The 281,372-nt window shown below is 39.7% G+C and overlaps 2 protein-coding genes, 1 non-coding gene and 2 pseudogenes across 7 annotated transcripts; 4 read left to right on the forward strand and 1 right to left on the reverse strand.

Moving 5' to 3' along the window:
* Positions 1 to 49,715: 49,715 nt before the first annotated feature.
* LOC119507735 lies at positions 49,716 to 51,285 on the forward strand (annotated as a pseudogene).
* Positions 51,286 to 90,951: 39,666 nt separating this feature from the next.
* LOC119507736 lies at positions 90,952 to 91,613 on the forward strand (annotated as a pseudogene).
* A 3,204-nt stretch (positions 91,614 to 94,817) lies between these two features.
* ZNF608 (zinc finger protein 608) lies at positions 94,818 to 220,084 on the reverse strand. 5 transcript variants are annotated; one of them, XM_037800824.1, is made up of 10 exons: positions 219,873 to 220,084; positions 215,438 to 216,531; positions 161,845 to 162,100; positions 106,079 to 106,166; positions 103,117 to 105,571; positions 101,048 to 101,465; positions 100,303 to 100,475; positions 97,657 to 97,810; positions 96,176 to 96,257; positions 94,818 to 95,615 (listed from the first exon to the last, which is right to left on the reverse strand). In XM_037800824.1, the coding sequence occupies exons 2-10, from the start codon at positions 216,344 to 216,346 to the stop codon at positions 95,609 to 95,611; spliced, it is 4,542 nt and encodes a 1,513-aa protein (XP_037656752.1). In that variant the 5' UTR covers positions 216,347 to 216,531; positions 219,873 to 220,084; the 3' UTR covers positions 94,818 to 95,608. The 5 variants fall into 5 exon arrangements, with proteins under 5 accessions (XP_037656752.1, XP_037656750.1, XP_037656755.1 ...); XM_037800822.1 differs by lacking the exon at positions 219,873 to 220,084 and adding an exon at positions 217,548 to 218,138; XM_037800827.1 differs by lacking the exon at positions 215,438 to 216,531 and having other exon boundaries at positions 219,873 to 220,079.
* On the forward strand, positions 176,783 to 177,724 carry LOC119507623 (GTP-binding nuclear protein Ran). The gene has a single exon (XM_037800828.1). It carries the CDS (start codon positions 176,823 to 176,825, stop codon positions 177,471 to 177,473), a length of 651 nt encoding a protein of 216 aa, XP_037656756.1. The 5' UTR covers positions 176,783 to 176,822; the 3' UTR covers positions 177,474 to 177,724.
* On the forward strand, positions 188,554 to 188,660 carry LOC119508622. Its single transcript, XR_005211524.1, has one exon. It is a non-coding gene; the product is annotated as a U6 spliceosomal RNA (small nuclear RNA).
* Positions 220,085 to 281,372: the final 61,288 nt, after the last annotated feature.

The following is a 281,372-nucleotide window of genomic DNA, read 5'->3' on the forward strand; positions in this document are numbered from 1 at the left end:
GTTTTGTCTGTTTTTAACTTCATTTAAATTGAATCGTTTGGTATGTTCTTCTGTGTCTAGCCTCCCAACCCCACCTCCCCACCCCTTTTTGGCTCAATATTTTGTCTGTGAGATTCATCCATGCTGCACATATCATTAGTAGTGGGCTCATTTTTATTCCTGTGCAGTATTCCATTATATGACTATATCATTATTTATTTATCCATTCTCTTGTTGATAGATATTTGAATTGTTTTCAGCTTTTGGCAATTATGAATAAGCTGCCATTCTTATATTCTTTAATATTCTTATTTTTTTTAAATAAAAAATGTTAACCAACTTCTTCCATGCCCTAGTAGCTATTGATTTAAAACATACTATGCTAAAAGAACTTTACAAACACAGTTACACTTTTAATGGAATTTCTACTACTTCCTTTTAATAGCATATACATACATTTAAGACAGGATATATGTGAGCAGCACTATTCTTCCCACTGATAATATGTAGAGATCACATGGACCCATGGACCCCTTTGCAATGTGTTCCCCACCCCCATCTACAGGGGGTGGCTCATGTTAGGAATCACTGGTATAGGTGATTCACCTTTGGGATCTTTTTAATAAGGGTTGTGCTAAAATTTGAATGAAATTCTTACATGCTCCAGATTCACAAGGTATAATAATCAAACTAGAAAACAGAGTTTGTGATCACCATTCTCCTGTTAGGCTTTCTTGCGCCCTTCTGGTGTACAAGTTTTTATTGTAGTGGATGATATAAGCTCAGGATTATTCTCTGCAAAATAGAATCATACATGTCAAGAATGACTATTTCTGTAATTTCAATGACAAGATAACTTTCGTTTTGAATATTTCATGCATGTAAACTGAGGCAAGCCAAATGAGGGATAAATGAGAATCCAGGTTGTAATTCTTTTTTCAGAATGACCTTCCAGCTTTCAGGAAGGTTCTTAGAGTTGCTCCCACCACATTTCTCTCTGCTCACTCTTCCACTGAGATTGACTCCCTCTAAATCACTGGAGTAGGAGTTGAGCTTTCTTGGCTGTTTACTCCATCATTTCCCCACTTTTTCACTTCTCACTGCCTTTCAGCCTTTTATCCTTGAATTCATTTGTTTTAGAGACACTCACCTTTCTCCCAGAGGCAAAGAAAGCTGTACCAACAATCCCTGGTCACACCTCCTAAGGTTTTGTTTTATCGCTGTTAGAGTCACTCCAGTGTAGAAGGGAAGTATAAGAAAACTCTATAGAATGTTTTATGGGACTGCTTGCGAAGAATGCTAAACAAAATGGATAGTGTAGTACTGTATACTTTGATATTAACCTAAGAGTGCCAGGAAGCACTTAATTGATTGATGATATGCCAAAGATCCATTTGAATTGTGCTAAGCTCATTCGTTTTAGTTTTGCTGACAATCTGAACAGCATATTTGTTAGCATAAAGTCAGTCTCTGGGTAAATGTACTGTCAGCAGTGACATTATACAGTCTTTTGAGGTGAGATGTGAAAACTTCTATTGACAACTTTTAAAGTAAATAAATCTAAATTAAAAAATTTTAAAGCCCTCCCCCTCACTCCCTATTGGCACATGTAGATGACTAATACAGCAGTCTCTTTCTCTTTTATCACTTTGTAGCCGTTCAATGTTATCGCAAGTCTCTGAGGGAACTATTACTCTAAACATATATTTTTTAAGTCAAGTGATTTTTTTGGTTGGGGGATGTCTCTAATCGGGGAAAAAAATCTTTTGCTAACAATAAAATGCAGACAATGACTTCACTTTGACTCTTTGGCATATAAACCACAAATCATGATGCAGTGTTGCTATAATTCATCAAAATATCATGCTACAACATTGCAACTGGTGCAAAGATATCATTAACCTTCATTTACCAACAATGACTGCATTCCCTTCTCCCTGAATCACCTCAAGTCATTCTATTTTATTTTCATGAGTTGGCCCTTAATCTTCCAGTGATGCATTTATGTTATGAAAGGTTTGACAAGAGAAAATTAATGAAAATCTCCTTATTTTTCTTTTAAAGAGACTCCTGGATGATTACTGCATTTGATCACAGAAAATGAAGTATGAGAACATTCCAATATTTGCCACAATAAGGGACTTATAAAAAGAGGTTGGGTACTTCCCAATTTCCCATCTGCCCCCTTCCAAAACACTACGACCGACACACAACACACTTACATAAACACAATCTTGCCACTGGTCTCAGTCTTAACCTAGGAATATCATTTCTGAAAGAGAATTAAACCCAGCAGCATTTGTTATGTGACTCTTCCCTAGGAAGAGAAGCCAGGCAGCGTTAGTTTCGTTTCCTGATGGAACATCGATTCACCCATTTTTATGTTGTAAACTGAAGCTTGGACAGCTTCTCATAGTGTGGAAAATGTGATTTGATATCCCTAAATATCAGCCAGTAGCCCCGGGCTTAATTGCTGCTGCTTGGTGCTTATACTGAATATATAGTTATGTTGATTTTGAAGTGTTTTCAAGATGCTCAGCAATTGCCCAAAGATACTTGATTATAAAAATCAAGGAAGCTATTCCAAAACTATAAATAATAGTAAAATGTAACATTTCTGCCTCATACCAACAAGGTACAGAGTACCTGAGGCATATTTGCACATTTCAAAGAAGATTTATAGATCTTGATACTTCAAAGATTTTTTTCTTTCAATAGGTTATTTTTGTATTTAATGTAATAAACTTTACAAGGCTTAGAAAAGGACTGTAAGAGACATATTAAGCAAAAAATAGGAACAACTCTTTTTCCTATATGCTAGTTTTGCTCCTTAACTAGAGAGCTCTTTGGCATCTAGAAGTTTTAATCTTTGTTGTTGGGGACAATTAAGGTAGCATATATAATATTCACCTTCAGCGATACCGGTAACATGCAACATGGCCGCCAGGGCTGATGCAAGAACAGCCTAAGCTATAATTAGCCTTCTTCAAGGAAGTAACAGTAGTTCCCGCCCAAGCAGTAGCTAGTTCGCGCCTAAACAGTAGCCGCCCATTGGCCATCCACCCCAGCAACAGCAACCGCCAATCCCCCTACGTTTGCCTTCCACCCTAGCAACAGCAGCAGCCAATCCTAGATCGCCACCCGTCCTTACTAGCCACTCCCTCCACCCTTAGAGTATATATACCCTGCCTCTTCAATAAAATTTTGCAGCTTGATCAGAAACCTGTCTTGCTGTCATTCCTCATGTCTCTTGTCCCATACCATTCCTCCCTCACAGGACTCGGAGCCTCCATTGAACGTCCCACGAACCGGGACAAACTGGCGCCCAATGTGGGGCCCTGAATTCTGTGAGAGATGGAACGCCGCACTCAAGGAGAGAGGTACCTCACACTCACCGCACCCGGGATCGCCGCGAATAAACTCGGTCGCGAGACAGATCCGTTCAGCAGTCAAAGAAAGAAAGAAAACCACACCAGGGATCACCGCGAATAAACTCGGTCGCGAGACAGATCCGTTCAGCAGTCAATCAGTGCCGGCGAAAGGAAGAAACAGAAAGAAGAAAAGAAGCCAACAAAAGGTAAGCCCCCATCCCTAACATGGGACAAGTAACTTCCCAACACGAATTATATGTTAGTCAGGTCAAACAATCACTCAAGGCACGAGGAACTCGAGTTAAGAAAAAAGATCTCACACATTTTTTTGATTTTTTGTTAAAAACCTGCCCTTGGTTCCCTCAAGAGGGTACTATAGACCACCAATGCTGGCTAAGAGTCGGAGACTGTTTAAAAGATTACTTCCAGGCCTTCGGTCATGAAAAGGTCCCGGTTACTGCCTTTTCTTATTGGAACCTAATTAATGAAATTCTAAAAGTTCATTCCTCAGCTCCAGACATTCAAAATCTCTGTAAAATAGGAGAGAAAGCTTTAAGAGAGCACTCTCGCCCCGCTTCAGTATGCAGCTCAGTAATTATTAACATGCCTGAATATCCCTTAAACAAAAACCCCAACAGGGATAGGCCAAATACCCCAACCAGTCAAGCTAGTCTATTGCCCGATCAGCACAAAATCAAACCAGAGGCTGAAATTTCTCCCTCTTTGGAGGCACCGGAGGCTAAAATCTCTCCCTCTTTGGAGAACAACTCCCTTCCTCCGTTTCGGCCACCCCCTTACGCACCCGATTTTCCCAAATCATATTCTCATTTTTATCCAGTCACATCCTTATCTCAGTTCCACGCTTTAGAAGAAGCCACAGAAAATCTCCGGCTATACGCCGATAATTTTAGAGAAACCTTTAAACAGGAGCGGCTGCGAGCCGCCAATTTGCTTGCCGACCTCCGGTCGGCAACTCAAAGCGTTGCAGCCCTTGCGCTTCCAGAAAATGCCCGCTCATCGCGTCCCCATTGCACTCGCCGTGCCTATGCCTTTCCGGTTACGCGTAGTCAGACCCAAGACCCTCAAAATGGCGCCGCCGATTCTCAAAATGGCACCGCCGGCTCCCAAAATGGTGTCGCCGGCTCCAAAAATGGCAATTCTAGTAGCGAAAGCGAGGAAGAAAAACAATCAAACCCCCCCGGTTCTGATGCAGAGGAGCAAGAGGAAGCTAGTACTATCCCAACAGCTAAATATAAAAAACTCAGTTTAAAATATTTAGAAAAATTAAAAAAGGCAGTGAATGATTATGGCGCTACCGCCCCCTTCACGCTCACCTTATTAGAAAGCCTCAGTGAAAAGGAACTCACTCCTAACGATTGGTCCCAATTAGCCAGAGCTGCCTTGTCCGGCGGCGATTTCCTATTATGGAAATCAGATTATGAAGAGCACTGTAAAAAGTATGCCACCCGTAATGCCCGTAAAGCCACCTCTAAAACCTGGACATTAAACAAATTTTTAGGTCAAAGCCCCTACCATCAGAATAATAAGCAGGCTCAATTCCCCCCAGGTCTCTTAGCGCAAATACAAACGGCCGCGCTTAGAGCATGGAAAAAACTTCCGCAAAAGGGTGCCGCCACTGCCTCTCTTGCTAAATTAAGACAGGGGCCCGATGAACCATATAGCGAATTCCTTAGCCACCTACAAAACATGGCTGAGCGTCTATTTGGGGCCAGCGAAAACGAAAGTGATTTTATTAAACACCTGGCCTATGAAAATGCTAACGCTGCCTGCCAAGCAGCAATCCGCCCCTTTCATAATACCAATCTTAATAATTACATAAAGCTCTGTTCTGGCATTGGGCCCACTCAAACTCTTGGAATAGCCATTGGTGCTGCCCTTCAAAATTTTGCAGTGCAGCATAAAAATTTTACGGCACAAGCAAAGCCTCCAACGTGCTATAACTGTAAACAACCTGGCCATTTTTCAAAAAATTGCCCCGTGCCACAAACCAGTTCCTCTTTACCCATTACTAATAAACTCCTATTGCCGCCCTCTATTTGTCTCCGCTGTAAAAAGGGGTTCCATTGGGCGTCTGAATGCCATTCTCGAGCAGACATAAATGGCCAACCCCTTAAGCCTAAGCTCCAGGGAAACTTCCAATGGGGCCGGCCCCAGGCCCCAACCAGAATGAACCCAGGGGCAGTACGGTTGGTTCGACCATCCTCAGTCACAATACCAGCTCTCCCCACCATAAACCATGCTGCCATGTTGCAGACTTATGGAGAGCAACAGCAGGAAGCGCAGGGATGGACCTCTGTACCACCTCCGAATCAATACTAACCCCAGAAAACAGTCCTCTCCTCATACCTACAGGAGTCTATGGACCTTTACCCCCAAATACCTTTGGCCTCATTCTAGGGAGAGCTAGTGTCACCCTGCGCGGAGTCCAAGTCATCCCAGGTGTACTAGATAATGACTTTAAAGGTGAAATACAAATAATCGCAGCCACCTCAAACAATCTTATCCCTATTCCCTCTGGCACTCGAATAGCACAACTTATAATACTTCCCATTCAGCATGTCAACTCCAACTTCAAAAAACTCCAGCGCCCCACAGAAGGTCCTGGATCCTCCGACATTTTTTGGGCACAACCAATATCCCATAATCGGCCCACCTTAAAACTAAAACTTAACAGCAAGCCACCGTTATGTGGCGCGACCCCTCAACATCAAAATGGAACGGACCCGACCCCGTTATCATCTGGGGACGAGGCTCTGCTTGCATATATGACCAACAAAAAGAGGGTCCTCGCTGGCTTCCAGAAAAACTAATAAGACATGTTAATCCTCCACTGTCAGAACAAGCCCCCAAATCCCCCCTTTCCTCTGACAATAACCTTTCCAGGGAACAAACCCCTCCCTGAGAAAAAATTTTTTCTTTCTCTCTTCCAGCACGTCGCCAACTTTGCTGTAGCCTGCCCAGACGTCGACGGCGCAACCATTTCTCTGTGACCTGCCCAGCTGCCAACGCCCAGCCTGTGCACACCTAATGGTCAAAGAAGCCCTGCTTACAGGTTTACCCCCTTACTAACGCCACATGAGCCTCTGGTACTTGCTCATTGGCCTCCTGGCCCTACTGTTTGCGGCCGGATTAGCTACTGTTGCCCCAAAGGATTGGAATCTATTTGAAAAAGCCTTACTTGCTATAACATACCTGTGCATTGTGGGGTGCATTACCCTGCTGGCCGCCTTCCCTTAACTTAAAGGACTTAATAAGCCTTTATCAATACAACCATGTTAAGCCTACTGCCATTCAAAATTGCCGCTTTATGCCTTCTCTTACCTAGTATATCGCATGGCAATCCTAATCGCAATTCCAACCCCCACCAGCCTTGGAAATGAACCCTTGCGCGATGGGAAGATTCCAAAATAATTCTTTGCAATACCACTGCAGGACACCCCTCTTTTGTTTTTAATGCCACTGATCTGTTTCCCCCTCCTAATCCAAAACCTGTTGGTTATCCTGGCAGCCTTAATATACAGAATTATTACATGTGCCCATCCTCAAATCCTGGAAAACCGTACTGCAATTCCCCCTATGAGTACTACTGTGCATACTGGGGGTGTGAAACACTGGCCACTAGCTGGAAACCCTATGCCCCTGACAAATTTCTAAATCTTACAGAGGTCCCATATACTTGCCGGAACCCAGGCAACCGCTGGTACAATAGGTACCTCTGTCCAAAAAAACTTATGCTCACCATACTAGACCCTACTGATACCTCTTGGCTCATGGGTCGAACTTGGGGCTTCCGAATCTATTTAGCAGGATCCGACCCGGGATCTCTTATTCTAATAAAAAAAGAAGCAGTACAGCAAAAACCATCCGCCATAGGGCCAAATGTGGTGCTCTCTCCCTCGCGCCCAACTACCTATTCTCGCAAACCCGCTAATTCTTCCCCTACTACCAACCCAACATTGTCACCCTCAAGCTCTTTCATAGAGCCAATCTATAACTCACTTTGGTCAATACTCCAAGCCACCTTTCTCTCCCTAAACTCCTCCCAGCCTAACCTTACTCGCAGTTTTGGCTATGTTTCTCTGTCAATCCCCCTTTTTATGACGCTATAGCCCTTAATACCTCATTTAATATTTCTAACGAAAACAATCCTCCCCAATGTCCTTGGAATACAACAAAAATCGGCCTCACCATGCAATCTGTTATCCACTTTGGGCATTGTATTGGTAACGTTTCCCCCTCCTTAAAAGAGGTCTGTGCACAGTCGTCCTTTCCATCGCAGGGTAAATTCTATATTCCCCCTGTAAGAAAGGAATAAGTTTCGTTTTCACATAGAGACAGCATGGAATAAGGGAAATGGAGGCAAAACCAGTTTAAACAAGCCCCAGACAAAGAGAAGAGAGAATCTGCCTGATGTAAAGAGACATGAGGTAGTATCAGAGGCGGGAACTCACAGCAAAAAAATAAAAATTTGGGGGGGGGCATTGGCTAATCAGTTCAAAATCTCAATAATGAGCTAGTTGGCTCTCTGGGATTGGCTGTACAAATTAAAATCTCAAAAGATGAATTAGTTAGTGTTCTCGGATAGGCTGTAACCTCTGTAGTACTCAGTCAATGGGGAAACAGGGGAGGGACTTGCGAATTAGGAGTAGGAGATTTAAACATCGCCATTCTCTTCCTCTGGCGCGCCAGCCTTCCGCGTGTTTGGCTGGACGCCCCATCTTGCAAGATCGTAAATAAATTCTTTTCTCCTCCAGAACCGAGAGAGCGTTTATTCCCTTACAGGTACCACTTTATTTCCGACACCCCAACAGGGGAAAAATGGCTGTGCTCTTCCATGGGGCTTACTCCTTGCGTATCAGCAAGAGCCCTCACTGAAACAAAAGAAACATGCGTCTTGGTGACTGTGTTGCCCCATATCCTTTTCCGTCCTAAGGAGGACCTCTATCACTATTGGGATACACAGCTCCCAACTGCGCACAGAGAAAAACGAGAAATTATTACTGCTGTTACCATTGCTTCTCTTTTAGGTTTTGCTGGCCTAGGCACCGGAATCGCCTCGCTTACCCTCCAACAACAGGGCCTCTCTAACCTCAGAGATGCAGTAGACGAAGACTTAGCCCGTATTGAAACCTCTATCACCCATCTTGAAAAATCCCTTACATCTCTATCAGAGGTTGTTCTCCAAAATAGAAGAGGCTTAGACCTACTTTTCCTTAAACAGGGAGGGCTTTGTGCTGCATTAGGCAAGGAATGTTGCTTTTACACTGATTATTCTGGAATAGTTAGAGATTCCATGACCAAGCTTAGAGAAGGAATTGCAGACCGCAAGCGTGAACAGGAGGCCCAAGGAGGTCCCTCCTGGGGGTTCAATGGAATCCTCCCTTACCTCCTCCCTATATTAGGCCCCTTGATAACCATAATCCTTATAATATCTTTTGCTCCTTGGGCCATAAAAAGAATAATACAGCTAGTTAAGGATCAACTTGATTCTGCCCTAGGCAGGCCTATTCAAGTGCATTACCACCGGCTCCACCTCACTGACCAAGGCGTGAATCTAGACTACTTGAGTGCTACCCACCCTAACGGGTAAGAATCCCCCTCCTACGGGAGCAGCATATAACTCAAAAGTATGCTTCTAGCTTATGCTATGATTGGTACCGCTGGGTGCAAGGCAAAGCACTGCAAAGGAGGGCCAAAACAATCAAAGGCCGTTTTTGAGCTCCTTGAGAAGTATGCCTCATTTGCATAGGGGTTTGCTCTGCACTAATCCCCCTCCCCAGAAAAACAGAGCCACAAACAACTTGGGGAATGAGGCCTCTATTTCCCCCAGCAGGTTAATGCCAAAGGAATGCTCAATCAGCATTCTTCCTCCATCCTTTTGAAAAACAAAGGGAGGAGATGTTGGGGACAATTAAGGTAGCATATATAATATTCACCTTCAGCGATACCGGTAACATGCAACATGGCCGCCAGGGCTGATGCAAGAACAGCCTAAGCTATAATTAGCCTTCTTCTCGGAAGTAACAGTAGTTCCCGCCCAAGCAGTAGCTAGTTCGCGCCTAAACAGTAGCCGCCCATTGGCCATCCACCCCAGCAACAGCTACCGCCAATCCCAGACCCCCAGCAACAGCAACCGCCAATCCCCCTACGTTTGCCTTCCACCCTAGCAACAGCAGCAGCCAATCCTAGATCGCCACCCGTCCTTACTAGCCACTCCCTCCACCCTTAGAGTATATATACCCTGCCTCTTCAATAAAATTTTGCAGCTTGATCAGAAACCTGTCTTGCTGTCATTCCTCGTGTGTCTTGTCCCATACCATTTCTCCCTCACAGGACTCGGAGCCTCCGTTGAACGTCCCGCGGGCCGGGACACTTTGTATGCGTTTTTATGCCACACAAACTTTCTAGCCCAGAATTAGATTCAAAATGGGTTCTCCATGAGAAGTTCTTGATTAAGTGGATGCTGGTTCTGACATTTCTGAGACCAGGTGGTATTTAGACCTTCTCCTATTTCTTTGTCTCCATCCTCATCTTCTTATGCTAGTTAAACTTGACAGATAAAGTAGATAAAATGGATCACTAACAACATTTCCAATTGATGCCTACAAAAAAATTTCATTAAGTTAGGAAACTGCCCATTACATAATGTTAATCAATGCTGTTTGAATATAAAACTGTTTCCTGGACAAGTCTGTTAATTTGCAAGTCATTTCCAAAACTCCATCCCACTTTTACTTTCTTTCTTTTTTTTTTTTTATTAGAGAAGGTGTATGTTTACAGAAAAATCATGCATAAAATTCAGAGTTCCAATATACCACCCTATTATTAAGACCTTTCATTAGTATTGTACATTTGTCACAATTCATGAAGCACATTTTTATAATTGTCCTAGTAACTATAGTCCATTGTTTACAATAATGTTCACTGTTTGTGCTGTATGGTCTTATTTTTTTTTTATCTTTATTCTAGTAATATATATACAACCTAAAATTTCCCCCTTTAAACCGCACACACATACATAATTCATTGCTGTTAATTACATTCACAAAAGGTGTTTGTTTTCAGATTATTAAGTTTTGAGAATTTTTTGTTCTGGGTACAAGGCATGGTGGTTTAGAGCTATGTACCCCCAAAAAATGTGTTCTTAGACTTAATCCATTCCTATGGGTATGGACCCATTTTAAATGGGTCCTTTTGAAGAGGTTACTTCAGTTAAGGTATGACTCAATTCAATCAGGGTGGGCCTTAACCCTATTACTTGAGTCCTTTATAAAAAGAAAGCCACAGGAAGCAAGAAGCTGAAGGTAAACAGAAGCAGCAGAGAAAGGAGAGGCCAGGAGAGGCTGCCATGTGCATTGCTGTGTGACAGAGAAGCCCAGGATCAAGGATCACCAGCAGACAGCCCCAGAACACAGGTCTTCAGGAAAAAAGCATTGGCTTGATTTGGACTTGTTCTTAACCTCAGAACCATGAGCCAATACCTCCCCGCCGATTAAGCCCCTCCACCCCGACCTTACTTGGTATTTGCTTGAGCAGCCAAGAAAAGTAAAACACACATCTTTGTCAGTACATATATTGTAGATATTTTCTCCCAGTGTTTGGCTCATCTTTTCATTTGTTTAATATTTTCTTTTGCTGGGCAAAAACTTTTAATTTTGATAAAGAAAATTTATCAACTTTGTTCTTTTTTGAATTGTGCTTTTGTTGTCATAGCTAAGAGTTCTCTGCCTAATCCAAGGTCGCAATGATTCACTCTTACGGTTTCTTCTAAAATTTTGTAGTTTCATATTTTCCCTTAGAACTTTAATCCATTTTGAGTTAAGTTGTGTAAAAGATGTTTCATTGGAATTTTTTTGTTGCCTTTGTTACATTTAATGGGAGCATCTTACAATGTTACTGTTAACCCCAGACTCCAGTTGCATTGATTACATTTTTTCCCCAATACCATTCCTTTTTCAACACTTTGCAAGGTTAACATTCGTTTGTTGTACCACATGTAAAAACATTTTTGTATTTGTATATTTAGTCACCATAAAAGATGTCTTATTGGAACTTGAAGTAAAAGATTCAGAAGGAAGTTATCGGTTGATGGGGTCTTCTAAACTGAAAGAATCTGATGTGGATTTGGGGGCAGTCACCATGTCCTGCCAAGTACAAGCTTTATAGGGAAAAAGAAGCAGAAATGAGAGAGATCATGTGACCTCTGAGAGGTGGTGATTATAACCTTGGGTCTTCAATTTTCAGATCTAGTTCCCATGACCCCTGGTTCTTCTTTTTTGACTGTCTTGGACATCTGTGAGGTTGCCTTCTTGATCCCTAATTTATCCTCTACCCTGTTGTCTGAGTTAGCCTTAGGGGGTTTCTAATCTTTGCCAATAAGGAGCTTTCATGGGAACAACTCTATATACCCTGTATGATAATCTTAACTGAATATGCACATATATGTGTGTGTGTGTATGTATGATTTTAAATAACTCAGTTATGTGGTGAAAAAAAATGCAATTTCTGTCTTTTTAACTCATCTGTGGATGAGTTATTCTTCTCTAGCACCCAGATGTCATCAGCTGGGAAAACATTAATGAAATGTCCAATCAGATTTAACATTTAGTCTATTCTTATAAATTAAGCTGGCTCTTAAAATGGGATTGGATAGAAATGCTTGTATCTCAGATAACCTAACAGATAGGGAGCTCGTTATATAAGGAACAAGAGGGAGGTCAGGCTCACTAACCTCACGGCAGAGAAGATGAGTCAGTTTCCTCCAACTCTGTGGCCTCCAACACCTCAAGCGATGACCCTGGAAGCTACTTTCCCCGATGCCCTTCATGAGTATATCTGTAGCTTGGGGGAGCTGGTGACCTGGTCTCTCTCAGCTTGGACAAGGCTGGTGTTCTAGAACCCTCTCAGGCCTTACTAATTCCCATGGACCCCTGCCTGAGGTGTCAACCCTACCTCTATATGCCAGAGGCAATCTGTGCCCATGCTGGGAACTCTTTTTGACAATCTCCACAATCATTCCAAACCATTTCTTGGTCCTGTTTTGCCAAGTAGGAACCAAGGACAGCTCCAGACAGATGCTCTTCAGGAGTCTCTCTGCTGGAGCAAGCTGTACCACTGCATTTGTTTTGCTGTGGTTTCACTTCCAATTGATATGAGTCAGCCAGCTGGACCGTTTACCTCCATAATCCCAAATGGTGATCCAAAGCAGTGGTCGGCAGGAAGCCCAGTTGTGTTAGCATCACTTTTCTAACTCACCTCAGGGCACACATTTGATCACTTCTCTCCTTATTTTTTCCTTACTCCTCATTTTTCTTCCCTCAGACTCCCTGGGGCTGGAACAAAGTCATCATATCTTCCAGTCTGGCCCTCTATTAAGAAACCCCCCATGGTCTGGCTTTGATATGTGAAAATAAGGAGACAAAAAAATTAGAAATATCTTTCTCAAAGAAATATCCTGGTTTCAAAGGCTATTGACTTACTGCAAAATTCTATTTTGAATGTCAAAAGTTGATTATTACCTCAGTTTTCTCTCTGCATTCTGCAGGCAGATGGCTAGGTAGATGCTTCAGACAGTAAAGCCAATGTCAAGTGATCAGAAAAATAAAATAAACAATACTAAACAATTTTAAACTATCACCACCAGTACACTCCCCTTACAGGCACACATGCACACAAGCCCATAAACACACACTCATGCACACATGCAATCAGAACAAACAGGCCCCTCTTACCCATTTAAAGTGCATCTCAGCAGACTTCCATCTGACAGTGTTGAATTTTACCTGAACTCTATGATACCGGAAAATAGTGCAGGCTAAGAAATCCCCCACCCTTTGTGTTACTGTTGAAGATGGCCTTAATTTATACTTGACTAAACTTTGGGTAAGTTTCCCCTTTTCTCTTTTCTCTAGGCTCCTAACGTCTCTCACCTTGGCCTTTACAGAATCCAGATAGAACACACATTCCACATGACTTCCACAGTAAACTCAGAAGATAACATCACATAAAGGGCACACCCCATTGCTTGACCAACGCCTGGAGGACTCTTCCATGAGTTCATCCTAGTCCTTAAAAAACTTTCCTGCCTTCTGCTTCAGCAGAGTTGAGCCTTTTCTCTCTTCCCTATTGCAATAGACTCCTGGTCGCTCTCTCTCTCTCACACACACACACACAAACACACACATACAATAGCCTTCTTGCTCTTTCTTCTCTATTGCATATAGCTTTGAATTAAGTCATCTTTGCCTGTTATCATTGTCTAGTGCAATTTTTCTCTGACACATCCAAAACCATAAATCCACTTCTAAAAAGGCCTTCAAGCATTATGTCTTCATGAAAATATCTTCAAGAGGAGACAAAGGGGATTATATTCCATGCCATAGAAAAAATCAGCCAAAATATTTTCTGTATTGACCTATATCCTAAGTGTCTTTCTTGGCATGGTAGCTACTTCCCCATATCGCCCTTCTTCCTCAAATTCCAGCCAAAGCAGTATTTTTTCGGGGCCATCTTTTCACTTTCATCCACTTCACAGTCTGGGTTTCAAACTGCTAATAGATTGGGACTCTAGGCCCTTTCTCATGTAAATCAGCACAGCCATCCAGGCTCCTCCCCCTTCTGTCAGCTCCCATTAACTCAATTAGCACATTAAAGGGCCAGAATCCAGCAGCCAAACCTGGAGTCCTCCTCAGAGAGCTGAGGAAAGCCAGGAAGCTGCGAACATTTAAGGGTTAATATGCGAAAATCTTCGCTGAGTTTTACAAACACACACATACAGAGGAGTAGATGCACATATAAGAAAATGTCTGAAAGGAAACACATCAAAATTTCAATTGTGGTCATCTGATCTCTAGATGGTAGGATTGCAACTGATTATTATTTTCTCCTTGAAACTTTTGGACTTTTCATAAAATTCAATGATATTATTCCTTCCATAATAAGAAAATAAATTAAAATTAAGATTTCCAAAACTCAGCTGAAGTCTTACTCCCTCCAAGAAACCTGTTCTCCCTATCCCAACCTCTAGCAATTTATTTATTTATTAAACATTCAATTGATACTTATTGTGCACTGGCTATATGGCAGCCTCTATATTGGATGCTGGAGATACAGTAGCCAACAAGTCCAATACACAGCGAGAATATTAAAAATATTTTGCAATCTATGTGGCCAAGTTAACAACTAAATAGAATGGACCGGCTAAAGAGCCCTGGAGGGCTCCTTCATCTGCCTTCAATTGCTGAGTCTATGAGAAAGAGCTGGGCCACCAGAGGCAGAGGGGACACGAAGGTCATTCACCAGCTGGAACAGGAGTATTTCAACATTTTGACAGCTGGACCAGCTGTACCATTGTGTGCCAGCTGTGTTTCAGCCCTACACTCGGGCTCTGCTCTTCTAATGAGGTACTAGCTACCCAGGGCCATCAAGGTGAAGACAGGGCAGGTAAGGGAGCTATAAGAACTAAGAGCATCTGATTTAGATGCCTCTTTTCCTTGTTCCCACAGCTTTTTATGAGTACATCTATCATGGTTCTTATTATAACAAAGTAACCAACCATTGGTTTACTTGTCTGTCTCCTCCCACTAGACTCCAGGCTTCTTAAGGGTACTGAGGAGGTACTACTTATTTAAGTCCCTATTATTATCTGATACAGTGCCTGGCACATGATAGGAACTCAAAATATTTGTTAAATAAATGAATGCATTTTTAAGATTATGATTCCCCAAATCTGAAAAGGGGGTCAGTTCTGCCAATGGGGTCCTCTGAGAAATAGCGCAAAGGATTCTGGATAAAAAATGTTTGCTAAAATACTCTTCTATTGGGCAGTTGAGATATGGTGCATCAAAAGACAGCAAGGAGCAGAAAGAGAATCAGGGAAGAAGGTAGGGGGAGCATTTAAAGGGAATCAAAGCAAGAGAGGGACATGTTCCTTATTGTTGTGCATGGAACCATCATTCCACTTCAAAGCTGTAACCAAGATCCAGGGGGGCAGACCCTGCTGGAACACATGCACACACACCTACCTACACTAAAGGACAGTTTAAGGTGAGTTTTAAATTCTTGGTAAATTAAAGTCTAGTAATGCTAAACTACCTGGAGTAAAAGCAGTTCTAGACACAAACAGGAGGACCAGTTCCTTGATTATTCAAGCGAACTCTCCACTTCGTTAAGGGCAGGGTGGGGAATAAGGTATGCCTAGGAGCTGTCCACTGTCCCACACTTTCAGGCTTGGTGCAAGACCTCCATACCCTCTTCATTTTCTTTATTTTCTGACCTGCATGGCCTAAAACAGCCTTAGTCTCCCTCCCCCAATGCTTTTGAAATGCATGTTTATGTATCATACTTCCAGGAACCTGGAAGGGGAACCCCCTCATTAAAATGATGAAGACTGCTGGATTCCATGATGGAAATCCTGCTCACTCACCTGAAACTCAGAGCTAGAGCTTGGCAGCTATGAATGTCAGTATTACCTCATACGGCAACTGTTAAAAAAGCTGAAAAAGAGTTCAGACCTCAATTAGAGGTACGAATGAAGAGGATCTGGTTACAACCGAGGCAAATTGGCCAAAGGGCAAAGGATGATATTGCCTGTGTTTTAAAACATTAACTTCTGTGCAAAACCAAGAGAAGAGATGTTTATTAGGTGTAAGATCTATATTTTCTGCAACACACTAATTAACTTGTACAGTCAAGTTTATTCAAGCACCATAATTACATGGAACTTTGAATAGAAAGTAAGATCTGGTAGGTTTGTACAGGTTAGTGTGAAATTCTGATACATCCCAAAGTAATTTAGGCAGAGAACGAGGATATATTTGCAGGGCCGCCCTGGGGAACTGGAGAAAAATGCAGAAATGTTGGACTTCCCCACCTGGGTTATTACTGATATTCTCACAAATATTGAGTACTAACAATTTGGTAGGATGAACCCTCAATCTTGGGGCTTGACCTTATGAAGCTTGTTACTGCAAAGGAGAGGCTAAGCCTTCTTACAATTGTGTCTAAGAGTCTTCCCTAGAGAATCTCTTTGTTGCTCAGATGCGGCCCTCTTTCTCTCTCTCTCTAAGCCCATGCGGCAGTTGAACTCACTGCCCTCCCCTCTATGTGGAACATGACTCCCAGGGTATAAATCTCCCTGGAAACAAGGGACATGACTCCTGGGGATGAGCCTGGACCCAGCATCATGGGATAGAGAAAATCTTCTTGACTAAAAGCAGGAAGAGAAATGAAACAAAATAAAGTTTCAGTGGCTGAGAGATTTCAAATGGAGTCCAGAGGTCACTCTGGAGGGCATGCTCATGCATCATATAGATAACCCTTTTTAGTTTTTAGTGTATTGGAATAACTAGAAGTAAATACCTGAAACTCAAACTGCAACCCAGTAGACTTCTTTTTTTTGTTTACTTTATTTATCAAAACAATTAAAAAAAAATTTTCAAACAAAACAAAACAAAGGAATAAGAAAAACAAATAAACTAAAATAACTACATTGCTTCCAACATGTTCCTACCATACCCCAGATTCTTGAAGTCGATTGCATAACTATGAGGCTTACACGGTATGACTGTGTGATTGTGAAAACCTCGTGGCTCATTCCCTTTGTCCAGTGTATGGACAGATAAGTAGAAAAAAAGGGACAAAAACTAAATGAAAAATAGGGTGGGGTGGGGAGATGGAATGTTTTGGATGTTCCTTTCTACTTTTATTTTTATTTATTTTTTATTTTTTGGAGTAAGGAAAATGTTCAAAAGTTGATTCTGGTGATGAATGCACAACTATATGATGGTACTGTGAATAGTTGATTGTACACTGTGGATGATTGTAGGGTATGTGGATGTATCTCAATAAAACTATATTTTAAAAAAAGAAAGAAAGAAAGAAATCCTGCTCACTAAGGTACTGGCATCTCTGAGTATGGATCTAAGAACTGTTCTCAAGAAAGTCCTTCCATTTTGATTTCAATTTGGGTGTCTACATTAAACCTGGATGTCTAATGTTAAAATGCTAACATCGTGGCCAACATTGGACAGTAACTTCCCTGAAATTGGTTGAAACCAAAGTCAATGAGCCAGTCTTGAGCTGCAAACCGTTTGATATCCCTTCTCTCATATGGATTTCATTCAGAGCACTTTAAACTTCCAAATGAAGTGTGACATTTTTATTTCTTCTGAAAGTCTATACTTCAAAAAAAAAAACAAAGAGCAAAAGATCAGTCATGTCACCAAATCTAGTATTATTTTACTGTCAAAGATGAATAAGTCCAATTCACTAGGCATTGCCTCATTGTTTTAAACAATATAATATCTAATTCCCAAAAAGACTTTTGGTGAAATAAAACTAACTATACATTTGTAAATAAACAAACAGTAAAGCACAGTAGGAAAGTGCCTCCTTCTTGAAATACTATGCTACAATGGCTTCCCTGAAGTTTCTCTCTCCTGATTCTCTTCCCCTCTCTCTTTCTGGACACTTCTGTCCTGTTCTTCTTTATCCTAACATTGAACATTCCCTGGGACTTCTGCATCTTAGTTTCATTATCTGTAAAATGGGATGTGTATGATCTATTTTTCAGGGTTGCAATGAGAATTAAATTCCAAAATGTAAGCAGATTTCGTAGTATAGGACAGGACACAAACTGGGAATCTGATCCATTCTACATACCTTTCCTCTTCCTTTTCTTCTCCATATATTGAGGGAGAAAGAAGTTCCTTTCTCCAGTAGTCAACCTTATACAGAATGGGGACTTACATTTCTGGTTTGGCTTTTCATATGCAGACCAAAATGAAATTTAGTTGCCTTCAACTAAAATTGAACATAATCCTTCAAATCAAACTTAAACAATAACACAAAAGTCTCCCTCACCCAGACCATCTTGCCTTGCTGATTCCCCTTTGCCCCAGGCCCCAAAGTGTGAAGTTCTGTTTCAGTTCTCTTTTGTTTGTGCTTCCACAAGCCCCGATGATTACGCTTTTACAGACTGTGAATTAATCTTTCTTTCTCCCAGACATTAACTTAGGTCTCTTCACCTCTCTACACCATATACTTTTGACGGCTTACACTTGAGGATGTACTTGTTTCGGTACATCCTATATCTGACGGCCAAGTACATCTTCCTAACACTCTTTGTAAGGCTAACACTAGCTCAAGTGCCATTAATGTCTCCCTTCTGGCAATAAAATCAAATTCCAATCCAGCCTTTATACCTAGTCTTTCCTAATCAACCAGATCCATTCTCCCTCATCCCTAAATTTTGCCTGTGCCCAATGGGCCCAGTGCTTAACTCCACAATAAAGCTTTGGTTTGTACTCCTTCTCTCTGGGAATGTCCTTTTTCCACTTGCCTGCAATTTTAAAACATAGACACCCTTCAAGCACTGGACAAATTCTCATGAAGCTTTTCCATGGCCACCACATCTCAGAATGATTTTTCCTTTTCTCTGAATCCCTTGATGCTCACTGGCTGTATCACATTTATCCATATGTAAATTTAGTCCTAGTCTCAAATCTCAAATTCTTATATACTCACACAGTTCAGGTTATAACATTTTATTTGTATTTCCCGTAGTGCCTTGCTCAAGTGGTGCACATGGCAGGCATTCAATAAACCCATACTGACCTTTCGAATTCACTGCCGACTACTATCTGGACCAGATGACAGTTAAAAACATTTCCCAATGTGTGGGACTCATACTTTTGAAGCTGCGTGAGATGAAATAACTCATGAACAAAACATTATATAACACTAACTCACATAGTGAGGAAGTTATTCTATTTTCAATTCTCTCTCAATCCTTCCAAATAAATTAAGGGAAATTTTTAGTTTGGCAGCAGCACCTCCTCTCTAACACTTTCTAGCATTTCCTTCTTGAGAAAAAGAGAATGGACCTCAAGTTCAGATCCTTTTTGATCTTTTGAGTTTAAAAACCACTGTTTTATCTTCACATATTTTAAGTCTCCTATTTATGGCATGTGATGTTCTGTTTCCTTTTATAATACATTTATTTAAGTAAAAAAGTAAGTCAACATCTTTTTTTTTAAGATCTAATATTTTGGAAAGGTAGATCCACAAAAGACTCAAATGTGAGAAACACTTCTCTTTTTAAAAGATACTCTGGCTAAAATTCTTCATCTCTAAATGTTGGTGATTACCCTTGGCCTGGAGCTTTGAAGAGCAATCAATGGTGGGTAGAGTAGCACTAGTTCTGCAGGAGCCAAAGGGAAGGCAGCAGAAAGAAGGAACGTGCCTAGACAGCAAGGCTGAAAAAAAGACCTGCGTTTCATAAACACACATGTCCTCCATAACCATTTCCAATACCAAGGCAAGCGGCACATGTCCTTGCCATACAGTCTGCCCTTCTGTGGCTTGTCTCGGATCATTACCCTGAATTCTCCCAACATGCTCAGTGGTAGAGGGGACATGTGACTCATCTTAGGCCCAACAGCTTCCAAAGACTTGGACCTCACTTTCCCTAAACGTGACTCAAAATATTCAAGCTCATTCTGTTTATTTACCTTTTGAGCCATGTATAAAATGGTGATCACAGCCACAAGGTGGTGTCCTCAAATGTTATCAGAAACTAAATTCCTGCCATTAGGAATTTGTGGAAAAATCAAACCAAGGAAATTAAATGACATTGTAAGAAACAATTAGACTGAAATTCCTTTGTTATCTATTAATATCAATTGCCAGGCACTCTATCAGGTTAGGGATAAGGAACTGACCCTGATTAAGGAACTGACCCTGATCTGTCAATTTTCCCATTCTAACAGAGATAAGACAAAACAATAGGTTCCTATTTTTGGAGAAGCAGGCTTTTATTTTTGTGGTAAACAAAATAATGCATTGAGTACTTCTTGTTATCATTTGATAAGGGTCCAGGGGAGACTGATGGTTGGAGTTGGAATTCCAAAGAGATTTGTTCTAAAGAAGATTGTTAGGAGAAGAAAATAGCAGATGTGGAAAGAAAGGTTGTTCTAAATGTTAGAAATGACATCCACAAAGGAGCAGAGTTAGGACCAGAAGAAACAAATGAAGAGGATTATGGCAAGAAGGTAAAAAATAAAGCCATCCAGGCTGATGATCTTCAGGTAGGATGATAGGAGCTGAGACACACTGCCATATATCATTTAAACTCTCCCCCCGCCAACAAAAAAAAAGGTTATTAAATACATATTATTTGATTATCTATTAAATATATATCTAAGTTGGTGCTGGCTTAATTCTTCAAACCAACCTCTGGACTTTGTATTAGTGGATGACTCTAGGTGGTCTTTAGGAATAAACCAGCACAGCCCATGGTTATAATCCAGGCTGGTCTCCCTGGCAACCCCACTGACCTTGACAAGATAGTCAGGGCAGAAATGCACTGACACCAGCTACTCTAATACTTTGCATTTTATATTTTCAATAAAAAACATGTACTCATGGCTTTTTGTGCAGTCATTTTGGTAAAGTATTCAGTTACTGCATGTGAATATGTTAATGATAAATCAAAATCTTATTTATTTAAAATAAGGCTATGGAACCCTTTGCATATTACTGAGGAAACTGTATTATAATAAATAATAAATTCAGTTGACTACATTCAAATATCACCCATATTACAAGATAAGGTACACATTAATAGCCATAAATAAAACAGGGAGAGTGCAATTGGCGATTGCCTATATGACATGACAAGCATATCCCAAACTCCTAAATTATGCAATATTTTTTAAAGCTCTTCCTTTATTAAAACACACACACACACACACAAACTCAAGCATGTATGCCAGAGTTTCAAGCTCTCAAGATCTGAATTAACAAATACCACTTAGTGAGGCTGTTCTATATTTTCATAAATTTTATAATAAAATAATTTTACACTGATGTTTGTGACAAGCTATGCACCAGGCAACAGAAGGAGACATCTATGTGTATTCAAGATTCTAACCAACCAAAAGTAATGTCTTTGCTTTTTTTTTTACATGTAGACATATTTAAAGTGATGTTGATGTATTCAGATTTTACAATCATTGAATTTCACAGCTGGAAGTTACCATGGGGACCCTGTTGTCTGAGAAAACCAAGATCCAATAAAGTATAATGGTCAGCCCTGGGTTCAAACGTACCAGCTGGTATACCACATACTAGCTATATGACTTTGTACAAAGTTCTTAGCTTTTCTGAACCTTAATAGGAAATAGCAAAGCTAACTGTATCCACCTTTATAGGGTTGCTGTGAGGATAAGATGAGGTATCTCTTTGCTGAGCCAGTACACTGTGTCTGGCACATAGTGTGGGCTCAATCACAGTGAACTGCCACCACTGCCATCATCAACAGCAGCAGCTTCACTATCTTAGAAAAGTTAAGTGTTGACTCCTGCAAGATCAAAGAGCCAGTTAAGTGTCAGAGTTAGGTCTAGAATCAAGGTTTCCTGAATTTTAGTCCAGTGCTATTTCCACAAAAACACAGCTGCCACTGATGTCTCATCCACTTTTTAAGATCACATTTTTAAGAGATTGATTAATGTGCTATTCCCGGCAGCTTCTGCTCTGTTTCATTTTGACTTTGCAGTGAAGCCACAGGAACTGTGTGTGATGTGAGATGAAATCGCATTTAAACAGGGTCTTTAAGCCATTTAGAGAAATTCCTCTTGTGTTCCATTAGTTTAATTATGACATAGTTAAACAGACTCTGAGAATTTTCAAACCTGGGAACATTTGCCCACAGAGACACGCAGGCCCTGGCAGTAGCTCTTAATCACATTCCTCAGTCAGGTGTCAAACAGAGCTCAGCACAAGCACACAAGCGAGTTCTGTTTAGAACACCTCCAAAAGCCAGCCAAGTGGCAAATGTGGACATCTGTGCTAGACTGTGGCTGTCCTGTTTTTTCAGTCTAATCTGTCAAGATAACCATTTCCCCATTCTCTTAAACAAACACAGACTTCCTTGTTTAAACACTATAACAGTTCTAACAGAACACACAGCTTTTAATCATTCTGTGTTAAGTACACTGGCAAGAGTCTGAGAAAAGAATCAAAACATCTTAAATGTAAACTGGCTGATTTTGCTGCTTTGCAAATCTCAGGAAACAGAAGAGAGAAACCTGAAATTCCAGATAAAAGGAATATAACATTGTAGGAGAATCTCTAGTATTTTTTTTTTTTATGTATTACAGTTGAATCAGAAACACAATTGTGAACCCAATTCAGCTTCTAATGAAAAAAAAAAAAAGTACTTCTGATTGTTTTAGTTTTCTTCTGCAAAAAGCTTTAGGTTTTGTGAATTTAAGTTCATCTCTAGCAATTGTTTTGTGTACATATATAAAGGCAACAGTGAGGCATGAGGAACACGCTGTCCTCAGCAAAGCTACTTAAACACAAAGTGAGGTTGCTTAATCACGGAGTTAGCTCCCTCAAGAAAGCACTTTAGCATAAAGCTCTGTCACACTGTGGTGCACATTCCTTTTCATTGAAGAGGTGTTCTGGGTCATTTCCTAATATTTAAGAAAAGAGGTGTGAAAGGAGGGCTACTTTTCACAGAGGAATGGGCAGGAGTATTGACAATGCTGACTGTTGGTGGGTGTTCCTTCAGCTCCGCTGCTCTTGACTTCACTGCAAACATCCCAATTCACCCCAAATGTGAAGAAGCTAAAAGTAACATAAAGCTGTGATATGCTTCCTTCTTAGAGAGAGAAAAATGTTGATTAAATATCCAAACTCTACATTGCCTCCCACCTTGATAGTGATTCAGTCCAGGCTTTGAGATCTAACCAACTTTGGGTCACAGCCTGGTCTACTGCCTTTTAACTATGTGATGTTAGATAAATTAATAAACCTCTCTGAACCTTAATTTCTTTATCTGTGAAAAGGGGATTTAAAAAGTCTTACAGAATTCTTTTGAAGGTTAAAGGAGATAGACTTTCAATGGTAAGTGTGTGATAAAGGAAGCACTTAACATTAGAGCATCCACTATCAACTGGATAATGCAAAGTTCTGACTGATACAAAATTCAGATTACTAGACTTTACATATAATATTGATATGGATTACTGTAAGAAAGGAATAAGTTTCGTTTTCACATAGAGACAGCATGGAATAAGGGAAATGGAGGCAAAACCAGTTTAAACAAGCCCCAGACAAAGAGAAGAGAGAATCTGCCTGATGTAAAGAGACATGAGGTAGTATCAGAGGCGGGAACTCACAGCAAAAAAATAAAAATTTGGGGGGGGGGCATTGGCTAATCAGTTCAAAATCTCAATAATGAGCTAGTTGGCTCTCTGGGATTGGCTGTACAAATTAAAATCTCAAAAGATGAATTAGTTAGTGTTCTCGGATAGGCTGTAACCTCTGTAGTACCCAGTCAATGGGGAAACAGGGGAGGGACTTGCGAATTAGGAGTAGGAGATTTAAACATCGCCATTCTCTTCCTCGGGGGCGCCAGCCTTCCGCGTGTTTGGCTGGACGCCCCATCTTGCAAGATCGTAAATAAATTCTTTTCTCCTCCAGAACCGAGAGAGCGTTTATTCCCTTACAGGTACCGCTTTATTTCCGACAACTTGGGGGCTCGTCCGGGATCCAAAGCTTCGGAGGGGGACCCCCGAGGTGGACAAAGGGAAGGCGCGCCCCGCTGATTGAGCGGTCTCGGACTCCGCCATTGGGGGCCCATCTCCGGCAGCTAAAGGGCCCGAGACCAGACGCTTGGATCTGCCGGTTGTGGATGAGAAAAGGGGGAAAGGGCTTGCCTCTGTTTGACCAGGCAACTCCGTGCACGGACCAAGGTAAGGAAAGTAATATATTGCCTTGGTGGTCGGGAATTCCTGATGAGTCTGGAGCTGCTTGTGTGTGACTGAGACGTGCGACATACTGCACGAAGCGAGTGCGGAGTCTCAATCTGCGGTTCCCTTCTCCCGCGAGGGAAAGGGCCAGAGACAGACGAAGCGAAAGGAACTGAGAGAAAGAAGCCCAGACAAGACTCAGGATGGGAAATAGAGGCAGTTGGCCGGCCGGGGAAGAAGAAAAGGGGGCACCTATAGAGTCCCTCGGGGACATCCCTCCAGATAGCCCACTAGGTAGGATGTTAAAATATTGGACCGATAGCAATCGGACCAAGGGAAAGGACAAAAAGAAAATGATTAAATACTGTTGTTACATTTGGACTGAAGAAAGCATTTCACCACCAGACGTATTCTGGCCAAAGTATGGGTCAGAGGAGGACTGGCTCTGTGCCAACCTTGTAATTTATGTTAATGAGAAGAAACCCTTTTCTAAGGAGGAGTCTGATTATGCCACGTGCTGGCTAAAGAACAAAAAAACTCCCCTTTACCTTGTGAAAGATAAAAACCCAAACTTGGAAGATGAGTTGGTAGAATCTAAACCCTGGGACCCCTTATTAAGCCTTCCTCCTCCCTACTATTCCCCTCCTCCCCCAGGGCAGAGATTGTTAGAGTCTGAGGACCTAATAAGGTCCGCACAGGTTCCAGGGGAATCAGGAGGCCCATCGGCGCCAACTGCCCCACCAGATATGACCCATCAATGGTTGAGGAAAGAATTAATACAGTGCAAAAAGGATGTACAGAATTTTCCATTTCCAAAAACTCTTGAAGGAAAGAGAGTAAGGGAACATCACCCCGTTAAATCCCTTTACCCCTTGAGGGAGGTGCCTATGGGGCCAAAGGAAGTCGGGTATGTAAATGCCCCATTAACGAGTGCAGAAGTAAGAAATTTTAAGAAGGAGATGAAATTGCTAATAGAGGACCCAATGGGGCTGGCTGAGCAAATAGATCAGTTCCTAGGCTCTAGCCTATACACGTGGTCTGAACTTATGTCCATATTAAACATCCTCTTTACAAAAGAGGAGAGAGGAATGATAAGAGGGGCTGCTATGAAAGAATGGGAAAGGCAACACCCGCCAGGGCAAGGGGTGATGGCAGCAGAGCAAAAATTTCCAAATACTGACCCTGATTGGGATAATAATGATAAAGAGGATAGGGCACAAATGAAGGATCTCAGAGACCTCATTGTAGAGGGAATAAAATTGGCGGTACCCAAATCTCAAAATTTGGATAAGGCCTTTGAGGTAAATCAAGAGAAAGATGAGTCTCCCTCTGCTTATCTACAAAGATTGAGAGAACAAGTAAGGAAATATTCAGGTATGAACCCTGATGACCCTATAGCCCAGGGAATGTTAAAGGTCAGCTATGTGAAGGGATCTTGGCCTGATATTCGGAAAAAGATTCAGAAAATAGATGGATGGATGAATAAGCCATTGGAGGAGTTATTAAGGGAAGCACAGAAAGTATTTGTAAGAAGGGAGGACGAAAAACAAAAGCAGCAGGCTAAAGTCATGATAGCCACTGTTGACCACTTGGTCAAGAAAAGATTAGAAACAGGAAATGGGGGATGCAGACAGAGGCGAGATAGGGGAGGGGGCTGGGCTGATTTAAAAAAAGGAGCAAGGAAAATGCAGAACTCTGCAGGGTGTTATCATTGTGAAAAGCCTGGCCATTTCAAAAGGGAGTGCCCAGACTTACAGAAGGAGGGTCGAGTTATACCGCTAATGAATTTTGAAGACTAGGAGAGTCAGAGGCTCCTCATCTCAGAAGCCCACCGGGAGCCTTTAGTAAATTTAAAGGTGGGCCCATATCAAGAGGAAATTACATTCTTGGTAGACACTGGAGCAGCTTGCTCCTCTGTAAATCATCTTCCAAAGGGGGCCAGGCTCTCTGGCAGTTCCCTCACCGTCACAGGGGTAAAAGGGGAGGGATTTAAAGTTCCCATTCTTGAACCTACTAACATTTGTTGGGAAAATAATCAAATCATAGCTCCCTTGTTGCACATCCCAGAAGCTGGGAGTAATTTATTAGGAAGAGACCTAATAATACCTATGGGAGTGGATTTAGAGGTAAGGAATGGACGGATTGAGGTTTTGGCCCTGCTCACTGAAGAAGATGAAAGAGACATTAAGGAGGAGGTATGGGTAAAAGAAGGAAACAGGGGAGGGTTGCAAATTCCCCCAATTAAAATCAAGTTAAAAAAGGAAGGGGAGGTCGTGTGCCAGAAACAATATCCTATTCCTCTTAAAGGAAGACAGGGACTCCAACCCATCATTGAGGGTCTCCTTCGGGATGGACTCTTGGAAACCTGTATGTCCTCTTTTAATACTCCCATTCTCCCCATTCAGAAACCAGATGGTAGCTGGAGAATGGTGCAGGATCTAAGGGCCATTAATAAAATTGTCCAGGTTCGACACCCTGTAGTTCCTAATCCTTACACTCTCCTGAGTAAAATTCCCTTCCATCATAAGTGGTTTAGTGTAGTAGATTTAAAGGATGCCTTCTGGGCCTGTCCCCTTGATCCAGAAAGTAGAGACCTGTTTGCCTTTGAGTGGGAAGATCCCTTCAATGGGCGAAAGCAGCAATACAGATGGACGGTCTTACCTCAGGGTTTCACGGAGTCCCCCAATCTCTTTGGGCAAGAGTTAGAGAGGGTACTGGAAAAATTTCCAGTCCCACCTGAAATCACCCTTCTGCAATATGTAGATGATCTATTAATATCAGGTAAAGAAAGGCAAGTGGTGGCTCAAGCTACGAAAAATCTACTGAACTTTTTAGGGGAACAAGGATTAAGGGTATCTAAAAGTAAACTGCAATTTGTAGCAAGGGAAGTTAAGTACCTAGGCCACCTCATAAGTGAAGGAAAAAGAAAAATCCATCCAGAAAGAATCCAGGCCATAGTAGAGTTGCCTCTTCCTCAAACAAAAAGAGAGCTAAGAAAATTCCTGGGATTGGTAGGGTACTGTAGATTGTGGATAGATTCTTTTGCATCTCGAACTAAAGAGCTATACCAAAAATTACTAGAGGAAGAGCCTGACAAGATAGAATGGGAGGAAGTGGAAATAAAGGCATTAAATGAACTCAAGCAGGCACTGGTGCAAGCTCCTGTTCTAGCACTTCCTTCCCTCGAAAAACCCTTTCACCTGTTTGTTACAGTAGATAAGGGAACAGCTTTGGGGGTCCTAACCCAAATCTGGGGAGGCCAAAGAAGGCCGGTGGCTTTCCTTTCGAAGGTTTTAGATCCAGTCTCTAGGGGGTGGCCTGGGTGTGTTCAAGCCATTGCAGCAACTGCCCTTTTAGTAGAAGAAAGCAGGAAATTAACCTTTGGAGGGGCATTAGTAGTTAGTACTCCTCATCAAGTGAGAACTATTCTGTCTCAAAGGGCAGGGAAATGGTTAACTGATTCTCGAATCTTAAAATATGAAGCAATCCTAATGGAAAAAGATGATTTGGTCTTAACAACAGATCATAGCCTAAACCCGGCCTCCTTCCTCTGGAAGGGGCCTGAGCAAGTAGAGACCCCTGAGCATGACTGTTTAGACCTAATTGAATACCAAACTCGAGTCCGACCAGAAGCTAGCCGATTGCCCAATAAGTGGTCAGCTCAAACTTGTGAATTGTATGCACTAAATCAAGCCCTCAAATTATTAGAAGGAAAGGATGGTACAATATACACTGACTCTAAGTATGCCTTTGGGGTAGTCCACACCTTTGGAAAGATCTGGGAAGAAAGGGGATTAATCAATAGCAAAGGAAAAGAACTGGTTCATGGGGAATTGGTGAAACAAGTATTAACCAATCTACTCTTACCTAGAGAAATATCAGTGGTGCATATAAATGGACACCAGAAGGGACCTACTTTTGAGGCAAAAGGCAATAGGTTGGCTGATGAAAAGGCTAAGGAGGCCTCTCTCTACCCCCCTTTAAAAATAATGATCCTAATACCCTCTATCCCTAAGGAATTTGGGGTCCCTACATTCTCTGCCAAAGAAGTAAAAGAGTTGAAACAGTTAGGAGCAACCTTAAATGATCAGGGGAAATGGTTTCTCCCAGATGGCAGACAAATGTTAAATAAACAAATAATGAGGGAGATATTAGCAGTCCTACACCAGGGGAGTCATTGGGGGGTACAAGCCATGTGTGATGTAGTACTTAGACAATTTGGATGTGTAGGCCTTTATACAGTTGCTAAACAAATCTGTGAGCGGTGCATAATTTGTCAAAAAATTAATAAAAAGATTTTAAGAAAACAGGTACAAGGGGGAAGAGAGCCGGGCCTGAGACCATTCCAGAGCATTCAAGTTGATTACACTGAAATGCCACCAATCGGTCGTTTAAAATATATTTTGGTAATTGTCGACCACCTCACTGGATGGGTGGAAGCCTACCCTCTATCCTCAGCTACAGCATTGGGAACTTCTAAAGTTATCCTTGAACAAATCATTCCCCGTTATGGGTTAGTGGAAAATATAGACTCTGATAATGGCAGTCACTTTACCTCCCGTGTGTTGCAAAATGTCATGAGAAGCCTGGGTGTCACTTGGGACTTCCACACTCCCTGGCATCCACCATCCTCTGGGAGAGTGGAAAGAATGAATCAAACCATAAAGAAACATCTTTCTAAATTAGTTTTGGAAACAAAGTTACCTTGGATCAAGTGCTTACCTATAGCTCTACTAAGAATCAGGACTGCCCCTAGAAAAGAACTGGGAATTTCCCCTTATGAAATGCTTTTTGGTTTGCCTTTCCCCAGGTGGACTGGAGAGCTCCCCTCCCTAGACACAAAAGATCTTTTTCTTAAGAATTATATACTGGCCTTGTCTTCTACTTTATCATCTCTCAGGCACCGTGGACTGCTGGCTCAGACCCCGCCTCTTGAATTTGCTGCCCATCGACATCAGCCTGGCAGCTGGGTTCTGATCCAGTCGTGGAAAGAATCCAAACTTCAACCGATCTGGGAAGGACCCTATCAGGTCTTGCTGACAACTGAGACGGCAGTCCGAACGGCAGAAAGAGGCTGGACTCATTACACACGAGTGAAGGGACTGGTGCCTGAACCAGACGATAAGTATCCAGCAACTCAACCTGAATCCTGGAAAGTGACTCCTACCTCAGATCCCCTAAGGATCACTTTAAATAGGCAACAGTTGAAAGAACATACTAGGAGGGAGGAAGGGCTGGATTAAACCCTATGTTTGCATTGTGCTCTGTGTATAGCTTAATGATGAAATTGCTTATACTGATCATAATGTTCTATATTCAAGGAGTAACAGGTTCTGCTAAGCTGGTTATAAGTGTAGTCAAAGGCTTAAAGTCTCAAACTGTACAATTTGATGTTTGTCAAGTAATGAGCTGTAAAAATCTAAAACGTCAGCAACAACTGAGTGAGGAATATAAGCATTTATGTAAGCAGACTGTTCAAATAGAAAGCAAGATTGTTGGGGGGCGAACATTTGAGAGTATAACTTATGAGACACCTAACCCCTGTTATTCTTGGAACACTGCGTGGTGGACCACACAGTATGAGGGATGGGTCTTACCCAGGTTGGAGGAAAAACCATTAAGGGAAACTTGGCTGGAATTTAACTCTCCAGTTCAAATTGACCCCAAGGTCATTAGAACACTTAAGGCCAAAGACTTAAAGCAAACCACAGAAATAGAGACAGGTTATGGAAATACAAATGCCTGGGTAGAATGGGGCAAACATACCATCCAGAGTCTAAACAGAAGTGACTGTTATGCTTGTACAACCAAACAACCCACTGTTCAGATTATGCCCTTCCCCTTGGGGATGAAAAAGCATGAAAGGGAGTTTAAATGTATAACACTCCTCTTTCAAAATGCTACTCCTGGTGAAAGTTGTAGTACGTTGTCCTCCCTTTTCCCTCCAGTCCAGGAGGGAAGTGTCAAAGCCATACCAGATTCTCACCTTGGTCCCGGAAACCACTCTGCCTGTCTCTCCAGATGGGAAGAAGGGCTCCAGGATCTTGATACCATGGCTCTGTGTACACAGGTGTGGAATGTGAGCAAGGATAGTACTGGCAACTTCTCCAGCCTAACTATACCCCGAGCAGACCTCTGGTGGTACTGTGGGAAGGGCATCCTCTGGGCAACACTACCTGAAAGGTGGGGAGGAACCTGTGCTCTGGTTCAATTGGCTATCTCATTTACCCTGGCATTTGAAAGTAATAAAAAAGTACCAACCCAAGGCAAAGGAGAAAAGAAAAATGTACAAAGTGTACCTAGTTCCTTCAATAAAAAAATGTTTGTAGATAGTATAGGGGTTCCCCAGAAAGTTCCTAATGAGTTTAAAGCTAAAAATCAAGTAGCTGCAGAATTTAAATCGTCCTTATTCTGGTGGGTCACCATCAATAAAAATGTCAATCATCAGCTAAAATTTATCAACTATACCAGGGATGTCATTAAAGAAATAGCAGAACAGTTAGATGCCACTAGCCGAATGGCATGGGAAAACAGAATGGCCCTAGACATGATGCTAGCTGAAAAAGGAGGCGTCTGTGCTATAGTTGGGGGAAATTGTCGCACATTCATCCCCTATAATACCGCGCCTAATGGAACTATCACCAAAGCCCTACAAGGCTTAACAGCCTTATTTCAGAAACTAGAAAAGAATTCTAGCATTAACAACCCACTCATAGAATGGTTGGAAAATTGGTTCGAGAAATGGAAAGGAATTGCAACATCTATTTTAATTTTCCTTATCATTCCAGCCAAAATGTTTATAACAGCTGGGTGCTACATAATCCCGTGTGCTCAAAGGCTAGTTCAAAAACCCATCAAAACCACTAGAATCAAAAATTAAAAAGATCCGTATAATAAGGAATGTGAAAAAGCCCTTAGCAAATTTGAGAATCTAAAATGTGAAAACTAAAAGTGTTTAAAAAAGAAAGAGGAGGGAATCTGTAAGAAAGGAATAAGTTTCGTTTTCACATAGAGACAGCATGGAATAAGGGAAATGGAGGCAAAACCAGTTTAAACAAGCCCCAGACAAAGAGAAGAGAGAATCTGCCTGATGTAAAGAGACATGAGGTAGTATCAGAGGCGGGAACTCACAGCAAAAAAATAAAAATTTGGGGGGGGGGCATTGGCTAATCAGTTCAAAATCTCAATAATGAGCTAGTTGGCTCTCTGGGATTGGCTGTACAAATTAAAATCTCAAAAGATGAATTAGTTAGTGTTCTCGGATAGGCTGTAACCTCTGTAGTACCCAGTCAATGGGGAAACAGGGGAGGGACTTGCGAATTAGGAGTAGGAGATTTAAACATCGCCATTCTCTTCCTCGGGGGCGCCAGCCTTCCGCGTGTTTGGCTGGACGCCCCATCTTGCAAGATCGTAAATAAATTCTTTTCTCCTCCAGAACCGAGAGAGCGTTTATTCCCTTACAGGTACCGCTTTATTTCCGACAATTACCAACTTTATAAAATTAGAAAATAATCTAATATCAAAATACTAAACGTATTTATGAGGTATAATGCCCTGTTGGTCACAAATACATTTCCTTATGGAAAAAGTAGCCAGAATTTGTACAATTGTCACAGCCACCCCAATACAGATGTCTGGGCCATATTTCCTGGACACAAGGGGGACCCCAGACTGTAAGCTCCATCATTTGGTAGCCTTGTAGACCATGGTCAACCCATAGATGGCTGGAGTACACTAATTGGTTGGGACTGGCTGACCAATCAAATATTCCACTTGAATGAGAAAGTCAGTCTTGATGAGAACAGTGGCAGCAAAGACCAAAAGAAGCTGAGAAAGTTCTGGAGTTGGAGCACCAGAAGCCTGTCCTAAGGGGACGAGGAACCTAGGCCAACAGAGCCAAAGATCTGGTTCTCCAGGAGCCCTGACTGTGTGGTAAATGAGATTATTACAAATGATTTTTTATTTCCTTATGGATCTTTACAATGAATCCCCTAACTGAAGTAACCTAACCATATATCAGTAACTGTGTGTTCTGAAAGTGTCTAAGACAGCATCATTTTACCATAGGTGATTCTGAAGGGACTTAAAGACCTTAAGACACTTGGGAGTAAGAATTATTCATATCAGTTACCCTGAGAGCATAGATATCTAGTGATTTCCTCTTGAGGTGATGCCTGTGTGCTATAGCTGCTACCGAATGGTGAATGATGACTCCACTTCAGGTCTCTTGGGCTCAACCATTATATTTTAACAATCAAATACATATCTATTGAGAAACTACTATATGTAAGGCACATTGCTAAATACTATGGGCAATTTTTAAAAATGAATAAGATGTTACACCACCCCCAAAAATACTACAGCTTAATGGGATTTGACAAGTTCATCAGTATTGACTATGAGATAGAATATGATAAATGCTCTAACAGAGAAGCAAAAATTTTACCATGATCCAGAGGAGAAAGAAATTACAGGCGCTTGGGAGGAGAAGCATGTCGGGAATCAGGGAAGGCTGCTGGAGGCCATCACTCTAAACACCTTGAAATCCAGATAGAATTTTGCTGGGAAAGGCAAAGCCACGATAGACAGCAGGAGAAAGCATGAGCAAGGACAGGAAAGTGTGGGGACTATTTGGGGACCAGCAAGTACCGCAGATTGACTGGAGTGTGAAGAACTTGTAATGAGAGATAAGGATGGAAGGAAGTTTGGGGCTAGGGAATGAAGGACTTGAAAAGCTGGAATAAAGAGTTCAGAATTTACTTTGTAAGTAATGGAGTGTCATGAAGAGTTTTGAACAGATAGTGATATAATCAGCTGAGTTGGAGTCTGACACATTTCCATAATTGAATAACTTTTCTATAAAAATAGGACTTTATCCATATATCTTTAAGAATAAAATAACACATACCTTTGAAACATGAGTAAGCAATAGAAACACAATAAAGACAAAGAATTTAAAGTATCACATCTAGGCATAATGTGGTATTCAGTTATCCTTAACAGAGGAAGATATTAATTTTCAATCCTAATAATCTCTTAAAACTGATTCTTGCAACCAGAAACCTCTTCTTCACAGAGCATAGAATTGGCTGGTACTAGATTACAACATTGAGTAGATATAAGGAGTTGGAGCTGGATTACACTGAAGTTGGAATTTTCATCCGTCATTACTGGCAATATAAATTGACACAGACATTTTGGAGAACAATTTGGCATTGTGTATTAAGAGCCATAAAATGTTCATATCCATTGACCCAGTATACCCTCTTCTGGATCTCTAGGCTAAGGACATTTTGAAAAATGAGGAGAAAATGGTATAAATTAATATGATTATTTTAGTGTTACTTATACTTGTGAAATAACAGAAAACTGAATTTTAAAAAATAAGAGCAATTCTTATAATAAACAATGGACCATCTCCTTCATAGACTACTCTGCAGCTATTTAAAAGCATAAGTATGAAGACTATATGGGAACATGCGTATTTTTCCATTATGTGCAAAAAAAAAAAAAAGACCCAAAATATACACCATGATTACAAATGATGTAAAAAAGATTCACATAAAAGAGACTGGAAGATAATATATAAAAAATAATACCAATTGTGTTGGAATAATTTTATTAAAGGGGTAGGTTTTTCTTCTATTTTAAATCTTCTAAAATACTATTATCTTGTTATAATTATCAAACTACGAGGAAAAAAAACTAATAAAAGCAGATCTCTAAAAGGAAGCTAATAGTCCATTTAAGACATTTGAAGAAACAAGCAAGTGGCCCTGAGCAATTTCTTTCCTGAAGATCTCATGGAGGCTCGGAATGCCAGGAGGTTCACAGATGACTTTACAATGCCAACGCCACAGTAGCAAAGAATGAAAAATGAGTTCCATGATGAGTTTGTCCTCTTTGGTTTCTATATGACGGTGCAATCAGAAAAGGGTAGAGAAAGGGAATAAGGATATATGTGTAACAGTTCCTTGAGTTGTAGTTCTAGTATATGGATCATCAAACTCCCACCCTGTGTATTCTATCCTCCAATGCTTATGTAGAATATGGCATCTGTCTTCTTTTTCCTCACTTGGGAATGAAAATAGGAAGTCAGTAATAGAATACAGTGAAAATCACTGCTACAAGCTAAAAGGAGCACCATTCATTTAGGAACAGAGCTATTTCACTCTCTTTTCAAGTAAAGCAATAAAAGTAAAATGTTTTCTGACCAATCAGTCCATCAATGATGTTAATGACATTCTTAAATGTCTTGTGAGTTGCATGACAGAATGAGTACCCAGTTGTTGGCTGTAAGTAGTCAAAGTATTATCTCTATTTCTCAGAATAATCCTATCTATAGAATTATTTATAATTATGCAATATGCACAGCAACTAGAATAATAAGAAAATAAAGCATCACCAAATAAAACATAGCAAATTAAATTATTACTTACTTCACAAGGATTTAAATATTACTCAATAATTAATGTTCTGTTATAGTAAAGCAGTTTTAAAGGGAAGGACTGATTCAGAGGCAATTAGTACTATTAAATGAAAGTTTTCCTTTAGGGACTTTTATTATTTATAAGATATTTTGCCATTAATTTAAATTAGACAACAGTTAACTAGGTTGCTTCCATGAATTTTGTATAAGACAGAAACAAATATCCTTCCTTGAACCCATTTTTATGTGTAACCTCTTCCTATTCATAGTTGGCTGTTCAGACCTGGACTTGTGAGCTAGAATTATTTTCTGGGTGTGCAGATAATCTCCTCGTGATTATCATAAGGGAGATATACAGAAAGAATGCAGTCTCGGCAGTATTTCCCACTTCATTCCAAGGAGGAGGCAAAGGTTAAGAATGAGAAAAATCAGGCAGACAGCCATGTGTGGTCAAAAGAAAGGCTTGCTGTTCTGCAGGGGCTGATTCCCCGACACAAATAGAAGAAAGACCCATGATTGAGATCATGTCAACTTCCTCTGCTTACATAGTAATGCTGGCCTTTCTTCCTTTTGGAAAAACAAGTCATCCGTGCACCCGAGTTCAGGGCTGCATTGTAAAATGTTTCTGAACTCCCAGCGACAGCACACTGACACAGGTCCAAGGGGCAGTCCCAGTGGGCTTTTCCAGGCACAGTCTAAGGATCCTACAGGAATTCACAGAGCCAACTTTCTGCATGTCGGTGCAATCTGAATCTCTGATAGTCCGACACCCAATGAAATTTTGGAAACTATGCTAAATGAGTGGGCTTGACTTTGGAAGGAGAGCAATTTTTCAAGAATCTCAAGATGGTATTGGGCTGACTTTGGACCTAGTAACAGATTTTTAAATGTTAAAGGAAAATGATTCTGGGTTTCGGCAGTGCCAGCACTCATAGGGAATGAGACTAAGTGAAATCAGTTCACAGTTGAACTGTGAGTCAGAAAGTTTTTTAACTTACGTTTTAATCCATGAATTAGTACACTCAATTTCTTTTATGATATTTTTTCCACACTAAATTATTTTTGCTCTCCAGGAGTGACTCTAGTTAGGGAATTTGACATCAATTCCCAGAGTAGGCATTACTCATGCTAGATTGAAAAGCTCAAGATCATAATATTTTATGTAAGAATGAGGTTCCTATAATCTAAATCTGAATATTACCCAGTTGTTTCATGAGCAAATCAGCCTCTAAATTACTGAGCACTGAACAATAAGAAATATGTTGCTATGGAAATTCTACATTAAAATCCAATGTGTACTAATGTTTTCATTTTGTTTTTTTTTTGTTATTGTTGCATATATGAATTTTTAAAGCCTCTATTTAAAATATGTATATTGGAAATGACCCTGTAGCATTTTCTATGCCACATGTCAGGCTAGTACCAAGCCAGAAGTTACTGGTAGCATGACAGGGTACTAATCCAATAGCACTCCCCCGGTCTCTACCTCAAAGAAAGGTTCTCATGAGGTCAGGTATCTCCCTAGACTGTGAGTGATACACTTTACGATTTCAGAAACAACATTATCTCACTCTTGGCATTTTGACATTACCGTAGATGCTCTATTATCTGACTCCCAAATAACAAAATCCCTGACTAGCTGACGTTTTCCTGGCCCTGACTCTAGGCCAGCACACACAGATAGTGCATTGCTAATCGGTTCCTTTCTAGATAGACTATCTGAACACTGTGCTCCCAACAATTGATTACTTACCAAGAGTAAGTTGTGTTTGCTCCCAAAGCTGTTTATACCAGCTGTCTTTGTTAGTATGATTATAGAATTTATTTAATATTTAAATAAGTTGATCACATAAAAGTGGCAAAAGAAAGAGATTTGTATTTTCTTTGAAAGTTGAGATTTTTTTTTTTTAGCAAGGTTAGGTAATTTTATTAATAATGTTATACACTATCTTTCAGAAGGGCTATAAATTTCCAATTAAAGCTGACATTCTTGACCAAAAGCTTTAAATTGAAAAATTTTTTTAATGCTGTCCAATTAAGGATGGGTGAGAAAATCGTAAGTGATTGGGAGGATAACATAAAATGTAGGAAGATTTTGTTTTCAGATTGCGATAAAAGTTTCTTTAAGTTCCTGCTCCACTTAAAGCACACAGGTGAGATATTCATGCAACAAAGATCATGTAGAAAACCAGTTAGGAGAGCAAAAGTGTAAGGTGAATACACATTTTTGTGCTTTAAATGAAGAGAAAACATTTAAGGTTACACGTGTTCCACTGTTCATGACACCCTGTTTTAAATGACTTTTAAAAAAATTATTTGTAACCCGCAAACTACAAATTTGGATAAGAGAGTCTCTACCATAGTCTGTAGAGTGCCCTGGAGTGAGAGAACTAGGAAGCAGAGAAATGATTCAGGACATGATTTCAGTAAAAGCAAAAGGGAATGAACCGGAACTAGAGTGATGACAAGAATGTAAGAGGTTGATAACAAGAGAAATTGCAAGGGAGAAGTTACAGGACTTAACAGATTTCTGATCTTTTAGGAGAAAGAATCAAAAAGACTCCAAGATTTGAGTGGAGATCAAAAGACACAAGGAATCCATGACAAAAAAAAAAAAAAAAGAAAAGAACAGTGGGTTTTTTGATTTATTAAATTTAAAACTCTGACAGAGACATCCAAGTGGAGGTACCTGGATATCATTAGGAGGTGGTTAGACAGAGGTCTGAAACTTAGAGGGTCAATACAGAAATACCGGATTGCGAATGGCAACAGAGTATACAGTTGAAGTCCGGAAAATGGAAGAAAACTGAAGAGCAGAAGAGGGACATGGCCTAGGGAAAAAAATCATGTTTGGGGTCAAAGGAGTAAGAAGAGACACAAAGGAGATAGAAGGGTTCAAAAAACAAAGCGATTAGAATTGGACCATGTCTCAGAAGTCAAGGGAGGAGTGACTTGCTGGCAGTGGCAGAAGGTCAGGGATATGTGCTTCAGAGGAATATCATCCAATCTGTCGGTCATCAGGCCAAGGGTCAGCTTGGAGCGAGCAGTCTGGGTAGAAAGGTGAGGGAATAAGCCGGATTTCAAAACGTTAAGGATAGAGTATCTGCAAGGAAGAAGAGGCAAGAGCAATAGAAAGCATGAGAAATTTGATGGTGAAGAGAAGGGAGACAGCATGTTCCCACTTGTTCATTTCACTCCCCCACCAACCCCAGTTATTAATATCATCTTTCCACCCCCACACTCCCACCCGCCCCGTAGCGGGAGAGACCTCTGCAGGTTTGTGTTGTTCTGCAGTAAGAATTCCACAAAACAGCTTATTTCTGTATTTCAGTGTTACAGGCTTCTTTTATGTTCAGCTTGACCTCATGAATTAAAAACAATGGTCAGGAAAAAAATTGCATTGCCTTAAGGGATAAAGTGGTTGTGCTAATGAGATTTTTTTAGGATAATGGGGCTTGAGCTGATTGTATTTATGCAAGAAGGGAAGGGAGCATTAAAGAAGGTGGAATTGACAATATAGACCAAATGAGGGCAAGGACCCCAAAGAGATAGAAGGAAGAACAGATACCGCATTAAGAAAACAGGACCAAAGTATTTTTTTGTTTGTTTGTTTGTTTTTTTAATCTTCATTTTATTGAGATATATTCACACACCACGCAGTCATACAAAACAAATCGTACTTTCAATTGTTCACAGTACCATTACATAGTTGTACATTCATCACCTAAATCAATCCCTGACACCTTCATTAGCACACATACAAAAATAACAAGAATAATAATTAGAGTGAAAAAGAGCAATTGAAGTAAAAAAGAACACTGGGTACCTTTGTCTGTTTGTTTCCTTCCCCTATTTTTCTACTCATCCATCCATGAACTAGACAAAGTGGAGTGTGGTCCTTATGGCTTTCCCAATCCCATTGTCACCCCTCATAAGCTACATTTTTATACAACTGTCTTCGAGATTCATGGGTTCTGGGTTGTAGTTTGATAGTTTCAGGTATCCACCACCAGCTACCCCAATTCTTTAGAACCTAAAAAGGGTTGTCTAAAGTGTGCATAAGAGTGCCCACCAGAGTGACCTCTCGGCTCCTTTTGGGATCTCTCTGCCACTGAAGCTTATTTCATTTCCTTTCACATCCCCCTTTTGGTCAAGAAGATGTTCTCCGTCCCACGATGCCGGGTCTACATTCCTCCCCGGGAGTCATATTCCACGTTGCCAGGGAGATTCACTCCCCTGGGTGTCTGATCCCATGTCGGGGGGAGGGCAGTGATTTCACCTTTCAAGTTGGCTTAGCCAGAGAGAGAGGGCCACATCTGAGCAACAAAGAGGCATTCGGGAGGAGGCTCTTAGGCACAACCATAGGGAGGCCTAGCCTCTCCTTTGCAGCAACCGTCTTCCCAAGGGTAAAACCTGTGGTAGAGGGCTCAACCCATCAAACCACCAGTCCCCTATGTCTGTGGTCATGTTAGCAACCATGGAGGTGGGGTAGGCGAATACCCCTGCATTCTCCACAGGCTCCTCAAGGGGGCACTACATCTTTTTTTCCTTGTTTTTCTTTTTTTTTTAACTTTCCCTTCTTTTTTAAATCAACTGTATGAAAAAAAAGTTAAAAAGAAAACAAACATACAATAAAAGAACATTTCAAAGAGACCATAACAAGGGAGTAAGAAAACGACAACTAACCTAAGATAACTGCTTAACTTCCAGTATGTTCCTACTTTACCCCAAGAAAGTTACCTAATATAGCAACATTTCTGTGAGCTTGTTCCTACTATATCCATCAGAAATTAACAGACCATAGTCATTCCTGGGCATCCCCAGAACGTTAAATAGCTTATCTGTTCTTCTTGGATTATTGTTCCCCCTTCCTTAATTGCTCTCTATTGCTAGTTCCCCTACATTCTACATTATAAACCATTTGTTTACATTTTTCAAAGTTCACATTAGTAGTAGCATATAATATTTCCCTTTTTGTGCCTGGCTTATTTCGCTCAGCATTATGTCTTCAAGGTTCATCCATGTTGTTATATGTTTCACGAGATCGTTCCTTCTTACTGCCGTGTAGTATTCCATCGTGTGTATATACCACATTTTATTTATCCACTCATCTGTTGAAGGACATTTGGGTTGTTTCCATCTCTTGGCAATTGTGAATAATGCTGCTATGAACATTGGCTTGCAGATATCTGTTCGTGTCACTGCTTTCCGATCTTCTGGGAATATACCGAGAAGTGCAATCGCTGGATGGAATGGTAACTCTATATCTAGTTTTCTAAGGAACTGCCAGACTGACTTCCAGAGTGGCTGAACCATTATACAGTCCCACCAACAATGAATAAGATTTCCAATTTCTCCACATCCCCTCCAGCATTTGTAGTTTCCTGTTTGTTTAATGGCAGCCATTCTAATTGGTGTTAGAAGGTATCTCATTGTGGTCTTAATTTGCATCTCTCTAATAGCTAGTGAAGCTGAACATTTTTTCATGTGTTTCTTGGCCATTTGTATTTCCTCTTCAGAGAACTGTCTTTTCATATCTTTTGCCCATTTTATAATTGGGCTGTCTGTACTATTGTCATTGAGTTGTAGGATTTCTTTATATATGCAAGATATCAGTCTTTTGTCAGATACATGGTTTCCAAAAATTTTTTCCCATTGAGTTGGCTGCCTCTTTACCTTTTTGAGAAATTCCTTTGAGGTGCAGAAACTTCTAAGCTTGAGGAGTTCCCATTTATCTATTTTCTCTTTTGTTGCTTGTGCTTTGGGTGTAAAGTCTAGGAAGTGGCCGCCTAATACAAGGTCTTGAAGATGTTTTCCTACATTATCTTCTAGGAGTTTTATGGTACTTTCTTTTATATTCAGATCTTTGGTCCATTTTGAGTTAATTTTTTTGTAGGGGTTGAGGTAGGGGTCCTCTTTCATTCTTTTGGATATGGATATCCAACTCTCCCAGCCCCATTTGTTGAAAAGACCATTATGACTCAGTTCAGTGACTTTGGGGGCCTTATCAAAGATCAGTCGGCCATAGATCTGAGGGTCTATCTCTGAATTCTCAATTCGATTCCATTGATCTATATGTCTATCTTTGTGCCAGTACCATGCTGTTTTGGCAACTGTGGCTTTATAATAAGCTTCAAAGTCAGAGAGTGTAAGTCCTCCCACTTCATTTTTCTTTTTTAGAGTGTCTTTAGCAATTCGAGGCATCTTCCATTTCCAAATAAATTTGATAACTAGCTTTTCCAAGTCTGCAAAGTAGGTTGTTGGAATTTTGATTGGGATTGCATTGAATCTGTAGATGAGTTTGGGTAGAATTGACATCTTAATGACACTTAGCCTTCCTATCCATGAACATGGAATATTTTTCCATCTTTTAAGTTCCCCTTCTATTTCTTTTAGTAGAGTTATGTAGTTTTCTTTGTATAGGTCTTTTACATCTTTGGTTAAGTTTATTCCCAGGTACTTGATTTTTTTAGTTGCTATTGAAAATGGTATCTTTTTCTTGAGTGTCTCTTCAGTTTGTTCATTTCTAGCATATAGAAACATTACTGACTTATGTGCATTACTCTTGTATCCCGCTACTTTGCTAAATTTGTTTATTAGCTCTAGTAGCTGTATCGTCGATTTCTCAGGGTTTTCTAGATACAAGATCATATCATCTGCAAACAATGACAGTTTTACTTCTTTTCCAATTTGGATGCCTTTTATTTCTTTGTCTTGCTGGATTGCCCTGGGTAGCACTTCTAGCACAATGTTGAATAACAGTGGTGACAGCAGGCATCCTTGTCTTGTTCCTGATCTTAGAGGGAAGGCTTTCAGTCTCTCACCATTGAGTACTATGCTGGCTGTGGGTTTTCATATATGCTCTTTATCATGTTGAGGAAGTTTCCTTCAATTCCTACCTTCTGAAGTGTTTTTATCAAAAAGGGATGTTGGATTTTGTCAAATGCTTTTTCAGCATCTATTGAGATGATCAACTGATTTTTCCCTTTTGACTTGTTAATGTGTTGTAATACATTGATTGATTTTCTTATGTTGAACCATCCTTGCATGCCTGGAATGAACCCCACTTGGTCATGGTGCATGATTTTTTTAATGTGTCTTTGGATTCGATTTGCAAGTATTTTGTTGAGGATTTTTGCATCTATATTCATTAGGGAGACTGGCCGGTAGTTTTCCTTTTTTGTAGCATCTTTGCCTGGTTTTGGTATTAGATTGATGTTAGCTTCATAAAATGAGTTAGGTAGTGTTCCATTTTCTTCAATGTTTTGAAAGAGTTTGAGTAAGATTGGTGTCAGTTCTTTCTGGAAAGTTTGGTAGAATTCCCCTGTGAAGCCATCTGGCCCTGGGCATTTATTTGTGGGAAGATTTTTGATGACTGATTGGATCTCTTTGCTTGTGATGGGTTGGTTGAGGTCTTCTGTTTCTTCTCTGGTCAGTCTAGGTTGTTCATATGTTTCCAGGAAATTGTCCATTTCTTCTACATTATCCAGTTTGTTGCCATACAGTTGTTCATAATATCCTCTTATAATTTTTTTAATTTCTTCAGGATCTGCAGTTATGTCACCTTTTTCATTCATTATTTTGTTTATATGGGTCTTCTCTCTTTTTGATTTTGTCAGTCTAGCTAGGGGCTTGTCAATCTTGTTGATCTTCTCAAAGAACCAACTTTTGGTGATATTTATCCTCTCTATTGTTTTTTTGTTCTCTATGTCATTTATTTCTGCTTTAATCCTTGTTATTTCTTTTCTTCTACTTGGTTTAGGATTGGTTTGCTGTTCATTTTCTAGCTTCTGCAGTTGATCCATTAGTTCTTTGATTTTGGCTCTTTCTTCCTTTTTAATATATGTGTTTAGTGCTATAAATTTCCCCCTTAGCACTGCTTTTGCTGCATCTCATAGGTTTTGGTATGTTGTGTTCTCATTTTCATTCGTCTCTATATATTTAGCAATTTCTCTTGCTATTTCTTCGTTAACCCACTGATTGTTTAGGAGTGTGTTGTTTAACCTCCAGGTATTTGTGAATTTTCTAAGTCTCTGATGGTTATTGACTTCTAATTGTATTCCATTGTGGTCAGAGAATGTGCTTTGAATAATTTCAATCTTTTTAAATTTATTGAGGCTTGTTTTATGTCCCAGCATATGATCTATTCTGGAGAAAGTTCCATGAGCACTAGAAAAGTATGTGTATCCTGGTGATTTGGGATGTAATGTCCTGTATATGTCTGTTAAATCTAATTCATTTATCAGATTGTTTAGGTTTTCAATTTCCTTATTGGTCTTCTGTCTGGTTGATCTATCTATAAGAGAGAGTGATGTGTTGAAGTCTCCCACAATTATTGTGGAAACATCAATTGCTTCCTTTAGTTTTGCCAGTGTTTCTCTCGTGTATTTTGTGGCACCTTGATTGGGTGCATAGACATTTATGATTGTTATTTCTTCTTGCTGAATTGCCCCTTTTATTAGTATGTAGTGGCCTTCTTTGTCTCTCAAAACATCCCTGCATTTGAAGTCTATTTTATCTGAGATTAATATTGCTACACCTGCTTTCTTTTGGCTGTGGCTTGCATGAAATATTTTTTTCCATCCTTTCACTTTCAGTTTCTTTGTGTCCCTATGTCTAAGATGAGTCTCTTGTATGCAACATATTGATGGTTCATTTTTTTTGATCCATTCTGCGAATCTATATCTTTTAATTGGGGAGTTTAATCCATTTACATTCAACGTTATAACCGTGAAGGCATTTCTTGAATCAGCCATCTTATCCTTTGGTTTATGTTTGCCATATTTTTCCCTCTCTCTATTAATATCCTTTATTGTACCCATACCGAATCTCTTTAGTACTGAACCTTTCTCCAAGTCTCTCTGTCCTTTCTTTGTTTCTCTGTCTGTAGGGCTCCCTTTAGTATCTCCAGTAGGGCAGGTCTCTTGTTAGCAAATTCTCTCAGCATTTGTTTCTCTGTGAAAAATTTAAGCTCTCCCTCAAATTTGAAGGAGAGCTTTGCTGGATAAAGTATTCTTGGCTGGAAATTTTTCTCACTCAGAATTTTAAATATATCGTGCCACTGCCTTCTTGCCTCCATGGTGGCTGCTGAGTAGTCACTACTTAATCTTGTGCTGTTTCCTTTGTATGTGGTGAGTTGCTTTTCTCTTGCTGCTTTCAGAACTTGCTCCTTCTCTTCTGTGTTTGACAGTGTGATCAGAATATGTCTCGGAGTGGGTTTATTTGGATTTATTCTATTTGGAGTTCGCTGAGCATTTATGATTTGTGTATTTATGTTGTTTAGAAGATTTGGGAAGTTTTCCCCAACAATTTCTTTGAATACTCTTCCTAGACCTTTACCCTTTTCTTCCCCTTCTGAAACACCAATGAGTCTTATATTTGGACGTTTCATATTATCTATCATATCCCTGAGGTCCTTTTCGAGTTTTTCAATTTTTTTCCCCATTCTTTCTTTTATGCTTTCATTTTCCATTCTGTCATCTTCAAGGTCACTGATTCGTTGTTCAACTTCCTCTAGTCTTGTACTATGAGTGTCCAGAATCTTTTTAATTTGGTCAACAGTTTCTTTAATTTCCATAAGATCATCCATTTTTTTATTAGTCTTGCAATGTCTTCTTTATGCTCTTCTAGGGTCTTCTTGATATCCTTTGTATCCCGTACTATGGTCTCATTGTTCATCTTTAGTTCTTTGAGTAGCTGCTCTAGGTGCTGTGTCTCTTCTGATCTTTTGATTTGGGTGCTTGGGCTTGGGTTATCCATATCGTCTGGTTTTTTCATACGCTTTATAATTTTCTGTTGTTTTTAGCCTCTTGGCATTTGCTTAACTTGATAGGGTTCTTTTAGGATTTGTAGACCAATTGATGTCCTTACCTCTATAATTTATCAGATCTACAGCTTCGTGGAGTACACTTTCTCTAACTAACCAGCAGGTGGCGTCCACGAGCCACCTGTTCTCCACAAGCCAGTTCTCCCCTGCTTAGCCTTTTTGGTGAGTGGGGGAGTGAGTCTTGTGGGGTCCAATTGGTGTACCAAGCTTGCGTGTGTAGTTGGTGTTGCCTGCCCTGTATATGGGGCATGTTTCTGGGCAGTCAGGGAGGGGGGTGTAGCTCTAACAATCAAATCTCCCTGGTGATCCTAGAGTTTTAAAGCTGCTGCAATAGTCTAATCCTTCAGTTCAGTCCTGCCACAGTTTGTCTCTGCCACTGACCCACAAGTCCTTGGTATTGGCGTATGGCTCCTGAGACTTGCAAGTGGGCCCCTCTTCCAGGCTGTGCACCCCGGGTCCTCTGTTGAGGGATGACTGTGCTATGTCACAGGTGAGTGCCATTCCCCCAGGGCAGTTCTGGGCTGCTGGGCTCTGTAGGGAGGCTCCCAGTCTGCTGAAATGATGACTGAATGGGTCTTTGTTAATTCACACTGCTCCACCTTCCCAACTCTGGGACAATCAGCTGAGGTTGCAGGGAAGGCTAATGTCCACGCCCAGTTTTGTGGTGTGTGCCTGTTATTTGAAGTGCTTCCATCACACTGGGTTTCTGGGGCAGCTCTGGGCTATGGGGCTGGCGATGGGCAGGAGTGTTTCCTGTCCAACAGGATAATGGCTGTGAGCGGACACCCCCCTTTTCTTGGGAAGTTGTGGTGTTTAGTGAATTTTCTCAGCCACTGGATTATTGCCTTTTGTCTCAGAGCTCTCTTAGTTCTGCTCTTGTCTTGACCTGCCCAAATTGCAAGTCTTTGAAGCTTTCTGTATTGGGCTTCTTAGAGTAATTGTTTTAGAAAAAGAAAAAAGGATTAAAAAAAAGGGCCCTCCTCAGAGATCTAATGGGCTATTGAAATGCTAAGAGACAAAGCAATTAGGGCCATTAAGGAAAGGTCCACAGGGCAGAGAGATTAGCTTTTCTTCGGGATTTGCATATGAGCCTCAGGGCCTGAGCTCTGCCCTTCCCCTTTCTATGTTCACCAGACCTCCAAAAATCCTCCGGTTTTATTTTGGAGTTTTTTGTGTTGTTTTTTTCTATGCCTGTCTCCTCTCTGCTCGGCTGGCTGCTCTCAGATTCTCTGGTGTCTGGTCTCAGTCTATCTATGGTTGGAATTTGGATCAGTAGAATGAGTTTTTGATAAGGGCTGCCACTGCAGTTCTCCCTTCTCCTTCCCGGAGCTGACAGCCCCTCCTCCCACGGGACTGAGCCTGGCAGGGAGGGGTGCGGGCCAAAGTATTTTTTATTGATTTTTTTTTCAATCTGGATAAACATTACATAAAACTAATAGTAACTAGTAGGACCAGGAAAAATTCAATTAAAATATTTCTGGTTTTCTCTTCATGCTCTTCATGACTGGGTAGAAGACAGCCAAAAGTCTCAGTTTCCACAGGAACAGCAGTGTCGGGGAATTGGCATAGATAACAACAGCACAATCGCTTCAGGAATCCACTTTACTAAATAATTTGTCCAAATTTTCACAGCATCGGATTGAGCTCGTCTGCACACAGATATTCTATAGTTCTGCTTGGTGTTTCTAAATGAATACCCCATCAAGCTACTCAGGCATTTGCTTAAGAAAAGCAGAGCTTTGCATTGAGAATGATGACAATTCCCAGCTCCCCCTGACACAGCGGTTCACCCAGCAGGACTTTGCTACCTGTTGTCAGCCACATAAAAATGTGCCAGGTTTAAGCATGAAGCAGTTGAACTGTTTTTTTCCCTTATAGAAACCTTGAACTGCTGAGGCATTTAGAAGTCAATATGATCGGACTTGTGCTTTACCAGGATATTTAAAAGCACATGCTATATCAGCATTTCAATCGCATTGAGCAATCTTGTAAGATGAAAGAGATATTCTCTGTTTCTGGCATACACGAACACTTGTACACACTGATCACAAAAACAGGTAGGAGGTATGATGGAGGGGAGGGGGTTTCTTCTTAATGTCGCCTTGTCCCAAAATATTTCCCCCATATGGTTGTCTCAGTCCCAGATAGCCCTATTATTTCATTTCTGTTGATGGGTTCACTATAATTTTGAGAGGAGGTAATCAATAATATCTTATGAATTGATATTACAAATTATCCTGTTAGCTGAGAAAATGTAGATCCAGAACAATTAAGGACCAAAAGGAAAGGATAGCAAATGGCCTAGACCAATGAGAGATGGCCCGGGTGGCAAGCTGTCCTGGGGGGAGATGCTGGGCAGCCATCCTTGTCCCCTAGAGCTGGTATAAAAGTAATTATTTAAGATAAGGGGGGCTATGCTACCTTAACTTACCAAGGGACCCCAAAGTCTTGTAGATGGAGCCCATTGCAAAACAAACATATCTGATAAGATCACCTGGGTTATAGCTCACTGTTCTGCTCCATGGGTGAAATTTCATTCCAATGATCACTTCCTAGAGGTCTGTTCTCTTCTTAAGCTAAGATAGGACATGGTTTAATGATAAAGGTGAGGTTTAATGATAAAGGACACCATTTAATGATAAAGCAATTGGGCCACATGATACTTAAAATCTCTTCTAACATTGAGATTCTGTGATTCTGTAAAAGATTACAAGAGAGTCTTTGTGTAACCAAATGTGTGGGCCAAAGCTTCAGATTTCAAAAGTGTTGGGTTATACAAAGGCTCTCTGGCAATAAAGATTTTGATTTTTTTATATGAAATTATTCCAGCTCATTTTCTATTTATTTCCAAACTAATTTTGAGTACAGAGAGATCAGAAGTTTGTAAATGTAGTCCATTTGCGGTCTAGGGATCCCAGTTCTCTTATGCACCCCTTTGAGGTGATTTTGAGACAGGAAAGGGAAAGGAAAGGAGAAAATTTTATTTATTGAGCACCTATTATGCACTTTCCAACTCATTATCTTATTTAATTCCTTTTAATACCCATTTTGTTTTATTAACCCATTTTATAGATGAGCGAAATGATGCTTGATGATATTAAGTAATTTGCCCCAGGACACAGAATTGAGGGGGCAGGTTCAGGGTATAACCAGAGTTTTTCTGACACCAAATCTCATGCTTCTTCTATTATGTATTATGGCTTTTCTCCTTTCTATGAGATACAATATAGACATTTTTCAACAGATTCTATCAAATCACTCACATATTCTTTGGTGAACGTTATATGAGTTTTAAATGTAACTATAACCTAAGGGCATTCCTGATCCAAGGGCACCTCTTGATGAGTAACCTTTTATCAATTAACAAAATCTTTATGCTCATTCCATTCATAGAAAGAATTTCAACTGATTGACATGTGCTAAATCTTCAAAGCATTTTGAGTGCTGGATACTGAAACATGACACTGTGTGTTTTATAATATATATTAAAGCAAAGATTCAAATGCAAAATATAATGGGATCCTTTAGAACAGAACCTGATACTCTAAAACATGTCTAATATGACTAATCTTGCACATCCAAATAATATGCTTGAAGAAGAATGACTCTGGAATAGTTAAAAATTTCTGTTCATGTCATTATTGTAGACCTTTATTTACTATGGTGTTTATTTAAGTGTTTACTAAGGTAATACAGAGATTCCCTTGAAAAAAGGTGACAGACTTGCTAGAATTATATGATCACATTTTTTAAAAACTGACATTCTCTGATACAGAGCGAGCTCTGTATGTACATCATGCCTTTCCCTAAATTAGATTGAGAGAAAAATAAAAGTAGATTGTACTTCACCCAATTTGAAGTCATTTCTAAGAAATCTATAAAGAAATTGATTGTCACAAAACTATTGGGCTACTTTCTCCATGAAGTTTGTCCTACAAGTATGCTTCTCCAAATATATGATTCTTTTTGCAAGAATAAACAAGTGTACTTTATTAATTGTTTGTGGTTTTAACTGATCATCTGTAAGAGCTAAGAATAACAAGCCTCTGACCTTGCCGTAGTTCCTGGATTATCTTCTATTCTGGAACTTCACAGAATTCCACCCCCAGGACTGCAATTGTGGAATTCATGCTGGATCACAAATATAGCCTTCTTTTGAGAAACTCAATATTCTGAATTTGTAGGTTAAGGAAGTTATGAAGCACAGAATTTATCCACTTCCTGTGACCTCCTCTGACATTCAAGAAACTGGACTACTTTGCATGCTAGACCTCAGCACCGATTAGCTGTATTCAATAACTCGGGTCCAGGGATGTGAGAAACCCTAGACAAGAGGAGAAAGCTTGCTTAGTTCTAAGAGCAATTTATCCTTCTTAAGCATTAACCAATCTTTTCTGCAAAGATAGGTTCCAGATGAATCACAGAGTAGTAAAAATCATGCCAAATACTTCAAAATTCTGAACATGCTTCAAAGTAACTGCTGCTGACCTATGACAATTTTTGACTTAGTATCTTGGGAAATTCCTTTCCATGGATATATATCTGATTTTATAATAGACATCAATAGGGAAATGGGATTTGCTTTACAGAAATTCACTTTATAGCCAAATTTGCTAGCGTGCATCTAATTCATAAACTGAGATATGAATTTATTTATGTTCATATCTATCATCTCTATATCTGCCTACCTCTCTGGGGCTTTCTTTATGCAGAATCTAACAGGAGAAAATTGAGACAGAGGAGAATGCGATTAATTGAACACATCTGAAAGACCTTGTTTGGGAGAGCTTGAAATAACATTTATAACCATCTTGCAGAACCTTTTCAAATAGAGCAAATCATTTAATTGTCTCCCCACTCCCACCCCTTTCCACTTAAAAAAATAAAACTTTCTGATAAAGAAAGTTGAGACACCATTATTCTCATTTTGTTATTCTCACCTCTATTTTTTTAAAAAAATTCAGTTTTATTGAGATCAATTCACATACCATACGCTCAACCATGGTGTACAATCAATTGTTCACAATACCATCATATAGTTGTGCATTCATCAACCCAATCTATTTCTGAACATTTTCCTTATACCAGGAAGAATCAGAATAAGAATAAAAAATAAAAATAAAAACGAACACCCAAATCATCCCCCCCATCCCACCCTATTTTTCATTTCGCTTTTGTCCCCATTTTTCTACTCATCCATCCACACACGGGATAAAGGGAGTGCGATCCACAAAGTTTTCCCAATCACACTGTCACCCCTTGTAATCTACATTGTTATACAATCGTCTTCAAGAGTCAAGGCTAGCTTCTCCTGCGGCGGGGTCTCGAAGATGGCGGCTCTCAAACTCCTCTCCTCGGGGCTTCAGCATTGCGCCTCTGCCTGCGGCTTTGGGGCTGCTTGCAGCGGACCCGCTCTGTCCAAGGGATGTGTTAGCAACTTTTCAACCAGCACTGGTCTCCATACCAAATTTTATACAGATTCAACAGAAGCTGTAAAAGACATCTCTGATGGTGCAAAGATTCTGGTTGGTGGTTTCGGGTTATGTGGAATTCCAGAAAACCTTATAAAAGCTTTACTAAAGACTGGAGTCAAAGGGCTAACTGCAGTCAGCAACAATGCAGGAGTTGACAACTTTGGCTTGGGCCTTTTGCTTCAATCCAGGCAGATAAAACGCATGATCTCTTCTTATGTGGGAGAAAACGCAGAATTTGAACGACAATACTTATCTGGTGAATTAGAAGTAGAGTTGACACCTCAGGGCACACTTGCAGAGAGGATTCGTGCCGGTGGGGCTGGTGTTCCTGCGTTTTACACCAGCATAGGGTATGGGACCCTGGTACAAGAAGGAGGGGCACCGATCAAATACAACAAGGATGGCAGCATTGCCATTGCCAGTAAGCCAAGAGAGGTGAGGGAGTTCAGTGGTCAACATTTTATCTTGGAGGAAGCAATTACAGGGGATTTTGCTTTAGTGAAAGCTTGGAAAGCAGACCGAGCAGGAAACGTGATTTTCAGGAAAGTGCAAGGAATTTCAACTTGCCTATGTACAAAGCTGCAGAAACCACAGTGGTAGAGGTTGAAGAAATTGTGGATATTGGATCATTTGCCCCAGAGGAGATCCATATTCCTAAGATTTATGTTCATCGTCTTATAAAGGGAGAAAAATATGAGAAAAGAATTGAGCGTTTGTCAGTCCAGAAAGAAGGAGACGGAAAAACCGAATCTGGTAAACCTGGAGATAATGTAAGAGAACGTATCATCAAGTGGGCAGCTCTTGAATTTGAGGATGGCATGTATGCTAATTTGGGCATAGGTATCCCTCTTCTGGCCAGCAACTATATCAGCCCAAATATGACTGTTCATCTTCAAAGTGAAAATGGAATCCTGGGTTTGGGCCCATATCCATTAGAAAATGAAGTTGATGCAGATCTAATCAATGCAGGCAAAGAAACAGTTACTGTTCTTCCAGGAGCATCTTTTTTCTCCAGCAATGAATCATTTGCAATGATTAGAGGAGGACATGTCAATCTGACAATGCTAGGAGCAATGCAGGTTTCCTGATATGGTGACCTGGCTAACTGGATGATACCTGGGAAGATGGTGAAAGGAATGGGAGGTGCTATGGGTTTAGTGTCCAGTGCCAAAACCAAGGTGGTCATCACCATGGAACATTCTGCAAAGGGAGATGCACATAAAATCATGGAGAAATGTACATTGCCACTGACTGGAAAGCAATGTGTCAACCGCATCATTACTGAGAAGGCAGTGTTTGACGTGGACAAGAAGAAGGGGCTGACTCTGATTGAACTCTGGGAAGGCCTGACAGTGGATGACATACGGAAGAACACTGATTTGCAGTTTCACCAAAACTCATGCCAATGCAGCAGATCACAGCTTGAAATATGGAGTAGACATTTGTCCCAGGACATGTGTTTTTTTTTTTTTCATTTTAACTACATGGGATTTCATTGAAAGGAAGTCAGTAATAATAATTATATATTTAACAGCAGTTTTTGACTAGTTTTCTTCTTGTATTTTAGGATTTTTACTGCTGTTTTTCTTTGTTCTCTCAAGCATGCTATGGCATTGTAATGTAAAACAAAAGGAAAACATATTTTCTTATTTGTTTCATATGTGCTAAGATGGCTTTCTTTACAATTGGTGCTCACATTGGATTTATCTTCACCTTCCGTAGCATATATGTTAAATTAAATGCCGCTTTAACAAGACGGTCCCTTAGGAAGAGTTTCATTGATAGGTTTTCCCTCCTAACCAAATCATAAATTGTAAAAAGAAAAAAAAAAAAAAAGTGATGAGGGAGAAAAATAATACCTCACCCAGAGTATAAGTATGCCTGAGGCAGCATTTCACTAGTACTGTGAGAAAACTACAAATACATACATGAATTTGTGATGGAAAAAAGATGCTGTCTTAAAGATTTTTTTCCTTCAGCTTCCTCTGACTCTCTTTTGTGGCCTCTGATTAAAAACGTTTTTATTGTGGCTATATTTATATATATATATATATATATATATATATATATATATATATATATCATAAAATTTTCCATCTTAACCATTTTTAAATGTACAATCCTGTGGTATTAATTCCATCAACAGTGTTGTGCTTCCAACATCAGGGCCTCTGATTTTGTGATTAAATCTGGTTTTCCTAGAATATCCCTTCCTCCCACTCTTCTTTGTAATTTCCTAGAACTCCTGAGAAGGAAGTAGGAATGTCCATGAGTGAGACGAGTAACTGGTTAGTGGCAAGACTAAAGGATATATGGTCTATTGGTGCTGACATTCTACCAAGAAGTTGTCTCTATAAACAAACCAACCGTCTGTGCTTTGCTAAAGACTAAGGCTTCTTATAGGAAGAAGGCTAGAAATCTAACTGATCTTCTGAGGCGGTTTTCTCATTTTAAAACATTGCAGTATTTTTGTGTGTCCAGAAGTGTCCTTTAGATCCTTCCTCTGTGTTATTGAGGTCTGTAGGCTATTTGTATAATACCTCCTCTTAAGCCAAAAGAGGCTGTGGGGTAATTTATCACAAATTTGTGGTGTATATATTCACAAAGACCGAAGAGATTATAAAAAAGATTCTTTTCAGGCTCTCTTATTTCTACCCTGAAAATATTCTAAATATTGAATAATTTTTTCTACAGAACAATGTTTTTCTTCTGTCAAGGCTACTTCCTTTAACAGAGGACTTTTGATTCAGCCTTATCCATATAGATGAAATAATGATGAACAAATCCAGGATTTGAAGTCAATGAAACATGGTAGATTAGATTTTATAAGGAACTTTCCCCAGAGGTATCTTATTGCCCAAGGGTGATGGCCTTAACAGAGTGTAATACATTGTTCCTCTGGCACTAGGTATAGGAATTTATGCATGTTTTTAGGTAATGGTTGTCACTGAAACTCACTTTGTCTTCAGGGATAGTTACAGTTAGGTCATGTACAGGTATTAGAGGCAGGGGAGAGAAGCTTCTTTGTGACTAGCCCACTCCATATATCAATTAGCCTTTCTGGCTGACTGCATGGTTGAGAGCATGCTCTCCAGTACTGATAAAAAGGACCTTTCTTACAAGGTGCCAGGTCCATGAGAGTAATATGTCTCAATGTTAGAGTTTTGATTTAAAAAACTTCATGTTATTAATTGTGGTTATATTTGCATACTCACTTGCTCATCATTCCAGTCAGTTACTTTGGGATAATACAATTTTAAGAATATTTCAAACCTTGAGTGGCAAAACTTAAGTAGATGACCTTATATTCTTAATTAAAGAGCACTATGAATGTTAAGAAATGCATTAAGAGATACAATAAATATTCCAAATTGGAAAAAAAAAAAAAAAGAGTCAAGGCTACTCTGTTGGAGTTTGGTAGTTTCAGGTATTTATTTCTAGCTATTCCAATACATTAAAACCTAAACAGTGTTACCTGTATAATGTGTAAGGATGTCCACCAGAGTGACCTCTTGACTCCATTTGGAATCTCTCAGCCACTGAAACTGTATTTCGTTTCATTTTGCATCCCCCTTTTGGTCAAGATGTTCTCAATCCCACAATGCTGGGTCCAGATTCATCCCCGGGAGTTGTATCCTGCGTTGCCAGGAAGATTTACACCCTGGGAGTCAGGTCCCATGTAGGGGGAAGGGCAGTGAGATCACCCGCCAAGGTGGCTTAGTTACAGAGAGAGGGCCACATCTGAGCAACAACAAGGCACTCGGGGAGACTCTTAGGCACAGTTGTAAGCAGGTTTAAGCCTCTCCTTTGCAGTAACAAGCTTCATAGCGGCAAGCCCCAAGACAGAGGGCTCAGCATGTCAAACCGTCAGTCCCCAAAGTTTGTGAGAACAGCAGCCACAATCCATCACCTCTGTTTCACAGATTAGAAGATAAAGGCTCAGCAATGTACTTGATTTCCCCAAGATCACAAAGCTAATAAGTGTTAAGGCAAAGATTCTTTCACACCTTTTAACTCCAAATTCCACTTTTTTCTCCACTATACCCCACTGTCTTGATTGCTTGGTCTAACAACATAGTGACCTTTTTTTCTTTCTCTTTCTTATAGCTCTATTTTCCTTTCTCTCTGTTGAACTCTTTTCTCACTTCTTCTTCTCCCAACTGAGGAAAACTAATTTAACGAATCTCAAAAACTCAAATCAAGGTATATTTTCTTTAATTTTCTCTAAATAATTCCCTGATTAGAAATAAAGTGCTGACCAAACTTTATTTCAGATTTTAGCAATCTTTGAGCAAAATTGCAAAACTAAAACAGGTGTGTGTGTGGAGGGGGGACAGGGAGGGGGGTGTGGAATGTGGAGCCAGAGATGAGTAAGGACAGGACAGTGTTCAAGTAGCACTCACAGCAAGGACTCCTCTTGAGAGGCAGGAAGGAGACCTAAAGCAGCGGAGTTATTCATCTGAGCTTTAGATTATTCACTTTCCTAACTAATCAATAATTGTTATAATTAAAATTGATAGCTGCAAATAACATGACAGAGGACTGCTGCCAGAATACTGATTGTGTCTTTGGCTTGGAAAGATAGGCAGCAGCGTGGAACACTTATTTTTCAATTTGCTTTTAGCTGAGTGCAAATTGCTTTAGCTGTATCCAGCTGATTTAGACCTTGCCTAAAGGTGCACTAGATTAATTGGGAGCCACACATTCATTGCTTACAGAATGGACTCTGTAATTGGCGAAATTTGTTAGTGCCAGTTATAAAATAACTGTATAGTTTGGGTTTGGCTATCCTTTTATTACTTGTTCCGTAAGAGGGGTTGGGAAACTGTTAGAACCCATCTGACAATTAAAATAGACAATTTTCCATAAGGACTAAAAGGATCATGTTTACAGTCAATATTTTATACAAGCAAGCATTAGTGTGAATATGGTATTGGTTTAAAAAATAACTTAAGTACTTCAGCATATATAAAAATTTTTCCATCTTTGTGGTGACTGAACCTTAGGTAAGAGAACCCACTTTGTTACAACTATTAGCAGATTCTTCAGAATGATTCTCTGTCCTCTCTCCTAACTTCACTGGGCTAAATAAAATAAGCACTCTTTCTTACTCACTGTCCAATGAAAGAAATAAAAAAAACTATTGAGGCCACAATTGGGAGCCCTCCAATAATTTTGTTTTTTCTACTCTCCTGTTTAGGTCACAGGATCAATAAACACATCCATGTGCTCTCGTTCAAACATCAGATGAAGCTTAATTCACATTAGTCATTTTGGGCAGGAAGACATTTTTTCCCAGCAGCAAACCCTAGTAGGCCAAAAACAAAATATAAGCTATATTACAGATGAGGTCTACTTAGCTATTAAAATAAAGACTTAATATGCAAAATGGCAAATTACGTCTCTCAGTACATTGCTCTCCTGCACCAAATTGTGCAGATGCTTTTTCTGCAGATAGTCAAAAACCAAATGTATACAAATAGTAAGTAATAGCACCTTGCAAGGGGGGAAAGCAGAGATGTCAGCCAGGACCCATTCAGTTCCAGGTGACAGAAATCCTAATTTAGATTGGCTTTGTAAACAAACAAAACATTTTAAAAAATAAGTGGGGGTGTTTATTAATTCAGATAACTGAAAACCTCAGAAATAAGCCATTGTAGACACTACTGGACTTAGGGGCTCAAAAAGTTATCAGGACTGTCTCCCTCCATCACTTGGCTCAACTTTATTTCCTGTTAGCTTCATTTTAGGGAAAGCCCTCACCACATGAAGGCCCCTGTCAGACCAGATTTATATTTTATCTGTTTAGCAACTCCACTGAAAAGATGGTGCTTCTTTCCCAATAGTTCTCAGCAAATTCTCAGACCTAAATTTCACAAGCTCAGAGCAAGTAACTTGCCTATTCCAATCCCCGTGGCCAGGAGGGTGGAATATGTTGATTAACCACACCTGAGCCTGTGCTCCACCTGGCACAAGAGTGGTGCTCCCTGCCTGTACCACCTGGCCTGAAAGTGAAGGAGGAGCAAATGGAGCACACCATGGAGCATCATGGAGGCACTGTTGCCAAAAGGAGGTGAAATGAATGAATGCTAGGCAGGAACAACAAATGACTACAACAGTAAGAAAGAATAAAGTTGTAAACTTCTTGTTCATCCTTCATAAACTTCTTCATTCAGTAATATCTTTGGGATCTAAAGACATTTCCTCCAGTGTTTAACCATATAATGCAAAATATTGACTGCTATTTCAGAAGAGTTCCTGCATTCCTAGAGCCCATCCAGTAACAGGAAAATGAGAAAATCTTTCTAAAGTAAAAGGCACTCTTAGAATTACTCCCATCTCATTTCTAATTGTAACACTCATTTTAGGTTTTGTTTTCTTTCCAATCTTCCTTTTTATTCAAGCAAGTCCATTTGTGAAGAATTACCTTTATGCAGCTATTTTTTATCCTTTTTGTGGATGAATGAACTCTGAAAATTCAAACTGTGCCAAATGAATTTTTTTTCCAAATGACAGATTGTCGAGAGTCAACCTTTCAATTAGATGACTAACATAGTGACCTAAGACTGATGTCTGTCATTCTTTATTTGGCATTTAAAAAATGAGTGTTCTGAGACTGGGCTACGTAATGAGTCTGGTTTAGAGACTCAGCATGAAGATATAGGCTGCCAAAAATAAATAAAGATTTTACTTAATCTTATTTCATATATGACATTTTATATATGACTTATTTCATATATGCCCACAAAAGGGATGTTCAGGTCCCAACTCTGGGTCTTAAGATGTCAACCCATTTGTAAATAGGATCTTTGAACATGTGATTAGCTAAGGTGCACCCAAGCTGAATGAGGGTGGGCCTAATCCAACATGGCTGAAGTCCTTATAAGCAAAGGAAACTGGACACAGAAGGAGAAGCCAAGGGGAAAAGCCAGAAGCAGGAAGTCGATGGAACCTGGGGAAGAAAGGAGAAGACATCACCATGTGCATTTCCATGTGATAGAAAAGCCAAGGACCACAGATCACCAACAGACAGAACCCTCCAATCTTCAAGGTGAAAGCATTGCTTTGCTGATGCCTAGAGTTTGGACTTCTAGACCTAAAACTAGGAGCCAATAAATTCTCATTGTTTAAAGCCAACCAATTGTATGGCTTTTTTTTATTTTTTAGCAGCTGGGAAACTAAAATAAGTATTAACAACAAGAAGAAACAAGAATAAAGGTAAAATTTTAAAAATATATAATACAAATTTCAGTCTACATCCATAGAGAAATATCTAAAAGGATATATACCAAAGAATGAACAATGGCTATTTCTTTAAGAGTTGGGAGGAGTAATAGGGGTGATTTTATTTCCCTTATTCTTATGCTTTGCTTAAATTAGTTTTTAAAATAATAATTTAATTCTATATATTTGTGTGGTAGAAAAATTGCATAATAGAAATCAAATATTTAAAGTATGAGAATAAGAATTTCTAATATGAACAAAGTGACAATTTGATTCAGAATATCTCTTCTCTTCCTGGAAGCTGTAATGAGCAACAAGGACTATAGAAAAATAAAATATTTTCCTAAACATTGGATACAAGAACACTGCAAACTTCCTACTGTAAATGCTAACCAAAATAGCTGAGATCAGACAGAGACCCAATAGAAGTTGTGTTGGAAGCAGCAGAGAACAGCCCAGGAAGGGTTGAAAGAACCAAGCTGGCAGTGGATCCCAGGCGGCATAAGCACAAATAAACTCAGAATGAAAGGGATCCAACTACAAACTGAAAAGCTAAAGAGGAATTTGCTGTGAGATGGGCTGAAATGACACAGAACTAAGATCGGGTAGTGATGTGAGGGTGTGTATGAAAAAGCAGAGAGAAAATGTGCAGAGAGTATGCATTCTGATGCAGAAGAGTTCATTTGAGGAGGAAAGTGTATCTTGCTGGCAGAAGCCTGTGTGCAAGAAAGGGAAGAAATGGTAGCAGAAGCCACCTGGATATTATTAGGTTCAGAGAAGAAAAGGAAGCATGACTATATGGCACAGAGATACCATATTTTAAGCAAAATGACTCTAAGGCAGCAAAGGAAAGAACCATGAGCTCAAAGCTGCTGATTTTATTTTGCTGTATTCCTCACCTCTAATTAAAACATCCTGTAAATCGGTGGCACATCCATTCATTTCTGAATAATACAGTTAGCACAATGTTGTTAAAAAACAACCAAAAAGCATAAAAATTTAGCAACAGGTAAAAACACTCATCAGAAAAATATTGCCATAGAGTAGAGGAAATTTGTAATAAAAAATTTTACCATGATATTTTTAAAAGCATAATGAAACAATTACCTTCATAAAGGAAAACTACAAAATAAAAATAGAAGCACAAATCTCAGATAAGACCAAATAGCTATGAGGGGCTAAAATATGTGCTGACACGTATAACCTGATTGGTCTCCGGAACAATGCATATCTCTGAGACACCTGAAACTCAGAGCTAGAGCTCGGCAAATATGAATGTCAGTATTAGTGCATACAGCCACTGTTAAAAAAAAAAAAAAAAAAAAAAGCTGAAAAAGAGCCCAGACTTCAATTAGTGATATGAATGAAGCAGGTCTGGTTAAGACCATGGCAAGCCAGGCCAAAGGGTAAAGGTTGAAACTGATTGTGTTTTAAAACTTCAACTTCCGTATGAGACCAAGGGAATACATATCTATTTGGTACAGGATCTAAATTTTCTAAACGGTACAACTCTACAGTTGATTTGTTCAAACACCACAATTCCATGGAACTTTGAATAGGAAGTGAGATACGGTAGGTTAGTATAGGCTGGAGTGAAATAGTGACACATCCCAGAGTAATTTGGGCAGATAATAAAAAATATATTTACAGCCTACCCCTCCCCAGCCCCGAGGATCTGGGGGAAGGTGCAGATGTGTTGGACATCCTCACCTGGACTGGTGTGTTGTCACAAACATTGGGACTGGCGGTTTGATGTGCTGAGCCCTCAATCATGGGACTTGCCCTTATGAAGCTCGTTACTGCAAAGGAGAGGCTAAGCTTGCATATAATTGTGCCTAAGAGTCTCCCCCTGAGTACCTCTTTGTTGCTCAGATGTGGCCCTCTCTCTCTCTAACTGAGCCATCTCAACAGGTGAACTCGCTGCCCTCCCCCCTACGTGGGACCCGACTCCCAGGGTTGTAAATCTCCCTGGCAATGCAGAATATGACTCCCGGGGATGAATGTGGACCCGGCATCATGGGACTGAGAGTATCTTCTTGACCAAAAGGGGGATGCAAAATGAAACGAAATAGTTTCAGTGGCTGAGAGATTTCAAATGGAGTCGACAGGTCACTCTGGTGGACATTCTTATGCACTATATACGTAACACCTCTTAGGCTTTAACGTATTGGAATAGCTAGAAGTAAATACCTGAAACTACCAAACTCCAACCCAGCAGTCTGGACTCCTGAAGACAATTATACAATAATGTAGATTACAGGGGGTGACAGTGTGATTGTGAAGACCTTGTGGATCACACCCCTTTTATCTAGTGTATGGATAAGTAGAAAAATGGGGATAAAAACTGAAGGACAAATGGGGTGGGAGGGGGGATGATTTGGGTGTTCTTTTTTCACTTTTATTTTGTATTCTTGTTCTGGTTCTTTCGATGTAAGGAAAATGTTCAGAGATAGATTATGGTGATGAATGCATAACTATGTTATCATACTGTGGACAGTGGATTGTATACCATGGATAATTGTACAGTGTGTGAATGTATTTCAATAAAACTGAATTTAATAAAAAAAATCATTAGGAAATGTGTAGAAGACTCGAAAACAGAAACTATGTCATTATTACTGTGACAGACTAATATGAAGCCCCGTTTTCTCATCTTTTTCCAAAAAATACAGTAGCATAATTTTAAAATATCATCCATTATTTAAAAAGAAACAACAAAAACATATGTGCTGAGAGAACTCATGAAGTGAATATAAGAAAACAAAATTAGACAAATGAATAAAAATAAAATGGAGCAATAGGGGAAAACAAAATCTGTAGAAAACCCAAAAATGAACACTGAATATAGAAATAAAATAAACTAACAAAATGAGATAGACATAAAGAAGACATTTGAAATGAACTAGAAAGAAAATAATTGATAGAAAAGACAAAGTTTATTCAATAGATATAGAACCCAAAGGATATCCAGCATACACGTAATTGGATTCCCACCTATAAAAGATAAAATAGAGTAGATCCAGTATTCTTAAATGATCTATAATAAAACATTCCTGATATAAGTGAAGTCTTGTACCAACATTTAAAGAGCCTATCACATATCAGGGAAAATTAAACTGAGACAAAATCTAATAAAGTTATGGAAATTTTAATATGAAGAAATTATCCTCTACACAGCTAGGCAAAAACATCAAGCCATTTACAATGAGATTTTTAAAGGCATGGAAAATGCCCTTATTCTTTATAATAGAAGTAAAAATAATAAAATAAAATTGAGAGGAGAAGGGGACAAGAAGATACAGAATATCCTTTGTAATAGGTGAGAAAAAACAAATGTTAATAAATATGTTTATACATATATTTTTTAAAGTGGCAAAATTGAAAACATAATTAACATAACAAAGTATCAGAAATAATGCTAAAGTTATAGGAGGAGAATACAAGGGGAAGAAGGAAAACATAAGGTAATTTCATCAATGATGCTAGCAAGGAAAAAGGAGAAATGAGTTTTTTTAAATATATAATTTTTTATCTCTATAAAAGTTAAAGGTTTACAGAAAAATCATACAGAAAACACAGAGTTCCTAAGGAACACTTTACATTAGTGTAGTACCTTTGTTACAATTGATTGAAGAATTTTATTATACTTGTACTGCTAAGTATAGTCCATAGTTTACATTAGGGTTCATCCCTGTACTGAAGTTCTATGTTGCTGTTGTTTTATTCTGGTAACATATATACCCTAAATTTTCCTCTGTTAACCACATTCAAATATAGAATTCAATGGTGCTAATTACATTCACAATGTTGTGCTATCTTCACCATCCTCCATTACCAAAATTTTCTACCACTCAAAACAGAAACTGTACCAGTTAAGCCACAACTCCCCATTCCCTACCCACTCCACAGCCCTTCATAGCCTGTATTCTAATTTCTGACTCTAAAAGTTTACCTATTTTAATTATTTCATATCAGAGAGATCATAAAATATTTGTCCTTTTCTGTCTGGCTTATTTCACTCAACATGATGTTTTCAAGGTTCATCCGTGTTTTTGTATGTTTCAGAACTCTATTCCATTTTATGACTGAATAATATTCCATTGTATATGCATATCACATTTTGCTTATCCATTCATTGGTTGATGGCCACTTGATTTACTTCCATCTTTTGGCAACTGTGAATAATATTACTATGAACATTGGGGTGCAAATATCTGTTCAAGTTCTTTCAATTCTTTTGGGGTATATACTTGGAAGTGGGAATGCTGGGTTATATGTCAATTCTTTATTTAACTTTCTGAGGAAACATCAACCTGTTTTCCACAGCAGCTGCACCATTTTACATTGCCATCAACAATGAACAAGTGCTCCTATTTCTCCACATCCTCTCCAATACTTGTAATTTTTTTTCAACAGTAGCCATTCTAGTGGGAGTGAAATGGTACCTCACTGTGGTTTTGATTTGCATTTCCCTAATGGCTAATGATGTGGAGCATCTTTTCATGTGTTTTTTGGTCATTTGTGTATCTTCTTTGGAGAAATGTCTATTCAAGTCTTTTGCCCATTTTTAAATTGGGTTCTTTGTCTTTTTATTGTTGAGTTGTAGGATTTCTTTATGTATAATGGATATTAAACCCTTATCAGATACGTGGTTTCCAAATATTTTCTCCCATTCTCTATATTGTCTTTTTACTTTCAAGATGAAGTCTTTTGATGCACAAAGTATTAAATATTCCTGAAGTCCCATCTATCTGTTTTTCTTTTTGTTGCTTGTGTTTTGGGTGCAAAGCCTAAGAAACCATTGCCAAGCACAAGGCCCTGAAGATGCTTACTATGTTTTCTTCTAGGAGTTTTAGGATTTTGGTTCTTATATTTAGGTCTTTGATCCTTTTTGAGTTAAATTTTGTATATGGTGTGAGATAGGGGTCCACTTTCATTCTTTTGCATATAAATGTCCAGTTTTCCCAGCACTACTTGTTGAAGAAACAATTCTTTCCCCATTGAATGGACTTTACACCATTGTCAAAAATCAGTTGGCTATAGATGTGAGGCTTTGTTTCTGAACCCTCAATTCAATTCCATTATTCTATATGTCTGTCCCTGTGCTAGTATCATGCTATTTTGATTACTGTGGCTTTGTAATAAGTTTTGACATGAGGAAATGTGAGTCCTCCAACTTTGTTCTTCTTTATCAAGATGATGTCTACTCAGACCCCTTACCCTTTCATATAATTTTTTTTTTACATTTTATTTTGAAATAAATTCAAAGTTATAGGAACAGTTGCAAAAACAATACAAACCCTATACACAGAACTCCAGCACTCCCTGACCCCCTCAATAGCCCGATCCACTAACTTTAACATGTTGTCACACCGCTATTTCTTACCCTCCCTCCCTCTCTCCCTCTCTCCCTATCTATCATCCATCATCTATTGCTCTGTCTTCTGAACATATGAGAGCTAGCTGCACACATCCTTGAACAAACACTATAATTCACATATACAATTCTCATGAACAAGAACATTCTTTTATGCAGTCCCATGAAGCACAGCTAAGAAGTAAAGAGATTCAACAATGATACAAAGCTTACATTCTATATTTCTTCTTCCTTATGTCTCAACTGTGTCCCTTTGAGCCTCTTGTCCTCCATCCTCAGATCCCATCTAGGGTCATCCTTGGCATTCAACTGTCATCTATTTAGACCATCTTTTTTTTTTTTTTCTCAATTGTGGAAACATATATACAGCCTAAATCTTCCCATTCCACTCCCTCCCTAGCATTCCATTAGTGGGATTAATCACATTTAGAATGTTGTAATGCTATCACCTTCCCACCATCCATTACTAGAAATTTCCCTTCACCTCAAACAGCAACCCTACACTCATTTCTTAACTCCCCATTGCCCCTTCCCCCATTTCTCTTAACCCATACTCTACTTTTCATCTCTATGGTCATATTCTCTGATAATTTCTTTGTGTTTACTGTGGGGCTTAAAATTAAACTCTTAAAACCATAACAATCTTGTTTTTCTCTGATACCAACTTAATTTTAATAGGACACATAAACTATGTACCTATACTCCTCCATTCCCCCACCTTTACATAGCTCTTGTCAAAAATTAAATATTTTATATTGAGTTCAAAACCACTGATTTGTCATTAGAGTTTGTGTATTTTATATCATGTAGGAAGTAAATAGTGGAGTTACAATTCAAAAATTATTGACTTCTATTTATATTCCATTGCCAGAGATTGTGCTTTGAATATGTTCAATTGTTGGTTTTTTTTTTAATTTATTGAGGCTTGTTTTATGTCCCAGCATATGGTCCATTCTGGAGAAAGATCCATGATCACTAGAGAAAAATGAGTGTCCTGGTGATTTGGGATGTAAGGTTCTATATATGTCTATTAAAATTCTCTGTATCTCTTTCTCCTTTCTTTGTTTCTGTGTCGGTAGGGCTCCCTTTAGTATCTGAAGTAGGGCAGGTCATTTATTGGCAAACTCTCTCAGCATTTGTTTGTCTGTGAAAATTTTAAGCTCTCCCTCAAATTTGAAGGAGAGTTTTGCTGGATAAAGTATTCTTGGTTGGAAATTTTTCTCTCTCAGACTTTTAAATATGTCATGCCACTGCCTTCTCACCTCCATGGTGGCTGCTGAGTAATCACAACTTAGTTTTATGTTGTTTCCTTTGTATGTGGTGAATTGCTTTTCTCTTGCTGCTCTCAGAACTTGCTCCTTCTCTTCAGTATTTGAGAGTCTGATCAGAATATGTCTTGGAGTGGGTTTATTTGGATTTATTCTATTTGGAGTTCGCTGGGCATTTATGCTTTGTGTATTTATATTGTGTAGAAGGTTTGGGAAGTTTCCCCAACAATTTCTTTGAGTACTCTTTCTAGACCTTTACCCTTCTATTCCCCTTCTGGGACACCAATGAGTCTTAAATTTGGATGTTTTATTTTATCTATCATATCCTTGAGATCTTTTTCGATTTTTTTCAATTTTTTTCTCCATTCTTTATTTTGTTCTTTCATTTTCTGTTCTGTGGACCTCTAGGACACTGAGTCATTGTTCAACTTCCTCTAATCTTGTATTATGAGTATCCAGAGTCTTTTTAATTTGGCCAACAGTTTCTTTTATTTCCATAAGATCTTCTATTTTTTTATTTAATCTTGCAATTTCTCCTTTATGCTCTTTTAGGGTCTTCTTTATGTCCCTTTTATCCTGCTCCATGGTCTTCTTCGTGTCTTTTATATCCTGTGCCATGTTTTCGTTCCTCAATTGTAATTGTTTGATTAATTGTGCCAACTACTGTGTCTCTTCTGATATTTTGATTTGGGTGTTTGGGATCAGGTTCTCCATATTGTCTGGTTTCATCATATGCATTAAGATTTTCTGTTGTTTTTGGCTTCTTGGCATTTGCTTTGCTTGATAGGGTTCTTTCAAGTTGTAAAAAAAAAAAAAAAAAAAAACCAATCTAATTTTTCAGAAATACAAGTTGGTGTCATACACTTTCTCCAACTAACCAGCAGATGGCGTCTGCGAGTCACCTATACCCCTCAAGTCAGTTCTCCCCAACTCTGTCTCTGTGGTGTGTGGGGAAATGATTTTTGTGGAGTTCAGTTGGTGAACTGTTTGAGTTTGCTGTTGAAGCTGTCCGCCCTGAATGTGGGGCATGTGTCTGGGTGGTTAAGCAGGCAGGGCAGCTTTAATATTCAAACCTCCCAGGTGTTCCTGGAGATTCAAGGCTGTTGCAAGAGTCTAAGCCTTCATTTCAGTTTTGCCCTAGATTTTCTCTGTTGCTGACCCACAAACCACCAGCATTGATGAAGCGTCCCTGGGTTTTCTGAGCGGGTCCCCCTTCTTAGCTGTGGACCTCTGCTGAGGGAAGGCTGTGCTATGTCACTAGTGTGTGTCATCCCTCAAGGGAAGCCCCAGGCTGCCGGGCAGTGCAGGGGCGCTCTCTGCCTGATGCAAAGATTAGCCTATAATTCTTGACTGGTGTAAGTTCTGAATGAAAGGCAGGTAGAGCTGGGCCCCACCCCTTTCCTCTTAGAGAAGATAGACACCTTAGGGGGAGGTCATTAGCATTTCAGTGGTCTCTCTCTGCCTGTGCCACATCCCTGTCTGGGTCACAGAACTGGGAACTGAAAATGGGTGAGGCTTTCTCCACTGAGTCGAAAAAGGAACAGAGCTAGATTGAGGCAACCCTCCAGCTCTCCAAGGTCAGTCATCACCCAAAGCCTCTGTCTACTTGTTGGGGATTCATACCTTGTAGTGAGCAGTTCACACTCACTAATTAAAACTCCAGTTGGAGCTTAGCTGAGCTATATTTGCTTGCTTGGAGAAAGCTTCTCTCTGGCACCACAAGGCTTTGTAGCTTGGGCTGTGGGGGAGGGGTCTCCCGATTTGGATCCGCAGTTCTTACTTACAGATTTTATGCTGTGATCTCGGGCAATCCTCCCAATTCAGGTTAGTGTAGGATGAGTGGATGGTCACGTTTGTCCCCTGCAGTTATTCCGGATTATTTACTAGTTGTTTCTGGTTTTTTTTTTCCAGTTGTTCCAGGGGGACCCTTAGCTTCCACTCCTCTCTATGCTGCCATCTTGGATCTCTCCATATAAATTTGATGAATGATTGCCTTTTCTATTTCTGCAGAGAGTTGTTGGAATTTTTATTGGGATTGCATTGAATCTGTAAATTACTTCAGATAAAATTGATATCAGAACAATATTTAGTCTTCCAAACCATGAAGAGATATGTATGCAAGAAAAACATGTTCTTAAACACAATCCATTCCTGTGGTTGTGAACCCATGGTAAGTAGGACTTTTTGATGAGGTTATCTCAGTTAAGGTACGTCCCAACTCAATCAGGATGGGTCTTAATCTTATTACTGGAGTCCTTTATAAGCAGAATGAAATTCAGACAGAAGGAAAGCCACAGGAAGAAAAATGCTGAAGCTTAATGGAACCTGGAAAAGAAGAGAGAGGCCAGGTAACAGAGGAGCAAAAGACCAAAGATCACCAGCAACCAATCCCAGAATACCAGTCTTCAGAAAGGAAGCATTGCCTTGTCAATGCCTTGATTTGGACTTTTTCTTTGCCTCGAAACTGTGAGTTAATACATTTCCATTGTTTAAGCCAACCCATTGAATGGTATTTGCTTGAGCAGCCAAGGAAACTAAAACAGATTCTAAACCCCCTTTTCAAAATGGCAGCCCACAGGGCAGGTGAGTCCATTACTTACTCCTAACCATCATAGCTGGGTTTCTTAAAATGAAACTCTTTCCATTACTTCAAAATGAGATGAGATATCTAATAAAGAACTTTATATAGATTTTTTCACAATTGATATGTCTTTTTTAATGCTAGGATATTAAGTACCATAAGAGGGTACTTCACATCTTATTAATAAAGACATTTATTTGTTTGCTACTCAATTTGAGCACTTTCCTCATTAAGCTTGCAGGAGTATGCACATAATGCTATGCTAAAATAAAACATTATCCACAAATAGCCAAGGACAAACTCTACCTAATAATATTCAAAGCAGTTCACATCACTGTGAAAGATTCCATAACTAGCTAACAAACATTCCCTCCTCATTTAATATATACATATGTATATTAGTTAAATTAAACAGAGATGGTGTTAGTGATAAGAGAGATAAGATAGGTGGATATCCTACCGCATATTCTTGGTAAGAGAAATGTCTTTATTTTTTAAGTTATTTATGTCTATCATTTTAAAAAATGAAATAGATCAGAATTACATTAATTAGAAATAAAAGTCCCTTCCTCCTCTAGGTCACTTCTTTCCATTTCCCATTCTTCAGAAGTGACCACTGTTAACAGTTTGAGAGGCTTTTTTCCAGGTTTATCTACCCAAATACAAACACACTGCACAAACACATGCACACACACATATGAACATACAACACACACATCTATAAATGAGTACACATTTGTTTACGGAAATGAGATTGAACTCCTATTCCTTATACATGGTGTCCAGCAAATTCATTTGTCAACACTACGTTGTGACATGATATTTTGTAAGTAAAGATTTATTTCATCCTTTTCAAAGCAGTTTATTGTGTCTATATCACTGCCGCACCACACTGATGAACATTTGTTTTCAGTTGTTTAAAATGATGCAATGAACATTTCATGTAGTGTTCCTGTGTACATGACTAAGTACAGCTGTAGGTTAAATTTCTTAAAACGAAGTTACTTTATGCATTTATATTTGTGACAAGCAGTGCCAAATTTGCTTCTAAGATATCTTTTACCACCGCTATGGGAACCTTGACCTATACCCTCACCAATCTATAATATTTATGAGACTGATAGGTGAGAAATTGTTTTCTATCATTTTAATTCAAAATACAAGCATGTTTTCATATTTCTATCAGTCATTGTAGTTCCTTTTCTGTTAACCAATTGTTTACATCATTTACCCATTTTTTTCTATGAGGCTGCTGGCTCAATGTTTTAAAAAAATAATTTGTGTATAAAAATTGGCAATTTGTCTGAGCTATATTTTGCAAGTATTTCCCCCACTTTTTTGTTTGTTATTTGACTTTTATGATATTAATTCCAATGCAACTTTAAAAATTTTTTACATTGTCAAAGTATTCTTTTCCTTTACGACTTCTAAAAATTTCATGCTATGCACAGAAACACCTCTCCCACTTCTAGATTATAAATAAATTCATCCATGCTCTCTTCTAGTACCCTGATACTCTTGTTAAATATTTGATCTGTTTGAAATTTATTTTGTCTTAAGGTGTTACATAGGAGTCAGGCTAACTTTTTTCTATATGGATTACCAGTGTGTCAAGGTATATTTAAGGCAATAACATCCCACATTTGCTGACCAAGCAATGTTTTATCATGTGTTAATTTTACTTTTCAGAAATATTGGTAGTATGTTACAGTAATTTCGCAAGTCTTATGATATATGTTTCTTTAAGAAAAGTATTCACCAATTCAAAAAGAAACAGAATGAACCAGTGAGTTCTGTCTTCTAGGACCTGAGAGTAGAATACCCCATTCCCACAAATCTCTTTGTTCTCCTTAACAGGAGTGACTCATGAAAGAGTGAAACCCATTATATTCCACAAAAACATTTTCAAATGATTATTTTACAGTAGAACTTAAATTGGCTTTCAGGGTTATATATCAACTGAAAATGCTGTGCCTGTTCAATTCATGTACAAACATTGCAACATTTTGATCAAAGTAGCAAATTCTGCCCCAGCTAACTCAAATCGTGGAAATGGCATGCTTTAAGCATATAAAATTGTATCACTCAAAATCCATTCAAACCGCCTTATTTCCCATAAGAAAATGCTTAAGGAACAACTGAAAATAGGATATCTAATCGGAGGATATCAAGCTTATTGCAAAAATTGAATGATTTAGTTAAAAAGCAGCAGTTCCTCTGAACCTTACAGGTATTAATTTATCTCCTCCTACCTTGCAAGCTTCTCCCATTTAACTTCCTTCCAGAGCTGGCTGTATCTGTTTCCCAGGCTGTCCCCCGTCCACTCTGTACCCAGCTCATCCCTTAACATCCTGGGGTTGGAGCTTCATCCCATACTTTCCTGTTCCCCTGCCACCATGACAAGATTGAAATAACTGGTAGGCAAACAAAGTGAAATTGGTGTCTATTATCCCATCCTACCATAAACCACATCCTCAGCACATTTTATACTATACTATGTCCACCCTTCTACAAAGAACTTGCCAGCATCTACTTCTCTCATTTTCCCTACTCCTGCCTTTCCTAACACCTTCCATGCATGTGGTGAAGGTTTAGGTTCATCTAAAGAGAGAGCTCCTTCCCCTTCAGAGTGAAAGCAAAGTTCGTACAATAGCTTATCAAACCCTAATAATATGCTTCCTTCCTGGCACAAACACACCCATACATCTCTTGGACCTCGCCATGTGCATTTGCTGCATTGAGAATATTCAATTCTGCTACAGAAGACAGGAAAACAAAGGGGATTGAAGCAAATCATTAGATGTGTTAAGCATAGATAATTAAATTATTTATCTGAGAGATATGTTAGATAAAGAAGTAGTTCATATATGTGTGAATATAGACAGAAAGGAAAGGAAGAACCAAGTAAATACTAAATATTCATTGTATACTAAATATATGTGAAAGACATGAAACAGTGAATATTCATTGCATGCTAAATATACATGAGGCTATGAGACACTCAGTATCCATGAGGTCTTATTTCTGCTACTCATTGGTGACATGCATGCAGAGCCCCACCTGCTCTCTGGCCCTAGATATGCAAATAAAGTCCATAGCTGCTCATCAAGCAAATGCAGTTCTTGGCCAGGCTCTCCAACAGAGCAAAAGCGTGCTGACGCCATGCATCTTTCATCTTCTGTACCCTCTACTTCAGCCCTCGTAACCAGACCAGCAGTCAGGAAGGCTGATAAAGCAGAGAGACACACAGGACATAGACTCTGTGTAACAGAATTCAGTTGGCAGGGACCTTCCATTTACTTGTACCCCAGCCTAAGTGTTCTACCTCCAGCAGTTAGCCTGGAGGTCATTTCCCACGTGATACCTCATCTATCATTCTGCATCTCACTTGTACTCAGCTGTAATGGCCTCCTTGCTCTTTCTCAAACACTCCAAGCACCTTCTTCTTTTAAAAAATTTAAAAAAATTTTTTTATGGTACACTATGTACTGTAGCTCCATGAATTTTTTTAAAGAAATTTTACTGTTACCATATATACAACCTAACATTTTCCCTTTTAATTGCATTCTGATATATATTTCAGTGCTGTTAATTGCGTTCACAATGTTGTGCTACCATCACCACCACCCATGACCAAATAGTTCTACCATTCCAAATAGGAACTGCATATTTTAAGCCTTAACTTCCCATTCCTATCCCCACTTCATCCTCTGGTAGCCTATCGTCTAGATTCTGACTCTACGAATTTGCTTATTCTGTTTCAAAACAGTGAGATCATAAAATATTTGTCCTTTTGTGTCTGGCTTATTTCACTCAACACGATGCCTTCAAGGTTCATCCATGTTGTTGCAGGTATCAAGACGTCGTTCCCTTTTACAGCTGAATAATAGTCCACTGTATGTATATACCACATTTTATTTACCCATTCATCAGTTGATGGACACTTGGGTTGCTTCCATCTTTTGGCAATTGTGAAAATACCTGTTCGAGTCTCTGTTTTCAGTTCTTTGGGGTATACATCTAGCAGTGGGATTGCGAGGTCATATTGTTGTTCTATACACAGCTTTGTGGGGAACTGCCAAGCTGTCTTCCACAGCGGCTGCACCATTTTACATTGCCACAAACAATGAATGAGTGTTCCTATTTCTCTACATGCTCTCCAAAACTTGGTATTTTCTGTTTATTTAATAGCAGCCATTCTAAAGGGAGGAAAAAGGTATCTCATAGTGGTTTTTATTTGAATTTCCCAGACAGCTAATGATGTTGAACATCTTTTCATGTGCTTTCTGGCCATTTCTATATGTTCTTTGGAGAAATGTCAGTGCAAGTCTTTTGCATATTTTAATGCAATTTTATTGAGGTATAATCACATAACATACAATCATTCAAAGTGTACAATCAGTTGTTCACAATATCACCATATAGTTGTGCTTTCATCACCACAATCTTTGAACATTTTCATTACTCCAAAAAATAAAATAAAGATTAAAATAAAAAAGAACATCCAAAACATCCCATTCCCCTTCTACCACCCCCACTGTTCATTCACTTTTTTTGACACAGTTTAATTGAGATATATTCACACATCCTACAGGCATCCATAGTGTACAATCAATTATTCAAAGCACCATTATATATTTGTGTGTTCATCACCAGTATCAATTTTTGACCCTTTTCCTTACTCCAAAATAAAAATAAAAGCCAAAAAGAACACCTAAATCTTTCCATCCCCTCCAGTCCACCCTATTCTTCATCTAATGTTTGTCCCCATTTTTCCACTCATCTGCCCATACACTGGATAAAGGGAGTGTGAGCCACAAAGTTTTCACAATCACACAATCATACTGTGCAAGCTACATAGTTATACAATCGTCTTCAGGAATCAAGGTCACTGGGTTACAGTTTGACAGCTTCAGGTATTTCCCTCTAGCCATTTCATGACACTAAAAACTAAAAGATGATATCTATATAGCACATAAAAATACCCTCCCAGAGTGACCTCTTGACTCCATTTGAAATCTCTCAGCCGCTGGAACCTTACTTTGTTTCATCTCTTCTCCCCCTTCTGGTCAAGAAGTTCCTCTCAATCCCAAGTGCTGGGTCCAGCTCATCCCTGGGAGTCATTTTCCACATTGCCAGGGGGATTTACACCCCTGGGTGTCATGTCCCACGTAGAGGGAAGGGCAGTGAGTTCACCTGCCAAGTGGGCTTAAAGAGAGACAGGGGCCACATCTGAGCAACAAAGAGGCTCTCTGGGGGAACTTCTAGGCACAATTATAAGTAGGCTTATTTTGCTTATTTTTAAATTGAGTTGTTTGCCTTTTGTTTGAAGGATTTCTTTGTATTTTCTGGATATGAATCTTTTATTGGATGTGTGGTTTCCAAATATTTTCTCCCATTGTGTGGGTTGTTATTTTACTTTCATGATAAAATCCTTTGAGGCTCAAAAGTTTTTCATTTTAATGAGGCTCCATTTATATATTTTTCTTTTCTTTCTTGTGCTTTGGGTATAAATTCTAAGAAACCATTGCCTAACACAAGGTCCTGAATATGGTCTGCTACATTTTCTTCAAGACCTTTGATAGTTCTAGCTCTTATATTAAGATCTTTGAATGATTTTGAGTTGACTTTTCTATATGGTGTGAAGTAGGGGACCCCTTTTATATTTTATTTTTTATTTTGCAAATGGATATCCAATTTTCCCAGCACTATTTGTTGAAGAGACTATTCTTTCCCAATTGAGTGGTCTTTGCTACCTTGTAAAAAATCATTTGGCCACAAATGTGAGGGGGTGATTTCTGAGCTCTCAATTTGATTCCATTGATCTTTATATGTCTGTACTTGTGTCAGTACCATGCAGTTTTGACTATTGTGGCTTTATAATAAGTTTTAAGGTATAGAAGTGAGTCCACCAACTTCATTCTTTTTAGAGATGGCTTTAGCTATTCAGGGCTCCTTACTCTTGCATATAAATTTGATGATTGGCTTTTCCATTTCCATAAAGAAGGTTATTGGAATTTTGATTGGGATTGCATTGAATCTATAAATTGCTTTGGGTATTGACATCCTAACCATATTCAGCCTTCCAATCCATGACCATGGAATGCCCTTCCATTTATTTAGGTCTTCTTTGATTTGTTTTAGCAATACTTTGTAGGTTTCTGTGTACAAGTTCTTTATACTCTTGGTTAGATTTATTCTTAGATTTGATTCTTTTTGTCACTATTGTGAGTGGAATTTTTTTCTTGATTTCTTCTTCTGATTGTTTGTTATTTATGTATAGAAATGCTACTGATTTTTGGATGTTAACCTTATACCCTGCTGCTTTGCTGAATTCATTTAGTAGCTCTAGGAGCTTGGTTGTGGATATTTCAGGATTTTCTGTATATAGGATCATATCATCTGCAATAGGGAAAGTTTTCCCTCTTCCTTTCCAATTTGAATGCCTTATTTCTTTTTCTTTCTTAATTGCTCTGGCAAGAACTTCCAGTACAAATGTTGAGTAACAGTGGTGACAGAGGGCATTCTTGTCTTGTTCCTGATCTCAGAGGGAAAGGTTTCAGTCTTTCAACATTAGGTAGGATGTTAGTTGGGGGGTTGGGGGGTTTTCATATGTGAACTTTATCATGTTGACAGAGTTTCCTTCTATTACTAGTGTTCTAAGTGTTTTGTTTTGTTTTTTATCAAGATTGTGTGCTGTATTTAGTCAAATGCCTCTTTTGCATCAGTTGAAATGGTCATGTGGGTTTTTTCCCTTCGTTCTGTTAATGTGGTGTATTATATTAATTGATTTTCTTATGTTGATTCAACCTTGCATACCAGTTATAAAGCCCTCTTGATCATGGTGTATAATTCTTTTAATAGGCTGTTGGATTCAGTTTGCTAGTATTTTATTGAGGAATTTTCATCTATGTTCATAAGAGATATTGGTCTGTAATTTTCTTTTCTTGTGGTATCTTTATCTGGCTTTGTACAAGGGTGATGTTGGCCTCATAAGAATGAGTTAAGGAGTATTCCCTCTGTTCAATTTTTTTGGAAGCGTGGGAACAGAATTGGAGTTATGTCTTCTTGGAATCTTTGGTTGAATTCACCCATGAATTTATCTGGTCCTGTGCTTTACTTTGTTGGAAGGTTTTTGATTACTGATTCAATCTCTACTAGTAATTTGTTTGTTGAGATTTTCTATTTCTTCTTGAGTCAATATATGCAGTTTGTATGTTTCTAAGAATTTGTCTTTTTCATCTAGGTTATTTATTTTATTCTCTAACAGTTATTCATAGTGTCCTCTTACAGTCCTTTTTATTGTAGTGGGGTTGGTAGTAATGTCTCTCTTTTCATTTCTGATTTTTGTTGTTTGCATCCTCTTTCTTTTTTCCTTTGTTAGTGTAGCTAAATATTTGTTGATTTTATTGATCTCAAAGAATCAACTTCTGATTTTTTTCTCTCTGTTGTTTTTTGTTTTCTATTTCATTTATCTCTGCTGTAATCTTTGTTATTTCATTCCATCTGCTTGCTTTGAGTTTAGTTTTTACTTCTTTTTCTAATTCTTTCAGTTTTGAAGTTAGGCCTCCAATTTGGAGTCTTTCTTCTTTTAATGTAAGCGTTTAGAGCTATAAATTTCCCTCTTAACACTGTTTTCGCTGCATCCCAGAAGTTTGGGTATGTGGCATTTTCATTTGCTTCAAGATATTTCCTAATTTTGCATCTAGTTTCCTCTTGAACCCACTGGTTGTTTTAAGTGTACATTGTTTAATTTCCACATATTCATGAATTTTCTATTTTGCCCTCTGTTATTGACTTCTATCTTCATTCCCTTGTGGTCTCAGAAGGTACATTGTATGTTTTCAATATTTTTGAATTTATTAGACTTGTTTTCTGACCCAACATATGGTCTATCCTGGAGAATGATCCATGTGCACTACAGAAGAATATGCATTCTGTTTTCACTGGATGAAGTGTTCTGTGTATATGTGTTAGGTCTGGTTGTTTTAGTGTATCAGTCAAGTCCTATAATTCCTTATTGATATTCTGAGTAGATGCTCTATTTATTATTGAGAATGGTGTGTTAAAATTTTCTACTATTATGTAGAACCATCAATTTCTCCCTTCAAATCTGTCAGTATTTGCTTCATATATTTTAGGCTCTCCTATTAGGTGCATATATATTTATAATTGTTACATCTTCCTGTTGAATTGTCCCATTTATCAGTATGTAATGACCGTCATTGTCCCTTGTAACTGTTTTTGACTTAAAGTCTATTTTATCCAATATTAGTGTAGCCACCACAGCTCTCTTTTTGTTACTACTTGCATGGTGTCTAGTTTGCTAATGCTGCTGGAATGCAAAACACCAGAAACGGATTGGCTTTTATAAAAGGGGGTTAATTTGGTTGCACAGTTACAGTCTTAAGGCCATAAAGAATCCAAGGTAACACATCAACAATTGGGTGCCTTCACTGGAGGATGGCCAGTGGTGTCCAGAAAACCTCTGTGAGCTGGGAAGGCATGTGGCTGACATCTGCTCCAGAGTTCTGGTTTCAAAATGGCTTTCTCCCAGGACGTTCCTCTCTAGGCTTCAGCTTCTCTCCAAAATGTTACTCTCATTTGCTCTTGGGGCATTCGTCCTCTCTTAGCTTCTGCAGGGCAAAAGTCTGCTTTCAAAGGCTGTTTCCAAAATGTCTCTGTAAACTGCAGTTCCTCTCTCAGCTCCTGTGAATTCTTCAAAGTGTCCCTCTTGGCTGTAGCAAGCTCGCTCCTTCTGTCTGAGCTTATATAGTGCTTCAGTAAACTAATCAAGGCCCATGCTGCATAGGAAGGGCCACACCTCCATGGAAACTATCCAATCAGAGTCATCACCCACAGCTGGGTGGGACGCATCTCCATGGAAATGCTCAAAGAATCACATCTAATCAACACTGATACATCTGCCCACAGAAGATTACATCAAAGATAATGGCATTTGGGGGGACATAATACATTCAAACTGGCACACATGGTATATATTTTTCCATCTTTTCAACTTCAACTACTTGTATCTTTGACTTTAAGGTGAGTCTCTTGCAGACAGCTTTTCTAACCATTTTGCCAATCTCTGCCTTGTGAATGGATAGTTTAATCCATTTACATTTAAAGTCACTGCTGATAATACAGTACTTTCTTTTGCCATTTTGCTATTGAGCATTTGTAAGTCTTATACCTTTTTTGTCCCTCACTTCCATTAAAGTCTTCTTTTATATTTATTTGCTTTTTTGTGTTGTACCATATAGAGTGTCTGCTCACTTCTATCTGGATATATTTTTCATCTCTTTTCACTGTGGTTACCATGGAGTTGAAATATAAGATCCTAAATATATAGCAATCATATTTGGTTTGATACCAAATTAACTTCAGTAGCATGCACATCATATACTTTTCTTATCCCCTCTATCCCCCTACCATTTTTTGTACTTGTTATCACTTACATGTTTGTACATTTTATGTCCAAAAACCTAGATTTATGATTATTTTTTATGCGTTTGTGTTTTAGCACCTGTGTGAAGTAAGAAGTGGAGTTACATATGAGAAAATACAATAACAGTGGCATTTATAATTATCCAAATGATTACATTTACTTCAGGTCTTTCTTTCTTTATGCTGCTTTGAACCACTATCTAGTGTTCTTCCCTTTCAGTCTGAAGAACTCCTTTTAGCATTGCTAGTCAGTCTGGTCTATTGGTGATGAACTACTTAGCTTTTGTTAATCTGAAAATGTCTTAATCTCTCCCTCATTTCTGAGTGAAAGACTCACTGGATGTAAAATTATTGGCTGACCATTGTCCTCCTATAGCACTTTAAGTATTTCCACCCACTGCCTTCTTGCCTCCATGGTTTCTGCTGAGAAATCAGAATGCAATCTAATTGAGACTCTTGTAGCTTTCAGAACCCTTTCCTTTGTCCTCATGTAATCAGTATATGATGGGGTGTATTTTTCCCGATGTTTATCCTATTTGGTGTTCTCTGAGCTTCTTGGGTGTGCATATTCACATCTTTTGCTAAGTTTGATATGTTCTCTGTCATTATTTCTTTGACTATTCCTTCTGCCCTTTTATCTCTTTCTTCTCCTTCTGGGACTCCCATAATGTGTATATTGGTGTGCTTGGTGGTGCCCCAGAGGGGTCTTGGGCTATTTTCACTTTTTATATTTCTTTTATCCTCAGTCTGACTCATTACAAGTGCTTTCTCTTCAAGTTCACTGATTCTTTCTTCTACCAGCTCCAATGTGCTCTTGAAACCCTTCTGGGCATTTTTCATTTCATTCATTGTGGTCTTCGTCTCCAGTAGTTCTGTTTGGTTCCTGTGCCAGTTTGAATGTATTATGTCCCCCCAAACACCATTATCTTTGATGTAATCTTGTGTGGGCAGACGTTATCAGTGTTGATTAGATTGTAATTTTTCGAGTGTTTCTTTGGAATGCACCTCACCCAGCTGGGGGTGATGTCTTTGATTGGATAATTTCCATGGAGCTGTTGCTCCGCCCATTCGGGGTGGGTCTAAGTTGAGTCACTGGAGCCATATAAATGAGCTGACGGACAGAGGGAACTCAGTGCAGCTGAGAGTGAACTTTTGAAGAGGAGCTACAGCCAAGAGGGACATTTTGAAGAAAGCACAGGAGCAGCAGATGAGAGACAGTTTGAAGATGGCCATTGAAAGCAGAATCTTGCTCCAGAGAAGCTGAGAGAGAACAAATACCCCAAGTGCAACTAAGAGTGATGTTTTTGAGGAACTGCAGCCTAGAGAGGAATGTCCTGGGAGAAAGCCATTTTGAAACCAGAACTTTGGAGCAGATGCCAGCCATGTGCCTTCCCAGCTAACAGAGGTTTCCGGACACTGTTGGCCATCCTCCAGTGAAAGTATCCAATTGCTGATGTGTTACCTTGGACACATTATGGACTTAAGACTGTAATTGTGTAACCAAATAAACCCCCTTTTATAAAAGCCAATCCACTTCTGGTGTTTTGCATTCCAGCAGCATTAGCAAACTAGAACAGTTCCCTTTTTAAATTTCTTTCTCTTCACTTAGACTCTCACATTGTTCATTCATTGCTTTCTTGCTATCCTTCTTTCTCTGTACTTTCCTTTGTCTCCTTGAGCATTTTTAAGAACATTTTTTTAAAGGCTTTATTCAGTATGTCCACATTCTTCTTCATTGGTTTTTTCTGTATTTTTATTCTCTTCCTTTGGATGGGCCATCATTTTCTGTTTCTTTGTTTGTTTTGTAATCTTTTGTTACCTACTGTACATTTTAATACTTAAAAATGTTAACTCTGTGACTTATTCCCTGACATGTCTGCTTCTTGATTTTGTAAACAGCTGGTGATAAGACAGAGATTTTCTTGAGCTTCATTGCTCCTATTAGGAAGGTTTCCCCAAGGCGAATGCAATGTACAGGGTTTTGCCTGTCTTTTCGGGTCTCTGTCTTGTCCTGGGCTTTTGCTTGTTAGTTGTCTTGGAGTTTCCCTATTTACAGGAGTTTGGTTGTCCTCTCTGTTTCCCAGGAAACAAATCACTCTCTCTCAGGTCTTTTATGCCAGCAGACTCTGTCCCAGATTGTCTGTCTCAATAGTTTTTTACACTCCTTTCACTGTCTCAAACTGCTTTATCCTGGAGGACAAGTTCTGGGAGGAGGATCACCCTGGAGAGAATGTTCCCAAGTTAGTCTTTCCCAGCCAAACCAGGGCCAGGGACCTATGAAGGGGGTGCACACCGGCTCTAAAGTGCTCTGGGGAGGGGATCAGGAAGGGCTCCAAAAGTTTCTCTGGTGATTCCCCAATGCTGAGCTTTTCTGGTCTGCCTAGCAAATGCAGCCCTTCAGCCAAGTGCCCCCATTCCCACATCCCTGAGGAAGTGCTATTTCTTTAAGCCTCCACCAGCTCTGCCCTTGTCTGAGGACAGTTGAAATAAGATCTGCTGTCACCTTTGTCAGGGAAGGTTGAAACAATAGCTGCCCTCAAGACCAAAGCTTGTGATCCAAATTTGCTAATCAAAAGCTATGATCAGCAATCAGCTGTCCTCACCCCTATTCTTGGGGAAGAGGATTTTTATCCCTTTTTATTCCTTTCTATCACCAGTAGCTTCACCAGTGCCTGGGCCCCATGGCAGCCTGCTGCAGCAGGGGGAATGGGTTCCAGTAGCCTCTGCAGAGAGAGCATTTAGAGTTCCTTACTGTAATTTATCAGCCTCTTCTTTCTGCTCTTGTCTGGAAGTTATACAGTGTTCTGGCCTCTGGAGTTTCAAAATAGTTGTTTCAGACAGTTCCTGTTTGTTTACTAGTTGTTTTGGTGGAAGGACTCAGTCCTGGAGCTCCCTTCTCCACCATCTTCCCCAGAAGTAATTCCCAAGCTCATTCTTACCTCAAGACCTTTCCACTTGCTGCTCCTTCTGCCTGAAACACTACTCTCCAGACATCTATGTAACTTGCTCCCTCATTTCCTTCTTGTCTCTTTTCCTTGAATCTCCTGTAAAAAAAATGGAAACCTCCCCTTCCTCCCTGGGCTTCTTATCTCCTTTCCCTACTTTGCTTCCCCCTATATTGTTTATTACCACCTGACATATTATATTTTTGCCTTTGTATTTGCTTATATTTGTCTCCTCTCACTAGAATGTAAGCTCCTTGAGGGCAGGGTCATGAAATCTTTTCTTTACTATTCTACCTCCAGCACCTGGGACAGCATTTACCCTATCAACAGGCACTCAGTAAATATTTGTCAAGTGAGTGAATCATGTCAGGATAGAGTAGAGATGCCATTGACTTACCTCCTTTCTTTGAGGATCTCTTTCACCCATACCCTCTAGGAGGACAATCTTCAGTTCTCTAAAATTCTGCCCCACAGCTTCCAAGTCTAGCTCAGCCACATTTGGCTATTTTGGGAATAAAAATCATCTTATCTGTGACAGGAATTTGGAGTGCAAACCAAGAGTCTGGTGAAAAATGGGCCAGGGTCACTTCCATAGCAATTTTAAGCCACATTCAATTACAAATGCAGGGAAGCCAGGAGTAGGTGGAAGGAGCCAGTTCATCAACAGAAGCAAGTGAATGGATCAGTCACCAAGAGAGAGAGGGGGAGGAGATTATGTGACACTCCAGAGAGACTCAAGGACTTCCCAGACACAGTCACTTTGACCTGTCTCTAATTCCCTTGCCATCCTCAGGTATTATGAGACTGCCTCTTATAAGCTTCCAATAAACCCTCTTAGTAACTAAGCTAGTTTGAATAGGCTTCTGTTCCTGTTATAAATATTCCTTGGACACAGCTTAGATTGCACTTAGGTAGGGCTGGCCAAAAGAAGCCAAACCCAGGAGCCAGCTTGGCGGCCTGTTCCTACCCACTCCTCCCAGTAAGGGTGTGCTCTGGCAACCGTGCTCACACTGTACCACATCACCCTTGGGTCTCACTGGGCCCAAGCTGGACCTCGTTCATCCTCCCTCCTGGGAATTTATAATTGGACCTAAGAGGTGCCAGCCAATACTGACAGTTGGAGGAGGCCATGTGTTTGGAGAACCAGAGTAATTGAGAGAGAGAGAGAGAGAGAGAGAGAGAGAGAGAGAGAGAGAGAGAGAGAGAAGCTGCTGCCTGGGTTTCATAAGACTTTACAAGCCCTGGTGCAGCCCCCATGCAGCCGGTACACACTTCCCACCCTTATTCCTATAAGAGCCCCTCTGTCGTTGCATTAAATATGCCTGTTCTGCTTACGTTCCTTTGAATTAGTCTCAGTTATTTACAACTTAAAGTTCCTTAACCATGACATGATGGCATTCACTGGTAAGCAGGAAGTACACAGCTGAGCCCTGCTTGCATCTGGGAGTAGACAAAACATTCAGAGGCAGCCTCAGAGGCCCATGGAGTAAGACAAGATTAGAGATACTTGGTTCTCCAGGAGAATATCATATTTCATATTTGATACTAACTGATCAATTTCTACCACCAGAATGTTGAAAAGGAAGCCCCTCTAGCTGACCTCGGGAACACTGCTTGCTCACGTCCATGTCCTCAGCACATCTCACCCACCAGCTTTAGTCACAGAACATCCCCCTGCCTCATGGACTGTCACATCAGGTTTCCAGAAGCTGCACTGCCCTAGGGTGAGGAACCTCATGATACAAACACTTACAGGTTGGATACTCGTAGGCACTTGGTGGCTTTCCTCAGTTAGGTGGCCCTATTTTGCCCCTGACCGTGCTCTGCCACTCCTTCTGATGATGATCCTGACAGTCTGGGAGAGGCTCAGGAAGGGGTCACCAAGGCTTTCTACCTCCAGGCACTATCGAGAGCTCCCAGAGCTGCCCAGTTCAAGGGCCTCCCTGAGCTGCCTGCTGGGGCCCTTCCCTGACTCACCCCTGCTCCTGCCCTCAGCCTGCAGTCAGCCCTGACGGATAGAATGTCTGTTCACCAAACTGTTGCCATAAAATCTGTCTTTGATTGCCTGTCTCTGTGTATTTTATCACTGAGGAGATGGTGGGAGTTTGGGGGACAGACACATAGGCATCCGGGGATTTCCAAGGCTGAGCACATTGGGCCTGAAGGTTTGTGAGCTTCCGATGCAGATTCCCCGGGGTGAGTGTTCATCTTCCCAGTGGCTCTTTCTAACCAGCAGTATGTCTGCTCATCTGCTCAGTGCTACAGAGGCCCCTGGCTTATCCACAGCGGGGAGGGCAGTCGTGTGGAGCAGGGCTGTGAGGACAGAGTCTGGCTGCAGCACTTAGCTCTCCATCCCCAGCAAGGCCTGGTCCTTAATAGGTCCTCAAGACATATTTCCGGAATGAATTCTTCCTGTCATCACCCACTTATAAAGTTCCTTCTTTTGAAGAAATTTAATCCCATCCCTCAGCAAATCAGGAACCTCCACGTCGAATCGTCTGGTTTTTCATCTTCCACTCTGAGGCATGTTAGTCCTGTGTACACTGAAATCTAAGGAAGGTTGATGGAGGGGCAGGAAAATGGGGCCATTCCTTTACCTTTCTCCTAGCAGACAGGTTCTGCTCTCCCTGAGAGTGCAGAGGGAGGCAAGGGCAAAGAAGACTATGCCCTCACCCAATTGGAACTAGGCTAGGGATGGCCAACTTACTCTCTCCCCTCCAGCAAGAACAGCAAGGCTGTTTTCAGCAGACTGGAGACTTTCTCAGGCTAAAGCTTTCAATGATTCTAAGGCAATGACTCCAGGATAAAGCCTGCTGTCACTTTCTCTTTGAGGGAACATCTTTGTTCGTGTTGTGAGATTCTCCCTGTATGTGTGGGTTAACTTGCCCTTTTTCTTTCCGTTTTCAGTGTTTCCGTGCGCAACACATGCACTTCCTGACATTTCAGTCCCCCATCTCCCACCTCTCCTCATTCTGTCCATATTCCAGTAAAAATTATCCTGAGCTCCCCTTCCCTCAAGAGTGAAGGCTACTTGCTTTGGGAAGGAGTTATGACCCTTCTTTCTTTCTGAGGAAACTGCAGAGGAAAGGAGTGTGTAATGCTGTGTTTGTCAGTTGGGGTGGAGAGTGACACATTTTTTCCCACCAGTAAAGTCCTCTTGGCTGTATTGCGGATGAAAGGAAAATGAAATATGGTAGATTACTTAATTCCTTTGGATTCCATTTGCTATTCCGTGTAGCCCAAGGACATGAAGGTCTCAACACCCTAATTCTGTGTGTCACCAGATTTTCTAAGAAAGAATCAGTTGCAACTCAAGGTCTTACTGAGTTTTGCTTGAGTGCAAGCAACTGGCTATCTTTCACCCACACCCCACCCTGTGTATACCTCAGGAGAACAGCAGAGGATGCTAGAAGAATTTACCAAGTCCCACTGTGGCCTCTAGGAAAGGTTTATGGCTTTGACTACAACATCTTAATCTCCCCACCCCACCTCCATCTTTCTTCCTAACAAAACTCTGAGTCTGAGCCATGACCCATCCTTCCCATGCATGACTCAGGGCTGAGTCTCATCCTCCTTAGCCTGAGAAGGTCCTGGCACTCTCATCCTTCTTGCCAATGATGAAGGAGTGAGCAGGTAACCTGGTTTTGGCGAAGGAGACATGACAGGGTGCCTGCCAGAGGTGTCCAAGAAAGGCTTCTTCCCTTCTAGGAGAGAGACACAAGAAGAGGAAATCTTCTCCCTGGACACTGATGGCTCTGGATGTCTCCTGGAACTGCTGTGTCATCACATGGGGCATAAAGCAGAGGGCACAACAAGGAATATTGTGGAGAAGCAGAGCGAGCACCCTGTTCTTGGCTTCCTGTTATGATCGAGAATACATTTCCTTGTGGTTCAAGGCAGTTTGAATCGTGGTTTCTGTTACATGCAGCTGAAAACATCCAACCTTGCTCAGGGCACCCTCCCTTTCCATCTTGCTGAAAGATCATCCCTACTAGGCTGGGTATTCCTTCCCTCCTCCCCCACCTGCCAACTACCACCCTAAAAATAGACCTTGGAAGATTCTGGATCTGAGCTAGGAGGATGGGGTAGGTAGTGGGGCCACCATTTTTGGAAAGTAGTGGGGAGATGGGACCACCTTCTCTTTCTTTCTTTTTTTTTTTTTTAAGCATTGGGCTTTTCTTTTCTTTTCTTTTTTTCTTTTTTACCACCTTGTCTTTCTAACTACAGTTCTTTAATGATTGAATGGGACCGAGGATGCCTTGAGCCACAGCCCCCTGCTACCTTTATTAGGAAGAATTTCTGAATGAATTAGCATATCCTGCCCCCAGCATACACCATCTGGAACAAAGGTTTCTCAGAAGCCAAAAAAAAATTCTCAGCCATTCATTTGGAGGGAGGGGGACTCTTGCTATATTTAAATAAGGAAGCAATTCCAATACAAGGTTATGGAAATTTGAGTATAGTTTAAACATTTGCAAGTAAGTGTGTTTTACATTTCTCCTTCCCCACCCCTTTCCCTAAATACACACAAAATTCACCAGAGTAGGATCTGGTAATGGGAAACAAGTTTAAAGTTGTAGTTTGAATGTCCTCCTTTTCTACTCTTTTCAGAAATCCTCTGAAACAATAAGTACAATCTCATTTGGAGAGAATTAAAAGCCTAAATTTGAGACTCTTGGTCAGAACATAGGAATGACCCTTTGTGGGATCCCATGACAGTCTCTGCCAGAATCACAAAAGCATCAGCCTTCCCCATCTGCTACCTCAGCATCGGTTCCCACCAAGTCCAACTCTTGTATTCTGAGCTTCAGCTATCAGAAGGGTATTGAAAGTAGCAAAGGCCACCATGACAAAAGAAACCCGTGAAACCTCCAGCAACCTCTGGAGCAATCTCAGCAATGCCTTGAGGAGCGCTCAGGATCCTGGGTCTCAACTGCGAAGTATAACAATGGGTTTCTGCCTGGCTCAGGGCAGCCTTCACAGGGCCTTGTCCCATAGGCAACCAGAGACACATTGGAAAGAAAGAAATACTTTATCAAAGAAAAGCTGGCCAGGTCTTGCCTTTTGCCTAGAGGGTTTATGGCCCCTTTTCTGTCTAGTGGTTGTGAATCCTGCCCCTGTCACATACATAACTGCATGAACTTTGGCAAATTACTTTAGCTCTGTGCCTCAGTTTCCTCTACTCTAAAGTGGGACTAGTAATAGAACCTAACTCCTTGGGTTGCTGGGAGAATCAAGTGGGTTGTTTTACGTGAAGTGCTTAGAACAATATTGAGTGCATAGTAAATATATGTGCTGGCTGATTGTATTATTATTACCAAAGAAGAAAGGGACTTGTTTGGCATGGTGTGAAAGTAGAACAAAGGCCCTCTAAAATGACCAGATCCTAATCTTTGGAGCCTGTGGAATATATTGTTACATTCCAAACATGGAATTAAGTTTGCTAATCAACTGACTTTGAGATGAGGAAATTATACCAGATTACCCAGGTGGGCCCAATGTAATCATGAGGGTCCTTATAAATGGAAGATGGGGGCTGAAAACGAGGAACCAGAGAGACAGCAGAGTGACAAGAACTCAGCCTGACGCTGCTGGCTTTGAAGATAGCCACGAGCCCAGGAAAGCAGGCAGCCTCTAGAAGCTGGAAAAGTCAAGGAAATGGATTCTGCCCTAGAGCCTCCTGAAGAAGCACAGCCCTGTCAACACCTTGATTTTTGCTCAAGAAGACTCATTTTGGACTTCTGACTACCAGAACTGTAGGATAATAAATTTTAAGCCACTAAATTTATAGTAATTTGTTACAGTAGCAATAGCGAACATGTACAGGTGGCCTCTGGTTTCAGGTTTAAACAGGTTTACAGCCATGACTTTTTTTTTAATTCACATACCATACAATCATCCATGGTGTATAATCAACTGTTCACAGTACCATCTTATAGTTGTGCATTCATTACCCCCAATCTATTTTTGAATATTTTCCTTACACCAGAAAGAATAAAAATAGGAATAAAAAATAGAAGTAAAAAAGAACACCCAAATCACACCCCCCCCCACACACACTCTATTTTTCATTTAGTTTTGTCCCCAGATTTCTACTCATCCATCCATACACTGGGTAAAGGGAGTGTGATCCACAAGGTTTTCACAATCACACCATCACCCCATGTAAGCTACATAGTTATACAATCATTGCAGTTTGATAGTTTCAGATATTTACTTCTAGCTATTCCAATACACTAAAACCTAAAAAGGGTGACCTCTCGACTCCATTTGAAATCTCTCAGCCACTGAAACTTTGTTTTGTTTCATTCTGCTTCCCCCTCTTGGTCAAGAAGATTTCCTCAATCCCATGATGCTGGGTCCAGGTTCATCACTGGGAGTCATATCCTGCACTGCCAGGGAGATTTACACCCCTGGGAGTCAGGTCCATGTAGTGGGGAGAGCGGTGAATTCGCCTGCCAAGGTGTGTACAGCCATGACTTTTTGAAGTCAGTGTTGATGGTTATCATTTATGTACTCAAAGACCTTCCACAAAGAGCAGATCTCTCTGGGGTACACGTGCTATGGTTTCTGGTTGTCTAGCCCTTTATGATCACATCTATGTTTAGGAAATTTATAATCTTATGAGTTCCAGCACCCAAGAAAGAACCCTGGAAACTCCTCCACACTCCTTTGTGTCTAGGCAGGTGACCTAAGTTCCACCCATTACAGGCACTTGTGCAGGGCTGTGATTCTGAAAGGAGCAACTTTAGATGGGAAGCTCAGCATACAGTCCTTTTCTTTCTCTCATACTATAATCAACCTGCATTCAAAACAGGGTTCCTGGATTCCTTTTACAAAGGGGTTTTGATTGCTTGGGTTGTGATGCACTAATAAATTTATTCATTCAACAAACAAATGAGTATGTCAGGCACAATACTATGAGCTATTTATAAAGATAAGTAAGATACCACATCCACCCTTAAGAAGGTTATAATCTAGTGGGGGAACAGACAGATCAATACATATAAGCAGTATGCCCAGGGTTCTGTGAGAATTACCAATATGGGCACATCATTAAGCTTATTTAAAATAGGTTAGGAAAGGATAGATACACTGAGAAGAACTGAAATATGAAGGATGATCTAAATTAATCTGGTGGGCAAAAAGTCTGACTGGGACAGAGATTGCAGACACAGAATGTTTATGTAAAAAGGTCCAGAGGCAAGAAAATATTCTGCAAGTATAAGGAATTACATAAAACTAGCCCACTGCTGAGCATCCTGGATATGCCCAGGAACTTCAGTGGTTGGGGAGAAGTAATCCAATACAACAGTGTCAAGAGGCAGAGGTGCTAGTTTGGGCATCTTGGGATGAAAAGAAAGAATGTGTTGGCTCATTTCTCCTATGATATGCCAAGTGCAAAGCTAATGTTTAGAAATTGTCAGTTGAAGGAGATCCCCTGGAGCACACTGGGTCTGAACAAGGCTCAGACAGATCTGTGACGCAAAGGCTCGGTGGAGCAGTTCTGCAGGTAGAAGATACTGTGGCACCCTTGCTGGAGGGTGGCCATTGACCTCCAGGAGCAGCAACTCCCAGTCTAAGCTGAATGGTGTGTGATTGGAGCCCCTGCAAGAGCTCAGCCTTTCTCAAGGCCTGTCAGGGACTGGAGGGTGTTCACGGCAGGATCACTAGAACTTCGCTGAAAGACTTTTTCTTTTTTTCCTTTACTTTTCTTTCTTTCTTTTTTTTTTTTTTTTGCTTGCTACAAAATACCTATAGAATAGGTAGGTATTTTTCTTTTTCCTATGATTTCCTTCTGGTTTATGATGTATCCTTATCACCTACAGGACCTGGGACATAGTTCTCAATGTCAGACCCCACATATTGTAAGCAGGTTCGGTTCAGTTAAACGATTTCTGGATGGGGAGTTAAATCAGTAGATGGGCAACTTACTAAGTAGTTAGCCTAGGACTAAAACGGCCATTGGCTCAAAGGTTGGGCATCGTAATTAAGAGGAAATCCCAACTTAGTCACAGAACTTAAAACACACACAGGGCCTATCGCACATGGGTGCACTGCAGAGTATGTTAATAAATTCAGCAAAGAAGAAAAAAGTGCTATTTTTTAAAAGAGCAAATGAGATAGGTAGTTGCAGTCTACCTATCTCACATGCACATGTAATGTAAATGGGATTTATACCATTTAGGTAAAGTGTAAAAGTAAGACATTTCAGACAAATTAAATCAATCACTGATGCACATTGATTCAGACCACAGCCTTCAGCCAACTGTAGGGTGATTTTCTTTGGAATAACCAAAGAAAGTCCTCAGCTTCTCACTGATTTATAGACACGCATGAAGATAGGCTCTACCTTTTTAGTTTCTACCTTAATTTTTCCACTGTTTATAGAACAGATATGAAGACGATGAAATATGAAATAAGTTAAGTTACTCAATGACAGCCTTTTCCTAAAGGAAAACATATATACATACACATACACACACACAGGTCCAATTTCCAGAAGGGTTCAAACAATCTCTTTCAGACCATCTTTAAATGAAATCAACTGGTGACAAATATTGCCATCTTTTTATGGATGTGGAAACAAAAGCATGAGTGTTTCTGTTACTCTAGGTATTTTGATATGTTTGAAAAGTTTCATTATAAAATAAAAGTGAACATACAAGTTCACATATCATATGGCAATACTGGGGCAGCAATGAACCCAGCCAAGAATTTTATTTCCTTTGTTATAGTGCTCCTGTCTTGGAAATTTTCTTCACAGTTTCTATAAACTATTTATTTTTCATAGTTTTTCCTAAGGCAATCAGAATACTCCATATATCAAGAACTTACTATATAGGAAGAGTTCTATATTTTGGGGACCATAAAAAACATGTGCTCCTTCATATTATGGACTATGTTTTAATTATCTTTGAATCCTCAGTGCCTTATAGAATAGTTTACAAATGGTAGAACTCAATATGTACTTAGAGAAAGATGACAGGACCATAAAAATTAATCATCCTCTGGCCCTAAACTTCAAGTACAGTTAGCCCTTTATATAGAAAGCTCAGAAATTGGTGATCTGCTAGATAATTTGGGGAATACCCAATAATAAGGTAGGCGAATCCCATTCTTTGATGGGGAGCAGGACGTATGAGGCTACGGTGAGGGCAGTGGGAAGCTCTCTTACTTGTCTTGGTATCTGATTTTGGAGTGAGTATTTGGAATGTGATCAATGGTAGTTCTAAGTTGAAACATCCAGAACAGTCTTCTCCACAGCACAATGTTAGTTAATATTGAATGAATGAAACAAGGGTTCGGCCACTTATTAGCAGTATGATCCTTGGCCAGTTTCATCATTAACGTGAATGGGTTGTTACATGACCTCATATACATTATCTTCTTTAAGCCTCTTACCAACCCTATACTCAGTAATTATTGGCTTATATTATTTCTCTGCTACAAGACAGGCAGAATGTGCAAATCTGTAGATCTGGATGGATATCAGGACATTGGCATATGGATTTTCCCTCCTCCAAGCCTAGGGGTAAGTCCATTTAAAGAGACTAGGAATTGGTAAATATCTATTCTCGGTGTTTGTAGCCTAATTTCCTCAGGTTGCCAACTGATTACTGCCTCTCACCCATGACTCCCCATTGTTTGGCTTCAAACTTACCCCCAATCTATAAAAACATTCCATTTCAGTAACTGAGAGTAACGGTGGTTTTGTGTGCAGGGAGGGTTGGGAAGGATAATTCATACTTGTTTTAAATGATGTGCTACTGAAAATTAAAATGCTAGGAAAGTCCCTTTTTGTCTACTGAAGTAATAATCTAGAAAACAAATCTAGTATTGTCTACTACATTTGATAATATCCAAAAGCCGAGAAGCAATTAGTGTTGTCTACTGAGACATTTTCCAGATCAAGTGACTGGGAACGATAGATGTAAAAGAGAAAACAAAAACACCTCCATAAATCAGTAGAAAGATGGGGCCAAATAAGTAATGATTCTGGTTCCCCTAACTAAAGGAGAAACGTTTGCTTTAAAATGCAGGTAAATAACTTGCAAAATTCCCAACAGTGGGAAGGAAGCATAGTGCCATGTTATGATTCCTGGCCTAAAAATACGGAGAGACTGATGCCCTCATCTTGGCCTTACCACCAGAGTACAGTGGGTGAGAAGATAGATCATGAGTCAGTTCCTCAAGAACTCAGTTCCTTAAGAACTCAGTCATCACACAGGCTTCATTTTGCATGTCAACTTTGATCTATTAGCAGTGGCTGCCTTGCAGAGCTGGGCCGAGAATGGAGTAAGGACTCACTCTTGTGCAGCTAGAGAGAGCTACAATGATTAGCAATGTTTGTTATGGACTCAGGTAAGGCGTTCTGTTCCACCTGGCACCTACTTTCCACTTCATGAAGAGAGTAGGATGCCAGGTGGGCAGGGCCAAGCTATAGCCTCATGGGGCTGTAAGGCTGGCCTCTGGCCTGCACACACCCACGGGCATTGTACCTTGGGCTCCTGATGGCCCTGGAGATCATTATTTCTTCCATATCTTCAAGTTGGGCATGCTTCCTTTCATTTTATTTTCAGTGTTTAAGTGGGAAAAAAATCTTTGCTGAAATGTATTGGATATCTGAGAATCTCCCAAAGTTTGTTCCTATATATCAAACCTTCTCTGTGGGAAGAAATCTGAGTTTAACCCTTACAACTTGCTAAGAATTACCGCTTTTTTCAGTTTCTCCATTTGAAAGCTTTCATTCCAGGGGAAAATAATACATATTTTAAAGGGCTAGTGTGAAACTTTAAAAACAACATATATAAAGCATATGTTCCCATTGGTGTTCTGTAAGCTGAATTCAGCCCTCAGACATGGTTTTTAAATGGAATTCATGTTCTCTCTATAAAAACTGCTGATTATTATGTTAAAATCATCCAACTTTCTTTAGAAAACTGGAAGGTCTGGTCCAGCTTTATTTGTGTTCATCAGAGCATCCCCATTATATTTTCATGGGGTTACAAGAAACTGTTGATGGCTTCCTTATTTTTAAAGCAACAAAGAAAGAACAAGAGAATTCAGCAATGCATCTGTGGGACAGGGACTAGACAGGAGATCTAAATTTCACATAACCAGTTCGTTGCCACAACTTGAAATCTGGGGGTGGGGGTGCTTACTGGCATCTGGTGGGTAGAGGCCAGGGGTGTCACTAAACATCCTACTATCCACATGACAGTCCCCACACAACAAGGAATTATTCAGTCAAAAATGTTAATAGCAAGGCCTTAAAGCCATACATGTCCCAGTAGTTTTAAATGATGAGCTTTATTGGCACCAAGTATGGCAGAGCAGCCTCTACATTCTCTCCTGATGGAAGAATTGAAAGTTGTGGAAAATGGTGACAGCTATTGGAACCAGACATAAAGACGGCATTGTCTTCAGGGTAGAAAAATTAGTCCTTTCTGCAAAGGAGAGGCTAAATCTGCTTGTAATTGTGCCTAAGAGTCTCCCCAAGTGCCTTTTTGTTGCTCAGATGTGGCCCTCTCTCTCTTTAGCTAAGCCAACTCGGCAGGTGAACTCGCTTCCTTCCCCCTCCCCCAACGTGGGGTCTGACTCCCCGGGGTGTAAATCTCCCTGGCAATGCAGGATATGACTCATGGGGATGAATCTGGACCTGACATCGTGGGATTGAGAACATCTTCTTGAACAAAAGGGGGATGCAAAATGAAACAAAATAAAGTTTCAGTGGCTGAGATTCCAAATGGAGTTGAGAGGTCACTCTGGTGGGCATTCTTATGCACTATATAGATAACCCTTTTAAGGTTTTAATGCATTGGAATAGCTAGAATACCTGAAACTATCAAACTGCAACCCAGTAGACTTGACTCTTGAAGATGATTGTATAGCAATGTAGCTTACAAGGGGTGACAATGTGATTCTGAAAGCCTTGTGGATCACACTCCCTTTATCCAGTGTATGGATGGATGAGTAGAAAAATGGGGACAAAAAACTAAATGAAAAATAAGGTGGGGGGGTGATTTGGGTTTCTTTTTTACTTTTATTTTTTACTCTTATTTTTACTTTTTCTGGTACAAGGAAAATGTTCAAAAAATAGATTGAGGTGATGAATGCACAATTATATGATGGTATAGTGAACAATTATATGATGGTATAGTGAACAACTGATTATACACTTTGGATGATTGTATAGTATGTGAATATATCTCAATAAAATTGAATTAAAAAATTAGTCCTTTCTAAACTTTATGAAGACAGTTCTAACAAATGACTTTTTAATGTTGATTGGCATGTTGGAATGGTGGTAGCAGGTTTGTTGGCAGATGCTCATTCTTTAGCAGACATAGCAAAAGAAGCTTCCAAGTTTAGATCTAACTTTGGCTATAATATTCCACTAAAACATCTTGCAGACAGTGTCCATGTATGTACCTGTGTATACACTCAACAGGTTAGACCTTTCGGCTGCAGTTTCATGTTAGTGTCTCATAGCATGAAGGACAGTGCACAACTCTACATGATTGATCTATCAGCTATTTCGCATGGCTACTGGGGCAAGGCCATTGGTAAAGAAAGGCAGGCTGCACAACAGAAATAGAAAAGCTTCAGATCAAAGAAATGACCTACTGTGATGTTGTTAAAGAGGTTGAAAAATAATGTACATAGTATGTCATAAAGTTAAGGACAAAGCTTTTGAACTAGAGGCAGCTGGGTTCATGAATTAACTAAAGGAAGACATGAAATTGTTCCAAAAGATGTAAGGGAAGAAGCAGAGAAATATGCTAAGGAATCTTTGAAGGAAAAGTTGAATCTGGTGATGATAATATGCAACATTTATATCTGCATCTATTCTCTAAACATCATAACCTGCAGGGCTATTGTTGGCACAGTTTTGTGTTTAAATGACTGCAGGTCATCAGCCACTGTTAAAACTTTGGAAAAACGTTTCAGGTTGGAACAGTTTTTCAAAAACAGATCCTACAACATGTGAGTGAAGAATATTTCTTTTTTTTCCCTTTATTATGGTGAGTAGGAGTGGATTTCAGGATCAATAAAAACCCTATTCTGTCACTTTTTACATTTGTTGATCTATAGAGTTCAAGTAATAGTACCCACCAGACTGCTTTTTTGTTAACAAATTAGAATATATGAGTGAAACAAATAAACAAACAAAAGTCAATGTGCTGAGGCTGAAAACCCATGCCTTAGAGGATGATTTAGTTAAGAAAAACAAAACAAAAACCCTCGCCAGAGGCACTGCTAATAGTCTGACTGGGGGCTTCACTCTTCTTTTCCTCTCCTAAAGTAAACCACTTTTATGACTCAGGCTTCTGCAGAGAGCAGGGTATGGATGACCATGGTTAGTGACAAAAGCAGTAAGGGTTTTGCCCGTTTTGTCTCTTTTTCAGTCAGGGTTGGAATGAAATGACCAGCAATTCTCATTTAAACTGCTGTTTTATCCTGTATCAATCAGTTATTCATTCTGGTTACGCACAGACACTTGGCCTGAAACCACACTAAATCTATTAAGTCCTGCCTTCTTACCACGGAAGTGTTAATGACCTGGACTGAACATCAGTGGCAAGTTTCTATGAAAAAGCCATCTAAGATCCTAATCTAGGAATAAATGGTTCTATATGGAGGCCATTACCTTGTTTTTAAAATTGTGTTCAGTGGAACTACACAGCTGTAAATAACTCTTCACTCCCATTTATCCGTGAAGTTAATTTGCACTGTATCAGCACTGCAGGCTTTTTGCATATGTTCAGGACAAGCTGATATGTGCAGGCCTGGAATGAATAATGTTTAGTAAAATCAATAAAGCCTATTATTAGTCACTAAGGGGACTGATTTTATGTCTATAAAAGTAAAACAATTAGAACCATATTAATGGCAGATTCATCATAGTAACTTAAGGGAGCCAAGTATGCCTGTCTTTTGGGAATCTTTAATTTACCATTCGGTACTACGTACTTAGCTAGAGAAATGGCACAAGAAATATAAACAAACTCTGACCTTTGGTGATCCATGTTGTCATCAGCAAAGACAACACTGTAACAGTAAGGGGAAGGAAAAAAAACTTCATTTAGTGATTAACATAAACCAGTCGCGGATAGTGTTCCATTAAAAACCTAGTGGTAAACCATTCAAATCGCATTGCGCATTTGGTCATATATCTCTCTGTATTTATCAACATTCTTGTTTATTACAGTAGCAGAGTTCAGTATGGTCTAACGCATCTACATATAACCCTATCTGTTTAGCAGCCTAACTAGAAATGATTAAAAGCCTCATGCCTAATAAGCATATATCCAGCCATTTTGTACCTGGAAGGTAAGACTGGCTTTAGCATGATTTAGAAGATCTATTACTAAAAGCAGAGAAGTCATCAGGAATTCTTGTGATTACCCAGCCACAACAGGAATCTGATGATTCAGTGGTGAAAGCACAAGACGGCCTTGTTCTCCCATGTTTCCACAACTAAGGAGTTGGTCAATTCAAGCAAGAACCCGAGTAGCATGTAGGCAATCATTAAACAACAGACATACTTTCAACCATATTGTGAACAGAGAAAACATGTTTAGCTGGTATAAGAGATCTCCAGTGAAATAACATCAAGTCTTCAAGGGTACATCAAGATGTGAAGTAAGAACCGAATAACTCTGATAGCTTAAAATAATGATGTAAAGCATGTGAAATACTCATATGTGTAAGAATAAATACCAAACTCAGTGCTTTTTGTAAAAGACAACATGGGTGAAGTTTAAAAGAAAATGAAATTAAAAATTAGGAGAAACATATCCTTCCATAGAAATCCATTAAGATTATGGAATAGACCTGTAGGACGAGCAGCAAATTCAACAATTGAAGGTGGTCTTTCAAAAGTAGTCAGAGGGAGCATTTCTTTTTGATTGCAAAATTCTATTCACTTATGAAGCAAAGGCCCCTAAGTGGGAGAATTAGCCAAATTTAGCCAATAAGACAAATCTGTCAACCTAAAGAACTTTTTAGTGTAAACCAAGTGGTGGAACTGTCATTAGCAATTGCAGTAAAATCATAAAAATTTACAGCTGGAATGAATCACTGAAATCAACTAGTATAAACTCAGCAGACATACTCCCAATGCATTGGCTTCTCCATCTGTCTGAACACTCTTCTCCCAGATAAGGTGCATGGACCCCTTCCTCACCTCCTTTAGCAAGGCCTTCCCTGACCATTCTATTTACATTTACAGATTCCCACATACATTCCCTATGCCCCTTCTCTTGCTTCATTTTCCTCCATAGCATTTATCAATCATCTAACATACTCTGTATTTCATCTTTATATTTTATTAAATGTTCACTCCATCCCCCTACTAGAAAACACAAACTGTATGGGAACAGGGATTTTTGTCTGCTTTGCTCATTGCTATACACTAGAACCTAGTACAGGGCCAGACATAAAGTAGGTGACCAGTAAGTATTTGTTGGAATGAATGAATGGATGGATGGATGGATGAAGCAGTTAATTCTGTACCTTTGGTGTAAAATGTTCTAGTAAACAAATTTAATGACAAATCAAATAAATGGCTAGCTGACTGACTTTTTACATGTTTTATCTACTGCTCAAATGTCACAAGATTTACTTCTTTGGGATATCACAGATACCTGTATCTACCAATTTGTAATGACACTAAGTTCCATGTTTGGATGTAAACATAGTAAATACTCTGTAAATATGTAAATAGCCACTGAAATAAATACACTATTTGGTTAAACGTGTATATAATATGAGAAAAGTTTATATCTGTTAAACACATCTTCCACATTGGACATGCATAATATTAAGAAAAGCTGCTTTAAAAATTAGGATCACTATCACCCAGCTAGAAATAACATGAGACAGACAAGAATTACAAAAAAAAAAAAAAAAAACCTTTTTTAATTCTGATTGCCAAATTATTTAAGGCAGGTATAAAAAAGGAAAGCATTCAATATACATTTTACATAAAATAAACTAGATTACAGCATAAAACAAGTAACCAGGCAATGGCATTAAAGTCTCTCTCTTCTAAAACTGGATAATTGTAAACATTAAAAAAAAAAAAAAAGAAAAGAAAAGGAAAGGAAAAAAAAGACTGCAGGACTATTCAAGTAATAGAACAATCACAGATGTCTCTGGTACGCAGGCTATTGGGTTATTTGCCATTCAAGATCATCAAAAAATGACACCTCATTATTCACAGATGCTCATTATTTCCCCAGTTTACTCTTTACATTATGTACAACACAGTTTTTGTGGTACTGGCAACCCCATGCCTTCCAAAGGTATATTTTCCACAATACACAAGTACAATGAAACAGTGACTACAGGAACATTTTACACTGATGCATCTTTAACAGGAGCCACCAAACAGACATCTAAATTGTACCAAAGTGTCATCATCACAGTTAGCCTTTTTGAGGGGCTTATGGGAAATATCTGAAGGGTATGCAAGGTTCAGGCACACTGATACATAACATTATTTATTTACAATTTAAAAGGAAAAGGAAAAGAAAATAAACAGCCTTTTGTAGCTAACACTTTTCAACATGACAAATACATTTTTTACTTCCTTTACTGAGTGGTTTGCGACTTGGCAGCAGACCCTGTGTGTGCGAGCCTGGTTACTGATACAAAAAGTAAAGAATATATATATATATGTATATATACATATATGTATACGTATATATATATAAAACAGAAGTTTAATTACAGCAACATTTGTTACTCTGTGATAAAATCTGTAATTTACAAAAATGAAATGACTTGTTTTTGCCTGCCATTAAGGCATTTCAAATTAACACCATGGAACTGATGTCTGTATAAAGCGCTTCCCATGTGATCCAGTCACATGACAACATACGTTTCCAACCTTGTTATTCTCTGCAAAAAAAAAAGAAAAGCTTAGCATAGGTTTCTATGAACATTACCACCAGATACACGAAAGCTGTAAGATTGATAGGTTTTTAATTCTATTCAACATGTGGCATTTAATTCCATAGAAGGGAAAAGTAAACAGGTAATAAAATACATTGTGAAAAATAAATTCTTTTCCTTTTTAAAACAATTTATAGGCTAATAAAAATATCAGAGAACAAACATTATCTTAAGCGTTATCAAAGTAAACGTCTCCATTTGCAAATTTATTTTAAAATGCAATAAAACAAAGAAAGTCATGGTGAATTATTTTACCAAAGCTGTGAGGATAATCTAAGAAAATCTCAATTGTTTCAAAAACTCATCAGCTGACTACTAATCCACATTACAGTTATGGAGTGAGGGTTGTGAACGATATGGATAAGTATCTTCATTACAACAATAAAAGACCGAGGAGCTAAATTTTTCATCTTAAAAGACTCTCCTTTGCTTCTCCCACTCACCCCTTTCTCCATTAAGATGTCTCTCTGTCTAGAAAACTAATGCAAAGTATAGAGCATATTTACCTTCTTTGTGCAGGAAACATTGCTGATGCAGATGCCTGGGCAGCCACCTGCTGAGAGGCAACGAGGGCAGCAGAGGTCAAGCCTAATGGGGGAAAAAATGCAGGGTTTCTGTGACATTTAAGAAAGATATGAGTACAGACCCAGTGGTGAAGGGCTGTGGACCCAACAGCAGAATATGCCCTTTCCTAAACACACACTTGGAATGTTTCATGCAGCAAGGATGGCGTATAAACTGCTTGGTCTAACCAGTATGTATCCGTTTATCGAACACACTGCAGTTTTCTTAATAGCCATTCAAAGAGAATATAGCATTCCATCTCTTGGGCTCTGCATGGTGCAAATGGTTTGCATGCATTCCTGAATAGGAAGCTCAGGAGACATAATAGGTACCAGGTAACAATAGGAATCAGATGTCATAGTGAATTATAGAAGCGACATGCTATTTGCTTAGGAGACAATACTTTCATAATAACTTTTATCACTTTAACATTTTTCCCAGTGATTGAACATAATGCATCCCATAAGGTACATGGAATCAGCCAATCAAATTTAGAAACAGACTCAAGTTTAACCCTGGAAGAGAGAGGTAGCAGCCCGAGAATGTAATAGCTCCAAACGGCATGAAGTTGCCTACTAGAAAATTCCTTTCAATTCAATAGAAAACAGTACTGGGGAAAAAAGAGAGGAAATAAATGCAAACCTAGGAAAGATTACTCTGTTCTTTCAGGTCTTTTATTTGGATATATTTTCTCTTTCCAGAGGCAACTTAAAATGTACTATCTTACACATATTATTTACATATAGATGCCCTGTGTTACAAATAACCCATTATTTCTCTCAGAATTTCTTCACAGATGCTCTCTTTTAACCACTAGTAGACAGGGGAAGAGGCAGCTTGGCAAGATTCTAACAAGTGGCAGTCATGACGCTAGTGGTCTCGATAGTGCCACCACTACCAGGAAACAGAGCTGGGACAAGTGGTTCATGCTCAACTAACACACCAGGAACTAAAGTTTATGGCTTTAAAAAAGGCTTCTCTTTCTCAACCATCATATTTAGTGGAGGAGTCACAGCACTGAAGAGCTGTGAAGAGTCCTTAAATTTGGTTACAACCAAATCATGACCATACAGACCTGATCATGTTACCCCCAATACTTTCATAGAAAAAGCAGCATAAGTGGCCTGGAGAAATCAGAATTAGTAATTTCACCAGGCTCCCACCGTCCCTCCCTTTCTTCTGCAATTCCTCTGAAGTACATTTCTGATCTTCTGTTTGTTATGTTCAGTGCCACGAATACCAGCCACCATGCTCAGCTTGTGAGAGAAGAGTAAACTGCTGGTAACACTGACCTGTGACAATTATTAAGTGGTAGCCATTTCATGTCTCAATAGAACACAAAGATGAGGGAAGAGGAGGCAGATTTAGCAAGTGTTCTCCTGAGTGGAAGGAACAAAGGCAGAGTAACAATAGAGCTGCTGACCTTGAAAAGGGTCGTATTGACCGGGGATTAGTGGGTAGCCCATGCCAACGTGGGTGTGGTGATGTGTGTGCAGGTGCCGCTGGCCAAAGGGGGAGTGGCGGTCCCTTTCCCTCTCGGCTTCCCGTTCCCGCTCAGCTGTGGCCTTTTCCACGGGCTGCAAGAGAAAAGATCCCCCTCCTTAATCATCTAAGAAACAACCAGTAAGAGTACTAAACCACCATTGTCAATGTTGTGTTCATAATTAAAAAGTGGATCATGAATAGGTAAGATTCTTTATTAACTGAAGATAATTTCAAAAGGCATACAATAATTCCTGTTGGAATTGAAGCCAACACTAAAGATTGCCCCTCCCAAAGTGAATCGAGTGGCCCCAGTGCTTTCCTCAAAGGCCTGAAAATGAGGGGACTTCTCCCGGTCATCACTAGTAATTGCAGAATCTACCAGATTGCTTCCCAGAAACAATCTTTACATATGGATAAAGTAGTTTTTGGGATTTCTTTAGGGTCAAGTTTTCTAATCACACTTTCACATTATGAAAAATGTAATTCTGTGAGGAGAACCGTCTTGTGGTTTTAAATTTATCAGTGTTCCTTTTTTCCCCCCCATTGAAGATATACATCTCGGTACTATATAAAGCATAAGAAACTAATGCCATTCACAAGAAATGCCTCAGGAGGTATTTTGCGATCTTTTAAATGTTTGGAAACATAAGCTTCAAGTCTCACAAATCACAACTTGGTTAAGGATTGAGTGTTTCCTATACATTTCTACTCATTAGAACTTAAACATTTTTTCATTCAAGTTCTCTTTTTTTATCTGGAAAAAAAAATCTCTGCCCAGGAGCACTCACTAAAACTGACTCACAGGTCACCATTTCCATTTTATCTACAGAGTCTCCGATGGACTCACTCACATCCCAGATCCTGCATTTAAATTTATTCCACTCTTCTCTTTTCTAATCCAGAACCATCACATCCTTTCTTTATTCTCTCTTCCTAACAGTCTTGTAGGCCTAGCAGCTGCCCCAGGGGTGGAAGGAGGTGGTGGGCAGCAGAGCCATCTTTCCCTCTTCCACAAAGATACAACGTTTGCATTACATCAGCAAAGTTACAAGGGATGTGATAATGAGTCAAGGCCAAAAAACAGCAGATGCAGCCATTACTCCTTAGCCAAACGACTCCTTCTCACGGATGAACCTCACACTGTGCAAGAGTTAAATGGTTACCTGAATAAAACTACCAGACATTGCATGTCATGGACCTTTGGTATTACTCACAATGAGCCCCAACCCAAGAATGTTAAACATGGGACAAGGGTGAGCAGAAGGAGTTGAACATTCAAATTTCTCTGACAGAAGTCAGGTGAACATAATAGATGAGCAATGCAGGCTGGGTAGGTTTTCTTTCCATAAATGCTCACATTGGTGGGGAGCATGATGGGCTGCCAAGATAGGGCTACTTGCTCCCATCAATTCTTACCATGTGATTTTGAACATTTTCCATTGTCCTAAGAAAAAGAGGGCATTTGAATCTGCATGTGAAGCCTCTGATTTTTAAAAGCTGTGTCAAAAGATTTAAAAAAAAAAAAAAAAAAACCTCAGTTTGTTCAATAGGTCAATAGTCTGTGACCTCTGAACTACTTAGTCACAGGATGCTGTTGTTATCTTCTAATTTCTAAGTGTTTTATCAAAAATATTTTGCATCTTAGCCACTGTGGAAAAGTTGGGCCATTTTTCAAAAAAGTTAAAAATAGAATTACCATAGGATCTGGCAATGCTACTTCTAGGCATATACCCAAAAGAATTGAAAACAGGGACTCAAACAGGTACTTATTCACCAATGTTCACAGCGGCATTAATTCACAATAGCCAAAAAGTGGAAACCACCCATGTCCACCAACAGATGAATGACTAAACAAAATACAGTATGTACACACAATGGACTATTATCCAACTATAGAAAGGAAGGAAGTACTAATACACGCTACAACCATGGATGAATCATGAAAACATTAAGCTGAGTGAAATAAGCCACATACATAAGTTCAAGTATCATATAATTTCACTTATAAGCAATATTTAGAATAGGCAAATTCACAAGAGACAGAAAATAGATTACAGGTTACCAGGTGCCAGGGAGGGGGATGGGAAGTTATTGCTTAATGGGAACAGAATTTCTATTTGGTGAGATGAGATTTCTTTTCAGTAATGATGGTGGTGATGATGGCACAACACTGTGAATGTAACAAGTAACACTGAATTGTCCATTTCAAAATGATTAAAATGATAAGTTTCAGATTATATATAGAGAGAGTAAATGAACAGAATAAATTCCAAATATATATTGTACCAAATGCTGGTTTCCATGAATTTAAATTTCCACCTAATAAGCACCCTCCTGGGTATGTGAGCTATACTGATGTTGCCATAGAAAAGCTTGCTACCACACATGCTTTAACAATCTTTTCCCCCTCATGTGTGAAAGCATCTTACTTTAGAACACTCCATTCTTTATGTATTAAGATAAAACAGCATCCTGAAATCACAGCTGGGCTCCAAAACCATTTATATTTCAAGACGGTTCTCTAGCTTGTCCCCTTTTCTCCCCCAAAGATAACTCTTTTAAATCACAACAAAAAGGAGCTTACAGCAGGAGACTTGCTGCGGTACTGGTTGGCATGCTGTTGGAGCAAATCCAATGCTTTAGATTCAGTGGCTGTTTTTGTGTTGATGCTAGGGCTGGTATTGACTTTCTCTGCCTCTTCTCTCCCCGACATCTTCCCATAAACAGGATAATGAAATCCTGGAGAGAGATAGGCCCCTGCAGATAAACAACAAATGCCATATCAAGTTATGGGCTACATCTTTAAAAAAAAAAGTCATTTGGATTATGTGAATTTGGAGTAAGAGTCACATATTTGAAAATAGGGGTTACATTAAGAATGGGCTATATCATTGTTAAATTGCACCTAGGTTCTCTGATTTTCTTTCCCAGTTAATTCATCCTGATGAACGGAGGTTATAAACAGAATTGAGCTTACAGCCATTTCATACATTTATGTGTCTGCTAAAGTGAAAGGAATAGTAAACATAATGATTATGACAGTAAGTGCTTAGAATAGTTTCATAGGTAATAAAGTACCTGTCAGTCTTACAGCTATGGCAGACCATCAGAGACTATGGAAATGAGTCCTAGCCGAGGACTCGATAGTTGGTTTAAAAAAAAAAAAAAAAAGACCTTTTATCAGTTTCAGCTTTGGGACTCTTGGCAGCATAAAAACAAGGAAAACAAATGTGTCACTCTTGAAGTTTCCAGTTTAGCCTGCGTTTCTAATAGCTGATGTTTTTACAAAGCCTATTCCCTCCAATATAGTTAGAACCCACAACACGTACCAGGGTAGCTGTGCATGAGGACGGGCGAGACAGCCCTATATGCAGGGTGGCTGGGGTCATACATCTGTGGGTATGGATAAGCATGCAAGTACTGTATGTACGACTGATGCTGACTCATGGGTGAGGAGACAGCCACTCTGGCTCCCCGAGAGTCCTTCCAGTTGACAGGAGTCTTTCGATCGTCATTTTTCAGCTTGTTTTCTTCCACCAATTGAGAATCAAGACGCTTAGCCTCTTTGGGCTCTTCTTTGATGCTTGTTAATGATACAGGGAGGCCAGACACACCACTTTCTTTGTTAGGAGTTTTCCTTGGACTGTCCTCTTTTAATTTTTTCTCTCTATCAAGTTCTTCTGACTTTTGCTGGTCCAAGTACTTGGGTTGGTATATGTAATGATGCCATGTCCTTGAATCTGGATCCTAATGGAAAAACACACTTGTTATAATGTTTCAAGTTTTAAGAAAAACCCATCCATCATCATGACGGCACTATTACTATTATTCCTACCAGTGAGTTAACATTTATGTGCGTGCTAGGCACTGTGCTGATAGCTTTACTTCCTTTTCTCACAAAGTAACAGTGTCGGAGGTAGGCCTTAGTATCGATCCCTTTCAGAGAAGAGGAAATCAAAGCTTTTAAAGTTCAAGCAATATTGGGGAGGGTCACACTGGTGGGCAGCTGTGGAGCTGGACTTCAGACTCAGGTTGGCCAGAATTTAGAGCTGGGTCCTTACTTCATTTCCCAGCATTAAATAGTAGCCTCAGACATATCAATCCAAGCCTCATTTTCCTTTTTAATATCTTACTTAGGTACACAGAAGTCTTAAAAACTCAAACCCAAGCTAATGACAGTAAATTTAAGTAATTATTATAGCTTTTAACATCAAGGAGAGAAAAACTTTGGGTTTCCTAATACATTTTCTTCACCTACTGCAGCGGAGGCTTAATATATTGGCTCACTTTTCATTATGTGCTAACATCTTAATCAAAACAAGATTTCAAATTAATAGCACACATTATGGCTTTTCTGTTAGAAAACAGAGCCATCATTAAGCCATAAAAATTATGTAGTTCTACTACATCCCTGTGAAGCAACAGCCTGATTCAGGCCAGTGGAATTGGGGGAACTCAGGGTCCTAAATGGCCTTTGAGATGCCCAGACCACTCAACACTGGAGATTCAGGTCCTGAGCGAACACTCAGAGATGGGTCTCAGTCAACATGGCAGAAATATGTGTGAGGAGTGAATTTCATTGCTCTGATTCACTGGAGACTATCTAAGCATGTGGGTACTTGGGAATACCACAATCAACGCTCATGGGGCTACAGTGCACTGGGATGTCTGAACCGTGACACAAAGCACCGGCACGTGTGTGGTTGCACGGTGACTGATTTCCAGGTGTGCCCGCATTCCACCCCAGGCTGGCCGACCACATGAGCCTGGGGTGGCTGCTGAGGCCCATCCACTCCAACCTCCTCGATCTCCTCACAAAGGCTCAGCACTGAGCTCCACTCTGGGGCATTTTGTTTATAGTGCAAAACAGAAATCTAGGCATCTCAGACCCCAAGTGAAAGACATTGGAGCCCCAAGTTTTAATAAGAAGAGGAAATGTGAAATGTGAATTTGGGGATCCAATCTTAATATTCCTAGAAGATGCCAACAGAAATTTGGAAACATAAAAGAACATGTATTTTAGAGATCAGACTTAGAGGCTCAGAGTTGGAAGGGAATGCAGCGGCCACGTACATGAACTCCCTCATTTTAGACTAAATGATAAATTAAGGGATCTGGTCAGCAGCACAGAGTTAGCTAGTGGCATAGCACACAGGTCTGCAAAACACATGTCCCTTTTTTTTTTTCACTAAACAACATGACAAGAAAATGGTGAGTAATGTAAATTTTAGAACTTCAACAATAACTTCTAGAATCTCTTAAAATATTTTTCAAGAGAAGAGAAAACACCTGACGTTGGTTTATTTCCTTTTTAGGAAGTCTAACCAGATCAAGCCCAGACATGTGCAATTCTCAGACTGCTCTCTCTCTCTGATGGGGCCACGCTCCACACTCTTACTTGTTTAAATCTCGAGGTTGGGTCTACACCTGTCTGCTTCATAGAGTCCATGACAGATTTCATTTCTACAGCCTCCTTAATAAGCTGGTGGTTTTCCATCTGCTTAGCTTTGAAGCTGTCGGCCTGAAGCTGCTGCTGGTGATTGGAGAGAAGCTGTGATTTACCTGTCTCCTCAGTTTTATTAGGCACTGACTGCCCTAGTTTAGAATGATTTTTGTTAGGCTCTGGAGTAGAGGGAGCTTTTGAGATTGTGGCTGATGGCACGTTTTTCTGTTTACTGTCCTCCTTGCCCAGCTCCTTCAAGGGGAGCTCGTTTTTCCTTTCACAGTCTGCTCTCCCAGTTTGGGCGATTTTCTGCTCTGCCAGCCTCTGGTCCTCGTAGTACTTTTCATACTGTTGCCTGTAGGCAGGGCTGGTGGCCATCAGAGACTTCTGGTCCATATAGAGGCCGTACGCATACTGACCATAATAAAGTGACTGAGCCAGGGCAGGGTGCCTCTGTGTGATTACCGACTGGTGCTGAGGCTGTAAGGATGCAGAATTATGGTCTACTTTCTTAGAATCTAACTGCTCTGCCTTGTCTTTCTTTTCTGCATCCTCCTCAGACTCCTTCTTGATCTTCATTCCCTGCGTGCCTCCGCCGTTCCCAGCCGCAGGGGCACTGATCTGTCCAGGGTGCATGTAACTTGGAGAATAATAAGGATCGTAGCCATGGTAATAGGGAGAATGGGACTCTTTCATTTGAGATGATTGTGCTGCCATCAAAGAATGCCCTTTTACAACACCGTCCTTACTAGAAATAAGATCTGATGGAGAACTGGCCTTTGACCTCGTGCCCTCCGACCTGCTGTCGGAACCGCCGTCGTCAGCAGCATCCGATATGTCTGAATAGGCAGGGCTGTTTGTCTTCGCCGCTGAACTCTCTGCCCCGTTTTGTGTCAACACGTGCAGTGGAGCAATTGGCGCCTGCCCGTTCACCAGAGCGCTGCATTCCAATCTCGAGGCACTCCCTATGGAAGGGCTTGGAGCGTTGTCTGTGAAAGTGTAAACCTTATCAGCTTCAGCTTTGATACTGGCCATTCGGCTCTCTTGAGACTCCAACAGTCCATTAGCCAGCCCTTCATTCTTATTGAGATGGTCCTTTAAAAAATGCCCAGATAAATCTTTCCCAGCCCCCTTGGAGTCCTCTAGTTTCCCCAGCTTAGCATCTATTTTCGGGCTTCCAGTTTCTTTCCCTTCTTTGTCCTTTAGCTTTCGCTTCTCCTTTTTCTTTTTGTCTTTGAGTGACACAAGAGCTGGGTTTACAGTGATGGGCTCTCCCATAATTGTGGGCTTTGGCTGAATGGGTTTCAACGGAGGGCTCTTTGGTGTAGCCTGAACAACAGTCGTTGTGAGGGAGGGCAGTCCGGGTATCGTCCCTGTGGTGGTGGTGGTAAAGGCTGCGGTCGGTATGGCAATTAACTGTGGGGGAGTGGGGGCTGGAGCAGGCGCAATGGGCCGGGCAGTCTTAAGTTTAGACAGGTTCTTGTCCATTTTGCAATTGCTGCCTTTTTTGCCCTTTTCTTTATCTCCCAAATTTTTCTTGTCAATTAATCCTTCGGCTTCCAGTTTGGGCATCTCGGCAGCCAAACTGCCATCTGCCGCTGAGCAACTGTCTAATGTGGCAGTCATGTTGGAGATCACCGGAAGGTTGTTCAGGTCACTGTTAAGGCCCTTCTTTTTGCCAGAACTCTTCCCGGCTTTAGGCCCGATGCCAGAACCTGGGCCATTGCTCATCAGCTCTCTCTTTCCCTTGGGGGTTCCAGGGGGGTTCCCAGAGCCAGGGGATGCTGGTGCCTTCACCTGCTCGTAAGTCGATACGCTTGTGCTTGGCTCACTGCATTCGAGTGCCACGTTACTTAATGCTTCCTCGCAGTCTGAGATCTTGTCCTCACAGTCGGGCTCGAACTCCAGCTTGTTTTCAGGGTCTAAGTGTGCATGAGCCTGGTGGTACCTCAGGCCATTAATGTGCTTGTACTTCTTGTTGCAGTTTGGGTGGGGACAGTCGATTAACACTGGAGAAGAGCAGCCTTGGTCCAAAAAAGTAGTCTCTGGTTTTCCTTGAGGGGTGGTGGGAGTGCTTCTGGAATTTGTGCGGACACGCTTCCCAGGCTTATTGTCCTCAGAGCTGGAGTTGAGGTCCAGCTCCATCGGAGGCTTGTTTTTCCTTTTGTTGGTGGAGGAGGGGCTGGCCTTGATGTCCTCGGCAGCACAATTTGGGGGTGTCCTTCGTCCACTGGCGTTGAGGCTGCCCCGCCTCCCCTTCCCATTGGCCCCCCCTCTGTTCTTGTTCTGCAGCCCTCGGGACTCTGTGAAGCTGGCCTCCGAGCCTGGGGCAGCTGCGGCAGACCTCGCCCTCTTCCCTCTGCCTCGGCCTCCTCTCATCTCCAGGTCGCTTGTCGGTGACTCACAAAACCTAGGGAAGCAAGGAACAGGGGTGAAAAGGTGTCCCCCAAAAAGCCAGGTGAAATCACAAGGTGCACCACGCAGCAAAGAGCAGTCAACATGGTGACTGGGCCCAGTCAAAGGAAGGACACTATTTATTTAGTGTCCGTTGTGACACCTGCAAAAGAACAGATTTCCGACAGCTTACAGCCTTTCATGGAAAACTAAAGGAAAACAGCTTGGGTAGCTAGTTTCAAATCGAGTTCAAATTCCCATTTTGAGAAAAGAAAACAAAGGAGGGAGAAGGGAGGGGGAGGAGGGTTCTCCTGATGAGAAAAGAAATCCAGCATCTGCATTTTACTGTGTTTAGTCCTAACTGCTCATTTCTCTTTTGCCTGGTTTCAATTACAGGCAGACTTTTATGTATTATTAATCACTCTCTATAGTTTCCTTGCAAAGAGAGGATGGGGGAGGGAGAGGGGAAGGAGTAGGAAAGAAGAGAGAAAACCTAGCCTGAAATAAAAGGCCACGTGCATACCTGGGAGGAGCCCAGTCGTGCTTGGTGCAGTCCAGTAGGGTACCCACGTAAGTTTTGTTCCTCCACGTGACATTGACCACTAGGACACCTGCAGGCAAGGAGAATGAAGAAGGAATACAGTTAGCACTGTTTCCGGTTTATTTATTTATTTATTTTTACCAGCAAAGTTCTATTCTCATTCGCTTTCAAAAGCTGTGGTTTGCATTCTTCCTCTTTCTGGTTTCACTGACCTCAAGTTAAAACCCACAGGAAATTGTGTGTGTGTGTATATGTGTGTGTGCGCATGTTCACTACAAAAGGGTAAGACTGTGTGTGAGAGTGTAATCAAGATGCTGCTGACAGAAGGAAATGGTTTTTGCCATGTCCTGCTGTAAAACAGCAACACTCACCTCTTAATTTTTCTATTATTACACATAATTGCTTTCGTTTGGCAAGCAGCCAACATAAACTAAGCGCCAGTTACCAGTGCTTAAACCAGAAGGTGACTGAAAGGAATTGGTTTTGTTTCCAATCCAGTAGTAAAACAAAAAACAAAAAAACAAAAACAAAAAACAGTGATTTTTATTTATTAAAAAAGCATGCAGATGCATAAAAATAGGTATAGAGGAGAGAGTGGGGGTTCAGAAAGAGTCCAGGTAATAATTGTCTATGATTTCTTTCCAAATCTTCCCCCTTCCATGACTGTAAGACAAGAATCAGCTTTGGAATGGTATCTGTTTCACTGTTTCGTCTTGCTCATATTAAAGGCTCCTAAAACAGCCCTCTTAAGAAAATAAATGTGCACAACAGATTTGCTCTTGGGGTTATCTTTAGAATCAACTTTAGTAAGCATTTGCCACAGAGGATTAGGAAAAAAAAAAAAATCTCAAAACCAACACACTTGCTTCCTGCAAGCCGTTCTGCTTTTCCGTACTGCTTTGCAGACAGACAATTTAATTTAGCATTGCATCTGTGAATTATCAAACTTAAGTGCACTTAATATACCAAATGTCACAGAGAAACAAAATATGACATCCTCTTTATTTCTCTAGAGTACAAATGCCATATACACATATTTTAAAAATCACTCCTTTAGAGCATGTATTAAAGAGGGCTAGATTTTGAAACATACATGAAATCTTAGGATAAAGAAATATTTAAGAGCCTTTGTTTTCTTTTCTGCACGTACTCCCCATTCTTCCTTGGAAACACCAGGGGACATTACTCAATGTCTCTTTCTAGTTGGTTTGCTTACATGCTTTACTACTGCCATTTTGAATTTTTTAGAAAACCTGTATTGAGCTCTTTTAAAATGGTGAGGGAAATCTCACAAGGTAGGGCTCATTTCCTTGGGAATGTTTTAACAGCAGGTAAAATATCTGAATGGCCGGGACTCAAGTACAGGGGAAGGAGGGCTTTCTTTCAAAAGTCTCAAAAGGAGATTTTTAAATCGTTTCCCGTATGGTCTATGTTGCTATTACTTAGGTGACAGCTGGATTTACTCACTGTAGCACAGCAAAAAAGTAAAAAAATAAATAAATTCATTAATTAATTTAAAAAAAGCTAGGATGAAGCAAAACAAGCATTTTCTCAAATCACAGTTGATTCTATTGTAATCCCTGCAGGAATTTTTTTTAATCCATTAAGTATAAAAATTCCTATTGAGATGGGAATCAATGGAAATTAGGCACTTGGTCAAATTTTGCAGAAGACAGAACAATTGGAGGAAAGGATTCTTTATGAGCACATCCCTTCAGGAAAAGGGAGGGGGTGGAAGAGGAGGAGAAGGGGAAGACTACGTTGGTTTTCTCATCATCTGCTCTCTGGGGCACTGTGTGTGGTGTCAAAGACCTTTGCAGCTGCTTAAAATTCTTTAGCATGTCAGCGATATTTACAGTGCAGGAATAGATCTGCCAGATTATTGCCAGAAGGTTACTGCATTTTTAGAGGCAATAGGCTGAATCACTGCGTTCCAGAGTCCTTGATGTAGCACAAATGTATAATTAAAATTGCTTGAAAGGAAACATGAAAGAAACAACAAACCTTCCATTCTTGCAGTAATAAAATTAAAAACAGGAAAAGTCTGCACAGACACTTAACATTTGTCTGCAGTGAAAGGCTTTTGTTATTGCTTTTCCCCTAAGGGTTTCGCGTTTCCAGCACACTCTGGCCGCGGATTGGCCAGCGCCTGCTGCGAACGCTCGCGTCTGATTGGCTGGGCTAACGGGGGCCGCCCGGACCTGGAAGGCAACGGCCTGGGATAAATGAGCTCCGCGGAGGTAACAGAATGGAACCACCGCGCACAGCCGGAAAGGCGAGGTAGGCCTGGCGGAGGAGGCCGCAGGACGTACACGCAAAGCCGGGATTCTCACGCAGGAAACGCCGCGCAGCGAGAGTCGGGTGCCCGCGCTTCCCGGCTTAGTAAATCAGCACTGGTTTGTTTGCCCCGATGTCCGTCGGTGCCATGAAAGGTTACTGTCTTCCTGGCTTAGTAAATCAGCACTGGTTTGTTTGCCCCGATGTCCGTCGGTGCCATGAAAGGTTACTGTCTTCCTGACCATGAAGCGCTGACCCACCAAGACCCAGGCTGCTGAGGCTCCACGTAACCCTCCAGCCCATGCAGAAACCCTAGAACTGAATTCTTTGTCTCAGAACAGGATAAAGAGAAACGTGGGGCCTAGGTACAAGGAAGCCTCCCAAACAAACAATTGATCATGGCTTATCGGGTGCTCCAGTTTGAAGCCAACAAAAAGGCCAAACTTTAGTTGCAACTTCCACGCTGTAAAACTAGGTCACATTTCCTGCTAGTATTTCTAGATGCTACACAAGCAACCTCTTACCTAAGTAATGTTTTATTATTGTTGTTCTTGTTTTTGAACTCCGTGGAAGTTCATTATAGAATGAAATCCTATAACGAAAAGCCCATTTTCAACTTCAAATTGAGTCACCTTTACTTATATAGAAGTTATTTAAAATGGCCAAAATAAATGCTCCACTTCCGGGTAGACTTTGAACAGTCTCCATAAAGCACTGCCTACTAAATATGTGTGCCTGTGTCTATTTTTCTTTATATGTGCAAGCGATTTCAGAATGCCACAGTATATCAGCCTAGAATTCATGTGTGAATACACACACACACACACTTACACACACACGTTTACATAACCAAATCTGCCTCTGTTGGAATGAAGGCTTAAGGGATGTTTTTCATATGAACTATTACAAAGTGTATTGTTTCTTTTGTTGGGACATCCATGGTTAGCCAACATCCTATTGTGAGGGGCCAAGAATAAAGGTGGTTGATGTTTTATCTCTAAAAGATGTAAATGGTTTATCATTTCACTGGAGTTTCTAAATCTTGAACTTTTGTAACCATGTTCATATGAAACAGGCTGTACTTTTTAGAAGAGTAAATGCCCAAAATGAAAATTAGTGCTTTAAAAAAAAATGCTCGTTTGAATTGAATAAATCTGAGAATAACATTGTATTTCTCACTTAAATAAATGGTAAATAAATGTACAGTTATTCCAAAATAGTTCATATTTTCTTTTAATGCACAGCTATTCAACCACCTAGTCTATGAGCTAGTTGCTGGGGATGCCATCCAAGTCCCTTTTGTCTTTATATTCTCAAGCACATAGCAGGTTTATTATCTTCCCCTCTCCACCCATGGACGGGGTGTGGTCTTCTTCAACTGTCTTCTTCAACAATGCCTGTCCTGTAATATTTTATATCTGAAAACTATGTAAGGATTATTACTAATAAGAATACAGCTGAAGGGAGCAATGGATATTTGAGAGTATGCTCTCCACTCGAGGTTTTCTTCTTTGTATTGTTAACACTTTGTCTCAAAGCCTGATAAAGAATCTAAGATGCCCCACAAGACAAAATTACCAACAGAATGCATAATAAGAACATGTTCTTTATTATTATATAACCTGAGCCCCTGACCTCTATAAGGCAAAATAGCCTGAGGTTTTAAAGTATTCCACAGTCATTGTGTTCTAATTATCATTTCCTCTTGTCAATACTTAGCAGTTAATTGTCCCCAGGAGGATGGGGACATCAAGCATTTACTGTGGGCCTTCAGGGTACACACTAGGTACCCATTTGGGTCTATGGAATCAACACTGTTTTGGCTGGACCTCTATCCAGTCTCTGTACTCCAAGAGTCTACAATAAAGAAGTGAAGTTTAATTCTGCATATTACCCATATTAATAGAGTAGGCCCCTTATTCCATAACAGGAGACTAGACCCTGGATGTGACGTTCATAGTGCCTGCTCTAACCACTGTCTCGGCTCAAGAGGACAGTGATGAGCCAAAGCCCCGAGGATGCAACAGCTATGAGATGAGGAATCCAACTGATGTAGCAAAGGCCCTCAACACCTGTGTGTGCCTCCTCCCTCCTGCTGCATTCGCGATATGGATTTTCACCAGCACCCAGGACTGCCCAGTTTTTTTTCCAGCTATCTTGTTAAAAAGGTTTTCCTTCTGTTGAACTAAAGTCTGTCTGTGAATAGCTTGGTCCTGGCTGTGCCTGCTGATACACTGCAGAGGCAGTCCACCGCATCTTCCTCCTGATAGATAGCCTTTTATCCGGGCAAGGACATTCCCCTCACCTCCAGAGTTCAGTCTCCTCTTTTGTTTTTCTCCCCTCCATCCTAAACCAGTTTCTCCAACCAATTCTTCATGTCACACTTTTAATTCCCCTGAAAGAAATCTTAAATTTGCCATAGTCTAAACTCCTAAGGCAAGTTAAGGTTCCTAATGAATTAGGGCCAAATAGAGTCAAATTCAAATGTTACCTCTTCTTTGAATTCTCTCCAATCACATGTATACCATCCGTACCACTAAAACAAACGGCCACTCCTACCCGGGTTCCCACCGCCCTCCATATGCAATCCTCTCACTGATGGATGCTACCAGAACCCATATGTTCCTCTCCTGAGTCTACAGCTAGACCACCTTTCTCAGCCTCCCTCCCAGTCAGATGTGGCCATGTGACTGGGTTCTACGGAAAGAAAATCAGCTAACTGATGATGCAACTTCCAGACCAGGCCCATAAGAACCTCCTATGTGCACAACTCTCTAGTCCCTTCCCCTTACTGGCTGGCTGGGATGGGGGTGTCCTCAGCGACCTTGGAGGCCTTGAGTTGAAGATGGCAGAATCTCCTTTATCTGGGACCCTGAATGGCGAGGAGAACCCTCATCCACTAGGAGTAACCAACTCATCTATTAGGTGAGCCAGAAATAAATTCTTACTGTGTTTGAACATACTAGAGACTATTTGTCTGATCCTAACGCACGGTTCCTTTAACATTTTACTCCACTCATATATATATATGATGCATATCTCTTCCATCCAACCAGACCACACCCCTTAAAACAGAAGCAGTGTCTGTACCTACACAGTACTTGTGGGCATGATGTATAGCTCACAATGAGTGCTCAGTAAACACTTGGTAGAACTAACTAGATGGTGACCGAACAGAGTCTAGATTTGAATCCTAGTCAGTGATTTCTTTTCACTATCACCATATGTTTTCAATAAGCATAATCCCTTGGTAGCTTACAGATGATAGAAATTCTCTGTGGAGGAATTTTGCTCTGAAGATGCTATAAATATGGCTTGTGAATTATTATTTCTGGTATTTGTGAGGCTGTTTCCTCAAGAACTGGGCAAATGCCTGATTTCCCAGTGGATCAGCATGACTCTGTTTGTGTAACAGTTTAAAGACTGTTTCAGAGTCTTTAAAGTGCCTCATCCCCGGGACAGCAGTCTTTGCCACGCATTGCAAATGCTGAATTTGGAATTAGACATAGGGTTTTTTTTTTTGAACCCTTATTCAAACTACCACATCTGGATGGACTTGGTGTGCACTCAGGCAGGAAACATAAACCTCACTCTAATAATACCAAAATGTAACCCATTTATGCCATAATCCTTTTTTTTTTTTAAAGTTTACACATTCCTTTCCATATATATATATATATATATTTTTTTCTTTTCAGGAGAAACATTAGCGACAATAAAAATGCCACAATAAGCTGGTTTCATGAGTACAGGATAAAGTTCATATATTTCAGGTATCATATTACCCGCCATTTGTACACAATGTGACTATTGTACAAGGTACCATTTATCACCATTCCTTTGTAAAGAACCCCTTACTCCCAACATTTTTTTTTTGTTGTTGCTTTTATTCTATACTGGCACTTTTTAAATGCTGAGTCTTGAATAGTACACTTGTTCCACATTCTAGCTTTAGAGCTTTTTTACCTTCACATAGGCCTTTTTTTTTCCCAAAAGACAAAGATGAATATATAATTATTGGGGAAAATGTTTACTTTACAACTAAAATTGCCCATAAAATACTTGTTAGCCAAACAGCAGAGGGACTTTTCTATCACCTGGGCCTGGTATATGTGCAGTACTATGACAAGAAAACTAAGCGTTATCACATGACCAGAAAATGCAGTATTTTTTTAAAGAGCCCTACTGCTGGGTCGAATGTTTGAAGAGTCACTTTAACCACATCCTGTAATCAAACCATCTGGAACACAGTGCTGCGATTAGTCACCCTGAACATTGGGCTTTATCTGAACAAATAGTGTATGGCAATGGAGCTCGGGAGATAGGGCAGAACTAACAAAGGGAAGTGTAATGAGACACTTTATGCCCTAGTGTGCTGCCACCCCAGACATAAACCCCAGAGACACACTGCTCTGGTGTTAATGTACTACTTTATGAAAGCACAGTGAGCTTCCAGATTAAAGGACTGGAGGGCTAAAAATTGCTGGTTTAGATAGATCTTCTCTGTCAGCGGCTGGAATATGTTGGCATCACTCTATCTACGTTAATTATAACCTCTCAGATGACAGTTCAGCATTCCTATTAGGGCTTGGTGTTATTTTCAGGACATTATGAATAGGGTTCGTTTACGGGAGGAAAGCTATGATTCTTTATTTGCCAGAGGTTAATCTGAACACTGAGGCATTCCTTTTGGTTTCTAAACCCTGTCCAGAAATAAGAAAAAAAATGAAACCTTAATCCAAATAAATATGCTAAGCCAATACCAAAAAGCCAAAAACAAGGCCAAAACGCTGTTCTTAATCTACATTTTAAAAAGATAGCGTTCTTACTTGGCTGCACTTCTGTCAAAAGTACATTTGATCATAAGGATACAATCTATAGAGATCTTTAAAAAAAAAAAATCTGAAAGGCTTTTCTACCCTAAATACATTGAATAAGCCCTAAAAAAACATGGCTAAAGAAATCTTGTTTCCCTATGGGCCTATGGTTTAATACACAAAAGAACACAGAGCCACTTCCATCACTGTCACCTCCCCCGCAGCCTTTGTTCTGAAGCCTGATGAGCTGTATTGATTTGGGAAAATCATTGAGCTTCTTGGAAAACTAGACTCTCGCTTATTCACCACCATCTATTTCTTTCCCATGAAGACAGGTGGTCAATATCCAGTTGACTGGTCAGCTAAAAGAAGCTCTTGCTGCTTTCCTTTTTCTTGCTTCCCTAGTAACATTATCCTTTCCCACTTCTAGAAAATAACAATGGGCCATTAAGAAGCCTTTTGGGTAAGAAGAGGGAGCAGAAATAAGGCTTTTGTAAGGCACCAGGAGGAACACTGAAATGCTTGCTGTTCCATACATTCGCTTGGGAGCCTGAGCCGCATGTGTGGTGGATGCTGACAAAATTTTCACAGACCCACTACTACTTACACAAGTTTAAACATTGATGAAAACTTTGATAGTCCAAGATATGACTGAAAAATATACCAAATACAAACAGATCATTAGAACTGAGTTGTTACCACAGAGAGAGATTCTTTACTTCTTTTAAAGAATCAATGCATAAGTTTAATAAGTTAGTTATAAAATGGCATGGGTTACAGATACTTGGGAGAACAAAACATAATGAAAAAAAGAAAAAAATTACATAGGGGTCTTCAGGAAGTAATTTTAAAAAATGATCAGTAACAAAAAAACACTTGCTTTTATGTTAACGTAACACACAAAAGCAACACTGTCATGGCTTGAGACTATTACAGAAATACCCTTCACACCATAATGTGTAGCCCTTATAGTTTCTGCCTGAGCCCCTACTTGGGGACAGGTGGGAAGGCAGGTTTACAAGGTGACTAGCTCTCTGGTGACAGAGTATGAGTGTGAATGGGTGGGGGGAAGCCCCCCTGAGCTTGCTTCAGCAAGGGCAGCAAGTCACAGACATTTAGCTGGGCTGCCTCAAAAGCCAATCCCCAAACCCCTAAAGGGATGGTTTTTAGGCAGTGGTCCACCAAGTTTCAGCCAACACACAGCCAGGATATAGTGATAAGCAAGCAAAAGACAAAAGATAAAGGAGGGGGAAGAAGCAGAAGAGAGAGACAATGAGCGACAGGGGAAGACCGGATAGAAAAAAATGCAAAGTCTTGGGAGACAGGCATTTGGAGCAATTTAAATGCATAAACTGTATATATAGAAGGCATAAACTGTATGTTTAATGTACATGCATGTGTGTACACATTTGTATAAAGGAGTTTCAATTCTTGCCTTCGATAAAACTTTCCAGTAAATAACTGCCTTCCTTTGAGGCTTGGTGGCACGTAGATAAGGAATAGCACCACTCTGATCTCTAGTGCCAACTTCTCCTACTCTTTTATCAGAAATCTGATGGGTTTAATGATGATTTCCAGTACCAGCAGGTTTCCCATCCCCTTTTACAGAGCAGAATTTCCTCATTAGAGAAGCAGGATGATTTCTCATTCTCCTCCCCCCTTTCTTCATGGGGAGACAAAGGTTCAATGCCAATTGCAACAGAATTGACCCCCCCTCCACCAAGTCAGCCTCACAGGCTTTTACTATTAGCTGTTAGGAGATAATTTTTTCTTCTTTTAAATGAAAACACTGAAAAACTGGGGAAAGGTATTTCAAACGTATGTAGTGAACTAGGCCTATTTACTATGAGCCATAATAATGGTACGGGGCTCATTTTATTACCACCTAATACACTGTTCCTTTCTTAGAGTGCTACAGTGGAAGACAAGGCACCCCAGCCACACAGTACATGGCCAGGGGTCCCCAGAGTGAGGGGGAAGCAGCCTTTATTCACTCACACTTTCCGACTCACATGTCACTTTAGATAAGCAACTGAAAGAATGCAGGCCCTTCAAATCGCCTGTCCCAGTCATTTCCTGCAGTTAATATTAATTACAGGATCTTTTCAGCTAACAACTTCTATATCCACAATGTTATTTCTTCAACTTGAAAATTAGGTTAAGAGAACCGCAAAACCAGACAAAAACTATTCTTAGGGCAAAAACAACACGCAACACTCCACCCCCACCCCTCACTCCAAAAAAGAGAGGACTCTAAAGCTAAATGGGGACAGAAGGGTGCAAAATGCTATGAACGTGAAAGGGCATCTTTCAGGCAGGAGTCTATTTCTTGCCAAATTCTTCCCCCATGGCAGGAATAGAAAGAGGAGCGGGAGGAGAGGCAAAGTAAATATCGAGATGAATGAAACTGAACGATGTAAAGGAAACAAAATATAAGAATGAAAATCTTCATATACCTTGGGGGTGGGGAGCAAGGAAAGGGGAATATGGAGGTAGTTATCCTCCCAACACCTCACTATCCCACAGCATCTTGTGGCTCAGTCACCAATCTAGGTCGTGGGTGATTAGCAGAGTTTCAGGCTTAAACATATTGAATTGCTTGTCAAAATAGGTGTAATACAACTAGAGATTCTGTGACTGTGTTTTAAAGTAATTTCATACCATCCCCAGTCCTTGTGATGTAAGGAGACAGTGGGAACCAATCGACAATTATGCACCACATCAAAAAGCTGCTGCTGCTCCATGTATCTCACTGGGATTGAAGAGCCAGGCTTCATATAAATTATGATGCTTTATTTAAAGTCAGAGCGCTTATTTGCTTTTGTACCAGCTCTGGGCCCTTTTCATCTCGAGCTCTACCGGGCCCAGGAGAGCACACATTCCTACAGCTCTGCTGGCCACCAGCTGTGTCCTCCGTAAATCATAAAACCTCTGAACAAGCCATTCTTTACAAAGGCCAACAGCATTTACTGAAGATGTTCACTCTGCTATTATTCCACTCTCTGAAATTTAAAATAGCAATTTACAACAGCAGCTGAAAACGGGGAACTGCCTCTCTGCACACGCGTGTGTATTTGGAGACAGGAAGGATATGCATGTATATGGCACACAAAGGAGTACATTTGTGTGTTAACAAAAAGCCAGCATCTTGGCAAATCTAGCAGGAAGACAGGAGTGAGGATGCCAGAGAACCGAGCTTCAGTACCCTCAAAATGAAAGGCATCAAGGTGAATGAGGTCTATGTTGCTGGTAAACTACCTGTTCTCACCTGCAGTGGCCCTGCCCTGCAGGCAGCACGAGAGGTAGTTCACACACACCCTGGTAGCAGCCACATAATTATGGCTCAGGTTCAGAATGTAATAAGCAAAGCTGAAGGAATTAAATCTAATCAAGTTTAGTCTGCAGTTGATTTCCTTTGAGAACAAGGAAGGCAGAAAGACTAAAAGAGTGCTTGATGGTCAAATGAGGCACCCTAAGTATCTGAAAACAGGGCTGAGGAGACCGACTGACCTTGTTCAAAGCCTGCTCTGTAGTAGCTGCTCCTCTTGGACTGACCTATACCTCTCTGTGCCTCAGTTTCCTCATCTATAAAATAGGGGGAATATGAATATCAAATAAAATGTGATTTATGTAAAGCCTTTAACAAGGGACTGGCGTAAAATAGCCACTCAGCAAATGTCCTTTGTCTTTTTCATCTTTAAACTCTCCTGTAACCCCAGCCAGAAGCTGAAGAATGGAGGGAGATGCTGAAATAGTGAGAATTCCTCAGATATGCAGCCAGCAGCGCACCCTCCTACATTCCTTCCAGGTGAAGCAGCCTCGGATCTGAGCAACTGCACTGATTACCTCCTATTCCCGGTGACCAAGGCTTACTGTAGACGCGTGCGTGTCTACCACTTAGAACCTTTTAGAATTTTAAGGACTTCATAATCTACCCTTAAGAGCTTCTTTTATTTTTTTCTATACCCGCCACCAATTTCAATCAATATAAAGTTACCTTTCCTTACACATTCATTGCTTGGAGCAAACACTTCCTCATCCGACCACTAGCAAATAGTAAAGCCACCTCATCTGACCACTAAGTAGTAAGCCAATGAGAAAAGCAGTTGTCAATCACGGAAGCCTCCTCGCTGGATTTACTTAAGCATAAGGAAGCCTCAACTCAAGTTGTCAGGAATAGCTAACTGAATGCCTGACATTTTGTCTAAATTAGAAAAGACAAAATTAAAGCTCCCCAATACCGTGACAACAGAAATGAGGCACTGTAGCAAGGCTGGGGCAGGGGAAGGGGGAGCAGAGAGAGCAGGTTAAATGCGAACTCATCTGTACAATCCCCATCTGAACAGACCAGTTTCTCTCAACAATGGTCAGAGGCTGCCTTCCCACCCTCCCCACTCCACATTCCAAAGTTCTTATCTTTCAGGGAAGAAAAAAGCCCAACAGAGTTACAAGTATTTCAATAACGTGCTTAGAGACCAGCTCTTTTCTGTAAACAAGCCTAATGAAGTGTGACTAATAGTGCTCTCACCTAGAGCAGAGCGAAGGTAAAAGGGCCTTTGTTAGCACTTACTGGAGCAAAGTCGTCATTTTGCTGGAGCAGAACAAAACTTGGCTGGTTATTGATTGACCTGCCTCGCTTGCTGTCATTGCTTGACTGCCTATTTCTATATGCTGTTTGTATAAATATAGACAAGAGATGATACACACGTGCGCACACACACATACCCCTAAGCTAAATTTTGGTTGTGTCTCTCGGCAAAGAGGATGAAGCATCCAAGCATCTAACTGAAATCTAATTCCTGTGGTATTTCTATCTCCTCTAGTCCTTGATATTACCTAAATAACATTTCTCTAAATGTCAGTACCATGTACCTCAATTTCAGAGCCTGCAAACCAACACTCCCCATGGACACTTAATAGTTTCCAAAGTCACTATGCTTTAAACTGCCCTGGTGATTACATTCTAAAGGTGATTTGCTCTTGTTTATTTGTTTTAATAAATTCAAAACTGCTGATGGTTCCTTTACTCAATGCAAGATTTCACCTATTGATTCTGAAATTTGGTTGCAAATGATAACTGCTAAATAAGCATTTGGTGATGACTAAGAGTTCACCTTAGAGTTATTACTACACATAGCCATGACTTTGGCAGGAAGATCTGATGTCGGCCCAGACTTCTTTTTAGGACAGACTGCGGAATTCAAGTAATAATCTCCCGTCCTGGGGAATCTAAGTGCAAATTTCCATATTAATTATTGACTGCCTTTTGGCCTCATCTGAAACATTACCCCCACAGGCTAAGTTCTGACCCCAGGTGGCACATCAACCCTCTCAGAAGAGGACTAAGGCATGAGAGCCGATCAATCAAGCCCTCAGACAGCTTTTTACAGCTCCGTGCATTAGGCTCAAGTCAAACTCCAAGACCTCTATTGTTGGCATTATTCTCTTCTTCTCTGGTCTGATGAAGTTAGGGTTAAGTCCAAGGCTTCAGCGAGAGAGAAAGGCTATTGTTAGCAACTCAGTCTTTATTGACTCTGACCTGCAGGGCAGCCGCCTTCAAGTCTTTTCCAGAAAGCAAGGCACTGTTAATTGCTGCTCACCATCAGGGTGCTTTACACACCCCTTGTCATTGAAGGGAGACCTGACTCAACGTTTCAACATCTTTCCAAGTTACCTTGTAATTCTCTCAACAGTGCGGGGGAAAAAAACCATTCTGGACAAAAATCTGATTTGTACCCACCACAGTGTCTGAATCACTAAATCCAATACCAATCCAAACATGGAATGTTTGGCTGAACGACGCTAACACTTGGGAGTTGGCAGATAGAGCATTAAATACATATTTTATTTTCATGGTAAATATCTGTAGAGACCAGTACATGTAGCAGAAAAAAAGCTTACTGGAGGCATGAGATAGAACCTATTACATCCTTCTGATGTCCTTTGCGTAAAATAACTAAAATCTTTTTCAGCTCAAACTCTCTGAGAGCTTCTGAGAAAGGGAAGAGACTTGTAGCTGTATTTGTGAGCAGCCAGCAATCGGGCGTATGGCCTCAGGCTGAAGAGAGAACCAAATTCTACTCAGGCTTCCTTTGAAGAATTCAGCACTCTAAAGGAGTTGCAGAATTACTGGTTCAGAGACTCTCTGGGTTTTCTTTGAAAACAGGCACACCTTTACCTCTTCTTCCCCAAACTGGCTGCTCAGGAGACAGAGAGGGGAAAGGCAAGTGGCCTGGCAGAAGTTAAGTCAGAGATCCCGGGTCTTGTCTGTGCCACACAGCAAGCACCAAGAGAAACTTGTTGAAAGGTGCTGAACGACTGGCTAGACTGAATGCTTTGAAGGAGAAGTAAGATGTCGACGTTTGGGGAAACGATTTTCTTGGATCCAGAAAAGTACAAAGAACAAATGGCTTAGTTTTTAACTTAGTTTTTGATGTAGACATTTTCTGCCACAAAATCTTTCAACACCTAGCTAAGAAATTGTTCTATTTTGGTATATCCCAATGTATGAATTAGTATATGTGAATTAGTACACAACTTTTCCAAATGTGTGACTAGAAAGCCATTTTTTCAATTAAATTCAGCTCCCTTTGTGTGTTTCAGAGTATGATGAACGTAATACTAAATTTGACAAGCTTTCTGAAAAGGTAGGTCCTGGTTAAGAGACCAGTATTTTCAGCCCTGGTACTACCTCGTGGTGCATTTTCTGATGCTATTCAGTGCAACACAACTTTAATATTATAGATCATTAGGTCAAGAAAAACTAAAAATTTGCAATTAACCTTTTCCCTAAATTGTAGTCTTAAATCTTTTTCTAAGTCCTTAATTTTTAACAACCAAGTATGCCTGGTCAAAGCACATTAAACTCACAAATACAATGAGCTACCAGGGCCAAAACATTTTTTAAAGTATCAAAACAAAGGTGAATGTGCAACTAGTTCTTATGTAAAAGGACTTCCCTGGGTGGTTCCATTTCTGATAGCTTAAGTTAGGAAAAGATTCAGAGAAAATGGAAATCAAAATATTCAAGAAGTTGCTTTATAATGACAGGTTACAAATTAGAACTCTTGAATCAATAAAGATGGAAGCTACAAGGGGAAAAAATAGATAACACAAAAATTTTGAAGCCTATGGACAAAATGAACTCAAGATATGCTCACTGAGTCTTGGTATAATTGAATTTGGGGTCCATGAAGCTTCAAAGAAGGCTGTTCAAAGACTAAAAAAATAAGCCCTACTTTTACACAACACGTGGTTAACATTTGTTTTACGGTCCCAGGGGGTAAAGACAGAAAATAAATATAAGGAACATTGATTGAATGCTTTACTATGTCTTAGTCACAAGAATAAATGTCTTTATACAGATTATCTCATTTATTCCTCATAGCATATATAGCAGGTTCTTCTATTATCACTATTTTACAGATCAGGAAATTAACTCCAAGAAAGCTTAACTGACTTAACCCCAGGTTAGAAAGTCTGAGATTTGAACACAGTCTGACTTCTGATACCACTCTCCTAAACACATTATGTAAGTTTACATAAGTTTATAAATAATGCAATTTCATAAAGGAATATAAATCCATGGATGAGGAGCTATCAGGGAGGTCGGGCTATGACTAAGTTATGTCCTAAGGGCATGCGCTGAGGGTGGAACTCTTTCCAACTCCATGTTCCATGATGTCACACTGGTAGCTTGAACATGGCCTTAGCACGAGGGAATACACCCATGGAAAACAAATGCTACAAATCAGAGAGCCAGTTATTAAACAGTTACCGGCACACCAGTGGTCACCCATACCCTTATCAAGAAACTAGTGGTCTGGGAGAAGCACAGAACGTGGAAACCCTTCTATACTTAGGTTTAACTGCTTAGAAAGTATCCACAGTGTAAAACTGAGGTGGATTCTAGAACTCACCTCATACTATGATTCTAACTTCTTATGATTTTAGACATTGTTTCACAATCCCAGGCTACTCCTGGCTTATTCCTCACAGCTAACTGGGAATCAAGTCATGCCTACTTTGGTCTCCTGGTAAATCCCGACTCCATTCCCTCTTCTTCAGTCACTACCACTGTCCAAATTCAGACCTTAGTTAATTTTCCACTGTTACCACTTACCTCTCCCCTGACTCAAGCTTCAAGGTGCCTTTACAAGTTCCTGGCATATAATAGGTTCTTTCATACTTACATGCTTTTGCTCCTAACTTTTGCCAAGAAAACTCTGCCCTTCTTGCTTGGATTAATCTTTTGAGCCTGAGTTCAGCTGTCCTGGACTCCAAGAAGCCCTCCTCAAAAGCCCTGAGACTGCCTGGCTGGATATTTTTACCATAAGTAGGAGATTCAAAATTTTTTATTTTTATCTGTCAGTTTCCCTTGGTAGACTAAGCACCTTTATCAGTGTCTTTCAAACTGCCTGGCAAAGAGTAGATGCTCAGTCTTTTCTGAAGGTAAATGAAATAATAAAAACCAATAAAAGTATAAAATAACCTGTGTCCTACAATTATGCACACAGCTCAAAATACTAAAGTAAAAACTGCAAGCTGAAAATTACTTGTCACCTGATTCAAGTATCTCCTAAGTGAAGGAGCTCACCCCAGTTGATTCTTCCCATTTCAAAAATAATTTGACCGATAATGATACAGATGTAAACAATTTGGCTTTATGGATCTTCTGGGTTTTTTTATTAGAAACTTTTGTGAAATAAGTAACCTTACAAGTTAAAGAAATCAGGAAACCTTCCTCTGGGATTTGGAAAGCCATCCACTTTTACTGAACTATTACAAAAGCAATTGATGAGGTACATTTGTCACTCACCTGATGCAGAAGCTCTGAACACAGACCATAACCCACCTAGCCACAGCAGGCCTCTCTTACTACTCCTTGCAATTTAATGAACAGTCATATCCAACAAATATCCTCCCAGTAGCCTGCCAGTGGTTATTCTCCCAGGCTCTGGGCCCTAACGAGAGATTTGTCATAGCTTAAATAAATTTTACAGATGTAATAGATAAAGGCAATAAAGAAAACAGAGCTTTTATAAAACAAAGTTGACAGAGCAGAAAGTTATCTCTCCATAATGGACATGCACTTTTGTGCATGTGAGGCTGCTTGTGTGTACCAAAGGGAAATAGACAATGAAGGGTAAGAAGCATGAAATGACAGCCTTCTCTGACTTTCAGGGAACGTAAATTTTATTTGCTAAATGTAAATCTTAAAGCCATGGTTTTCAATCTGCATGTGTGATCACTAGAAATTGATTTCAAGGAGATATAAAATTGTGTAACTTATTGCTCAGCAAAGCAAATCCCAGGTTACACATTCATGATTATTAATAGTGAAAAACTCAGGTGATGCTTTCCTGTTGACGATTCTTGTTGGCACATATTATTTCATTTGCCTTTCTGCTAATGTGGACAAATGCATCACATGTCCCCAAAAAGAGGCCTGTGATATCTAACAGGAAATTCCTTGGTGCCAACTGAAATGCAGAAAGATAATTTTCTTTCCCATGTGCTTTTGTTATCTCTTGCTCTTCCAATTACACGAATATGGTAGTTTCTTTTTAAAAGGTCAGGTCTTCAGGCTATTAGGAATCATTTGCCTAGCTCCTAAGATAAGGAAAGGAGCATGGAAAGGAAACCACTTCAATATTCTTGCCTTTATAACATAGTAAACATATATTTTTTTTTCCAAGAGATTGGTAACTCATTTTTATTAGTCTCTTTACAACTCAAATGATCAAAATACAAATTGAGTTTGCTCTGTGTGTATGTGTGTGTGTTTTAATCTGTTTAACACATGGGGGCCTTTAACATCTAATTCTGGTTAATTAAATAAGCCTAATTTTATATGCTAAGGAATGTTTTTAAACAGAAACTCGGTAAATACGTAAAAATCATAATGTGCAGGCAAATATTCTACAAAGCTGAGAAATACTACAAAAATTTTATAAAAATTGCTATTCTACAAAGGTGGCCATAATGGCAGCAATGCAAAGGGCAGTTCTGGACACATGAGCAAGCATGGTTGCTACGGACGCATCCACAATGTCCTCTGCAGCAGGAGCTTACAGAGGCATAAATTTTCACTTTTGTAATATAAATCAGCAATTCAATTCAAAGTAAAAATGAACTGCCTGATCGCTGAACACGAGGCATTAGGATCAACCCTTCCAGATAACTTCTACTTAAACTGTATTTACAAATCCAATCATTACTTAACAGAAATAAAAGAAAGAAAATTATTGTTACCGGTTGGGGGTGGGCAATAAATATTTTTTACAAGGCATTTACACCAAAAAAGCACTGTTCCTGACCAGGTATTATCCTGTCATTTGCATTCACTCTGACCCCAGAAGAAAGCTGTTTTTGATAAGCGGTGACACCGGCTCCTGGGAATGAAGTGCTCCTTCACTGCAGATCCTGGATTCATTTACTCCCTGAACTATCTCCCAACAGGAAGCCACGGCTCCCCTGCCCTCGTGGTCACATCTGTTGGAAGGTCATGCAGCCAGACACCAGAGAGCTTGATGCAGCTGACAGTCGGAAAGATCACACAAGCCAACATTAAAACCATGGTTAACAACTATAAAAAAGATTTGCAAGTATGAGGGTCTTTACATCTTCTAGGTTGGAATCCTAAATTATAGAGCACATGCTGACAGGCTAAAGAAGACCCTTGTTCTCTGCCTAGAACAAATACTAAGACACTGGGAATTGTGCTTTCATTTATTTGTTAATTTAAAAAATGTGTATAGTTCTGACCCTGTGCCAGGCACTGTTCCAAGTGTCTCAACAAATACTAACACAATTATTCCTCATGACGACTCAATGAAGTGAGTACTGTATTATCTCCATTTTACAATGAAGAATTGAGGCACAAAAAAGGCAGTAAGTTCCTGTCCAAGATCACCCAGGCAGGAAACTGTGGAGCTGGAAATTGGAACTCAGGGGGTCTGGCTCCAGTTTGTGACAATTATCCAGTAGTCAAATGAAGAAAACATTTAGATGGTGCACTGGGAAAATACAGAAAAGTGAAAATACACTCTTGCTCTCAACTCAAGAAATCTGTTCCTCGCCCTCGTTTGTTAGATGCTTAATACACACGACAAGGTACATAATTCACCTATGAGATGTATGAGGTCTAGAATTCCCCTAAAATATACAAACCAGGAAAAAATCATGGGGTTTTTAAGCAGAAAAGAATCAGGGAGATCATTTAGTCCAAACTGGGTCTCTTTATTAAGAAGGAAACTGAGGCCTAAAGAAGTTAAATGACCAGTCCTGGACTAAGTAGAACATAGCTGAAACCACAACTGGGTCATTGACTTTCTTCTCTTCCAGTGATCCTTTCCTTCCACACAGCAGCTTGCAGGGCGAGCTGTGACCAGGACACCCAGCTACCAGCTATGGGTGTTCCTCCAATGACCATGAGCCTCCTTTAAAACCCTCGCAACTCTGTGGCCTGGCCAACAATTAGGACTCATTTGGGAATTTTGCTCTGGTGGGACTAACACACATCTTAATGATTAGAAATTACAGGGGATCAAGAGAAGACTTCCTTCAGGTCTGGCTAAGGAAGGAGCCAGTGCACTGAGCAACAACCAAAGTTCTGGGGAAGTCACTTAGGAGCCAGGGACTCCTCTTTTCCTTTAATCAATCCTAAAGTTTTTGGCCCACCCAAGGGCCTGCAAGGCAAACTAAACACACATGCCCCAAACTTAAGGCACATAAAGTGACTGAAAAGAATGAACCAGACGATTACCTATTGGAAAGGACACACTGCTAAAACACAATCCATTTAGTGCCATATTTAGTGAAATGAGAAGGAAGAAAAACGGTAGATGAAGCAGTACCAAGGGACAGGACTGCCTCCAGTGAACACGAGCAAAGACTTCCTGGGACAGCACCTTGACACGAAGAGAGGGGCAACTGGTACAGAAGACCAAGGATCTTAGGGCTCCCCTGCTCCCCACCACCGTCTGTCTGTTGGAATGATGTACATCTCTATGCTGTGAGAAATCACATTACAAAAGGGAGTTTATCTAGACTGTGCATTGTGAGCCTCTTGTTCTACTTGCTTTACTTTATCACAAGGCTCAAAAATGATGCCAATGATGGCGGAAGGGCAGGAGTGCACCCTGTGGCATTTACCATGTGTGCTTTCCGAAATAGATGAGACGGTGTTGGTAGGCTATAACTGAGATGGTGCATTGCCAAGGGACCCAGCAGGGACAGGTCAGCAACCTACAATACTCAAACCAAATGCAGTGAGCAGGGGCAGCCTTACCAAAAGGGGACTCCAAAGGCTGCAAGGCGCTGGCTTTTTCTAAAAATGAATAATCAGGGTTCCATTTGTGAAGGAAGTAAAAGCAGGGTTCCTAACCTGGATCCCTGGATGGGCTATCGAGAATCTGTGAATCCCTTCCCCCAAACATACACACATAACTTGGAAGATAATATATATGGATTTCAAACTCAGACCTATGAGATTCTAGTGTTTTTCCCAAACTCACCTGATAAGAAAAATTCCCTTTAATTGCTTATTAAATATACTGATTCCTAGGCCCTACCCCAGGCATATTCCTAGAAGAACCACAGAATCTCTGTTTTAACAAGCATCTAAGGAAATTCTTAACACAGTCACTAGGCAAACAGACTTTAAACACATTAAAGACATGATATGAAACAATACATGCTTAAACCATGTTGAGTTCTTCCAGGAAAGTAAGGGGGACTAATGATTTTGACTGATTACTTTCCAACATTCTGGGAGGTGGAAGTAGGCGGTAGTATGCTATTATTTTGGAAAAGGTCACCAAGGAGCCGGGAATGCAGTTGAGAACTTTTTATCTGCCTTAGTTCTTTGACAGGAGTATTAATACAAGAGCTTTACTTGATTTAAAGAATTATTTTACCATCCGCACTAATCTCTTCCGGCAAGAGGCAGAATTCTGCTGTGGCTACTCACAAAACATGATGGAACCTAGCAATCCTTTCTTCATAGTAGGGAATTGGGCTTTACAAAATATTCATTTAATCTTATCATTAAGATAAAATGATGTGCTAAAGCACTGGAAAGTCTCATGGAATGCTATCTATTTTCTTTTACTTTTTTTTTTTTTAATGAAGGTGATCTCTAAGTAAGTTTCTATTTTCACATCATAGCCTAAAATATTATCATCTTGATATGCTACATAATTGTGTGTTCTTTTACCAGAAGTCAAATAGTTGGAGAGCTCACAGGTGTAAGATAAAATAAACTGTAGTTTATAGACAAGACTAATAGCAACGTTAGCTTCTACACTATTACATGCATGATTTCACATACACGTGTGTATGTGAGGTGGTACACCTGAGTGTAACTTCTAATTCTAACTAATCACCCTACATTAGACTTAGAGTTAACCATCACCTTTTTCATTAAGTTCATCAAGGTCTTTTTCTTTTCATTTAAAAGGATAGAAGAGAAAGAGAGAAAGAAAAGAAAGAAAGAGGGGGGAGGGAAAGAATAGAGGGGGAAAGGGAGAGAGGAAGAAAGGGAAAGAGGGAAGAGGGGGAGAGGGAGGGAGGAAGGGGGTGGGGAGAGAAAGGAGGCAAGCTTGCCTTTTCTAAGCTACTCCACCACAAAAACCTCTTGTGAGGTCTTCAAAAATAACAATTTAGCAAAAAGTGACAGCAGAGCAACCACTGAGTCAGCCCTTAAGTTCTTTTCAAAAAGCTGCTTTCAGTGAATCAATATCCAATGTTGTTTCAGTTATTCTTAGATAGAAAACTTTGTACCCCCTCCCTTTTCCTTTGGAAATTTGGTAACCATAGATTCTGTATCCTGCTGAGACTTGATATGTAGAGCTGTATTCTACCTGCTATTAAGCTGCTGATAGCAGTGTTTCTGTTGCAATTTATGAGCAATGTCAGCTGAAGGCAGAGAGTATTGTACACACTATATTTTCCCAGCTGGAGATCTCCGTGAATGGAAAGCAAAAACATGAATACACATGCACTGTGGGCTTGAGGGAATAAAAAGGCAGAAAAAGTCAGCAGGCTAAAATCAGGTGGACGGTCTTGATTATAATCCAAGTAGATAATAAAATATTCAAAGGAAGCTCTAACTAAATGATCAGGAAACAGAGATATACAATATAAAGAGAAGCCCAGAAAGGTCTTTGCCTGCCCAATTCCTGGATCAATAATATGCCAAGACTTACCTTCCCACCTGGGGCTTGAAATAACTTGCCATATTCAAAAGGTCATTTGAAACCACAAAAATAAATCCCAATCAAAATTAACTTTCTAATAACTACTACAGCACATTGTGAGTACAGCAGATCCAATTTCCAACCTTCTCTTCTAAATGCCTCACCCACACAATACTGCAAAAGTCAAGTTTATCTCCTTTCTGTTTTACCAAAACAATTTCCATAAAGAGACACAAATTGGGTTTTATTTGTGTGGCTAAGAAATAAACACATTGTATCATCCTTGGATTTCATTATCATTGAGCACATGGAAAAGGTAACAGTCCTTATAAGTAATGAACCAAGAAATTATCCAGCACAATTATTAAAAAGCAGAAGGACTTTTACCCTAAAAACTCTACTGAGGAATACAACATAAAATATTAATAGATGCCTAGTTAAGCAAAATTTATTTAACTCTTCCTCAGCTAAATAAAATGGTGGTTCTCAATCCTGTGGCACATTTAGAATAATTTTTAAAAATAAGCATGCTGTAGCCTGATCTCCATATATTGTGATTCAGTTGATCTGGGTTCCAGACCTAGCACTTTTTTTAAAAAAGTGATTCTAATGTGTAGCCTGAAACTGAAAACCACTGACCTATTATTCTTCCTCCACGGAGATAATGAATCTCTAAAGGAAATCTAACTATGTCCTCAATTACAGCAACATGATATTCTGACTGGGAAAACTGTCTCTGGAAAATGTATGCAAAATGGGTAACTGCAAAAAGCAAAAGGATCACTAGCTTACTTTCACTGGATCACAGTTTATGTTTCCCAAGTACCAATGAAACAGGTACTTAATCTAGATGTGTTGACCCTCAACTGTCTTCCTAATCAGAACTTTGTTTTTGATTCAGACACTCATCTCGTAGCACCAACAATAAAAAATAAAAATACTGAACCTGTGAAAGTTGTGGTAATGGGGATGTGAAAGGAAATGAAATAAGCTACAGTGGCAGAGAGATTCCAAAAGGAGCTGAGAGATCACTCTGGTGGGCACTCTTACACACAATATAGACAATCCTTTTTAGGTTCTAATGAATTGGAGTAGCTAGCAGTAAATACCTGAAACTATCAAACTACAACCCAGAACCCATGAATCTTGAAGAAAACTGTATAAAAATGTAGCTTATGAGGGGTGACAATGTGATTGGGAAAGCCATATGGACCACACTCCCCTTTGTCTAGTTTATGGATAGACTAGTAGAAAAATGGGGGAAGGAAAAAAAACAAACAAACAAAGGTACCCAGTGTTCTTTTTTACTTTAATTGCTCTTTTTTCACTTTAATTATTATTCTTGTTATTTTTGTGTGTGTGGTAATGAAGGTGTCAGGGATTGATTTTGATGATGAATGCACAACTATGTAATGGTACTGTGAACAATCGAATGTACAATTTGTTTTGTGTGACTGCATGGTATGTGAATATATCTCAATAAAATGAATTAAAAAAAAGTTGTGGTAATAGATGATAGTGATAGTTGCATAACCTTGTGAACATAATTATCACCACTGAATTTTATCTGAATGTGGTTAAAGGGAGAAATTTTAGATTGTATATATGTTATTATAATTAAAAAAAAAAAAAAAAACTAAGCCTATAAAATTTACCTAACTCAGAGCTAAACCAGGGGATAAGTAATTACCACTTAAATAGCAACATGAAGTGCTTTGAAAGAACAGCCTTTTGATGTTAGCATCTCAAATGCTAAAAGGCAAAAATCTCAGATCTTGACATCGTTCAGAGGAAACCCAGAGAAAACAAGTATGTCTCAAAAAAATTCTTTCATCAAAAAGAAGTTTGAACCCAAGTGTTTATCACAGGTTTGTAGTCAGCACATGGTGACAACAGTAAGATCCTACTAAACTAATATGACTCTCTTATTTAATAAAAAAGAAGTAAGAAGAAAGAGAAGTGTAATAGACCGGCTTTTCTCAAACTGCACGAAAAAAATATATATAATCTGAGAAATTGGGCACATGCACACAATCAATAAATTTCTGAAGCTTCCAACATCCAATGAAGGGGGCCTAACCGTAATCTAGAAGTCCTGGCGTGCACACACACACACACACACACACCCCAACTCCCACTCTCAGTGTGAGCCAGGTTTGTGCAACCTTTCAAATGGATTCAGTACAAAGCTGGGAATGCCTGTCCTTATTAAACTCACTCTCTCAATTCACACTGAAGGGAACTTTCTCCTACAAATAATTAGAAACACCATGAAATGCCGTGTGACATTTACATATACATATACATATGCATATACATATACATATATCCCACTCTCAATCATTGTGCAATTAATTAACCAGCTGGTAGATTACACAGGTTGTACATTAACTTAGACACTGAAAAACATTTAGATTTATCTTCTAACTACTACAGATGGTCTTATACTTTTAATTTCTCTTTTGGCAACTCACACAATGTTGGGGACAAATAGAATTCAATAAATTCTATTCAATGCCCTTGGCTTTTCATCTTTTTTTCCTCTTTAATAAAAAGAAAAAGAATTATATCTTAGTAGCTCCACAAGACAAAAATCATGAAAATGCAACAGGGTGAAACACAAACCAGAAAACTTTTCACAGCTCCAAATTTTAAAAATGACTCCACAGAAGGGAGGCGGAGGATAGGGACTCAAGTTCAATGAGACTTTTTCATCAGCTTTGGCTTTTAATTATCCATGATAACCCTACTCATTATAATATACAATTGAGAATTTGCTATTTTACCATGATCAAATGTTTATCTTTGGATAGGCTGTTTATTTGAAGGATTTATGCAGCATGTAGTTTACGATCATTTAACTACAGAAAGAAAGCAATTATAATTGTTCACTGAAATGGCATAATTGCCTTTTGCTGCTTATATCATGAATCAGAAAGTCTTTTTTTTTTTTTTTTTTGGAATCATTCAAAAGACAGTTAGTGCCTGCAAAGAAGATTTCTCTGCACAGAGGTAAGCCAGGTAAATTATGAGGAAGTAAAAAATGCACCCATCAATCATAATATAAGAAGTGGAATATTTACTGAGCTAGGGCCATGTTCCCTAAACTTGTCTTACAGAAAATCACCTGAGGAGCTTGAGATTCCCCAGTTCCTCTGGAGAGTCTGGAGTGGTGTCCAGAAATCTGCATTTTAGCAAGCATTCCAGTTAAATTGTGTCATCAGACAAATCTGGAAAATCCTAAAGCGCTGTGTCTTGACAGTGTTCAAAGAGTCTACAACGGAGTACAGTGGTTGGAAAACTTGGTTGGACATTAGAATCACATGAGAGGTCTTTTAAAAATCCTACAGCCCAAGCTACACTCCATTCTAATGTAAGTCAGAACCTCTGGAAGTAGGACCAAAGCATCAATCAGTATGATTTACCTTCCCCCAGGTAATTCCAGTGGACAGCCACATTTGAGAACCAGTGTTCTCTTCTAGTTTATTGTATCTCAACCCTGACTGTTCATCAGAATAACCTGCAGGGAGTCTGAAAAACAAAACGAAACAAAACCCAATATCCAAAGCGAATGAGAATGTTTGGACATGTGACCCAGGCAACTGTTTTGTTTGTTTGTTTGTTTAATGCTCCTAAGGTAATCTCAAAGTGTAGCCCAGATGCAGAACAACTGGGCTAGTAGATTCTAAGGGTTAAAATAAAGTATTCAAACAATGTAATAAGTTTTTACGGAACACCCTTTCTCTGCAGAGTACATGCCTATATTTGTCAAATACAATAACAAATTAAAATATAAAAGTCTCTGCTTTGAAGACAGCTGCAACTGAGCTCATTAGTTAAATAATTCATCCAGGTAAAATAACAAGAGAATGCTACAAAGTATCAGCAAGGGTAAATTTTACAGAACTCTGAATACCTAACCTAAGTGCTGAGAGGAAAAAATTAACACATTCTTAGTCAATTTCCACTTCATTTCAGCCAACTGCACAAACGGTTTATTCAAAAAATGTGCAAACTCTTAATGAAATTTACTGAGGTTGACTTGGACTCATGGGTTTGATAGAAATAAAGTACTGAGGTTTCCAACCTGAACTGTGCTTTATCTTTGAGGACTGCTGTTTTCCCACAGGAAAAGTCTAAAACACTTTCAATTCAAGCTCCCTTCAAAAACCTTTAGGACTAGTATAGTCAGTGGCAGTTTATGTCACATCAACAGAACAGAAAATAATAACACATGCAAGGGAGTTTAATGACTTGCTTAAAATTCTCCTGTTCCTACCAAAGTTCGTTCCATGAGACAACAGGCAGCCTTTACTTAGAAATATCCTCAATCTACCTGTTATTTAAGGAAAACACCTTTATTCAGTTCATATTTATGGCACTCCCTACCTTCCCATGTGTCCTAGGCTTGGAAAAGAGCAGTGAGCAGGAGAAAGCAAGTGAAGGGGCAAGGGTAATTTTAGACAGCAATAAGTTCAATAAATAATTAAACAAGCAAATAAATAAAGCAGGGCAAGTGTTTAGTGAGTAAGAAGGGAGAGGCTCCTTTGGAGACGGGAGTCGAGGAATGTCTATCTGGGAGATAGCATCTGAGCTGAGACCTGAAAGATGTGAGACCCCTGGCCACTCAGAAGAGTTGGGAGAACGGGGCTTTGGGCAGAGACGACCTGAGGCAAAGGCCACGGGCAGCCTCCCCACTACATGGGGCATGTCTCCCAGGGGTGTAAATCTCCCTGGCAACGTGGGACAGGACTCCCGGGGATGAGCCTGGAGCCTGCATCACGGGATTAAGAAAGCCTTCTTGGACAACAAGGGGGGAGAGAAATGAAACAAAATAAAGTTTCAATGGCTTGAGAGATCTCAAATAGCGTCGCGAGGTCATTCTGAAAGTCATTCTTATGCACTACACAGAAATCCCTTTTTAGTCTTTAGTGTATTAGAACAGCTAGAAGGGAAACCGTCGAACTGCAACCCAGGGGCCTTGATTCTTGAAGACAATTATATAAGTATATGGCTTACACAGTGTGACTGTGATTGTGAAAACCTGGTGGCTCACCCTCACTTTATCCAGTGTATGGACAGATGAGTAGAAAAAGGGGACAAAAATTAAATGAATAATAGGGGGGATGGGGTGTTTTAGGTGTTCTTTCTTACTTTTTCATTTTTAATCTTATTTTTAAATTTTTTTTATTTTTGGAGTAATGAAAATGTTCCGATTTTGATTACGGTGATGAAGCACAACTCTGTGAACAACGACACTGTGTTCACGACACAGTGACACTGTGAACAACTGACTGTATACTGTGGTATGTGAATATATCTCAATAAAACAGAATTAAAAAAAAAAGTCCATGGGCAGCAAGGAGAAGAGGGTGCAGATTAGTATTCACTTCTTCCAGACAGTTGGTCTTGGAAGAGGTACTTGAAGAGGGGCATGTTATTTGTTGAGAACGTAGTGTGCCCTCAGCTTTAAATGACGCTAAGCAGATGCCATGCAAGGCCCTCAATGAATGCCACCGGAGAGACTTAGCCAGAGCCCTTAAAGACCTCTACCAGGTGTGTGCAAATAGTAAAAGCTCTGTGAATTCAGGATGGGAGAGGGGGAATGCAGCGTGCACATAAATGAGGAAGGCATTTCTTGTTGATAGTTTTCTTTTCCTTACATTTATCTTTTTGATCTTAAAACTCTACTTGACTCCTTAAGCTAAAGTTGTAACAGATATTAGGGAAATGTATTTTTAGCTGCAACACTATTAAGAGCAGAAAAAGAAAGCTACTCTTCCCTTATACTCTTGTATAAGTATGAGCCTTTCTTACACTATTGTGTAAGTATGAGCCTTTCTTTGAAGTGTGTAATGCATGGTCATTCTGTAACCTAAAATACCTGGAATATTTTGTGATAGGCACAAAACAAACCTTGAAAACATACCAGCACACTGTTTAAAGTAGATTTGTTTGCTTCAAAACTGACTCAAGATACGAAAAGACACGTGCAAGAATTTCCACAGGAACAATGTTTGAAATAGCAAAGAACTGGTCACAGTCCAAATGTCCATGGCACAAGAATGGATAAACAGTAATTGTGTAATCAAACAACTTGATACAGCAGTAAAAATGAACTCCAACTACATGGACGGAGTGCAGTGTTGAGTGAAAAAAGCAAGTTGACAATATTTATTGCATATGATTCCATTTAGATAAAGTTCAAAAATAAAACAATGTATTATTTAGAAATTCAGAGGCATGTGACAAAACATGGGAATAAAAAACAAAATTCAGGAGAGTGGTTATACAGGGTGAGAAGGAAAGGAACGGGACTGAGGGAAGGTAACCAGGGATTTTCAAAGGTACTGAAACTGAAATTTTCTAATTCTTATTCTAGGTGACGAGAAAGGCATGTTTGTTTTCATGTTCTTCTTTCTTCCTCACACACATGTTAAAAATATTTTTTTGCTTGTATTTAATATTTAGCAAAACAAGGTTTTTAACTGATTGGGGAAGAACTCAAATCTTCCTCACCCTAATATGGCTTCCTGCTTATTTCACATTTGTATATAAATTCCTTTTTTAAACTTAAGTTTTAAATCTTTTCTTCCTATTATTCAATATTTTGGTGAACAAAACCTAAAGAAAAGGAAAAGTAATCCTACCTTTTGAAAGGAAAAACACTTTAAAACACATAGCCAAACTGTGAATGAAAATCATTTTCCCCTGAAAAGCCAGAGGAAACTGAGGCTTTTACAGAACATCAAGTCTATGACATCCTGATCAAAATGACACAACACAAGCTCTGAGAGGTGCACTGCAGCAACATGGATTTACAAGTGTGTATTTTACAGGAAACCAAGGATTAATTTTTCTAAATCTCATAGGCAAGTACCTCCAAAAAAGGGAAAACTAAAACTATTACATATCCATGCAAATCAAAATTCATAGAACAGTGGCAGGCGGCCAACCCAACTATTTCTGGTCTGCTATCCCATCTGCTTGGCCTGTTAACTGTCGGAAAATACAAGCAAATCGCCTCTTCTGCAACTAATCCTCAATGGGGCTCCTAAAAACCAGACTCCATGATGCAACTTTAATAAGATAGAACAGCTTATTATGATCAATAAAGCAAAGCCTTCCAGCAGTTGCAGAGCCAAAAGCTGGCTCAAATGCCTCTACAATGGATGTGGAGCATGAAGTTATCCTTCTCCAGCACGGCACAAGGCCCCGGGCCAGGAAACGCTCAGAAACTGGGAAAAGGCCTGTCCTGATTCCTCTCTGCAGATGAACCAAAAAGCGTTCTCATCCTGCTGGATTTTATTATCTCCAATATATGGTAATTAATTTACTGCAGGCTCTTAATTCATAAATGGAAGAAATAAAGCCTTCCATGGCTTTTGGCAACTAACTCTTACTAAATTATGGTGACTGGAAGTTTGTTCAAATGCTGCCTGCCCATAAGTCAGCCTCTTCAGCTTGTGAAGTTCAATTAGAGTTCTTAGCTTATTGTGTGTCTCAAAGCTGCAAAGAAGGCACTATTCATGCATTTTCAATTGCCAAAAAAGGAAAGCTGGGAATAAAACAATCCCTAAAATGTCGATCCAGGCATTACCAAGAAATTTTAAAGCTTCACCTTTCAGTACCCAAAGGCCTCCTATTTGGGAACAAAATCTCAACGAACTGTAATAGATGAAGAATAACCTAATTAATGATGGAAACCTACATAATAATGAAAGATCCGACCATGATAGGTTCCTGTAGATGTAACCCAAACAGGTCAGAAGGGACATCTGGGAACCACCACGCCCACCACAGTGGACTGTCAAAGCCCACATCTAGACCTGACATGCGAGGCTAGGGGCACAACCTGTCAAAGGGCTGAAGTTGACTAGTGTTTTCTGAGGTTCTGTGTTAGTTAATGTGTGTTTTTGTGGGTGCTATCTTCGCCAGGCGGGGCTAGTGATAGTCCTGCCCAGGGCTAGCAAGCCAAGAACTTCTGCTCTGTGGCCTCTGTCCCATCAGGTAAGTGACCGGACCTAGTTCCCCTTCCCACGGGAGGTTCTGTGGTTGTCCTCAGATGTGAAAAAGGATTGGTGTCTTTTCCCAAGAGAAATCAGAAAAGTCTCAGGCAACAAATCACGTTGAGCCGCAAAAGAATTTGGTCCTGCCAATTCCATCAACATTCAGCCTTTCCTAGTGCTGTGCAACAGGCTTAGATGAAGGGGCAGGAAAACAATTCCACTCTGAGCTACTGCCCGGGAGGCCAAGGCTCTAAATCTCTTCGAAGCTGAAAACAAATCAGTAGCTTTGCCTGCATCAAGCTGGCCGTCTGAAAGAAGGCTTCTTTCCACTCTGGCATTACAAACTGTGCTCCTCTAAAATAATACTTTTAAGGATATTGAAACATTTCCTTCAGCTTACTGCCTGTCACCTTATTGACTCAACTGACAGAACAATGCATGATCCACACAACGAGCACCCTTGGAATGCCTAAGCCAGGGGTTGAGCTTCATGGGGGAGGCTGGTAGAAGGAGGGAGGCGCTGTTTCTAATCACCACTTTTGCAGTTATAAGGATACAGTCATGGGTTAACTTGATCTCCTTTCTCTTCACCAGACAACACAGATTTAATGAGCTGCTCAGGTGTACAGCACAGGGGATACATCAGTGAAAAAGACAAAAAAATCTCTGCCTCAGAATAAGATAAAAGCGTGATGTTTTTATGATCATTTTTACAGTCATTAAACTCAAGGAAGGAAAGTAAGTACCCTTTATTCTTACAAAGTAGACTGACTAAAGGGAAAAGTAAAACCTTGAATAAATGCAATTGCATGTGCTTTGGTTAAGTGAACAGCGTGCTTGGGGCCCTGGCTACACACACTGCGAGGACTTGGTTCAAGCTCAGAACACAAGCACTGGACCTTGGTTTTAATGTGGTGTCTTCAATGTGCCTGTCCCTGTAGAAAGAAAATGCTTGTGAGACCTATCTCAACTTCAGCTTCTTAGAGGTACAAGTATTAAAGCATTGTCGAGCAAGAAGAGGATGAGAGTTTTGCTAAAAAATATTGAAAGGAATTTGAAAAATCAGCTTGGTGAACAACTGAGGTTGCTGGGGAAGGCTGAAATGAACAGAGCTCAAGCCCAAAATAATGAACTGGCAAGCAAGGGTCAATTCCAGTTTTCTAAGGGAGTAGGGCTGGAGTTAGGAGAAAGTCTGTCAAATCCAAAAGCTACTGAATTTCTTTTTAGTATTTTTAATATAACCAATGAGCAAACAAAAACGCAGCTTTGTGTCTTTTCCTGGCTGTTTTAAGTCCCCAAAATCTACAGATAGTCTGAAAGCCACACAACTAAACTAAAGCTGTGTTAAAAAATACACACACACACACACACACACCCCAAGTAAATCATGACAACAATGAATTGAATGACTTAATCCCTCTATAGAAGTAAAATGATGAACTGAGTGACTTGATCCCTCTATAGAAGTAAAATGATAATCATGATAGTACATTCCAAAGTAAATGAAATTACCTCAACTTTTCAGGTCATGAAACAAATGGTAGATACCAAGAAATCTCAACAAAGGAATTTAAGGCTGAGTTTTCTCATTTGTAAAATGGGGATAATAGTACAGTCACTAAAAGATAGGAAGAGTAAGTCAAAGTTCATACAATGGAGGGTGAAACCTTTAACCTTTTTCTCTGACTTGGCTCCAAGAAAGTGGGTAGCCAGGAAATCACAGAAGATCTTTCTAGGGGAAAACTGATGAAACTAAGAGAAAAGGCATATCTTTTACCACAGCTGGGGGCCCCCATAGAGAAATGACCCATCCAGTTCTACTTATACCATCAAAAAGCTTCGCCCAGGCATGCTCAACTTCAAAGCAGCTTCTAGCACCTCTCTTAGACACAGACAGTCAAGGACCATCAGGCATTTGAGGAAAGTTTCCAAAACAAAAGACAGAGGCCAAAGCAAGCAAAAAGGAATCTGGAGGGGGCTGAGAGGGGAAGAATGGGTTATTAATATCTGTGCTGGTTTGAAGCTGTTATGTACCCCAGAAAAGGCCATGTTTTGGACTTTGGAAGTAGGGGGAAAATAGGTACCAAAAGATCTCAAATGAGGACAGCATTGGACTTCTCAAAGGCAACATGAGGAGCTCAAAGCAATGGGGCAATAAATAGTCTGAAGGAAAATGATTTTCAAGCAATTCTACATCTAACCATACTATCAATCAAATGTGCGAGCAGAAGGAAGGCATTTTCAGATATCCAAGATTTCAAACATGCACCTTTTCTTAGGAAGCTATTAGAAAATGTGCTCCATCAAAATGAAGGGACAGACTAGGAATGAAGAGCGCACAGATCCAGGAAATAGATGACCCAACACAAGAGGCAAAAGGAATCCTCAGGCTATGCATTAGACCTAAAGAACAACGAGTTCAGATTGGAGCAGGTCGAAACACTGTAGCAGAGAGACTACTCCAAAAAATGAAATGTATAGGATACTTGATTTATCTGAACATAATGAAAAGCGATTAATAATTCTGGGCAGTATAGTTGATGGTGAATTAGTTGATAGACACAGAAAACTAAGCAAGGAAAGAAATAAGACAATAATTAACTCTCGGGAGAAAACTGGAAGATAAAAGAAATGTAATCTTTGTACATGGCTGTGCTATAATAAAATATACAGTCATAATAATATGAGCATTGAATATCGACCTAAGCAACAATTACTTGTGATAGGCAGCTTCTAAAATGGTCCCCAATGATCCCCACCTCTTGTCATTCACACCCATGTGTAATAACCTCCTCTTGAGTGGGCTGGACTTATTTCTAATGAATAAAATAGCAGCAACGATGGGCTGTGACTTAAAAGATCAGATTTGAAAAGGCCCTGGCTTCCATCTTGGGCTTGCCGTTTCTTGGATCATTCATGCTAGAGAAACAAGCTACTATGTTGCGAACAACCCTAAGGAGAGGCCCATGTGGCACAGGAAGGAACTGAGGCCCTCAGTCCAACAGTGTATGAGGAATTAAAACCTGCCAACAACCACATAAGTAAGCTTAGAAGCAGATCCTTCAGCCCCAGTCAAGTCTTCAGATGACTGCAGCACCAGACAACAGGTTGACTACAACTTCGTGAGAAAACTTGAGCCAGAAGCACCCAGCTAAGCTGTTCCCATGTTCCTGACCCACAGACACGGTGAGATAGTACATATATCTGTTGTTTTAAGGTACAAAGTTTTGGAGTAATCTGTTAACCCAGCAACAGATAACTCATACATTACTATATACCTGTAAACGGGAGTATAGGTAGTGGTAAAAATATATCTGTGGTTGGTTGGCTGTTTGTTTGGCGGGGGGGTGGGGGGGTGGGGGGGGGCTAAATCATTATCTCCCACAGTAAGTATTTTAGCTTCCTTGTTGCTAAAGCAAATGTTATGCAATGGGTTGGCTTAAACAATGGGAATTTATTGGCTCACAGTTCTGAGGTTAGGAGAAGTGCAAATCAAGTCCTCATCAAGGCGATGCCTTCTTCCTGAAGACTGGCATTCTGGGGTTGGCTGCTGGTGATTCTCGGTTTTTGGTTCCTCTGCCACATGGCAATGCACATGGCAGCCTCTCTTGGCCTCTCCCTTCTCTTCCAAGTTCAATTGACTTCCAGTTTCTGGCTGCTCCCTCTGGCTTTTTTGTTTCTTTCTGTGACCTTCCCTGTAAAGCCTCCAGTAATGGGATTAAGACCCACTCTGATTCAACTGGGCCACACCTTAACTGAAGTAAACTCATCAAAAGATCCTGTTTATACCAGTTCACAGCCATAAGAATGGATTAATTTAAGAATTAAGAAGTTAATAAAATACTCAAAAACTAAAAATATAAATGAAGAAATAACCATATAAACATATCATTTTTAAAATATGGTTAAAAATACCAGCTATTACAAATATAAAACATGTGTTTTCATCAATTGTAACAAATGTTCCACACTGATGCAAAGTGTTAATAATAGGTTGGTATATGGTAATACTGTATTTTATGCATGATTAGTCTATAAACCCACAACTTCTCTAATAAAAAAATTTTTTTTTAAATAGCTAAAAGAGCTTAAAGTAGTTGCTGCTGTGGAGTAGAAACTGGGTAAAGGGAAAGGTGGAATGGGAAACTACTGGGTTTTTTGAGGTTTTTTTTTGTTGTTGTGAAACACCTCAGAGAACTATGTGGCTTTTTACACTACATACTTGAAAAAAGATTAAAAAGAAAATTAGTTAAACTACATTTATGTGTTATCTCTCATGTATCCATTAAATTCTCATTTCATAATGGTGGTCTTTCGGGCTTTTTAAGGAGTCTAATACAAGGCATAAATAAAGTAGCACAAGAAATACTTGGAGCTTGTGCAGGCATATTAGACCAAGGATTCCAAAACCTGATTCACAGGAATCTAATCACTTAACATCTTTAATGTGTTCATTCTTCCTTGGAGGGTATCAGAGCATAAAAGAAACGTCAACTTACTCAGAGCGGACCTCACTTTACCTGTATAACTGCTAATTGCTCAATAAATGAATTGAATAAATAAATAGTCCTAGAAATAAATCCATTTTGGAGATTCAAGTCATGCTTCCTTTTTCAACAGGACTTGGCACTAACCCGGAGAGTTATTTAAAGGTGATGCCATTATGGCCGACTCTTCGCTAAGCATTTATACAGAGTCCTTTCAGTCTGACATGATTCTGGCATGAAGAGCACCCTGAGATCTTCACACTTTTTTGCTATCCAAATTTCAAGTATCTTTAAGAGATGTAGTCCAAACTCTTCACTTTACACATGAGGAAAGTGAGGCCCAGAGCCAAGGAAACACAGCTAGATGGCGAGAAAAGTGAGATTACTGCCCAGTTCTCTTGACATCCTGTCCAGTGCTTTCTTCCAGGGTTGTTTTCCCTTGCACATTATCAAACTTCTCCATAAATCCAAAGGCATTTCTGAATTACATCAGGTTACTCAGCTTGGGTAAATGTTGGCCTTCACAGTGAACAGAGGATAATGTTAGCAAAGGCAGAGGAGGCAGCAGGAATATCCAAAGGGAACTTTGTATGTGTTTTCATAATATATATAACAAATTGGGGATGGTGGGAAGTGAGTATTTCCAACAAGTCACATAGCTTTCCTTTTCCCTATTAACTGGTCTCCCTCTCTCTTTAGACTAATGCACTATAATAACTTCAAAGTTATGACAATCACATCCTATACTTTGTTTTAGTTGGAGTTTCCTCATGGTTTAACTGCAGGTCTTTTCTCAAAAACAGTTTGTGTAGTAGTAGTTGTGCTGGTTTGTATACATTATGTCCCCCAGAAAAAGGAGGTTTTCTGGATGCCACTGGCCATCCTCCAGTGAAGGTACCCAATTTTTGATGCCTTACCTTGGACACTTTATGGCCTTAAGACTCTAACTGTGCAACCAAATAAACCCCCTTTATAAAAGTCAATCCATTCCTGGTGTTTTGCATTCTGGCAGCATTAGCAAACTGAAACAGTAGTCCTGACTGCAATACCAACAACTCTTGGGGTTTCTGCAATATCCTTTTTAAAATCTGCCAAATGGATAGCTATTAGAACTTTTCAGCCAAAAGTACAAAGAAGAATTTTTAATCGAAATACAACAGACACCTCTTGCTTCATGTAATCATGTCCTTCTAGAAGGTCTTAATAAACATAATATTTTGTATGAAATAGAAAATGGAATTTTTGCTTACTTATCACAGTGCATTGTGAAGGAGCCTAGATTCTCACATGCTTTTTTACTTATATACTGACCTCAAGACACTTAACCATTCAAGTAGCCAAAAATCAAAAAGAAGTCATATGCAATAATAGAAAAGCTCTGGCTGCTTTCAAGCAAATTTAATATTTTCATTTTTGGATCCAAACAATCTTTCTATGCTTAAACTGGTCCTGATAGTCCTCTGTCACTTTTCATTAATGATCAGAATGAAATAAATGGAAGAATAACACCAAACTCTGAACCCGAACTGTCACAAATGGAAACCACCAGAATCTGCGGAGTGAAAGAACAACACAAAACAAGGCTCCCTGAAGATTTGTGCTGAGTCAACGTACATTAAGTTAAAGGTTACATAATCCTTGGCAGAGTATCTGCATTTCCCTTTGGTAAAGTATAGTATAAAACATGAACTCTGTTCAGGAATGGACACAGGGAGGGCTCAAATCTGTAACAATATTTATCAAGGAGTCTGAACCCAGTCCTGACTTAGTTGTTACCAGGGTGTGACTCTTCAAAGGAAAAACCCAGCACGGTCAAGCCCATTTTATACTCAAACCTTGAACTGGGCACATGTAGGCAAGATGATTAGATCCCTCCCAAGCCATCACTGAAACTACTGAAATTTTGTAGCCTTTAACTCTCCTTTAGACCCTGCCTTGATTTCTGCACGTCATATCTTACTCATACTTTATTTTCCGCACTATGAGAAAATGAGGATGGTTATACTACCACAGTTTCAAATAGTTAACTAACTGTTAACATATGACATGCTTTGCTGAAATTACATCCCTAGAAATGTGCTACAGAAACGTGCTAAACTGAAAACTCAGGACTGGTAGGGCCAATGGTATTTATTTTTAGAAGATGTTTAAGTCAAAAGCCAGGTATATAAAGTGAGATGACCTAGAGGGTATATACTTCAGGGACTCTCTAGTACACAGTAACCTGAGTGGTGATTGAGATGCTGCTCTCCTTTACAATCACTGAAGATTAATAAGAAGTTAAATGTAAGTTTAAGTACCGCATTGCATTCTACTTCTTTGAAAACTGACCTTCTATTCCCTAAAATCCCATTGTGTAATTTGTCCTACTATCAGCTCAGAACTTTACACATTTTTAAAGACTCTCTACTAATATAATAATGCCTTTCAGCCTTCATGACTCTACCAAGCAGGGGTCTGCATGTAGTTCTTTGCAACGAAGACTATCGCACCTCAGATCTGTGGGCTCCTAACTTGTCTGCCTTTGAGTATTTATTCACAGACTTACTGAACTCAAAGCACGTCTCACATGCTTGCTTCCTGTGGCCGGTTAGCTTACATTCCCTGAGTGCCAGTACTTCTAATCTCAGTTGTGTTTCTTCTGCATTTCCAGCACCCATCCCCTAAATGTTTGTTTGCACAAGAAATAATTTTATACGTGTACATGTGAAGTGCTGGTAAGCAGCCAACTGTAAGCGCACTAACTGGCCAGCTTTTCATATTCTGAAAAGCTACTCAGTCTTCTCAGGAAGCTGAGGGGAGCAGTAGAAAGCAACCTTTGTTGGTTCCCTTTAAGCAAGATGGCCTATACTGCTCAAGCAAAATAAGACAGCAAATGTTCTCAACCGACTCTTTCAACCTGAAAACTTGAACTTGAGTTGTCTGTCAACCTAGATATCAAGAAGACAACTACATGACAACATACAAATAAGCAAATGTACATGTGAGTCCCTGAAGAACTGGCGGGACACAAGCTGCCCACCGAGCCAGGAGAACATGTGACACGGAAGTGGTTGGCCATTTCTTTCATGTTATGAAATACAGGATTTAAAACTATTTGGGGGATATTTTTGTAAAACTATTTCATGAATATTAAATTTTTAAAACAGTTCAATCTATAAGCTGAATTAAGTTCCTACATTTCATTCCAAACCTCAAACTGACAGGCAAATGTTTCTCTTTTAGCATATTTTAAAAATAACTGGTTAAGTTTACACACACACACTCAAAATTAGGAAAGACTGATCATTTTATGTAGCAACCATAAATCCAGAAAGAATACATTCTACAAGTCACTCTATTTAGATGGTCTATATCTCAGTTTCTCCATTAGAAAAATGAGATTAATTATGGGAGTCTTCCACATAAAGAAGATGCTGAAGAAGAATTAGATGGTACCTACAAAGCAACCTAAGATTCCCCAGGCAAAAATATTCAATTGTTCAGACACACCAAATGTCTCATGTGTCACATAAAGAAAACAGCCCAAGGACTGAAATATTATAAAGGTGCCTCAAATACATGTGGAGTCAGAAGGGTTGAATATGAAATGAATATATATGTGTATGATACAAATATAATTGGTCAATTTACTATTCAGTTATAAGCAATTATCAAATGAGCAATAAAGGTCTTGCCTGCTTCAGCATTTTTTAATCATCTCTTCTCTTGGGTCTCCTGACTAGTCTGTGTTTCATCAGACTTTTGCTAGACACTCTGCAATGGTGTCCATGAGCCTAATTCTCCAAACTTTTTTTGCTGAGAAGGGCTATTAGAAACCTACAGTATGCCTTCTCCCACATTGCAGCTTATTTTCTTTTTGCCAGGGAAAAATTAGCCAGACTTATTTAAGGACAGTAGAAGGACTGGGACAGGGGATATATGGGAAGACTTTGCTAAATAGTACTTTTTTTTAAAATTCATTTTATTGAGATATATTCACATACCATGCAGTCACATAAAACAAATCGTACATTCGATTGTTCACAGTACTATTACATAGTTGTGCATTCATCAACAAAATCAATCCCTGACACCTTCATTACCACACACACAAAAATAACAAGAATAATAATTAAAGTGAAAAAGAGCATTTAAAGTAAAAACGAACACTGGGTGCCTTTGTTTGTCTGTTTTTTTCCTTCCCCCATTTTTCTACTCCTCCATCCATAAACTAGACAAAGGGGAGTGTGGTCCGTTAGATATTACTTTTATCAACCACCTGGATAGCTCTTCCTCCTGCCACAATTATACAAAGCAGCAGCCACAGATGACATGAAACTATAGAAAGAAATACTTGCTGGAGAGGTGGGGCAAGATGGCAGACTGGTGAGCTGTATGTTTTAGTTACTCCTCCAGGAAAGTAGGTAGAAAGCCAGGAACTGCGTGGACTGGACACCACAGAGCAATCTGACTTTGGGCATACTTCATACAACACTCATGAGAACGTGGAACTGCTGAGATCAGCGAAATCTGTAAGTTTTTGTGGCCAGGGGACCCGCGCCCCTCCCTGCCAGGCTCAGTCCCGTGGGAGGAGGGGCTGTCAGCTCCAGGAAGGAGAAGGGAGAACTGCAGTGGCAGCCCTTATCGGAAACTCATTCTGCTAATCCAAACTCCAACCATAGATAGACGGAGACCAGACACCAGAGAATCTGAGAGCAGCCAGCCCAGCAGAGAGGAGACAGGCATAAAAAAAAACAACACAAAAAACTCCAAAATAAAAGCATAGGATTTTTGGAGTTCTGGTGAACACAGAGAGGGGAAGGGCAGAGCTCAGGCCTGAGCTCAGGCCCTGAGGCGCATATGCAAATCCCGAAGAAAAGCTGATCTCTCTGCCCTGTGGACCTTTCCTTAATGGCCCTGGTTGCTTTGTCTCTTAGCATTTCAATAACCCATTAGATCTCTGAGGAGGGCCCCCCCCCCTTTTTTTTTTTAATCCTTTTTTCTTTTTCTAAAACAATTACTCGAAGAAGCCCAATACAGAAAGCTTCAAAGACTTACAATTTGGGCAGGTCAAGTCAAGAGCAGAACTAGGAGAGCTCTGAGACAAAACGCAATAATCCAGTGGCTGAGAAAATTCACTAAACACCACGACTTCCCAAGAAAAGGGGGGTGTCCACTCACAGCCATCATCCTGCTGGACAGGAAACACTCCTGCCCATCGCCAGCCCCATAGCTCAGAACTGCCCCAGACAACCCAGTGTGACGGAAGTGCTTCAAATAACAGGCACACACCACAAAACTGGGCGTGGACATTAGCCTTCCCTGCAACCTCAGCTGATTGTCCCAGAGTTGGGAAGGTAGAGCAGTGTGAATTAACAAAGCCCCATTCAGCCATCATTTCAGCAGACTGGGAGCCTCCCTACACAGCCCAGCAGCCCAGAACTGCCCTGGGGGGACGGCACTCACCTGTGACATAGCACAGTCATCCCTCAACAGAGGACCCGGGGTGCACGGCCTGGAAGAGGGGCCCACTTGCAAGTCTCAGGAGCCATACGCCAATACCAAGGACTTGTGGGTCAGTGGCAGAGACAAACTGTGGCAGGACTGAACTGAAGGATTAGACTATTGCAGCAGCTTTAAAACTCTAAGATCACCAGGGAGATTTGATTGTTAGAGCCACCCCCCCTCCCTGACTGCCCAGAAACATGCCCCATATACAGGGCAGGCAACACCAACTACACATGCAAGCTTGGTACACCAATTGGACCCCACAAGACTCACTCCCCCACTCACCAAAAAGGCTAAGCAGGGGAGAACTGGCTTGTGGAGAACAGGTGGCTCGTGGACGCCACCTGCTGGTTAGTTAGAGAAAGTGTACTCCACGAAGCTGTAGATCTGATAAATTAGAGATAAGGACTTCAATTGGTCTACAAATCCTAAAGAACCCTATCAAGTTCAGCAAATGCCACGAGGCCAAAAACAACAGAAAATTATAAAGCATATGAAAAAAACAGACGATATGGATAACCCAAGCCCAAGCACCCAAATCAAAAGACCAGAAGAGACACAGCACCTAGAGCAGCTACTCGAAGAACTAAAGATGAACAATGAGACCATAGTACGGGAGACAAAAGAAATCAAGAAGACCCTAGAAGAGCATAAAGAAGACATTGCAAGACTAAATAAAAAAATGGATGATCTTATGGAAATTAAAGAAACTGTTGACCAAATTAAAATGATTCTGGACACTCATAGTACAAGACTAGAGGAAGTTGAACAACGAATCAGTGACCTCGAAGATGACAGAATGGAAAATGAAAGCATAAAAGAAAGAATGGGGAAAAAAATTGAAAAAATCGAAATGGACCTCAGGGATATGATAGATAATATGAAACGTCCAAATATAAGACTCATTGGTGTCCCAGAAGGGGAAGAAAAGGGTAAAGGTCTAGGAAGAGTATTCAAAGAAATTGTTGGGGAAAACTTCCCAAATCTTCTAAACAACATAAATACACAAATCATAAATGCTCAGCGAACCCCAAATAGAATCAATCCAAATAAACCCACTCCGAGACATATACTGATCACACTGTCAAACACAGAAGAGAAGGAGCAAGTTCTGAAAGCAGCAAGAGAAAAGCAATTCACCACATACAAAGGAAACAGCATAAGACTAAGTAGTGACTACTCAGCAGCCACCATGGAGGCGAGAAGGCAGTAGCACGATATATTTAAAATTCTGAGTGAGAAAAATTTCCAGCCAAGAATACTTTATCCAGCAAAGCTCTCCTTCAAATTTGAGGGAGAGCTTAAATTTTTCACAGACAAACAAATGCTGAGAGAATTTGCTAACAAGAGACCTGCCCTACTGGAGATACTAAAGGGAGCCCTACAGACAGAGAAACAAAGAAAGGACAGAGAGACTTGGAGAAAGGTTCAGTACTAAAGAGATTCGGTATGGGTACAATAAAGGATATTAATAGACAGAGGGGAAAAATATGACAAACATAAACCAAAGGATAAGATGGCTGATACAGGAAATGCCTTCACGGTTATAACGTTGAATGTAAATGGATTAAACTCCCCAATTAAAAGATATAGATTCGCAGAATGGATCAAAAAAAATGAACCATCAATGTGTTGCATACAAGAGACTCATCTTAGACACAGGGACACAAAGAAACTGAAAGTGAAAGGATGGAAAAAAATATTTCATGCAAGCTACAGCCAAAAGAAAGCAGGTGTAGCAATATTAATCTCAGATAAAATAGACTTCAAATGCAGGGATGTTTTGAGAGACAAAGAAGGCCACTACATACTAATGAAAGGGGCAATTCAGCAAGAAGAAATAACAATCGTAAATGTCTATGCACCCAATCAAGGTGCCACAAAATACATGAGAGAAACACTGGCAAAACTAAAGGAAGCAATTGATGTTTCCACAATAATTGTGGGAGACTTCAACACATCACTCTCTCCTATAGATAGATCAACCAGACAGAAGACCAATAAGGAAATTGAAAACCTAAACAATCTGATAAATGAATTAGATTTAACAGACATATACAGGACATTACATCCCAAATCACCAGGATACACATACTTTTCTAGTGCTCATGGAACTTTCTCCAGAATAGATCATATGCTGGGACATAAAACAAGCCTCAATAAATTTAAAAAGATTGAAATTATTCAAAGCACATTCTCTGACCACAATGGAATACAATTAGAAGTCAATAACCATCAGAGACTTAGAAAATTCACAAATACCTGGAGGTTAAACAACACACTCCTAAACAATCAGTGGGTTAAAGAAGAAATAGCAAGAGAAATTGCTAAATATATAGAGACGAATGAAAATGAGAACACAACATACCAAAACCTATGGGATGCAGCAAAAGCAGTGCTAAGGGGGAAATTTATAGCACTAAACGCATATATTAAAAAGGAAGAAAGAGCCAAAATCAAAGAACTAATGGATCAACTGAAGAAGCTAGAAAACGAACAGCAAACCAATCCTAAACCAAGTAGAAGAAAAGAAATAACAAGGATTAAAGCAGAAATAAATGACATAGAGAACAAAAAAACAATAGAGAGGATAAATATCACCAAAAGTTGGTTCTTTGAGAAGATCAACAAGATTGACAAGCCCCTAGCTAGACTGACAAAATCAAAATGAGAGAAGACCCATATAAACAAAATAATGAATGAAAAAGGTGACATAACTGCAGATCCTGAAGAAATTAAAAAAATTATAAGAGGATACTATGAACAACTGTATGGCAACAAACTGGATAATGTAGAGGAAATGGACAATTTCCTGGAAACATATGAACAACCTAGACTGACCAGAGAAGAAATAGAAGACCTCAACCAACCCATCACAAGCAAAGAGATCCAATCAGTCATCAAAAATCTTCCCACAAATAAATGCCCAGGGCCAGATGGCTTCACAGGGGAATTCTACCAAACTTTCCAGAAAGAACTGACACCAATCTTACTCAAACTCTTTCAAAACATTGAAGAAAATGGAACACTACCTAACTCATTTTATGAAGCTAACATCAATCTAATACCAAAACCAGGCAAAGATGCTACAAAAAAGGAAAACTACCGGCCAATCTCCCTAATGAATATAGATGCAAAAATCCTCAACAAAATACTTGCAAATCGAATCCAAAGACACATTAAAAAAATCATACACCATGACCAAGTGGGGTTTATTCCAGGCATGCAAGGATGGTTCAACATAAGAAAATCAATCAATGTATTACAACACATTAACAAGTCAAAAGGGAAAAATCAATTGATCATCTCAATAGATGCTGAAAAAGCATTTGACAAAATCCAACATCCCTTTTTGATAAAAACACTTCAAAAGGTAGGAATTGAAGGAAACTTCCTCAACATGATAAAGAGCATATATGAAAAACCCACAGCCAGCATAGAACTCAATGGTGAGAGACTGAAAGCCTTCCCTCTAAGATCAGGAACAAGACAAGGATGCCCGCTGTCACCACTGTTATTCAACATTGTGCTGGAAGTGCTAGCCAGGGCAATCTGGCAAGACAAAGAAATAAAAGGCATCCAAATTGGAAAAGAAGAAGTAAAACTGTCATTGTTTGCAGATGATATGATCTTATATCTAGATAACCCTGAGAAATCGACGATACAGCTACTAGAGCTAATAAACAAATTTAGCAAAGTAGCGGGATACAAGATTAATGCACATAAGTCAGTAATGTTTCTATATGCTAGAAATGAACAAACTGAAGAGACACTCAAGAAAAAGATACCATTTTCAATAGCAACTAAAAAAATCAAGTACCAAGGAATAAACTTAACCAAAGATGTAAAAGACCTATACAAAAAAACTACATAACTCTACTAAAAGAAATAGAAGGGGACCTTAAAAGATGGAAAAATATTCCATGTTCATGGATAGGAAGACTAAATGTCATTAAGATGTCAATTCTACCCAAACTCATCTACAGATTCAATGCAATCCCAATCAAAATTCCAACAACCTACTTTGCAGACTTGGAAAAGCTAGTTATCAAATTTATTTGGAAAGGGAAGATGCCTCGAATTGCTAAAGACACTCTAAAAAAAAAAAAACGAAGTGGGAGGACTTACACTCCCTGACTTTGAAGCTTATTATAAAGCCACAGTTGCCAAAACAGCATGGTACTGGCACAAAGATAGACATATAGATCAATGGAATCAAATTGAGAATTCAGAGATAGACCCTCAGATCTATGGCCGACTGATCTTTGATAAGGCCCCCAAAGTCACTGAACTGAGTCATAATGGTCTTTTCAACAAATGGGGCTGGGAGAGTTGGATATCCATATCCAAAAGAATGAAAGAGGACCCCTACCTCACACCCTACACAAAAATTAACTCAAAGTGGATGAAAGATCTCAATATAAAAGAAAGTACCATAAAACTCCTAGAAGATAGTGTAGGAAAACATCTTCAAGACCTTGTATTAGGCGGCCACTTCCTAGACTTTACACCCAAAGCACAAGCAACAAAAGAGAAAATAGATAAATGGGAACTCCTCAAGCTTAGAAGTTTCTGCACCTCAAAGGAATTTCTCAAAAAGGTAAAGAGGCAGCCAACTCAATGGGAAAAAATTTTTGGAAACCATGTATCTGACAAAAGACTGATATCTTGCATATATAAAGAAATCCTGCAACTCAATGACAATAGTACAGACAGCCCAATTATAAAATGGGCAAAAGATATGAAAAGACAGTTTTCTGAAGAGGAAATACAAATGGCCAAGAAACACATGAAAAAATGTTCAGCTTCACTAGCTATTAGAGAGATGCAAATTAAGACCACAATGAGATACCATCTAACACCGGTTAGAATGGCTGCCATTAAACAAACAGGAAACTACAAATGCTGGAGGGGATGTGGAGAAATTGGAAATCTTATTCATTGTTGGTGGGACTGTATAATGGTTCAGCCACTCTGGAAGTCAGTCTGGCAGTTCCTTAGAAAACTAGATATAGAGTTACCATTTGATCCAGCGATTGCACTTCTCGGTATATACCCGGAAGATCGGAAAGCAGTGACACGAACAGATATCTGCACGCCAATGTTCATAGCAGCATGATTCACAATTGCCAAGAGATGGAAACAACCCAAATGTCCTTCAACAGATGAGTGGATAAATAAAATGTGGTATATACACACGATGGAATACTACGCGGCAGTAAGGACCGATCTCGTGAAACATATGACAACATGGATGAACCTTGAAGACATAATGCTGAGCGAAATAAGCGGCACAAAAAGAGAAATATTATATGCTACCACTAATGTGAACTTTGAAAAATGTAAAACAAATGGTTTATAATGTAGAATGTAGGGGAACTAGCAATAGAGAGCAATTAAGGAAGGGGGAACAATAATCCAAGAAGAGCAGATGGGCTCTTTGGCGTTCTGGGGATGCCCAGGAATGACTATGGTCTGTTGATTTCTGATGGATATAGTAGGAGCAAGTTCACAGAAATGTTGCTATATTAGGTAACTTTCTTGGGGTAAAGTAGGAACATGTTGGAAGTTAAGCAGTTATCTTAGGTTAGTTGTGTTTTTCTTACTCCCTTGTTGTGGTCTCTTTGAAATGTTCTTTTATTGTATGTTTGTTTTCTTTTTAACTTTTTTTTCATACAGTTGATTTAAAAAAGAAGGGAAAGTTAAAAAAAAAAAAAAAAGAAAAGGAAAAAAAAAAAAGATGTAGTGCCCCCTTGAGGAGCCTGTGGAGAATGCAGGGGTATTCACCTACCCCACCTCCATGGTTGCTAACATGACCACAGACATAGGGGACTGGTGGTTTGATGGGTTGAGCCCTCTACCACAGGTTTTACCCTTGGGAAGACGGTTGCTGCAAAGGAGAGGCTAGGCCTCCCTATGGTTGTGCCTAAGAGCCTCCTCCCGAATGCCTCTTTGTTGCTCAGATGTGGCCCTCTCTCTCTAGCTAAGCCAACTTGAAAGGTGAAATCACTGCCCTCCCCCCTACGTGGGATCAGACACCCAGGGGAGTGAATCTCCCTGGCAACGTGGAATATGACTCCCGGAGAAGAATGTAGACCTGGCATCGTGGGACGGAGAACATCTTCTTGACCAAAAGGGGGATGTGAAAGGAAATGAAATAAGCTTCAGTGGCAGAGAGATTCCAAAACGAGCCGAGAGGTCATTCTGGTGGGCACTCTTACCCACACTTTAGACAACCGTTTTTAGGTTCTAAAGAATTGGGGTAGCTGGTGGTGGATACCTGAAACTATCAAACTGCAACCCAGAACCCATGAATCTCGAAGACAGTTGTATAAAAATGTAGCTTATGAGGGGTGACAATGGGATTGGGAAAGCCATAAGGACCACACTCCACTTTGTCTAGTTTATGGATGGATGAGTAGAAAAATAGGGGAAGGAAACAAACAGACAAAGGTACCCAGTGTTCTTTTTTACTTCAATTGCTCTTTTTCACTCTAATTATTATTCTTGTTATTTTTGTGTGTGTGCTAATGAAGGTGTCAGGGATTGATTTGGGTGATGAATGTACCACTATGTAATGGTACTGTAAGCAATCGAAAATACAATTTGTTTTGTATGACTGCGTGGTATGTGAATATATCTCAATAAAATGAAGATTAAAAAAAAAAAAAAAGTGACTGGCCATCATTTCCAGATGGTGTGGGTAGGAATTAAGCGGAATGATATAAGGATTATCTGTACCCAATGAATGGAAATGATATTTAAATAATTACATGTTCTGTATATTCAACTTGGGGTTGGGCTTAATAACTCATGACCTTAACTCTTAAACTGAGACTTTATCTTTCTCCCTAAATTATAGGACACTTATATATGTTAAAATTGCTAATGTTAACTTTTCTCCCTATTTCATGACCAAATATGCTAGAATTAAAATACTGAATGTTTTGATGGATTCAAAGATGTTCCTTGCTCCTCCTACTGTAGGGAAATTCTGAAAGTTTGAATTGGGTTATTGTACAGATTGTGGTGTTTAGGTTTATTCTGTTTCTTTTTAAATGTAACCTTTAAATTGTTAATAATAATAAAACCTTATAATGTAAAAAAAAAAAATTACATATTAAAAAAAAAAATAAAGAAAGAAAGAAAGAAAGAAAGAAAGAAAGAAATACTCGCTGGAAGTGGAAGGGCAGTGCAGAGATCGGGTGTGCCAAGGAAGACTCTGCAGACTCCCCAGATATGTCAAGTGACAAATTATGCATTATAAACAAATCATAAGACACAAAGGATGTCTACCTGAGCCCTTTCCTTCATCCTTCCTTATTCTGAAAGAGCAGAATCCAAAAGAAAGATGTTTGCAGAGAAAGAAATAGGGTGCCTAAGATTCATTCTGGTTCGGAATGGATGCTTGACAAGCTAATTTTCTCCCTTGAGTGCTTGAATTCCTCATATCTACAAGTCTCTAACTTCTTTTGCTTGGGGAAAAAAAGCTGTGAAATGTCATTCTAGACACAAGCAGAAGTGACATACAAACTTTTCTATCATCCAGAGCGAAGCCCTCTGTAAAGGCAGAGCTCTCTAGGTGGGGGGGTCCCTCGCCCCTTGATGAACAAATTTAATTTTTTAATACAAGGAGAACGTCTCATTCCCTTTCTATCTAGGGTAGAACCCTGCATATGGGCATTGCAAGCTATGCATGTGACCTATAACCTCATCCCTTTTGTCATCCAAAGACAGTGAGCTCAAAGTTGGGGAAGATGAGAGGGTCACTCTCCCACCAAGAAGTGTAAACTAGTACATCACTTTGGTAAAGCAGTTAAAAGTATTATGAGTTCCAGCGCATTAAAAGAGTGTGCATCCTTTGACTTAGCAATCTGACTTCTTGAGAATTGATCCTTCCATAAGAATTCCAAATTCATAAAACAAAACAAAAAACTTCACAAGCAAAGATGCACTACCCAGTGTTATTTATATTTACCTTAAGAGGTGGAAAGCCATCTAAATCATTAGAGGAATTTAAATTATATTACATTTTGGTATGTCCATTTAATGGGGTATTTCATATCAATGAAAATACTTCTCAGAAAATGTTTTATACCAACATCAGAAAGGCTTTATGTTTTAATGTTAAGGTTAAAAAAAGAGAACGCAACATTAAAAAATGAGAACGCAACATTAAAAAATGTGTCCACTGAAAGATCTCACCTATGTTTTTTAAAATGCACAATAAAACAGATAAGAAAGAAGTAAACCAACATATTGTTTGCCTGGATAGTGAGATCATAGATTAATATTTTTTCTTCCTACATTTTTGTTGTTTTTGTTCCCCCAAATGTCCTAAAATGGCCATGTGTTCCTTTAAAATCAGAAAACAGAAAACATGTTCCAGATATGAAGGATTGAGGGAAAAAAAGCAAGCCAAATATTTGGTTTCTCCTAATAACAGCTATGTTGGAAACTGAAATATAATAAAACATAATCAAATAACTTTTATAATGGGGGGGGGCAACAAAGTCAATTTCTAGAACAATATTTTCCAGATTGTCTAGACCACATTTAATTTAAAAGATGCATATTCCTGACTGGAAAGCTACATTACTCAAAGTTAAACAGGTATCAAGACCATATCACTTTGTTCCACGAATGTATTCAACACTCAACAGATATGTATGGCACATTTACTCTGTGCCAGGCGCCGGGGATCCAACAGTGAACAAAACAGATGGGATTTGTGCACTTAAGAAGCTTACAGCATAGTGGGGCTGAAAGGGATGGTTTGTTATACATCAACCCAGCTGAAGCTGATTCAATGACTGCTGCCAAAATCAGATGCTAGAACTATAAAGAAATCCCTATCATTCCCTGCCTACAAACACAAACTTCAGTTAACACAGCGCTTTTCACTCCCTCCCCCAAAGGGCACTTGGGGAAGCATGAGAGAACTTCCGGGAATAGAAACCCCTAGCACCCTGGAGGGGGTGTGAACAGCAAGGGCCCTGAAAGGCCAATAGCCAAGGGCTCAGGCTTGACCCCATCACTCACGAGGTGCGTTCTGCCTGGCACAGGTGACTGGCTCTCTTCCTAAGTCTCTTTTATTAAATGAGATCATGCTAATAAGTTTACTTTGGATTTTGTTCTGAGGATTAAAGGAGATCACTGCCTGGCAAGCACAACCAACACAGTGCCCAGCCCAGAGTAACTGCCCAACAGACCCATACTTTCTTTTATCCATAAAATATACCTGATTATACATCAAATAAATAAGTTAAGGGCAAAGATGTAGAAGTAAACAAAATGGGTGCTGAGGGGAGTGGGAGTGACTGCTAACAGATACGCGATTTCTTTTGGAATGATAAAAATGTTCTAAAATTGATTGTGGTGAGGGGTGTACAACTCTGTGAATATACTTTAAAAAAAAAAAAAAAACAAATATTGACTTCTACCTATACTTAAATGGGTAAGTTGTACAGTGTGTGAATCATATCTTAATAAAAGTTACAGAAATAATTGTTAAAGAAAAAACAAACAATAATTCAATGAAATACTTCAAACAACATGCCCAGATGGGCTACCAGCTATTCTTTGTAACCACTGTGACCTTTCCCATTTTGTAATCAGCAAATATATCAGTTCAAAGTCATTATCATGGCAAGGTTCTTTGCAGCTTTTCTTACCAACTATTTCCTCAGGGAAAAGATGAACAAGCAGACAGGACAAGCTTAATTTAATGGTTTTACATTCTGTGTTCACATATGAGAATAAGCAACTAAAGGAGGTTAAAAAAAAAAAGCTTTTACATAGTAAGTTTAAAACTTATTGCTTCAGTACTTAACACCTAATGTCACCACCAAAATGTATACAAATGATACAAAAGGACAAATGGTCCAAAAACATTAAGCTGAATCCTGCCTAATAGCATCTTATTTTTCATATTGACAAGAGACAAAATATTATTAAGTTACTGCTTTCTGGCAAAACACACAGTCACTCACCATATACAAATTTTGGCACCATTACCTCATCAAGGAGACAGAAAACAGGTTATGTCCACGAGTAGAGAGCAAAACCCAAGAAAATGGCAAGGAAAAGCATTCTCTTTCTCTACCCTTCATTCAATACATCTTGATTGAGTGTCCACTATATGCCCATATGAAGACCCATCCCCCATTTTTACTTTCTGTATTTTTCTGTGAGGCTAGTAACATTAGTTTCATTAATCTTAAAATATAGAAAATACTCTGATGATAATTTGTTGTTCATAACAGATATCTTTCAAACAATTTTTTAGTTTTTTTTTTTTTTTTTTTTTAATTTCACCACAGTACTGAGCATAATCAGAGGTAACTAAGATGGTGCTTTGGGTTGAACTGTGTCCCCCTAAAAGAGATGTGCTGAAGTCTTAAGCCCCTGGGATCCCTTATTTGGAAATAGGATCTTTGCATATGTCATTGATTAGGATGAGGCCACACTGAATTACAGTGGGCTCTAATCCAATATGACTGGTGTCCTGATGAGAAGAGGAAAATTTGGACACAGACAAAAACAGGAAAAAAGGCCATGTGAAAATGGGGGTAGAACTGCAGCGATGCATCTACAAGCCAAGGAATGCTGAGGATTAATGGCAAACACCAGAAGCTGAAACAGGCAAAGAAGGATTCTCCCCTACAGGTTTCAAAGGAAGCAGATTTTTACCCTCCAGAACTGTGAGACAAAAAATTTCTGTAGTTTTAAACCACACAGTCTGTGGCACTTCATTATGACAGTCCTAGGAAATGAAGACAGATGGTATAATGGTCCAGCAAATGTACAAGTTTGATTTTCTACTTGGGTTGGCTTTTGCATTTGAAACACAGGCAGCTCTGTGCACTTGGAGCTGCTCTGCCACCACAGGTGATGGATCTCACTGAACGACTCCACACTTTCACTGGCACACTTTCACTGGCACCTGTAGAACCAGTAACTCATATGCAAGATGGCCCAGGAAGGTAAGGGGGAAGGAAGTTCATAGCCGAGACACAGAGTGGTACTAACTAGTAGTTCTTTCAGTCCCTCAAAACTGTGGAGTTCATGTTGAAGATCAACGTTGGAACTTTTTTCTCATTAGCAGGGACTCAACAACTATACTCATCTGCCAAACTCATGGGGCTGGGGGTGAGGCACTAGGGAGGGGCAGATTTATCCCCATTTAGCATAGTACTGACTGGAAATAATTCCATTAGCCATAGTAGAAAAGTTCCTCATTACTGTGTAGTTAGAACCATCACTGATGTGGTGAGTAATGAAATGCAGAAGTGAGTCAATGCTGAATTTATAAAATCACTGGGAAATACCTCAATGAATAGTAATATTTAAACAGTTAAGTACTCTACCAACTCAATGCTCAGTTACTGAAAATACAAAGTATGCATGGATTAATATTTAATCTCTAATGAAAAGAAATGTTCCATTTTAAGTAATAAGATTGGTAAGTAAATGCTGCAGGAGAGTACCAGACCCACACTCGATAACGTAGGAATGCACTGCCTTTTAATGAATTAGCTTAAAACCTCCTATACTACAAATTAAACACTGTGCTCTTTTTTACTTTGGAGTTACAGGAAAAGCAAAAGAATTGTGAAACAGCTCTGGTGATTTAGAAGATAATCACTTATCTCTCCAATTAATTACCCTTAAAAACATTAATTCTCAATATTATTTTTCTTTCCTTGGAAAACACACAGAACATTGGGAGAAGAGCCATGTAAACAAGGGTTCTTCCTCTAACACACCTGGTGTCACGTCTTCTCATTAAAACCATACTCACCATCATACATTAGCATTCATATTTCCATTGTCCCCTCTGAAAACTTCAAATGATTCTAAGATTTTCTATTTGCTACATTATTAACTTTTCTTAATTCTATTTCAAAAATAATTCACAAAGGTCAAACAGAAATGAAATTATTGTGCCTGGCTCATCTGAGAAACAGATAGTCAGGTCCATCCCACAATATTAATAAATTAGGAAGAGTGCTACCAGTTGATTTTCATTAAGCCCCTCAAATCCTCTGTGGAACTCAGGTTGAGGATCAAAGCTGTGGTCTTCTCTATTAGCAGAGTGATTAAACATGATCCTCACCTGCAACACTACAGCATCTTGACAGACACAACCTACCCTGTGAGACAAACAGAGCAGATGTCTCTGTCCCACTGTGCACCTGAAAAAATGAGGCATTAATACATGCGTCTTTCTTAAAGGGAAAAGGTCAAGCAACTTGTAAAGGGCTAGGACATCACTCTTTCCCCTGAGACAGTGGTTCTCAACCTTGTTTGCACATTAAATTCACCTGGGGAGCTTTGAAAAAACACTAATGCCACACCAAACCAGAACAATTAAATGTCACAGGGTGGTGCCTGGGTATCAGCATGTTTTAAAAGCTCCTCCAAGTGACACAAAGGCATAGTCAGTGTTGAGAACCACTGTCCAATAATCTATGGATTTTTAGTTTTCTTTCTGTCACTTCCCTGTCTTCAGGCTTTGCTTAACCAATTGGAGAGGAGAGGGGGTATGAATGACAAGAGTGGCAAAGCAGTGGCAAATGGCAGTAAATGGTAATTGAAGGATGGACACAACTGAACCAAGTTCCTGGGTATGGCCAAAAAAAAAAGCCCAGTAAGAAACATGATTCAATAAAAATCGAAGGAAAATACATATACATGAGTTAAAAAGCCAAGCTCAAGCTCAACACACCTATGTACTTACTTACACACAACGCAGTATACACCATGTTTCTTCTCTTCCAAAAAACAGCAAATTTTTTTGGAAACAAATTTTTCTTCCAAAAAACAGCAAATTTTCAAACAAATAACTATACATAGGCACATGTGTCCCAAATGCCAAGAATGAAATGCTAAGGAAATTTTTTTTCAACATCAAGTTTTGTACAATACATATTTGCTCCTATACATTCACCTTAAAGAAGAAAGATCAGAGTGGAATAACCAAACATCCAAATGCCCTAATAGTTTTTCTCTCCTATTAAGCATGATCTGAAACCCATTAACTTTTTTTCCAGAGGAAACTTCACTTGAAACACTTAAAACCTGAGCAACCAGGACTGACTTACTGGTGCCAAGACAGCAAGACTAAAAGAACCCTCCTCTAATGAGGAATTCCAAGCACAAGAAACAATTAAGTGTTAACTTGGGATTTCAAATCCAGTCATGCTGTTCTCTACCATCCAAAGAAATCACAAGAATATTCAATACTCCTCTTCCAAGACTGCAGATATGAACTCTTATATTTTCTAGGATCTTTAAAACACACACACACACACACACACACTCACACAACCTTTACACACACACACACAGAACTGCGCCTGACAAACTGAGTTTGTGAAAAACACTAGCAGTTATGCAGTACCCAAGAGTCTCAAAAAATGAAAATACCAGGGAAGAGATTTTAACTCAACTCACTCTAAAGGACATTAGTCAAAGGCAACTGACAATTTTATAAGTGCTTAACTTGAACTCTTTGTAGTGAAACCTCATACTACAAAACTATTGTGGTTGACTTTCCCCTGCCCTTCTCCCCAAAACCATCCCTTTCAGCTCTGCCAAGTAACTGGCTCCAAAAGTGTTTGTTCTGTTTCTCTCTCTGTTTTTCCCAAAAAGGAAAAATTAATGGTCAATGGGTTTAATTTTTTCTCACTGTTCTGAGAAAAAAATGCAAACGGAATGCTGTTAAGAATGGTTACACATTAAACACACACATGACCCAGGCCTTTACTAAGGACAAGTTTTAAAATTCTGTGGAGGCCAGAAGTTTAGTTTATTCAGCAAGAATAACTCTCTTAACAGCTCCAGAGCCTTCTTGTCCCCACAGTAAACAATCACACATTCCAAATCCTGGAAAATGTGAGGTAGTAAAGGGGAGGCTGGAGCTGCCGAAGGCTCCGTTACCGTGCCTGAAACCATTTCTTCTGAAGCTACGGTGCTGCCATGTGAATCTACGGAAGATATAGACAGCCACAGGAATGGATGGATAACATTATGTAAAAGCAGATACACTGGAAACTGATTTTCCAGAGAACAGGGTGAAGCCCTTTGGTGGGGAGGCTTTATATATATATCACTACCAAATAATAATAATGATGAATAATAGTGCCTCAAAGCTATTTAAGCATATGCCCAGAGTGCCAGAACTCCACATCAAGTCATGTACTGATCCAGTTTTCAAACCCAGATAAACATTAAATAATCCAGTCTTTTATTGGAGGCTAAGGTTAAAAGTCAAAATTAAGCAGACTTCTAAGCGAAGGGAACTGAAAAATAACACAAGCCTTACAGCTGTTCCAGAGAGCGTGTGGCTAATTTTACATCTACCCCCCAGTGAGGTCACACTGCGGGAACTCAGTGCTATCCCACACTTGAATAAATAAAATCGTGACAAGCAATAAACTGACCGGCACTACAAAATGGGAGGGCAGTGCCTCATTTTAACGAGCAAATTACCCAAGTGGAAGAAAATCTTGCTTCCAAGTTAATTGAAAATTAACTCTTACTCTTTCCAAATCCTTTTCTTGCAAATTTGCACCTACGCTAATTAACTGTGACCTTAGTGATGTCTTAATTCCTTTTCTATGTTTTTCACACCAAGATATCAGTCTGAAACCCTCTTCTGCTCCAAGGAAAATCTCACGGAGGGCCATCTGTGTACAACCCAAAGAGGGTAACAAGAGATGCTCATTCCTCACATGGGCCATCGCATGGAGGGTGTCTGAACAGGCAAGTAAGATAGGAAAATCTGAATTTGGGCTCCTTCTCTATCACTTCTTCCCAATGTAGTTTCATTTTAAATGGCTTCCCAGAACATCCAAAAGACCCAAATTAAAATAAAAGTACCAAAAGAGGGGCCCCAAAACACCAAAAATTTCTCAAGTCAAAACTAAATCACAACCATCACTTCCATTTGAGCAAACAAGAGAGTTCACCACATCTTCTGCTTTCATTCCCTTCCTCTGGTCCCTTCTTGTGTAAACATCCCTCTTTTTCCTTACCAATGCTAAGAATTCCTTTTTTATATTTAATAATGAACTATCAGCCAAATAAGAGTAGAACTCAAACATTTATCTAAGAAATTTTGTTTTCCTAACTTCAAACAGCTTGAGCCGTGTTGTTGTTTGGTTTGGTTTTTTTTTTTTTTTTTTTTTTTTTCTTTTCCCTTCTAACAATTATATTTACACCTGGCACCTAATTTTCATTCTTCATTTTTATTTTCTTCTTTCATTCCCCAATTTCTCACATCTTTAATTAACTACCTCTTTCCCATCAATTATCCCCATTCCTTCTCTCTCATTCATTCAGGCTCTTCTGCACATATTTACCTTCTCTGCTATATATTCAGTCCTCAATTTCTTTTCCCCTCGATACAGAGGAAGCTAAACAACTTCCAGTCTGAGACCCTTCTTGTTACCCTCACCCTTGTTTCTCACTCTTCTCCCAAAATGGCCATGATATTGGCAGTTGTCATCTCCTTCATCCTTAAACTAGATTGTTTCTTGAACTAGATTTAAAGGGGGAAAAAAGTTTCCCTGATGTAATTCATTTTACTTTGTTTCCCTGGTGCACCCTGGGGCATGCCTATCCCTTATCTTTTCTACTCTACTCATTCCCCACAAGGAAGAGTGTGGCTCTCTCCTTAGTACATTTAGTTTTTGATGATTTAGTGGCCTTTGTTAGTGAATGACATCGGCCACTTGAAAAGCATTGTACCTGATGATCATGTGCTACAGGAGTGACCAACCATGATTTGGATCCACTATCGGCAAATACTGATTTCTATTTCCAATAGCAATGACAGATTAATCTTGATCCATTTCTCTTGCACACTGTTTCCCTTGTGAGTAATGGATGCATTTGCCAGATGCTGCTGGCTGAGCTAAGGGGCAGGGAAAATGCTGTGTCTCTGGCCATAGAAGAGAACCAACTGGCTCAGCTGGGACTCAAGCTTCCGACCACCAATCAGCCACAACCACAACATGGCAATGGTCTTTGCGAAATGTAAGAGCACTTGCTTGATGCAGGTGGTAAATATAAGCCTCTACAACACAAAACCAACCACATCAAGACAGACAACATGATTAGCACGTCAAGAATAAAATGAACTTGAGATCTATCTCCCTTCCTAATTTCCTTGATACCTCTTAGGGGAAAACACAGCCCTACCCCTGCTTCCCACTGTCCTTCCACGTTAGGACTTAAGGCAGAAAACCACTTTGAGGGCCACCTGATTCAAGCCTGAATATAAAAGCAGCCATGCACAAAATGCCAAATATGATTCTCATTTCAACAAAAATCCAGAGAACACAAAGACAACTTTTCTTTCCTCTCTGAATGCCACCAAACAAATCCCCTCAACGATGGACAGAAATACATTGTGGGGAAGAGGGCATGGGGAAATATATAAAAATAAATTTTATTTACCTTCTTCTGTTTCATGCCACACGATCCCTTCCAAATTCACACTGGTCCCGGGTTCACAGGGCCCAAGACACTCTGGCTCTGTCACTACTCCAACTTCACATGTATTGACACCCACGGAACGAGTCCGAACCAAAAGCTGTTCAACCGGTGCTGCAATATTGGATGAAGATGGGGAAAAGTAGGATGGTAGAATCTGAGGCGTGAGATTGCTGGATATCGGCGGTGGTGGTGCTGGCACTGTAAACAGGGGGTCAACCTGAAAAACAGACAGGCTTACTGCAGTAATGCTGCATTCTGTGATTTCTTTTTTTTTTTTTTTTTTTTTTTTAATCATCATTTTATTGAGATATATTCACATACCACGCAGTCATACAAAACAAATTGTACTTTCGATTGTTTACAGTACCATTACATAGTTGTACATTCATCACCTAAATCAATCCCTGACACCTTCATTAGCACACACACAAAAATAACAAGAATAATAATTAGAGTGAAAAAGAGCAATTGAAGTAAAAAAGAACACTAGGTACCTTTGTCTGTTTGTTTGCTTCCCCTACTTTTCTACACATCCATCCATAAACTAGACAAAGTGGAGTTTGGTCCTTATGGCATTCCCAATCCCACTGTCACCCCTCATAAGCTACATTTTTATACAACTGTCTTCGAGATTCATGGGTTCTGGGTTGTAGTTTAATAGTTTCAGGTATCCACCACCAGCTACCCCAATTCTTTAGAACCTAAAAAAGGTTGTCTAAAGTGTGCGTAAGAGTGCCCACCAGAGTGATCTCTCGGCTCGTTTTGGAATCTCTCTGCCACTGAAGCTTATTTCATTTCCTTTCACATCCCCCTTTTGGTCAAGAAGATGTTCTCCATCCCACGATGCCGGGTCTACATTCCTCCCCGGGAGTCATATTCCACGTTGCCAGGGAGATTCACTTCCCTGGGTGTCTGATCCCACGTAGGGGGGAGGGCAGTGATTTCACCTTTCAAGTTGGCTTAGCCAGAGAGAGAGGGCCACATCTGAGCAACAAAGAGGCATTCAGGAGGAGACTCTTAGGCACAAATACAGGGAGGCCTAGCCTCTCCTTTGCAGCAACCGTCTTCCCAAGGGTAAAACTTATGGTAGAGGGCTCAACCCATCAAACCACCAGTCCCCTATGTCTGTGGTCATGTTAGCAACCATGGAGGTGGGGTAGGCGAATACCCCTGCATTCTCCACAGGCTCCTCAAGGGGGCACTACATCTTTTTTTTTTTTTTCCTTGTTTGTCTTTTTTCTTTTTTTTTTTTTTTTTTTTAACTTTCCCTTCCTTTTTCAAATCAACTGTATGAAAAAAAAAGTTAAAAAGAAAACAAACATACAATAAAAAAACATTTCAAAGAGACCATAGCAAGGGAGTAAGAAAAAGACAACTAACCTAAGATAACTGCTTAACTTCCAACATGTTCCTACTTTACCCCAAGAAAGTTACATAATATAGCAACATTTCAGTGAACTTGTTCCTACTACATCCATCAGAAATTAACAGACCATAGTCATTTCTGGGCATCCCCAGAACGTTAAATAGCTTATCTGTTCTTCTTGGATTATTGTTCCCCCTTCCTTAATTGCTCTCTACTGCTAGTTCCCCTACATTCTACATTATAAACCATTTGTTTTACATTTTTCAAAGTTCACATTAGTGGTAGCATATAATATTTCTCTTTTTGTGCCTGGCTTATTTCGCTCAGCATTATGTCTTCAAGGTTCATCCATGTTGTCATATGTTTCACCAGATCGTTCCTTCTTACTGCCGCGTAGTATTCCATCGTGTGTATATACCACATTTTATTTATCCACTCATCTGTTGAAGGACATTTGGGTTGTTTCCATGTCTTGGCAATTGTGAACAATGCTGCTATGAACATTGGCGTGCAGATATCTGTTCGTGTCACTGCTTTCCGATCTTCCGGGTATATACCGAGAAGTGCAATCGCTGGATCGAATGGTAGCTCTATATCTAGTTTTCTAAGGAACTGCCAGACTGACTTCCAGAGTGGCTGAACCATTATACAGTCCCACCAACAATGAATAAGAGTTCCAATTTCTCCACATCCCCTCCAGCATTTGTAGTTTCCTGTTTGTTTAATGGCAGCCATTCTAACCGGTGTTAGATGGTATCTCATTGTGGTCTTAATTTGCATCTCTCTAATAGCTAGTGAAGCTGAACATTTTTTCATGTGTTTCTTGGCCATTTGTATTTCCTCTTCAGAGAACTGTCTTTTCATATCTTTTGCCCATTTTATAATTGGGCTGTCTGTACTATTGTCATTGAGTTGTAGGATTTCTTTGTATATGCAAGATATCAGTCTTTTGTCAGATACATGGTTTCCAAAAATTTTTTCCCATTGAGTTGGCTGCCTCTTTACCTTTTTGAGAAATTCCTTTGAGGTGCAGAAACTTCTAAGCTTGAGGAGTTCCCATTTATCTATTTTCTCTTTTGTTGCTTGTGCTTTGGGTGTAAAGTCTAGGAAGTGGCCGCCTAATACAAGGTCTTGAAGATGTTTCCCTACATTATCTTCTAGGAGTTTTATGGTACTTTCTTTTATATTGAGATCTTTGGTCCATTTTGAGTTAATTTTTGTGTAGGGTGTGAGGTAGGGGTCCTCTTTCATTCTTTTGGATATGGATATCCAACTCTCCCAGCCCCATTTGTTGAAAAGACCATTATGGCTCAGTTCGGTGACTTTAGGGGCCTTATCAAAGATCAGTCGGCCATAGATCTGAGGGTCTATCTCTGAATTCTCAATTCGATTCCATTGATCTATATGTCTATCTTTGTGCCAGTACCATGCTGTTTTGGCAACTGTGGCTTTATAATAAGCTTCAAAGTCAGGGAGTGTAAGTCCTCCCACTTCGTTTTTCTTTTTAGAGTGTCTTTAGCAATTCGAGGCATCTTCCCTTTCCAAATAAATTTGATAACTAGCTTTTCCAAGTCTGCAAAGTAGGTTGTTGGAATTTTGATTGGGATTGCATTGAATCTGTAGATGAGTTTGGGTAGAATTGACATCTTAATGACATTTAGCCTTCCTATCCATGAACATGGAATATTTTTCCATCTTTTAAGGTCCCCTTCTATTTCTTTTAGTAGAGTTATGTAGTTTTCTTTGTATAGGTCTTTTACATCTTTGGTTAAGTTTATTCCTAGGTACTTGATTTTTTAGTTGCTATTGAAAATGGTATCTTTTTCTTGAGTGTCTCTTCAGTTTGTTCATTTCTAGCATATAGAAACATTACTGACTTATGTGCATTAATCTTGTATCCCGCTACTTTGCTAAATTTGTTTATTAGCTCTAGTAGCTGTATCGTTGATTTCTCAGGGTTTTCTAGATATAAGATCATATCATCTGCAAACAATGACAGTTTTACTTCTTCTTTTCCAATTTGGATGCCTTTTATTTCTTTGTCTTGCCGGATTGCTCTGGCTAGCACTTCCAGCACAATGTTGAATAACAGTGGTGACAGCGGGCATCCTTGTCTTGTTCCTGATCTTAGAGGGAAGGCTTTCAGTCTCTCACCATTGAGTACTATGCTGGCTGTGGGTTTTTCATATATGCTCTTTATCATGTTGAGGAAGTTTCCTTCAATTCCTACCTTTTGAAGTGTTTTTATCAAAAAGGGATGTTGGATTTTGTCAAATGCTTTTTCAGCATCTATTGAGATGATCAATTGATTTTTCCCTTTCGAGTTTTTAATGTGTTGTAATACATTGATTGTTTTTCTTATGTTGAACCATCCTTGCATGCCTGGAATGAACCCCACTTGGTCATGGTGTATGATTTTTTTAATGTGTCTTTGGATTCGATTTGCAAGTATTTTGCTGAGGATTTTTGCATCTATATTCATTAGGGAGATTGGCCGGTAGTTTTCCTTTTTTGTAGCATCTTTGCCTGGTTTTGGTATTAGATTGATGTTAGCTTCATAAAATGAGTTAGGTAGTGTTCCATTTTTTTCAATGTTCTGAAAGAGTTTGAGTAAGATTGGTGTCAGTTCTTTCTGGAAAGTTTGGCAGAATTCCCCTGTGAAGCCATCTGGCCCTGGGCATTTATTTGTGGGAAGATTTTTGATGACTGATTGGATCTCTTTGCTTGTGATGGGTTGGTTGAGGTCTTCTATTTCTTCTCTGGTCAGTCTAGGTTGTTCATATGTTTCCAGGAAATTGTCCATTTCTTCTACATTATCCAGTTTGTTGCCATACAGTTGTTCATAATATCCTCTTATAATTTTTTTAATTTCTTCAGGATCTGCAGTTATGTCACCTTTTTCATTCATTATTTTGTTTATATGGGTCTTCTCTCTTTTTGATTTTGTCAGTCTAGCTAGGGGCTTGTCAATCTTGTTGATCTTCTCAAAGAACCAACTTTTGGTGATATTTATCCTCTCTATTGTTTTTTTGTTCTCTATGTCATTTATTTCTGCTTTAATCCTTGTTATTTCTTTTCTTGTACTTGGTTTAGGATTGGTTTGCTGTTCATTTTCTAGCTTCTTCAGTTGATCCATTAGTTCTTTGATTTTGGCTCTTTCTTCCTTTTTAATATATGCGTTTAGTGCTATAAATTTCCCCCTTAGCACTGCTTTTGCTGCATCCCATAGGTTTTGGTATGTTGTGTTCTCATTTTCATTTGTCTCTATATATTTAGCAATTTCTGTTGCTATTTCTTCTTTAACCCACTGATTGTTTAGGAGTATGTTGTTTAACCTCCAGGTATTTGTGAATTTTCTAAGTCTCTGATGGTTATTGACTTCTAATTGTATTCCATTGTGGTCAGAGAATGTGCTTTGAATAATTTCAATCTTTTTAAATTTATTGAGGCTTGTTTTATGTCCCAGCATATGATCTATTCTGGAGAAAGTTCCGTGAGCACTAGAAAAGTATGTGTATCCTGGTGATTTGGGATGTAATGTCCTGTATATGTCTGTTAAATCTAATTCATTTATCAGATTGTTTAGGTTTTCAATTTCCTTATTGGTCTTCTGTCTGGTTGATCTATCTATAGGAGAGAGTGATGTGTTGAAGTCTCCCACAATTATTGTGGAAACATCAATTGCTTCCTTTAGTTTTGCCAATGTTTCTCTCATGTATTTTGTGGCACCTTGATTGGGTGCATAGACATTTACGATTGTTATTTCTTCTTGCTGAATTGCCCCTTTTATTAGTATGTAGTGGCCTTCTTTGTCTCTCAAAACATCCCTGCATTTGAAGTCTATTTTATCTGAGATTAATATTGCTACACCTGCTTTCTTTTGGCTGTAGCTTGCATGAAATATTTTTTTCCATCCTTTCACTTTCAGTTTCTTTGTGTCCCTGTGTCTAAGATGAGTCTCTTGTATGCAACATATTGATGGTTCATTTTTTTTGATCCATTCTGCGAATCTATATCTTTTAATTGGGGAGTTTAATCCATTTACATTCAACGTTAAAACCGTGAAGGCATTTCTTGAATCGGCCATCTTATCCTTTGGATTATGTTTGCCATATTTTTCCCTCTCTCTATTAATATCCTTTATTGTACCCATACCGAATTTCTTTAGTACTGAACCTTTCTCCAAGTCTCTCTGTCCTGTCTTTGTTTCTCTGTATGTAGGGCTCCCTTGAGTATCTCCAGTAGGGCAGGTCTCTTGTTAGCAAATTCTCTCAGCATTTCTTTGTCTGTGAAAAATTTAAGCTCTCCCTCAAATTTGAAGGAGAGCTTTGCTGGATAAAGTATTCTTGGCTGGAAATTCCTCTCACTCAGAATTTTAAATATATCGTGCCACTGCCTTCTCGCCTCCATGGTGGCTGCTGAGTAGTCACTACTTAGTCTTATGCTGTTTCCTTTGTATGTGGTGAATTGCTTTTCTCTTGCTGCTTTCAGAACTTGCTCCTTCTCTTCTGTGTTTGACAGTGTGATCAGTATATGTCTCGGAGTGGGTTTTTTTGGATTTATTCTATTTGGAGTTCGCTGAGCATTTATGATTTGTGTATTTATGTTGTTTAGAAGATTTGGGAAGTTTTCCCCAACAATTTCTTTGAATACTCTTCCTAGACCTTTACCCTTTTCTTCCCCTTCTGGGACACCAATGAGTCTTATATTTGGACGTTTCATATTATCTATCATATCCCTGAGGTCCATTTCGAGTTTTTCAATTTTTTTCCCCATTCTTTCTTTTATGCTTTCATTTTCCATTCTGTCATCTTCCAGGTCACTGATTCGTTGTTCAACTTCCTCTAGTCTTGTACTATGAGTGTCCAGAATCTTTTTAATTTGGTCAACAGTTTCTTTAATTTCCATAAGATCATCCATTTTTTTATTTAGTCTTGCAATGTCTTCTTTATGCTCTTCTAGGGTCTTCTTGATTTCCTTCATATCCCGTACTATGGTCTCATTGTTCATCTTTAGTTCTTTGAGTAGCTGCTCTAGGTGTGTCTCTTCTGGTCTTTTGATTTGGGTGCTTGGGCTTGGGTTATCCATATCGTCTGGTTTTTTCATATGCTTTATAATTTTCTGTTGTTTTTGGCCTCGTGGCATTTGCTGAACTTGATAGGGTTCTTTTAGGGTTTGTAGACCAGTTGAAGTCCTTATCTCTAATTTATCAGATCTACAGCTTAATGGAGTACACTTTCTCTAACTAACCAGCAGGTGGCGTCCACGAGCCACCTGTTCTCCACAAGCCAGATCTCCCCTGCTTAGCCTTTTTGGTGAGTGGGGGAGTGAGTCTTGTGGGGCCCAATTGGTGTACCAAGCTTGCGTGTGTAGTTGGTGTTGCCTGCCCTGTATGTGGGGCGTGTTTCTGGGCAGTCGGGGAGGGGGGGTGGCCCTAACAATCAAATCTCCCTGATGATCCTAGAGTTTTAAAGCTACTGCAATAGTCTAATCCTTCAGTTCAGTCCTGCCACAGTTTGTCTCTGCCACTGACCCACAAGTCCTTGGTATTGGCGTATGGCTCCTGAGACTTGCAAGTGGGCCCCTCTTCCAGGCTGTGCACCCTGGGTCCTCTGTTGAAGGATGACTGTGCTATGTCACAGGTGAGTGCCGTCCCCCCAGGGCAGTTCTGGGCTGCTGGGCTGTGTTGGGAGGCTCCCAGTCTGCTCAAATGATGGCTGAATGGGGCTCTGTTAATTCACACTGCTCCCCCTTCCCAGCTCTGGGACATTCAGCTGAGGTTGCAGGGAAGGCTAATGTCCACGCCCAGTTTTGTGGTGTGTGCCTGTTATTTGAAGCACTTCCGTCACACTGGGTTGTCTGGGGCAGCTCTGGGCTATGGGGCTGGCGATGGGCAGGAGTGTTTCCTGTCCACCAGGATGGTGGCTGTGAGCGGACACCCCCCTTTTCTTGGGAAGTTGTGTTGTTTAGTGAATTTTCTCAGCCACTGGATTATTGCCTTTTGTCTCAGAGCTCTCTTAGTTCTGCTCTTGACTTGACGTGCCCAAATTTCAATTCTTTGAAGCTTTCTGTATTGAGCTTCTTAGAGTAATTGTTTTAGAAAAAGCAAAAAGGATTTAAAAAAAAAAAAAAACGGCCCTCCTCAGAGATCTAATGGGTTATTGAAATGCTAATAGACAAAGCAACCAGGGCCATTAAGGAAAGGTGCACAGGGCAGAGAGATCAGCCTTGCTTTGGGATTTGCATATGCGCCTCAAGGCCTGATCTCCGCCCTTCCCCTTTCTGTGTTCACCAGAACTCCAAAAATCCTCTGTTTTTATTTTGGAGTTTTTCGTGTTGTTTTTTTTCTATGCCTGTCTCCTCTCTGCTGGGCTGGCTGCTCTCAGAGTCTCTGGTGTCTGGTCTCAGTCTATCTATGGTTGGAGTTTGAATCAGTAGAATGAGTTTCCGATAAGAGCAGCCACTGCAATTCTCCCTTCTCCTTCCTGGAGCTGACAGCCCCTCCTCCCCCGGGACTGAGCCTGGCAGGGAGGGGCGCGGGTCCCCTGGCCGCAAAAACTTACAGATTTCGCTGATCTCAGCAGTTCCACGTTTTCATGAGTGTTGTATGAAGTATGCCCAAAGACAGATTGCTCTGTGGTGTCCAGTCCACGCAGTTCCTGGCTTTTTACCTACTTTCCTGGAGGAGTAACTAAAACATACGGCTCACCAGTCTGCCATGTTGCCCCGCCTCCTGATTTCTTTTTAATGTAATCGGTTTACATCACTTCTAGAATATATCACCGTTCCAAATTTCATTTGCAATTACAAAATGCTTTGAATGTTTCAATGGTGCCAAAATATAAAGTAGAATAGAAATGAGTATTTTAATTTTTTCATGCCAAACAACGTAAACAACAGAATTCTAGCTTCCTCAATTATAGGAGGGTCATCAATCCATCTCTAAATTCACCAGTGGGCAACCTCTAGCCACAGCAGACCTGAATAAGAAATATGCTTTGCAAGATTAAAACTATTTCCCACTTGCAATGAAATCTTTTTTTTTAATTATATCACATTTTTCAAAGGACAAACTCCAATAAATACCATATATTTATTATTAGACATTTAAGCATAGGGGATGGACTAAAACTGTTTTCAAAGTACTTTATAAAACATAATGAATCAAATCACTACTAAAATATATTAACTTACTCTGCTGAATATATAAATTATATAAACTTGATTACATACACTGAAACACATAAACTGGTTATTATTAGCATGTATTAAGCATCGACTCCTAATTAAGTGTCCTACTGCAAAGAATTTAAATTAGAGGAGAAATGTTTGTGCCCAAGATCAACAGAACTTGAGTTTCTCCAATACACAAATCCCTTTAGTTGTCCAACTTCTAAAGTTCTCTGATGAGTTAGACCAAGGCTCAGCAGACCTCTCCTTAAATCCAGGAAAGAGAAATGACAACCAAGGAAGTACAAGATCTTGAGGTGCACCAATATCTGCTTTGCACCCCTACCCTGAGGACAGGAGCAAACCACAAAAAAATTCTTCACCACAAAAAAGCCCGGTCATGATTAAATGGATGAACTTGAAAGCTACGCATAAACTAAAAAAGCAGATCACCAACCAATGCATTCATTCGCTTGGCCCATTGTGATGACTGCTACAGAGAGATGTGACCCTCCTGAAGGGTTATCAAGTGTGAAGAAGCCAAATGCAAAGTACGCCTGCACCAGCACTCCAGGTTACCTATACCCTTGTGTTGCATACAGACCCAGCCTACATGTAAAGGAAGACTTCTTGCCATTTTCTCTGTTGGGCTAACAATCATATGTGCAAAAAGGATGTGTAGGTCATTCTGGCAAAACACTATCTTATTCCATTGTTCGTTTATTCTCAGTTAACCTTCGTAAGAAATCAACATTTGGCTACACAGACATAACATTATACAGTCTTTGTTGTTAAAAAAAAGAGAAAGAAGTATATTTCAAGAGAAGTCATATGAGGAAGTGTGCTCCTAGTTAAACAGCTGAAGCAGTCATCTGTGTCAGCTCCTTGTTCATATGACTGCAGGAACTACTTCTACAGTTTGCATTTCACTAAAATGATAAACTGACGTTCACTTGCCTGAGTGATCCAAGATGCAATAGAACAGCCCTTCACCCATCTGCATGTTAAAGAAACTTAATTTCCTGCTCTCAAAGCTGCCGTAAAACTTCTTTTACTCCACGCCTTTTATTGGTCTGCATTCTTGATCACAGAGCCCGAGAAAGGAAAGCATTTAACAGCCCCAAACCCCAGATATGGTGATTTATGCTTTCGTGTAAATGCAGCTTAATGTGGATCACAGTTCGCTCTGATGGTTATTATTTTAAAGCTGAGCTGACAAATGGAGAAAGGGATTCTGAGGGAGGAAATTTAAGGGGGAAAAAAATCTAATGCTACCTTGCAGTCTTTATCACAACTAAAAGACTATGTGAGATTAGAATCAATTTTTGGAATTAAAGACTAAGGAAAAGTATAAACCAGCCACTGCAGTTTTTCCCCCCATGTTTCCCAAAAACGTCTTAATTTGTATAGTAGAAAATTGACTGCAGTTTTATGCTACATATATAAATTGAAGACAAACTGGAACAATTTTCTGCAAATATTCTTTACGTCACCTGTGCATCAGCCTACATTAATATCAAGAGAACAAATATAGCTTCAATTGGATAAACAAGACAAGAGGATAAAAGAGGTGAGGAGTCTTAGCATCAATTCTCTGATTTTGGAGACAATGATAATATAGAGCAATAGAAGTTTCAGGGTCAGGGCGCAGAACACTTGGATTTTGGCCCCAAGTATGCCACTAAATTAGCTTGCAACCTCGGGAAAGTCACTCAAACTTTCTAAGGTCCATTTTCCTCAACTGGAAAATGTATTCTTCAGCCTTCTTAGAAAACTATCACAACAGAATTTCTAGAATAAATCCCTATTTCAGCATAATCTCATTTACGAATATATATGTATTTAGAGACACAAGTTCCATTAACACAATCTGAATATAATGACAAAAGTTTAATTCAATGATATTTATCGAAGGGACTTGGTGCCCTGTTCCCATGAGCTTAAAAATGAGAAAGCTAAGGTTCAGAGAGTTTGACCATAAATATGAGCCTCATCATAAACAGTCCTCCAATGTGACAATAGGCTCTTTAACTTGATAGGCAATATAGTTTTAAAGGTTCAAGTCTTTGACTCACACGCGTGAATTTCTCTTTCAGTTTCCCCACTGCACTGGCTTCACCATGGGAGCGGAGACTCGCCAGCCCTGCTGCCTCATCAGCATGACCAGGAGAAGACTGGGCTGGAGGTGAGGAGACAAGAGGGAATCCATCTTCTTCCCCACCACCCACCCACCCCCAACCCCGTGGGATTTCAGATTTTGGGAAAGGGAGGTGAGCATAGAGATCTCCCCTGTGATTTACTGTAGCCCCTTGTCCCCCAGAAGTCACTGCCTGGACAAAGGGGACAGGGGATGGGGAATCACAGCCCCTCCCAGTGGTGTTTTAATTGGTAGGTATGCTACTTTCAAAAAACAGTCCAGCTTTTTTTGTCAACACTTTAAAAAACAGGAAAAATTCTGAATTGCCTCTATCTCTTAAAAAAGAGTAATAGGATGATGTGCTACGATGGGCCCACATTCTTCATAGCATCAGGGGCTGAGCCACAGCCGCCCTCCTGCTTCAGCCTCGTGCTGAACTGCCTGGCCGCAGGCCACTGAGCTGCGTGTGCCTCCTGCTTCTCCCTGAGATGGCCACTCAGTGCTTTAATGAGAAAGTCATCTAGCTCAACCTATTCATTCTAGAGAAAACGGGAGCCTCTATTTGTGGAAGGGCAATGAGCTCTCTGGTGGCAGCCAGGTGAGCATAAAAGAGTAGCATCCCACAGGCGGAAAATTTACAGGAATTCAACATACACACACTGAGAGACAAAAGAGGCGTGGCTGGGAAATGACATAAAAATTGCGGCCAGTTCTTTCTGCCAGGCAATGCCCCTGGTGGGAGATGTTCCTGACCAAAGGTTTTAGCTCTCTTGTGTATCTAATGGTGTCTAACACACATAAACCATACATAATGCAGGATTTTAATGGTTTTTCACAAGTTATTTTTGCCTTATATAAAAGATCAACTCCACTCATTATTCACAATTGCCAAAAGATGGAGGCAGCCCAAGTGTCCATCAACAGAAGAATGGATATGCAAAATGTGGTATATACACACAATGCAATATTATTCATCTGTGAAAAGAATGAAGTTCTGGTACATGCTACAACATGGATGAACCTTTAAGACATCATGTTGAGTGAAATAAGCCAGACACAAAAGGACAAATATTCTTTGAGCTTACTGATATGAATAACTAGAATAAGTAAATCCATAGTCAGAAACTAGAAAACAGGTTACCAGGAGCTGGGTGGGGGTGGGGAATGGGGAATTAATGCCAAATTGGTATAGAGTTTCTGTTTGGGGTGATGGAAAGTTTTGACAATGGATGACGATGATGGAGGTACAACTTCGTGAATGTAATTAACACCACTGAATTGTATATCTGAAAGTAGATATAAGGGGAAATTTTAGGTTGTTTATATGTTACCAGAATAAAAATAATAACCCCATAGAATTGTACAACACAGAGAGAACCATAATGTAAACTAGGGACTATAGTTAACAGTATAATTATATCAATATTGTTTCATCAATTATAACAAAGGTATCACACTAATGTAAGGTGTTAATAGTAGGGAAATCTGGGGAGTGGGGTGGGCATATATGATACTTTCTGCATGAGTTTTCTGTAAACCTACAACTGCTCTAATAAAAACAAAATTAATGTAAAAAGAAAATAATATCAACTCTGCTGTACCCTCATTTCTCAGGTCACTGATTCATACACTAAACCATAATTTCCAACAAGGCTCATTAAGGCAGAGGGCGGATGACAATTTCCACCGGGACTCATCTTAGGAGGTGGCACATCAAATGCTAAACCTCAGGTTCTGTCAGCAGACAGACTTTGGTTCAAATCCTGGCCCTGTCACCACTTGCTGTGTGGGACCCTGGGCAAGTTACTTGGCTTAAGGCTCAGAGTGTCTAGATCTGGAAAACGGGAGTAAAAATAATTAATTAACCCCACAGGGTGGCTGTGGGGACTCAGCGAGATAATTGACGCCACATGAATGTTCAACACAATGCTTAGCTTGGTAATACTGGCTTACAAAAACAGAAAGTCATCCCTGGTCTGATACACAGCTCCCTAACCCTACGTGCGACCTTACTAAAAGCTCCTTTTGATAGCCTACTATATTTAACATAAATCTATAATCCCCTCCAAATGCATGGTGAAGCGCAGTTAAAGTGTGTTAAAAGTAGAAGAAAAAGGGCTTAACCCTTGGAAGCACAGCCTGGGGAAATTGTGCTTCTTTCACACACTGGCATTTGGCAGCAGTCAACTTGCTTAATCCACCCCCATGTTATAACAATGATACAATCTCCAGGAAGGTCCTGATTAGTCCTCAGTACTATACAATCTCCCCCCCCCAATCTCTACTTGCACCTCTTTTTCATACAGTGCTCCTCCACAAGTCTCCTATGTGCCTAAACTTGATCACACATCCACCCACCCAAAAAATATCTAGTGCTCAACTGCTGTGTGCCAGGCACTGTGCAACCTGCTGGCAAACGAGTGAGCCAAAACCCTCCAGGTCCCTGCCCTCACAGACTCCCTGCTTAGTGGGCAAGACTGTGGGTCTAATCAAATAATCATAAACATACAGCAAAATTACAATCGCATCCAAGGACTGGTGGTGGCAGGAGTGCAAAGCACAAGCATGAAGTTGAAGACAGCATGGTGCAGGGATTAGTCTTTGGAGCTGGAATCCCAGCTCTGCCATTAGCTACGTAACTTCAGGCAATTCTGGCTCTCTCTGGAACTCAGAGCCTTCATCTGTAAAATGGAAATAATACCTGGCTAATTTGACTACTATATGAGATCATGCAGTAGTTAGCTCAGGGCCTGGTACAAAGCAGCACTCAATAAAAAAAGAGCTATTGCTATCGTCAATACTATTATCATTATCACAAATATATTTGAAACCTGGACCAAACAGAAGTCAAAAGATGGTCTGGCCCATAGCAGACCAAATGCTAGGATTTGCGATACTCAAAGGCAATCAGGAGAATTCTATTCAAAATATACCTTTCTGGGGGGAGAACCCCTAATAGAATTCTAATCAGATACTCCTCATTTAAAAATCACTTGGGGATTATTAGTCTAAAAATACTAATAACTGGAATAAGGGATCAGAATAAAGAATCAGCCGGTTTTAGCAATGGTTCCTTTGTCAAAGCTCTTTTATGTCATCTCGATGGGACACTGATGTAACCTATTAGAGCCCAAAAGAGGAAAGCAGGAAAGCAGCCATCTCCAGTGGAAAAAAAAGACCCATAAGTCTAACAGCTGGGGGTGGCAGCCTGTCAAACCGAGGAAAGTTAATGTCAAGAACAGACGCGAGGCAGTCTCTCACTGTTATTTTTGCATGATTATTCCCAGGTGTTGGTGCACGCTGAGCAGTAGCCTGGCTATTTATCACGCAAGAGAGCCTAAGAGCATGGGAGAGGGGGAGCAGGGCGGGTGGAGGGAGGCAGGGAACAAAAGGTTATTTACACAGATAGCAGCACTTAGTGTGTGTAATCAGAGGGCTGGGGGTTGGGGCGGGGAATATGCAGAGATTCTGGCAATATTTTCTCTGTTCACCTTATTTCAAGGGTTTCCAGAGTGCTGATTAGCAAGGAAGGCGCCAAAGCTGGAGTGCTGTTTGTGGCAGTTTTTCATCAATCGAGCATTTGACCGTGTCAGCCAGTGATGTACCTGGAAACTGACAGCAAATGAAGGCTCACCAGGGCAGGTGGGTGCTCCTGCTCCACAGGACCCAACAAAGAGACCTTCGGGGGGCTCTGCTGAGTGAGACAGCTAGTGCTGCCAGGCAGGCGGAGAAGGGGAAAAACCCAGTGTGGAGACAGGCAAGCTTCAATAAACAGATATTCCCTCCCACGGCCTGGTGTCATGTCTGCAATGCTGACAGGGGAGCATGCCCTGGGTTTCTTCCCTCTGTCGCCACAAATCTCCACACTCGTCCTCTTCACCCCTCAAACCTGGGACCCTCAGCTTGCCAACCATCAGAGTGAGAATGATGTTTTATTTTTCTCAGAGTCACTATTTTTACATTCTAGAAGCAAACTATGCGCTATTACTTAACGCTCACATTTTCTCCATATTCTGGTATTTGGCTGTTTTATGAGAATGTCCACAGTCACCTCTTTAATTTAAAAAGCATTAGACAGTGACTGCACTATGGTGTAGGGAAACCACAGCTCTTCAGAGGTGACTATTACTGTAGTCTTTTACTGTGCATTTCAACCACCCTTTCTGCTTGACATCATTGCTTCATTAGCGAAGCAGGGAAAGCTTTAAAAACCATTTCTGGCTCAGTCAGACGGGGGACGGAGACGCTTCTGGAAGAACCATCGCGATGGCCGCCCAAGGAGAACCCCAAGTTCAGTTTAAACTTGTATTGGTTGGCGATGGGGGTACTGGAAAAACTACATTTGTGAAACGTCATTTGACTGGTGAATTTGAGAAGAAGTATGTAGCCACCTTGGGCGTGGAGGTCCATCCCCTTGTGTTCCATACCAATAGAGGGCCTATTAAATTCAACGTGTGGGACACGGCTGGTCAGGAGAAATTCGGTGGCCTGAGAGATGGCTATTACATCCAAGCCCAGTGTGCCATTATAATGTTTGATGTAACATCAAGAGTTACTTACAAGAATGTGCCTAACTGGCATAGAGATCTGGTACGAGTGTGTGAAAACATCCCCATCGTGTTGTGTGGCAACAAAGTGGATATTAAGGACAGGAAAGTTAAGGCAAAATCCATCGTCTTCCACCGAAAGAAGAATCTTCAGTACTATGACATTTCTGCCAAAAGTAACTACAACTTTGAAAAGCCCTTCCTCTGGCTCGCTAGAAAACTGATTGGAGACCCTAACCTGGAGTTCGTGGCCATGCCTGCTCTCGCCCCCCCAGAGGTGGTCATGGACCCGGCTTTGGCGGCACAGTATGAACACGACTTAGAGGTTGCTCAGACGACCGCTTTGCCGGATGAGGATGACGACCTGTGAGAACGTGAAGCTGGAGCCCAGCGTCAGAAGTCTAGTTTTATAGGCAACTGTCCTGTGATGTCAGTGGTGCAGCGTGTTTGCCACTTTATTATATAGCTAAGCAGAACATGTGCTTAATCTTTGGGATGCTGAAGGAGATGAATGGGCTTCGGAGTGAATGTGGCAGTTAAAAAAAAAAAAACCTTCATTTTTTGGACCTGCATATTAGCTGTTTTGGAACACCGTTGTTTCCTTTTTGAGTTTCAAATATAAGACTGCTACAGTCACATCACAAAAAAAAAAAAAAAAAAAAAAAAAACCATTTCTGTAAGTGCTGATCTTTTCTCCAGAATTAATTGTCAAGGTTGATATTCCTTCCATGATGGACAAACCTAGAACAACTGTATTTCAGTTATTTCTAATTCTGTCTTTCCTTTCAGAACCTGATCAAAGCGATTTATGCTTTACAGTTTGCCGCGCGAACATGGGCAAATTCTTACAGGCACCATAGATATTCTCTCCTTTAATTCACACAACATCCCCATTTTATAGAGGCCACAAACAAAGCTCTCAGAGTTGGTGAGAGAGAGACCACTCTATTTCAAAGCCCCTGGGCCTTCTTGTAAAAAGAGTCACAATAATACCAGCAGCTACCAACAATAACAGTCAGCTGCTATCTGTAAAATAGGTATTTTACAGATGAGGAAAGGGAAACTTGGGAAAAATAAAGTCACTTAAAAGGTCGCCTAAGGACAATGGCTGAGCCAGAATCTTAGCCCACAAATGGTCTAACACCAAAAGCAAACGCTTCAACATGTAAGACAGAACAAGAGAAGGAAAGAAACCTTCCTCCAGGGGTCATTTCTGGCCCTTTCCCATATGCTGGAAGCCACACACCTGAATCATCTTTTTTGTACATAGCTTGGAATAGTGCTTCTCGGCGCTTCCGAGCAAATACAGCAATCCCTACGGAAACCTTACTTAAAAACCTCACTGAATCTAAAGATCAGATTTTGTTTTTGTTGTTTTTGTTTTTAAATCTTCCAATCCTACAAGCTACAGTCATGCACATTGGGAATTATATCACTATTTCCCTTTTCTCATTCCCAGGTATAAAGACCAGACACTGCCCTACATAAAAAGTATCTTGGAAAATATTAATGGTTTAAGCTGTGACCTGGTAGGTCTCAGCCTGGGGATGGACTGGGGCTCTGGCACCAAAGGGCCAGACAGATGCTCCCATTCCCAGCCAGGATCCCAGCCACGCTGAACTCGCAGAATGGCAATCTGGGGACTCCATGGTGCTGTAGGAGGGGTCACTGCCTGTTAGCATATACCCCTTAGGCCCAATGAGCGGGTCACAAAGCAGAAGCACATATGGGCCAACCACGTGTCATGCATGCTGTAAACAAGTGACTATTTCTACTTTATTCTCTAGCAGTGATAGTTTTCAAAGCAAAACAGAAGGTATTAAGTTTGTAAAGGTTGGGAGTAATTAAGCAGACTCAATGTCTCAGAATTGACTTTGTTTTGAACCCAAACCAAATTCTCTCCTAGCAGACCCTCAAATGTGTAAAGTTCCATAGCAAAGAGACACTGGTGGCGTGGAAGGAGACCTCAGGACCGTGGCCTTGAAGACTCCACCAGACCACATCAGTTGTCACATACTTAGCTTCCATAGTGTTCTTTGAAACAAACCTGTCCTACTGCTGAACCACAAGATACTTAAGCTGTTTTGAAAGTGCCGCTGACATCTTTTACTGCTCAGAGAGCTTGGTGTGCTTTAAATAGTAGCAGTAAATAATCAGTCTTCATATCTTGTTCCTAAGCATTCTCTGATTTCCTCTCCTCCTGCCTATTCCAAAGTCACTTAAAACACAAAAATAAATCACCAAGAAAGGAGACAATAGTAAAGGTATTTGTAGAAGCCTGTCTTCTTGGATCAATCCTTCTCACGAGTCCCTTTATTTTGAACAAAGCTAAAGTCCAGGAAATCTCCACACAAATCCCATTTCTATCAATTAAACCTCTTCCCCAACCCCTTAAGAGTGAGAGACTTTAAAAAAGAGCCTTTGTGGTAAACTGCATTTTTAACACTGGATTTTGCTCTAACATGGGGTACATCTATATTAGCAAACAAATTCATTTCAAAACCACCTGAGTGATGGTTTTGCATTTTAGTAGATACCGGCCATAAATATACTGCCTGTCTTTGAATAACCCCTAATTTCTCCTGGTGGGGTAAGGGAAAGTTTGGAGGTCTCTCACCCTCACCCTTTTGAACTCAGACATGATTTAAGAAGGGAGCAAGAAGAGGGAAAAGTAAAGACCTTCTGTTTGGGAAAAACCATTGTATTTCCATTCCTCTCAACAGCGGTTCTTTTCTTTCACTTATTTTAAGGAGTCTTCACTTGCAACAACCTAAAAGGAACATTTTATACTAAAGTTTTAGACATTTGAATTATAAACACAATACATGCTTGCTGTAGCAAATTAAATAACAAGGAAGTGCCTGAGTCATATTGTGTAGGGACTAAGATGGTGCCTTGGGAAGGATCAAAATCCTGTTTTTCAAAAAAATGATAGGTCAGCCATAGATGGGACAATTTTTCACTCCCTGCCCAGGATACTCTCTTGGTATCATTCCCTCTCCTCCCTATGAAGTCTAAAATTGTTCTCATAAATCCATCATATTTCTAACGAGGCTCCACATGTATGCTTGCCCCTCTTCCCTCCATACCTCCTGAACTCTGACCCAAAACACTGACCAATTTCAGTAAATGAATGAAAGTTTTGAAATTTTAATTTCATAGTGAATCACCTCAGCATAAAGCTTTCCCTAGTTCACCACAGAGATGGAATAATGTGTTAAAGAAAAAAATAAAAATATAAAGCTCGTACAGTCATCAAAATACCAATTTTTAAGGGCACTTCAAAGGTACCCACGTTCATCTTCATTACAGCTCTACAGAAAGGCCAAGATGGGCTTTCTCATCTAATTTTTTTAATTGAGGAAACTGAAGTCTTAAGGGAGAAGTTATCTTGTCAGAACCCTAGGTGTTCCCATGAGGTGTTCCATGCCCTCTACCAAGTTCTATACCATAATCCAAAATTCAGAAAGTTTCTTCCTGTAGAGCCCCACACAAAAGAGCTGCTTACAGGTCCAGAATTATATTTTCCCTCCTGAGAATAGAGCCAATTTTAAAAGCCAATAGGTCTCTCAAGAGAACTTCCCTTGTTAACAGTTTCTTGAGCATTCCAGAAATTTTACCCATACAAAAACAGAGACGGAGAGGGATCACTTTTCATTTTACAAAATTTATAAATTTTAACCTGAACATTACTACTTTTGTAATTTTGTAAACTTATCTTTAAAAAAAAGGATGCTAAGCATTCCACTTTAGAATAAAAGTAAACGAAAGCTACTGCAGAAGAATGAGGCACTTGATGGAAAACTATTATTTCAACTCCTTGTTCAGGGGTCCTGAAATCCACCTAAGTCAAGAGTCTAGTTTCTGTGACAACCGACCGTGTTTTGACCCCATATCCTCCCCTTCCCCCTTTTAAAGGTTGCTGCTTAAAGCCGCCTCACTGTTGGGGAAATCATTCCCTCGTCCAGCAAATTTTCATCAGGATCCTACTATGCACCAGGCATTGCTGTAGGAGCCCTACAGGAGCCCTGAGGTTGGCAGAAGACAAACAGTGGCCGCACAGCAGTGTGTGGTCAGAGTCAAGATTGTCAGTTAAGCCCAGGGCATTGTGGGAGCACCAAGGGGGCGGGGCAGGGAGTGTTCAGAGCTGGATTTCAAGGATGCATAAGACTTAGGCTGTGGAAGAGTCCAGAGGTGCAGGCAGAGCCGAGCCATCCTGGAAGTCACATTCTGTTAACGGACCTGCCGTTTAGGGGGCTGTGGTGAAGGGGGACACATGAAGCTAGAGAATCAGGCAGCTCACAAAGAGCCCAGACCAGGCTAAGAATTGGGGGTTTCATTGTAAAGTTAGAAGACGGCACTGAGGATTTTCAAGTAGGGGCATGGGAGGATCAGTTTTTTTTTTTTTTTTGGGGGGGGGGGGGGATAATCACACCAGAAGCTGTGAGAACAGGAGAGAGGGGGACGAGACTGGAGGAAGGAAAACTGATTACGAAGCCATTGTGGTACCCAAGGAAGAGATGGCAGTTGTGGTGGGAGTTGGGGGGGGTGGGGACCGACTCAGGGCGGTGGGGGAAGAGGGTGAACTCAGAGATGATGCCCAGGTTTCTGGTTCAGTTAGTGACGGCATCTTTCCCTTGTGGTGGCAAGGAAGGGTGGAGGACCATGTCTACCCCGCAGCTGAACTCAAGAGAAATATCTCAAGAGAAGTCACTGGCATAGAAAACGTAATGAAGCCAGTGGAGGGGGTACGGTTGCCCAGAGAAAATGTACGGAGTATGAAGAGGAGGCAGAGCTCTCCAGACCCAATATCAATGAGGCAAAAATAGAGAAGAAAGCAACAGCAAACCGAGAGACAGGGCAGTGACAGAAACCGAAGGAGGAGAGAGGGGATCCTAGATCAGAGAGCTCTGACAGGTCTGGTGTTCCCCACCATGGAGGAGCTGAGGACATGGTGCCTGTCACCCCTGAGGAGCTGGTCCCCAGGGTCCTTCCCCTACCTTCCACCTGTCAGAGGAGCAGGGCTGCTATACTTTAACAGCTGCTGATTCCTAACATTTCTCTTTAATTTCACCCTAACAGTTGTCAGGGACCCCATAGTTCCAGGGCCCTCCCTGGAACCTTCTGTTTCAATCCAGGCAAAGGAATGGCAACTCAACGCCATGGCTGCAGCCACATCTCCCTCGATCTTCAGTGTGCCAACGGCTCTCAAGAAAATTATGAGGCCTTCAGGTCAGGAGGCTGTACCAAAAAACCAACAGGTATCCAGAATACACTTTTGCAAACTCCCTCCACCTGATACTGCCCCCTCCCAGAAAGAACAGTGTCCTGACAAGTCTAAGGCACTTCTCCTTAAGAATCACTGTCAGTGTGACTGGGAAAGCCATATGGACCACACTCCCCTTTGTCCAGTCTACGGATGAATGAGTAGAAAAATGGGGGCAAAAAAAAAAAAAAAAAAAAAAAAAGGCACCCAGTACTCTTTTTTACTTTAATAGTTCTTTTTCACTTTAATTTTTATTCTTATTATTTTTGTGTGTGTGGTAATGAAAATGTTCAAAAATTAATTTTGGTGATGAACGCACAACTACATAATGGTAGTGTGAACAATCAATTGTACACTTTGTATGACTGCATGGTATGTGCATATATCTCAATAAAAATGAATTTAAAAAAAAAATTACTGTCAGACCGTAAACTAAGATAAACTGTCTCCTTCCTTTCTTTCCTCCTACTCTTGTACCATTTAAAATGATGTCCCCTCGTTCCCTATGTTCCTGTCCCACCCTACAAATCCCATTTCCCTCAATGTGAGCACCTTCCCTTTCCAGTCTGGGGAGGAATGAGAATTTACAGAAGAATTACCCAGGGCAGCTCACCCTCCTCTGGGTTTCTCTTAACCCACAGTCTAGTTCTGAGGTCAATGAACTATGACATGTGGGCCAAATTCGGCCCACTGCCAATTTTTGAACAGCTCGCAAGCTAAGAATGTTTAATACAGATGATCTTTTTTTTGGTAATCGATTTGATGGTAGCAAACACTAATTTTGAACCCCAATTCAGTGCAATATCACTCCCCAAAAAAGAATTCCATTTTTCTCATTGGCAGACCTATATGGCAAAAAATTTACTGAATTATTACCATTAGATTTAAACTTTCATCAATAAAAAAATCTGCAGAAATTTGTTTTCTCTCGTTTTCAGAGTATCCACATAATATCCTTGATTTTGCCTCTTGGTAGGCAGATCCTAAAATATTTACTATCAGTCCTTTACAAAAAAAGCTTGCCAATCCTTGGTTAGTTAACCAGAAATGTGAGTTATTTTCAACTCACATTAGATTCTCATTAAGGTTCGCTTAATTAGATAACTCATTAGGTTTGCTCTTGGACTTTAACTTATTTTTCTGGGAGAGGGAGGGGGCCAGGGGTGTTTTGAAAAAGGGCAGGAAGTTAGGGGAAAAAGAAGACAGAGGGTAGGGAGAGAAGTATAGGGAATAAGAAGAAATAGGCATACAGATCCATTTCAGAGTGAGAGAAAAAGAAAAAAGTTTAATGTATTCATTAAAAGTTTAAAGCAACTTAAACAAAACTTTAAAAGATTCGAGAAATATTCACCGAACATCTTTTGATCACGCCAGCCATTGTTCTAGGCACTAATACAATGATAATCAACAGATAATATCCCTGCCTTCACGGAGCTTTCAAACAAGTGAACTTCAAAAATAAAAAATAAAATAAACATTGTCAATAAATTACACTCCACTATTCTTACACAAATAGAGGATAATTAAGCATCCTATGTAACCGCAATGTGTTTTTGGTAACATTTGGAACCTGGAAAAACAGATTATTTTATCTTAATCCCCTCACAAGACTATGAGTTAGATGGAACAAGTATTGTTCTCAAACATATTTTGTTTGGAGACCAGAAGTGAAATCAGGCAATCCCAGAAATCTCTGGGATCTGGAGGCTTTTTCATTTGAAAAGTCTAGTCACAGATGGGGCAACTATGACCATCAGTCCCCAGAACTACTTCTCACCCAGAATATTAATTAACAGATAGGTCAATGTCACATGCCAAGCGTCCCACTAACAATTGTGAACTGTGCAATGCAGTGTAATAAGTAAGAGTGCAGTTCTCTATGCTTGAATCTCAGATCGTTTACTTGCTAGCTATATAATCTTGAACAATTTACGTAACCTTTATAAGCCTCAGTCTCCTCACCTCTAAGGATCATAGTATTACCTACTTGTATTTGATGTAATAAACACATGAGAGAATCCATGGAAAGCCCTTATTATACCCATCATATAATAAGTGCCCAAGAAGATGTTAGCCATGACTGTTGTTCCCAGCACACAACTGTTTCCACCAACCTCGATAGTAATGTTTATAAGGCTTGTTTAATTTTTCTCATGGCTTAACCCCATAAACTAAAACAAAAACATGTTATTATGGTCTCTGAAAACCAGAGGGGATAGTTTTACAAAAAAGTTCAAAATACCCAGGGTATGGATTTATAATTGAAATTTTACAGTTATTTATAATTGTATAGGTAATTAGCTTTTATTTGGGAGAAGCCATTTTCTGAAAGCTGGTGTCCTGGAAGGAATCCTAGCATGAGAACGAGACTAAGTTTTTCTAGTGTCAGCATCAAAAAAAAGGAGTTAAAAATGCTTGTCCTAGCTATTTCACAGGGGTTACACGTCAAGAATCGAAATGAACTCTGTGAACATGGTCCCAAAAGAATACAAAAATGTATATAAAAATGAATGTTACTATCCATTTCTGCTGGCACAGTCACTAATGCACTTTATTTATGCTTTAATGCCACAAAAGAATAAGAATGGGATATAGGATCATACTATCTTAGCATCTAGATTTCCAGAACATTTATTTATATATATGTGTCTTATTTCAAAACAGATTTTAGATGGCTCTAACAAATTATTAAGATTAATAATTCACCCAATCATTTACCTATTCAAATAATACACGGCGCTATAAGAAATCAGCTCCAAAAGAAATGTGTGACCACAGCTTTTAAAATGGACACTATAACCTGTCCAAGATTTCTTAACCAATCAGTAAGAAATTGTGTATGGTATGATGCGGCCAAGAAAAGGAGATGATGGGTGACATATTCTATATACTAGAATATTAAACTGTAAGCACCCTCTGGGAGCTTCCCATAATTATACTGGAACATATATTTCTATCATACTCTCCCTCTTAATGTTGCAATAGTTTCAGTTGGTTGAGAAACACCTGCAACCAGTTTTAGCATCAGACAAAGCTAAATTTAAATCAGCTGATTTGAATCATGATTTGAATCAGTCAAGAAGAACCAGAATCTTAACATTAAAGCATACTTATTTTTGCCATAATTGTAATATATTTCATAAAATTTATAAGCTATGTATTTTACTTTTCTAAAGAAAATAGTATTTAAAGATGGTGTAAAAAAATCTTTTTTAAATATTCCAATTATTTTTATCTTTTAATATTATCACCCAGGACTTACATACACATACATATTTTATATAATCAAAACCATACTCAATATCTCTTAATGCAATTTTTTCATATTTTACAACTACATTAAAAACTCTAATGCAACCACTTTATGGATCAAAACTAAATGAAGCATCCATTTAAATCACTGAAAAACCATCTTCTCTAAGTTAAATTGTGGGTATTTTTCCACAGGGCATTAAAATCTAATAATACTAACCAAAACAACTTACATAAATTGTTTGATTTAATTAAAAAAATGAGTATTTCCTCAACCACAAATCATTTTAAGATAAGCAGCTTAGTTAAGAACTTTTGTTCATATGTTAATACTTATCAATAAACATTTATTCCTTGACTGTGGTGCTTGTTTTCATTATGCCCCTAAAATTTACTAGGAGAAAAGGAGTGCTTACGTCAAAGGCAACTCTTAGGCAGTTAAGGAATACACAAAAGTTGAGAAACTAAACTTGAGAAAATAAATGGTTTTACATATGTAAAATATCTAATATTATATTTTAGATAGAGCAGATCTATCAAGTATTTGTTTTAAGCAACAATTTTAAATATCTTTAATAATACTTCTGAAGCAGTCTGAGTTCTTATGTGACTTCTGTTTTGTTTTCAGGTAGCTTTGGTATTAAGTGTATTCTAGAGCTCTAGTAACTCTTGTAACTGTAACAATTTATAAACAAAACATCCCATTCCCAAATAGTGCCACATAACATAATTTTATTCTGAAGAGAAGTTACATATGTTGATAAAATATGTAACCTCAGACACAACTTAAAACTATATATAAATGTAGATTACAAGGGGTGACAGTGTGATTGTGAAGACCTTGTGGATCACACCCCCTTTATCTAGTGTATGGATGAGTGGAGGAATGGGGATAAAAACTAAAGGACAAATGGGGTGGGATGGGGGGATGATTTGGGTGTTTTTTTTCACTTTTATTTTTTATTCTTGTTCTGGTTCTTTCTGATGTAAGGAAAATGTTCAGAGACAGATTGTGGTGATGAACACATAACTATGTTATCATACTGTGTACAATGGATTGTATATCATGGATGACTGCACGGTGTGTGAATGTATTTCAATAAAACTGAATTTAATAAAAAAAAAAGAAATTAACAAGAAAAAAAAACTATATATAAACTTCTCTTAAAGGCAATTTGATTTTTTTAAACCCAGTTTAAAAAAAAAAAAAAAAAAACTCCGTTGCTTTAAAAACACTGACAAATAATTTTGACTTAACCGCTTCTTTGAATTCTAACATTTGATCTAAAAAAATTTAAGCAAAGATTAATTAGCTAATGTTAGCAAAAAAGCTTTCAGGGACTCAGGGCAACAGAGACCAAGGATAAGCAAAAACACAGAAAGATAGAGACAAAATGACTTTAGAAATTGTTTAGACCTTTTTTTTTTAAGTTTCAGATGGGCAATTAGCCCCAGGCCACAGCAGCTTGGGCAGAATAAGGGTCCAAGACTCAGTGGAGATTCCCAACCCAGGCCCATTGTGTATGTGCACACATAAGCTGGTTTCATCTCTGCGGTGCCCAGCAGTTCCAGACAGATTGGTACTCTGGGTGTGTCTGTGGCCAGCAAAGTATCCCCATTATGGACAATGAAGAACAACCACAGAGAGGACTTCTGTGCCTGCTACCTCTTCCTCTTGTAAAACCTTCTTGCCTTCTCTTGCCCTTCTATAAAGAGAAGCCATACTTTGACGCCATGGATTCATGTCCTAACCATGACTGCACAGTTACCACAATCTCACAATTCTAGATGGTCTACCCCAGCCATGTCACAATCTGAGTACAGGTCCACATTCTGCGAACTTCCTTCCCAGTGGCTTCCTCTCCTCTGGAAATTCCAGAGTGCATGACCCCAAGACACTTCACATTGGAGTGGTGAGCGGCAAAGGCAAAAATGCAACCTGCCATCCCAGCCTGTACCTCTTCCCATTGAGAGCAGGTAGTCTTTTCTCTGCCTATCATTCTCCAAATGCCTTGTTAGGCAAACAAAAAAATTCTTTTACAGGCGTTATAAAGTCTAATATTTTGTCAAACAGAAATGAAAAATAAACCTAATCTAACCTGTCATAGAATCATGAAATGCCTCTGGCAGTTCTATCAAAGTATGCAGACATGTATGGACTCTGAAGAAATGAAACTGCAGTTTATCAAGTGTGATTTATAAGCAACACTGATTTAGCTGGTAGATAACACTGCTGTCTAATCATTAGTAGTCAGACAACAGCCATGTGAACACATCAATTATGGGCCACTGCCAAAAGCCCTTGAGATCCTGGGGATTAACAGCCAATCCTCTGTTTTACAAGTGCACATCAAAAAGAATATTAATAAGAGGAGGGGCAATGTGAAGGCTTGTCAGAGTAATTCAGCCACTAAAACAAGACAATTTCTTTCCTTCTCCTCTGTTGAATTGGCCCAAGAAAGAAGCTGGCATTAGCTACAAAGTGCAATGCTGCCAATTTCTTTGAAAATGTTTTTCACTAACATATGGGAACTTGTAAGGGTCTGTAAAATTGCTATTTGCTGAATAAAGACAGGCAAGCATTCTCCATGTCCCTTTTTTAATGCTGGAATGCAACAAATAGGAGGTATTGTTGAATTATGTTTAAATTAACATACATGGTCAAAATGTTTGTGGATTTTTTTTCTCTGCACTAGAAATCAGAAGTTTGTAAAACCTCACATACATCCATTTCTAATACTTCCCCCAACCACCATAATTCAATATATTAAAGAGAAAATAGTAGTACTAACCTGCACATTCATGAATCTCTTCAAATTAACATGGTTCTATTCAATGAAGAGCAAAAGTCAAAATGTGCAGTTTCTGACATTAAGTACTTAAATTTCTTCTTTCCAACTATCTCAGAAAAAGAGCTATAAATCCCACTGACGTGCTCACTTTGGCAGCATGTATAATAAAATTGGAATGATACAGAAAAGATAAGCATGGCCCCTGCACAAGGATGACATGCAAATTCGTGAAGTGCTCCATAATTTAAGATATGGAAAGATATTCTGTGTTCATGGATAGGAAAGCTAAATGCCATTAAGATGTCAATCCTATCCAAACTGATCTACAGAGTCAGTGCAATTCCAATCAAAATTCCAACAACCTACTTTGCAGACTTGGAAAAACTAGTTATCAAATTTATTTGGAAGGGAAAGAAATTGCTAAAAACATTCTAAAAAAGAAAAACAAAGTGGGAGGACTTACACTGCCTGACTTTGTAGTTTACTATAAAGTCACAGTAGTCAAAACAGCATGGTATTAGCACAAAGATAGACATTTTGATCAATGGAATTGAATTGAGAATTCAGAAATAGAACTCCAGATCTACAGTCGACTGATTTTTGATAAGGCCCCCAAAGCCACTGAACTGGGACAGAACAGTCTCTTCAACAAATGGGGCTGGGAGAAATGGATTCCATATCCAAAAGCATGAAAGAGGACCCCTACCTCACACCCTATACAAAACTCAAAGTGGATCAAATACCTCCATATAAGAGACAGTATCATAAAACTCCTAGAAGACAATGTAGGGAAATATCTTCAAGACCTAGTATCAGGAAGTTGCTTCATAGACCTTACACCCAAAGCATAAGCAACAAAAGAAAAAACAGATAAATGGAGAATCCTCAAAAAAGGGAATTCCTCAAAAGCTTCTGTACCTCAAAGGAATTTATCAAAAAGTTGAAGAGGCAGCCAATGCAATGAGAGAAAATATTTGGAAAACACGTATCTGATAAGAGAAATGATATCTTGCATTTATAAAGAAACCCTACAACTCAATGACAATAGTACAAACAGCCCAATTATAAAATGGGTAAAAGATATGAAAAGACATTTCTCCAAGGAGGAAATACAAATGACTAAAAAACACATGAAAAAATATTCATCTTCACTAGTTATGAAGGAGATGCAAATCAAGACCACAATGAGATATCATCTCACACCAGTAAGAATGGCTGCCATCAAACAAACAGGAAACTACAAATACTGGAGAGGATGTGGAGAAATTGGAACTCTTATTCATTGTTGGTGGCACTGTATATGGTTCAGCCACTCTGGAAAATAATTTGGCAGTTCCTCAGAAAACTAGATATAGAGTTCCCCTACAGTCCAGCAATTTTACCTCTCTATATATACCAAGAAGATCTGAAAGCAGTGAAAAGAACAGATATTTGGACACTGATATTCATAGCAGCATTGTTCACATTGCCAAGAGATGGAAACAATCCAAATGTCCTTCAACAGATGAGTGGATAAATAAAATGTGGTATATACATATCATGGAATACCATGCAGCAGTAAGAAGGAACGAGGTCATGAAACACAGAACAACATGGATGAAACTTGAAGACATAATGCTGAGTAAAATAAGCCAGACACAAAAGGAGAGATATTATGAACTCTGTGAAAAATGTAAAACAAGTGTCTTATAATGTAGAATCTACGGGACACAGAAATAGACAGAAGCTAGTGAAGGGGGAATGACAATCTAATATGTACAGATATGATAATGAAGGTGAACTTAATGGTATGGGAATGGTCAGGTGTGACTACGGTTCCTCAATGGGATCATAAGTATCAGTGACCCATTCAGGGCGAACATATTTATAAATGGTTGTTTAAAGGCATGTAACCTACAGAGTAGCACCACAAACCTAAATAAGTGTTAGCATGATATACTTATAAGGTGTGACACTAGTTCAGAGGGTTAACAACAGAGTGGTATATGGAAAAACTACTAATTACATATTTAAGACTATATTTAATAAGAATATCTTACCAATATAATATTTAAGACTATATTTAATAAGAATATCTTACCAATATTACACAAATACTAGGGGTGAATAATTAGCAGCTGATAAGAGCTCTGGGATGTATTATGTTATGATAATTGTTTAAATTGGAGAGTGATGATGATTGTACAACTAAGTGAAAATAATGTAGGAAACGGACTTTATCTTTGGATAAGATGTATATTAAGTGAAATTAGGAGCTCATTACTTAATAAATCAAGCCCTCGACGTGAGGCTTGCTCTTGTGAAACTTAGGGTGTAAAAGGAAGGCTGGGCCTTCCTATAATTATGTCTAAGAGGCACCTCCAGGGAATCTCTTTTGTTGCTCAGATGTGGCCTCTTCTCTCTAAGTCCAACTTGGCAAATAAATTCATTAACCTCTGCGCCCCGCCCCCCAAGAGGGACATGACTCCCAGAATAATGAATATCCCTGGTGGCATGGGACATGACTCCCAGAATGAGCCTGGCCCTGGCACCGAGGGACTGAAAATGCCTACCTGACCAAAAAGGGGAAAAAAGAAGGGTAACAAGCTGAGGTCACAGTGACTGAGAGATCCTAAATAGAGTCCAGAAGCTATACTGGAGGTTTCTCTTATGAAAGCTCCAGCTAACATCCCAAATGGACTCAGTATGTCATGTCCTTACCAAAAGTAGTCCCCAAATACCTAGGTCCATACCTGAGATTCTATAAAAGATTCACTCACTAAGTTTTATCTCTCAGAAACTTAAATCCACCAAAGTGTTCCTAGGCCAGACAAGTCCAAAAACCCAGAGGCAACAGCCTTTTTAAGAGCAAGAATCAGATGCAGCCCCCTTCCCCATACTGTCAACACCCCCTTTCAATATGAACAAGTTAGGATGCTCACTGCCTAGACTACCCTGAAGATGGAGAAAGAGATTAAGTGAGAGGAAGAGGTAGCAACAAACAAGATAAGATTTAACAAAGGTCTACAAATACTGAAACTTTTATAAACATACATATATTTTTAGATGCTGGGGTGGAAATAGCTGGAAGGAGGTAAATGACATGGTGGAACTGTAACCTATAACATCCTTTGAAATATGCTCTACAGCTACTTGTTGAATTGTGCCTTGAAAGTCTTCACCTTTCTGTGTATACACTATATATTGCATAATAAGGAAAGAACTGAAACTGTGGAATTGTAACCCATAACAATTTCTGAAATTACCTATATAACTGCTTATTGAGCTGTACATCGAAAGTTAACATCTTTCTGTATGTATGTCATATTTTACCATAACGGAAATAGCTGAAGTTGTGGAACTGTGACCCATGATATTTTTTGAAATTTGCTCTCTTACTATTTGTTAAATTGTACTTATCATTGTTATGTATAACTGAAGCTGTCAAACTGCAACCAGTGACCTTGATTATTGAAGATGATTCTATAACTATGTAGATTGCATAGTGTGACTGTGGCTGTGAAAACCTTGTGGTTCATACTCCCTTTATCCAGTGTACGGACAGATGAGTGGAAAAATGAGGACAAAAATTAGATGAAGAGTAGGGTGGGATGGAGGGGATGGAAAGATTAGGTATTCTTTTTGGCTTTTATTTTTATTTTGGAGTAAGAAAAAGGTTCAAAAATTGATTCTGATGATGAACACACAACTGTATGATAATGCTATGAATAATCGATTGTACACTATGGATGACTGTAGGGTGTGTGGATATGTCTCAAACTGTATTTTAAAAAAGTAAGTGAACAATGGGGGGAGGAGCGGAATGGGATGTTTTGGATGTTCCTTTTTATTTTAATTTTTATTTTATTTTTTGGAGTAATGAAAATGTTCAAAGTTTGTAGTGATGAAAGCACAACTATATGATGATACTGTGAACAACTGATTGTACACTTTGAATGACTGTATGTTATGTGATTATATCTCAATAAAATTGCATAAAAAATAGCACCTGAAAAAAAAGAAAATGGAGAAATTTAAAAATGGTGTCAAAATAAAAAAAAAAAAAAATCCCACTGATATTTCTGCAATTAGAATTAAACCAGCTTTCACAGCCCATATATAGAAAGCATTTACAGAAATAGATGCCATGGAAACAGCATTCATTTCAGTGATATCAGTATTTAACATAAGCACCAGTGAGGATTGGCATATTTTTGTAAATGATCAGATTCAACCAAACAGCTGGCAACTTACAGTTGCAATGGGGTTCCAGCAGGCTCCCTGATACATGAACATAAGCCACACTACAAAATACGTGGCCTGGGAAGGTTTGTTTGCATTCACAATTGTAGAAAACTCTATATTTACAAAGTGTTTTCCTATTATTTCATTTGCTGTTTATCATTTCAAAATCAGCATGGGTTGCTGGGAAAAAAACATTAGAGGAAGAAAAAGCACAGGGTTGCCTTCGCTTCTCACCAGTTAAGCTGTTTGGCCCCTAAGCAAGTCACTTAATTCAAGGGCTTGCTAACAAACAGTTGCTAAAACAAAGATTCTTTACCTGGGATTCAAAGACTTTGTGAGGGCTAAGACACCCTGTAATTATAGAAGAAAAGGTTTGTATGTTTATACATATAAGCACTCTTTTTCCCCCTGGAGAGAATGGTCATAGATGTTCAATAAAATCCTAACCGACCCGGTGGTAAACTCAAGGGCAATAGCCAGTGGCTCTTTTTCATTATAGTGCCCACTCAATAAACATTTACTAAATTAAAGCCACTGCACTTGTTGTAAATCTCAGCTTCTTCACCTATAAAATCGGAGGAATAACATGGGCTCAGGTGACCTTTGAAGGCTGTCATAAAACCCAAACAGAACAACGCTTTTGAAGTACTTAAACATAGCTTAAAGTGTTATTCAATTCAACATACATTCCTTGGGCAGCTAGATGCCAAGCATTGTACCAAGATTACAAATTAGTGATTGGATTTTTAAAATCAGAAGGGAGACTTCTCAGGAAAACAATTCACCTGAGCAACTTATTTGGGGCGGAGGAGGAGATGGGAGTGCCTCTAAAAGCACAACGCAAAAGAAAACTATATCCAGAGGCTTTGTTGATGGTACATAAGATTTTTCAATAATGGGCTTCCTCATCTTTTGATACATCTGACTATGAGATTGCTTTTCTCTACCACTTTTCCAGAAAAAGCCCTTTTAATGTCAAGAAAGATACATAACTTTGTAGAGACACAAAGAACCACATCCTGCCGATTATCCAACACAGCTACAGCTGCTCCATTAGAACTTGTTTAGGTGAGACAGACTTTCACAAAAACACGTATAGTTTCCATCTATTAAAAGTATATTAGCAAGGATATTTTTGGACAAATATATTTTAATAACATGTTGAGTTTTATAGGCAACTTCAAGGTAAAAATCAAACCATTGTTTTTTTTTTAATAACGGTTATGACTACTAATGACATAAGGCTGTAATCATTTATTATATACCAAAAGTCAGGATGGGCTGTGTTCCAAGTCCTTATACAAATTTCAGCAGAGATAAAGGGGTCAAATTCATCCCTCAGTTTCTAAGATCATTTTGTACTCCAAATTTCTGGGCTGGCCTTTTCTGCAAATTAGGTGGTTAACTTGGTTTAAACAACCCTCCCAAGGTCACAACTATGTTCTAAGTTACAATAGATACTTCTCTCTTACTTGAATAAACACTTTTTTTAAGAGTTGCTTTCCATTTTAGCCCTGAGGGTTTTGTGGGTAACAAAGAAATCATCAGACAAAAGTCTGCCAGCAAACAGGATGTCACTGCAATCTGTTATTCTGACATGGCATAACCCTTCTGGGTAAAGCATCTTGATCTTTATTCTTATAATATACAACAGACATGCTTTTACCAGACCTGGGAAAGCAGGTGCAATATAACCGATTATATAGATGATGGTGCCTTAAAAAATTTAAAAAGCCACATAAATGCAAGATGGAAGAAAATCCAGATAATTCCCAGCAATGTTTTTGCCTGTGATCTCTACATGGAAGACAAAAGATGTAGACCCAACAGAGCCAAACGTGCAGCCCTCCTCTCTACAATCCTAACCAAAAGTGAATTCATTTCAACAAATATTTGCTGAGAATTTCTTAGGATCAGCCACAGTGCTAGGTGTTGCAGAAATAAACAGAAATAATCCATGCCCTCAAGGATCTCAGGCTGGCAGGAGAAACATGCACTCACAAATAACAGCAACCAAACAGGAAAGATATAGATAAAAGACAGGAGTCTCCATTGTAGTAAGAGCTCAGCAAAGAGGGGGGGAAATAACTCTTTCAGAAGTGTAAGGAAATGCAGAAAACACAGGCCAAGAAGAAACTAAGGCCCAGAGACAGTAACATTTGCCTGGGGCCATAAAGGTGATCAGAGCCACATCAAGTAGAAAATCTCCCAACTCCCAGTTCCAGAGCTTCTCCCCCTGAATCACAAACTGATCCAAACAAGGATCAGAGCAAAGGGCCTACAACAGGGAGCAATCTACCTCAAGACCACAAATGGCCAACATCAGCAGGATTTATCAGGCACGCTCCACTGTCTAAGGGGGCACCACAGCAAATCGGCAATTTTCTGAAGCCCAACTGACCAGAAGAGATGACTTCCATAGATCAGACTTACAGCCAGAATACTTAAAACTGCGCGCTTTATACACTTCCAAAACATTTGCTCCCGCCCCCACGGCAATTATCTGTAGGTGACTAAACCAAAATGGCTAACTAAGCCAAGCCATGGCTCATCTTTCCTACTTAAGCAGTTCACTTGTACAGGGATGCTTATGCCCCAGGATTCTAGGAAACACCAGCAAGGGTTATTTACCTGGCTGTAAATATTCCTAGAGCTGGAGCTGCAAATCATTAGTCCTCCCTGTTCCATCTCCCATTTGACCAAGTACACTAATTAACCACCTGTAAACACTTAATGAAGTCATATTGAAAACAATGCTTTATATATATACATAAAAAACCTTTAAGAAAAAAATCTTCAAATGAGCTACCTGAAGCATTTTCAAAATGCACACAAAGGCATCCCCCTCTAGAGATGGAGAATCAGAACAGGGGTAGGGGACTTGGGCACAGGTATCCGGGGTAAGGAAAAAAAATCAAGCACTCTTCAGAGGATTCAGATGCACTGCTGATTAAGAAACAATGTTTAAGAGTTCAAGGATATTGGGTACTGGATCAAAAAATATTTATTATACACCTATGACTTCAAAAGCCAGTAAAGTGAAAATCATACCCTTATCCTGTGGAAGACATATAGTCAACTACCATAAAAGCAGTAAAAAAAAATAAAATAAAATAATAATATTGGAGTAAGAAAGTTCTTCCTAAGCTGACACAAAACCCAGGAGCCATGAAAGGAAATGAATTATAAATCTAACTACTCAGCTTCAGATATTTACATACAACTAGTATAAGAAGAATCAAAAGACAAATAAAAAAAAAGAAAAAAAAATAATTGCAAAACACATGAAAAGGAACTAGTTAAATCAGTATACACTGAAATACTTATTAAGAAATGACCAACAACTCAATAGAAAATTGGGCAAAGGTTATAAATTTATCAGTGTGTAGGAATATAAAGAAATACGATGTCTTATAAACATGAAAAATGCAAGCTAAAATAATGGATTATTATCAGATTAGCACAAATTAAAGCCAAAAAATTAGAATTCAAAATATTAGCTAAACTGTAGAAATACAGGCATTTCATGTTCCACTGTTGGTGGAAAAGTAAACTGATGCAGTTAGGTTGCAAAACAATTACATTTCAAATTGCATATGTACAACTGAACTGAATTGCATATGTTCACTGGAGAATTCTTTAACTGAAAAAAGACCGGTAACATATGGAGAGAAGGACAGTTAAATAAATTTTGTAAATAAGGGTAGAAAGGGAACCTAGGATATTCAAGAAATACAGTTATGTGAAAAGCGCAAGGTACATATTGGCTTCTTTAATAGGCTCTGATTTCTATAAGCAGGCAAGAAATATAAATATATGTGCCGAAGGATATACCAAACTGTTAAAAGTGGTTTATTCTGGGGAACTCACTGGAGGGCCAGAGGAAAATAAGATCTACTTTCCGTTATATAACATTTTAGTACAGTTTAGTTTTATAGATTTATGTACTTTTTCAATTTAAAAAAAAAGTCAATTTATTAAAAAGTATTTTAATAAATGAAACTAGTTTCTCAGGGCTCTAGACTAGTCTCCAAATTGGGAGGCATGCTAAACCCAGGGAATATTGCAAGCAACCCACTGGGGTGCAAGAAACAAAGACCGAAATTTCTATTTATATCTCTTAAAATTTCTATTGTTTGTAATTTTAGTATGGCAGATTATGTTAATACAATAGTACATGTATTTAAGGTATGAGTGGGTACAACTAGAGACACCTGGAAAACATTTGCTCTGGGGAAAGTAATACTCTTTTAATGCCTTCTTTATCCACACTCTGAAAAAATCCTGTTAATTAACATATTAATGTTAATATTTATGATCTTGTACCTGAAATCAACTGCTATTAATCACACAACATAACCTGTCTATCTCCCTTAACCATTTAGAGAATAATTTCAAGGGATATGAAGAAGGGAGCCCAGACGTTAAGTTTAGGATAGAGTCCTGTTCAGTGGATATCCTTCCCTCTTCTATGCAAAACACCCCAGCCCCTTTCATCTCTCTGAGTCTTACTTGGGCCTGGAAAGCTCCCTGGGGCCTGGCCTTGCACTCCTTCTTGGACCTCATCTCCTCACTCTCTCCCCTTCTCCCTCCTGCAAATCCAGCCAACCTGGCTTCCCCTTGAACACTCGAAACACGCTCCCTCCAGGGCTGGTACACAGGCTGTTCCCTCAGCCTAGAAGGTTCTCTTCGGGGGGGGGGGTCACATGGCTCCTCCTCACTCCACTCAGGTCCCTACTCAAACATAAACAAATATAAACTCCACTTCCTGCCAGCTCTCTTCTACCTCATTCCCTTGCCTGATTTTCCCTTACAGCACTTAACACCAACCGAAGAATATTTATTTGTCCGTAATAAATTAGAATATAAGCCTCATGAAAGCAGACATTGTTCACTATTGTATCCGCAGGACCCTGATGTTGCCTGGCATGTAACAGGCATTCAAAAATATCTGCTACATGAAAGAACAAAAAAGGAATGAATAAAAGAACTCACTGAGACTTGCAATAACACCTCTTCCTTTTTAGTATTTCTACTGTCAGAAAACAAAATGGTCGAGTAATTGTGAAAACAGCTTTGTAAACTGTAGGAGGCAGGGAAAACATGAAGAAATGAATATTAAACTGCTATCTACAATATCTGTATTTTAAAAATCCTTTAGCAAGCAACAATACTCTGCACATATGATAAAAAAGAAAACTTTCTAATTTTTCTACCACAAAATCAACCAATTAACAGCATCTATTAACGACAGAGGAACTATCCCAGCTCCAGAGGCCCACAGCCGCACCCATGCACCCTGTCCCCTCTCCCCATGCCTAGTCGAGGCACCTCATCCCCCTCTCCCTAGTGTGTTCAGCTAGCTTTTCCTTCTTTCCTGCATCATTTCCATCAGCATACAAACAGGCTATTAGAACGATGGATTATATAGCTATAGATACTCCCTGCCCTCGCGTTGCCCCTTATGGAAAAGGTTGCTACAGAAGGCATGCCCCATTTTCTCATCTCCACTCAAAATCCAAGTACTCTACTCAGGCTTATTTCCCTATCCCCATGTCTCAGCCCAGGACCACTTTTGTTAAGGTCACCAATGACCTCTATCCTTCAAAACTCAGTAGTTAATTCTGACTTCTCATCTTACCTGAAACAGCTGCTTACAGCCTCCTAACTGAAATAATTTCTTCATTTGCATTCCAGGAACACCAGCTGTCCTGGGTTTTCGTCCCCCTCACTGGACACAGTGTTGGCTCCACCTAATGCTACAGGGCTCAGCCCTGGGCCTTAGTCTTTTCTATGTACACTCACCCTCTATGTGACCTCTTCTAGGCCCATGACTTTAAAGACCCCTATATGCGGGTGCTGCAAATCTGTCTCTAGCTAATTGAGTAGCCTCACTTGGCAGCCACAGGGTATATCAAAACTGCATCAGAACTCTTGATTCTGCCCTCCTCCAGAATCTAGGCATCATCCTTAATTCTCATTCTCTCATGTCTCCATATCCAACTCCTGTCCGTTCTACCTTGGACAATGTCACCACTTCTTACCACCTCCGTGACTACCAAAGAAAAGAAATCTATTCTCTCTGGGGCTACTGGAAAAGTCTTGTAAATGACTTCCACAGTTCCCTTCTTGCCTCTTTACAGTCAATTCTCCACACAATAGTCAAGAGTAAGCTTTTAAACATAAACCACAGCAGATCACCCAATTGCTCAAAATTATGTAAGAGTTTCTTATTATAGTCAGACTAAAAGCCAAACTCCTTACCATGGCCTACAAAGTCCTATATGAGCTGGCTCGTACCCAACTCTCAATCCAATCTGGACATGGCCCATCCAGAACACATTCCATGTGTGTTATCTGAGTGGATTTAACAGCATGTGCAGTCAGCCAAGAAAGAGATGAGAGAAAGCATATCCAGAAAAAAAAAAACGCAAACGTCCAATCAATTGGGAGTCGAAGATTTGGTTCCACTCTCAACTCAATTCCAACTCCTGAATCTGCTTTTTCTTCCTGTCTCAAGTTTAGACTTGACACAGCTCTCTACCCTATGATAGGGCATTGAAATCATAGCTACATCAGATCCTGCTTTAATCTCATCCCTTCCTTCCTAGTTTCAAATGTCTTAAGAAATGTAAATAGAAGAAGTTCTCAACAAACAGGCAAATCTCCTCTCTGTTTTTCCAGTGAACCTCTTCTTCTCCACTGTGTCCCCTAAGATGGGCTAGGACCTTCAACAGAATGCAAACAGTGTGCTGTGTCGGCACCAAAACCCTCTCTTTTGCCCACCTCAACGTTCCAGAGGAAATTAAAAGGTGATACTGCTTACACAAACTGTGGGGAACTCTGACCTCCCGTAAACTGAGAGGACTAAGAGGTTCACTGGGGAGTTCATCACATCCATTATCTTTCTGGCCTGTGTCCATGGGATCCAGTGGCCTTGACCTTGTACAGCTGCCCTCACAACATCTTTTTCATTAGGCACAGTATTTCTAGTTCTCAAATCAAGTTCATCAGGTATTTTAGAAATTTGCAAAGAAAAACACAACATATATATTTAAATACATATACATATCAAATGTGAAAAAGAAATAGACAAGAATTATACTGCTTTCAAGTCTGACTCACAACATAACAACGTCAGTATCAATCCTCAGTATCTTATTTGCATGTCAGGTAACTATTTGAATTTCACTCCTTAATTTAAAAGCCTTTTAAAATGTCCCTGTGAAATCAGACCCTGCACTTCAACCTCACCCCTTACACCTTGTTCTAGCTTCAAAAGTCTTGAGAAGGAAACATCCACAGATGTTCTCAACAAATAGGCAGATTTCCTACTATGTTTTCATCTGGAAAATCAAGAAGTCGGCTGAGAGTATGTTTTCTTTCCAGCACCAGTTTTATAAATAGACAGAAAGGTTGATGCCCAAAAGATATGATTTAGACACCAGGAAAGCTTCCCTGCCTCTCCTCCTCACTACAAGTCCCCTACTTTTGCGCTCCACTCCTCAGACCTTTAAAAATCTACTCAACGGGGTAGAGGTCTTAAAATCACCATAAAGGTCACTCAGTGGATAGTTAAGGAGGGCAAAGTTCTTGATAAATGATGACAAATTAGGCTCTCAGCATACAGGGACATATCAGACAATTTTTTTAAATAAAAATAAATTTTTAAAAAAGATACCTTTAAAACGAACTTCACCAAAGAGATCAAAGCAGAGCTCACCTCTTCTCTGAGGTGGCTGACTGTTTCTCGCGCTCTTTCTTCCATGCTACTGACATCAGCAGCTTCACAGAGCTACACTTATTCCTCCTCAGGTACAGCCTTCTCTTGGCCTGGATTACACAGGTTTGCCTAATCCGAAAATCACTACCCAACACGGCTGACCTCCTGCTTATCTTCCTTCCAGTCAGTGCAAGCAACCTGAAGTTAGTTCCTTGTGCCGTTTTAAAATGCTGAGGGCTCAAAAATCATACACTAAAGCAAATGATAAATAGCAAAAATAACATACAATTTAGGTCATTTCTTTAAATTTCTGAATATTAAGAATTGTGTCTATAAATAACAATCTGAGCCTATTTCCACTCACATGCAAGACAAGGTGCATCCACCTTGCTTGCCTTGTGGACCCCAGTGCCACAAAGATCACCCACTCCCCCTAGAACAAAGCAGATCTTTATCAACTGCCTTGTGGTCTCACCTTCTTCTGTTCTGCTACCTCCTAAACCCCACGATACTTGACTTTTTTTCCCTCTACCTGTCCTCTTAATTCTAGGTAACACAAAGTTCACTATCAACCTCAAAGAATTATGACTGTTTATTGCCCCCAAATTTAGGTCAGCATTGTCCCAACCACAACAGAGCAGGGGCCAGTTTCTTTCCTTTATGCTCTGATCTGCACAGGAAGCAACCAAAAGAAGATGGAGGTCTTAACGACTTTAAAAGCACCAGCGCAGATTGTTATATTCATTCCTGTACTGCCATCAAATGCAGAAACCATGAGGAATAAATACATGCTGAAAAGGAGGCTAATCACCATCCCACTGCTAATCACCATTGGCAAGTTTACACCCTCTTTAAGCTTCACAGCAAGCAGTTTCAGAAAAGTAAGCTGGCCCTAGCCTCAAAGAGCAGCACAGCCAGGAAAGAACCCCAACAAAGTCTGCAACAAGAGCAGTATTTGCCCTAATGTCTGGTGACAGAACTACCAAAACTCCTTAGCCAAGAATAGCCAGTGACAGGAAAGTGGTATCTTAGCACACTTCAGAGAAAATGTATTCTGAGGCCAGGAAGAGCCAGCCAAACACACACATACTAGGAAAACACTTATAAATGGAACATATTAAATCAATAAACATTAAAAATCACTTCTCTTCTATACCCAATTTGTTCACACTGACTGTTGTAATAAATTCCTTGAGCTTTTCCTTGGCTGTATATAGAAATATGTCTGTGTTTTTTAAGTATCTATGTCTACGTGTGTTTATAAATATATAATATCATATATGCTATATTTAGTGATTTATGGTTACTTTTAATTCTTTCTTGTTGCTTAGTTCTTGTTTCCCGTCCTCCCCCAAAGGGTACTTTGAAATCCTTCCAGCTTTTACAATTAAACCTAACCATCTGGACAAAAATCTTCACATTCACTAAATTAGTCACAGATTTTGTGGGTAAGCTGAGAAAGTAAATGCTATGCTCAGTGCTAGGATTTAAACCACATCTACCACAGCAAAACACCCTCTCTCCAATAATCTTTCCAATTACGCACGCACATTCAGACTCAGATAACATGGAGGCATCTATACCTCATTGCACATAATATTTTTAAAATTAGTATTATCCTTTAGATCCCAAAATGAGTTACAACAGATCTGAAATGAAATTCCTCAAAACCCTTTCAGAATTTATTTTACTGACAAAAGATATAACTAGTGCCTATTTTTCTACCACTGTCTACTTCCTACTGCTACTGGTGGGTGCTGGGAAGCTACTCACAAATTCAGAGGCAATTTAAAGAGATCCGTATTTATATGTTGAACACCAGTAAAAATGTGACTTGAATACACTGGGTATTTTCTATATTTTTCAAGTCTTTGATCATTTTCAGATTTACTATAAGTGTCAGAAAAAGAAAATTCAACATATTTAAGATTCGACATACTTAGCTGAAATCCAGCAAGGGCAAGTGATTTAGTGTTGCCATCCAATTGGTAAATAAACGTAGATATTACAGAACTTCCATCAATCTAAACCTGGGCAGGATTATCTGCCAGAGTAACTCCACAGCTGTAGTAACCCCAGGTAAATGGGAAACACTGGTTTCTACAAGGAAATAATGTGCATGAATTTATAGCAGGCTTATGAATTCATATACTAGCCTTTCAACGGAGACTTTAAGCCTTTAATATGAGCCAAGATCACAAGTACTAGACTTTGGTGTAAGCAGGTTTATAAAAATAATTTTCAGAGAGTCTTAGATTAGTATTTTTCCATTCACATTTTATATGGGGAACAGAAAAAATCCACTTACATAGTGTTTAAAAGAACAGGTTAGAGAGGAGAAGCAAGGGACAAGAATACAGACTAAACTTAGTGAAAATTAATGGTATGTTTAGGGGATACATTTTTAAAGCCCTCAGAAGCATTCACATTTTGAAGGTACTGACAATGTGGTAAAAAGCTTTCTTTCCAGGAGGGATTAAAACTGTAAAGAGATTTCAAGTTTGCAAAGGCTCTAGGCTGTCATAAATATTAACAGGAGCCATGGTTGTTTTTTGTTTTGTTTTGTTTTATCTTTGCACTTTGTTTTGGTTTGCTAAGTAAGCCTAGGTTAAGCACCTATTAACATTCAAGTTAACACCCAAAAAAGTCAAATTTAGGTGAGCACTTGCAGGATTTGTTTTACCTATTTGGTAAATTACTACACGATTTTTTAAAACTTAAATTTTAAAACTTGTTCTTATGTGAATATATCTCAATAAAAGCGAATTAAAAAAAAACTTGTTCTTACAAATTTAGTCTACTTACTGAAGATAAGAGTGCCAAGTTTTACGAGATTTAAAAGTATGGAGTTTTAAAAATTATGTTTGATGGCTCACCGAAATGAAATCCATTCTCTTTCCTTAATAAAATAGAAAATATTAAGAGAAAAGCATGAGGAATGAGCAATAGCACATAAAAAAGTAACTAGTTTGACAAGATCAAAACCAGAAAGGTTTATCAAACTTTTTACACCCCCATTCCTATAATCCAACCCCACTCCCACCCCAAAGAAAGAGAGCTATAAAATGAAGACAGACATGAATTGGGCATGAAAATTCTGCCATTTCAAAAGGATAATGATACCAAAATAACAGTGCCAGAACTTAAAGGAGACAAATAAACAAAATCACCTTAAGTCAACTAACATATTAAAAAGTTCCATTTGTCTAATGTGAACCCATGTTCACAAATGATTTCAATGTTACAGAAGAAATGGGTTTTTTCATGGTTTTTTCATCAAATACAGAGCTATCACATAGAAACAGTATTAAGAATCCTGAATTATCAGGAAGAGTGACAGTTTGTACACAAAAGAGCAGTTTGAGATAAAGGGCTTCACTCCCAAGAAGATTAATGTAAAAATAAAAACAGTGAGTTGGGGACTGTTTACAATGATACTTCCAAAAAACAAAACTTTACTAGTGATTTCCTTAAGCCTATTTATTCGTAAGAGGTTTAGAAGGACAAACAACTACAGTGGGAAAAATGCCATGATTTATAGTCTTATACTGTTAAACATCATCTAGTCCTTAAAAAAAGGCTGAAAAGGAACAAGACATCCTGAAATTCAGGCTGCCAGTCAACATCTCTTCCTTGAAGAACTGCTGTATCCTTTATTGCCCTTGCTGGAGAGTCCCTCTCTGTAGTTAAAAATGGCTAGTAAGTAATGAAATAATGGGAGACTGTGTACAGCCCAAATTATTCTGGAGAATGCATTGGTTAGAGCCATTTCAACCAAGGCTCTCTGCCACCCACCCTCATTCCTCCACACTTTTTTTCTTCTACTTTTTACTCTCTGCCTCCCCCACCCCCATCACCATTCTCCCTCATTTAAAGAAACGGGAAAATTCAACAGCCATTGGCCCTCTCTAGGCTGGAAATCCTTAGCTTCCTGACTGGGCAGCAAAGAAATGACAACCTACTTCCCCCTTCCCCTCCACCCCTCTCTCTTTACAGCTTAAAACATGCATTTGGCCTCACCATTAAACAATTCATTCTTTTGCCTCCTTTGTGAAAGAAAGGAGTAAAAACAGCTGAGCATGATCACAAAATATAATGTTAAGCATTCAATTCCTGTACTTTAGGGCCTCCTTCTTTCACCTCCTGGTCCATAGGATTTGGTGACCACATAAATCGTAATCTGTAAACAAATGGTTTGCTCTACAATTAAACCATTAATTCATTTTTTTTTTTTTTTTTTTTTTTAACCGCTTGGCTGCTGCCCAACCCAAAGACTTCTAGTTTCTTCCATAATTTAGAGCTCCCAATGGTTAAAAGGCAATAAGCTCATTTGGAGTTTATAAAACTATGCACCATCAACAAAAGCATGTATGCTTCCAAGATGCACAGTGGCTTCTACAGGCACAATGCGGAGCTGTGTGTTGGCTCCCCCAAAACAAAAATGCCCGGCCCCAATTAAGCACCCCAGGGGCCTTCAAAGCAGTTATGCTAAGTTGCAAATACAGCAAGATCCACTTGAACTCCAACTGTCTTGTGTGCTTTTCCTCCAGAGGTAGGGAAAAAGCCAGGGCAGACTGACCTCATTAAAGGGTAATTAGTGAACCCTAGGACGTGAGGAGCTGCCACAATAGTAACTATTGTGAGCATTTCACTATGGGGCCACTTTTTTTTTTTTGAACCCAGAAGGTCTCTGTGATCTGTAAAGCCCACATTTAAAAATTTTAAGGATCTGAATCTGAATCTGGCTTTTTTTTTTCCCAATACCAATCACTGAGTAAGAAGAAAGGAAGCAATACAAACAAACACTCCCACTTACTTGTGGAATTATGGCAAGGTTAAAAATAAGTTTTTAAAGATTTTGTTTGAACAAGTGTAATAAATGCTCCTCCTGGTTAAAGACATTGAAAACAGCACAAAGAAAAGGACATTATAAATCAACCAATATAAGGTTTTATGATTATATGTGACAATAGCATTGATAAAAAAACAACTGATGCATCCATTTACATGTGAAAGTGTTATTTCAAAATGCATAATGTGATCAATGTAACCACTTTTTACATCAATAAAATTCTTCACACCTCTTTAAAGCCCATTATTACTGTTGATATCATCTGACAAGAAGCTGATGACTGAACTCCACTATAAAATGCACCAGTACATTTAGCTATTTACATATGTTAACCTAAGAGTGTCACCTTTCCACAACTACTAAGTCAGAAATCCACTGGGTTGGTACTAAACTTCTCCAGCACTTAAGAAAGTAGTTTTTCAGCAAGAAATAAAAACTTGTCTTAACTAGGCCTTCTCAGCATCCAAGACTTAAACAAATCTAATATTTACATATAACCAGATGGATCAACAGAGTCAAATAAAATCATTGAAAAGGAGGAAATAAACTGGGGGTGATGATCTCTTTCAAAGTAGAACCATCCCCAAACCCAGAATGGAGCACATTCTTCCAACAGAGAATATTAAGACTATTAAAGTCACAGGAACCCAATGGCTAGCTTCATTAGGATATGCTCCAAGATAGACACAAATGTGTAGGATACACATTAATGCACATAGTGACATCTTTAGCACTGCCTTTATATTGTCAAGCCAATTAATCACCCAACTGTCTTGTTTGGATATACAGCTTTTGAATATCAAATAAAAGAACGTCAAGTATGGGGGGAAAAGCCCTTGACTGTGTTTTGGCGAAATATACTTAAGCTGTATTTGTAAGTAAAGTTGTGTGCATTTGTGCTCTATTAAAATACTGCCAGGGACCCCTCCATTGAACTTTGCCACACGTCCTTGTTTTGTTTATTTCAGGAATACTACAAAATTTATTTGCGTAACTTAAACATATGTAATACATTTTGAAAATCATGACAGGGTGGAAAAGTCTTAATAAGAAAGGGGAGAATCCGCACCATAGTTCTTTGTTGTTTTTTTTTAAAAAACATGCCCAAGTATATGAGGCTTTGAGAAAATATGTAAATCTTGGAAGTCATTCCAAACTCTTCCTTTTAAAGTAAATCCAAGAGCTCAAACAAAAAAAAAAAAAAAAAGAAAAAGAAAAATTCAAGAGCATTAATTTGTTTCTAGATGTGTGCGTGCAAGTAAAACAGCAGTCATAATGTGGAAATTTCAGTCACATTTTGCAACTAATTGGAAGCAGATTAGAATTTCGCCTCAGGGGAACGTTGTCAAACTAGAAGCTGGAGCAAATGAAAAAAGAGGTGAAGGCGTCGTGAAGAGCTGACAGATTTACAGAGCTCAGGGCCATAAACGGGTCCGGGACTGGAACAAGGGCGCGTCCTCGGCTGCGCGCCCCTACTGCCCCGCCGGGAACGCGCAGCCAGGGCCCAAGGCGCGAGCGGCCACGCCCCCAGGGGAACCGGGCCCTCCATCTGCACGGCTAGCTCCCCGAAAACAATAAACCGGCCAGCTGAAGAAACCAGTGACACTGATAACATATAAAACCTGCATACTGATAAACTAGAGGATGCAAATGTGAAAGGAAGAGAAGGTTTCTTTATTTTAAAGGTGGGGGAGGGGAGAGAGAAAGCAGATTGTGTAGGCTAATACAGCAATCGAGTAATGGAAACAGCTGCTCGCTTTCTACTTCAGTGTCTGGCATCTGCTGCAGCATCATGGGAAAGGCTAGTGAAGGATTTGGGCAAGGAATGTAAATGTAGACAATTGGCCAAATGGAGTTTGATGGGGGAAAGCTCAATTGCTCTGTTTTAAAATCATGTTTTTTCCCTTTGGGGAGCAGAAGCAAACAATATTACTTAACTCAGATTCCACCTCCAGAGCAGCTTAAAAGATATGGGAATGTGAGTTTCTTTTCAATCGGTTATTTAAGGTATGAAACAATACAAGGGGATAAAGTCTAGTTATTGGAGTGGCTTCCATGTGTCCAAGTATTCAGTTCGTCTCCAAAATATTTTCATGGAAAAGTTAAGTTGAAACACTTTCTCTACATTTAACTTATTTTGAAATTAAAAAAAAAAAAAAAAAAAGAAATCCATCACCACTGCTTCTGAATTGGCTCAAGGGACAATTACCATTTGTTTGTCCATCTTCCCCTTCGCTACAAAGATTCAATTGTAATTTCATTTCCATCACAAAAGAATTGGCAAAGAAATAAAACACAGAAACACATAACTAAAGTGCTGCTTCAATACTCATAAGTCTATAATAAAGCACAGATTTGATAGCATTATCCATGTACTGTGGTGAACCACACGCAAATAAACAGTTCTCCATAACGAATGAAAACCCGAGGCTCCAACTCTTCCAATTCAAACATTATTGTGGCTTTTAATATGAACCATCCATAAAATCAGCCAAGGAGGTGAAAGGAAATCCAAAAGTAATCAGATCTGGCCATTCACATTTGCCAAAAAAAAGTCAAAAGATGCTCTCCAACTCATTCTGATGAGGTTTTAGGTGACGAAGGGGTAAAAATTTTAAATCTAGGCATAGATTTGTCATTCATGATGGGTGTAGCAACAAAAAAAGCGTACAGCCCCCCAGGATGGGGAAAGCTTGCTAACTTAATTAGAAACAACTTAAGACACAACACTTGAACCTTCAGTGATGCGTGCGAAAGACAAAAAGGTGTACCCAAAGTAACCAGAGGGCCAAATATGCTTTCCCAAGAAACCAAACCAGGAGTTTCCCTTAATCAAAAGGATGAACAGTGATTCCCAGGAGTTTAGGAAAGTGTGACCAATTGGAGCTTTCTCTTCTGATGCTAACTGAAGCATATAAACGAGTCCATTTTTAAAACATACTACAGACACTTTTTCTTTTTAATTCACTGCCACATGACAAAAACCAGAATCAAGTTGACTGGTAGAAGATCAGCGCAACCAAAGACCAAGCTATTATTTTAAACTGTCAAGGGAAAGCAGTAAAATTGCTACCAGGTCTCCTTAAGTTACCCTTCAATAAAAAGAAGCCATCAGGGAAATAAGAGGAAAAGAAAACACATCAAAACCTTAAAAGTTCCTTTAAGTAAAATTATACGTTTGTGGCACCATGCCATCTGCTCTCTGGTTAACATAATAAGCCAATTCTACATCCTGAGTATCTGCTTTCTAAAATCATTATATACAACACAAAATATAATCAATATATTTTTATCTGCTCTTTTAAACTGTAAAATCTATATTCATATGACATTATTGGAATATGCCTAAATATCCCTTTAGGCACATTTTTCTTAAGTTACAATGAGGATTCCCCGGAGGCAAAAAGCCCTGTGGTGGAGCTAGAGGAGTCACAGTGAATAATAACCACACTGGGGGAGGGGTGGAATGGGGTTGGGGGTGGGGAGCAAAGATGAGAAGGAAAAAGGCTTTGAAAAATCAGCAGTAGTATTTATTATTCATTTCAAGCCCATTTCTTCTACCCGAAACAATACGCTTTCCTTGGAGTTCACTATTACAACTATCATAAATATTTTTTCGTTTTCATTTAACTTCACGGGGCAGTGGGCGGTAGAGGCTGGGGACCTTCTGAATACCAGATGAGAATCCATGTGGCTCCAGGCCCACTGACCTATCAAAATATAAGCAGCATTTGCTTTGTGATCATTTCAATTCTTCAGGCAAATCGCATCATCTCTTTTAATACATTCCCCCAAAGGAATTTCTTGCAAAATATAGTAAATATACACAATTCCCCTTTAGGAGCAAACTGCCAATCTCATCCATTTGAGTATCCTTTTGAGTTCTCAAAATAACATGACAAACAGCCCAACTACTGGTCAATCTACTATGAATAGCTTAACAACCTTTCATTCAGTTGGAAAGGCTTTGTTCCAACTGCCAAAACCTTTAGCTTAAATTAAAAAGGACTTGCAACAGAGCAAGTAGTCACTGGTGAAAGTTCAGCTCTGAGAGAAAACTGGAGACTGAAGGATCCATTTACTCTGCAGCACAGTGGGACGTAAAATCAACGGTGACATTTTTTTAAATAAAAAAATATAAGCACGTACTATTCCCAATCCACTCCCAATCCGACATCTATAGATGTAATTACAGTATTTACATTTACACACCTACGAAATGCCAGAATTAAAGGGTAACAATATGATCCCTATATTGCTCTATAATGCTGACCTAAGACATTCCTGTAGCAGAGCTCTCCCCTGTTCTCTTTTTCTATAACCTAAAATGATGTCAAGATAAAGAGGGTGTTACTATTAAGAGCAATCCTAGTGAAGAAAGGTTGTTTCCACTACCATGTCACCAACAAGATTAGCCCAGTATTTCCTTGGTTCCAGCTTCCATCTTATGCAAGAAACTTCTGAAAAAACTGTTTAGTATTCAAGCAAAACCCTTGATGTTCAGATCACTGGCAAGTTCAGAGTGCTGGCAATCAAAACTATGTTGTGCTACAGTAATTGCTATGAAAAACTTCCAGTGCTTAATATTAAAGAATAGAATAACATGATCCTTCCACCTCTTCTACACCAGTAGAGTGTATTCAACATGGCAATTATATCCATTCAAGAAGCAGAGAGTTTAAGCTGCACTGAAACTCAATTATACCCATGACTTTTTAAACAAGGCAGGTCTCATCTCATCCAAATCACTAAGCAGAATCTTTCCCCCAATTTATAAAAGGTACATTTTATCACACACACACCCCAACAAGACATCTTTGAGTACAAAAACTACTTCTTTTAAGCTTTTGGATCTTTTTTTTTTTTTTTTTTTTTTTTTGCTTTATTAAAGCAGAGGATGACTGAGAATGATGAAAGCCAAAGAGAGATCCCATCTAACAAAAACAGTTCAGCGTGCAGCTCTCCCAAACGTCATCACTACAGCAGCCTAGAACTGCCACCATTTTTAAAACAACAGATCACACACTTGTTAACAAAAAACACTTTACTCTGCTACTTTTAAGAATGCAAAGGAACTAGGAGTAAGTAGATTTATGATTTAAGTGCTTGTAGCTAAAATAGCTTTCCAATTATCAAGGGCCTCTTAGGAAGAGCAAGAATGCATTATGTGTTAATGACCACAACCAGGGGTCCCTTCTCGACTCTTCTGTCAGAACCGGAGCAGATCCTCCCCGCAGCTTTACCATTAACATGTCTGTTTCCTGTCAGCCCACTCAGAGATAATGTCATTTATCTCAGGGAGGCACAAGCCCAGTCATTAGCTTCTATAAAAGACCTCAAACAAAGGCCGGATGATGTTTTACCCAGGGTTCTTACTAAATCCAGAACCAAGAATCATAGCATTAAAAAGTCAAGGACTCAAAAGTTATCATTTAAAGAGTATTTTCCTTGTTACTGACAATCCTAGAATACAGCTCTGCAGGAGAGCAAGGTCTCGGTATAGTAAACACCAGTCCGTTCAGGGCGCTATCACACACAATTAGATTAACCGATAAACGCTGACCAGAGTTAACCTGTGAAAGCCTTTTCCCCCTTGCCTCCAGGGGGAAAATTGACAGAATAATTCAGGTACTGACTAAATAGTTAGATCTCTAAAGAACTGACCCCTCCTTGTGATTGCCTGCAGGAACTGAATAACCATTATAAAGGGTTCAATGGCTGGGCTTCTGGAAATCTTTTAAATAAAAGTGGAACTGGTTAAAATAAATGTAGGAACATGTGTTTTCACAGTGTTGCTCATATTACTGCAACTTGCAGTCTCTACCAGGTGAACTTTTTTAAATTAAAAAAAAAACACGGTCAGTCAAAATTGGAGCAAATCTCAGTCATTCAATCCCTGTTTTATGCTGAAAACAAAGAACAGATGGCACTTTCCATGTTGTTTGAATCTCGTTATTGAACACTTCTGTGGTTAGGGAGATTTCTGCGTAGCACTTTCAGCATACATTTCATTTACTGACTATAAAATGCTGCTTAGGAAAAATAAGTCTTTATAACACTAATTAAAACAATCTTGCAGTCAAGTAATTTCACTTGAAGAGCATTCTTAACCTCATGACATTTAGGCAATCAATCCCTTTTTTTTTTTTACAGACTACTTGTAAAGTTATTAAAAGCTGCTAAACATTATTTAATCTCCTTTAACACAATCTTGATCAATTGCAAGTATTTTTTTTTTTAATCTCTCCAGCTAGTCCAACAGATTTCAAAGGTTCAACTCAGAATTCAATGATGCATCTGATCACACAAATACTCTGTGGGTTCTCATAGAAAACTTCCTAAGAGAAAGGGCAGCCCCTCTGCACCCACCTCAAAAAGCCCTGTCACCCTCCAAGGAAGCCTACAGAAAAGTAAGGAGCTGGATCAATGCTGGTTGGGAGCTACTCTTAGTTACCAACGTTTTTAACAGCTAAATCCCTTATGTAGCTTTCAAAACAGTTTGCTGTCGGACAACAATGGACTTTGTTCTTTAATTACAGCAAGTGACCCTTCTGCCCTTTTATTTCACAGTAGATAAACTGCACTCTCTAAGTAGAATTTGTAGGGGGCACTCTATTTGAGGGAAAAAAAAAAAAAAAAGCATATCATCCAGAAAACCCATTAATCAAAAATGTTCTTAAACTGCTCATACTCAGAAAATGTGCTAGAACTCCCTAGTGAAGTGTAAAAAGACTTCTACAGGAAGGAAAAAAAAAATGAACGATATCCTTTATTTCCAGAAGGGTTCACTTGTAGACAGCAGCTTTAGGATGCCAAGGACATCTTAGTGAAAACAATGATACTAAAGAAATAATTATTTTCTAAATAGTTACAGAATAATCTGAACCTTAAAACACCATTTTGCCTTTCATTTCTATTTAAATAGCTGTTTTTAAGAATTTTTCTATGCATTTTCAAATTTCCCAACAATCAAATAAACCCATGTATTTCTATGTAACTGTTTAGCCCACCTGAATGTCTCCACCTCTGATAAGTCAAAACTGTAATAATACTAAGGATACATGAAGAAAAGCCTCAATACAAGGCTATTTATGCTTCAAAAGAAAGGATAGGGGGAGGGAAGAAGCAAGTTTTAACAGCCAAAAGCCAACCCATCAAATCTACTTATTCAGACATGTCACTGGTGGTTTAACCACAAAATGGGCTATAGAAATAAAGCTCAAACATCTTAGAATTATGGCATGTTTTGATTTTGTTCACGTATTAAGGGAGTGGCGACTTTTACAACATACTTGTGGTTTCTACATAAAGGAGTAGAACACTCATTGATTTAATTAGGTTTCATAAGGTCCAATTTATCATGTTTTACATGACTTTGTGTAGTGAAGAAACAGAATAAACAAACCAAAAATGAGACATTTAAGCATGCTGTGGAAATTAACCAATGACAGCAAGTCTTATGAATCTCCTGTGAACCTTCCAACCAGTAGGGAAAAAAATGCACACATAAGCACACCACACCCCTTCAGATTTTCAATTTTCAGTTTTCACATTTGGCCCCTCAAGCACCACATCTGATTGCTCAAAATTAATCATCTTCCTCTTGAGGCACTCACTTACTTATCACAAACCCAGATAATCATGCAAGGCTTAAATTAAAACACTGCATAAAACATCCAAAAACTGTTCTTAAAGATACATTAGTGTTGAAATATTTTGCCAGGTGAGCTTGTCCTACTAAATCTTAAACTTCCTAAACAAGTATCCTCTGATCAGTAAAAATAATTTTTTAAATTGAAGCCAAAGTTAGTGGAATTCGAGTTACGTCCCTGGATGGCATTCATGCACGGAGTTCCGTGTGCCAAGAATGGGACGGGGTGGGGTTGAGACTGGGGAATACCTAAGAAACACTCTTTGAGATCCTGAGCCAACACCTCAGCTTGATAGAGAATGCTCACCCTGCAGAATCCAAGCCCTGGAAGCTGTCCCTCAAGGTCCCATGTGCCAACACCAGTGGCTCTGGTTGGAAATGCAGCTTCCTGCCTGCACAGGGACCAGGCTTGAATTTAAAGGCAATGTGCTCTTCCACTCTTTCCCTTCCCCCACCTCAGACCCACCACGACATGTTTGCTCTTCATTTACGTAATTCATATTATCACATTTATACTGCTTTGTCTCAAGATGAGTTTCATGTATAAGAATAATTTAATTCTTCCATTCTTCATCCAGTTTCCTCTGTGACTGGAAAGTGAAAAGAACATAAAAACTGGAGAACCGACACCACGCTCTAATCTCAGTTGCCATGACAGCAGCCTTTGAGATACTGAAATGTTCCGATTGCCAGCTAAACAAAATTGTTGAATGTGAACATTTGGCTGGAAGATTAAAAGGCTAAGGGGAATGCAAAAGGGCAGTACCTCCCACATTCCAGGCTGCCAGTGAATCCAATCAAATGGCTCTGACTCCTTAACCACAGCCATTGTGCGTGCTGGATTAGGGCAATTCATCTAGATAGTTAAAGCAGATTAGAACTGCAATTTGAAGACTATTGGCAACAAAAGTAAATGCCCTACTGTACTAAGTTAATAAGAAGATTTCAGAATGCCTTTTGACAGAAATTATGCGAAACTACACATTTAAACGCAGGCATCGAAGCCTGGGATTTTGAAAAATTTATTCAAATTCATCAGTGTAAAATACTGTCCGACCAAGAAGATATGAGTAAGTGTTCAGGGGCTTTTTGCCCATTTTGCATGATCTGCACCTTATTATTACCTTCATAAAAGTCTGAATTCGCAAAATCAAAACTTTATTCCTGTCACTCCAACTTAAAACCTGAACACATAAAAGCATTAAAATTCAAAAGCTTAAACAGAGAGCAATGAATAACTTTAGAAATAATTACCCAAACACTTATTACCACCACTTACAATTCTGATCAAATAAGAATTTTGCTCAGAAGTAGCAAAAATCAAAATTATTTAATAACATTTCCAAACCATGCCACAAACCACATCAGGATATAAATTTTTGCTTCTGCAAGGCATAACTTGTGAATTAATTTAAAGGTTAATTTTACAGAAACATCACTCACACCCCCAGCTCTTTTCCAACCTGCCTGGTGGACAGAGCACATTCTGTTCCCAGACATTACTCAATGCACAATGGCTAGACCAGTAAGACACAGACAGGCCTCCATCCCTAAGCAGCACAACACCGGGGGCGGTTTTTCAAAGGCAACGTCTAGCTACAGATTTTAAGGTAATGACTGAGACAGGAGGAAGGGTCCAAAATGCCTGAAAACTATTCACATTGCTCAAATGCAACACATAATTCTAGTATTCTACTTCACTATTACTGTCCACATCCCCTTTGCCTATGTTTTCGCATTTCAGGAACACCAATCCACCAAATCTATCTCATTTCTCTTACCAACCATTCAGCTCCCCAATAAAGCTAGAAATCCAAGAATCCAAAGTGCGATAACATTCTTAAATCTCAGCTAATAACTGGGTGTGGGATCGTGGTTAGAATCCTAGCAGCCACCAAAACCATTCCAATCTTTATGCACAATTATGAAACCAATGACCCAAGGACACCAAGCTTGTGATTTGGTTCAGGACCAATAACAGGAACCCTTCCAAGGATATCGTTTGACAGAACTATTCTGGAGAAAGAACTATTTTGGAGAAACTGCAGGGGAAAAAAATGGGTTAAGGGTGGAGTGCAATCAACATACCTCTCCAGGGAAGGAACGTGAATGTGAACCCTACACCTAAGGACACATTGCCAAAATTACTAGGACGCCTAAAGTAAAACAGAAGGCAGTTATCCCGAGGGGAGAAACTAGGACAAGAGTCAAGTGGGTGCATGAGCGGATTTTCTAGTAAAAGCACAGGACATCTCCTCACTGGCCAGGACCCATCTACAGGGCAAAGGGGGCTTCTCCTAAAAACACTCAGGCCCTCCCACCTGGGGACCCAAATCCCAGCACCACAAGCAGCAGCAGCAGTAGCAACAGCAGCACAAGTCAAACACTGCACCTAAGTAAGCTCCCCCCATGCCAAGTTTTAACATCAAGGATGCATTTAATAGAAAGGTCACACAGAACCAGAAAACACGAATAAGAGGTGTAAGGCACACATAAAGGCACATCCTCAGACACCACAAAAAAACGCAATACAAAGAGGAAAGTGGGAGATGTAGGAAGGCGACTTTATCCTACCTTCTCAGTCTTCAGTTTCTTGATTCGCCTGTGGCTCTCCTCCTCCTCCTCTTCCTTCTTTACCAACACAGAGTTTCCCATGAGCCCTGAATCCGGGGCACTTTTGCTAACTTCCCCTGCAGAGGCGACGCTGCCACTCCCAGTGCCCCCGCAGTGGAAGGGGCTCGCGCCACCTCCATTACTCTTGGCCCCAAAGCCAAAGAGGTGGCCCCCGGAGGGAGCCTGGCCGCCACTGCCATTCTGGTGGCCCTGGAGCAGGTCGTGCTTGTCCTTCCTGGATTTCCCCGCATCCTTATCCCGCTTGGCGCCTCGGCTGCTCTGGCTTTTACCTGGCTTCTCCTCTTTGCTTTTCCCACAGGAGGCTGCCCCCGCCGTGGCAGCGGAGGTGCTGGTGCTGGTACTATTGCCGTTTGGGTTGCCGCCGCCGCCGCCGCTGCTCACACTTTGACCCAGCGCTGAATTCATGCCAGTTGCCTCTCCAGGGCGCCCTTGGACTTCCTGCCTCTTGCCAGTGCTGCTGATCTCGGGAATCCCATACAAGGCAGCAGAAGGCAGAGATTTATTAGCATCCTTAGAAGTTTTACTCCTTTTCACTTTTGATTTGCTGGTCTCTTTGTGTGAATTCCCCTGGGGAGCAGAAGGCTGAACAGAAGCAAATTTTAGGCCATCAGCTAAGGCTGCGGTAGCACCGGCCCCATTGGAGGCCAGACCTCCACAATCCTTAGAGTTGCTGCTGTTAGTGGTGTTGGTGGAATTATTCATCTCAAATTTCTGTCTGTCTTTCTCCAAATCAGCGTCCAGATCAATTATTAAATTTCCAACCCCAATTTCCCAATCATCGCCACTGTCATAAGTATCAACCGTATTTGGATCCACACCTTTTCCTGCAGTAGAAATGTTCACTGACATCCTGAAGATGGGCTCTCTAGAATAAAAATCCGATGAACTTTCCTTTGGAGATGAGGGGACATTCGTTTAGCTCCGCTGGGCTTTCTTTTAAAGGAAAAAAAAAATCTTCTAATCTTCCTCTTCTTTTTCCTGCCCCAGGAATGTGTCCAGGGATTTTACACCCTTCAGTCCAGGTCCACCTTTTCCTGTGAAGGGGGAAAAGCCGAATATTTCTTGTCTGGGTGTTACCAGAATATAAAACGATTAATATTGGGGAGTCAGTAAGGGGTACAGGGAAGGATGGAGAATAAGGTGACTCATGTATTGTCTCCACAATCCAATATCAGGTTTAAAGGAAAATAACCAAAACCAAAAAACATACCCATGACAATAACCAACTTACAGTAGGTAAAAACAAAATCCCTTTATCAACAACACAGATAATCACTTTTTAAAAACCATTAAAATATCTTAAGGATCAGACTCAAATATAGAAAGCTTTTTGGTTTAAAAAAAAAAAAAAAGACTTCAGGATTTTTGTCTAGCACATGTGATATCTCAGCCCCAGAAACACAGCCTGAACACTTGGACAAGAAGGAGGAACATGGCTTTAAACATCCCTAAATATCTCCTAGATCTTATCATTTAAAAGCCCAGACACTGGAAGTTCTCTGAGGCTAGTTTTCAGAATAAGGCTGCCTCAATGTTCCTTATTTCTGATTTTATTACTTCTTTTGACAAACTGTCTGGGCAATCTGGTTTTGTTCCCAGTAAGGAACAGAAAAACAACCAACAATCCCCTCCCATACACATCCCTCCCTCCCATCCTCTCTTCCCCAACAGTTTATACAATTGTTTGAAATATATATACACATGTCTTTAAGAGCATTTCTCTGAGGAAAAGACAGTGTTAAAGAAAAAAGTTAAATATCTGTCTTTTGAGGAAAAAAAAATTACATCTAAACAATTCTACCGTATTCCTAGGTCGCAGAATTGCTCAGTCTGTTAAATATGGTGCTACTGACTGTACGGGAAACTGATTAAGACATACACTTTAAGTGATCTGCGCCAAGGTGGCCTCAATGACCGCAAATGAGTGTGTGTTTGACAAAGATCAGTTAAAACGGTTTTTAAAGGGATCAGCCCCTTTTTAACAGTTGATTGCCATGAAAAAAAAAATTAAATATACATACACACACAGAGACACACAGACATTGCTTACCTTTAATCCTTTATCATTTTTTAATTAGGCCAGCAAATCAAAATGCATTTCCCACGCCACTCGGCAAACAAGCCTGTGCCTCATTTTACTTAAACACCAAATGATCAAGAAGGAAGAAACCAAATAACACATCTCAGCCAGAATAATCACTCGATAACATTATTCCACCTCCCCACACCCCCCTTTTGGCAAACGGATCAGGAGTCCTTTTCTCCTTAAAAAAATGTGTCACTGTACAGCTGGAAGATAATGTTTCACATTCACAACAGAAGCACCAAGGGTATTTTTCCCTCTTAACAAGCATCGAGAATAATTGTTTAAAAAAAAAAAGAGAGAGCGAGAGAGAGAGAGTGCGAGAGCGAGAGAGCTTAGAGAAAAAAGTTTTCCCAACTTCTCATTCCGCCTTCAGTTGCAGACTTCAGAGTCACCGTGATCAGTAAGTAATGATCCCATGTAGCAAACCTACAGGCGTCCGCTAGTAACAAGACAGAAATGTGCTAACATCGGGATAAATTAGTGAAAGGGAAGAAAGAATAAGAAGAAAGGACTGAAAATCTGGGCTGGATTCCGCCTGTTAGTCGGGAAGTGGCATTTTTCCGCCCGTCCTGACAGATTTGATTTCCTGAACTAACTTAAGAGACAAGGAGGAGGGGGAGGAGGAGGAGGAAGAAAGGGTGGGATGAGGAGCTGGGCAAGAAGAGAAAAAGAAAGGTGTGGAGGGGGAGGGGAGCAGATGATTCAGTGAGCGGATAAACCAGCTATAAAGCATTCGCTCGGGGCGGGGGTCGGTGGGGTGGGGTGGGGAGAATAACGGCGTCTGAAATTGGTTGTCTTCTAAACCTAAAGGATGTGATGTTTTCCTGTTTTATGTTGTTTTAAAAAAAGGGAACCGAGTTCCTAGAATAGTCCCGGAGGGGAAAAAAATCCGCTGTCGCTTAAGCCCATCAGTCATGTGGTAATTCGATAATTAGAGTAAAAAAAGATATTTTTTTTTAAGGCGACCTTTTTCAGGACAGTTTTCCCCCCTTATAGTCCATAGCAAACGGTGCGTATCCTTTTTATTTATTTTTCTCTCCTCCTCCTTCTCTCGTCCACCCACTCCTGTGTTTAGTCAGATGGCCTCGGAGCTTGGCTTAGTATTTTTAATTAGCTGGAGTTTGGAAGCTAAAAACTGTAATGAATTGTTGATGGATTGGAAGTGGAGAGTCGCTTTGCTGGAAATGTCGGGGCTGGGAAAGGGGGATGGGCGAGTTAGCAACAACCAACCATCTAAAAGGAGCGATTTTGTTACAGTGCAAGCCTTTCACATCACGTGAGGATCAAGGGCTCAATTGGTTGTCGTGAGAACAAAAATGGTGACAAGCGTATCAAGAAAATACTGATCTGGTCTTTAAAAAAAGCTGAAGGTCTCTCCCCTCCCCCTGCACACACTCCCCGCCACAGCCGCCTTCCCCTCCCCAGCAGTGGGCACAGCTACAAGTTATGAATGTGAAACATTTCTCGGAGATCGAGGATCCTGGAAGTTACGAAGGAGTGAAATGTAATGAACACAAGAGCAAAGCAGATGTTTTAAAGAAACACCTTATAAACCTTTCCTCAACTTATCTCCAATTTGTCGGCTTTCCCAAGGTGCCAGGGACAGGGACGCCTGCGGGAAGGGAGAGGACGCTTCCGAGATTCTTGGATTTTTTAAGGACCCCTCTTGTATTGGACAAAGGAAAACATTTTGCTAGTTCCCAAACCAGGTCCTGTAATAAACACACCATTACTATTTGTGGGTTTGTTTGGGTTGGGTGGGGCTTTTTATTTTCCTTAATGATGTTTTTTGGTTGCTTTTTTAAGAAGGTGGTAAATAGTAATTATAAACATTACATGTAATAGGCGACCATTCCCTTATTTAATATTAAATTATTGGGCACTAGGATGTGAGACGAGACAGAAATCGGCTTGTTCTGCCCCTGCCCCCATTTCTCTGGCTCGATCTGGAAGGGGGTCTGCCCTGCCAGGGTGGGAGTGAGGCGAGCTGGAGAATGGACACTGCAGATCACGACATATAACTGTGTCACTCTTATTCTCCTTTGGGTTAAAGCCCAAAAGATAATTTACTCAAGTTACCCCGAGTGCCCAGTCAAGCTTGATTTGTGTGAAGTTACAAATGCTTTACCCTCCACTGAATAAAATTCACCCTTCTTGGGTTTGTTGTTCTAAATGCAAAAGCCAAACTCTGTAACTAGTTCCTCATTTCAATGCATAAAACTCGCACATTCCCCTGCATGAAGTCCCGGCTAAGTGCTATATAGAGACACACCACGCAACCGTACTTACGGTCTGTATAGGATCGAGTTGACCTTTTCCTTCTAACTGCATTGAATGTGTTTGGTTGCAGCCGCTTTATTTTGGAAATTATAATCTCTTCAACAAATTTATTATTAAAGAAGATGGACCATCAAATGTCACAGACCGTCCTGTGTATTTTTTTAATAAAAGCAAAAATAAAAATAAAAAAAAGAAAACAAAGATCCCCCTGGTGCACACACACAAGCTTGTTCTGCAACACTGAAATCAGGACTGAAACACAACACATGCACAGGGGGAGTGGAGCAAAAGGAGCTCTCAGCCTCTATACCTGAAAGGGACTTTTCTTTGTTCCCAATGCCCTTTCTCATCGGGCCAACCAGAGAGCAGCTTTTATGAAACTGGGCTCTCTGATTGGCTAGCTGCTTTCTCTTGGCTACTGTAGGGGGGTTGAGATATACACACGTATAAAACACACACTGTGAGCTGGTGGGGGTGCGGTGGGGGGTGGTTGTGGAGACAAAGCGTTTTATTTTCCAAGCAGATTGGGACTGAGGAACCTCCTGCAGTAAGAAAAAAAAAAAAAAAAAAAATGGCGCGCCCGTTTCAATTACTACATCATTCACATAAAATACATTTATTAAAACAAATCTCAAACAGGTTGCGAGGAGAGGATGTCGGTAAATACAAGTTTGATTGTGTTATCTTGGGGGAAATAATGTATGTGATCGCTCGGTGGCAGAGGGAAGCCAAATGAGCCACTAGCGCGTAGCGAGGAGAAAAGGGAGGCTGGCTGTGTGGAAATGACTGCGAGCATTTTTCGCTGGCTTCCCTTCCTTGTTTCAAGGGCTAGGCTGCGCGAACTCCCAAGACTGATTTTCTGTAGCAGTTTCTGGCTTTCAACCCTCCCCCATCGCTTTGCCCTTCTTGCATTTTTCCCCCCTGTGTCTTTCTTTTTATTCGCTTATTAAATAAGAAAAATCGATCGGGGGGGGGGGGATGCAGTGGTGGGGAAACAAGTAACCCTTTTGTTTCCAGTCTTCTGGTCCACAAGCACTCAAGTGTGAACGCTGGCGACCATCTAACCACCGCCACGTGAATGATTCTTTCCTGGAATTAGTAACAAATCTTTTCCCCCTGGTCTTACGCGGCTCCAAAAAACTAAAAAAATAAGGTCCCATCCAACCAAATTAACACCTCAGGCCAGCTTCTATTTTTAATAATCGATTTGTGAGAGAAATATAACAGAAAGATTAACCCCTCTAACAGTCCCATTCCCCATTTTTTAACTGACAAATTGTCAGACTTCTCTTTCCCCCAAATTTTTAACCCTCTCTCCTGCGGGTGGAAGTCCTTTGAATGCTACATCTTGCAATCCACCAATAATACAGAAACATTTTACATTTTATTGAATTTATAGTAGTACAGACGCCTCTAACAAACTAAATGGGGTTCTGCGGTCAAGAATAAGAGTTTAATATGAAATAAGTTTAGTCTGGTAATATAACTGAATTTTTTTTTCCTTATCCCAACAAGTTTAGTGAATGTATTTTTTAAAATGTATTTCTATATAGTAAGCCTTTACAACACCTTTTATTTTTAATTTTTCATTGTGATTTTCTGTTATTTTTAGAAGTTATAGTATGGAGAGTTCAAAACCAAAGGGTGCACTGAATTCAATCAAAGAATTACCATTCCAAGTTTTAAGGATCTGGTACATCGGAACTGTAGTTTCCACATGACAATTGCAATCTAAGAATGTGTCTTAACTGAGTCAAATGGACATATAAAGTGGATTCGGGCTTACAAAGATAGCTTATGACATAAATATTCAATGATGACTTTGTGGATCAATAAAAATATTTATGTCACACATTTTAAGTAATGGCTATTGACTCATGTTTGAGCTGTCAATATATTTAGTCCATAAAAAAATGCCAATTAGTTGTTTCACAACCCTACATGAACTAGATAGATTTTGATGCTGCAAATACTAATAAAGAGCAGTTTCCACCCTTTACTGAGGCATATAAACCAGAGGAATACAATCTATAATAGTGCTTAGGTCTCTGTAAATCAATTTGTATTTAAATCACGACTGGACACTAACAAATAAAAAGAGGCAAATTAGATATCTAAAATCCACTTCTTCATTTTAGCTTTGAGGTTTGTTTTATATTTTTGAGTGTACAGATTTTACAGTTTGCGTATATCCCGTCAATAACAAAACAGCACCATATGGTAGATTTTTAACTTTTATTCTTTTAGAAAAGTGGCTCCTCTAAGAACCAGATCATTCTTGGGCACTTCCTGTGTCTCTGGGGTGTCATCTACATTTCGGCCTTGGGAAGCCTCCTGCTGCCCCATATGTTATATCAGTTTGGAAAAAAATCAATGGTTAGCTCTTAAAAACAACAGGACTTAAAAGGGCATAGGAAATGAGATCTGATGAAGCTGGAGAGGTAAAAGCAAATCACAGGGTAATTTAGTATAACAAAAAACAAAGTTTAGGCTTCCTAATACAGAAATAATTTGATTTTACCCCAACTTCAACACCTAATCTTACACTTTAAACCTTTCTATGGGCCCACTGGCCACAAATGAAGGCTTATGCCCAAATCAACCACACATTTAACAAAAACCATTTTGATAAATTAAAGCAGTTCCCTTCATTCCAATATCCCACCCCACCCCCCCCACTGCCAGTCTCCCAAATTCTTCTCACTTTTGGATAAACCAGTGTTGTTATGCTGGTTTTGCTAGTGTTTGCTTTGTTTTGTTTGACAATGGGGCCAGTCAAGAGACATCTGAGGACCATCACCTAATTGTTGACTGAAACTATGATAATTAGCTGCCAGCTTTGAAAATCAGATCTACTCCCATCACAGTATTGGAAGTTCTACTGTATTTCAAGAGAAGAAAATTTTATCTTAATATCCTACTAGGAAACAGGGGAAACACTTGTCTTCATGCTAACATCTACGTATATGTATACCTGATAATACCAATGCATTATTCTATAATTGTGTGCACTTTGTAATTTTACATTTCAGTGACTGCCTCCTCAAAGTTGTGGTAGAGGAGAGATGTCTGGAAATGAGTCTGGGAGGAGCATTAGGGTAGTGTAAACCGAGCCAGGTACCAGTTAACCTCTCAATTCCACCTTCAATAACCATCATCCCCTCCCTGGGCCCCATGATCAAGTCTGACCCTGCAAGTGCCATGTCTCTTACAAAGTGATCAGTAGGTCCCGACATGACAAGTTTCTGCCTTTTTAAGGGCAGAAGAGCTCAATGCTAAGGAGACTGGGACCTCAGGCAGTAAAACAGGAAAGCACAGTATTCTTCCTTTTCTGCCCATATCCTCTGGTTTGGGGTATATTAAGGATCAAAAATAATTTCTTGGATTTCTGTTTATAGGGAAGGAAGTCTCTACCTGAGCCTAGCTTTTCTAAAGCAAAAGACAACAAAGTTATAAAAAAAAATAAAACCAACCTGGAAATGGGCTTAATTTATAGGAAAAGTAACTTTAATTTAGACATAACGAGAAACTTACTGGCTACCCAAGAAGATTGTGGAGAAAGATTATTGTCTGTATGGGGTTGTTTATGAACAGGCCTGCCTCAAGGTAGGGGGGCAGGTGACCTGCCCTGTTTTCTAGGGAACTATAGTTGGTGATTTATTCAACACCCTCACAAACACAGGTGAAGTCCAGGGTACCTACCCTGCCTAGCGTCTTCCAGTGAAAACTCTTTCTGCCTTTTCCCATCTGCATACCAAATCTTATTCAAGTTTCTGTGGAGTACTTTTAACAATAGCCATCTCTAGATAACTGTCACTAGCAAGAGATAAGCAGTGTTCTTGGTCAAACATTTGACATTTTGCATTATCTTGAAATTTCTTGGGACCAAGATAAAGCTCCAAGAAGCAGTTCCAAGAAGCAGGCCTGCAGTGGATAGGTCGGTGCTCACTGAAAACTTTCAGGTCCTTTCGGGGGGAGGGGAAGAGAGCATTTAGTGAAGAAAGAGATGGATGGTGTTTACCCTGCCATGGAGAACATGTAGACCTTTCTGATATACATTTGTGAATGTGGATAATCACACACATTGTGTATGGTAACACTGTAAACAGCGTTAACCTTTTCAGATCCTTGCCCTATTAGTTCACCTTCAATTTAAACTCCTTGGAGAATGATAAAGGGATCCTACATGCAAGGGAAGGAGAATAATAACTGTCTTGACAGATCTTGATAACACAGTTTAGCTTAAACCAGTAGAGATGATATAAAGCAAATTTTACATAGTCTGTTTTAAGATTACTATGAATTTTGATAGTAAAGAAATATAAAATTAAAGGAGGTGCTACTCCCACATGTTTATGTATTCCCCCATTCCTTCTTCCAATTCTGCCCTTTAAAACACTCAAAAAGAAAAAGCAAAGCTTGTCCTTTGCGGTTCTATAGATCTTAAAAAAATATGGCAAAACAGCACATTCTTCTAAAGAAAAACATTTGTATACTGCTCGCATTGAGGGAACTGCAATGTAGGTCAGTGTTAAGTGTCTGAAATCTTACCTCCTCTTGGCCTACGCTCCCGTGGTATGTGGTATGGTGTGGTGTGGTGGGGTGTGCGCTGCTATATCTGAACGGATCGATGCCCAGAAAGGTCTGTGGATCTGTTAGCAAAGTAAGGCGATTTATATCACATGTAATGAAACGGTTTCATTTCAGAAAAAGGATTTTTCTTTTATGCCAGTGGAGATCAGGTGTATAAAGATCAAAACAAGCTACACTAAAAAAAAAAAAAACTACTTATTGGAGATTGCTGTTGCTGGTTTTATTACAATATGCATTTTACAGATTTAGGTAATAGCCCTGATTTTTCAAATCGACCTCTGTTTAGACACGTTTCACTTTGGGCTGTTTCTTGTCTGCAAAATTACAGTCATTTGCACGTTATTACAGTGAGTAGGAGACAGATTGTATTTAGCATTGGGTGGGGGAAGGGCTATTATGGGCAGTGATCTGCTATGGTCAGCACATAATTTCAGCCTGAAGAAAATTGCTTCTGAATGGCTGGTCTGTTAGCCAGCCAAGGAATGATCACAGAGAGAGACTACAAAATACTTCTGCTTAATCTGCATTATAGAGTTATTCTCATTTTCAGAAAGATGGTCTGGGGAAAGAATGTTTGTAAAACCAAATTTAAAAACTTGTAGGTGAAATGTTGCCACTACTCTATTTAAATTTTTATTTATTTATTTTTTTTTTTACCAAGTAGCAGAAGGTCAAAGATGGCAGGATGCAGTTATTACTTTCCACTCCATCTTTCTTCCTTGTCTCTCTCTGTCCCCACTCTTGGCATTTAAAAAAATCTCTATGACTTAATGACAGTGGATTTTGTGAGAACAGTAACAAAACATTGGTAAATGTAGCTCTAGCTTTCAAATGTATATGACTACAGAAAAAAAAATAATAAATGCCTAAAATAGTTTGAGAGCAGCATAATTCCCTTAATTGTAAAACATTTAATATATTTTTTGAAGTTAGATTTTAAGGATTTTTCCACATTTTATAAATTGCATTCTATTCAGGCATATTTCACAAAGCTGACAGATTAACAAAGCAAACATGTTTATCAGAGAGATTAAGCCCAGTCCAATTTATAGTTTAAATTCAACTTTTAGGAACCAACTAGGACTTTTTTTAACATATTTAGTTAGAAGAAATCAGAAGACAAAAGTTTATTTTTAAAAAATAAGAGTACCATTATACTTGGCTCCTTTGGCTGTTGAATACCACTTTTGTTGTGAACAACTGTGCCTCTTTTGTTTTCAAAACAAGCTTTCCTGAAGGATGAATCACTACAATCATTTAGAGAATATGCAGTAAACAACAGAAAGCCAGAAAGTTGTTTTGCTATTTTCTCAGCCCAGCATTTCCTGCCCATCCTCTCAGGCGGCTCAGCTGAGCCCCCAGTCCATCAGCCAATCATCTTTATGGAAGTGTGGTTCTCAGCTCCTCATTGGCTGATTCCCGGACCAGTATGCTAAGGTTTCTACAGCTCAACACACACACTGCCTGCTAGCCTGCTCTGTGGTCCCTCTTCTTCCAAAAAGACTTCAATCAACTTTCCTTGTCCTTTCTTTTCTTTCCTTCTCTCCTCCTCCTCCTTTACCTCCTCATTCTCTTCTCCTTCCCCTCCTTCTTCTCCTTCCTCCTCTTCTTTAAGATTCTGAAAATCATCCAGAGAAGCACCTTGTATTCTTTAAAGCCTATTGATAATATTGGGGGATCTGCTAAGAATAGAGTTTAAGGTTCAGGGACGTTTCTTCTAACCATATTTTAATGTTTTCTGTTTATATGTAGGCTCTCAAGAGGTGTCCTTGGATTTTAGGGGAATCCTTGGGTTGTAGAGGAATCCCATGGCAGTTAAAAGAACAAATTTTTCTAACATATGGTTTAATTTTTATAATTCTAAACATCATCTAACCCTGAGAAGGATTTTTTTGGCTGAGATTTTTTTAATTAAAAAATTAAATTATAAAATGTTTAATTTACTACTGAAAATAGTCGTATTAGACCAGGTTTATGGGTAAAGGAGGCATGCATTTTTCCTCAAAATTAAAAATAGTTGTGTTTTCCTATAATTAAAACAATTGTTTTAAAATTTTCATTGTTATTCTAAAGGAGCCACAAATATCTTAAGGATGTACAACTCTTTCAAGCTTAAAACTGGTGTGTGGTTCAAGAATGTGAATGATAATAGGATATATATGTGTGACTTACCATGTTCCAGAAACTTTTTAATTTTTTTACAGGTGTTAATAGATTTAATCTTCACAGAGGTCCCTGGAGATAAGTAATATTATCATCAGATGAGAACAACTGAGGGGCAGAAGGATAAGCCTAAGTCTGTATGTTTAACCACTGCATTAAACAGCCACCTAAACCTGGCTCCAGACAACAATGCCTTCTGTTTTGTGGAACACAGGAACATAGACAGGTGATGATGACTCCTCTTCCTGAAGAAAGAATTTAACCTCTTTTGGTCATTTTTCTGCCAGTGAGCAATACTATAGTAAGCAGAAGACTTGGCACATTTGTTCAGATATATGCAAATTATGTGAGAAAGTGCCTGGTCCTAAGTGAGAAAGGATCTGGCTTTAAGACTTAGGATTTAAAAAAAAGAGACAATCAGTTTATTGTTATCACTCAGTTCAAAAACTTTTACAAACATTACAAATTGCTGCCATAATGAGTGGTAATACCAGTCATTGTTGAGGCGGATGATGAGTTTTTATATTAGAAAAAGTGAAAGGAAAAAAAAGCTCCCAAGTCTGGGGAGGGAGGGAGCTATACAGAAACACAATTTATCCCTTGGCTTTGGAAATTTTTTGACATTAATCCAATAGGGTAAAATTGTCTCAAATGACATTGTTGCATATACAAACAAGCTGCAGGTTATGCCTGTATCCTATCCTTTGTTCAAACATACAGACTCAGGCTTATCCTACTGCCCCTCAGTTTTTCTCATCTGATGAGAACAGTACTTATCTCCAGGGACCCACTGTTTATTTGTTTGTTTATTTGTCTGTTTGAAGTCAAATTTACTTGTTCAGCCACCTATGGCAGTTGTAATGTTCTATCTGTAATGTTGGTGCAAATCTGTAATGTTCTATCTATGTTTTCAACATATACTCAATTGAACATTTATAACTTCTTTGTATAAACTATATTCCAGTCAGGAGGTAAAAAATTAATCCCATTAAGAAATACATTAATAGAATTTAAGGAATGAAGATTCAATATTTCATTATAGGTATGTTATACATTGAAGAAAAGAAATATATTTAATAATTTAGATTTCTTCAGTGCATGTTTTCTGTCTTATTCAAGGAAACATTGTTATAAAAATGATACCAATATTTCAGACACAGACTTAAAGTCTTTAAATAGAATAGCAGCATGCAGTGAAAGAAAATATAAAATATAAACAACATTGAGCAGAAATAAACTAAATGAAAAGAAAAAATATTTAATCTTTTCACAAAGAGGAGTATGATACTGACATTAAAAGAGCACTGAAGAAGATGAAATCATGGTAACAGTTACTATTCTTAAAAAATAGGATATAATTTGTGAAATAATGAGATTATAACACAAGGAGTCACTGATAAAACTGTTATAGCATGAAATGAATAAATCATTAAATATAATGAAATTTAACTATCACTATGAGAGAAATGATATACAATTAGAAAAAGGAATATAAGGTAAAAAGAAAGCAATGTTTCCATCCATGGTTCCACATTATCTAGTGACAAAAGAGGAAAGTATCTCTGAATCCATTAATAAATTATAGACACAATTATCATGAGTTATAATAACAATTGTCCTCCTAAATCCAAATCCATGTCCTATCAGCCTTTCATTTTATTTATCAAACACCTGTATAGCACTTACTCTGTGCAAGGCAATATGTTAAACATTTTACAAATATTAAATCATTTCCTGTGATTAAATTCAAGGCTTTTCATTTAGTATCTTAACAAACCTCTATTTTGTTATTCACTATTCACAGAAGAAAATACAAAAAGGAATAAGACACCATCTCTGCCCTTGAAATGCTTCAATTTCCTAGGTAAGACACTTGCCCAACTTTGAGAAGGATGCTATTTATGGTAAGAAATACAAAAGGATTACTTTGGAGAAGAGGAAAACTATCTTTATCTAAGGACTGAGTGCAAGATCTGGGGAGAAAAGGCTTACGTTATAGTGCCACATTAGCTTGGGGCTGGAGGAAAGGACATGCCAAGCAGTTGAAACACAATGCACATAAAAGAATGGGTTTGTTTGTCCAGTTTGGTTAGATTTTAGGGGTCCTGAGGAGGACAAGTGGTGGTCAAGCTGTAGCCTTATTGTAGATAAGGTGTTCTGCCGAGGGAAGAATGGAAGCTGAAATTCAGCCTGTGCTCTGCCTGCCAAGTTATGTGCCCTGGTCAACCTAAGAAGGGCTCGGACTTTGTATCATATCCACCCAGACAGTGTTCTCAGCCAGCTTGGATTATAGGGCTGCCTTCATCCTAATGGGCTCTATCACAGGCAATGGCCTAGCTCTAGAAGGACCATGGACAACTTGTGAAACTTTTATAAGTTAATTTACAATCGTTTGTTGATATGTATAAAAAGAAAAAGCAGTCAGAAAAGGTCTGGGAGGTAGTAAATGAAGTATATCATCAGTGCCTGGCAGAGAGCTTGGAAATTGTAATGCTCAAAAATGTTTGCCAAATCAATGAACTAATATTGGTCTTCTATGGGCAAAAATGCAGGGGACAGTAATGATTAGTGAGTAGCTCAGAGTGTATTGAGATCTACTCAATCCAACTATCAGAGTAAACTGCCCTAAAAGTACATTTAATGGACAAAAAATAGCAATAAATGTGTAATAAGCCAACACTGAATTTCGAAACCCTCAAATTAGAAAGTGCAAATTCTCCAAGAATATTCTACAGCCAAATTAAAAATACTAACCAGATCAGGGAGAGGTCTTTGTGAATGAAAACCTGTTGAGAGATAGGCCTTTATGAATGTAAACGTATTGATTGAAGCAAAAGTTAACATCGACAAACAAAAAAAGGGATCCCCAGGGAACATTGACATGTAAGTGTGGAGCAGAAAATATAAGGACTTGAATGAGTGAGCAGAGAGATTTTTAAAACTAGGATTCCCGTGGGAACGAGAAAGTGGTCAACAAGACCAAATGTAGCAGAGAGGGGTCAGGTAAGTTTCAGACTGGAAAGTCCCTGTTGGATTTTACCTTTGGGAAATCGCCAGTGATCCTAGAGGGAGCAATGTTTGTGAAATGGTGGCAAAAATAAGACTGCACTGGGTTGAGGACTGAAAAAAGAGGGGAGCAAATGGAGAGATCAAATGAAGCAATCAAATGAAGCCCACTCTTTAGAAACTTGTTGTTTGAAGGGAAGAGAGAAGGGTAGCTTAAAGGAAAAGAGTCTGGGGAGGCTTTTGCTGTCATTATTGTTTGTATCTTTCTAATATAAAACAGCTTTCAACATCTGTACTTGCTAAGGGAAAGGAATCAGTAGAGAGGGAATGGTTGACGATTCAGAGGTTAATTGATGAATATAGATTCCAGCTGGAAAGGAAAGGAGGGAAAGAAAATAAGAAAATTCAACATCAGTTCAGTTGCATCTACGGCAAGACCATCCAAGCATTAATATGTATTTCTAATATAGGAAATCCAAAATGTAGAGTGTGCCGGTTTGAATGTATTATGTCCTCCAGAAAAAGCCATATTCTTTGATGCAATCTTGTGGAGCAGACATAATAGTGGGGATTAAGTTGGAGTATTTGGATTAGGTTGTTTGCATGGAGATGCGCCCCACCCAACTGTAGATGATAACTGATGGGATACTTCCATGGAGGCGTGGCCCAACCCATTCAAGGTGGGCCTTGATCAGTGGAGCCATATAAACATGCTGACTCAGGGAGATGGAACTCAGTGCAGCTGTGAGTGACGTTTTGAAGAGGAGCAAGCTTGCTAGAGCGGAATGTCCTGGGAGAAAGCCATTTTGAAACCAGAACTTTGGAGCAGACGCCAGCCACTTGCCTTCCCAGCTAACAGAGGTTTTCCGGACGTCATTTGCCATCCTCCAGTGAAGGTACCCAATTACTGATGTGTTACCTTGGACACTTTATGGCCTTAAGACTGTAACTGTGTAACCAAATAAACCCCCTTTTTATAAAAGCCCATCCATCTCTGGTGTTTTGCATTCCGCAGCATTAGCAATCTAGAACAGAGGGAGTAATGGAGAATTGGGGAGCTGTTTTGATAAGGTAGGTAACTGTCCCTCATGCCTCACTAGCATAAGGAGTTCTGTGGGACTAGTCACCACAGAATAAAAGTGAAGTACTAGCAGAGGAACATATGACTAGAGAAAAAAATGACTAGAATTGTTATTTGGACTCCTAAAACTCTTAATAATTCCGTATATCCAGTAATTTTCTGAGAAGTTAATGAATTGAGGAGAAAGATTTTTGAATATTTGATATTTGAGTATTTATATTTGAATATATATATTTGAATATATATTCAATATTTGATATTTGAATAGATTTATCTTGTCAAATTATAAAAAATTTAATGTGTATTGTTCTAAATTGGTCTTTCCATTTCTTTTTTTTAATGTAATTCTATTGAGATATTTTCACATACCATACAATCCACCCAAAGTATACAATCAGTGGTTTACAGTATCATCACCTAGCTGTTCATTCATCACCATGATCATTTTTAGAACATTTGCATTACTCCAGAAAAAGAAATAAAAAGAAAAATGAAGACCACAAACATCCCATACCCCTTACTCCTCCCAATTATTGATCACTAGTATTGTACACGACCCAATTTTAAGACTTACAGTAGAGGTGGATTAAATAAGACAATGTAGTACTGTCAGAGATAGACATATAGAACAGCGGAACAGAGCAAAACATCCAGAAGGAGATCCATGCAAACATAGGCAACTGTCTTTTCTTTTTTTTTTTTTTGCTATATAGGTATACAATCATTATCAAAGATCAGGCTTCTGGGTTACAGAAGCTTCTAGAGTCTACGATTTCCGGTATTTCCTTCTGGCTATTCTAAACACTAGACACTAAAAAGAAATATCTATATAATGACTCAGTAGTCATAATCATTTGTTAAATCCTAATTTCTCAGTTACACCTCCTCCCTCTCATTTGGTCATTCTCTCAGTCTGCAGGGATATCTGGGCAATGACCATTTTAACGTCTTCATGCTGGAAAAGAGTGTTGACCTAATGGGGTAGAGGAATAAAACTGGTTGATGTTCTTGGAGAGACTAGTACCTCTGGGTTTCAGGGCTTATCTGGCATAGGATCAATCTGGAGGCCTTAAGTTTCTGAAAAAATAATCTTATTAAGAAAAACTTTAATAGACACTTGGATAGATCCCAGGGCACTCCCTAGGATTTTCAGGAATACTATTTGTTGGGGCTTGGCATACTGTGGTAGTTTGCAATATCTGGCTAAAGCTTGCATAAGAATAACCTCCAGAATGACCTCTTGACTCGATTTGAAATCTCTTAGCCACTGAAACTTTATTTTTTTCCATTTCTTTTCCCACTTTTGGTCCAGAAGGCATTCTCAATCCCACGATGCCAAGGCTAGGCTCACCCTGGAGTCATGTTGCCAGATCTCTCAATTTCTTGATGAGATTTAGACTTGGCAAAGATAAATAGGAACTTGAGGGCTTTTCTTTACTTGCTAATTTTATATCCTACTGGTCATATTTGTCTAAGATAGATGGTTTCTGTATTTACTTCTGTAAACAAAAATTGGGCATTTATCATGGATCCACATATGTGATACTTGCCTCAGTGCGAAGTGGAGCTGCTCGCATTAACATCTTAGTAGCTTATTTTGTATGGTTGATTTATTCATTCAATTAAATATCTTGAGCTCGTACTCTGTTCCAGCCACTGTGCTAGACTTGGTGATACAAGAAGAAACTTTATTGATTAATTCTTGAAAAGGACACATTTTATATTTTTTTCTTTTTAAATGTTTTAAAAAATTTATAAGCCACTTAGGATTGAAATTAATTCTATAAAGTCATTAAACTTTACACTCCAGAAAAAAGAAACTGATTAGAGAACTCCCTTCTATCCTTTAGCAGAGGCATAGATCAGTATCAGAAGACAGAGCCCAGGATGTCCAGTGCCAGGACTCACCTTACTGAAATCTCAGGTAACCTCAGGTCACAAACTGCAAACCAAACATCCAAGGTGTGATTGTTTAAAGAAGGCAACGAAAACAAAAATGATCTGCAACTTCAGCAGCCATCTTGGCAGATTCGTTTCAATGCAATAGAATAAATAATAAGAGCAAACAAACCTCCTAGGATGATAAATATCCTTTCACTGCCAACAGAATCAAACTGTATACTAAAGATGATTATGCAAATATTCCAAAAATCTCTTCCAAAGATAATCAAACAGAAAAAATAGTTGCGAGTTGTATATCATTCATAAGAGGAATCAGAATTCTAGAGAAGATTTATGAAAGTCATGAGATAATTATAACTCTGGGCACTTCATGCCCATTTACAGTCAATAATGGGTTTTTTAATAATTATGAAGATAGTATTTACTATTTCGTACTCTACAAAATGGTATCCACGTAAAAGTTATGATTACAAAAAATGAGTTTGCTATTAATACCATCTAAATAGTCACCTTTTGAAAACATCTGGGTAATCCTTTACAATATGAGTTCAAGATGGGATAAAGTGAAACCCTGACATGTAGTTATCTTTTTTTTCATTTTATTTTTTTTGCTTCTCAGCTCTGAATTCAACCTTTTTGCCTGCTTTATAAAAGTGGCCTTTAGATACTTTTTCTTGCCAGCTGGCACACTGTTAAGCTTTGTTAGTAGAAGGTACTGGAGAGACATTGCAGGAGGGAAGGCTTTGCATACTGGTTCCAGTGTACGTGCTCAGCAGGCTCCCTGCAGCGCTTGTTGCTTCTCCAGCCCCAAGCTCCTATGCCATGGAGCAGCAGGCTCCTGCAGCATAGCACCCTGCTCCTCCAGTGTACGGCAGCCAACAGCACCGAGTGGCCAGCAGTTTCCCTCAGCAACCCCACCCCCCAGCCAATTCTGGAGCAGAATGCCTCTTATGAGACACCTCCCTGTGAACAGCTTCACCAGCACCCTAGGTGTTAGATTTACAAGTTCCTGAGGGTGGATTTCTAGCAAATTCTGCCAGCATGGCCCCACAGTGGCTTCTTTGCCAACAATAGAGCCAAGGCCATCTGTCTCCAGAAATATCTAGAGTTCAGCTTGGGAGCATGGGCAGGAGGGTGCAGGACTTTTCCATAGATGCTTTATCTTAGCCCTAAGAGTAGTGGCATATTATATGATTATGATATGATATGATATGATATGATATGATATGATATGATATGATATGATATATGATATGATATGGTATGATATAATGTGATATGATAGTATATCTGCTATTCCTTTATTCTTTAAAGCTGTCTTTACTTCTTGTTAGCCAATCCCTCATTACTCCAATTCCCTGTTATGGTTTATAAATCTTTATATTAAACTTTTTCTGTTCAAATGACTGCTCAGTTTTCCTCTCCTGATTAAACCCAGACTGATACACTTATATGTCATAAACCAGAAATAATATCTGTTTTTCCCCATCTTTATATCTGTTTTCCTTATCGAAAGAGAGTTTACTTTAAAATCCACTTAACATGGACCAATAAATGTCCCTAATATCTAAAAACTATGGCTCAATTTAGGAAAGGAGTCTATGCAAATTTTTAGAGCAATAAAGTTACAAGGCTGGCTTGTGGTACAGGAGACACTGGACTAGAACTGAAGTGACTTGAGAATCCTGATGAATTCCAGCCACTATTCCAGTTATCTATAGCTAAGTAGCATGTTACTCTCAAGATGAGTGGCTTAAAATATCTTTTTCAGACTTATTTATTAAATTTCACAATGTAAGTACATGTGTCTCTTTTTTTTAAATCCTGCTCAACGCACCTCAGACTCTGTTTATTAAACACTCTTATATCTCTTCAGTTCTTACATTTTTCTCCTTTTTTGTTGTTTATGTCCTTTCTTCCATTATATCTGTTTTACCTTTCTGAAAGTCTTACTGAATAAAGGTTAAAATTTCCAGATGTATCTTCTGTGTTTCTTAATTATTTTCTTACACTTTCCATGTTTTTTTTCTTTTGCTCTGAATTCTGATAGAATCACTGGGTTCAGTCTTGCTGCTCATTAATTGGATCGTAAGTATATCTATTCAGTTATTTCTCCTATCGAAAATTTTTATTTAAACAATTTTAATTTTATTTCTTAAACTCTTATTGTTTCCTTTTCATATAAGCCTCTTTTTTGTGTATATCGTATATTCTTGAATCACAATATTAATTTTCTGTAGTTTAAATGCATGATTCTGTTCTCTGAGGTTCTCTTCCCTCAGAGCTTAGTTCTTCTACTTCCTGAAAGTCAAGCCTCTTTTTCAAGGTGTGGGTTTTCTTAAATGTCTGTGATAGCACTCAGTCTCTGACCTTGGGCAGGAAGGATGTGCTCCTAGCTCGTCTTCTGGGTATGGAATCTCCTCTTGGCTTTGGTAGATCACATGGGGTGTTGCTGCCTCCAGGTCTCACTGTAAGAAATCCCACTTCAGAGATCCCTATTTAAGGTTTTAAACTAGTAGCAAATGCTGGACTCAAGTGCCACCCTTTCCTTTTATGATTTTTTCCCCCTTTGTGCTATCTAGGGTTCCTCTCCATCTTGAACTCGCAGGGGCCTTCATTGTCACTGATTCTTATTTTGTTTAGAAAGTAGTTGTTTCCTGGCATTCGTTTTGCTGTGACAAAGGAGCAGTAGGAGATGGACCCAACTGAAGTGGCTTTTCTCAAACGTGGTTCTTTAGGTGCCCTGAGGATTATACTGGGAGCCCTGCTGAACTTTATACATGTTAGAGCATTTTTGAGATTACTGATATCATTGTAATCACTTTCCTCTAACCAGGTTTTTCTCTACTTGTGTCTATCTTCCAGGAATTTCTCAAAGTATATGGTCCTCAAATGGTAACCTATGTTGTTTTGCAGCACACTTAAAGGTTATTTTATGTCATTTCATTGGCGTTTGGGGTATAAGGGGAGCTATGTAGGTATGCTTAGGGCACTATCTTGATATAATCTCTATTGGCTTTTAAACTGAAGAAATAAAAATAATCCCATTCATATCAAAAAGTAAAAAAGCATTAAAGTAAAATAAGAGGTATATAGAGCAAAAAAGCATGAGCTTACTTTCAGACTTCCTAACCATACTTCCTTTCCAGTAGAAATGTCTCCTGACAGTTTAGCATATACCTTTCCATACCTTTTTCTATACATTTACATGAACATATATCATATATAGTTTTTTTTCCTTGTAAAAACAGGAATTGCACTATACAACTTTTTCTACAATTATCTTTCACTCACAAATACTTGATATAATTGTAACAAAGGCTAAATGTCAATAAAAGAGGTATATAAGGGAGTGGTATGGGATTCCACCCCACCCCCACCCGTTTTTGGAATAAATGAGAATGTTCTCAAAAAATATATATATATATATATATATATATGATAAACATCTTCCCATATCATATAAATTGATCTCATTCTTTTTATGGCTGCATAATGTTTTAGTAGGGAAATACTGTAATTTATTGTATCAGTTCTCCAACTGATAAATACTTAGGTTGGTTCCAAAAAGCTTATGATTCAATTCAATACCTCAAAGGATTATTAAGGTATTATATCATTTAGGAATATTGTTTGATGTTATTGGGCATATCAAAATACAAAATATTCTTAAACCATGTTAAATATGGAAAATGAGGACTAATCCAGAAAAATGATTTACTTGTCTCTTTTATGCCTGGGATTAAAATTACTAGACAGAAAATTATTAGACAGTAACACTTGCCATGGCTGAGGGCTGAGCATGAAAGTATACATCACATCAAATATTTGCTTTACATGGGTCATTTGAAGTTCCATCAACTCCAAACCCATTGCCTTAAACTGTTGAAAATCTAAAAATAGTTGTGCTACTGCTTCCCTTATTGCTTCTCACTCATCCCGTATCAGTTTACTTATGAGTGATATTTTGTTCTAATATTTATTTAAGCCCACTTTCTGTGCCAAGTGTTGTACTCAAACTTTAGCCAGAATATTTTGTTAATCCACACGCTAACCCAGAAAAGTGTTCTTATCCCCATTTTTAAATCAGACAGATTTTATTCAAATCCTTGTTCTATTCTTTGTTAAGCTTTGTGGCCATGTACAAGTAATTTGACTTCTCTGAGCCTTGGTTTCCTCATAAAAAACAATAAGGACCCTACATTATATTGGAGATTGAATTGTGTATCCCAGTTTGAAGACATTCTTGGTCTTGGGCCACATTCTGGTGGGTGTGGACTCATTGTAAATAAGAGCTCTTCAAACTGTTACTTCAGTCAAGGTATGGCCCAATTGAATCAAGTTGGGCTTTAATGCAGCTTACTGGAGTCCTTTATAAGCAGAGTCAAAGTCAGATATAGAGAGAGGCTACAGGGAGCAACCAGAAGCTGGAAGTCAATGGAACCTGGAAGAGAAAGGAGAAGATGCCACCATGTGCACTGCCATGTGACAGAAAACCAAGGACCAAGGTTCACCAGCAGCCAGCCCTAGAACCCCACAGCCTTCTGGGAGAAAACACCGCCTTGCTGATGCCTCGGTTTCGGATTTCTCCTAGCCTCAAAACCAGGAGCCAATAAATTCCCATTGCTTAAGCCAACCCATTGTATGATATTTGTTTTAGCAACAGGGAAACTAAAATACCCTAGTCTTCATTAATTCATTTAGCCAACATTTACTGAACTCTTACTATATGCCAGCTATTTTATCTGGCACCAGGTAGCAAGGTTATTTGAAGAATTAAATGAAATAACATATAGAGCCTAGGACATAAAATAGACATTCAAATGATAGCTACTCTTATTGTAGCTAGAAAGATATCACCTATCTACATAAAACAAAGATCATATGACTATACCTATAATTTACCATTCCTTTCATGGTTTCCATAGTCCAAATCATACATTTCTTCCAAGATTAAAAAGTAAATCTAAGCTCACTAAGCTTAGTAGAAACACTGTCCCCTAAAATTTCAAGTCTTAGCTAATTACATCTGGAAAGACCCTATTTCCAAATAAGTTCACATTCGGAAGTTGCAGGTAGACATGAAATTTTAGGGGATGCCATTCAACCCAGTTTAGTGAGCTTAGATTTACTTTATAATGAGAGGGTAAAAGCAGAGATATTTGGAGAGAGCAGAGAGAGAGAGAGAAACACCCCAGAGATGTTAAGAGAGAACCCCCAGACACTCAAAGAGAAAACCACTGAAATCAGAAGCTGAAAGCGATGAAACCCAGGAGCGAAGGCCCAGCAGACACCACCATGCACCTTGCTATCTGACTGAGGAACCCTGGATGCCAGCAGCCTTCCTTCAGAGAAGGTATCCTCTTGTTAATGCTTTAATTTGGACATTTTCATGGCCTTAGAATTGTAACTTGTAATTTAATAAATCCCCATTGTTAAAAACCAACCCATTTCTGGTATATCACATTTCAGCAGCTTTAGCAAACTGAAACAATAGGTTACTATATTTTTTTTTCTAGCATCTTCTTTTCTTTTTTATATCTTTCACCCCAAACAGAAACTCTGTACCAATTAAGTATTAATTCCCAATTTCCTACTTCACCCCAGCCCCTGGTGAATTGCATCTAGTTTCTGACTCTGAATTTGCTTATTCTGATTATTTCAAATCGGTGAAATCATTCAATATTTGTCCTTTTGTGTCTTGCTTATTTCTGTCTAGATGATATCCTCAAGGTTCATCCATGTTGTCACATGTATCAGAACCTTATTCTTTCTCATGGCTAAATAATATTCCATAGTATAAATACAGAACATTTTGCTTGCCCACTCATCAGTTGATGGACACATGGGTTACTTCCATTTTTCAGCAATTGTGAATATTGCCTCTATGAATATTGGTGTGCAGATATCTCTTCGAGTCTCTGCTTTCAGTCCTTTGAGTTATATAGCTAGAAATGGGGTTGCCAGATCATATGGTAATTTTTTACTTAACTTTCTGAGGAACTGCCAAATGGTTTTCCATGGCAGTTGCATCATTTTATATTCCCACCAACGATGAATGAGTATTCCTATTTCTCCACATCCTCTCCAACACTTAGTAGCCGTTGTAGTGAGTGTGAAATGGTATCTCATTGTGGTTCTTCACTGTCTTTTTATATGTACCTTACCTCTCAAGATAGTGTAAGTCTTCAAGAGGACAAATGGTTCTTTCTACTTCTTTTATATTCCTTGGCTGGACGTATAGTAAATTGTTTGAGCAATGTTCAAATGAAATTTGATCTTACAAAATTTGCAAATCCAGAGATATGGAAGAACAACTACTATGACACATGGATTTACAAGTGTCAAAGAGATCAATGACAGAAGACTGAAGAAGGGGCAAAATGTTAAAACATCTAGGCTTTTTGTAATTGAAAGAGATTAATACTAACACCCACAATGTTACAGAAATAAATTGGGATGGTGAACATAAGTAAGCATCTGACCTAACAGCTCATTCAGGGTTATAAATAGAAGAACTTCACAGTTCAAATGGTAACCATTTTTCATGGCTTCCTATAAATAGCAATGTTACTCATTCTTCTTCAGAATCCTAGAGTTTGCTTGTTATTTTCAACTGATTAATCTAATAATCATCTAAGGTTTCCTCCAGGATCCATACAGGAGAAGGCAACTAGTACACTACAGCCAAGCATAGCCAGAGTTTTAATTATCTACAGAAACACATCATATCTAAAACTGGAAACTACATATACTTACTATATTTACTTTTCATATATGTAGACACACACACACTTTTCTATATTCATATAGCCAAATCTTTTGAACTTATTCTGCCCCACCAAGCAATGGCTCTTAGTGGGTAGGAGAGATCTCTTAAAGCAGTGGAGGGTTTGGTGATTGCCACTTTTGGAGGTGAGTGAAGCTGGCTGAGAATGTGAGCAGGCACCATGGAAAGAAACCTGGATTCACAGAATACTGGGGTCTGTCCTAGTTGTCACTAATCAGCTGTGTTTGCCTAGGGCAAGTCACTCCAGTTTTCTGCAGTGCCCTAGATTTTCTTGTTATAAATTGGGATGATAAGGCTTGTTCTACTTACCATCATTAACTTGTTGTGAGGGTCAAAGGAGTTAAATATATATGAATGTGCTTAAAAACATAAAACATCTTTAAATTCAATGCATTTTTATTTTATATGGTAACTAGTAACAACTACCAAATAAGCACATAGTTGAATGATGCTCCATGTTGACTACTGTGGATTATACAGACATAATAAATTTGCTAATATAGATACTGAAATTGTATTTCCAATGTGAATTTATAGAGGAGTCTAAACAGACCATCATGTGACTCTAAGAGTCTGTTTGAAACTGATAGCTGTAGGAGATTTGAGATAAAGACATAGCAAAATTTGCAATCTAGATGAGCTATCTAACATTTGATAAAATTGTTAGTGGGTTTGAATGCCTGCTACAATAGAAATGCTTTCAAATTTAATCTGAATGGATATGGAAATAAAGAAAAACTGTATCCTTAGAATCAGTTACTTTTATTTAGAAAAGACCTTAGAGGCATTCTAATCCAACTCCCCGATGACTCTTGCCCCCCAAAATGGACAGTTTGCTCTGTTTTTTGTCCAAGGCCACACATCTTGTTGGTGGCAAGGTTATTCACATATAGAAACCATTCTGTCATGTCCAAAGTGGGAGATTGCTTCAAGGTGGTAGCTGAATTGAGAATCTGGTATTTTGTAGATGCTGTTTCAGGACAGGGCCGGGAGACTAAAGGAGGCTCACAGATAGGTGTGAGAAAAGGTTAACAAATTAGTTAAATGATCCATTTCAATAAAGACCAGAAATGAGTCAAACAAACTTTAAAGAAAAGAACAGGCTAACTGAAGAGAGACCATGAGCTGGAAACAATGAAGACACAAGCAGTTGATTCCAGAGGTGAGGGTGGCTAGCCAAATCAGCTTGGGAACAATAGCAGTAAGAGAATAATGATAGTAATAACAATAATAGCTAACTCTTGTCAAGTGCCAGGCTGGTGCTAAGTATTTTACAGACATTATCTTTTTTTTTTAGTATCAACAAAACAAAAACCATTGAGGTAGAAAGTATTATCACATTTGGGGAAGGAAGAAATGGAGGCATACTGGCAAAGTTGGGCTTGGCCTACAAAAATCCAAAGTCCACCTTCTTAACCACTGTGTTCTATGACCTCCAAATTAGGGAAAGTAAGTTAGAGGACACTTTAGGGGATCCAGGCAGTATTTTGCTTGATTTAACACCACCTGTCCTTGATCCATAAACTAGTTGGTAGGGATGTAATATATGGTTTCCACAAGTTACCAATCAATTTGAATAAAATAAACTACCCAGAACCTACATCTAAGCTTTGTTCCAAAATTATAAGTCCCTTTAGCATTTTCCACTGGCTATGGATCATTCGTAAATATATGATTTTTCATTGTAGTGCAGATGTGATGAAGTGGCAGTAGAGAGTCATTGGACATTGGCTTGCAGTTAACTCCTGTGGAGGTTGGTGTTTATACTAAGCAACAATCCAAATAAAATGATCCAGTCATTTCTATGCTGGTTAAATATTCACGGAATTAAAGAATCAGAATCTGTCAAAATTTGATATCTCTTTAGAAGAAGCTATTTCTGGACATTCATCATATTACCAATGTTCATATTAACTAGTTCTTTCAAAAAATTTTATTGAACATCTATTGTGTGCCAGGCTCTGTTCTAGGCACCAGGGGTACCAAAGTCCTGTTATCATGGAGCTTAAATTGTAGTGAAGTCAAGAAATAATAAATAAGTAATAAGGTAAATAAATATGAAAATTTCAGGTAACAACAAATGCTATGAAGAAAACAGAAAAGCATGATATGAAGGAAATGATGGGAGAAGGAGGAACTATTTCAGGATCTTAGCTGCACCCCCGCTTTACTGAAAATCAGTCAAGGTCTTCCTTTCATAACTGTAGAATATTCCACTGAAGTGGATACAAAACAAACATCAAGAATATGCTTGTGTTAAAGGGAATGTTAACTAAGCACCATCTTCTGAAATAGAGCTAGCCCCAGAAAAACCATGACGTGGTTCTATGTTATGGGTCTCATTCACTCTGCATTTTCTATCAGTGGTCATTTGCTACATCCTTTTATGGTTAACACAATGCTGGATCCCAATCAGCTGTTAAATGTTGATGAAATAACTGCTGTGGTCTGCTCAGTTCACTAATCAAGGCATGGGGCATAAATTTCCCTTGTTTCCTCAGAGCCATCAATAAAATTAGGCTGACAAGTTGATCATACAAACTGGCATTCTGAAGTTATCAAGAAACTACCAATATTGGCTGGATCATGTTCATAATGTTGCCTTTTCATTTTCATAAGCAAAGAGGCTCCAATTGTGAAATAATGCCTGTTATGCTTTATCATGTAAATGCAAACCATCGCTAAAGTTCAGAAACATAACACTATGGAAATGTAGAGACCTTATTTTTACAAGCTGATGGCTTCCATTGTTTCTATAAGGTTAATATGGAAGTGATGAATGCAAACCTTATGGCTTTTTCTTTTAGATATGCTCCCATACAAATTTGGCTTGAGATTTTTTTTTCAGGATGGAATAAATCTTTAAAAATCCACAGATTGGGAGAATAAGGTTGGGGGTGGAGAGAGGGATCGTGAGGTGGAAATGGGGGAGAAATGTAAAGAGGAATGAAGAAAGGCAGTAAAAAAAATCGTTCGGTGAAGCTGATTATTAGAGTCTGGGTCCTTGATCCTGCATGCAGATGTATCTTTTAGAAAGACAGAAGTCGCCATGTCAGATTTACATGGACACACTGGTGGTTATCATACTCTTTAAATGGAAGCTGCTCATCCTACTTGCAAAAACAGAACCAGTTTGGTTTCAGTATAGGAGAGCTGCCCTGCCCTTGTGTTCTGCATCAGAACCAGTACAAGAAATGCATTTTTCTTTCAGTTGGTCCAAAAGTCCCTGTGGGGATGCAGGCACCATCAAATGCAGATTGACCTCTATTTGTAGCTCAACTAGAAAAGGCAGTTTCATTCTGAATTATTTAACACGGCAACATTTTGCATGTATAAATCATGTCTAACTTTATTAGATTAGGCCAATTGAAGAAATATATACACCTGCCTGTCATGTAAAGCCCTTCATCTTGGGGAGTTACCTCCCTAGGGGGACATCCCAGGAGGTAAATTGAATACTGAGTGGTTTATTCTGTGATGGGGCCTGAACTGGAAACTGAAATTCTTGTATGGACATCAAATTTCACATCAGAAATGAGAACCCAGTTCATCTCTCTTAGTTACCGGGGTACTATTCACTCTGGAAACTTAGATTTACATGACTATGGCCATTCTGTGTCCTTTATGTTAGAATGGGGCCCTGTCAATGTGATAATGTTCCTAAGGCCCTTTGAGGTCCTCAGATGAAAGGCATTCTACAAACTATCACTTGCATAAATCAGCCAAATAGCTTGATATTATTTCTTTCCATCTTTGGGTTTGCCATAATGGGATAGGAGACAGCTAATAGTATACAGTGAGATGAAAGGACAGAGAATTAATAGGCAACTGCTTTTTAATCAGATAAAGCATGATGATGCACAGTTGATAGGACTGATTTCTATTATGTGAAAAAATACACCCAAGGTCATTCTCATCGTACTCACAAAAATCTCAGAGGAAAATCTTTGCAAAAAACAGGCTGCATTTCAAATAACAGCACCATGTTAAAGCTCTTCCCTCCTATTTCAGGAGGAAAAAAATCACTTAGTGCTACATATGGGGACAGCATTGAAAAATGGGATTGTATTCCTTTTCCTTCTCTCCTTCCTTTTTTTTTTTTTTTTTTAACCTTGTTAAAGGGAGAAACTATGCATCTGAAGAGAAAAACACGATGAGGAGACCCTGTGCCATTACTTTGGAGAGCTGAGAGGTGGAGAATGAAAAAGCCATTGGTCTCAGTTTTACTGCCACAATGGCCTTTTATGAGAGGGATTAGACACGCCAAGAACTGGTGCAGCATTCACTGGTACCCCGGACGACAATCTGGAAAAAGGACGATAAAAATCAGTTTGTCGGAAGGTTAAATCACCAAAGACTTCCAGATTGGCTTTTCAGATTGCTTTTCCTTTGGAAAGAAGATGAAAAAAAGAAAGAAATATGGGGTAAAAGCTGATTTTTTTTTTCCCCTCAATGCAAGATGTAGCATTCAGAAAACATGTTGAGCGAGTTGAGGCATTAAAAAGATCAGTCTCTGGCTGTTGAATGAAAGGCTGTTGTGCATGTGACTCACATACTAAATGGAAACCTGCCTTCAAAGCCTATTTTACTGCCTAATTATATATACACAAAATGTAGCTGTCTGTTTCAATCAAATCATAGGAAAAGGAATAAAACTCCTCTAAAGATGCAATTTTCATGGTTTGTCATAACCTTAGAAACACTGCTAATGCAAAAGGAGGAAGTACAGCTGCATGGTCCAGATAAGGTTCCAGTAATTGTTTTTCTTTTAATTATTACTTTATAAAGACATTATACCTCCTACTCCAAAGAGGGAAAATTAGTGTCCTCGTTCTTCTCTCTCTCTTTTTTTTCCCTTCCCATTTTCACAGCAGGCTTGTTGATATGCATTTCATCTGTGGCTAAAAGCCAGCGTAGCTATGGAAATAATATTTAAGTAACCACCATAACTGCAGGCTTTCAGGAAGGTTCCACAGAGGAAGCCTTTTCTAAATTTGTGTTTTGAATTGAGTAACGCTTTCCAAAGCAAAAAAATAGAGTGTCAGGGATCAAGATAAGGTGCTTAGACCTAAACAACTGTTTGCATTCAGCTTTTGTGGAAATGGTACTATTCATAATAGCTAATATACTTATTTTAAAATTTGTTAATTGCATGAACATTTACATTATCATCCTTACTGAAGGATGATGTAATAAAATACACAAAAAGCTTTTACCCCTTAACATTTTATATGTACAGATCTTTTTTTACAGTAACCCGAAACTGTAAAGTTTAATAAGCCATTACTAATTTACATATTTTCATAGATTCAAATCATTAAAATTCAATGATATTTGAATGGCTTAATATATATCTAATTGAGGATTAAAACTTTCTAACGCTGGCATTGAACATACCATCAAGGGACTCCCAGTGCCTCATTCGGAAAGCATTGGCTGCTACTAACATTTCTGAGGGAAACATAGACTTCATCACTGGAAGAGTAAATAGATAATCTTGTAATGTGCATGTTTTTAAAAAGTTGTAATTTTAGCTACACCTACCACCCTTCCTCTTAATCCCTTTCCTCCTAACCCCAGTTCTGTCTCCAGCCTTCTTAAGGTTTGGGACCTATTGTGTGAATCCAGAGAAAAACACTTGATTAAGAATTCTGTGATGATTATGCAGATGTGATTATAAAGCCACTCTCAATGTGTCTGAGAAATCCTGGGGTATGAGGGGTGTGCTAGAAAATCAGAACCAGGCACGATCTGAATAAGGCTTATGCTCTAGAAATCACTGCCTACATTCAAAATCCCAAAATAGGGTTTGTGACTTGTTGAAAACAAATGGGATCTCATCATTCACTCACTCACTCAGGCCTTTGAGGAGAATTCATTTATCAACAACTATGTGTCCAGCACTGTTGTAAGCCCTGGGGAGATAACATTGAATTAGCCAGGCAAGCCTCATGAAGCTTGTATTCTAGCTGGGGGAACAAAGAAAACAAAAAAAAACCAAACAAACTAGATAATTAGAAACAGGTTTATGTGATAAAGAGTGGCTAGTCAGTGGCATGGGATGCTTTAGCTGGAGAGGTCAATGAAGGCGTTTCCCAGGAAGTGATATTTGAGTTCAGACTTGAAAAATGAAAACATGAGAATTAGCCATCCAAGAGCAGAGAGAGAATAACAGATGCAATGGCCTTGAGCTTGGCATGTTATAGAGACAGAAAAGAATCCAAAGTGGTAAACACGGTGTGTGAAGGTAAAGACATAAAGTGAAGTCATGGAGATAAGCAGGATCCAGGTAATGTAGGACCTTATAGCCATGTTCAGATGCTCGGATTTTCTTATAAATGTGATGGGAAGGTATGGAAGAGTTTTAAACAGAAAAGAGTCATGCCCTTTTCAAAAGGTCTTTTTGTGGCTGCTAAATGAAGAATCAATTATATGGGGGCCATTGAAGAAACAAAGAGACCATTTAGGAGGCTATTGCAGAGTCCAGATGTGAGCAATGACAGCTGGGACTAGGGTGTTGGCTGTAAAGATGGAAATAAATGTACAGGTCCAAGATCTATTTTGGAGATAGAGCTGTCAGAACCTGCTGATGAGTTGGGTAGGTAGAAGGTAGGTAAAAGGAAGGCATCAGGGGTGACACCTAAGGTTTTGGCTTGAGTATCTGGGTAGATGTCAGTGCCACTTCCGGAGATAGAGATCGTATTAATTTTCTATTGCTGTTGTAACAAATTTCCACAAATTTAGCAGCTTAAAGGAGCAAAAATTTATTATCTTATAAGTTCTATGGATCAGAAGTCCAACACTGGTCTTACCGGATTAAAAACAAGGTAGGCCTGTGTTCCTTTCTGGATGCTCTAAGGGAGAATCTGTTTCTGCCACTCCTAGCTTTTAGAGACCACTTACATTCCTTTGCTCATGGCCCCCTTCCTCCCTCTTCAAAGCCAGGGATGGCGGTTGTCACATCTCACACTGTGAATCTCTTTCTGTGGTCACATCTCCCTCTGACCACAGCAGAGCAAGGATTAGATTGAGCCCACCTGGATAATCATACCACCCTCTCTTTGATGCTCTATTCTGTTGTCACATCTCTTTCTCTGACTCTTCTGACTCCCTCTGCCACTTTTAAGGACTCTTATGATCACACTGGGTCCAACTGGATAACAGGATAATCTCTTGAGGTCCTTAACTTTAATCACATCAGCAAAGTCCCTTTTGCCACTTACGGTAACATAGTCACAGGATACAGAAATTAGGATGTGGACATATTTGGTGAGCCATTATCCTGCCTACCCTTGGGATAATGGGGAGGACTGGATTAGGGTTGGAAAATAAAGATTAAAGTTTGAGATGCTTGAGAGACATCCAAGTGGAGGTGTCAAGTAGGCAATTGGATATATGTTTAAAGCTTGAGGGAGACATCTTGGCTAATGGGGATAAATGTGGGGGTCAGAATAATTAAAATCAGGAAACTAAGTAAGATAACCTCCAGGGAGAATTAAATAGAGAAGTCCAGGACCAAGTTCTGAAGCAATCCAGCATTTAGAATTTGGGTTGGTGTAGATGGAGTCAGCAAAAACAAATAAGAGGCAACTGGTGAGTTAGGAGGCAAAGCATTAAAAAAACATGGTATCATGGAAACTAATAGAGAAAGAAAAGCATTAAAGAAAGAAATTCATAATGTGACTAAGAGATGGAAAAAAAAGTAGGTCAGAGAAGTGACCTTTGTATTTGGCAGCAAGAAAACCACTTACTAAAAGAGATTTCAGTGGCGTGGGAGTGAATGGGAGGTGAAGAAATGTTGATTGGGATATTAGGCAGCACTCTGAGGAACAGGAGGAGGGAAAAAGGACAGCATTTTTGGCATTTGTAAGATCAAAGGAGAGTTGTTTGGTTTTGTTTTTTTAAGATGGGATATACTAGGTCATTGGCTCTCAAAATGTGGTCTCAGACCAATGGCATCAGCATCAGCTGGGAACTTGTTAGAAATGTAAATTTTTAGCTCACACCCCAGACCTGTTCAATGAGGAACTCTGGAGGTGAGACACAGCAATCTGTGTTTTAACAAGCCCTTCGGGTGATTCTGACACATGATCAGGCTTGAAATCAGTACTTCAGTGATGATAGCTATGATCTAATGAAGAAGAAGAGACTAATGTTGCAGAAGTGAGGGGGATGCCTGAAGACTGCAAAACAGATTCCAGGAGATAATAAGGGGATTTCTAGTAGAAGGGTGGACTTTCTACGGCATTAGGGATGGTGAAAAGAGATAAGACAAAGAAGATGGGTCCAGTTATAGGTAAGGTTGCATATCAATATGAAGATGAAAACAAGCCCTGAGAAACTAATTTCATTTCAATGAGAAAAAAAAAAAATAGATTGATTAAATAGGTAGGTAAATAAGGGAATGCTATAGACATTTGATATGCTATAGACAATTTCAGCAAGACATATGACAAATTGCCAATGACATGCTCAGACAAAGTAGAGATATGAAAACTAGAGTACAGGAAAGTTGAGAGGATGTGTAGCTGATTAAAACCCAGCGGGAAATTTCTAGTCATATAATGTAGGTCTCTGTATTAAGACCTCCCCACCCAATATTTTTGTCATCTACTTTGCTGAAAACAGAGGAAGTTTACTTATCAAATTTGAATTTGGCACAAAACAGGAAGGCAAGTGGATGTGTTTGGTGGCACAATGAGGATTCAGAAAAATCTCAGCAAGTTGGAATGATGAGCCAAAAAGTGAAAAAAATAAATTGAAAAGGGAAAAATTTTAGGCATTTTATGGTATTTCAATCATATTTGGTGGCAATTTGGGGATGGGATAACATTAAGATTTGGATCAATGGGAGTTTGTAGAAGGAAAACCTAGATGTTTTAGTTGCCTACAAATTCCATATGAAGTGGACTTTATTTTCCCACCCTTTGAATCTGGGCTTAGCCATGAGATTTGGCTTGGCCCTCATGAAATTAGCAAATGTAACCCAAGCAGAGGTTTGAAAAATGCTTGGGTGTGGGGCTTTCTCTATTTTGGCTGAGATCATTGGATGTGCAAGTCCAAGCTAGCCTGCTGGAGTGGTCATGGGGAGGAGGGCCGGGGTACCCTAACAGACACGTGAGTGAGACCATTTTAGACCAGCCACCCTCAGTTGAGCCACTGAACATCTGCATCTGCATGCGAGATCACAGGAGAGAGCAGCAGCAGAACTGCTCAGTTGAACCTAGCCAAAATTGCTGACCCATGGTTTCATCAGCATATAAAATGATTATTGTTTTAAGCCCATTAAATTTTGGGCTGGTTCGTTACACCGAGATAAACAAATAACTGCCAGAGGAAGGTAAAGAGTGGCTCATAATCTCAAAGGAATAAAGTGTTGGAGCTGGGATTCCAACCCAGGTCTGGTCTTTTGCCAGTACATACACTACCTCCCTAAAAGTACCCCAAAAGAGCCATCCATGAGGTTAAACTATGTGTGACAGAAGAATGCATGACTGGACATTTAGCAAAGATCAAAACTTAGGGAAGCAGTTCTCTTGGCAATGTGGTTCACCTGTTAAATGGAGCAATGTCTTATAAAGTCCTCAACCAAAAGATAAATTGGCTTTAGATTTAGAAAAAGCCTCTGACCCACTTTGCTCTGCTTCTAGAAAACAAAATACTTTTTCCAGAAAGCTTTTGCCATATTTTTTTAGAAGCCTCCAAACAACCACCTAGGCTGAGAAGAGGCACTAGTCCTTTGGCTCTTGGGGCTGATGGGCAGGGTGCCTCTGGGGTCGCCAGAATGGTTATGTGGTGAGGCAGGGAGAATCATGGCCTTTGTAATAATGATAAGCATCCTGAAAATCAAAGCTAACTTTGCATTAATTTATTTTTAATGTGGATAAAAAAAAGAAATTTGAAGGCATTGTAAAGAGCAGGAGAGTCACAGGCAAACTCCATCTTCTCCCTAAAATTGCCACTGACCCTAGAGGTAATTGAAGGATCATAGAACTTGATCAGCACTCATTTATGAGGGGGTCTAGATCTTTTCTGAGAAGCCAAGAATACCATGTATTCAGTGCATGCTTATTAAGCATCTAGTATGTGAAAGCACAGAAAGGGTTCAGACAAACAGCAATTTGTGTATGTGTGTGTTGTGTATGTAGATATCTGTGACTAGGACACAGAACAATTAAATTCCTGGGCTAGACTGTCTACTACCCAGTAGGTTTCTGGAGAGTAGTCCTTCACTAAAGATTTAAGTAAACTCAGGTAGTGTGAATTCATTTTTGCATTAACACAAACAAAACAATTGGGCTAGAAATAGCCTGCTCTTTATACTCTTCTTTGGTTGGAGTATCTGGAGTCATGTCCCACATTACCAGGGAGATTTACACCCCTCAGAGTCATGTTCCATTAGGGGGGAGGGCAGTGAGTTTACCTGCAGAGTTGCTTAGAGAGAGAGACCACATCTGAGCAACAAAAGAGGTTCTCTGGGGGCGACTCTTAGGCACAATTATAAGTAGGCTTAGCCTCTCTTTGCAAGATTGAGGGCTCAGCCTACTAAATTGGTAATGCCCAATGCTTGTGAGAATAGGGAAGTTTAATATTACCACATTTTCCCCCAGTCCCTCAAGGGGACTTTGCAAATACATTTTTATTCTCTGCCCAAATTACTTTGGGAGGCACACATAGTTTTAAAGTAACTCTTTATGAAGCATCACACAATGCTGAGCAGTTTCCTGGGTGTTCCTGGGGACATTAAAAAACACCAAGAACTCTAGATCTAGGAGGATGGAGTCAAGTCTATCCTAGCTTTGAATGTTAGAACGAGTAGCTTTGAAAGTTAAATCCGTTTTTTAAATATTCCATTCTCTTTGTCTTCATAGCTCTGCCAGATTGAACAAGAATTGATGGATTAGAAAGCAGTTGGCTCCACCTCTATGCTTAGGTCAAGCTCTCAAAGAGGATGAACTTATACCTTCTCTCACAGGTGCCACTGTGGTCCATTTTAGCCTTGGCTGGATAAAGAGGGATCAGCAGATAACTGAATAGCCATAAAAATGAGATATGGGGAAGGTGTTAGTGTTGGTGACTTTGTCAGGATTCCAGTGATTGTGACAAAATCTTACTCAATCTGGTTTAAACAAAAAAAGAGAAATTATGGGCTCATGCAACTGAGCTAACTTTGGCTTTGAAAAAGGCTTCATCCAGTGCTCACATGATGTCACTAGGGACCTGGTTGCTCCATTCCTCCATTCTGCCTGCCTCACTGCTGCCTTCCTCTTCAGGCTCCACACAAGAACCACAACTCAAAACTCATTGCTCCTGGTGGCAAATCACGACAAGCAATTCCTGATCTCACACCCTCACACCACGTCATCCAGAGGAAGGTGGAAGGCCCTTTCAACACCTCTCAAGAAGACAGAGGGAATTTCTCTTTCCCAGAAGTCCTAGCAAACATTTCTTCACATTTCCTTGGTTCTGAGTAGGTCACCTACTATGCTGGTTTGAATGTATTATGTCCCCCAAATGCCATTATCTTTGATGTAATCTTATGTGGGGAGATGTATCAGTGTTGATTAGATTGTAATTCTTTGAGTGTTTCTGTGGAGATGTGCCCCACCCAACTGTGGGTGATGACTCTGATCGGATAATTTCCATGGAGGTGTTACCCCACCCATTCAGGGTGGGTCTAAATTAAATCACTGGGGCCATACAAATGAGCTGATAAACAGAAGGAACTCAGTGCAGCTGAGAGTGACATTTTCAAGAGGAGCTACAGCCAAGAGGGACACTTTGAAGAATGCACAGAAGCTGAGAGAGTAGCTGCAGATGAGAGACAGTTTGAAGATGTCTGTTGAAAGCAGACTCTTGCTCCAGAGAAGCTAAGAGAAGACAAACACTCCAAGACCAGCTAAGAGTGACATTTTTGAGGAACTGCAGCCTAGAGAGGAACATACTGGGAGAAAGCCATTTTGAACCCAGAACTTTGGAGCAGACACCAGCCATGTGCCTTCCCATCTAACAGAGGTTTTCTGGACACCATTGGCCATCCTCTAGTGAAGGCATCCGATTGTTGATGCCTTACCTTGGACACTTTATGGCCTTAAGACTGTAACTGTGTAACCAAATAAACCCCCTTTATAAAAGCCAATCCATTTCTGATGTTTTGCATTCCGGCAGCATTGGCAAACTAGAACACCCACCATCTCTGAACTATTCCCTGTGGTCAGGGTTTACTAGTTTTTTATATATATATATGTAAATATATACACCCATGTGTGCCACTGTGCCACTATTATCCATGTGTACATGTACCCACCTCCCCCTCACAGGGATTATACAGAACACAGCCTGCACAGCCTATCACAACAGGGACTTGAGAATTTATCTTATTTCTCCAAGAGTATTAATTCCTTGAGTGCAAGGACTGTGTCCATCTTAAGTCCTCTCTTGGTGCCTGGCACATTATGGCTGCTCAATACTTACATATTGAGTGAATGGACTATTGTATGAATGAATAGAAAACTAACCGAAATACATAAACATCCCAATATGTGTCTACAGATTCTGTGTATAGTGTCAATTTTTCCAGTAGCTACTTGCTATCAGATAACAACCAATTCTGAAAATTTCAGTATTAATAAAGGTGAGATCAAGCATAAATGAGTACAATTTCAGTCTTCTGCTCTAGAGGAAGGTAGCCAATTTTTTTTTATTAGAGAAGTAGTAGGTTATAGAACAATCATGCATGAAATACAGGATTTCCATATACCACCTTATTATTAACACCTTGCATAGATATGGAACATTTGTTACAATTGATGAGAACACATTTTTATAATTGCTCTGTTAACAGTAGTCCATGGTTTGACAGGATTTACTGTTTGTGTTGCACAGTTCCATGGATTTTTTTTTTTTTATTATTCTTGTAAGAAGGTGACATTTTTGCATCTCACATTTGTGATGTCTAGATTTGGATGAAAATTCAGTCCTTGTGATGCAAATTTTCATGCAGAAAACCTAAGATCTTACCTGGGCCTTTTCATACGAAACACAGGAAAGAAAACTGCCGACTTTAGTGGTTCCAGTGTGAGTAGTAGTCAGACTGTAAACAGTAACTTTGTGTGTATTTTTATGATTTAATTTCTCCCTTTTATGGGAATATAAAATGTATTTTTAAAATAAATAAATCTTTAATGGAAGTGTATGATGGTTGACATGGGAAGTGTGTAAATCTGTCATGTACAATATAAGGACATATTTAAAGATGCATATTATGAACATTCAAAGCTGCAATGGTTCAAAATAATGTTACCCTCTTCTGTGAAACATTATTCTCTTAAATATGAGCCCATTAGAATCTTAAATACAGATTGCATTATATATATAAGCAACCCATGGTAAAGTATTTTTAATATATGTTTTCTTAAATTTTCTCTTTCAGAAATTATCATCTTGTGTGCCAAGTTTACTTTCTAGATACCAAAACATAAAAATTCCTGAAATCTCTAACATTCTTTTTCAATGTGAAAATTATCACATAAATGGGAAATAGTTTCTCTCTTTAAGATGTCTCAGTCCTCAACCTACTTAATTTCTTTGCTATATTTGTCACAGTTGACCATCATCTCCTTTTTGAAATTCTCTTAACACTACATTTCTAGGATACTTCACTGTGGTAGACTGACTAATGTCCCCCCAGAAATGTCCACATCTAATTCCTGGAACTGTGAATATGTTACCTTATACAACAAAATGGATTTTGCAGATGTGACTAAAGACCTTGAGATGGGGAGATTATTTTGTGTTACCAGATGGGCCCAGTGTAATCACACGAAGGAGGCAAGAGAATGAGGGTCAAGGAAGGCAATGTGATGATGGAAGCAGATGGAGAGAAGGAAATACAAGAGTGAAAGTATTGGTTGGAGTGATGCCAATGCTGGAAGGGGCTGTGGGCAGCCTCTAGAAGCTGGAAAAGGCAAGGAACAATTCTTACTTGGAGCCTCTAGAAGGAATGCAGCCCTGCTGACCCATTTTGAACTTCTGGTCCCCAGAAGTGTGAGATATTAAATTTGTGTTTTTTTAAGCCACCAAGTTAGTGGTAATTTGTTATAGTGTCAGTAGGAAATCCATACACTCACACTCTTGATTTTTCCTCTAACCTCTGAATGTCTTTCCTCACTCTTCTCCATCATTTCATTCCTTGCTTCCCTTTTTTTCCTACCTTCTCCCCTTGGACATTCTCATCTTCCCATATGACTAAGTTGATGACCCCCAATTAAATGTATCCAGCACTATTGTCTCTCTTTAGCACCATAATGTTTTTTTCCAACCTCCTAATAGAAATCACCCTTTGGATGTTCCATGCCTTGGTCAGTGGCATTATCATCTACCTCTTCTAATCCAGCCAGATCCTTTGGCATCATTTTAGATTCCTGTTTTTCCATCTCCTCTTTGACTTCCTTCAGAAACTCTGTTAACTAGTCCTATCACCTCTGGTTCCATAATGTATGTCCCTCTCCATTCTATGGTCCAATATATGCTTTTGTCACTGTCCCTCTGGAATACTGTATATCCTCCTTTTTGGAGATAGGGATTCTTGTTTCTTGCCAACTAGTCTGTTATATAACCTGCCATCACCCCAAATTTTAATGAGTCTCCAATACAGTCTGATTATTCTAATTTTCCTACTTAAAATTCTTCACAGACTTCATATTGCTTTTACAATAAAGTACATGTTTAGCAACTTCTGCAAAGTGGCTCCAGCTTAATCTTATCTTCTGCCACTCCCTTTAGCTCTTCCTTGAAAGCCCCAACAGTTCACTTATATTAATCTGTGAATACTCACAAGGCTTTATTTATGTTGTTCCCTCTGCCTGATTGCTTTTCTCACCATTCTCTACTTCTAAAGTTAACTTTGGTAAAGTCTCTTCTGACTACCCATCACAATTTCTCATTCTCTCCGTGTACTCCCACAATATCCTTTTCCCATTGTACATGCCTATACAGTCTTCCTGGGTGGACTGTGGGCTTCTCGGGGGAGGTGCAGTGAAGAAGGACTGTGTCTCAGTCATCTTTATAGGGACAGTTCCTGGGCGGTGCCTGGTGTTTAGTATGTACTAAAAAAAATGTTTGGTGAAGGAGTTTTCATTTTGAATGATCAGAAAGACCTAAATGTGACCTATGAACTCCCAGACATGGGGTTAAAAAAAAAAAAAAAGGAAGCCTACAGATTCAACATGTAGTAAAAGCAAGCAAGTTGTATCTAAGACAAGCTACAGCAAAGTAAACCTATTCTGCTACAGTCCCTTCCCGGTCTTTTAAGAAACGTCTCATTTGAGATCCATTTCACGTGCTTCCCTTCCAAGGTTTAATGTACGTGATTAATCTTGACTTGCCTTAAAATACTGCTAGGAATGTGGCAATGACCTCAGCTGAATAATGGCAAAGTGATTAATGTTACATGAACTGGATGAGGTGTTTTTTTTTTTTCCCCTTTACTCTAGATCTTGAATAAACACATTAATGCAGGATTCAGTTGTAGACCTTTGCTCAATGGAATATGTACCATGATTTCAAAGAGTAATGTTCCAGATGCAATAAACAGCGTTAAAGGAAACACGGCTCTTGTTGAAGAAAATGCTGTTTCAGGTTAAAGTCCTAGTGATCATAAAAGATATATGATGCAGTAAACAAAATGAACCACAAGGCAGACAGGTCCATTTGGTGACTAACCATTGATTGAATTTTCCAACTATCCTGGACTTTCTGAGAGATAAACTATTCACGAAAGGTCCATGTTAAAAATAAGGCTGTCATTTCTTTTTTATGTTTCTAGGGATGTCCAAGAATGGAATTGGTATGTTTTTCCCCTTCTTTTCTTTTCTATTGGTTGTTTGTGTTTTTGAATTTTTTATGATGTGAGAAGACTGGCAAACAGTTGCTATGATTGTCAAATGCCTAAATCAAGAGAGAAAATGCAATAAAATAGTTTCCATGGCAACACATTGTAAGCTAGTACCTCTGGATTATGAGCCAGCTCACATCTATGATCATTATTTGTTGACAGCATAAATTGAGCCTAAAAGCATTAATTTTAGAGATAAAACTGGATTGTGGAGCTAAGTTATAATGTTTAAATATTTCCAATATAGTGGCAGCAAATCAACACTAGTTATGTTACTATTTAAATAATGTTAATAAACTAAACATAAACACTTAAAATTTACAAGCTTTTCTCTAAAGATGGTTTAATAAATGTGTATATACCCCTGAGACTATAAGTGGTAGCTTAACATGTTTTTGGTGGGATTAAAAGAAATCTAATATAAGCAATTACATGGAATCATAGTCAGATATTTTAATGAAAGAATGTTTCCAGTATGGAAATAATACTTTAAAATCTTGGTAGTAATGTAGCTCCTAAAACCAACTTAGGATATAAACACACAATGCTTCTTGATGTTCCTCAGCAGATATAACATTGCTGCTGTTTTTAAGAGACTCAAAAAAATGTCTATTATCACATTAGAATGTTTTCATACATGCCTTTTATGCACTCACTTCCATGTTCTCATCAGAAGCACCCACAAAATGATTAGACATTTTTAGGCTTAAAGAAAGTGATTGACTGTTTGCTATGTGCAGCCACCTCCAGCTGGCTTTAGCAGTTACTCATTAACCAATACAAGTTTCTTTTTTTTTTCTTCTTTTTTTTTTTAACAAGGCTATTTGTGACATTGCTAAGAATACTTTTTTGATAACCAAGATAATCTGTTATTATATGATTTCACATGATAAGATATGATGTGATAATAAAGAATTGGTCTTTTTTCTCAACATCTAGACTTAACTCGAGTCCACTCTATTTCCCTGGTAACTTCTGAGCTCAGTTTCACAGTGGGAGTAGGAAAGATAAAGAGAAAGAAAAAGTTGTTCTTCCTCAAGGCTGGGCTTTCACTGCCCTGAGCATCAGGGGGCCAGAGATAGTGACCAACAAGCCTCACTTTCCTCTTCTTTTGGGAGAACAGATCTACTCCATAAGGTTGTTGTAAGCACTTATTGAAATGAAAGTGTGTAGGGGGCTTAGAACCCTACTTGGAGCCTAAAAGCCCAGCCTGAAGTTTAGCTCCTGACATGATAATCATCACCGTCTTAGTTTAGCCATTTTGCCATGACAAATACCACACAATGGGTTGGCTTAACAGGAAGGATTTATTTTATCACAGTTTTGAAAGCTAGAAGACTAACATCAAGGTGTGTCGGCAAGACCATGCTTTCTCCTAAAGCTGGTAGCCTTCTGGTGACGGCAGTCCTGTGTCACAGAATGATGTCCTTGGTCCCCTCCTGTGACTTTTCCTGGCTTCTGCTGACATCTGGCTTCCCTTTACAAGGCCCCACAGTAATTTTGATTACAGCCCACTCTGATTCAGTTTGGCCACGTCTAATAAGATCTTAGAAGATGCTATTCCCAAATGACTCCACACCATAATGCATCTTTAAAGGGTCCTATTTACAAATGGGTTCGCACACACATGAATAGAGATTAAGATTGAGAACACGCCTTTTGTTGGGGTGCATGACTCAATCTACCACAATCATCATTATCACTGTATCTCCCCCAGTGCCTAACACAAGGCTTCACACCTAACAATGCCTAGTAAAAGTTTGTTAAACTGAATAAGTTTACTTATTCAACTCGGTATTACAAGAGAGTTTATTTTAACTAACTTTTAAAGAATATGTAATATTTTCAGGAAGTTTGACTATATTGCATTTATTCATCTTCATTGTAACTCAGATTCACAAAACACCTGTTAGGAGAGCTTATGAAATTGCTCAATAATCCAATCTCCCCGTGTTGCTAATTTGTAGAATTAAGCCCTTGGGAATACTAAAAGGGCTCTGAACCAATGTAACACAGACGTGTATTTAACCTATTGACCTGGGGAAGAGCATATATTTAAGATTCCTTGGTACTTTAAAGCAGTGACTAAGACATTTGCTAGCTACCACTATTTTCTCAATTCTTTTTTTTTTAAACCTAGTTTTTAAGAATATAACCAGATATATAATATAACTTTTATCCTAGTTGCTATAGACACTGGATTATATCAGCATGGCATTAAGTTTATCTATGAAAATTTAAGATATTGACCTATGTGTATCTACTCTCAATACATTTTTTTTTTCATTTCTTTTATTCATCCCTAGTCAACTTCTTTTCCCTTTCCCCAATGCACATCCCAAATATAGCCATCTTCTTAATCTCTGTTTCTTAAATCTTAGCCAGTGTCCCTGTCTTGTAGACACAGAGAAAATAAAGGCTATCAAATGATAGCCTGCTCTCTACACATAAATTTTCTTTTAACATTATTCTAACAGATGAAAAATTGTTGAGGCATAATGCTGGCACATGTAAGGCACTCAATAATGTTTGTTTTCCTAGTTTAAAGGAAGGAGTTTCCCAGTTTAGAGTAAAGAGTGTCCCTCTTTCCTCTTTCTAAGATTAACCCTTCAATCTAAATGCACTATGTCCATTCCTTATTATTTCCTCTGGGTCCTAGCTCTATCATTTTTTCCCATTTCTCTATTTTTAGGATGCTTTTCTGTTCTGATTCTTCGTCATCAAAGTCTTTCTCCTTCAAACCTAGTCTTTGTCCAGAGTTCCTATCTCAATAAAAGGTGCACAATTCCATTCAGAAGCTTTGTGATTATCTTGGATACATTCTTTTCTCTCCTCACATCTGCTCAGATTGAATCCATCTTCATCAGCTTTTCCTGTATTCACTTCTCTCTCTCTTCTCTCTCGCTATCCTAGTTCAGGCTCAATGGGATGAGGGTTGTGGTTGGAAAATGGCCAGTGCAGGGAGAGGTGCAATGCTCCTTTTGTTTATGTGTGCATTGGTTTTAATTTATAATGTGTTCTGATTGATTTGGGTGGTGAATAAAGTTAGAATGTAGGGAGATAATTCTTTCATAATTGTATTCTCATTTGTAGGATTATTGCTATTATACTCTCACCTTTGAACAAATAGTCCTGGAAGAACTTTCCCCCTGTACAGGCTACATATGCTTTGTAACAATTTTTTGTAGACACCAGTGTTCCATTATTTTCTTTATGAGACTGTGAGTGTTTCATAATTCCTTTTGCTGTCTCTGTGTGACAAGGCCCAGTGTCTCTAGCCTGGCAGATTTCAATATCAAGCAAGGTTTAACCACCATGGGCTGGTTTCCCATTCAAGAGCTCTCCATCCCAGGGAAGTACTTGATCCAAAACAGCAGCAAGAAGACAAATAAATAATAAATAATAATAAATAATACAGTGCTAAGCCTTCCCCAGTCACGTCAGTCTATTGAGAGCTTCTGTTTCCAAGCCACCTTTAAAAAGTTTCCTAGATAAGTCAAAGCAAATAGTTTTCTCTATTTCTTATTCCTGCACCCTTTTCATTATATCAGAATTTTGTACTTGGTCTCTGTATTATCTATTCCAATGAAATGCTGACCTTAATGCTACTGGTCACACATTTTTGCAGATTTTCCTAAAAGGACACACTTTTCCTGTTCTGGAAACTTGGCAGTTTGCAGAAAAGGAAAAAGAGGAACAGGGTAATGGTCTAGTTTGCATGCCAGAGACGCCTGAGCCTCTGGCCACTCTCCTATTCTGCTTCCCAGCTCCGGGGCACAGTCTTGGCTTCCTGTCTTTATATAACTGGTCCTAAAGTATGCTGCTTTTCAATGAGGCCTCTGGATAAATCCCTACATTTACCTAAAAACAGAGCAGGATAAGGATGCGGTCGCAGTTGATTCGTCTGGGGGAGGGTGGCGGCCGGTTGCTAAATCCGAGGCTCCCAGGATTGCTCCGAGGGTACCGGCGGCGGGGGCTCTTTCCTGGAGGCGAGGGCGAGGCGGGGGACTTGGCCAGGTCCCCGGCGGGAGGCGTGCAAGTATGGAGGGCGGCGAGAAAGGAACAGGCGGGACACGTTTCTTTTAGGATGATGAAAAACCAAGAGAGTTTATTAGGGGAGAGTACAAGCTTATATTGGGCCGTTTAGAGGGCGGGGTAGCTGTAAGGGTTAAAGGCTTGGATTGGTTCTGAGAGGGCGCGGAGGTTGATTGAAAAGGGGCGGGAGTTGCTCCGGTAACGGGGAGTGGGTGGGCAAGGTAAAGGGGGCGGTTTTCTCCGGCAAGCCCTCCCCAATGGTTTTTACTTTGGGGTGAGGAAATGGGGCCTGCATTCGGCTCCACTTTCTCAGGCCCGGGGGGCCGTGGAGGGCGCAACCACCCGTGCCCCACTACCTTTCCTAGGGGCTGATCAGTTCCCCTGGCCCAGGCCCGCCAAGTCAGAACTCGATAACAGTGTCCCGCATTTCCCCCTTCTTTTCTAATTAGAGGAAGAAGCTTACCGGAGAGGTCCGCTAAGGGATGAGGGAAAGGGGAGGTGGGGGAAGGGATAGGGGTAGATGGTAGTTAGAGAGGCTGGAGCTCGACGTTGGTGTGGCGCCCGGGCGTTCGAGAGGGGCCTCGTTGCTTGCGGGATGGACGAGGGTGGCGATGCTGCGGAGGGTCAGCTTCTTCAGTGGAGGCAAGTTGTTGATACTGGACTTGCACAAATGATGAAAAGACAGCATTGGCTTGGTTCTTAGCAAGCTGAACAATTTTGCGGATAATGCAGGGCCCTAGGGTGAGAGCTAGAATAATCATTAGTAGGGGGCCGATGAGAGGGAGGAGGTATGGGAGGAGGGGGGTAAAGATGTGGGACCAATAGCTGGTGGCTTCACGGTCTTTTTTGCGTTGTTCCAGTCCCTCTCGGACCTTTTTTAGGCTGTCCTCGGCGAGACCTGTGGAATTGGCATATACACAGCACTCTTCTCCTAGGGCGGCGCAGAGGCCTCCTTCTTTGAGGAGGAGAAGGTCGAGGCCTCGGCGGTTTTGGAGTACGACCTCAGAGAGGGAATTGACAGAATTTTTAAGATGAGAAATAGCGTCTTGTAGGTGACGAATGTCCTCGTCAACAGCCGCCCGGAGGTGAGTTAGGGCGGAGCCTTGACTGGCTAATGCAGCGATTCCGGTGCCAGCGCCTGCAAGACCTAGGAGGGAGGCAATCGTGAGGACGGTGATGGGCTCTCGCTTTTGCAGTGGAGCAGGGGCTGCAGTTCTTTCCAGGCGGAGGAAGAAGTCTTCCTCGCTGTGGTATAGGACCCTAGGGATAAGGACAATTAGGAGGCAAGTTTCATTAGTTGTATTGAGGGTTTGCACGTTAAGGCAGGGGGTAAGTCCTGTAGAGGAGCAGAGCCATTGGGAGGAGTTATGAGGAATGAGAAATTTGGCAGAGCTGCTGGGAGATGAGTAGCTGGCACAGGCAGTGAGGCTGGGAGAGTTACTGGAGCGAGGGCGGATGCACTTTCCTGTAAAGGAGACTGAATGAAAGGTTAGGGGGACGGCAGAGGTATTCCAATTGCATTCCGAGGGGCTGTTCTCTGTGTTTTCTGAAAAGGAGAGGTTGGAGGCAACTGGCTCATACAGGGGGGAGGAAGTGGAGAGGCAAAGCCAACAAGAGGAGGTAAGATTGGGGTTGGAGGAATTCACTGAGGTGAAGGCCGCTTGGATAAGGCCGAGGAGGGGAGAAGAGTAGCGAGAGGAGTAGCGAGAGGGGGGTAGAGGAGGTCGGGGTGGTGGGGTTGGCGATGCATTGTTTGCAGTTGAGGTACGGCTTCCGGTCGCGCTGCTTGTACCTGAGGTGCGGCTGGGGGGCTGTGGAAAAAGGGGGTTAATGACTTTGTTGGGACTTATGCCAGAGGGTGTTTTTAATGCAGTATTTTGGCCTGGTTGGTTTGCAGCCTCTTTTTTTATGAGAATATGCGTGGGAAGGGGCCACTGCTCCACCCATATAGGTTCCTCAGTATCCCACTGCAGAGGAACGGGCGCTGGAGGTGTTAAACGAGCAGTGGCGCACATTATTGGGGGGGCTGCGTGGTAAGCACTGCCCCAGAGGCGGCGAGGATGTCACGGCCCCATAAAATTTGGTCTATGGTGTGTAGAAATAACGGGCAGAAGGTGCCTGAGTGGCCCTCTTCATCCTCCCACTTAATGGGCCCTATGGCCTGAAGAGAGGTGGAGGTACCAGTGGCTCCCACTACTGAGGGACCATCGAGAACCATGCACATGGTGGCATACTGAGCGGGCATGCAAGAGACCTCTGCCCCTGAATCGAGCGTGCCCGTGTACCATTGCCCCTCTATTCTTAACTTACGAGTAGGCTTTTCTGGGGTGATAGGGACTGTCCAGAGAAGCGTTTTACTGCCGGTGAAGTGATTAGCTTTATTAGAACCGGCCGGCACGCTGCCTCTTAGGGGCGGGGCTGAGGCTTGCCCCGCTTGGAGTTTAAAGCTTGCTCAGTGCCTTGGCGCTGACTGCCGTCAGGGCACCAAGGATAGCAGAGGTTTTTTAAGCTATTCTTGCTAAGATCTCTGGGGCTGCTCTTGCAATCGCGTGCCCAGTGATAGCCACGCTGGCAGCGTGGGCAGGGAGTGGGAGGGGGGCGCCCATTGCGCTGCATGAAAGGCGGGCGGCTGATTTCTGCATTGGGGCACTCCCGTGCAAAATGACCGCTCTGCCCGCACTTAAAACAACCGGTGGTGGCGGCTAAGGCGGCAGTGACAGCGCTAGAGACAGCCTGGGCTAGGGACGCGGCAGCTGGGTCAAAGGCGCTGCAGGCGAGAACCCAGTCATCTAGACTTTTTTCCCTCAAGGGGAGAATGGCTTGCTTACAGGGGGGGTTAGCCCCTTCTAGAATGAGTTCTCGGGTGAGAGCTAGCTGGGCTTGGGGGTTGCTAACTTTTCTAGCGCAGGTTTCTTCGACTCTGGATACGAAGGTGGCGAAAGGTTCGTTTGGCTCCTGGAGGAGTTTGGTAAAGTTGTCAGGTCGACGGGCAGAGCAGTTGGCAAATGCGCGTAAGGCGATGCCTCTGAGGATAGTCCAGAAGGTGGCAGGGACATTAATATAAGCAGACGCATTTAGAAACGCTCCCGTGCCTAAATAGGCTTCGGGGGGATGATAGACTCCAGCGGCTGCGTCTTGCTCACTTTGCTTAGCTGCTTCCGCCTGGAAGTGAGCACGCCAATCAATAAACTGGCCGGGGTTAAGAATGGAACGGGCAAGCGAGGCCCAGTCTTGGGGGATGCAAAAGTCCATGCCGAGATCCTGCAGTATTTGGGAAGCGTATGGGCTACCCAACCCGTCCTCCTTGACGGCCCTGCGAAGCTGCCTAATAGTATTAGAGTCAATGGGATACCAGTCATACGGTTTCTGTGGTGTGGGGGTAAGGTTAAGAGGAAAGCAGCGAAAGGCACGAGAGAAAGGAGGACGCGCTTGCAGAGGGCTTGGCGCGGGAGTGGGGGTAGGGGGAGCGTTGCCCCAAGGGTTGCCTTGAGGTGTAGAAGGCAGCCAGGGGTTGTTAGTCGGCAGGGTGGGAGGAGCGGCGGCAGCTGCCGGTAGCGGCTCTGAGGGGGAGCTCGCCGGAGGGGGAGGCGGAAGTGGGAGGCCCCAAGCGTCGCAAGACGGCGGCGCGGTGGGAGTGGCTAAGGCATAAGATGGCGGACTAGCTCCGCCCTGTGAAAGGGTGGGGCCCAAGGCATAAGATGGCGGACTAACTCCGCCCTGTGAAAGGGCGGGGTAAAGCGCATGCGGTTTCCGGCCCAGCTTAGGGCTGACGTCATCGCCGGAGCACTTCCTCCCCTCGATGGAAGAAGAAGGAGGAAGTTCGCCATCTTGGCGAGGCTTAGTATTGCTTTGTTTTTGGGGGGCGACTTCGAGCGCGTTGTTAATTTGCTCGACTAAGGATTCTGTGTCCGAATCGTGGTCTACATTAGTATCGCTGTCTGAATCTGTTGGCTGGGTTGATAGGGCCTCCTTGGATTTAATGGGGCCTCGATCAGGGGGGAGGGAGCCTTGAAGGCAGGAGCGGACGGTTATTAAGGTGGGGAGCAAGCCGGGAGGGAAGCGCTTGCTCTCATGTTCCATGGCGTTGGTGACCCGATCAATAAGGCGATCATAAGTAACAGGGTCCCAAAGATGGCAAGTGGTGAGCCATGGGTTAAAGGGCAGCAGGAGGTCCCAGTATACCTGCAGCTGCCGGACAGACACTTTACAGCGATGTGTGTCTAGGAGACCCGCCAGAGCGCGAACTTGGGGTGCTTGGCGTGCAGATAGACGATTACCCATAGCGGAGTGAGAAAAGAGAAAAAAGGGGGGTTGATTATTGAGTAAAGAAAATGAGGTAAACTGTGGCAGCGAGACCGAAGGAGACGGTGAGAATGGAAGGCAGGAGCCTCTAGTAGCGAGAGCAGTTTCGGGGGGGGGCGGTTGCAAAGAGGCACACCGCGCGAAACAAAGAAACAAAGACACAGAGGACCACAGCAAAGTAATGGAGGGGAAGAGGGAAAGCTACTGGAGGAAGAGTGTTAGGAGGAATGTGGGGGATATAGGAAGAGAAGACGAAAGGTAGTCGGGGGTAAGAGTTAGGTTAACGCGGGAAAGGAAGAGCGGCCCGGGCGCGGAGCGGCGTGGGAGGGGCGGCTCCAGACGTGGAGCGGAGAGGGAGGGGCGGCTCCGCGGGGCGGCGAGGGAGAGGCGGCCCTTACTTTGCAGGCGAGGAGAAGGGGAGCTGGAGAGGCGTCCGGGCGAGCGGGTGGTTTCACTGGACCGCTGCGTGGAGAGGACTTTTAATTCCAGGGGCCCCACGTTGGGCACCAGTTGAGGTCGCAGTTGATTCGTCTGGGGGAGGGTGGCGGCCGGTTGCTAAATCCGAGGCTCCCAGGATTGCTCCGAGGGTACCGGCGGCGGGGGCTCTTTCCCGGAGGCGAGGGCGAGGCGGGGGACTTGGCCAGGTCCCCGGCGGGAGGCGTGCAAGTATGGAGGGCGGCGAGAAAGGAACAGGTGGGACACGTTTCTTTTAGGATGATGAAAAACCAAGAGAGTTTATTAGGGGAGAGTACAAGCTTATATTGGGCCGTTTAGAGGGCGGGGTAGCTGTAAGGGTTAAAGGCTTGGATTGGTTCTGAGAGGGCGCGGAGGTTGATTGAAAAGGGGCGGGAGTTGCTCCGGTAACGGGGAGTGGGTGGGCAAGGTAAAGGGGGCGGTTTTCTCCGGCAAGCCCTCCCCAATGGTTTTTACTTTGGGGTGAGGAAATGGGGCCTGCATTCGGCTCCACTTTCTCAGGCCCGGGGGGCCGTGGAGGGCGCAACCACCCGTGCCCCACTACCTTTCCTAGGGGCTGATCAGTTCCCCTGGCCCAGGCCCGCCAAGTCAGAACTCGATAACAGTGTCCCGCATAAGGAGTCATCCCTACTCAGTAAATTTAGCCTATATTTCTATTTATACCCTTATCACTCTGCTACCACTAAAAATCCATTTCTCTAATCATTAATTTAAACATCTCTTTGAATCACAGCTTTCAAATTTGATTTTTAAGGACAAAAACCTCTGTATTGTTTATTATCTGCATAGTACCTGGAAAACAGCTGATAACTTACTGAGTGACAGTTGAATTAATTTGCCCTCAGTTTATTAAAAGACAAGTAGCCAGACTAGAAGCCAGTCAGCACAATATCACGCTTCTTTGAATGGCAACTTAAAAAAGAATCTGTAGAACTCAATTTGCAGTATCCTAACCCAGCTTTGAAAAGTGGTGCCACCATGAGAAAAAAAAAAATTGAGATGGTTGAAATTAAGATCCATCCAGATTAGGTGAGAAAAGGAAGGGCTGCTTTGCTTTCTTGCCCTTGTGCTGCCTCCTTTCATCATTAGTAATTCTGTCCCTCTCTTATCTGATCATGCAGGGACACATTATCTCACTAGCAAATGAATGCACTGTGGAAAAACTCCCCAAATGCAAATGAACAGGAAAGACTTGCTGGTAGTGAAATTAAAGAAGCTTTTCTTTTTTTTTTAAACTTCCACTGCCTGTGGATGGAGAAGTTATGGATATTCTGAATCACTTCCACCTCTTCTTTTTATTCAGACTTTGTCAAGATAAACCTTTTATCTCATTGTTCAAACACAATATAGAAGAGATAATTTACAGGACAGTAATTATTTTGCTATATTTAGCAGGGTGCTCTCTGCCCAATCCTGGTAACTAACCTTTATTTAAAACATTGAATGGCTTTTCAAACGTTAAAAGGTGTGTGCATCAAGCTATTTAAAACATGATATCTGGAAAGCAGTGCAGTTTTTGTACATTTTGCATACCTCATAGCTTTGGGGGAAGATCAAAGGAGGAATAGTACCTCTAAGGCTCCTTTTTTAAGCAACCTGTACTATTAGAAGGAAGCTTCTATAAGTTTTATTGGCTTCCTCATCTCCCCACAAGCAAACAATTGTTTCCATTTTTTATATACTGTATCGAGCTACCAGAAGCTCTTTTTAAAATGACATTGATTTATGTTTCTTCATCCTTTAGATTAAAACAATGAAAAGAAAGAAACTATTCTGTGGGACCAAACAATTTATTTGAAACTTTGAATTCACAGAGGCTCAAGTACCCTTTGATAGCATTGTCTCCCATTTTGAGTTGACATGCTTGAGTGTGGGGGGGTAATCTAGTTTCTTCAAATTCTATTTTAGGAGTGATTCCAGATTAATATCTTGGAGGATTTTAAGACTTTATAAATAGAAGTACTAGTATGCTTTGGCACTCTGCCTTCTTCCCTCCATCTAAGTTGTCTATCTGTAGTGATTCTGCTCTCAACAATTATCTCTGAACCCCCACAAGGTTCTCCATATTTCTTTTTTTTTCACATTCCAGTTAAATTGTTGAGTCTGAATTTGCATTTTTAGAAATTTCCCTTTTCATAGCTATAAATGACTATTATTTTTCCTTAAGTCCAGGAGATGTACAACATATATCTATTTGAGAATAAATTAAAATAGAAAATGCTTCAATTTAGGTCTTCAATTTTTGCATAGGGAGAAAGTATGGAAAAGAGGAAAAAAATCCAAAGTGTAAAATTGCAGGCACAGTGTGTATGAGACCATTTCAAATACATTATAATGGAACTAGAATATGCACATTTTTATGCGTTCTTTAAAAATATGACCCAGTGAGATTCCCAGTGAAGATGGGAATCCACAAAGCAACAAAGCTGTAGAAATAAGGCTTCTTTTTCCCTCCTACTCTTTTTGGGTGTGTGTTCGAAATGGTGTTTTTATTAACAAATTAGCTTTATCGGGGAGGCACCCTTGATACTCCTCTACACTAGCTGATTCTTCTCTTAATTCTCTATATCCACTCTTCCTCATCCTGTTCATCTCTCTTTTTATTCCTTTTTTTTTATTAAATTCAGTTTTATTGAAATACATTCACATACCATACAATCATCCATGGTATACAATCCACTGTCCACAGTATGATAACATAGTTATGCGTTCATCACCATAATCTATCTCTGAACATTTTCGTTACATCAGAAAGAACCAGAACAAGAATAAAAAAATAAAAGTGAAAAAAGAACACCCCAGTCATCCCCCCCATCCCACCCCATTTGTCCTTTAGTTTTTATCCCCATTTTTCTACTCATCCATACACTAGATAAAGGGGGTGTGATCCACAAGGTCTTCACAATCACACTGTCACCCCCTGTAATCTACATGATTATATAATTTTCTTCAGGAGTCCAGACTGCTGAGTTGGAGTTTGGTAGTTTCAGGTATTTACTTCTAGCTATTCTAATACATTAAAACCTAAGATGTGTTATCTATATAGTGCACAAGGATGTCCACCAGAGTGATCTCTCGACTCCATTTGAAATCTCTCAGCCACTGAAACTATTTCGTCTCATTTTGCATCCCCCTTTTGGTCAAGAAGATACCCTCAGTCCCACGATGCCGGGTCCACATTCATCCCCGGGAGTCATATTCTGCATTGCCAGGGAGATTTACAACCCTGGGAGTCGGGTCCCACCTAGGGGGGAGGGCAGCGAGTTCACCTGTCGAGATGGCTCAATTAGAGAGAGAGAGGGCCACATCTGAGCAACAAAGAGGTACTCAGGGGGAGACTCTTAGGCACAATTATATGCAAGTTTAGCCTCTCTTTTGCAGTAACGAGCTTCATAAAGGCATGTCCCATGATTGAGGGCTCAGCACATCAAACTGCCCGTCCCAATGTTTGTGACAACATCAACACCAGTCCAGGTGAGGAAGTCCAACACATCCACACCTTCCCCCAGATCCTCGGGGCTGGGGAGGGGGAGGCTGTAAATATATTTTTTATTATCTGCCCAAACTACTCTGGGATGTGTCACTATTTCACTCCAGCCTATACCGTATCTCACTGCCTATTCAAAGTTCCATGAAATTGTGGTGTTCAAACAAATCGACTGTAGAGTTGTACCGTTTAGAAAATTTAGATCCTGTACCAAATAGATATCTCTTCCCTTGGTCTCATATGGAAGTTGAAAAAAAGCACAGTCAGTTTCAACCTTTACCCTTTAGCCTGGCTTGCCCTGATCTTAACCAGACCTTCTTCATTCATATCGCTAATTGAAGTCTGGGCTCTTTTTCAGCTTTTTTTTTTTTTTTTTAAACAGTGGCTGTATGCACTAATACTGACATTTATATCTGCCGAGCTCTAGCTCTGAGTTTCAGGTGTCTCAGAGATATGCATTGTTCCAGAGACCAATCAGGCTATACGCTAAGGGATCAGAATCTCAAAGTTTAGAGATAGGCATTATAATTCAGGGATAGAGTTAACTGCTGTAAGAGCTTACAATCTAGGGACTATTACAATAATTATGTCCATGTTAGGCTATGTTCTATGATTCAATTCTGAGTTTACACATTGTAGTTAGTCCATATTGGTGAGGCATTAAAGTGTTTGCCTTTATTTCTGGTGTACTTCACTCAAATACTGTGTACAGGATCCATTCACCTCGTTGTGTGTCTCACAGCTTCGCTCCTTCTTGTAGTTGCTCAATGTTCCACTGTATGTGTACACCACAGTACACCACTCCATTCTTCAGTCAATGTACCCTTAGGTCATCTGCACCCTTTGCAAATCATGATTACTGCCTCCATGAACACCAGTTTGCAAATGTTCATTCATGTCTCTGCTCTCAAATCTTCAAATGACATACCCCATAATGAGGTTGCAGGACCTTTTGGTCCCCACATACTTAACTTTTTGTGGAACAACCACACTGACCTTCAGAAAGGCTACACCATTCTACCCGCTCATCAACAGTAGATAGGTACATCCCTCTCACCATGTTTTCTCCAACACTTTTACTCCTATATATATTTTTTCCTACAATTTTATAGAGTTGTATTCACATACCATATATTTATCCACAGTATACAATCAGTTGTTCGTGGTATCATCATACAGTTGTACATTTATCACCACAACTAGCACTTGAACATATTGATTACTACAAGAAAAAAAATGTTTTTTTTTTTTAGCAATAAGGAAAAATGATAAAAAGAAAAATAACATGTCACACAATACAATATACTAGTAAGGACAGCAAATAACACCACTACCAAGAATTCCGTATTCCTCCCCTGTATCCCCCTCTCATATACATTTAGCATTGGCATATTGCCTTTGTTAAATTTAATGGAGGTATATTACAATGTTACTGTTGACCATAGACTCCAGTTTGCTTTGATTATGTTTTTTCCTGAATACCATCCCTTTTTCAACTCTCTACATAGTTGACATTCATTTGCTTTTTTTGTTCTTTTAATTCCCAGTTTTCCTTTTGACCTTCCTGTGCCTTTGGGGTGCAGGTTGGTCCTTAACCCTTGGTGAACTAAGCAAAATAGTTTCATGGCTTAAACCACATCCAAGAAATCACAAAAGGCTCCTTAAAGGATCAGGAAAAAATACAGCACCTATAAATTCTGCACACAGCTGATTTTCTAGGCCTCCTCCAATGACAACCTCAACAAGCGGTCGAAGAGGCCCTGTAATTTTACAATGCATTTATTGGAATCCTTGATGCAGAGTGAAGGTGGTTGTGAGTGTACTCTGAAAAAGTTTCCCAAGTGATCTCTGTTCACACCCAGGCCCTATTGAGATCTTTTCCCAGATCTGAAAAGAAGAGGAGTTAGAAATGACAGTAAAATGCTGTAAAAAAAAAATTGTGCTTCAAGGGGAAACTATACATTGTCTACACAGAGCAATACCCTTCTAGTTATCTTCTAGTGTCTTTCATTGTCTTTAAGCTATTTTACAACTCTCTTGAGTTGTAGGTAACTGATAGACATGCAAATTGTCTCCTGTCTGGTAGACATTCAATGGACTTTCCTCTCCCATCCCTGGAAAAACTGGTTTTGCTCCCTTTGTATACTCATTTCAATATTCCTGGTCTGTAAGTGTATCTCTTCACATTCTCCTCTGAACCAGGTGTTGTATAACACCTGCCTGGTTTTCTTTTTGATTTATGAATAGAACAAATCTGTCCTGTGTTTATTTTTATTTGTGTATAAGAGTCATGATGTTTTTTAAAAAATTATCTTTTAACACCCATCTCCTCAGCCTTTGTTCATTGTTCCTTACCTCCTACTGATGGTTCTCTTTGTTTATAGATAGGATGATTATGTTTTCCGAATTCAACATTTGATGAGTATACATATTCTTCCAGGTCCGATAGGCCACAACATTTGGAGCTGGGATGTCCCAGCAAATCTGGGATGTGTGGTTGTCCAACAAACATGCTCATGGAACTATAGGACGTGGATAAGATCCTAAGTTCAGCATGTCCTCCATTATAGGAACTAGGAAAACCAAAGACCTGAAAAATGGAGTTTTTTCCCCCTAAATTGCACAGATTTTGAGTAGTAACAGAATTGGGTTTTGTGGTGGTATGGAGTTGTATGTACCCCAGAAGAACATGTTCTTAAACTTAATCCATTCCTGTGGGTGTGAACCCATCGCAAGTCAGACCTTTTGATGAGGTTACTTCAGTTAAGGTTTGGCTCACATCGACCAGGATGGGTCTTAATCCTATTCCTGGGGTCCTTTATAACTGAAGGAAACTCAGACAGAGGGAGAGAAAGCCACAGAGAGAGTAGCCAGAAGCTGAACATCAATGGAACTGGGAAGAGAAGGGAGAGACCAGGAGATGCAGACACGTGCCTTTCCATGGAACAAGGTAAGGACCAAGGATCGCCAGCAGCCAGTCCAGAACAGCATCCTTCAGGGAGAAAGCATCACCTTGATGGTGCCTTGACTTGGACTTTTTTCCCAACCACAAAACCGAGTGCTAATAATTTCCCATTGTTAAACCCAACCCATTTCATGGTATTTACTTGAGCAGCCAAGGAAACTAAAACAGGTTTGAACCCAAGTCTGACTAATTCTGGACTCCAAAACTTTATTACTGCAGTAAAACCACTCTTCTTAGAGTGGGGATGACAATACCAATCTCTGAATCTGAAGGAACTAGCATCATGCCACGCTGATAGCAGAGCCTTGTTGACATTCCTCTCCCTACCTCTTCTGTCTTTGAAAGGAACAAATGACCACTGCATTAACTGGCACGAGTTCTGTGTCTGATTGGTCAGCCAGTCTCCTTCATTTGTAGGCACAATCCACATGTCATTTTTGTTGCCCACAATGCCCAGGCACATAATAAATGCTAGATAAAATTTTGATGAATAGAACTGATTGGATTGGAATTAGCAGAGACGCAAAGCAACTGCAGCTGATTTTAAACAAAGCCTCCTTTATCTGTAGAGCTTGGAGGAGAGAGCGTGTTGTGAGTTGTACCCCAATCCTCCTGCCAACCATAAATTCTAAAAATAATCCAACCAGGTTTGTAGTGAATAATTTATAATCTAGAACAATTGTTGAAACTAAATATCCTCGACCTATTTTCTGCTTGAAAATCACATTACTTTCCTATTTACATAGGAATATTATCACAAACCTTTGAATGAATGACTGCCTATTTTAGGAAATCCCGGTAGCTGCATTTATATTGGTTAAAGCTCCCTTCCTCAGCAAATATCCCCGGGTCAATCTTCAGTTCAGGAGGATGACACGGGGCAGTATTAGCAAAGGCACTCAAAGCATAGATGTCTGAGAGCTCTTTAGACTGTGTGCTAACAATATTTTGATATACTCTGGGGTTTTTTTCCCCTTGCTGTTTCCTTCGCTGCCTGAGCTGTTTGGCCATGTCTGAACTGTTGCTGATGAAGCCTTTTCTGGCAGGTTGCCCAGGGAGCAGCTCTCCTGTAGATTCCGCCTCTCTCCAGGAGTTGCCTGCCTTCAGTATAATGGGCAACATTGAAAGCAGCAAGGCGTTGGGTCGACAAGGTCAGAGTGCCTTTCATTCCTGCAATAATCAACCAGTGTAGCTCTTCCTCAGACCTGGGGAGAGAGAAGATAGAGGTCAAAAGAGCAATTACATTTCACATTGACTGCAGAAAAGGCTTGGATCACGAGACTGAAAAGAAAAACAGATTCCAGCCTCATTCTTATCCATTCCCTTCCTGGTCATCCTTGTTATTAACACTGCACTGAAACCATAACAAGTTTTATCTTGATGACGTGAAAAACGCATTTTCCTCCTGTAGATGAGATCTTTCTTCTTAGACGTTTAGCACTGTCAGCATATTGCAAAAGAATGCAAATGAGTTGCCGGATCTATAACCAGAGACAGTGAGCAAAGGCCATTAATTATGTTTTTAAAAAATGTTAACCCTAGCAGACTGTATAACAAGCAATTGTGCTAATTTCAATCTGTAATCAGTCCCTGTATTAGCATAACTTCATTTATTTAGCATTAAGGCAACAATTTAGAGAATATAATTTAGTTGGAAATGTCAGTAATTTTGCGGTGGCAGATTGTTGTTACAAAGCTACCTCTATTTGACCTTACAGCTGCCAGGACTAATTACTTTAATTGCATTAATTGCGCTGACCATTCTAGTGTTTAATGTAGTTGCTGTTACTCTTTAACCATGGAGCAAATCAGCCTGGCTGGATTCTCAGTAAAATAGGCCAATGCCCCCTTCTAAATCTCTTTTGATTCTCTTCTGCATTTTGAGAGCCCAGATAATTCACAGCTTATCAGTGTTCTCTTTGAGATCATGAATCTTCAGAAAAGCCCTTGAAAGAAAAAAAAATCTGTATTTCCTAACTGATCCGTATTGCTCATTGCTGACTCCATTAAAGTACAATTAGTTTACTATCAACAAAGAAATGTTTAAGAAATGGTTGTGGCCATTTTTGACAGTAAATTAAAACGCCCTTATTTCATATTTTGGAATGAAGTCCTTTTAAGAATACTATGTTCTTTGTTTGTTAATAGACTGAAAACATAATTTTCCCTAGGATTTCACTCAACACAACTACATCCTAACCTCAGACCTGTGGTCTTCTGAATCTAAAAAATAGATATTTTTACCTGATAAGGAAAGTTCCACGGGACATTTAATAGAGTGTTTACTACCAAGAACACATCTATTAGTTGAAGTACACTTGGAATACCTAATTCATGTACGTGAACCTGAAAGTCAGAAAAATGAGATGTCATCCAGTTCATACCGCAATACAGTAATCAACTCACCATTTCTTCCTGATATCATCTAATCTCTTTTTAAACACTTCAGGTGTTCTTTAGGGTAACTCAGATAACTTTATTCAACATCTTGAATCGTTAAACCATTCTTTTATATGTTGATACATCACTCTCTAATTTATTATAACTTTTATTCACTGGGTAATAATAATAGCTGACCTGCACTGAGTGAGTACTGTGTTCCAAGCACCATTTTAGGCACTTGACATGTTTTTATTCACTTACTACTCCCAACAATCCTATGAGATAAGCATTATTATATTATTGTTATTAGACGTATGAGGTGATCTAATTCATGTCAGAGCCAGGATTCAAACCCACATAAAAGAAGTTCTGCTGCTGCCTTGGTGACTCCTAGAGTCTCCAGTTCCTCATGGAGCAGGGTTTCTTGACCCTCACCAGGCACATCCTTCTCCTTTCTGGAAACTTCATTTTGGTTGGCAACATTCCTCTTGAAGGTGAGTCTCCCAGATCTGAAAAAAATTCTAACATTCTAAGTATGTGCAATACCTCCCCAGGCTAAATCCTACTGTCTACGGGTTTTCAGCCCAAATGTCACTCCCTTAGGGAAACCTTCTCTGATCCTGAGGTCGTTTAAATTCTGGGAGTACCTTCAAAGCTTTCTTAACTATTGTTAGACCCCACCATGAAACAGTTAGGTAGCCCAGATACTCTGCCTTTAATAGGGGAAAGGTGGAGAAGCACTGTCCATTTTTAACAGTCTTATCGATAGTTGATCAGTCCCACACAAAACACAAATTCACAAAACTCTTGATTCCTTCAGGTTTGAACAATATATTCCTATCTCATGGCATTCATAAAGGGTAGAGATACATGAGTGGCTCTACACCACCCCCCCTAACCTTTTTTTTAAGGTATCCCCAGCTCCTTATTGTTATGACCTCGTTCTGGACCTTCTGGACCTAGGCTTTATCCCTTCCGCCATGGACTCTTCCTGTCCAGCTATCACCCTAGATTTTCACCATGTCCTAAACACACCCCAACTTCCATTCGCCATAATCCGGCTCCTGTGGTTGCTCTCACCTCACAGTCTCTAGTCCCCCCAAACTGCATATGAAATTCCCTCCTCTGTGCTCATTTCAAACAGCACACACACACAAAAAGCTTTTTCTAGAGCCGCTGCCATGGGTTATTGGGTTAGTTCTAATTTCTCAGCCACTTTCTAGGATCCTGTTTTTTTCTCTGTCTCCTCTGCCACTATTTTCACTCAGTCCTTCATGGTCTTTTGAACGGACCATTACAATAGTTGCCCAGCTCTGGCTTCTTGTCTACTTCATACTACTGCATTCCTCAGTGTAAAACCATTCAGTAGCACCCTCCCTCTCAAAGAATGCTTTTTGTCTTCAGTCTTCAGGCACATCTGCCAGGCATCTCTACATTTTCAGTGTGAAAGTCATTCTTTTTGGTGGAGAAGATAGAAACAAAATAAGAGTTGAGTAATGCTATTTTCTCTTTGTCTTATTAACACTATGCCATAATCTCTCAGGGATGTAACTAACAGTTCCTTGCTCTTCTTGATCCATACACATTGGGAAAACTCATTTTTTTATTATCCTCTTTCTTTTTCAGCAAAATTAAGTTCATTCTGGACTTTATACTTTATGACACATTCTTCTAGGTTTGTGCCATTGCATTGATTTTGCTCTTGGCTTTGTGTTCTTTCACCTTTGAAACATGCTTTTGCAGCTTAATGAAGAGTTCCCCAAGCAACTGTATTGATTTCTTTAGCTTTTTATACCACATCAAGCTAATTTTTATTATATAGTTATAATTTCATTTTCTACTCCTTCTGGACCTACGTATCTTTACTTTTTTTTTTTTTTTAATTAGAGAAGTTGTGGGTTTACAGAACAATCATGCATAATATACAGGATTCCCATATACCACCCAACCACCAACACCTTGCATTGATGTGGAACATTTGTTACAATTGCTGATAGCACTTTTTTATAATTGTACTATTTTCTTTTTAACAGTAGTAGCCAGCATTCATTGAGAAATTCTATGTTCCAGGCACTGCGTGAAGCAATTTACATGGATTATCTTGAGCCTATGAAATATGTTCTATTATTATTGTTGTTGCTGTTGTTATTTTAATTAGAGAGGTTGTGGGTTTACAGGAAAATCATGTAAAAAAATACAAAATTCCCACATACCCCAGTATTGTTGGTGCTTTGCATTAGTGTGGTACCTTTGTTACAACTGATGAAATAATGTTAAAATAGTACTATTAACTATAGTCCATAATTTACATTAGGTATATTTTTTCCCCATATACAACCCTATTATTAACACCTTGTGTTAGTTTTATATGTTTGTTATAACTCATGAAAGAATATTCTTATTCTTGTACTGTTAACCCCAGTCCATCAGCCACAACAGTGTTCACTGTGTAATACTGTCCCATGTTTGTCTTCTAACTTTTATTCTGGTAACATACACAAACCCAAACTCCCCCTTTAGCCACATTCACCAACATAATTCAGCACTGTTAATTATCTTTACAGTGATGTGCTACCGTCACCAACATCCATTTCCAAACCTTTTATTGATATCCTTTTAGAGGACTCTGTAGTCACAGGGACAAATAAATATTTTCTGTGAAATTTTTGAAATGTTTTTCCATAGTCTAGGATGCATGACAAATATTGCTTATTTGAATTCTAAGAAGCTGTCCTATTCTCCCAAGGTTCTCAGCGTTTCTGTGTCCTAAAACTGCTCTTTCTTGAAGATCAGAACCAAGTTTAGAATAACAGTGTCCTCCAAAGTCCAAGCTGACAGCCAACAACTCTTTATCTGCTTGGTTGGAGCCCTGTGTCTCTGGAGGCAAGGAGGGGTCCAAACCTCATGCTGCTAAATGATGGTAGGTGATGACACTAAGCCATGGCCCTATGCACAGGTGCCAGCAAAGAATGCTAGAGGAACAGTAGGGGCAGCAGCCTCAGGAGACCATCCCTCTTCCTTAGACTAGAACGAAGACCACCTGGTATATCCCCTCATCCAAAGTGGTTGGGTGCTATCACCCTTCTGTGGTCTCATTTGCCCAGAGGTGTTCATCTGAAGCGCACGGTAAGAAATGGCAAAGCAGAGGAGGCAAGAGAATCAACAGGGGAGAAATGGAAGACACAGAAGGGCACAGTGGGGAGTGGGAGACTGATGTCTATTGAGACTCTACTGTGTGCCAGGCACCGTGCTGGGCATTCACATACACCTATCATGCATTCCTCCCAACACCATTATAACACACGGGAAAACTGAGCATTGTGTAAGTTGATTGGCTTCCCAATGTCACAGAGCCAGGGGGTGCTGAAACCAGGAATTAAATCTAGATTTAAAGATGAGAGTTAAAATGACAAAACAAAACAGAACCAGAGAATTACAATTCATTGCAATTCAGGCATCTCAGCTATATACATTTATAAGTCATGACCTTTAAAGGAGATATCTGTATAAATTAATGTCTATCACAACAAACTTCAGGAGACTAGCTTATTTTGTTATGCATTAATAACTGTTGTACATTGCTAGAATTTTATCATATCAATTTTTTTGAAAAAGGCACTCTTTATTTGAATGTTTTCACTAAGCAGAGCTTTTTGTCTGTTTGTTTTTAATTCCATTGGGGAAGGTTCTTAGGAAAAAGAGGAGAAAAAGAAAGAACACTATGGTGTTAGTCATCTAATTTGTGAGCCTTAGAGGAACTACTCTCCTTGGTACATTACTGTCAGCGAAACATATAAATGTTCTTTGAAAATCTGCTTCTAGATGTTAATGGAAGTATTGATTTTCACCTCTGTCTTTTCTTTTGATAAAGCCTATTTACCATGCTTCCTCCTCATCTCCATTCTGAGCTCTGCTCTCTTAAGTGTTAGTGTCAGAGGCAAGTGCCAAAACCAAGGTGACTAAGCAGATGTCAAGCCTGTTCCAGAAACAGAGAGCAGGCTTAACTAATGGCATAGGTCTTCTAAGTCAATGGACCCTGTCTCTCCTAATTTCATTATCAATTCACCACAGGAACCTGACAGAGTCAGTATGTTAAGTCAAATTTAAAAAAAAAAGAAAGAAAGAAAGAAAAGGGAAAAAATCCAATTTCAGAGTCAGGCAAAAACATAATTCAGAGAAAATCTTTATTATTGATTTATACCTTTAGATGCTTGTCCAAAGGTTTCCTCTTTAAATTAAGAATACTAATGATTTCCCATCCTAAAATTAATACTCCAAACGCTGCACAACTCAAAAAAAGGCACTAATTATCCCACTTCAACCAGGAAGTGGCAGTGAGCGAATGCCCAGTCGTTCTTCCTCACGACTGCGGCTGCTGACGGCCGCAGTGGCGGTCCTGACAACCACGCGTTTCCTTGGGAGGTACCCCTGTGTGTACCCAGAGGCCATAAATTGGAGATAGAATATCCTGTTTGTCGAGGCTTGTATACTTGCAATCCAATTGCTCTCTCTGATAAACACGTTTGTTTGGAACACAAGTTCCTGCCTGAATCATTTGGAAGCTTAGTTGTGTTTGTGGAAGAGGCAGCCCAGAGCCCCAGTGCAGACAAGCCGGTCGGGTCTGGGGCCTGCGCAGGGCGCTGAGTCGGTTCCCGAGGAAACCTGAGCCCGCCTGGACAGCCACAGGGATTTAAAACAAAGGATTAAACCAGGAAAAAGGAAACAATTGTGGGGAGCAGGAAATAGAAGTAACCGGGGAAACTGACATATACAGTCATTTTGCAATTGAGGATTTTTTATTTACTCTGTACTATTATATGTATTTTTGTAAAACCATGTTAAATTATATTTAAAATAACATGGGGGTATGGCTGAATAGAGAAAGTGTCTTTAAAACATTTAGAGTCACTTTATTAGATAAAAAGAGAGATTCAGAAACTTTCTTCACGTTCCCTTAGAGAAAAAAAGATAACGATTATATTCCTATTTAATTATCCATCTGTTTTTTTAGTAAATGGATTAGATCAAAATATCAGAGTCCTTTGCAACTATCTCAGAATTTGTTTTTGTGGTAGGTCTACCATTTTGATTGGTGCACATGTTTAAGAGATTTAAATTTTAAAATGTAAGCTCCCACAGCCTTCTGTTCATATATCTTTTATGGCACTTTGCTGTTTGTATTGTAATTAATCATCCACATGTTATCTTCCCACCAGACTGAGTTCATGGCAGGATCACAAAGTCTGTGGTGCTTGTGAGAGTCCCTGGAACAAAGAAGGCACATGGTAGACACTATCTGGGGATTAATATTAAATTATACAATGTAACTATTTTACAGGATGGTTACAAGGATTAAGTGAGCTGACATGTAAAAATCCAACATGTATCTGATACACAATAGGAGCTCGACGTATGAGCTCTCTGCCTCCTTTTTTTTTTCAAATAAGAGAAAAAAAAATCTTTAAGTTTTAAAGCAATCTAGAATACAAAACTTCAACTTTCATCTAATGAAAAATACCTGTTCTGTAGAACTTGGTTTGCTCTTAAGAATAATCAGTGTTTGGTATATTTAGAAATTTAAGGCCCAGGTTGATGGATGGGAACAGAAAATTTGGAGAAACGGAAAATTTGGCTTTTTTCTTCTGAATGTTTTGTGGGGAAAATGGCCTTGGGAAAATGTTGGTCTCTGTGGTAGCCTGAATTATGCACCCCAAAGAATATATGCTCTTAATAATCTTAATGTTAATCCATGACCCTGTGGGTGTGAACCCATTATAAATAGGACCATTTGAAGATGTTATTTTTAGTTAAGTTCTGACCAACTAAATCAGGGTGGGTCTTAATCCATGTTACTGGAGGCCTTACAAAGACAGCATATGTGCACTTGGAAGTCACAGAACCCAGAATGGAGAGGACATTGCCATCTGATGAGAAGCAGAGATACAAGCCTTGGAGCCCCAAGGATTATTGGCAGCCAACACCAGAATGCTCAGAGTCCAGGAGAAAGAAGTCTTGACTGTAACTTCAGTTGAGACTTTTTCTAGCCTCAAAACCATGAGCCAATAAATTCCTGTTGTTGAAGTCAACCCATTATGTGGCATTTGTCATAGCCAAATGGACAACTATGACAGTCTCCCTTCTTCTACCTTCTCTTATCAGTTCTTGGAACTAATTTGGATCTTTTGTCCATCTTGAATGAACCCTAGTACTTAGGCCTGGGCTAAGGCTGGGCCACTTTAAGGAACTGTTGGAAATTTGGTGCCAATGTTTCCCCAGACCGAGTTACTAATTATACTACACAAATCCCATGGGTGAGACATCTTCTGAGTTCTTCCACCAGAGAATAACCTTGTATTTGCATCTTGCAAACACACAAGCCCTTTTCTCTGAACTTGGGGCTGCTGAAGAGTATCTAGTTCTTATGAGGATAGGAAGCTGTCCTGGAACAAAGTTCAAGACAGCTTGCACCAAAAAGATTTTAAATCAGTTGTTAACGACACAGTATGGTGTTGGCCTTAGAGCAGTACCAATTTCCTACACACGATTATACATAGAGATTTGCTCATCAATTTATACACAGATAAAAAATGTCCTGTGTGAAGCACAAATAACAGAGACTAACAGCTATGTCCTCCAGTGGTCTGGTCGATTCTTGTGAAAATGACGGTTAGGCTACCCTGAATTTCTTTTGTGGTTGATTTTCATCAAACCATAACTAGCTACAAAAAAATGAGCACAGGATGTCTCTTTCTGAAAACAATTGTCTACCATTTTAATGATTTCTAAACACGTCTCTCTCCATCGACCCTCTAATCTCTTTAAATTGCTAGTGAGAAGGGCTTTAAAACATCCTGTTAGTGATTTCTGGTTCTTAGAGTTCTAATTCAAAGAGATGCAGTGCCTGTGATCACTTAGAAGAGACTTTTGAAAGCACATCTACAACGAGATCTTAAAATAAACAACATAGTCTTACTCTGGTATCTGTCTGTCCCTTGAGACATAAAGTGTCAGTGGACCAGTGGAGAGCAACACAGAGCTGATTCTAGTGACAAATGATTCCTCTGCTTCCTCTTTCATCAGGAAGCTCAATAACCTTCCGTGGAATTCTCCTTTTCTTTGTCTATCAACAAAACTCCCTGGCTATCAACATTTCTTCATTTCAAGAAATGGTGCAGATTTAAGGCTCTGTGTTCTATGAGGGAACCAGGAAAAAATGCGTCCAGGAATCTGAGTCAGGTGTGAGCACTGACCTACCTATTGACCTCAGGGTTTTCATTAAAGAGAAAATATGATCAAACATGACTCTGAAAAGTGATTGTAAACACTTTTTGACTTTATAGTGTCCAATCCAGGGGTAGATCTTTGACGATATAGAGTCATAGTTTATGGCCCTGACTGCAGCTCAGAAATACTGGGGGCCTAAAAAAAAGAAAAGAGAATAATACATGCACATGATTTAAAAATCAAAAAAATATTCAAGCCATCCACAGTCAGTGAAAGTAATGCTCTCTCCCATCCCAGGCTTCAGTCTCCCGGACTCCCAGTCCCTCTCCCTAGGATTAAAAAATACAGATTAGCCCAAACCTCACCTCAGACCCACAGAATCAGGATCTTCAGACATGTGTATTTTTAACAAACTACCAGGTGATCCTATTGCCTGGTCAGGTTAAGAACCACTGACCTTGATGGCGTGACAAACCTCCAGGGGCTGTTCCCTGTAGTGGAGACACTACACAACGCACAGGTTTTGGAAATTACCAGGTATATCAGACTTTAAAATTAGAAAACCTTTATTTATGCACTTGTTAGGGTGAGGAGCTTTTCTACTACTTGCTTATGAGTCAGTGTAGTAGAGTTAAAGCAAAACAAAACAACAAAACAAACTTATGGCCTGGGACTTAAGGAAAATGATGTCTAAATCTGACTTTGTGGTCATTTACTGTATGACATTGTTTCCACATTTGAGAAAAGTTGGAGGTTGAACTAAATCCAGTTTTTAAATCTTACCTCGCTGGTCTCTGTAATATACATGATTGATGGCCTACCATGGATCCATCCACACTCTCTCCTTCCTAATAAACCCCTGATTTTGTTCAGGCATGTCAGCTAACCCAGCTCAAATTCCTCAGGGGAGGCTGATCCCCACACATCTCCAGGGTGGACTGATTGGTCTAAGTTCTTTCTTCAGAAAAGGATATGTGAGCTAATTTCAGTTAATATAAGGTGAGGACTAATTTGCAGGTGATTTCTGAACCATGAGAAACCAGTTTTTCTCTCCTACCAAATGTGAACAAGAAAGCATATATGGCATTGATTGCTGCTGCAGCAATCCTTGATTAAAGTGGTATTTGCCTTAAAGCATATGAGCTGATGACACTCTTGATGGCAGAGTGGAAAGACTAAAAGAGCCTGGACCCATGTCGACATATGGAAA

Source organism: Choloepus didactylus, chromosome 13, assembly GCF_015220235.1.
Source record: "Choloepus didactylus isolate mChoDid1 chromosome 13, mChoDid1.pri, whole genome shotgun sequence".
In the NCBI taxonomy this organism is placed as follows: Eukaryota; Metazoa; Chordata; class Mammalia; order Pilosa; family Megalonychidae; genus Choloepus; species Choloepus didactylus.

Bases quoted from the DNA above. Each gene is read 5' to 3' on its own strand.
- ZNF608 (XM_037800824.1), bottom strand. From the start codon at position 216,346: ATGTCAGTGAACATTTCTACTGCAGGAAAAGGTGTGGATCCAAATACG. The intron at 101,466-103,116 runs GTAAGAGTGTGG...TTTTTCCATTAG, and splicing joins CAACCTCGAGATTTAAACAA to GATCCAGATTCAAGGACATG. The intron at 97,811-100,302 runs GTAAGCTCCTTT...TTTCTCTTGCAG, and splicing joins ACCGCAGCAAGTCTCCTGCT to CCCGTGGAAAAGGCCACAGC.
- LOC119507623 (XM_037800828.1), top strand. From the start codon at position 176,823: ATGGCCGCCCAAGGAGAACCCCAAGTTCAGTTTAAACTTGTATTGGTT.